The following is a 288358-nucleotide window of genomic DNA, read 5'->3' on the forward strand; positions in this document are numbered from 1 at the left end:
ATCTATAGGGTCTCTCAAAATCAGAAATGAAGGAGTATGCCTCATGATCAACTCTTCTTGGTGCTCAAATATATCAGTGTTGTCCCAATTCTGCTCACTAGACCTGGAATATCTTGCAATTAAGTGCCATCTATTTTACCTACCATGGGAGATTTCTGTGATCATTTTAGTAGCGGTATACATTCCACCTCAGGCCAATGTCAATTGAGCTTTAGCTGATCTGAGTAATGGGATCAACATGCACATAACGGCGTACCCTTTACCATCATTTTGGGGGATTTTAACCAGGCCAGGCTGGAAAAAATCACTAAACAATTACCATCAACAGATCACTTGCAATACCAGAGGAAACAACACACTGGACCATCGTTACACCACCATCAAGGATACTTACCGTGCTATTCCACACCCTCATTTCGGGAAGTCTTGATTACCTGGCTGCACTTCTACTCCCTGAATGTAGGCATAGACTAAAGACTGCAGCACCAGTAGTGAGGACCAAAAAGATATGGACAAGGGAAGCAGAGGAGTGCCTACAGGACTGCTTTGAATTGGTGGTCTTTGAATCTGGATGAGTATGCTGCAGTTGTTACCAACTTCATTAGAACCTGTGTGGATGAGTGTGTGCCCACAAAGACCTGCCGTACATTCCCAAACCAAAAGCTGTGGATAAACCAGGAGGTATATTGTCTACTGAAGGCTAGATCTGTAGCATTCAAGTTGGTGACCCAGGCCTGTACCAGAAAACCAGGTATGATTTGCAAAGGGCTATTTCAAGGACGAAAAGACAACTTAGAATGAGGTTGGAGGTGACATTGGATGTATGACAACGCTGGCAGGGTTTGCAAAACATTACTTCCTACAAAGCAAAACCCAATAGCATGAATGACAGCGATGCTTCACTACCAAATGAACTCAATGCCTTCTATGCCCACTTTGAAAGGGAGAATATAACTACAGCTGTGAAGATTCCTGCTGCACCCAGTGACCCTGTAATCTCTGTCTCGTAGGCCATTGTTCGGCTGTCTTTAAAGCAGGTTAACCCTCACAAGGAGAAGGCTCCAAAGGAGTACCTGGTAAGGCTCTGAAAACTTGTGCCAACCAACTAGTGGGAGTATTCAAGGACATTTTCAACCTCTCACTGGTATGGGTGGAAGATCCCATTTGCTTCAAAAAGGCAACAATTATACCAATGCCTAAGAAGAATAATGTGAGCTGCCTTAATGACTATTGCCAAGTAACATTCACATCTACAGTGATGAAATGCTTTGAGAGGTTGGTTATGACTAGACTGAACTCCTGCCTTAGCAAGGACAAGGACCCATTGCATTTTGCCTATCACCACAATAGGTCTACGGTAGACGCAATCTCAATGGCTCTTCACACAGCCTTAGACCACCTAGACAACACAAATACTTATGTCAAGATGCTGTTCATTGACTATAGCTCAGCATTTAACACCATCATTCCCACAATCCTAATTGATAAGTTACAGAACCCGGGCCTCTGTACTTCCCTCTATAATCGGCTCCTGGCATCCTAACCAGAAGGTCACAATCTGTCGGATTGGTGATAATATCTTCTCCTCGCTGACGATCAACATTGGTGCACCTCAGGGGTGTGTGCTTAGCCCACTGTTCTACTCTTTATATACCCATGACTGCATGGCTAGGCATACCTCAAATACCATCTATAAATTTGCTGACGATACAACTATTGTTGGTAGAATCTCAGGTGGTGATGAGACGGCGTACAGGAATGAGATATGCCAACTAGTGGAGTGGTGTTGCACTCATCACCGGTAAGACGAAAGAGCTGATTGTGGACTTCAGGAAGGGTAAGACGAAAGAACACATACCAGTCTTCATAGAGAGATCAGAAGTGGAGAGAGTGAGCAGTTTCAAGTTCCTGGGTGTCAAGATCTCTGAGGATCTAAACTGGTCCCAACGTATCGATGCAGTTATAAAGAAGGCAAGACAGCAACTATACTTCATTAGGAGTTTAAAGAGATTTGGTATGTCAACAAATGCACTCAAGAACTTCTATAGATGTACCGTGGAGAGCATTCTGACAGGCTGCATCACTGTCTGGTATGGGAGGGCTACTGTACAGGACCGAAAGAAGCTGCAAAGGGTTATAAATTTAGTCGGCTCCATCTTGGGTACTAGCCTACAAAGTACCCAGGACATCTTCAAGGAGCAGTGTCTCAGAAAGGCAGCTTTCATTAGTAAGGATCTCCAGCACCCAGAGTGTGCCCTTTTATTCATTGTTACCATCAGGTCGGAGGTACAGAAGTCTGAAGGCACACACTCAGCGATTCAGGAACAGCTTCGTCCCCTCTGCTGTCCGACTCCTAAATGGACATTGAACCCATGAGCACTACTTCACTTTTTCAAAATATATTATTTCTGTTTTCACACAATTTGTAATCTCCAATATACATATACTGTAATTGATTGATTGATTTATTTACTTCGTTTCTTCTCTAGATTATGTATTGCATTGAACTGCTGCTGCTAAGTTAACAAATTTCACGACACATGCTGGTGATAATAAACCTGATTCTGATTCTTATAATGACTGGTTTAGTTGAAGTTTCTGAAACTAATTCCAGGAATGACCTTAGCAGTAAAATATTCTCTGGGCTTTCCCTCATATTTAGGGACTGAGTGCATTAGTTGGGGTGAGCAAGAGTTCAAACCTTCCGGTTTGTCAAGCACAAACCGGAAGTAGAGAAACAAATAAAGGAAGTACGGAATTGAAACAAGGATTAATAGTAATAGTATTAGCAGCTCAAGGAAGTGACAGCAGAGGACAACAATGAACACCTCTATTGTGATCTGAGTTCAACAGAGTTAACGTTTTGAATTCTCTGGTAAATACACATACATAGTCAGTCAACTATTATCAATAAAGGGGTCTGAAAATCCCAATGTAATTGAGTAGGAATGTTTGCATTTCCTCACTCAGTTCATGGTCTTTCCAGTGCCCTCTCCAAGACAACCAGCTGATGTCTATTATGGGATAACAAATGCTTGAGCTGCAGGCACTCATCTCTTCACACAGAGCTCTGAAGAATTTAACCTGCATTGGGCTTTTAATCAGTTTACACTTTTGAGAAATGAGTCCAATACTTCACTCAGATTAAACTTGGAAGAATAAAGTGGGTCAATGTTGTATCAGCTGCAAGTTTTTGAACATTTGTTCTGAAGCCTGATTTATAAGCCACAGTTTTCCTGGCTCCGTCTTGTTAGGGTTAATGTTAGGGTTAATTCGAGACTGCCATTACAGGTCAGGAGTGGCTCACGTAATGAGAGGGAGGGGGGAGCGAAACTGGGGACCCCGCTACACCGAAACTAACAGTGTCATGCGATTCAGTAAACAAAAGAAACAGGTAACTCGTGAGCATATGGCTGCGGGCCAATAAGATGGACACAAGTGCCCGATATTACCTAATATGTAGCGGGGGGTTGTGCTGGGGGGAAAAGGGATATAAATAAGAGCAGATTGTAAGGGGAAGTCGGAACGCGCCTTCTCCAGCGACTCCGTCGATTCGCTGTACCAGTTACGGATTCTGCAATAAACCCAAGTTTTGTAATATTCCGGTGTTGGTTGTCTCTCTTCCTAAACGAACACAGGGCAGAATTTCAAGCCCAACATTTGGTGACCCCGACGTGGGGAGGGAGAGACAACACAGGCTGGCGGGTCCGACAGCAGACAACTTGCGGCCGCAAGCTCGACTAAGGTCAGGAAGTGCCTGTTCTATCGAAGACTTCCACTAGATAGTTAAATCACTGAGTTAGATCTTGTCTGCTGACGGATCCTCACCAACCCCAAATTACCCTGGGAGAGATCATTCCCGGTGCAGAATCGTGACTGGTAAGTACTAACTCTTATCTGTTTTTAGGAAGATCCTCCGCCCGTGGAAAAGTCTTCGGAGTGAGGGTACCCGCCGCCCATGATGGGCATAAAAGTCTCAGGAGTGAGGAGGAGAAGAGAAAGTGTTCCGCGGTACATCTTAGTGCACGGGGATATTGACGGCGCCTACCTTAGACTGGTTGTTAAGAGGAGAAATCTCCCACGCGAAGGTCAGGTTTTGAAAGGCGACTGTCCCACATTTGATCCTCTCTGTGTACTAGGGAGCCATGGAGCACTTCAATTTCGAGTTACCAAAACTCAGACATTTGTGTGTTGAGTAACAGAGTATATGAGAGTTTTTAGAAATATGGTAAAATTGATAACTGTGCGAGTTCAATAATCTAACAATGAGCAGCCGCAGGGGTCGGACACCATCAAGGTAGGAGTGGAAGTGTTCCTCCGAGGCCCGGGGAAGCTCACCTGGAACGGAAAACAGTGGCATGGTCCATACCCTGTCACCGAGGTCTCCAACAGGGCATTAAAAGGTAAGAAGGGAGGGGGACAATAACTGGCATCATTTCCTACTGGCCGAATAAGACCTTTGGTAAGTGGGGAGCGTTTCTGGGACAGTCGGCTCAAGGACTGTCTATTTCAATTGCTATCTTTATTACGTGTGGTTGTTGTTGCGGGACTATAGATCGAGCCTTGACCGGAAAGGATGGACCTCCACCGGCGTACCAGGCACCCTTGTTCCCGGTGGAAGGGGAGGACACGGCCCTCCCGGAAAGCGGACGCACTATGAGAGGACACGGACTGAAATGGACCATGGCAGGGGGGGGATTGTGAATTTGTTCTTGAATAAGTTTTCTGAAATGTTGCATGCTACTTGTAAAAATTGCGGATGTTTAGGGAACCCCTACCCATATTTTGTGACCCTCGTTCGGACAAATCAGGATAAGCAAATAGGGAGGACACGCCAAAGAGTGCCGGGGGACGCTCACCTCCCTGCCTGATCCCGGCAGCCGTGGAAAAGCTTGTAAGGGGTGTGGCCTCTGGGAGGCCAAGGGAGGGAGTGTTAGGGTTAATGTTAGGGTTAATTCGAGACTGCCATTACAGGTCAGGAGTGGCTCACGTAATGAGAGGGAGGGGGGAGCGAAACTGGGGACCCCGCTACACCGAAACTAACAGTGTCACGCGATTCAGTAAACAGGTAACTCGTGAGCATATGGCTGCGGGCCAATAAGATGGACACAAGTGCCCGATATTACCTAATATGTAGCGGGGGGTTGTGCTGGGGGGAAAAGGGATATAAATAAGAGCAGATTGTAAGGGGAAGTCGGAACGCGCCTTCTCCAGCGACTCCATCGATTCGCTGTACCAGTTACGGATTCTGCAATAAACCCAAGTTTTGTAATATTCCGGTGTTGGTTGTCTCTCTTCCTAAACGAACACAGGGCAGAATTTCAAGTCCAACAGTCTGCACTGATTCCTTCTAGAGTCGGTTGATTCTGACTCAAAACTTACAGGCTTGTTGATCTTTAGTATTACATTTGTCCGCACATTAACACAATGACAATCGTGAATTCAAAATGGATTTTATGAACTTAAATATAAGAAAATATCATGATATTTCACATCACTATATTTCACACAAAACACTATATTTACAAATATTATTATTTGAGGCAGTCCTGAAAAATCTGATTCCAAATAATGGACAAATTTTTCTATTGTATTTTCCACACAATTATTCCAATAATAGCGTTTCTGAATAATTCTTGGAATGCAATTATTTCAGAAGGAGATTATCCTTCTCCTTTACCCAAAAGGTTTTTATAACAGCTTTTACACAAGGCTTGATAACATCTCTCCTGCAGTTTTGGGGTTACTTCAATGCACAGTGCTGTGCTGCAGGACAGGACCATAAGATATAGGAGCACAGCTAGGCCATTTGGCCCATCAAGTCTGCTCATCGTGACTGATCCAATTTTCCTCTCAGCCCCAATCTCCTGCCTTCTCCCCATATCCCTTATGCCCTGACCAATCACAACCTCTGCCTTACATATGCATAAAGACTTGGTCTTCACAGATGCCTCAGATTTGCCACTCTCTGGCTAAAGAGAAATTCCTCCTCATCTCTATTCTAAAAGGACATCCCTCCATTCTGAGGCTGTGTCCTCTGTTCTTAGACTCTCCCACCATTAGAAACATCCTCTTCACATTCACTTTATTCAGGCTTTTCACTATTTGATAGGTTTCAGTGAGGTCACTCCACATTCTTCTGAATTCTAGTGAATGCAGGCCCGGAGCCATCAAACACTCTTCATATGACAAGCTATTCAAGCCTAGAATCATTTTTGTGAAACTCCTTTGAACTCCCTCCAGTCTCTGCACATCCTTTCTAAGTTAAGTGGCCCAAACCTGCTCACAATACTGCAAGTGAGGCCTCATGAGTGCTTTATAAAGTCTCAACATTACATCTTTGCTTTTATATTCTAGTCCTCTTGAAATGACTGCTAGCATTGCATTTGCCTTCCTCACCACAGACTCAACCTGCAAATTAACCTTTAGGGAATCCTGCACAAGGACTTCCAGGTCCCTTTGCACCTCATTTTTTTTTTGTATTTTCTCTCTAGTTAGAAAATAGTCAACCCTTTCATTTCTTTTACCAAAGTGCATGATCACACATTTTCAGACATTGTATTCCATCTGTCATTTCTTTGCCCATTATCCTAATCTGTCTAAATTCTTCTGTAGCCTCTCTACTTCCTCAAAACTACCTGCCCCTCCCCTATCTTCATATCATCTGCAAACTTTGCAACAAAGCCATCAATTCCATCTTCCAAATCATTGACATATAACATAAAAAGAATCGGTCTCAACACAGACCCCTGTGGAACACCAGCAGTCACTGGCAGCCAGCCAGAAAAGGCTCCCTTTATTCCCACTCTTTGCCTCCTGCCAATCAGCCATTGCTTTGTCCATGCTAGAATCTTTCCTGTAATAGCATGGACTCGTAGCTTGTTAAGCAGCATGGTGTGATATCTCTTCAAAGGCCTTCTTGAAAATCCAAGTACACAACATCAGTTGATTCTCCTTTGTCTATCCTGCTTGTTATTTCTTCAAAGAATTCCAACAGATTTGTCAGGCAAGATTTTCCCTTGAGGAAGTCATGCTGACGATGGCCTATTTTATCATGCGTCTCCCGCAACTGGCTGAAAGATTTTTGATAATAGCTACAAGGTGGAAATACGCATTGATCAATCAACTTCTCAGTCTATCCATAAATCTTCAGGAAGCAGTTATATCCTTATATCAAGTATTTTGCTTATAATTGAAAGAAAGTCATACTGTTTGCTTCTTATGATTTTTCTCCTTGCAGTGAGAGATGAACCTTTGGATTCAGGAGATATCAGGAGATTTGGTGAACTTTACAGGGTAGAATGGGTACTAATGAGAGACTGGAATCATGGCCTCATATTGCATGGAAACGCACCCTCTAGCTACCATATCAGTGTCAGATGTCAGCCATGAATCTACACTAATCCTGTTTTCTAGCAGTCGGCCCTTGGCCTTCAACATCACGGCATTTCAGGTGCTCTTCTAAATACTCAAATGCCCTGGAAGTCTCTGCCCCCAGCACCCTTGAGGTGGTGTGTTGCAGGTTTTAACCACACTCTGAGTGAAACAATACTTCCTGAAATCCCCTCAGACTATTCTGCTCCTCATTTTAAACCCATGTCTTTTGACTAGAGACACTTGTGCTAAGGGGAAACATTTCTCACTATTTACCGATCAATGCCCTGCCATAATTTTGTATTTCACAGTCCTGCATACGTACACCCAGGTCCCTCTGTTCTGCAGCACATCCTTGGACCCTACCATTCATTGTGTATACTCTAGCCATAGTATTCCTCCCAAAATGTATTTCAGAATTAAGTTCCATTTGTCATTTCTCTCCCTTTTAGATTAATATTGTTCTATAGCCTTCTTCACTACAACCAAAATATATCCAGCCTATCCAGTCTCTCATCATCAATAGAAGTTCACTATCCCAGGCAAGATCCTTGTGAATTTCCCCTGCACACTCTCCAGTGCAATAACATCCTTCCTATAATGCAAGGACCGGAACTGCATACAGTACCCCAGCTATGGTCTAACGAGTGTATCATTAGCTGTGTCATTACCCCTCCCAGCTAGTGAAGGAATGTACCACATATGCTTTTTTAACTGCCTTATCCACCTACTGCCTTCAGGAATCCTTGGATATGTACATGCAATGTCCTTCTGTTCCTCAATAAAATCAAGGGTTCTGCCATTCATTTCCATCCTAGTCTTATTGGTTCTACCAAAAGGCATCACCTCACATTTTTAGGATTAAATTCCATTCCCAGTGAAGTGGTCCATATTGTTGAGAAGCTGAATACTGTCTTCTTCATTGACAATGCCACCAATCTTCACTTCATCTGCAAACTTACTAATTAAACCTCCTCCATTCACAATGTACACATATAATTGCAAGAATCCCAACAACAATCCCTGAGCACAGGATTCCTATTGAAATAATGGCTCTCAGTTGTCACCAAGCCAATATTTGCTCTGCCCAATACATCATGTACACATCCCACCCCAGCACTGGTAGTATCTACAGGAGGTGCTGCCCCAAGAAAACAAAATCTGCCATCAAAGATTCCCACCATCCAGACCATGCCATCTTTTAGCAGCTACCATCAGGCTGGAGGTACAGAAGCCTGAAGTCCCACATCAACAGGTTCAAGAACAGTTACTTCCCTTCAACCATCCTTGAACCAACTAGCAAAACCTTAATCACATACAGTTTAGCAATTTCATAATGTTGCTCTAAAATGGACTTTGATTTGTGTTCTAATTGTGACCTTTTTTGCAAAATTGTGTATAATTTCTGTTTATCTTGTGAACGCTGCTTCTATGATACTCTGTGCCTGTGATGCTGCAGCAAGTAAGGGTTTCGTCGTACCTGTGCATATGTGTACAGTACTTGTGCATGTTACAACAAACTCAACTTTGACTTTGAATCTAGATTGCCAGATTACCCAGAATCCAGTGGACCCTTACTTTTTGGACCAGTCTTTCCTAAAGTCCACACTGTCAATGTTATAAACACTGGATTCATTGACACACTTAGTCACCTCCATAAAAAACTCAATCCAGTTCATCATGCAAGATCCCCTCTTAACAAAGAGATGCCAGCAATTCCTGATCGAACCCTGCTACATTAATCCAGTCACTCAAACCCTTTTCTGATAATTTCCCTATGACCTGGCTTTAATTATTTGGCTTTTATTGAAAATTTTGTTAACACTTAGAGAAGGAGATTGGAAGCAACAGCAACTTGGAGAATGTTGGAGATTGGAATAATTTGCCACATAGAAAGTGGTCACAGCAAAGGATAAATTATCCTTAAAAGAATTATCCTTATTCTTTTAAGGATAAAATTTAAGTATTTGAAGCAGATGAAGATACAAGCCAATGAAAGAAACTGCAGAGGTGGGAGTAAAGGATTTTTCTAATAGAACACATAAATTATATTTGAATTGTCCCTTCTTCACAAATATTGTTCAAAGCAGGGAGTGAACTCCTAACATTTGAATGCCATTAAATTTGATATAACCTTACAATATGGTTGAAACTGTTTTTGCATTTTTGTGAGATTTTGTATTAATTACAAATACTTTGAACTGACTGAAATACCGGCTCAGATATTGAAAGATCTCCTTCTGCATTGGAAATTTCCATGGTTCCATGAATATTAAGCATTCCACAACTGAATTTCTTGACATAATTTCCTGTTTGGCTTCCTATCAGTGATAGTGGCTCAGGAAACCAATTCCACAGATTACTGTGCCCCAGTCTTAATGCCAAACTTGAACAGTGAAGGAATACATAGCTTATCATTCAAGAGGGCAAATGGATTTGGAAATATGCATTGCAGGCCAAATCAATTACTGATTTGAAAAAGATTTCTATTGCGGTGCAAGAGAGAATGCATGGTGTGTAATTAAACACTAACACAGGGTTTTGGTTATGGGATTTCCTACATCAGCCATGAATCTTATTTGAAAACAATTCTGTCTAATGGAACTGGGATGGCAATTATTTGAATGCATTCATCAGATTAATGCTCAGTACCTGAAGAATAACTAAAACTTCAAATCTTAGGACCCTGGGATTCGCATGACACTACATATATACAATGTCAATACATAATCCATTCTACCTCACTCTATCAACCATCAATGCAACCTAATTCCCAGCCTTCTCCTCACCAACTTGTAATCAACAGCATCTCTCGGACTGATCTGCTGGCTCCTGACTTCCCCTGCTGTCTGCTGGACTCAACCTTGGAGATCAATTAGTCACTCACCTCCAAATGTGTCTACTAAAACCATTTGTGGATACATCCAAGGCTGATTGTGGAGCCCTTACTTGTTTCCAAATGCTTCTCCTTTGTCTACTTTGAAAGTTAAAATTAGCTTCAATATTTTGTCTCAATTATTTTTAAAACGATTGAGGTGATATACTCCCACTCTTTACGCAAAGCATTTAGTGTCTGCTTCTTTGTTTCCTATTGAAGCTATTGTTATAGTAAAACTTACTTTAATTTTAAAACTTAAATCTATTCATAAAACATACAAGAAATTCAATAAGAAAAATGTCCTTCTCCACATTCATAGTATTATAAAGTCAGTAGATTCATTGTCTTTCTTAAACCCCAATATATTGTATTTACAAAGCATCAGTGCCACTCATGGGGTTTTTTTGAACCATATATCCATTAAGTGTCTGAAAGGCTATGACACTGGACCTAGTCCAGCGATGGCAGGACCCTGGATTGCACTCCTTCTCCGCCTAGTCTTGGTGTTGGCTGCACCCAGCTTCAGAGCTTTCCTCTGCAGTCTGGAATGTTCTAGCTGGCAGCATTATTAGAGCAAAGCAGTTAATAACTGTAATGATGAGCTGATACTGCACTCTATATGTCATGGAAAGACAAATCCCCCTCTATGTGGGGTATCCAGAGTAAAGGAATTTTGTCACAATGGACTTAGCTAATTACAAGGTTGCAAATTTAAGTTAAATCTTCCAGCCTTCAGGCTGATGTGGGTGCTCCCAATATTTTGAATTTTGCACGCCCAAACCAGTGTTACAGTCTAGATGAAGTTTTGACCTTGAATGTCTCTTGTCCATTTCCATCCACACAGCTTTTTGTTTTATATTTTTGCTCCAGATTCCAGGACCTGCAGTTTCTTGACGTTATATTCTATCACTATTCTTCAATTATACCGATACTTCACTCCTTCTCCTGCTATTTGCATATTCTGTTATTCTGCTAATAGTCACCTCCCTCAGAGCCGCTTTGGTAAATAAATAAATGCTTAAGTTAAATCAAATTCAGACAAGCAATGAAAGCTAACGTGAAGGTGAGCATTACGATTGGAACTTTAAATTTCATTATGAGAGCTTATGTGCCATCTCCAGACCCAGGTGCAATTATATGGAAACTTAGGATAGTGTTGTGGGGGCAGAAATCAAAGTGGTGTATCAGTGCCTGTTTCATCTTTACAACATCCCTAAATTTATCAGGAATAAAACTTCCCTTATTTATTCCAGCCCTTGGTTTGAGAACTTAATGTTTTCATGGAAAACTTCTATGAAGATTTTAAAAAATTCAGAAAAGAAAAATTGGACTGACTATATCAGGGGTGGCCAAACTTACTTAATGTAAGAGCCACATACAATTAACTTCAGATGTTTGAGAGCCGCAAGACATGAACAAAATTCACACACACGTTTTTATTGTTACATACACATTTTGTTACAAAAATGTTAAGAAATGCATGCACGCAATAATATTTATTCATGCATGTAGTTTTTTAAACTGTTAATTTGTATTAGTTTCAGTAATCATAATGTACATATATACCAAATGTTTTCAAAATCTTGACTGATGATTGTTTTAACTATATTGAACATAATGAATAAACACCGCCAGTTGTGGGTTGTCTTGTATGTCTGTAGATTCATCAAGAGCTAAGCTGAATGCAAGGGAATTCTTTACATCATTTTGCATTTTGCCTGCAACATCAGCACTGATCTGGGAGATACGCCTCTCTGTAGTGTGGCATGAAACTGTGTTTGTGCTATTAGTCGCTGAAGTTTTGTGATATTTGGATCTAACACTGCAACAACTTCAGCTATATTCTTCTTATCAAATTCGCCATCAGAATATGGGTGTTTAGCACGAGCAATATTCCATGACATAACAAAACTAGCTTCAGTCTATATTGGCTTCCTTACTGAACGTTGTCAACAGTGTCTGCTGGCTATTTAGAGATGATTTTAACACAGTTAATTTGTTTTTCTGTAATTTGGATTTATGTGGATAATCAGCCGAAAAGTTTGTGTGATTTATTTCATAGTGGCGTTTCAAATTACTGGCTTTGTAATGACTGAGTGACACATTGCAGATAAGACACAAAGGTTTACCTCCTTTAACGGTGAATGCAAAATCTTCCTCCCACTGTGGCTTAAAATGTCTGTTTCATCTTCTTTCTTTTTCAATCTCTTTATTATTAATAATAATATTATGAACAAAATACAATTGATATATTAATAAAGGGATTACAAACATACAAATTCCCATTACACATGAAAGAATACATAAGCAATGATTACAGTATAAATGAGTTTTCCCAAAACATGGACCATATAGTATATGTATGAACAAGGTAAATCTAGGTATTTCATAATATATGATATAAAAAAACAGAAAAAAGAAAAAAAATGATTGCAAAATTGACTAAACTACTAATCTAATAACTAATGAAGAAAAAAAAGAAAAAAAAGAAAAAAAAGAGGGCTGTTTATAATATCTCACAAGAATACATAATCATCAGTGTCGTCAACTCCGATCCTCTCAACATAAATAAGATAAAAGCTGGAAAATCCAATAAGCTTGGAACAGGGTCATCTGTTTCATCTTCATATTTTTGTTTCTTACAATTTGATGACGCTATCTTCCTTCACAAAATTTTCACAGACACTTGTAAACAAAACTTGTATTCGCAGTGTACCAACTAGGTCTGCACAGTTCAGTGTCCTGTGTTACACTGTGTTAATGTACATGACGTGAGTGAGGCCGGGCCTAGACTCACTAACACTTTGAGCGCCCAACGATGTAGATCTACGTTGTGTATTTTGAAACTCACGCCTCTGTCTTCAGCACCACGTGGCAATTCTCACCAACTCTTGAGCGACGGAATTAAGTCTCAAAGGATTTCCCGCAGTTCTATTTATTGCCAAAATGCTTTCCCATTTATTTCTACGCAATGGCAGCACGTGGTAAAAAGGTCAACCAACATATTTCCATGAGCCGCACATTGAATGCCAAAGAGCCGTGGTTTGGCCACCCCTGGACTATATTATTGTGAAGCGTGTATTGTGTTTATTTATTTAATCCTCTGCATATTTGGATTTTGAGGAAAATTTGTCAGAGAGTTCAATGTGATTGTTCCAGTTGCAGGAGCTTTAATCCTTAGTTTCACCTCATTGTTACAGAGTTCTACCGCAAATGGTGCGGGGGACGGGGGGGACGGGATGGGGAAGGATTTTCATTATTTTGGGTAAACCTTATTTATACATAAACCAATGATAAGTAAAATTTTCTGCCATGGAAGACTGTTTCTCCGCTGGACTGATTAGGTTAAGAATTGCTCAATTTGGATGTCTGAACTATCTGACATGTCATAGAATAAAAAAGCAATTACAAAAATTCTTAAACATCTTTTCCACATGACTTTTACTGTCTTGGCTACTAAAGAATGAAAGGTTAAGATTCAAACTACTGATTAACACTGAATTTAATGCGCATCATTATAAATCAGTTTATTCGCATTTGCTTCAGAAGGCAAACAAGAGAAAATCTGTCGATGCTTTAAATCCAAGCAACACACACAAAATGCTGGAGGAACTCAGCAGGCAAGGCAGCATCTATGGAAATGAGAAAGCAGCCCGAAATTTCGACTGTACTCTTTTCCATAGATGCTGCCTGGCCTGCTGAGTTCCTCCAGCATTTTGTGTGTGTTGCTGCAAAGATGAATTTTGTCAGTGCTCAATTGAACCACTAGATGGACATCTAGGTAAAATCATTAAATGCTGAGAAACAGTTGGTCTCAAAATTGAGTGATCAAGTTGCTTATAACCTTGAATTCAAAGTTAATCTTGAGACAGAAGGTAGATTTTGACTGAGTATGCTTTGCTCGTTCTATCAAAATAAACCACAGTTTCTATATGAAAAATGGATTGTATTGTAAGTGGCCCAGATGGTGGCACTCTTGGCTGTAAGGAGATTATCAAAACCCATTCCAGAGAGTTGAGCACATAGTTTAGTTTAATATTATGATGTAGTAGGGAAGGAATATAGGATGTCTAAAGACACTAATCTTCAAAGGAAATATTAAACTGAACTTCTACTTGTGATATAAGGGAATGCAAAAGAAGAACCCGCACAGAAGTTTTTCAAAGAAGATCAGTGGACCTCACCCAGTGTGTGGTCAGTAATTGCAAACTTGTTTTAGAGCAACTTTTATCGTCAGGATTTCACTTTTTATCACAGGTTCTATACTTTCTCTTTAGTATTGTAGTCCTAATTTTATGATGTGACATCCTTTCTGTTTTGGTATGCTAATTTATTCACATAATTCTATTATTTGATGCACCTAACTTTACCATATAACCTTTTGCCATGTCGCATGTGTTGACAACACACACTGAATTTATTCCATTCTAAGATTGCTGCATTAACTGATATTAATGCTTTCTTCTCCTTGGGGATCTCCCTGAACTGTCGCGTCCCCTCTCTGCCACCTCTAATATTGGTTGCCCTGTGATGTATCGGTGTAAATATACCATTTCCTCCTTTGCCTTAATCCTGATCATGTAGACTGCAAATTCAACTCTGTGTGTCGACATTCTAGAGTAGGAGCAGTATCCTTTGTTAATACAGCTGCTGCTTTCTGTATTTTCTCTCATATTCAGGACAAGCATATTTGCTGTCAGTCTTGGCTCAGAGCTTTCACTCTTGGTTTAAGCCTCCCGCCCCCCGGTAAACATTTTGGTGGAGTGCTGCATTGTCAAACTGTGTTCAGTGCTACCTTAATTTGGACATCATGTGAGTGAACCAGGAGTTCCAAAGTGGTGTCTGCTTTAATATACTCCTGATGCAAAGTTAAAGTATAAAAGTTCATACCAAACTTCTGATGCAAGTAAATATAATTGTCCCACTATTATACCAATCAGCAAGCAATGCCATTTTGAGTTCATATACTCTTCTAATCCCTTACGGTTAAACAAATGTTCTGTAGCAGAAAAAAGACTCATTCTACCCCGTGACCCGACCACCAAAGTATCTGTCCTATCCATGAGGAACATACATCAATTCATGAATTAGCTGCTGACTGATTGCTTCTGGTATTTGCCACAGCTCTATACTCTGCTGGCACCCTCCTCAGTTATTTCAGGTCTTAAAATTCTACGAGACGTCATATGGTAGATGTTGAGCTGCGATGTGGCCCTTCCTGTTGGGAAGTGTGCAAGCACCCTGTACTGTGTGAATGAAAGGAAACAGCAAAGGTACTTGAGTACAGGCAATAGGCCTGAGTCTTTGGCAGCAACTGACATCCCTGCAGAACAGTCCCTCAATTATCCCACGAAAGCTTTAAGGACGGATTCCTGAAATACTCGCTTTTGAACGCCAGTGGCCATAGTTATGAAATATTCTGACTTTGTACGATGGTGAGTAGAGTCGCATGGCAGACGTCTAAATTTCCACTGCACCTGCAAGACGTTGAGAGGCTTCTGCTTGTGCTTCAGTAGAAATGGGGACACTGACATCAAATACAACAGAGTGTTGCAAGAAAAGACAGGCTCCAATTTCTGTTCAAGACCTCTGCAGATTTCTCCAAATTGAAGCAGGTTTTCAGACAAGCTTCACTACAAATATCCATCAACATTATTCTGTATGTTATCCCACCAGTCTTCTTCTGAATCCTTTTCAATGGCCTCGTAGATAAGTTTCTTATGACTTCCTATTTTTGTCCAGCCATGTTAACACTGGCTAACTATAATTAGCAGTGAATGTGAAATTAGTCTGTTGCCTATGTTCAGCTGAAGTGCACATCAATCCTGGCGAAGTAATACCAAGCCTCTTTACAAACTCGGTTAAATTCTGTATTGTTAAAGCTTGTTCTGACTAAGCCTGACAGGTACTCAGAACAGGCGAAAGTGAATGAAATTATAATCCAGCTCTAACAGTCAGCAAAGCTCTTGAGCCCAGTGCTTGCCGTGGTAATTAAATAAAGCAGAAAATGGGGAAGCGGTTGGAGGAAGTGTTACTGCTGCTTTGCTGACTTGTGAATTTACTGACTTTGCTTTCACAATGAAGGGACACCGTGTCTGACTCTGATATTGACAAATGAGGTTTTCATTTTGTGCCCTGTGTTCACTGAATGCAACACACAGGAATTACTATAATTTTTTATTAGAAAACATTTATTTCACTTTAGATAAATGAAGAAATTCCCAAACAGAAAATGTGAATGCAAATTGAAGATGGAAAACTATATCTTTATCCACGATGTAAGAAAAATGAAAATGGGAAAGCAGAAAATAATAAATTATTAACCTAACATCTGTCGTCAGGAAATTACTGGTCTGCAATTAGGAACAAAAGAGCTGAATATCTAAGAAAAGTTTCAGCAGTAACATGCCAAAGTGACAGTGAGAGCAGTAACATGTAAACCATGCTGAATGGGTCTACCTTAATTGACCAAAGGAGTGGACAAGTTTACAGTTGCTATTTATATGGACTTCCAGAAGGTACTTGTTACATCCCCCATTGAAGTCAAGTCATGCTGAATTCATAGAAATGAGGGCAAATCATTCAAGTGACTGAGAAACTGCCCAGACAGCAATTAGGGACAACACTCAAATCAGCAGAAAGGGATTGCCTAATCCCTCTCATTGTAAATTAATTTGGCAATGGACCAGAGAGCTACAAACCCACCCTGAAAAATCATTCTTGCAAATACAGCCAACACTGCAACACCGAGAAGAGCAAACTAAAATCTAAACTACAGATGCTGCAAATCTGAAATAAGAGCAGAAGTTTCTGGAAATGCTCAGCAAATCAGACAGCATCCGTGGAAAATGAAAGAGAGTTCCCAGCAGTTACTGCTTTTATAATTTTAATGATTTTATAATCATTTTATAATTGTAATAATTTTATATTTTTAAGAATTGCAATGTAGGGGATAGTCACCTTGGTATGGCTTTATTGTAGACCAAGGTTTCTCAACCAGGGTTCTGTGAGAGATCATGATTTAAAAAAATTAAACATTATTTTTTGAACTTTGCGCTATCGCACGCAGTGGTGGACAATGACCAAGCAGCCCAGTCAGCAATCTCAGCCCAGTATGGCCGTATTTATTCTCAGCTTTTAACGCGAGATAGGGGAGGCCATCAACAACTGGTGAGCACTGTATTGTACGGAGGGGAGGACGGTCAGCTGATGAGGAGCGTGAAATGGGTTTTCAGAGCATTACGTAGACTTGCCCAGCTTGGGCTGTGATATCAGCCTCTCCCTCCTGAACCACCTTCCCCAACTTCCCCTTGCACGCTACCGACACACTTATAGGAGTGAACAAACTGTATCAGTTAGTAGAAAATTGGAAGGAAATTTTCATTCTGACAGTCATGAATGGCAATTTTTGAAGAGGAGGTGTGAGATGGAAGTAGGAACAATTCTAGGTCCAGGCTCATGGACAATTCTGACAAGGTTAATGATGAAGAATTACATTTTTCTGAGTCATTTCACTGCACTAGCGTAACAACGGCCACAGAAGTCTGTCTTTCTTCCTCCTAAACTAAAAAAAAGTTTATTTACACAATAAATTTACAAAGTACAAACAGTAAGTATTTACAAGACAGTGAATAAATTCAAATTAAAATATGATTACTACTGTCTATAAACAGTCAATTCCCTGGGGGTCCACCACTCCTGGAAATCAGCCACTGTACCCATTGTTCTCTCTCCAAGGAAGAGAACCATATGTTCTCTCTCCAAGGACAGCCGGGCACGAATGTAACCTCAAAAGAGGGACAGGCAGTCGGCCCTGGCAGAGCCCTCGACTGTCCGCTGCCCAGGACCATGAATGACCATGTTGACCAGGCCCAGGAACAAGCCCACCAGGAGAGCCTCCTCGTGACCCTACACCTTCCATACTGAGTGCCTGTATACAAGGAGCGAGGGGCCGAAATGCAACCAGAACCTGAGGAGCAGCCCCTTCACACACTCACACAGGGGCTGCAACCTCTCACACGCCATATCAGTGTGGCACACTGACTCCTCCCGGCCACAGAATGGACAGGTAGACAGGGTGTCAGTCAACCTGCTTAAAGACCGGTGGCACGGTACTGCCCAATGCAACACCTTCCACCCCAGGTCCCCACTGAACGGGGGAAGGACCCATAATGAAGAGATTTCCACTGGGGACCTCCTCCACTGACAGATGGTAAAATGGATCGGCAAGGTGAGTCTGGTCGGCAGACGAAGCAAGGAATGGAAAGGTGTGCAGGAGCAGCCCATACAAGGGCATCGCAGAGAGGCACGGTGGGCATCCCCAGGACAGGGCTCACATTATGAGGGATACTCCCCCCGTTGTATCCTGAGGCAATTTCAGCTGGAACTCCTCCGCTTCCCAGAGTCTGCTCGACACTCAGCAGTCCCCCTCTCCATCTGGATGAGACTAGACCCCATACCCTCAACAGCTCAAGGAACATCATAATCAGAGTTGCCAGCTTCGTGGAGAAGATTGCCAGGTTTTCTGAGACAGTGCGATACTGAAAACAATGCAGATTTGAAGGTGGCATTTTCTACTGCCAGCATTAGGGCACATGTAACAAACTACAACACATTTCCAGCCACGGATGTGTTGTGACTGAGTAAATGAATGCTCCAGTGGCAGGAGAAGGAAGGGACAGATTGGTCCCATGGATCAGAGCTTGGTAAATGACTAGAAATATCACTTCTGTGCATGTGGCTCTGGAGGTCTTCCAGGAATACAGCTAGGTGTGTCTAGGAGGAAGTTGTGGTTATAGTCAATGAATGTCTGCACTTTGGGTAAGACTGCAGTGCATTCAAATGCCCATACCCATGGTATCTTCTTCAGCAGTATTGAGGAAAATTAAAGAAGTCTCTCCCATGGGTACAGAGTTTATGTAAGTTTACTAATATAGCACCAAGCTGTAAACTGTGAGATGTGGCAATTGTCAATGGTGGCATGGTAAAGTCTTGATAGTCTTCTGGTCAAGATGGTGACAAGCTGCTGTCTCCATTGAGATCATAGCTCAGACTTGCTTTTTTTTAAAGTTCGTGGGGATGGTTTTGGGGACAGAGAGGACAAGTGGGGGTCATGTTAGGGTTTGGGGCAGTAATATGGGGCACTTAGAGGTTAGATTAATGTTTAGGGTCAGGGACGTGGATGAGTTGGGGGACAGGCCTATGGCCTCAGCTCAAAGTCCAGCAACATGGATGCGTGGTGAAGGACATCCAGAGTCCAGGCCTTGACTAAACCAGCGATGTAGACGTGTGAACGAAGGGTATCTGGAGCTCAGGCCTCTGCTCTATGCCCGAAGGCCTATGATGTGGAATGGTGATAAAGGACGTCTGTGGATATCGGGCTGTCCCAGATAAGTGGGTCCTAGGATCAGATGTCTGTGCAACATGAGGTGGCACGAGGACAGGTCAGTTAGAAAGGCCTGGAGTTCAGGCCTGAAACTCAGGGTCATGTCATTGGCTAATTCAGGGATCGAAGCCCAAACATTGATCGTTAAGTCTGAAAGTTGAAGGCTGATGGCCGAAGCCCAGAGATTGGAGACTGGAAGCCTGTCCTGGAGTTGGGGGACTGTTCATTTGTGTGCGTGGTTGGGAGGGAGGAAAGGGGCTTGTTCTGCTGTTGTTGTTTTGTTGCTTGTTGTGTTCTGTTCAGCATTGTGGGCATGCTATGTTGCCACCGGAGTGTGTGGCAACACTTGTGGACTACCTCCGACACATTTCACTGTAGGTTTCATTGGATAAATCAATCTGAATCTGGATCAAAGCAGTTAGAGTATATGTGTCAGGTAGTATTTATCTTAAGACATCCACAGATCTCAGCGAGGGCAGTGAACTTGGTTTGAGTATTGTGCCTTAATATTTCAAAATAAACTGAGTCAGTAAAACCTGGTTAGCCTCTGAGCAAATATGGGTTATTGTGTCTCATACCACTGAGGCTGAAAATCCTACAACAAATGAATTGACACATTCCACTCTCCACACCAGAGAAAAATCCAAGGTCAAATTCAAGTTTAATTATTGTTCAACGATACATGAATACATCGAACGAAACAGTGTTCCTCTGGGGCCAAGGTGCAAAACATACACAGCACATTCAAAATAGTAAGCAAAAAAAACATAGTCACGCAAAAAGACAGACATACAGCCCAAGTACCTAAGCAACATGCCTCACAAGTTGATGGTACTTTCCCAGGCACAGTGCTGACACACGCTATCCAGCCTTTCATTCCACCAATCAAACACTGGGGGTAGCTCTGTTGGGAGGGGCCAGCCCCCAACTGAGCACAGACACCACACTACACCACCTCTGGCGTCTCCTCTCCTGGACTGCAGCTTGAGGCTTAGTCCTCACTACAACCAAAGCCACGCGGCTCACCCGCCATCTATCGTGCCACCAAACAAAGGAACCAGGCCCGCAGCACCTTACATTACTCATTTCCAACAGGGTCTTGTGATTGCAAGCGAAACGTCCAGGACAACCACCCATGGTTACACTGCACGCTACCCTCTCACACCAGCTCCGATGCCTTTTCGTAGCAGGCAGCAACATAATCCGTATCCAAGCCCACTCCTCCACCAACAAACAGCTCACCGATGGGGCAGACCTGCAGTACTCGAAGTTCTTCGAGCACAGACAGAGAAAAACACCTTCGGTTGGCCTCCAAGAGATCACTGTGTCCAAATGAGCCGCTATCTTTCCAGAACATGTTAGTGAAAGTAAAACCCCATTAAAAAATAGAGTCAAATTTCATGAAGGGGAAAAACACTCCCTGAAAATGAATATAATTGTGCTTAGCTTATCACTTTTTTGAAGAGTTGAATAAATGCATTAACAAGAGTTGACATTACTCTTTGAGCCAAAATTAATCCAAAAATTAAAGAGACAAATTTCTCCTCTGGTGAAATTGAAACAAAATGTTGCCAAGTGAGACTTCTGACAGGCACTTATATAGACACCTATCCTTACCTGTGTACGCCTCAAGCCCCGGAATGTTGGCACAACACTAAGCAATGGTTTCTTACAATGGAGCATCAGAAAAGGTATGAAAGAAAGTGGACAAAGACGCCTCTTTAATTAGGCCAATTCCAGCTAGGTTACGGCAAGAGAGGACATCAGAAAACAATTGTTCCTCAGTTTGATGGCCACATTTTAGCTGAATGACCTTTGATGCTCTCTGCTTTTATGCACATGTTCTGAATGTTTTGTGGAACACGTGTATCTGGTATACAGATTACAGATCACATAAACAGAATACAAAAATAGTACATTACAGCAACGGAGGGTAGAGTCACACTGGACGTTTGGCACCTCTGCAGGGGATGTTTGTCGGAGAACATATAAACACAGGCATACACAAGAAAATTGAACTGAAACAAATAAGTCTGGATCTTTTAGCAAGCAAAGCACATCAGTTTGGTAAGTGAAAGTCTTACGAGCCAAGTTGATATCACATTCTATTGTTCAGGATGTCAATGACTTTGGTATGTTCTATTTCATTCCAAGTCTGGCCTAATTCAAGGCATTGGAATATAGTAGATTGTGTTGTGTGCTCAATCAATTATTGAAATCAAGAAAGAGAAATGATATTAACTGAAGTGAGATTATCAATTCCCTAGTCTTTATTTTACTTGTTAATTGTATCTGAATTAACCAAAAAAAGCCTGTGATAGGAATAATTGGTTGAATCAGATTTACATGTGTTGACTTAAAAAGAATGGAGGAGAAGGCTTTCAATTCTACAGGAATATATTCCATTCCTTTATTGTTCAGATTTTTAATATATTAATTCCACCAAAACAGCTGGACTAAGAGGTCATGGCATTATCGTGGGATATGTGTGCATATCTAGGGAAAATAATCATATTGTCTCAGAATGTGCATCTGTCTATGCAGTCAATGATAATGATATAATGAACGAGATCCCAAAGTGGTTACAAAACCTATTACCTCCAAATTTAAGTAATGATTTCTTTCTACTTTATTTATGTAGAGATGCAGTGCAGACTAGGCCCTTCAAACCTTTCGAACCGCACCGCGCAGCAACCCCGATTTCCCCCTAACCTATTTACAAAGCAGTCTATAATGATGAATTAACCCACCCGATTAACCAGAGAACTGGGAGGAAACCCCCGCATTCCATGGGGAGAACATACAGAGACTCCTTACAGAGGACACCGGGATTGAATTCCTAACCCCGACGCCCTGAGCTGTAATAACATTATGCTAACTACTACACTACTGTGGCCAAAACTTCTTTATTCTCTCTCTTCCTCCCTAAATCTTACTCTGTTCACTTGCTGGAGTGCAGTTATAGAGTTCCATGTGAACAACTGACCTTTCTTTCCAGTGTGGATTGTAAAAGAAAGATTCTGCATTTGTAGAGCATGTTTCTCATCCCCAAGCAAGGCACAGTTGCATCCATGAAATGAATTTGTGCCTTTGAAGATGTTGATTAAGTGATGTATAACAGCCAGAAAGAAATCATCTGTCCTTTGAGAAACAAACACAAGATTATTAAGGGGAAGATTTGTCTTTTGTTTAATGTTTTGTCTGATAGCCAATTCTGCACCACAGCAACACTCTTTTATTCATCTGACATGGTAAACCAGATTGTGTGTTTAATTTTCTAAGGTGGAGATTTCATAGCCAGTTTCCTGGCTGGAGTTATGAACAAAGCATGCCACTTGTCTGATATGTACATACTATCAGTGTTAGTAGACCGTTCGTTCGCCTGTTATCCAGGGTAACCCATTCTGGTAATCTTCACTGCACGATACACCAATGCCAGGAGAAGCCTCTTCACTTATACATGGTTGTCTTTCTTAACCACACTATGGCCTTTGATTCTGCCAATCAGAGAGAGCAGTAGAGCATCTCCCTCAAATCTGATTGGCCAAGTAAAAATCACATCCATCCTATATTTGCATCATAGTGGCTTACAAACTGAGATCCTAACCAAGTGGCCCACAGCAGATCAAATATTAGTGCAGAGTAACAGCACGCCTGGCCCTATCATGGCCTCAACTCTCCTGTTATTGTTCATCACCATATCTCACCTCCAACAAGCATTGGTCCTGTCCGAATGATCTACCAATGATGAACTATTCACCCTACATAGCCTCCACTCCCAAGCCAAAGTTATCCATACCTCAGGAAATGAGCTGCAGTATACTGACTACACTTGTGCGTCCGTGCTTTTGGAGGTGGTTCTCCAAGTTTCTGTCAATTATTCACTGAAGCAAAGGTGGGAATGGGCCTTATACTATAATATCTGCAAAAAGGTCTTTTAATCCATCTGCCAACTCTTCCACAATAAAAAAAGACCCATAATGGGGCTCGGAAAAAGGGGTATTGAAAATCAATATATCAAACCTGACTGAAAGCTCATGGACTACAGAGCAGTAATGGTCCATGTGCTCCAAATGCTTCTGAAACTTTGTCTACTTACAACAGGTTCCACAAGGAACTGGAGCGATCCAATGACACTGATTCCACAAAATCCTTCAAGTTCACTGCCAGGATATGAACCAGGCCGGCAACCCAGTACTCAGACCTTCACTACTCTCATTTGACTTTGTCAGGTAGCTTATACCATGCTCATGCCTGACACTAGACTCCTGATACAGACACTCATTTCCATGTCATGGTAAGAGATTTCTAGGTGGACAGAGGAGAGGATGTTCCCATAATCTCCTTTCCTTAGTGAAACATCCCCACTGACTTCTGGAAATCTCTGATCAAAATAGAGAAGCATCTTTCAGGATGGCAAAATACAGATGGAGAAACCCAACGGATCTGAATTTCAAAATTTCCCAGTGAAAAGTCCAAATGGATAGCAATGAGCTGAGCATTCAAAAAATGTACATTTGGAAAATTACTATTGGCCTTTGCCATTGACATAGCTATCGCTCTTCGATCAATGATGAAAGAAATCTTCCAATTTATGTGATTTTCCATTTGTGTGCATTTGGGAAACTTTATCAGGGATACATTTGAATGTTTTTTCCTGCCTTTCTGAGTAATATAAAATTACTATTAATTTTTGTCCTCTTCAACATCTCCTCCTCCCTAACATTATTTTTTACCCTTGCTCTAACGTGACAACTGTCTGATATAGAATGTACTGATGAAAAAATGATAGATAGAACTGAATTCAATTGTAACCATTAAAACAGGTTAAAAAAAAGCAAAAAAAAAACCCTGCACTGTCATGATATCTGAAATAAAAACACTCAGTAGACGAGATGGCAGCTATGAGGACAAAATAGACTCAACATTTCAGGTCGATGAACTTCCATTGAAATAATTAAAAATATTTATATTTTTATATAATATATTTTTATATTATTAACCTGGAAAAAATATCTATAGGAGTGTGAAGGCAGTTGGTTGTCACTTCAGAGACCGTGTACAATGGGTTTATTTCCTCCTCCTGTTCAATCAACTTCATTAGAGAGTATGCATTATGATCAGAGATTAAGGGAGCTAGGGCTTTACTCTCTGGAGAGAAGGAGGATGAGAGGAGACATGATAGAGGTATACAAGATATTAAGAGAAATAGATAGAGTGGACAGCCCGTGCCTCTTCCCCAGGGCACTGCTGCTCAATACAAGAAGACATGGCTTTAAGGTAAGGGGTGGAAAGTTCAAGGGGGATATTAGAGGAAGGTTTTTTACTCAGAGAGTGGTTGGTACATGGAATGCACTGCCTGAGTCAGTGGTGGAGGCAGATACTCTAGTGAAATTTATATTCACTATATAAATCTCACTATATACTATATAGTATATGGAGGAATTTAAGGTGGGGGGTTATATGGGAGGCAGGGTTTAAGGGTCAGTACAACATTGTGGGCCAAAGGGCCTGTAATGTGCTGTATTTTCTATGTTCTATGTTCTACTACATTTTCTCTTCCTTTCATTCTTCTGCTGCGGCCACCTCTGGTGCTTCACTTTATTTTCTGAATGTCTGTGTCTCCCTCTCTGGGAACAACTATGCACAGATATTTATAACGAGGCTACAGTGTGTTATATTGGTTTTATATCTTCTCACACTACCATCAGAAAGAACTCCAATTACTTATTCATGTTTCTCCGAATCTGCCAATACAAATGATACCTCCCAGACTTAAACGTCAAATGTCAACTCCCTTTCACACAAGTAATATCCCACTGGTAATGTATCTCAGGAACTCTCTCCTCTGTTCTTGCTCTTTCTTCTCTGTCCGAGCTCCACGTTAGTCCCAGCTGTTCACTCTCTTCACTCCATTAGCCTCCATATTTGAGGGATGTTTATTTCCCACTTGTTGCTAATGTCACCATCAAATAATCTTTTCCTTCCCCCTTCTTTCATCACTTCATGAGATGTTAGTTCTCTGCTCCTTTATCCATAACAGTCACTCCTCTTCTCCAAGGCTATCAGGCCAGAGCCTCTTTCTTCCCATAGTTTAAGGACTAAAATGTCCTCTAAGTGAAACAATTTAGTTGTAGTTCTGAATAGTTGTGCCGGTCACCTTTATTCTGTGCACAGGTATGATTCTACATTTGATTGTTTGCCATTTCTCTGTCCCAAGTCCACGCTGGTCCATTTCTGATCACTCTGATCTGTGTACAGTAACTGTTCTGCCTTCTGTCAGCCACCTTACAATCTTCTAGGTGTGCCATTTATTCTAATAGCATCACAACTTGAGCTTTGCTCAGATTTTCCCTGGAGCCACAGTTGCTGGCAAATGGGAGATGCATTCTGCAGAGCAACATGGAACTGAGGTTTGGATTGGTACATGGCTGGCCTCATGTTGTCTGAATGTATGTAGATATGCATTTAGTCATAGAGTCATCATTATACCACATAGAAACAGGGTCTTTGACCCAACTTGTCCATGATGCTCAAGCTGCCTACCTGAGCTAGTCCCATTTGCTGGCATTTGACCTTTAGCCCTCTAAATATTTCCTATACATGTACCTGTCTAAATATCTTTTAAAAGTTGTAATTGTACTTGCATCTACTACTTCCTCTGCTAGCTCCTTCCATGTACCCAACACCCACTTTGTAAAAAGTTACCACTCATGTCTTTTAAATCTTTCTCCTTACATCTTAAACATATGCCCTCTAGATTTATCACCCTTTATCCTGGGAAAAAGACTGTGTCCTTATCCATTTCCATCATGATTTTATACACAATGGTGCTAGAAAGTTTATGAACCATGTAGAATTTTCTCTATTTTGGCATAAATATGACCTAAAATATGATCAGATCTTCATATAAGTGGTAAAACTAGATAAAGAAACCCAATTAAATAAATAACACAAAAACATTATACTTGTTCATTTATTTATTGTAAAAAAAAAGATCCAATAATATATGCTGGGAAATTTGACAAATGTTCAGGGGATATTTGTGTGGAATTCTGCATAGATAGGTTCCAATGAGATAGGGAAAGGATGGTACAGGAACCATGGTGTACACATGATGAAAATATAGTCAAGAAGAAAAGAAAAGCTAATGAAAGGTTCAAAAATCTAGCTAATGATAGAGATCTAGAAAATTATAAGGCCAGCAGGAAGGAGCATAAGAATGAAATTAGGAGAGCCAGAAGGAGCCTTGAGAAGGCCTTAGTAAGCAGGATTAAGGAAACCCCAAGGCATTGTATAAGTATGTGAAGAGCAACAGGATAAGATGTGAGAGAATAGGGCCAGTCGAGTATGACAGTGGAAAAGTGTGTATGGAACCGGAGGAGTTAGTGGAGGTACTTAATGAATATTTTCTTCAGTATTCACTACGGAAAAGGATCTTGGCAATTGTAGGGATTACTTACAGCGGACTGAAAAGCTTGAGCATATAGATATTAAGAAAGAGGATGTGCTGGAGCTTTTGGAAAACATCAAGTTGGTAAGTCACTGGGACTGGACGAGCTATACCCCAGGCTACTGTGGAAAGTGAGGGAGGAGATTACTGAGCCTCTGGCAATGATCTTTGCATCATCAATGGGGACAGGAGAGGTTCTGAAGGATTGGAGGGTTGCGGATATTGTTCCCTGATTCAAGAAGATAGCCCAGGAAATTATAGACCAGTGAATTTTACTTCAGTGGTTGGTAAGTTGATGGAGAAGATCCTGAGAGGCAGGATTTATGAACATTTGGAGAAGCTTAATATGATTAGGAATAGTCAATATGGCTTTGTCAAAGGCAGGTCCTGCCTTATGAGCCTGATTGAATTTTTTGAGGATGTGACTAAACACATTGATAAAGGTAGAGCAGTAGATGTAGTGTATATGGATTTCAGCAAGGCATTTGATAAGGTACCCCGTGCAAGGCTTATTGAGAAAGTAAGGAGGCATGGGATGCACGGGGACCTTGTTTTGTGGTTTCAGGACTGGTTTGCACACAGAAGGCAAAGAGTGGTTTTAGGCAGATCATGTTCCTCAGGGATCTGTTCTGGGAACCCTTCTCTTCATAATTTTTGTAAGTGACCTAAATGAGGAAGTGGAGGGATGGGTTAGTAAATTTGCCGATGACAAAAAGGTTAGGGGTGTTGTGGACAGTGTGGAGGGCTGTCAGAGGTTACAGCAGGACATTGGTAGGATGCAGAACTGGGCTGAGAAGTGGCAGATGGAGTTCAACCCAGATAAGTGTGAGGTGGTTAATTTTGGTAGGTCAAATATTATGGCAGAATATAGTATGGATGGTAAGACTCTTGGCAGTGTGGAGAATCAGAAGGATCTTGGGGTCCGAGTCCACAGGACACTCAAAGCTGCTGCGCAGGTTGACTGTGTGATTAAGAAGGCATATGGTGTATTGGCCATCATCAACTGTGGGACTGAGTTCAAGAGCCGAGAGGTAATGTAACAGCTATATAAGACCTTGGTCTTTTTTTTGTACGAATTGCTAAGAGGAGTTGTGGTTCTTTGTTTATATGCAATAGTCTAATATTACGTTTACATGACTTTGACAGTATACATCCCTTTCGTTATTTGTACGTTTATTGTATTATGTATTTGATATAACTTCTCCTCTGATTTGTTTCTATTCACTTTTTTTTTAAAAAATCAATAAAAAAAGATTGGAAAAAAAAGACCTTGGTCAGACCCCACTTGGTGTACTGTGCTCAATTCTGGTAGCCTCACTGTAGGAACGATGTGGAATCTATAGAAAGGGTGCAGAGGAGATTTTCAAGGACGTTGCCTGGATTGGCGAGAATGCCTTATGCCAATAGGTTGAGTGAACTTGGCCTTTTCTCCTTGGAGCGACAGAGGATAAGAGGTGACCTGATAGAGGTGTATAAGATGATGAGAGGCATTGATCATGTGGATAGTCAGAGGCTTTTTCCCAGGGCTGAAATGGCTAACACAAGAGGACACAGTTTTAAGGTGCTTGGAAGTAGGTACAGAGGAGATGTTAGGGGTAAGTTTTTTACGCAGAGAGTGGCGAGTGCGTGGAATGGACTGCCGGTGGCGGTGGTGGAGATGAACACAATAGGGTCTTTTAAGAGACTCCTGGATAGGTACATACAAAGTATACTGCAGATGCTGTGGTCAAATCAACACATACAAAAGCTGGATGAACTCAGTAGGTCGGGCAGCATCCGTTGAAATGAGCAGTCAACGTTTCGGGCCGAGACCCTTCATCAGGACTGGCAGTCAACATTTCGGGCTGAGACATTGACTGCTCATTTCAACGGATGCTGCCCGACCTGCTGAGTTCATCCAGCTTTTGTACGTGTGGATAGGTACATGGAGCTTAGAAAAATAGAGGGCTATGGGTAAGCCTAGGTAATTTCTAAGGTAAGGACATGTTTGGCACAGCATTGTGGGCTGTAGGGCCTGTATTGTGCTGTAGGTTTTCTATGTTTCTATCTTCACCTGGAAAGTGAAATAGAGAACTAGTTTAAATTTATTTTGAGGTGAAGCCCCTTTGTTGAATGAGAATAAAAAGAAATTTAGTTAATATGTTTGCCTTGCAAAAAGTTACTTTGAAGACCACTGAGGACAATTATAGCAGAGTTGAATAATTTAGCACTGGTGAAAAATCAAATCCGGACCTTTAGTTGCAAGGCTGTATCACCATGAGTGATCTCCATGTGCTGTAAATTTAAACTTTTTTGTTTTGTCATTTGAACCTTCTGTAATCCCTAAAAATTACTATTGCTTTGAAACAAATCCATACAAACTCTATTTTTAAAAAATGTGTACCAAATTTTCATTCAAAAACTTGTTTATGTTTTCCGGAGATATTACGTCCTCTTCTGAAAGGATTAATTTCTTGTTAACTCCATTCAGATATCTGTTCAAATCGTCATGGTTGTAATATCGAAGTTGAGATGGTGACCATCAACGGCTTGTATACGTTTACAGAGATGAAACTGCTTGGCCGATCCGGTCCAGAGCCCAGTTCACACAAATTCCTGCTGGTTAGCAGCTCAGAGTTAACCCCTCAGCAAATCCTACCAGCCTCACTTTTTGTAATCCAGCTTAACAGCAATGCCGATCCAATTCAGTTCATCGTAATCGGGAAAGATCCAGGTTTCAGCATGGATCTTTCCCGCTCAGGCACCAGCGACATGAAGATGACTAAGCCAGAATTCTGAGCAGAAACACTTGGCCAAGGCATCGCTGCTTCTGTCCATTCCATTTCCGTTAGGTCAGTCTGCAGATGAACTGCCAACTGACGAGCTGACATTCACAGAAGAGTTTTAACCTTGGGATCGAGTTACAGATGGAAAGCTAATTGCAGAAATATTCTAATAAATGTTAATAGTTTTATTTGAAAGAGAAACATTAAATACCCTGAGTTTTATCTTAATTTAAATCATAAATCTCTAAGAAAATTATTTACTATTAAGTATTAGCAACACACACAAAATGCTGGTGAAATGCAGCAGGCCAGGCAGCATCTATAAGAAGACGCACTGTCGACATTTCGGGCCGAGACCCTTCGTCAAGGCTAACTGAAAGGAAAGATAGTAAGAGATTTGAAAGTAGTGGGGGGAGGGGGAAATGTGAAATGATAGGAGAAGACCGGAGAGGAAGGGGTGAAGCTATGAGCTGGAAAGGTGATTGGCAAAAGGGATACAGAGCTGGAGAAGGGAAAGGATTATCAGGTTGGAGGCTACCCATAGCTTCCTCTACTGTCAAGATGAAGCCACACTCAGGTTGGAGGAACAACACCTTATATACCATCTGGGTAGCCTCCAACCTGATGGTATGAACATTGACTTCTCTAACTTCCATTAATGCCACTCCTCCCCTTCTTACCCCATCCCTGATATATTTAGCTTTTCCCCCTCCCCTTTTTTTTCTCTCTCTCTGCCCATCAATCTGCCTGTTCTCCATCTCCCTCTGGTGCTCCCCTCCCCCTTTCTTTCTCCCTAGGCCTCCCGTCCCATGATCCTTTCCCTTCTCCAGCTCTGTATCCCTTTTGCCAATCACTTTCCAGCTCTTAGATTCACCCCACCCCCTCCGGTCTGCTCCTATCATTTCGCATTCCCCCTCCCCCTCCTACTTTCAGATGTCTTACTATCTTTCCTTTCAGTTAGTCCGGACGAAGGGTCTCAGCCCGAAACGTTGACAGTGTTTCTTCCTATAGATGCTGCCTGGCCTGCTGCATTCCACCAGCATTTTGTGTGTGTTGCTTGAATTTCCAGCATCTGCAGATTTCCTCGTGTTAACTATGAAGTATTATTGTTGTTACATAGTTCAGAGTTCAAAGTTCAAATCAAATTTATTATCAAAGAATGTACTGTATATGTTACCATATAGCACCTTGAGATTAATTTTCTTGCAGGGAAAAAGAAATACTATAGAATTATATGAAAAAGCTATACAGTAACAGACAAAATTGAAGAACAACCGAAAGAAGACAAACTGCAAATATTTTTTTTACTGAGAATGAGTTGTAAAGAATCCTTGAAACTGAGTCTATAGTTGGTAGAATCAGTTCAGAGTAGCGGTGACTGAAGTTATCATGGATAGAAGACTGGCTGACTGGCAGGAAGCAAAGAGTGGGAATAAAGTGGTCCTTCTCTGGTTGGCTGCTGGTGAGTAGTAGTGTTCTCCAGGGGTCGGTGTTGGGACCGCTTCTTTTCACATTAGATGTCATTGATCAGGATGATGGAATTGATGGCTTAGTGATCAAGTTTACAGATGATACAAAGGTAGGTGAAGGGAGCAGAAGGACTTGGTCAGATTAGGAGAACGGGTAAAGAAGCGGCTGATGCAGTATAGGGAACTGTAAGGTCATGCACTTTGGTAGAAGGAATAAAGGCATAGACTTTTTTCTAAATGGGTAGAAAATTCAGAAATCAGAGGTTCAAAGGGACTTGGTAGACCTAGTGCAGGATTCCATAAATGTTAGCTTGCAGGTTGAGTCGATTATAAGGAAGGTAAATGCAATGTTAGCAATCATTTCAAGAGGACTAGAATATAAAAGCAAAGGTATAATGCTGAGGCTTTATAAGATATTGGTCAGGCTGCACTTGGAATATGGTGAGCAGTTTTGGGCCTCCTCTCTAAGAAAGGATTTGCTGGTATTGGAGTGGGTCCAGAGGAGGTTTACTAGAATGATGAATGAAAGGGTTAACATATGAGGTGCATTTGGTGGCTCCAGGCCAATACTTGCTCAAGTTTAAAAGAATGAGGGGGTCCTATATAGAGTGGATGTGGAGAGGATGTTTCCTATAGTGAGGTGTCTAGGACCAGTGGGCACAACCTCAGAATAGAAGGATGTCTCTCCATAACAGAGATGAGGAGGAATTTCTTTAGCCAGAGGGCGGTGAATCTGTGCATTTCTTTGCCATGGAGGGCTGTGAATATTTAAAGTGGAGGTTGACAAGTTCTTGATTGAGTCAAAGTTGCCTTGAGTGTGTCAAAGGTTATAGGGAGAAGAGAGAAAAATAGGCTTGAGAAGGTAATAAATCAGCTATGATGGAATGGCAGAGCAGACTCAATAGACCAACTGGCCTACTCCTGCTCCTATGTCTTATGTAACGTCTGTGTCCCCAGTTTACCCCGTTCACCTGGGGTGAACCAATAGTGCAATACTTTGGTGTAAATACGGTGTAATGCCCCCCCCCCCCCAGTACACGCCTGCAACATAAATATCAGACAATACACCAAAGGTGAGTAAATAATTACAACTTTATAGTTATTTCTTAGTGATGGGTTAGTAGAAACAGATAACCTAAAGGTGCCAAATCAGTAAGTTTATCAGTTTGTGCACATAATATTTTAATACATTGGAGCTCACGCCTCTGGCTCCATCCACAACGACCTTCTGAGCCTTTGGCCACCGTCTGAACCGCCAACGTCCAGTATCTGCTGCCCTGGAACCTCTGTCCGCTCCTCACATGTCCGTCCTCCTCACTCACCTCCCGAAAAAGACCACGAACTCCTGCTCAGCTCACAGATACCAGATAGTGTAACAATTCTCCATTGGTTAGTTCCCCCCTTATCTACAGTTATAACCCAAACAATCCAGATACAGAAACCCATTACAGCATTAAGTAACATTACAGAGAAGCCATTTTGTTAGCCTGAACAATTAACACCACAGTTACTGGTACTGAGAGCCCTACACATAAGCCATAGGAGCAGATATTCAGGAGGTAGATGGTTGTAGGGTAATAACTGTTGCTGAACCTAGTGGTGTAGGACCTAAGGCTTCTGTAACCTCCTGCTCAATGCCAGTAGCATGAAGAGGTCGCGGCTTGGATGTTATTTGATGATGGATGCTGCTTTCTTTGGCTGCGCTCCATGTAAACATACTAATTGGTGCAGTGCCAACACAACCAAATGCATCAGCAATTTTGACTATTAAAGATCTTACAACAGATGTGATGTGGGTTGTGGATGAACCATCGTTAATTAGAAGACCTCTCTTCTTTCTGAAAAGTTCCTTGGATATTTTACATCCATTTTCTCCAGAGAAGTCCAAGTGAAGAGCTGCAGATTAATATCCCCCAGACTATACTAACGTATTAGCTTGGCACAATAGCATAGCAGTTAGTAAAATCTATTACAGTGCCAACAACATGGGTTCAATTCCAGTACTCTCTGCAAGAAGTGTGTGTGTTGTCCCCATGACGGTGTGTGTTTCCTCCGGGTGTTCTGGTTTCCTCCTACGTTTCCAAAGACGTTAATTGGTCAGATGGGTGTAACGAGTGGTGCTAGCTCACTGGGCTGGGAGGAAGGGCCTGTTACTGTGCTGTATCTCTAAATATTACACAACTTTGTAAATTCAAATTTAGGTGTGGTGGCTTGGGAATAACAACTTGGTCACATATTAGGAAGGACTAAGTTATGGGAATTCTATCAGATGAAGCAGCTTAGTATGTTTTCACTGGCTGTTATGTGGTCACCCCTTTATTGGAAGGGTCAAACACAGTTTTTGGTGACTGTTTTGCAGAATTTTTCCATTCAGTCTGCAAGGACCCTGAGCTTCCAGTTGTCTATCACTTTAATTCCCCATCACATTCCCATTCTATCCTCTCTGTCTTTGACATTCACACTGTTCAATAGATTGGTTGTAAGGCTGAAGAATGGCATCATTTGACTAGACACATTTGAATCCTCAGAATTTAATGAAATTGATCATTTCAGGTGTCCAGCCTTTACAATATTGGAAGACCTGATGTTTTCTTTTTGCCTTCTTTTTTTTCTTTCTCTTACCCTGTAGATATTTCCTGGTATGTTCTTTCAATTTCATGTCTCCAGCATTCAAAGTGTTTTGCTGCCCCAGTTATAGTTTCATCATTACTTTCTCCTCCTTCCTCTGTTTTCATTCACCTCCTTCTGCTTAAATCTCCACTAGGTTGTCCACCTCTGATTGAGACCCTTCATTGATACCTCTCAGTCATTTGTGTCATTCAGACTCCCTTGATTCCCCCCCCCCCAAAGACATCCCCCTTGTTCTCTCCAGCCCTTCTCCTTCTCTGAAACTTAAGCCATATTTTTGATATTTGAATTGTCTTGGTTCTATTACATTGAACATGTATCAATTTCCACAGAAGCCGGAACTGTTGAGCATTTCTATTTTTAATTTTAGATCAGGGCCAGGACCCCTACTGTTAACTGTGGGGGTCCATGGACCCCAGATTAGGAACCTCTGTTTTAGAGAGTGAGGATCTTACCCTATTTTGAATGAATCAAGAATAAGGAGGGATAATCTTAAATTTAGCCCATTTATGAGCGAACAAGGAAGAAATTCATTACAAAAGGAGGAGTGGAAAACTGAGTTTTTTTCCCTCATAAATGGCTCAACTGGAGCTTTCATTTCTGAGCTTGAGGGCATTGGAGACCTGGAACAAATGTAGTTGAGACACAGAAGATCTATAATTTACTTTAATAGTAAAAAAAAGTTGACAAACTGTATCTTTGTTGTAACATTTGTACGAGGGGTGATTGATAAGTTTGTGGCCTAAGGTAGAAGGAGTCAATTTTAGAAAACCTAGCACATTTATTTTTCAACATAGTCCCCTCCTACACACTTAGTCCAACAGTCATGGAGCATACGGATCTTGGACCTCCAGAAAGTGTCCACAGATGGGTGATTGATAAGTTTGTGGCCTAAGGTAGAAGGAGATGAGTTATACAGCTCTCATTACATGCACATGCAGGTCAACTCTTTGAGTGATTATGCAGAAAGTTTGAAGTTTCATCTCCAAGACCACAAACTTATCAATCACCCCTGATGATTAGTTAACTGATGAGTTATTAACTTCAAACTTTCTGCATAATCACTCAAAGAGTTGACCTCCATGTGCATGTAACGAGAGCTGTATAACTCATCTCCTTCTACCTTAGGCCACAAACTTATCAATCACCCACCTGTGGACACTTTCTGGAGGTCCAAGATCCGTATGCTTCATGACTGCTGGACTAAGTGTATAAATGTAGAAGGGGACTATGTTGAAAATAAAACGTGCTAGGTTTTCTAAAATTGACTCCCTCTACCTTAGGCCATGAACTTATCAATCACTCCTTGTATGTTCCAAAGTCAATGTAGCATACAGATACTAAACAGAAATAGGTTCCTCAACCCATGATGACCATGCCAACCAGCAGGTACCTACCTATATCAGTTCAGTTCAGTACAGTTCAGTTTCAGTTTATTGTCATTTAGAAACCACAAACTAAGTGTATCCCTCAGATAAATACTTTGTGGAGATTTGTGATATATATGTTTATATGATATATATGTACAATGTCTGAAATACATCTTATGGAAATGTTTGTTTGATGATGAACCTTCAATAAAAAAAATTAAAAAAATAAACCACAAACGCAATGCAGTTAAAAAATGAGACAACGTTCCTCCAGAATATCACAAAAGCACACGACAAAGCAGACAACACCAGAAAATCCACATAACGTTTGGTAATCCCCAAATCCAGAGTCTGGAGAGGCTGCTGCGTATTAATATCACGCTACCGTCTTAGCGCGTTCTCCGGAAAGGAGCTGCAAACCCACCAGACAAAACAAGACTACCCAGACACACCAAGTCAAGAGACCAACTCTACCACCCAACAAACCAAAAACTAAAGCTACAAGACCTACACAAAACCACATAGTTACATATAGTTATAGTTAACATATAGTTACAACAGTGCAGACAATACTATAATTAATAAAAAAAACAGACCATGGGCATATACTGTACAGTAAATCCCATTTACTGCCAACCAGCTGGTACCGATCTATATACAGTAAATCCCATTTACTGCCAACCAGCAGGTACCTATCTATGTACAGTAAACGCCATTTACTGCCACTTGGTCTGGGGTATGCTTTACAATTCAAGTTTGTATACTTCACATCCATCAGATCCCCCTCTCTGCCTCCTTTACCAAGTCCAGCCTCTGCAGTTTCTCTTCTGAAACATACTATCCTAGGATGTTGAAGCTCTACCATATAACTCTACGCTCTCGCATTAGAGTGGTGACCAGAACTGTACACAGTCTGGTTTCAGGTTTGAATTTACAAAGACAACTCTACTGATGTGAATGATCATATATGGTTATGTACCCCGAGATCATACAAAGAGAGCATGACTGCTGGACAACGATAAAGCTATTATTTAACCTAAAAAATTAACTATGCGTCTATTCCTACAGATGTGGCCTGACCTGCTGAATATTTCCAGTAATTCATAGTTTTATTTCAGTGATTGCCACTTTAAAGTACAAAACAACTTTTAAATGCAAATCAGTGTAACAAATGCCCATAAACCATATCTTACTGATTGTTCTCTAAAGGTATAATGCTTATTATAATATAAACGTGCATTACAAAAACTTGTTAAATAATCAAAACATTTTTGAACACATGTTGAGCCCAAATCTCTCACTGTTGTTCAGGTATAAAACTCTAATCCTTAGTATATAATACAGGAAAAAGTTTTAGAGCCTATGGTGAATATAAAACTTTTGCAGTATTTGATAAGACTTATTTGTCAATTTGAATTTACTTTACAGGTGTAACATTGTCGGAATAATTTCTGTTTCATATTGAACAAAACTTGCAATAGCAATCAGATCATGACTTAAGGTAGCTCTGTGGTCAAGTGAAGTAAGACTCACCAAGTCATGAACTGTAGTGCACGTTGGGTAATGCAAGATTGACAGATATTCCGAATGGCAAGACTGCTTTAGGGCAAATAACAGTATGGAGTAGAAAAATCAGAGAAGAAAGGAGAGTTTTTAAAAAAATATAAATTATAAGAAGCTAAAGTGACCACTTTGGGGGAGTATGTTTTTGCCATAAATATGGTTAATCATGTTCATGGAAGGGCCTTGCTCCTGATTGCTCACTTTCATTTGAACCCGAATTGTTCAACTCTTTTTGTATTGTTCTAACTGCAGAGTGTACAGCAACAATTGGAAGACTCCAAAATGGCTCCTGTTGTAGTTGTTTTTGACCTGTCTTCTGTAAGAAGTATTTGGGAAGGAAGAATAAAAAAACATAAAGAGCGGCAAAGAAAAGAGAGGGAAAGGCAGGAGCAAAGTGCATTAGTGAAGTAAGTTCCCTTGGTTGTTTACACTAAATTAAAATGTACTGTATTGCCCTTTAAACAATGTTCAAATTCTTTATCAAAATCAAATCAGTAGCAAAATGGTCATGATCTGCATTGCTAACCAAAAACATATTTTCTGTTTCTCTTTCTTTCCCTGCCCATTTCTGCTTTAAGCACGGATAACTCTCTCAGCTCCTCCCTGGTTCATTCATCCCTCTCTACCTATCTCTCTCTGTCCTCTGGCACATTCCTCTGCAACCAAGGCAGGTGCAACTCCTTCATCACCACCTTCCAGGGACCTAAACAGCCTTTCCAGATAAGGCAGACATAACACATGTACCTCCTCCAACCTGTTCAGTTGCATTCAGTGCTCCTGATACGGCCTCCTCCACATTGACGAGACCAAGCACAGACTGGGCAACATCTTGGTTGAACATCTCTGCTCAATCCACAGAGGCTCCCATTTGCCAGCTATTACAGTTCCCCTCCCCATTCCCACATTAACCTATGAGTCTCTGGCTTCTTCCAGTGCCAGGGCAAGGCCAACTTGAACTAGGAGAACACCACCTTATTCCACATGGATAGGCTAAATCCAATGGCACGGACATTGAATAGTCCAAATTCAAGTAACCCATACTTCCTCTGTTCCTTTCTCTCTCCTTCTGATCCACCCACCCTCTCATACCCTCTGCTTTCCATATCCCTACCTCCTACACCCCCTACTACCTGGTTCCATCTACCTATCACCCAAACACACTACCTACTTGGTCCCCTATGCTCACCTTCAGCCCCCTATTACTGTTTCCATTTGCCCAGCATCTCTCCCTTATCTGCTTCCATTCATCAACTTCCTTTCTTATCAAATTCCATAATCTATGACCTTTTGCTATCTCAAGTAATCACCTCCCATTGTCATCTTCACCCTTACCTCCCACAAATGGTTCCACCTGCCCATCACCCCTCCTCAATTGGATCTACCTATCATCTGCCAGCTCCTGCCTCCCCTCTTTATACTGGCCATCTCCCCTCTACACTCTCAGTCCTCAGCGGGGGTCTTGATTTGAAACATTGACTTTTCCTCCACAGGTGCTGTCCGACTCACTGAGAATTTTATTTTAATCTCTCACTGATGGAAGTTTGAAAGGATTAATGTTTAAACGTTTAAAGCCATTCACTTACAGATTAAAGGCATTTGTTGAATTATGACATTATGAAGCTTTCATTAACATACTTTAGAGGAATTATTTTGCATAGATCCTGAAAATGGAGGAGCTCATGAAGTACATCATTCAGAGGGTTATAGAGTCAGTGACACAGCATGAAAATAGGCCCTTAGGCCCAACTCTTCCACGGCAACCATGGTCCCCGCCAAGCTAGATCTGCCTATATTTGCTAAATATCCCTATTATCTACTCCAATCTAAATACTTATCCAAGTGTCTTTTAGATGTTATTTACATATAGGGGGATCTCATTGAAACCTTTCGAATGTTGAAAGGCCTAGACAGAATAGATGTGGAAAGGATGTTTCCCATGGTGGGGGAGTCAAGGACAAGAGGGCACGGCCTCAGGATAGAGGGGCGTCCACTTAAAACAGAGATGCAGGGAGATTTCTTTAGTCAGAGTGTGGTGAATTTGTGGAATTTATTACCACAGGCAGCTGTGGAGGCCAGGTCATTGGGTGTATTTAAGGCAGAGCTTGATAGGCTCTTGATTGGATGCGGCATCAAAGATTACGAGGAGAAGGCCAGGGAGTGGGGCTGAGGAGGGGAAAAAGGGTCAACCATGATTGAATGGTAGAACAGACTCGATGGGCCAAGTGGCCCAATTCTTCTCCTATGTCTTATCATCTTATCTTATGATGTACCATCCTCTGCATGAAGAAGTTGCTCCTTAGATCTCTTTGAAGTATTTCACCTCTCACCTTAAACTTATGTTCTCTAGTTTTTAGTTCACCTTCCTGGACAAAAAAAGACTATGTACGTTAACTCTTTCTATACCCCTGGTGACCTCTTCAAGGTCACCCCTCAACCTATATTCCAATGAATAAAGTCCTTGCCTGCTCAACCTCACTCTATAACCTAGACCCTCAAGTCCTGGCAGCATCCTTGTCAATCTTTGCACTCTTTCCAGTTTAATGATGACTTTCCTGTTATAGGATGACTAAACTTATACCTGCTTTGTTGCAATGCAGGCTCTAATAGGCAGGAGAGGTGAAAGGAATGGAGCTTGAGGCAGGATCAAAAGATAGTCACTTTTCCATTATTAATGATCAATGTGGCAGCAGTACAACTTGCACTATGTGTGTGCACATATGCCACATCAGAACCAGTTTGCCAACAGTAACGGTACCGAAGAAACCACAACCAAAGGAGTTGAATGACTTCAGACCTGTTGCCTTGACGTCGCACGTGATGAAGACCATGGAGCGGCTGATAATACAGTATCTGAGGCCACAAACCAGGCACGCCCAGGATCCTCTTCAGTTTGCGTATAAGGAGAAGGTGGGAGTGGAGGATGCTATCACGTATTTGCTGCACAAATCACTCTCTCACCTAGATGGGGTCAGTTGTGCTGTGAGGATTACATTCCTTGACTTCTCTAGTGCCTTTAACACCATCCAGCCCAAGATCTTAAGGCACAAACTAACGGGGATGGTAGTAGACTCTCACATGGTGGATTGGATAGTGGACTACTTGACAGATAGACCTCAGTATGTGCGGTTGGGAGACTGTAGGTCTGACACGGTGGTCAGCAGCACAGGAGCGCCGCAGGGAACCGTACTCTCTCCGGTCCTGTTCACCCTGTACACATCAGACTTCCAATATAACTCGGAGTCCTGCCATGTGCAGAAGTTCGCTGATGACACGGCCATAGTGGGGTGTGTCAGGAAAGGACAGGAGGAGGAGTATAGGAAACTGATACAGGACTTTGTGATATGGTGCAACTCAAACTACCTGCATCTCAATATCACCAAGACCATTGAGATGGTGGTGGACTTTAGGAGATCTAGGCCTCATATGGAGCCAGTGATCATTAATGGAGAATGTGTGGAGCAGGTTAAGACCTACAAGTATCTGGGAGTACAGTTAGACGAGAAGCTAGACTGGACTGCCAACACAGATGCCTTGTGCAGGAAGGCACAGAGTCGACTGTACTTCCTTAGAAGGTTGGCGTCATTCAATGTCTGTAGTGAGATGCTGAAGATGTTCTATAGGTCAGTTGTGGAGAGCGCCCTCTTCTTTGTGGTGGCGTGTTGGGGAGGAAGCATTAAGAAGAGGGACGCCTCACGTCTTAATAAGCTGGTAAGGAAGGCGGGCTCTGTCGTGGGCAAAGTGCTGGAGAGTTTAACATCGGTAGCTGAGCGAAGGGCGCTGAGTAGGCTACGGTCAATTATGGAAAACTGTGAACATCCTCTACATAGCACCATCCAGAGACAGAGAAGCAGTTTCAGCGACAGGTTACTATCGATGCAATGCTCCTCAGACAGGATAAAGAGGTCAATACTCCCCAATGCCATTAGGCTTTACAATTCAACCGCCAGGACTTAAGAACTTTTTAAAAGCTATTATTAATGCTTTTTGAGATAGTGATTTAGATGCATATCATATTTTTTACTGAGTTAAGTATTGTATGTAATTAGTTTTGCTACAACAAGTGTATGGGACATTGGAAAAAAGTTGTATTTCCCCATGGGGATGAATAAAATATCTATCTATCTATCTATCTATCTATCTATCTATCTATCTATCTATCAGTCACACATCTGTAATTAAGACAATATTTGCACTAATTCATAGAAATAATACAAGACTCAATTTCATTTGATTATCTCTTATTTAAGGGTCAATGAGGAATGGACACAGAGACTTGAGCGTAGAAGAAGAGCCATTAAGAGTTACATTGAGCGGGACAAAGATGGAAAGAATGGTGAAATGAAAGTTCAAATGCAACACTTGAAAAGCAAACTTGGAAAGAACACTCAGCTCCTAAATTTTCTGGACTTGACAACAAACACCATAACAAAGGACAAAAGATTTATTTTTGAACTGCAAGGACTGGAATGGAAGGTTTGTTGTGTTTAACAGAATTTACTTCCTATTGAACAGTGGATCGATTTCTTTCTGTATCCAGCTACTGATATTGGAATACAATAGAATAGTCAAAAGAAGTTCCAAGTTGAATCAGGATTAAGGCAACTCGAATGATCTGGGTAAACAGAATCCACTGTTTAATATATATTGGCCACATAATTTTTCCTTTAACATATGACTATATATGTACACTTCTCGAGAAATAAGAAATTTGTACCATGGCATCTGTAACCTGTTAGGCAAAGTTTCTACATATGTCAGTTCTGAGTAGAGGGTCTGTTCTGTCTTAACATTGTTGATGCAACGTTTTTGACTGTGCTGGATAATAAAACCATAAGGCCTTAAGATATAGGAGCATAATGAGGCCATCTGGCCCATTGAGCCTGCTCCACCATTTCATCATGACAGAATCATTTCCTTCTCAGCCCCAATCCCCAGCCCCCCTTTCTCCCCATATCCTGACTAATCAAGAATTTATCCACCGCGGCCTTAAATTTACTCAATGATTTGGTCTCCACAGCCACCTGTGGCAATGAATTCCACAGATTCACCACTCGCTGGCTAAAGAAATTCCTCCTGCTCTCCATTCTAAATGGTCATCCCTCTATTCTGAGGCTGTGTCTTCTGGTCTTAGACTTGTCAACCATAGGAAACATCCTTTCCAAATCTACTCTGTCAAGGTCTTTCAACATTCAAGGGGTTTCAATTAGATCCCCTTTCATTCTTCTGAATTCCAGTGACGATGCTTTGAACTATAATCAGATGGTAACAGTAACTGGCCAATGGTTTATTATTGTCTCAAGTACTGAAATAGAGTGAAAAACTTTGTTTTGTGCAACATCCAGACAGAATATTCCAATATAGGCACATCAATTAATCATCATGAGTACCAAGAGAAAAACAATAGTAAAATACTGTTACAGCCACAGAGAAAGTGCCGTGTGGGTAGACATAGGTGCAAGAGCCATGATGTCGTAGATAACATCCAGACATTTAGCTGAAACACATGGAGCTATTGCATCAATGTCAATTCAGCAATTAACAGTACTTGCATTCTTACTTGGCTTCACAGTTTACTGAAATGATTAGAATATATTCCTTGCTTTCATTGGCTCAGGTAAAGAGAACAAATTAATGAAGGTGCAACATTAGGGAGACTGTTGTGAGAATGTAGCGGTTCAACATTAATTGGGAGTTAGGGGAATATTCAAATTTAAAGAGTTAAAAATAACATAAAATATTTTTGATATTTTATAAATGTTAATAACACGCACCCTTTAAGAAATAAGGCTACTTATTGGAGATTTATGAGCAGACATAGCTGTCATCTATGGGGTTGGCTGTTCCACACAATGAACCAATTGTATCCAAATCATTGCTAGATAGTTTAGAGGTAGTTTACTTTCTGATGTGATTGTACCTTATGTACTTATGGCAGGAGGTTCCTGAATCCTTAACGGAGAAGACTTATCTCAGAGAGTGGCATATTAAGAAAACAAGCATAGAAATCATTCCATCATTCATTATCATGTTCCAGGATCTGATTGTAATGGATTTATCCCGGAATTGTATCAAGGAGCTTCCAGCTGAAATAGGTAAAAAAAAACACTAACGTTTTGCTGAGGAACTGGGTTTGAATTTGTTCTTAAATTCAGGGATATACATACATGTTAAGTTGGGTGCCTGCCACTTTAAATTATATACTTCTATGAAGTAAATACTAAAGTTAGTCTATTTATTTATGAATTACTCAAATATAATTCACGGAATTTGTATAACTAGAGACACAGTCTGCAGATATTAGAATTTAGAGCAATGAATAGGAACCTGACTGGTTAAATAGCTTTGGGTTGTGCGGAGTGGGGTGTGTTGGGGAGGGTTTGCAAGGAAGGAATTGGCAGGTTCAAATCCTGCATCAGGATTGAGTGTGGAGAGTGAAGAGAGTGAGGAGAGGGGGAGTTGTGAGACTGGGGCCTGTCAATGAACGGTAGACTGAGAAGGGGTGAAGGATGATGGGGCAGAGGGTGCTCAATAAGGGAGGGAGGGTGAAAATAGGAATCAAATGTAAGTGAATGAGAAGGTGGAGCCAACAGTAAAACAGGAGATGGAGACAGGTGGGAGAGAGGAGGGAGAAGGTGGAGACAGCTGTGTCCTTGTGATAAAAAGGAATGAAAGGGCTCACAGTACGGAAGGCGATAATAGGAACCGTTGGGGCAGAAGTGAAGAGCGGATGAAACCAGATAGGTTATAAAGAAATCCAATGGATAAAATATGAGGGTAAGAAGTGAATGGAATGGGGGGGGGGGGATAGGGATATGGGGATGATGGGGAGGCTGAGAGGAAATGGGAAAGGAGACAAAACAGGAAGAACTGGAGGTAGACTGGAAGGAGAGGGGAAGGGTGTAAACACGGGAGGGAATCATTTCCTGACATTGGAAAATTCAACGTCTACAGCATTGGGATATAGACTGGAACAGAGGTGGAATATGTAGTGTCATTCCTCTAGTCTGCACTGACCTCACCCTGGTTGTGGAGAAGAAAGAGGAAAGACAGATGAGTTGGGTTTAGGAACAGGAAGTGGAGTTGAAATGGCATACACCTGGGAGTTTGGAGTGGCCACTGGAGACAGAGTATTGATGCTTTTCAAATTGATTGCCTAGTCGGTGCTTGGTCTGGCTGATGTGGAGAAACCACAAGGGAAACACCAACTGCTGTAAACAAGGCTGGAGCAGGGGCATGTGAATCTTTGCTTCTCCTAGGAGGGCTGTTTAGGACCATGGATGGTTGTGAGGGATCTGCCCATCATCCTTCACCCATCCTCAGTCCACCAATCACATGGTGATCCCTATCTCACAACCTTCCCTTCCCCTTCTCCCCCTCTGCCCTCTTCCCTCTACAGACTCAGTCCTGATGCAGGGTATTTTGACCCAAAATATAAACTATTCCTTCTCCCTGCCTCCACCTCCCAGAGATGCTGCTGATCTCCTCCAGCAGATTATTGAATCAGGTGGCTGGGCTTTTCTCACTTGCCAAGAGAAATGTGTATTCACTTTTTACATTCTGCTCCTTTAATGGACCAAGGGAAGGAGCATAACGGAGTCTATGAACAGCTTCCTCAGTGGAGATCTATCTATAATGCCATGCTACCACTAAACAGTAAGGAACAGAGGTCGCTAATTTTCTCATGAGTCATTGACGTTAGTTCTCTGCTCCTCTAAAGCAGGCAGGTTTATGTCTGGTTTAAATCAATATCATTTTATAGAGACCATGAACATTTCTATTACTCCCATTTTCAACTTGGTTCTTTCTTGCTTTAACCTACCAGATAGGAGTAAAGGTATCTCCGTTAACTGGGTGCAAAAACAAAAAAGAGAAAATACTGAATGTATTCAGCAGGTTAGGCAACACTTTGGAAAGAGAATCATGTATCATGTCAACGCTCCTTTCACCATGACAGCTGTTTTCCGTGTATTGTTTGGCATCAGATATTTCCCTGATTATGTTATAATTGGATATATAGAGTGGGCTCTTAACAGGGTTCCTGGTACCAGGCTTTTCCTGACTGCTTGCAGAGGATGGAAATTTGTGGAGCAAATCTGTTGGACAATAGATTGAATGAATATAGATGATTGATAGTGAAGATTGGAGGGGGTATTTGGAGTGAGGACCGCGAGCTTAGTGGATTTGGAGGGAGAACGATGGGCAAAGAAATGAATGATAACAGAGAGGTTATTAGTTGCTGGGAGTATAACTGGAATACCTAAAGAAATGATTGTGAAGGTTGTCATGGAGAGAGAGATCCCAAAGAGGTAATTAGGCGGTGAGGCGTGTTTGAGGATAGATGTAGGTGCTCTTAAGGAAACGATTGACGTCAGGGTATGAGCAGCAGATGCTGAAGAGACGATCTGGGAAGGATGTCTGAGGAGAGGATTGTGAAGGATCAAGAAGTTATGACAGAAGGTCAAGGGAAATTTTGAGGAGGAGTTTGCGGAGAAATCCAAGAGGGGCATTAAGACATCAATGAAGGGAAGGGGGTGGGTTTGGATGGAGCGTTCCTTGTCCTAACAAATTCCCCTCATACAGTATTGGTGGTTAGGGAACTCTGATTTTACATTCCATTAATAGCATTGCATCACAATGACATAGCGTTCCCCTTGTATTTCAGGTGATATAACTCATTGTTACCCACTGGTGCAGGTAATTGTACGTCCCCTACATATACTCATGTAACAAGCATCTGCCGCCATTCATTAACATGATAATTAAAACATTCACTGACAACAATGTCATCCACCCACCCCCCACCCCCGCAATTCATCTAATCTTTTCACAACCAAGTGCACAAATGAATGCTGTGTGAATATAAGAATGGTGAGGCTTTATCCATTATTCAATTTTTATATACTAATCAGATATGCAATTTGCTGCTCCCAATTCCCGTTTGGTTAACTGAATTAGAAAATAGTGATTTTGGTAGTTTATTTATTACATTTCATATACATATAATGCCCTGCTTAAGATTTTCACTGCTATGCTGTAGGCATTTCAGTTTAGCAATTCTGTAAGAGCATTCTGTTCTGCTTTTCGATGTTTGGGTTTGAGCTGAAGGGGCTATGTTGTTCAACTTAGGAATGTTGTGTCAGCCAGTCAGAATGGTGGAATTGGGAGAAGATTCTAGTGTATGCTGGGCTGAGAGGTTTTGGAGACGAACACGGGTGTGGGTCTTTTGGTGGGAGCTGGGAGCAGACAGGAGGGAAGATGGCTGAGGATGCCGTCCCTGTTGCACAAGGAGCTTTGTGCAGATGAATGGCTTCAAGGAGGAAGGCCAATACTCCACTGGGGGAGCACGGTTGTTCAAGGTGGATTTCGAGTGACACTTGGAAGGTGGCGTGTGCCTTCACGTAGACCATGGGTCCAGTGTGTGAGTTAAAGACAGCTTCAAGATTAGCTCCAACTTACACGTACGTTTGGACAGGGTTAACTGTAATGGGCCCATTTTAATTTATTCCTTTTCTTTTTCCTACTAACTGTTCAGTAAAGTTGACATTTGTAAATATACGTTCTTTATAATTGTATGCAGAGTACGATCTGTTAGTTCTTGCCGGTAGCTAATTACATGAGGGCAATATTTGCACAGTATTTGCACAGATTGGAGTTCAGGTGGTTGAGATATCCCAACTTCCCAGTTTTGGAGGGACCCAAGTCATATCAACCCTAGACGTACAGAGTTTGAGAAAGGTGGTTTTCTCTCCGCTGAGTCCAGTGGCTGTTCGCAAGGGGCCAACGAGCCATACCTCTAGAGATGCCCGGTGAAAAGGGGTTTTATACAGTACATGTAAAAGAAAGTAATGAGATTCAGGAGGAATAGTCCTTGTGTAAGATTTAAGGATTTTCCAGTATACTTGAATTCCATCAAGAAGAAAAATCGCATGGCTAGAATTTTTCCAATATGCATTTCTACACGGTGAAGAGGCACCGCTGATCAATATGGTACAAAGCCCTGAGTGTGTGATATCCCATGTGAACAACACTCGGAGTGTTGTGTGTGCTAGAAGAGATTTTGCATGAGTAACTATTAACAAAGGAACTTTGTCCATGATCTCCCACCGTTGCATGGTTGCAAGTCAGTGTGTGCCATGAACAGCCTGCTACTGGAAGACGACATTTGGATTCTACTTGTGTTTGAGTTGGTTCCAAATAACTCAAGGTTCAAGGTTCAAGGTACATTTATTGTCAAAGTATGTATGCAGTATACAACTCAGAGATCTGTCTTCTCCAAGCGGCCACCAAACATAGAAACCCATGGTAGCCATTCAAAGAAAAACATTAAAACCCCCCACGCACAAAAAAATCATGCAGATGGCAACAAGATCAAACCCCAACGCACCCATGCAAAAAAAACAAATTGTGCTAAGAAGAACATCAAATCCCCAACACGCAAGAATCAACAAGCAAATCACGCAAACAGAAACAAGAAAGAGTGTGTGGAAACATAGAGTATAAGACACAAAATGAAAGAGTCCAAGAGAGCCACAGGCTAATTCATAAATCGCAGATCCAGAACTTCGGCAACATCCTCCAACATTACGGGGGCGGGGGGGAGAGAGAGAGAGATATGGCACTGAACACTCCCTGGCCTTCTGCACTCACCTTCATGTCTCAATCTTCCTCGATGCTTTAATTGGGGAGATTGGTGAAAAGCGGAGCTGATCATGGGCTCAAGCCTCGTTTCTAAGCTTCCAGGCCTCGTGGCCGTTCACCCTCTGGAATCTGCTCGGAGACAGCAAAGCGCCAGATTGCGTAATCAATCTTCAAATTGTTGATCACAGGCTCTAACAGTCCCAGAAACAAATTTAAAATAAAAAGAAGGCGTAGAAGAAGTGAAATAAGCAGTTTCATGGACTATTGGGAAATATTGGAACATTGGAGCAAGTCAGCCCTCTGTAGCAATCCCAACATACACCCAGTGGCCACTTTATTAGGTACACCAGGAAGGGGAAGAAATATGATCTAAGTGGCTTTGATAGGGAATGACTGTTGGTGACAGATGGGCCGGTTTGAGTATCCCAGAAATTGCTGATCTTCTGGGATTTTCATACACAACGGTCTCCAGAGTTCACAGAGAATGGTGCAAAAAACAAAAAAAAACATCCAGTGAGCAGCAGTTCTGTGGGCAGAAATGCCTTGTTGATGAGAGAGATCAGAAGAGAATGGCCAGACTGGTTCAAGCTGACAGTAACTCAAATAACCATGAGTTACAACAGTGGTGTGAAGAAGAGCATCTCTGAATGCAGAGCAGAAGACCACACAGGGTTCTTCAGCTATACCTAACAAAGCGGCCGCTGAGTGTAAGCTGCACATTGAGTTCAGCAGCTCTGCAGTACTCTAGGCTGCCACTCTTTGATGGATGGTAGTAGAATCATACAGAATATTCATTTTTCATGTGTTATTCTGTATCGTGAACATTAATGGGACAATCCCACATGGGGACCTGACGCCTGATTAAACTCTGGTGAAGAGTAAAAGATTTAAATAGTTATTCTATTCTACCAGGGAGCAGTGAAGAACAAAAAGAAGCAGAAGTTCCTCTTCCTTAACCTTAAGGTGCTCAAACTAATTGCCGCACCACATTCACATGGCCGCTTTGCCACAGACCAGGACTTATAACTATATGCACAAAATGCTGGATGAACTCGGCAGTTCAGCAGCACCCATGGGAATGAACAGTCAATGTTTCAGGCCAAACCCCTTCCCCTTCAGGACTGGAAAGGAAGGGGAAAGACACCAGAATAAAAAGGTGGAGGAAGGGGAATAAAGATGGCAAGAAGGTGATAGGTGAAGCCAGGTGGGTGGGAAAGGTCATCAGCTAGAGAAGAAGGAATCTGCTAGGAGAGGAGAGTGGACCATAGGAGAAAGGGAAGGAGGAGGGGCACCAGGGGGAGGTGATAAGCAGGTAGAGAAGAGGTAAGAGGCCAGAGTGGGAAATAGATGAAGAGTGAAGTGGGAGGGAACTTTTTTTACCGGAAAGAGAGATCAATACATGCCATCAATTGGAGGCTATCCACTCAGAATATAAGGTATTGCTCCCCCACCCTGAGGGTGGCACAAGAGGAGGCTATGGGCCGATATGTTGGAATGGGAATCGGAATTAAAATAATGGGCCACCAGGAAGTTACACTTGTGAGGATGGAGCGGAGGTTCTCAACGAAGCAGTCCCCCAATTTACAATGGGTCTCACTGAAGTAAAGGCGGCCACGTCAGGAGCACCGATAATTAACTGCTTTAGTTTACATTCCAAACCACCCAATTAAGATAATTTATATATTTATCTTACATTTAAAATCAAGTTTTGTATAGTCAGAGATTAATTGTGCTGGTTGAACTATAGAGGACAGCATATTGACAGAAAATAAATGGGCAATTACTATTTATTTCAGATCTTTACTCTGTCCCTTTGATTTTTGTTTTAGAGCTTTCTCTCCAACATGAGCTAATAACAGAATCAATAATTCCCTTTCCCTTGGGCGAAATCTACCAGCAGTAGATAGATGCAATGTTGCAATACAATGAGGCTATCTATCTTACATTTAATCATTTATGTTTCATTAATATCAGTTAATTAAATACATCATTAATCTAGCAAATCTCTACTATATTGGAACGAAATGCACAGTTGATATATCATCCGAAGTTGAGTCATCCTTTCCTTTTAATAATTCATTTCCCTCTTGCTTTAATTATTGTGTAGATTTTTGATACTTATTTTCTGTAGTCAAGGCATGGCATACTCGCTTCTTTAAACCATTGAATTGCTATGATTTTTAATTTTACTTGTATATTCTGTACTTGAGTGACCACAGGACATATTTTCCAATCACGAGGTGTATGTAGTGACACAAGTTCATTCATATCTCTTTGTGCCGGAACACTAACTTATTTAATGAAGATTATTTTTGAACTGACCTTTTAAATACCTGGAATTGTGAAAAGCATTGCACAATTCAAATATTTTGGGAGTTTTTGGAACAGTTGTTCAATGTGTCACTCAGTTCTAATTATTTAATCTTTGCTTCATCCTGTATTTATTGACGTCTCTGTTGTAATTTTTATAAGATCAAAGCCAATCTAATATTTTCCACTCTCCCTTCATGCATTCATCAAGCAACACAGGTTAAATGTGGACACACCAAGTGCTCCACGTGCAAAGATGCAAGCCACAGAGGACTCTTATTTTGACCACAAAATAAATTTTCCTCTAATTGCAAAGTTTTTCATAAAAACAGAGTAACACAAAAACGACTTTCAACACGATAAAAACAAAATCTTTGTTTATAAAGAATAATAGGTTATCATTTTAAAGAAGTGTGCAGAAGTGCCTTCAGTCAATATTTATCCCTCACGTAAAATCAGTGCATATAACTTTGGGTGGGACCGTGCTGACAGCGAGATGGGAAGACTGTAGAGAACCTTTAGTTGACTGCAGTGTGCACAGCAGCATGTTCTGGATTCTGAACACTGCAGCACAGGAGTCAGGAATATGTCGAGTATATGTAGACCTGACTTCTCGCCCTGTCTCCGGATTCACCACAAGCTGAGGGGCCCAAGGCACTTCATATCTGTTGCCTCTGCTTTACAGCAGTCGTAGCTGGTTCCTCACTGACCTTTGGTTAGAAGGTAAGCTTTTAACATTATTTTTCTTTATTTCATTGTATGCTTATGCTATTAATTAGTTACTGGCAATTTTATGTTCCACCATGTCCATCCATGGCCTCCTCTACTGTCATGATGAGGCCACACTCAGGTTGGAAGAGCAACATGTTATATTCCGTCTGGGTAGCCTCCAACCTGACGGCATAACATCAACTTCTAGAACTTCTGATAATGGTCCATCCCCCTCCTTCTCTATTCCCCATCCCCTTGTCCCTCTCTCAACTTATCTCCTTGTCAGCCATTGCCTCCCTTTGGTTCTCCTCCTCTTTTTTCTTTCTTCCATGGTCTTCTGTCCTCTCCTATCGGACTCCCACTTCTCCAGTCTTGTTTGACTTTCACCACTCAACTTCCCAGCTCTTTACTTCAGCCCTCCCCCTCCCAGTTTCACCTATCACCTTGTGTTTCTTACTCCCCTCCCCTTACCGTTTAACTCTGACTCATCACCTTTTTTTCTCCAGTCCTGCTGAAGGGTCTCAGCCTGAAACAACCACTATCTATTCTTTTTCATAGATGCTGCCTGGCCTGCTGAGTTCCTCCAGCATTTTGTATGTGTCACATACTTTTAAATTTAGATGTAATACAATGAAGGGAAGGAATTTGGAAAAGAGAAAAAAATTACTACATGTAAATGAAATTTTGCTATCTGGTTCTTACCAGACTTCCCAGTGCAGTCCTTTTGACATTTACACAGATTTAAGGTGCTGAAAGCCAAAATGTCTGGTGTTTTGACAGGCAAGATGACCAAACTGAAAGAGCTGAATGTTAGTTTCAACAAGCTCACGTCCATTCCACCAGAGCTTGGGAACTGTGAGAACCTGGAGAAACTGAATTTAGCAAGTAACCTGAAACTGGCTGAGCTCCCATTTGAGGTAATACTTTTACGTTATGCCTATACATTAATGATCGGTGTGACTTCTAATTACGTCACTGGTATTGTTGAATTCATGCATGTTGTTTGTTTGCATCTACAGAAGCACTGATTGCTCATTTAAAGTGTATCACTGTGGAACTATTCAACTTGTTCAGCATGGCTGAATTGAGCCTGTTTCTGTGCTGTATAACTTCATAACTTTAGAATTTGCTACTCTGATTTCCAGTGAAACATAAAAACAAGAACTCGAGGATTTAATTAATTAATCTACGCTACATTTATTACCTTCAAAGATGTGTAATTCTCCAAAAATTGGTAAATGGTTCAATATTGTCATAGTACTGAGACACAGAGAAAAATATTGTTTTGCATGCCATCCATACAGGTAATTTCAGAGCACAAGTTCATTGAGGTAGTACAAAGGGAAAAGTGATAACAGAATGCTGAATATAGTGTTACAGTTCTTAAAAACTGAATCGCCGATAGACAATACTGAACAAGGCTATGACAAGGTGAATTGTAAGGTCAAGAGTTCAACTTCATCGAAAAAGCGGTCTGTTCAAGGGTCTTATAACAGCAGGATACAAGCCTGAGTGTGTGTGTTTTCAATCTTTTGTATCATTTGCCCAATGGAAGATGGGGGGTGGGAGCAAAGCGATGTTGTTTGGGGTAGGAGAGGTCTTTGATTATGTTGCCTGCTTTCCAAAGGCAAAGGAAGTGCAGACAGAGTCCATGGGGGGGGGAGGTTCGTTTTCATGATGGAGTCCACAATTCTCTGCAACTCTGCGATTGAATGTGGAAGTTCAATGTCTAAGTAAGCACAACAAAATTCAAAAAGAATTTAAATAATTCAAAGCTTTTTAAAACATTTCTAACATTTTTCCAAGTTATTCCCCATTTCCTACCTTTGTGTTCTTTCCAAAATTATTTGACATTTGGCCTCTTTCAATTTGCCTACAACATCTTTTCTGAACCTTTCCAATCAGGTCTTCACTCTGTTCAAAAACTGCATTTCCAGTGCAACATAATTAAATCCACAAAATCTTGTCTTTTACCCATGTAATTTCTTTTTTTTATTCTCAAGCATGTATAATTCTCCAAAAATCTTAGAGCAGTGCTTTTTTTTTAACCATGATTATGATCTGTGTTGAGAAGTCTTACTTGTTTCATCTGTGGACACAGCTCACTCTGGCCGGCTCAATAGATGTGCATTGAAGGGCTCTTGCCAACTCCTAACAGCTGAACTTGTCAATACCTGGCAGGATTGAGTGTGCTGGCAAGAGATTTGAGCTCCTTGGAGGTTATTTTTGTAGGATAGCTTTGTTGTGGTATTGAGTGTATCTTGGTGAGGTGGAAGGAGTTACAGGGTCTGCCCTTAGTTTCATTTGGCATGGAACTTGGAACTGGGACCTGGAGGCATTGGTGGCCTTGCACTCTCTCAGACTGGGAGAGGGACTTGTCCAGTGCCTGGTAGGTTGGAGGATGGAATAGGGCTATCCACCAACCTACCAGGCATTACAGGTCCAAATCCTGCAACAGGACTCGTCAGTACATCCCGATGCAGGGTTTCAGCCCAAAATGTCAACAATTCCTTTCTTCCCTCAGATACTGATTTACCCATTGAGTTCTTCTAGCAGAGCGTTTGTTTCCCTATGGTTAAGAAGAATCTGCCATCAGATTTCTGAATGGATGTTGAACCCATTAACGCTATCTCACTACTCTTTTTCTCTTCTTGAACTACTTAAATGATTTAACTGTTTGAATATATACATCCTTCTTATGGTAATTTACAGTTTTTAAGCATGTGTAATTCTCCAAAAATCCTAGAGCAGTACTTTTTTAACCATGATTATGATCTGTGTTGAGAAGTTTTACTTGTTTCATCTGTGGACACAGCTCACTCTGGCCGGCTCAATAGATGTGCATTGAAGGGCTCTTGCCAACTACTAACAGCTGAACCTGTCAATACCTGGCAGGATTGAGTGCGCTGGCAAGAGATTTGAGCTCCTTGGGGGTTATTTTTGTAGGATAGTTTTGTTGTGGTATTGAGTGTGTGCGGGTGGGACAGAAAGGACTAAAGTTAGTTTCAACTGGCGTGGAATTTGCAACTTGGACCTGGGGGCATCGGTGGCCTTGTACTCTCTCAAATGGGGAGGGAGTAGTTGTCCAGTGCCTGGCGGGCTGGTGGATGAGATCAGGCTAGATGTTGGTGAGTAAGTTATGGGGGTGGGAGGAGAGGAGGGAGGGCAGTGACGAGAGAAAAGAAAGGAGAATTCTAGAGAAAATGGTGTTGTTAAATGTGGTCCAGAGTGAGTCTGCCTGCAGGAACACATACATCACTACCCTGAGAGCCAAGTTTTCTTGGTTTCAACTTTCTTTTATCCCACAGCTTCATTTTCACAGTGCAGCATTTACTAGTTTTCTTCCTCCCAAGCCTGCAATGACTCATTCAGATGGAATTCTCACTTAGTAAACGGAATCATCAGTGATGTTATCTCCAATTGTTGAAGTGCTGAAACAGCTGAATGCCCAATAATTTATCATATTAGCGCAAATAATGGTAATTAAGTTGTTGAAACTCTGCAAGACTGAAAACAATGATAATAGGGTACCAGGAACAGGATTGGGAAGCCAGCTCATAGGTTAACAGAACAGAGACACAAGAAACTGCATATGTTGACATCTGAAGCAACAAACAGTTTGATGATAGAACTCCGCAGTCAAGCAGCATCTGTGGAAAAAGGGAATTGTTGGCTTTACTGGTCAAAATCCTGCAACAGGACTTGTCAATGCATCCTGATGCAGGGTTTCAGCCCAAAATGTCAACAATTCATTTCCTCCCTCAGATACTGATCTACCCATTGAGTTCTTCCAGCAGAGCGTTTGTTTCTCCATTGTCAGAGTCTGGCATCAGATTTCTGAACGGACATTGAACCCATGAACACTACCTCACTACTTTTATTTTTCTTTTTGCACTACTTGTTTAACATTTTATATATATATATATATATCTATATTTGTGTGTGTGTGTGTATGTATATATATATATATATATACACACACACACAAACACACAGTGGCATGCAAAAGTTTGGGTACCCCTGGTCAAATTTCTGTTACTGTGAATAGTTAAGTGAGTAGAAGATGAACTGATCTCCAAAAGACATAAAGTTAAAGATGAAACATTCTTTTCAACATTTTAAGCAAGATTAGTGTATTATTTTTGTTTTGTACAATTTTATAACAGTCCATAATGTACTGGTTAGGCACAGGAGTACATTCAGCCAGAGACTCATTCCACCGAGATGTAACACTGAGTGTCATAGGAAGTCATTCCTGCCTGTGGCCATCAAACTTTACAACTCCTCCCTCGGAGTGTCGGACACACTGAGCCAATAGACTGGTCCTGGACTTATTTCCACTTGGCATGATTAACTTATTATTATTTAATTATTTATGGTTTGACATTGCTATATTTCTACACTATTCTTGGTTGGTGCAGCTGTAACGAAACCCAATTTCCCTCGGGATCAATAAAGTATGTCTGTCTGTCTGTTAGAGTGAAAAAAAAGAAAGGAATACCATGCAAAAGTTTAGGCACACCAAGAGACTTGAGCTCTCAGATAACTTTTACCGAGGTCTCAGACCTTAATTAGCTTGTTAGGGCTATGGTTTGTTCACAGCCATCGTTAGGAAAGGCCAGATGATGCAAATTTCAAAGCTTTATAAATACCCTGACTCCTCAAACCTTGTCCCAACAATCAGCAGCCATGGGCTCCTCTAAGCAGCTGTCTAGCACTCTGAAAATTAAAATAAATGATGCCCACAAAGCAGGAGAAGGCTATTAGAAGATAGCAAAGTGTTTTCAGGTAGCCATTTCCTCAGTTCGTAATGAAATTAAGAAATGGCAGTTAACAGGAATGGTGGAGGTCAAGTTGAGGTCTGGAAGACCAAGAAAACTTTCTGAGAGAACTGCTCGTAGGATTGCTAGAAAGGCAAATCAAAACTCCCGTTTGACTGCCAAAGACCTTCAGGAAGATTTAGCAGACTCTGGAGTGTTGGTGCACTGTTCTACTGTGCAGCAACACCTGCACAAACATGACCTTCATGGAAGAGTCATCAGAAGAAAACCTTTCCTGCATCCTCACCACAAAATTCAGCGTCAGAAGTTTGCAAAGGAACATCTAAACAAGCCTGATGCATTTTGGAAACAAGTCCTGTGGACTGATGAAGTTAAAATAGAACTTTTGGCCGTAATGAGCAAAGGTACATTTGGAGTAAAAAGGGTGCAGAATTTCATGAAAAGAACACCTCTCCAACTGTTAAGCACAGGTGTGGATCGATCATGCTTTGGGCTTGTGTTGCAGCCAGTGGCACGGGGAACATTTCACTGGTAGAGGGAAGAATGAATTCAATTAAATACCAGCAAATTCTGGAAGCAAACATCACACCATCTGTAAAAAAGCTGAAGATGAAAAGAGTAAAAACACAAAATGCTGGCAGAACTCAGCAGGGCAGACAGCATCTATGGGAGGAGGTAGTGACGAGGTTTCGGGCCTGAAACGTCGTCACTACCTCCTCCCATAGATACTGTCTGGCCTGCTGAGTTCTGCCAGCATTTTGTGTTTTTATTTATTTCCAGCATCTGCAGATTCACTCGTGAAGATGAAAAGAGGCTGGCTTCTACAACAGGATAATGATCCTAAACACACCTCAAAATCCACAATGGACTACTTTAAGAGGCGCAAGCTGAAGGTTTTGCAGTCCCTCACAGTCCCCCGACCTAAAGGTCATCAAAAATATGTGGATAGACCTAAAAAGAGCAGTGCATGCAAGACAGCCCAAAAATCTCACAGAACTATAAGTCTTTTGCAAGGAAGAATGGGCGAAAATTCCCCAAACAAGAATTGAAAGACTCTTAGCTGGCTACAGAAAGCATTTACAAGCAGTGATACTTGCCAAAGGGGGTGTTACTAAGTACTGACCATGCAGGGTGCCCAAACTTTTGCTTCAGGCCCTTTTCCTTTTTTGTTATTTTGAAACTGTAAAAGATGGAAATAAAAAAGTAATCTTGCTTAAAATATTGAAGAAATGTGTCATCTTTAACTTTATGCTTTTTGGAAATTAGGTCATCTTTTACTCGCTTGGCTATTCACAGTAACAGAAATTTTGACCATATGTACTAATTATAATTTACAGCTTTTAATATGAAGGATTGCAACGTACAGTGCTGCATAACAACAAATTTCATGGCATGTGTCAGTAATATTAAATCAGATTCTGATTTTGAAAGAAAGCAGGTCTCGACAAGAGGTGAGGTGTTTTGCTGATACCCTGATATCAAGAGGTTTACAAATCCATGCACTATATTAATACAGATTATAGGTGTCCATTTAGTACTTTACAAAGGTTCTTCTGTAGTATCCAAATGGTAATGGTTCCCTGCAGGGGGCAGTTTCCAAAACCAACATTACATTTGAAAGCAACAACAAAATGCTGGAGGAACTCAGCAGGTCAGGCAACAACTACGGAAATATTGTTCTGGAAATGTTGCTCTGGAATTCCAGTATCTGTAGAATCTGTTTTGTTTATTACATTCTAAACATGCCTGTCATTTTGGAGAATATTCTCACCGTTGCAATACATTAATATTGTTTCTGACACTTGTTGCCATTATACAAAAAGCAGAAAGAGACACAGAACAGTGTCAGAGGATACATGGGAAGCACTGGAGGAAAAAATGGGTATGAAGTACTGCATGTGCTGGGTTGCCAGGCAAGTCAGCTTCTGACATCTGTGCCCACAGACTACTCAGTGGTAGTCACTCCCGTAAATGCAGTGGTGGCAGAGAATCAAAGGGACATCAAAAAAGCCCTGATAGTCTTTCATTGCTTTTCAAATGAATAACTATCCAATGAGTTTTTGAAGGGGCTACTGGTGCACATGCAGAACATTCGAAGAGTCCAATGGGTCAAGCTGCATGTGTGGAGGCAAAAAAATGTAAGATTATGCTTTGGATCGAGACACTACAGATTTGAGGGGATACATAAACAATTTTCAGCATATAACAATGTCTGAACTTAATGCAGTAGATCAGATCAGGAGAGGGGCAAGCACATCTCTGCCTCACCTAAAACAGCTGATTAGATCCCTGGTTGAGGGTAAGGGGGGAGGTAAAGGAACAGGAACTTCCTTTGGGTGCAAGGGTAAGCGCCAGGGAAGTGGGGATGGATGAGCAGACCAGGTGGGCCCAAGGAGACCACTCCTGGTAGCAAGCAGGTAGGTGGGTGAGTGGGGGATGGGGTGCTGGAGAGAGAAGGGGGGAGATGTGAAAGGTGGTGGCTTGCACTGGAGTTGATAGAAAGGCCAAGAAGATGTTGTGTTGGATGGGAGGCAGGTGGGGTGAAATGTGAGGTTACAGATCAAAATTAGAATCTCAGAATCAGAATCAGATTAAATATCATTGGCATGTGTCATGAAATGTATTGTCAGCAAAAAGAGCAATCTATTGCTGTTCTTTCTGGGCTGATGGGGAGGTGGGTTGTCAGAACTGACATACAGGAAGTGGAGCTCCATCAGCTCAGGTAGATGGGAAGCCACACCTCTGAAAAGGAAGACATCTCAGAAGGCCTGGAGCAGAAAGCCTCAGCTTGAGAGCAGATGTGGCAGGAACAAAGAAAAGGGGTGACATCCTCACAGGAGGTGGGCTGGGAGAAGTTAGCTGTTGGATTCAATATGGTTATAGATTTTAGTGGCTAGTCCACCGTCTGGGTTGGAGATGAAGATATCCAGAAATTACCAAGGCAATTGTGAGGACAGGGTGGAAGCTGGTGATGAAAGTGATGAAATTGATGAGTTTTGCGTGAGTGCTGGAGGCTACACTGATCCAGGTTTTGATGTAGCAGAGAATGAGTTGGCAGGGTTGTAGACCTGGGTGGCTGGAGTGTGCCAGAATAGGTTTGGAACAAGAGCTGTTCACTTAGCCAACAAAAGGACTGTAGCTGCGACCCATGTGAATGCCCATGGGTACAGAGTACGCTTGTGTGTGGAAAGTGGGAAGAATGAAAAGGGAAGGCAAGGGCAAGTTCAGCCCAGCAGATGAGAGTGTTACTGTGCAAGATCTGGGCAGAAATCTAGCCAGGTTACCTCACTGATCAAACACAGAGAGAAGTAAATTTCAACCCAGCCTGGCTTCATTTCCAAAGATATTTGCAGACAACCAAAACATCTGCATCATACTCGCAACGTCCCTTGTCTAAAGGCAAAAGTTGCGCTTTTCACTACAACGGGACTCGGATGAACTCTGTACCAAGCCAAAAAAACAAAATGCAGTTCTGCAGTCTCCACCTCCTTCACAGATTAATGTTGATTTATTCACCTCTGAGCTTTATTTTGTAGGTTGTCATGGTGACAACATTGTTCTCTTTGACTAGGTGTGCCACTGGAATGTGTGCCTGAGTTGAGTGTCCTGCATTTGACTGGCACGTAGAGCTTCTAGCGTCTTTCACTCCTTCACAACTAAGGTGTGTTCACCCTGCAGAGTTTAATGTGAAGCAGAGGAGGGTGCGTCTGATGGGAGAGAGTACATTAGCACATGAACAGGTTGCGTTCTTGATAAAGGTAATCTGTTTTGAAAGGGACATCTCACAATTAGTCTTGGCTGTCAAACCCTAGCATCCAGTCTTTACAGGTCATGTTTTTAAATGAAAATGCTGAGCACAGATCAGATATAAATCAGTGCAGACTGCATCCAAAAATATGCATCTGGATTCTGTGGAGGAGTGAAGTGACAGCAGTGTTGGGTGGAATTACAGAGCTACGGGCTATCGTGGTGCATTTGATCAACACACACAAAATGCTGGTGGAACACAGCAGGCCAGGCAGCATCTATAAGGAGAAGCACTGTCGACGTTTCGGGCCGAGACCCTTCGTCAGGACCCAAAACATTGACAGCGCTTCTCCCTATAGATGCTGCCTGTCCTGCTGTGTTCCACCAGCGTTTTGTGTGTGTTGTTTGAATTTCCAGCGTCTGCAGATCTTCTTGTGGTGCATTTGATGTTCACATGCTTGCAAAAGACCTTAAATGTTTTCACAATGCTTCAAGTGGACTGTTCACCCCTGGTTTCCATGTGCTCAACAATAAAACTGAAAGAGCCATTACTCACAGCTCATTGAAGGTGGGGGTGAAGTTGCGTGAAACTTGAGATAAAAAGAAAGTGGTGGAGATGCACTACCTGTGGTGAGGGAAACAAATCAGCATTTCAGGTCACCGACTTGTTTCCAATGTTAATGCGTATTTCTCTCTATTATGGGGCAGTAAGACAAGAGCATGCCTTAACACATTGGTTTGCTATAATTGCCAGACACCTGCACACCCCCTACCTCCCAGTTTCCCAGTTCCACAGTTCCACGCAGCACCCTACTGCTACCATGATTCCAGATGTAACCAATCCTGAGGACTGTGGGGTGGTGCATCTTGGGAGATCAGATAGGGGGGTAGGGAATTAACACTAAATGGCAGGGTGCTAAAAAAAATCGATGAACCAAAGAACCTTGAGATTCAAGTCCGTAGTTCTCCAAAAGTGGCAAGATATGGTGCTAAAGCAGTCATGTTTTATTTTATTTAGTGATGTCATGCTGCCCCCATCAACCCCCTAACAGACGTGATTAACCCTAACCTAATCATGGGACAAGTTACAATGACCAATTCACCTACCGGGTACGTCTTTGGACTGGAGGAGGAAACCGCAGGACTGTGGGAGGAAATCCACACATTCCACGGGATGTACAAAAGACTCCTTACAGAACGGTGCCAGAACTGAACTCCAAACTCCAGAATGCCCCAGGCTGTAGTAGCATTGTGCTAACCTCTACACTACTGTGACCCTTTTAATGTTACATCTAGAAAGCAGAAAAAGAATGACGATGTGCTGTTGCGAATTGGCCAAACCAGAAATAATGCAACTTTGTGCAGACTTTTGAATGCCTTGCCGCCCCCTCAGAAAATACGATCCCAGCAGTTCTGCAATGGCGTTAAACTATCCCCACTGATATCAGGATTTCAGTATTTGTTTCATGTAGAATTATTTAAGTCAGACTCAATACAAATTTAAGAGCATGCCCTATAATACACACACCTAAATTGAAAAAGGAAGCAAGGCACCTTCACTACCTAACTGAAGTGTCAGCCACTGATAAAGCATTAGTTTTTGTTTACATTGTATTTTGAATCCAAAGTCAAAGCCAAATCTATAGTCATATACAGGAGCACATATGCACAGGCGTAATGAAAAACTTACTTGCCAAGGCATCATGGCACATAGCATTAGGTATGTAACATTGACAAGAAAATCCTAAATTAAACACACTGTGAATTAGACACAAATTTTTTACAAGAAAGCTCACAATTAGGAACAAAAAAAATCCCTTTGTAATGCAAAGTAATCAAGTGGTCACCATATTGGTGTTGCTACATGTAGGTAGTGATTAGGGTTGTGAAACTTGCTTCAAGAATGGATGATTAAGTCTATTTTGAATTAAAGATCTCTTTGCTAATAAGAATTTCTTTGTCTCATCATCAACATTTATCTTATTCCATAAATCAATCAAATGTTTTAATATAGGAGATTCTTTCTTTTCCCGTATCCATTTAGATTCCCATTTATATATAAAGTCTTCTGGTGTGTTTTCTCCTATTTTATCTAGTTGGCGCTCCGAAGATGAAATAATTGGTTACTTGGGGAAAGAAATAAATATACATACTAAAGTTATTACGAACTCCGTGGAGCATGTGGGGATCTTCTAATATCCAGGCATTCCTTTTCTTTCTTTCTTTTTTCTTTCAATAGGGATGTTAGGGGGGAGGGGTTAAGGGGAGGGGGATGGGTAACACATATTTTCTTTTTCACACACTTTTATTCTGTAACTATTTGAAAACACAATAAAAAAAAGTTTTTAAAAAAAGAATGGATGATTGAAGGGAAGTAGCTGTTCTTGGACCTGGTCGGTGTGGGACTTTAGGCACAATGTGTTTTAGGGATTTAACCATAAAGAAATTTTAATACAAAATCAATAACTTTGTAAAGAAGCATGGGAGTAAAAAACAAAATAGAAAATACCAAAACACTGACTCAATTTAAGTAAACCTTCAAGCGTTGAATGTACAGATTCCATTAGATTTTGCTGGGTATGATTAGAGTTGTATCATTGCACAGAATTGTTTAATATTAAAATAAAATTTAAGCCAAGATTTCCCTTACAAACACAGCCTGTTAGAGTGGTGCAAATAACTTCTTCAGAGTCTGGTGTGTTCTGATTATGTCAAGAATTTTTAAAAAAGCAAATGGAATTATAATGCATCCTGCCCAAAAATACATTTACCCAGGTGTTGTAGATTACCCCTAACAAATAGAAAGAGATTTTCTTCCTAGCCACCAAAATATTCTGCTTGTTAAAAACACAAGAACTAGGAGCAGGAATAGGTAGACCATCTGGCCCATGCTCTGCCATTCAATAAGATCATGGCTAACCTGGTCATGGACTCAGCTTCATCTACCTGTCCTTTCCCCATAACTCTTAATTCCCTATCTATGCAAAAGTCTGAGTCTTAAATATATTTAATGAAGTATTCTCCACTGCATCCCTGTCCTGGTCTAGGAATACCAATACCATTGACTGGAATAGCCCACAAAAAGTAGTGGATATAGCCCAGGTAAAGCCCTCCATATCCCTGAGTATCCATCTACACAGAGTGGGCACAGTCATAGGAAATCAGCATCCATCATTGAGGACCCCTCCACCCAGGCCATGCTGTCTTCTCACTGCTGCTATCAGGACCCCACACATCCAGATCCAGAAACAGTTATTACCCCTCAACCATCAGGCTCTTGAATCAGAGGGGATAACTCACTCCAACACTGAACTGATTCCATCCCCTATGGACAACCTATGGACTCATTTTTAAGGACTCTACAACTCATGCTCTCAATATTTATCCCTTATTTATTATGATTATTACTTTTTTTCTCTTCTTTATATTTGCAGTTTATTGCCTTTGCATATTGGTGTTTGTATATTTATTAAGTGTGTTTATTTCAATTCTATTATTTTCATTATATTTACTGTGAATACTCATAAGAGAATGAATCTCAGGGTAGTTTACGGTGACATATATGTGCTTGATACTAAATTTACTTTAAACTTTGAGAATTCCATAGATTCACTACTCTCTGGGAAAAGTAGTTGCTCCTCAACTCCGTCATAAATCTATTCCCCAAAATCTTGAGGTTATCCCCCCTAGTTCTATGCTCACCCTCCAAGTGGAAACTACTGTTCTGCCTTCATCTTATCTAACTCTTTCAAAATTGGATATGTTTCTATATCCCCTCTCATTCTTCTAAATTCAGTGATTATAGCCCCAGGCAACTCATTCTCTCCTCATCCATTAACCCCCTCATATCCGGAACCAACCTTGCAAACCTCTTTTGTAAACATAAAACTTCACAGGAAAGTAAGGGTGAAATTAGAGGAGTATTTGCCTGAAATGTACTTTTTCTTTCGTTAATATTTTCTGCCTTGTCGGTGCTGCCCAACTCCACCCCCCACCAAATTAATATAAAATAAAAGATTTTTAGGAAAAGGGGATGACCATGGACACCTCAAGTCTAGTTCATAGTTTATCCATATTGGTTCATAGTGCTTGGTAGCCCCCACTTAACAAAACTACTTTGGGAAGATGCCAAACTATAGCTTGTGGTAACAGATGGACTCATTATAATAAGCATCTTGACTGTGGCTGCCACTGCTTTGCGTAGCAATTCAGTCCCCAGGGCCTAGTGATATAAACGTACAAGTGTATTTGTGGAAAAGGTGAAAAGAGAACATGGGTAAATGTGAAAAATTGCATTTTGAGATAAATAAGAGATGACACCAAAAATAAAGGAGGTTCCCGGTTAATGCAGAAATATTGGCATTCCCACTTGTGAGTTTTGATTCTAGCTTGTACAAAGGCTCATGGTCCTCTTACCCTCAGACTGCTTTGTGGTTCACTTTTCTGTCACATATCTTTTCAAATGTCGTATCGACTCTTCTGGCGACGAAACCTCCATGGAGAAGAAGAGCATGACAATAGGTCTGAGGTTCATTTCTCACTCTTATTTCTAATAAAACAAAGAAAGCTTAATCAATATAAAAAAGCTAAATTTCTATTCAGTGAGGTACAAGGTTTCAGGTATTAGTTTAATGTGATGTAACATAAGTTGAATTTTGCTTGTTTCAGCTGCGCGATCTGCAGAAACTCAGCCACTTAGATCTGTCCTCGAACCAGTTTCTGAGCATGCCCATTTGTGTTCTTCGGATGTCCAACCTCAAGAGCCTAGATCTTAGCAGCAATAAACTGAAGGAACTTCCTCAGGATCTGGACAGGTAACTTCTTCACCAGAATCTACAAAAGGTGTAAAACGTGAAGTGGCCAAAAATAGGACATAATTTATATTTGCCATATTTTGAAGAAAGATTTTCTTCATGAAATTACCTTCAGTGTAGCTTCAAATCCAGTCCAAATTTAGCTAATTGCAGACTCTAGTAAATGGACAAATCTGCTGATTAGAAGGTTTCATATTACCTGCCCTTGGGACTGTAACTACTTACCATTACCCTGGCAGCCATTTCTTCCCACTGGGACCTCTGTACTTGTGCCAAGTTAAATCTACCACAGGCTCAGCAATCTCGATCCCCAACATATGAGCTGAGAATTCAGGGCAAGTATACACCCTCCCAATGGACTCCATGCATTGTTCACCTGCACAGGTTAGATTTCCCACGACAAGCTGCTAACTCCTGAAGAAGGCTACAATTTAGCTGAATTCAAGTGTCAAATTTACGTTCAGTTAATTCGCAACTCCCAGAGGATGTGGTTCATTATCTCAAGAGTCCAACCTATGTAGATTTGTTTTAAACCCTCTTCCTGAAGTTGTTTGTGAAATCTATCTGGGGAATCTCAACCCAGATTCTAAAAGGCATTTATTTTTTTCCGTTACAGTCATCCTAGTGTCAAATACCTATGACTTTTCTCCCACTGACAATCTATTCCAAAGAAAACCTACACCAGTCCTTGCAGTGGTCACAAATTTCCAATCAGAAAAACATCCTCCCGCAGCTGCCCTTTGCCTCCTAACATCAAGCTAATTTTGGAACAATTAACCAGTTTGCCTTGGATCCTATTTGCCTCAATGTTTGGGCCAGCTACCATGAGGAACCATGTCAAATGCCTTACCCCAATCTATATATACCACCTTGCCTTTATCAGTCTTTTTAGCTACCTTTTTAAATCAATGACATTAGTGAGACAGGATTTATCCCTTTCCCAGATACACATAAAGCCATTCTGTCCATCTCAGATCAGAACCTATGTTTCCAGATGTACAGAAATACTACCCCTTTAGATTTAGAGCAGTGACCCAAGTCAATTCTAATTTCCAGAAAATTTCTCAGTGAACTTTACACCTTCTGACTGTGACTACCTAGGTTTCCCCTAGAAGCCCTGCTTCCTCCACATCCCAAAGATGCCAGGGCTGGTAGCTTAATTAGCCACTGTAAGTTGTCCCTAAGTTGTAGTATGTTCCTTAGAATAGGAATTATGAAATTATGACAATTTTCAACTTTTCTGCTCAACTCCATGCGGAGTCCTGTGCTGAAATGTGCTTAACAAAAAGTTCAGAATTCAAAGTAAATTTATTATCAAAGTACATACAGTATACAACCTTTAGATTCATGTTCTTGTGGGCATTCACAGTAAATAAAAGAAACAAATAGGAGTAATGAAAGACAACACCCCACAGGATGGACAGGCAACAAACTATGCAAATACAAAAAGAAAGAAAAAGAAAATAATAAATAAATAAATAGATAAACAAACAAACAAACAAATAAATAATATTGAGAACATAAGATGAAGAGTCCTTGAAAGTGAGTTCATAGGTTGTGAGAACAGTTCAGTGATGGGCTGAATGAAGTTTATTGAAGCTATCCCCTCTGATTCTATAGCCTCATAATTGAGGGGAAATAACTGTTCCTGAACCTGCTGGTGTGGGACCTGAAGCGCCTGTACCTCCTTCCCAATGGCAACAGCAAGAAGAGAACATGACCTGGATAGTGGGGGTGATGGATGGTGACCTGACGGTGATAGATGCTGCTTTCCTGAGACAGCACTCTGTATAGATGTGCTCTATGGTGGGGAGCTTTACCTGTGATTGACTGGGCTGTATCCACTACTTGTTATAGGATCTTCTATTCAAGAGCACTGATGTTTCTAGACCAGGCCATGATGAAACCAGTCAATATACTCTCCACCAAACATCTATAGAAGTTGGTCAAAGTTTTAGACAACAGGCTGAATCTTCGCAAACTTTTAAGAAAGTAGAGGCTCAGCCATGCTTTCTTTATAATGGCATTTATGTGCTGGCCCCAGGACAGATCCTCTGAAATGATAACACCAAGGAATTTGCTGACCCACTCTATCTCTGATCCCCCAATGAGGACTGGCTCATGGGCCTCACGTTTTTCCTCCTGAAGTCAATAATCATATTTTTGGTCTTGCTGACTTTGAGTGAGAGGTTGTTTCTGTGGTACCCCTGACACAATTTTTCAATCTCCCTCCCATATGCTGCTTCGTCACCACCTTTGATTCAACCAAAGACAGTGGTGATGTCAGCAAACTTAACTATGGATTTGGAGCTGTGCTTAGCCTCACAGTCATAAGTGTAAAGCAAGTAGAGCAGGAGATTGAAAAGATTGGTTAAGTATCTAATAGGTGCAGGATTACTGTGGTCAGATTTATAGGTATCCCCAACATGGTGGTCTGTACATGGGGAATATCTTCTACTTGCCCATATTACCAGGAAGAGTCATTAAATATGACTCCTTAAGGTCATTGAGTCATAAACTCCTACACAACAGAACCAAATCTAGTGGTCCACCATGATCATACCCATCACTGTAGTTATCAATCCATAGACGTCTCTGCCTCAGCGATTCAAGTGTATGTGCAGATCCTGTATAGATGTTGTGAGAGTATGTGCCTCTCTCACCTCCTCAGGCAGCACTGTCCAGGTTCCAATCACTCGTTGTGTGAAAAAATTCCCTCCTTTAAATCTCCTACCTTATACCCATTCCTTCATGTTTTAAACACCCTCACCAAATCAAAAAGATTCTTACAATCTATCCCTCTCACAATTTTGTATATCTTTATCAAGTCTCCCTTCAGCTTCCTCCATTCCAGTGAAAGCAAATCCAGCGTATCCATACATGTGAAATGTCCCAGTCCAGGCTAAATCCTTCTTCAGCTCAGTTGCATCCTTGCTATAGTGTTGTGACCACACAATGGATAAGAAATAACCAGTGTTTTATAAACTTTGCTTTTGAAATAGCTGTATAAAAGAAGTAAAATAATTAATTTCAAGAACTCTGCTCTCCATTCTGATTACAGGCCATTCACACAATACAATGTGGCCTGTTGCCACTGGAACAGAACTGTATAATTAGGCCAATAATATTAAAATTAAAATGCATTCATTTAAATTTTCTAAAATCCAGTCTTTGTTTTGGATGCAAACTTCTACAAATGTACAATGGAGAGCATTCTGATTGGCTGCATCGCCATCTGGTATGGGTGGGGGGGGGGGGGCACTGCACAAGATCGAAGTAAGTTGCAGAAACTTGTAAAATTAGTCAGCTACATCACGGGTACCAGCCTCTGTAGTAACCAAGATATCTTCAAGAGGCAGTGCCTTAGAAAGGTGGTGACCATCATTAAAGATCTCCACCACCCAGCACTTGCTCTCTTCTCATAGTTATCTTTAGGAAGGAGGCACACACTCAGTGATTAAGGGATAGCTTCTGCCCCTCTGCCATCCAACTTCTAAATGAACAATGAACCCATGAACACTACCCCAGTACTCTTTTGTTTCTGTTTTTTTTCAGTCTTCTTATTTTAACTTCATTATTTAATAGGTATATATATATACTTACACTAATTTAGTTTTTTTGTCTCTATATTTATTTATCATGCATTTCATTGCAATGCAGCCGTAATGTTAACAAATTTCATGACATATGCTGGTGATATTAAACCTGATCCTGATTCTGATTATTTTTTAAAAATGCTGTGATTTAGGTTGGATGACCAGGCTGTCCATTGGGCCTGAAGATGGAGATGGAGTTAACATTGTGCATTCTCTCTCACATTCTGCATAGGCTCAGTGAGCTCCAGACCCTTTTCCTTCAGAAGAACAAGATGACCTACCTATCCAAAGTCTTGTGTAGAATGCCTAATCTAAAGATGTTGGTTGTCAGTGGCGATGACATCAAGAACTTGCCATCTGCTCTTTTGAGGGATCCCAATCTAAAGTAAGTGTGGCATTATAATCTTTGATTTTGTTGTTATTAAAATATTTTCCTTTATGTCTCCCCTTAATTACACTTTTGCTCAAAAGTCAATAGAAGCTGAAAATTTAAGCGATCCATTTCTGTTGTTAGTTATGAGGTACTCCTCCACATTAGCCTACCAGCAGACGGATGTATGAATTATCCAAGAGAATGCAGATGGATTCAGCTGATTGTCACTTTGTGAAGTGCAGAACTCTGCTTCATTAGGTGACTGAGTTCATGATTGCTGGTGCACATGACTGAGCAAAGCTTACCAAATGAATAACAAATAATGACAGCATGACAGTTACAGAAATTCTCCTACAAACATGTTAATTATTTGAACTGGGATAAAACGAGACAGCAGCTCCTGTATCAGGGACATTCATAAATCAGCAACACTCTACGTACTGACTACAGCAAATTGTACCAAAAAAAATCATACAAAATATAGTTGAGGGAATCAATACTAACAAGAAGTAGAAGAATAGTTGGAAGCATCAACATAATAAGGTAATTTTAAGAAAGTCATTAGAGGCAAGGAGCAATGTAGATGAGCTTAATTGAGGAAGGTGTGGCACAGACTAAAGTTTCTGACACTGGTAATCTAACGGAGATGCAAGATATGGAGTAAGCTAAAGCTAAAAATGTGGATGACACTGAACATAAAGAGATTTTACTGAAATAGTTTCCATAGTGTTTTGAGACTGAACATATGGAGGTTAATACTGGCACAACATTAATTTCAAACAACTCCTTTAAGAATTAACTTAGGTTTAGCGATCTCAAATAGTCAAATAGATTTATTGCATTGTTTCTGGCTATGTGTTATGTTTAGACAAGTGCATGGCACAGAAAGCACTTGAGTAAAATGATTTATTTAAGTTGTCTTTGCCTTTGTTATTGGTCGCAGAGGAATGTTCAACAGGAGAGTGTATAGCAATTAACAGTTTAATGACATGAGCAATAAACATACTCTTTACTCACTGGAATAGGGAGTGTAGCTTCAACAAAACCAAACTGAAAATATCCTTAAGAGAACAAAAGCTAAGAAAAATTATCACATGTGGGATGATCAATATTGCAAACCAGCAGAGTGGAGAAAGAGGAATACTTCATTCATATGGATTTCAGAGGTTTTTGGCAGACTATTATTGAATGTACATATCTATCATAAATAAAGAGGTACAATATTTCTTACATTCATTTTTACATCTATTTTGTTTCATCATGATGTGGGTCACAGCGGATTTCTGGGCAGGAGCACGATACAACAGCATACTTGAGTAACTGACGTTGCATATTGTTGACTGACGCATTGTGTTGCTTTTGTAAAGTTTCCAGCTCAGAAACCTTAAGGCATCATTGTTCAATTGAAATTGTTCAAGTGAGACAGAATTTATAGATAGTGCTTTTTTGCTAAAAATCTCTTCCTAAATTGTGAGGGCCTTAGAGGAATCTACACAAGGCCAGATCTTCTAGTAGTGCAACAATGGTGTTCTTCACACCTAAGAAACTAAACTCAGAATGTTATTCTGGGGAAGCTCAGAGCTTAATTACTCACTGAAGGAAAAGGAGAACATGTTGAATTTCATCCTTGGTTGATTCCACAAACTCAACATCACCACATCTGTCATAGTTCTGTATGTCTAAACTGAATTTCATTGACCGTATTGGGCTCTGGAGTTCCCTTTGAGCTCTCACCTTCTCGGGATATTTCCATTTTGGCATTTTTATTAAGTGGTTTTTTGTCACCTGTCCTGCTGTCTTTTTGTGTGGCTCACGATCAGAGTGTTTTAGGATAATGTTCTTTTGGGATATTTTGGAGAATCTTGTTATATTGAAGAAGCTTTTGAAGAAAATAAATGAAGTACTGATTTAATATTAATACTTTTCAAATACTGTACATTTTAGGCCTTCCCAAAGCACATTCTAACTAGTAAAATAAAATTGGCATGAAGCTATTATTCTAATACAACAGTCTTCCACAAATAGTGATGCTAAATGAGTGATAGAGAAATAATGCCAGGGAAACTCATATATCTAACTGGAAAAAGTAAACAGGGCCTTGATTTAATGCCCTATACAAAAATGGAGCATCTTCAAATGTGTAGCACCTCTGTGCTACTGCAAAGCAGCATAATCCTGGATTTGTGTTCTTAAGGAAATTACCAGGAAACTGGATGAAGGCAAGGCAATGGATGTTGTCTACGTGGACTTTAGCAAGGCATTTGACAAGCACTGCATGGGAGGTAGGTCAAGAAGGTTCAGCTCAGCATTCAAGATGAGGTAGTAAATTGGATTAGATATTGGCTTTGTAAGATAACCAGAGAGTGGAAGTAGATGTCTGGCTCTCTGACTGGTGGCCTATGACTAGTGGAGTGCCACAGGGATCGGTGCTGGATCCATTGTTGTTTGTCATCTATATCAACTATCTGGATGATAATGTGGTTAACTGGATCAGCAAATTTGTGGACGATACCACCATTAGAAGTGTAGTAGACAGCAAGAAAGACTATCATTGGTAAAAATGAGTTCTGGACCAGCTGGAAAAATGGACTGAAAAATGGTAGTTGGAATTTAATGCAGACAAGTGCAAGGTCTAGTCAAAGTTTCATAGAAATAGTTATAAAAAAGAAAAACCACAATTTAATTGAGTAACAAATTATGTATTTAAGTGAAATACAGGAGAAATTAGAACACTATCAATACTACCACAGTACTATAAAACTATTTGTTCCTAACAGTTATCGATGGAGGAATTCAGCGTACATTGCTATATTCCTTCGATGGACGGTAAATTAACAAAATCAATGCAGGTACCTTGTCCAGATAATGGAGTGATGTCATACAATGCTTTTGATGATTGCATTCTCCAAATATTCACTTTCATTGTAACATTCAAGACAATTGTCTATACCTTCAGATTCCTCATAGTTGGTGAAGTAGCAAAATCATTTCATCTTACCTCCTGGCTGTTTCTGGCATGGCTAAGCCTGAACGCTTGAAACCACAATAGGCAAAACAACTCTGAATTGTCATACTGCTTATTTCTCACTGGTTATCAGTGACAAAAATCACTGTCTTTTGAATACAAGCACACACAACTAGCACTATTTAAAAACTCTTCACTCTATGTACAGTGTAGTGTCTAACACATCTGACGGTAGTCAGAAACTGTTCAACAACAGTCTTCTGTCCCAATTAAGTGACATAGTGTTCCAAATAAACAAATGGTATCCCAGCTATTTCCTTGATTAGCTTTTCTTATTTTAGGAGTTGGCCCAAATAAGCAGCTGTCCCGATTAGCTGTAGGCCCAAATAGTGGATTTACTAGACTCCACTGTATATAAGCCACACTGAAAGGAGCTGCTTGACTATTGAGAGAGTGGAGCACTGCTGATGCTGTGATCTTCAACTGTAATGGTAACATATGGCTCCATCTCATAGTTCAGGAAAAACTTTTTAACCCAGAGAGTTGTGGATCTATGGAATGCTCTGCTTCAGAAGGCAGTGGAGGCCAATTCTCTGGTTGCTTTCAAGGAAGAGTTAGATAGAGCTCTTAAAGATAGCAGAGTCAAGAGATATGGGGAGAAGGCAAGAACGGGGTACTGATTGTGGATGATCAGCCATGATCATATTGAATGGCGGTGCTGGCTTGAAGGGCCGAATGGCCTATTCCTGCACTTATTGTCTATTATTGCCTCTGTTCTTGAGAGTTGTGCTTCAAAATCCCATACCGCAAGTTTTAGAAGAATTAGATCACAATGAGTTTAGGTGATTTTCATTTCCACTAATATTGTGAATGAAAGAATAATTAAAAGAAAGTGAATTTTCTCATATTTTTATGAGAAAACACTTTATGTTTTGATATTTTTATAAATTAAAAAGTTATGAGTAAATCAAATAATGATAAAAACTCAACTAAGGATTATGTATGTTCCTGTCCTTTACCAGATATATTGATCTTCGAGAAAATCCACTTGACAGTATTGGAGATAATACAATCAGTGAAATATTTGAAGATGATGAACATGAAGAATTTGAAAAAGATTTGATGCACACATACTTTCAGGATTTGGAAGAAAGAGGCAAGTACTCAATTGGTTTTGTTTATTTGTTTCTAAGTTGGAGTTTTTAGTTTGTGAAACTAGAAAAGTTTAGGCTCTAGCTCAGCAAAATTAGAATGCATAGGAAAGATGAATAAAAAGTGAGAAGAGATGGTACAGCGGTAGTATCAGCATGATTTGCTTTAAAATATTTCCAGTTGTAAGGATGTGTTGTTCCATTTTGTTCTTTAAGCACGATCTTTCTGAGTGGAGAGTGGAATCTTTGGGAAGGGTTAGTGGGACTGGATTAGGAAATCACCACACCAAGAGTAGCTACAATAAGAATCAGAATTGAGATCAAAATCAGGTTTATTATCACCAGCATGTGATGTGAAATGTGTTAACTTAGCAGCAGCAGTTCAATGCAATACATAATATAGAAGAGAAAAAAAGATAAATAAGTAAATCAATTACAATATATGTATATTGAATAGATATAAAACATGGAAAAACAGAAATTTTGTATATTTAAAAAAAGTGAAGTAGTGTCCAAGTGAGGTAATGTTCAACGTCCATTTAGGAATCAGATGGCAGAGGGGAAGAAGCTGTTCCTGAATCGCTGAGTGTGTTGCTTCTGGCTTCTGTACCTCCTACCTGATGGTAACAATGAGAAAAGGGCATGCCCTGGGTGCTGGAGGTCCTTAATAGCCTTTCTGAGACATCACTCCTTGAAGATGTCATGAGTACTTTATAGGCTAGTACCTAAGATGGAGCTGACTAGATTTACAACCCTCTGCAGCTTCTTTCGGTCCTGTGCAGTAGCACCAACCCCCCCCCCCCCCCCCCCCCCCCATACCAGACAGTGATGCAGCCTGTCAGAATGCTCTCCACGGTACATCTATAGAGGTTTTTGAGTGTATTTGTTGACATACCAAATCTCTTCAAACTCCTAATGAAGTATAGCCTCTGTCTTGCCTTCTTTATAACTACATCGATATGTTGGGACCAGGTTAGATCCTCAGAGATCTTGACACCCAGGAGCTTGAAACTGCTCACTCTCCCCACTTCTGATCCCTCCATGAGGATTGGTATGTGTTCCTTTGTCTTATCCTTCCTGAAGTCCACAATCAGCTCTTTCATCTTACTGATATTGAATGCCAGGTTGTTGCTGCAGCACCACTCCACTAGTTGGCATATCTCGCTCCTGTATGCCCTCTCGTCACCACCTGAGATTCTACCAACAATAATTGTATCATCAGCAAATTTATTGATGGTATTTAAGCTATGCCTAGACACACAGTCATATGCATATAGAGAGTAGAGCAGTGGGCTAAGCACACATCCCTGAGGTGCACCAGCATTGATCATCAATGAGGAGGTAATATTATCACCAATCCACACAGATTGCGGTCTTCCAGTTAGGAAGTCGAGGATCCAATTGCAGAGGGAGGTACAGAGGCCCAGATTCTGCAGCTTCTCAATCAGGATTGTGGGAATGATGGTATTATATGCTGAGCTATAGTTGATAAACAGCATCTTGACATAGGTGTTTGTGTTATCCAATGGTCTAAAGCTGTATGGAGAGCCATTTTGATTTTGTCTGTTGTTGACCTGTTGTGGCGATAGGCAAATTGCAATGGGTCCAGGTCCTTGCTGAGGCAGGAGTTCAGTCTAGTCATGATCAACCTCTCAAAGCATTTCATCACTGTAAATGTGAGTGCTACTGGGCAATAGTCATTAAGGTAGCTCACATTATTCTTCTTGAGCACTTGGTATAATTGTTGCCTTTTTGAAGCAAGTGGGAACTTCCACCCGAAGCAATGAGAGGTTGAAAGTGTCCTTGAATACTCCCACTAATTGGTTGGCACAGATTTTCAGAGACTTACTATGTACTCCATCTGGACCTTCTGCCTTGCGAGGGTTCACTCTCTTTAAAGACAGCCTAACATTGGCCTCTGAGACAGAGATCACAGGGTCATCAGGAGCAACAGGGCTCTTCACAGCTGTAGTTGTGTTTTCCCTTTCAATACTATAAGCTGCAATTTAAAAAATGCATAAGAGCAACAGAGAGAAGAGTGGCTTGCATCCATTTCCCCAATCCAGTCCCTGCAGCAATAACAAGACTTTTAAAACAATAACCTAATTTTCTCAGATCCAAAGACATATACAATTTCTTCTGAAAGAACTTGAATCTTCCTCCCTACTTAAACTTAGTATTTAACTACTATAGTATATAAAACAATTCATGTTCCAAGCCTTCCCCGGTATTGCTCCCCAACTCTTCCTCCACTACATTGATGACTGCATTAGTTCTGCTTCATGCACCAACACTGACCTCATCAATTTCATCAACTTTGCCTCTAACTTCTGCCCTGTAGTTTTGGTCCATCTCTCCTTCCTCCCCTTTCACAATCTCTATGTCTCCATCTCTGGAGTCAAACTGTCAACAGACAGCTTTTATAAACCTACTGATTCCCACAGTTAACTTCACTATACTGCTTCCCACCCATCTCCTGTAAAAACGCTCAGTTTTTCACTTCTGCCGGATCTGTTCCCAGGAAACGACTTTCTTTTCCAGGATATTAGTGATTTCCTCCTTCTTCAAAGAATGGGTTTTCCCTCCCTCCACAATTGATGCTGCCCTCACCCGCATCTCCTCCATTTCCTGAACATCTGCGCTCACCCCTACTTCTCACCACCTTAACAGTGATAGAGTTCCTCTTGTCCTTACCTACCAGCCATGAGCAGACACATCCAACACATCCTCCTCCACAACTTCTGCCATCTCTAAAGAGATCCTACCACTAAACATATTATTACTTACCACCCCCCCCCCACTCCGCTTTCCCCAGGGATTGCTCCGTCCACGATTCCCTTGTCTATTCATCCCTCCCAGCACGCATCCCTAAGCAAGCAGCCTAAGTGCTACATCTGTCCATTCACCTTCTCCCTCACCTCCATTCAGGGCCCTCATTCAGGGCAACTCTTCACCCGACAATCTGCTGGAGTTGTCTACTGTGTCCCGATGTGGGCTCCTCTACATCAGTGAGACCTGTTGTAAATTTGCCAACTGTTTTGTCAAGCACCTCCGCTCCACCTTCCAAAAGTCGAATTTCCCAGTGGCCAAAGAGTTTAATTCCAATTCCCATTTGCGTTCCGTCCAACAGGTCGGTTCATGGCCTCCTCTAATGCCAAGATGAGGCCACCCTCAGGTTGGAGGAGTAACACCTTATATTCCATCCAGGTAACCTCCAACCTGATTGTATGAGTATCAATTTCTCCTTCCGGTAAAAAAGTTCCTTCCCCCTCCTCTCTTCCTCTCTTTCCAACTCTGGCATTTTATCTCTTCTCATCTGCCTATCACTTCCTTCTAGGTCCCCTCCTCTTTCCTTTTCTCATATGGTCCACTCTCCTCTCCTATCAGATCCTTTTTTTCCCAGCCCTTCTCCTTTCCCACCCACCTGGCTTTACCTTTCACCTTCCATCTAGCCTCCTTCCCCTCCTCCCAAATTTTCTTACTCTGACGTTTTCCCCCTTCCTTTTCAGTACTGAAGAACATTGACTGTTTATTCATTTCCATAGATGCTGCCTGACTTGCTGAGTTCCTCCAGTATTTTGTGTGTGCTATTATATTTTATGAATGGTTTGCCCCGGAGTTTTGAAAAGTCATGTAATTTAATGAGGTTGTTTACATCCCCAGCAGCTGCTGGGAGCATTTTGACATGTATATTGTTGCAATATTTTATCCCTAGTGCTAGCTGTAACATTTTAATTCAGTTTATAAAAATTACTTCAAAGTCTGGCAGATTCTCTAAAAGATTAGTGATCCATTCCATTACTGTAGTTTATTGTGACAGCAAAATTATTACTTGATGATATAAAACAACGCTGTTTTTGTTTTAACTGCAGAAACAGCGCCAACCTACACAACAAGGGTGTCTCTAAGCCTTCAGCTCTGACAACATTTGGCATCATATTTCACCAATATATGAAAAGGATCTCAAACAAATTTAAGAACGATGATGCTTTGTCCAGAACTTATCTACTGAATCAGAAGCTGGCTTCAAGTGATCTCGTCGTGCTATTTTAAAAACTGAAGTCAGATTTGTGAAATTGAAATTAGAAAGTAGTTTTATTATAGATATGCTGCTTTTATTTGTGGCACAGTTCAGTAGCTGCCTATAACATGAGCTGTTGATTGGAGTTACATGACCAAATGTTAAAGGTGAGGAGTATTGACATATTCAAAAGTAATGAGGGGAACTATGACTTGATCTGGATGTCTACAATGTGTATGTATTATAGTAACTTGGATATAACAGAAGATTCTGAAGAAATATGTGCAGTTTTTACAATTTTATTAATCTTAATTCTATTTCTCATATTATCACAATTGTAATCACAATTAGAAAGTTATTTTACACACATAAGGATTTTTTTTCTTCATCTTGTCTGTTAGAAACTAGGAGATTTAGGTTTGCAGTGGGCCAGTATTCACTAGTTTATTCCTGTTTAACTGAAGAATTAACCAATGTTAAATATATAATAGTATAATTAAGACTCTCCCAGATACTCCTCAAGCTTCTTCAATGTTTCTACCACCTAAAATCTTGTCAGGTGGTAAAAACATTCTCACCCCTGATATAATTCTTTTCTCCTGTTGGGGGCAGAAATTTGTCTCTGGTTTGAAGCTCTAAACATATGAGTAGATCAGTCACTTGTTGTACTGACCTCCATGCATTTCATTCAGCTGATGTCAATGGAATGTACTGGAGGTGAGTACAACTGGTACCAATATTCTTTCAGCACTAATCACTAGTGGTGACGTTCTGCCCTGTCGTCAACAAAGTTAACTTTCTTCAATCATTTAATACATTTTTCAGCTGTCTTAGTGTAAGTTCTCAGCATTTTGATTTTCCTACAAGTTTTCTTTCCCTGTAATGAACAATTTGACTTCTGCTCTTAACAAAATGAACCTGGATAAAACTAATACTGAAGAGGTCTGTCCCAATTGATAGTAGAACTGCTGAATAAAGAAGATTAGGGCAGTAGTCCTTATTTTTCCAAATAGTTTTCTTCTCTGCATTCTCCCGGGAGTTTTCAGGGAATGTAGTTCATGATAGCAAGAGAAGTTTTTAAAAAAATGATGACATCTTTTTTTTTATTATGCCGCATAGAATTCTCATTTATTGCTGGAGGCAATACAAAAACATTTGATTTACAGCCTGTTCCCAATGTGCATGTTGGAATAGCATCACAACAAATGAAATCTGTCAGAAGTTCATTGTAATGAGAATTTGTTATCTATATCAACAATCCGGATGATAATGTGGTTAACTGAATCAGCAAATTTGCAGATGACACCAAAATTGGGGGTGTAGAGGACAGCAAGGAAGACTATCAGAGTTTGCAGCGAGATCTGGACCAGGTGGAAAAATGGACTGAAAAATAGCAGATGGAATTTAATGCAGAGAAGTGAGAGGTGCTGCACTTCAGTAGGACCAATAAGGGTAGGGCTTACACTGTGAAAAATAGGGCACTAAGGAGTGCTGTAGAACAAAGGGATCTGGGAATCCAGGTCCATAATTCATTGAAAGTGGCATCATCAATAGATAGGGTTGTAAAGAAAGCTTTTGGCACACTGGTCTTAATAAATCAAGGTATTGAATACAGGAACTGGGACGTTATGTTGAAATTGTATGAGACATTAGTAAGGCTTAATTTGGAGTATTGTGTGCAGTTTTGATCACCTGCCTACAGGAAAGATGAAAATAAGGTTGAAAGAGTACAGAGAAAATTTATAAGGATGTCGTCGGGACTGGAAGACCTGAGTTATAAGGAACAATTGAATAGTTAGGTCTTTATTCCTTGGAATGTAGAAGATTGAGAGGAGATTTGACAGAGGTATTCAAAATTATGAGAGGTAGGTAGAGTAAATATAAGCAGGCTTTTTTTCCACTGAGGTTGGGTGGGACAACAATAGAGATCATAGGTTAAGGGTGAAAGGTGAAAATTTTAAGGGGAACATGAGGGAAACTTCTTCACTCAGAGGGTTTTGAGAGTGTGGAATGAACTGTCAGCACAAGTGGTGCATGAGAGCTCAATTTCAGCATTTCTGAGAAGTTTAGATAGGTACATGCATGGTAGGGGTATGGAGGGCTATTGTCCCAGTGTAACTCGATGGGAGTAGGCAGTGTAAATGGTTTGGCATGGACTAGATGGGCCAAGGGGCAGGTTTCTGTGCTGTACTTTTCTATGAATCTCGGATTCTAAAAATCAGATACTCCGTTTTTTTGCTTTTAGCTTAAATACATTGTCCACCATGCTAACACAAAAATAAGCTAAATCAAGTTGATTTTGGCACTATACTTAAATATTGTAAAAATATATTATTCCAGGATAAATGGATTGTTTCATGAAAGGACCTCATTGCTTTAGTTAGTTCACTGTGTGAAATGATAAGATAAAGAATGTTGGCATAATTCCATTGAACTGGGGATCTCCTTATTCCAAGTAGGGGAAGAGCATTTGCAGAGTTCCCTTTTTGAATTTGCTATCTAATAATCTCTTGCAGAATTTCATCAGCAGAATATTAGATGTGGATTAGTCCAACCCTGTAGATGTCCAATCACATTCACAGTCCACAATCATTTGAAAAAAACAGCCATTTGAATGAAATATGAGGGTTCTATCATCTGTGGAGCTTAACCCCATTCTCTTCAGGAGAAGAAACATGAGGAAAAATAGAAAAAGTGCAAATTAAATTGCAAAACATGTCAACTGATGACAAATATGCTTGAATAGCTTTTACCATTTGCAAAGACATTCTCTAAAACATGAGCAACTCAGTTTTTGTAATTATATTATTGCATTGTAAATTTATTTTTGCATTTTTCTTATAATAGAGTGCACAGAGTTATGATAAATTATGTATTAAAATGAATGATAATTACTTGAAATTACTGATTTTTTGAATGTTAATGAGTGCTGACAAATGCTTATTGCAAAATATCATTAATTCTTATGTACTTAAAATGTAATTATAAACAGAATACTGCCAACAACTCATATTGTTCTGTGATAATTTTCCATAGTTTACTGCTAAGTACTTATGACACATCAAAGCTGAGCAGCAATCAATATATGTACTCAATAAGGGCAGTTCTCTTTAGGAAATTACTGGAAAAGGCTAGAAAAAAGATTGATTAATGAACCAACCAAATTGTGGCTGACAATTTTTTCCAGAAAAAATCAGGCAATGAAATCACAATAATGCTCCTCTCTTCCTGAAAGATATTTGTTCAGCAAAACTGCGAAAAGCTTACTGCTATAAATTATGGGTAAGATTGCTAAGTCCTGTAGCTTGCTGGTACAGTCAGCCCTCCGTACCCGCGGATTCAACCAACCACGGATCGAAAATATTCTTTACACCACAGGAAGTTCATAAAGCATCAGTGTTTTATAAAATGTTCAAGCACTCTGTTGGTGAACTGTGTAACAATCTCAAAGCACTATGGCAGAAGGATCTTGGAAGCGATATTGAAGATAATGAGTGGTCAAATATTTTATCATATGTGGGTAGACATATTAGGGAAGCGAGAGGGAAATTTATTCAGTATAAGATAGTACACAGACATTATTGGACACCAACTAGACTCTACAAAATGTGGATTGTTGATAAAATCATTTATGCTGGAAATGTAAAAATGAGGTGGGCACATATTTTCACATGATTTGGGAGTGTTCCATGGTTCATCCATTTTGGTGTAAAGTTCTTGATTTGTTGGGGAATTGGTCGGGTCCTACACTGCCCTTGTGCCCACGGGTTTGTCTCCTGGATGATAGGACAGTGATATCTAATGTAAACAATGACAAATTTACTATTTTAAAGGTGGGTTTCATCACAGCTGCAAGAATTACATTGCAAAACTGGAAAAAACCCAGATGTCCCACTGTGAGGGAATGGACTGAGGAAATGGTTAAGATTTCATCATATGAACACATGTTGGGAAGAATTAACAGTGAGGGAAAAGTGCAAGATGCGTGGGATCAATTTTGGTTGTATGTTAATTTAAACTTAAATTAGAAGTTTTTTTTCTGTTTCTTAGTTTTATATGTTTTCCTGTCATGGGATGGCTGTGTAAATATGCTGTACTGTATCTGCCCTATGATATACTGTGCTGCTTTGTAAAATAAGAATAAATAATAATAACAATTTGAATTACAAAAAAAAGAAAAAAGAATTCCAGAAAGTTCCAAAAAGCGAAACTTAAATTTGCCGCACTCCGAGCACTATGCTGAATCCACGCTGTTACGTAACCCCGTAACCAGGTAACTTACCAGCAAAGATAGTGGGATCAGCTGAGTCGGATGCTACTATTTTCAAACGTTTTATTCAAAAAGGGCACAAACGTATGGTTAATACAAAACATTCAGATCATATACATCATCAAAACTCAATCTAAAACACCGGTGTAATAATAATCAATCAGAAATAAGCTCTATAGTTGTCTAGGGGTAATACTGAGTCCAATTGAAATATAAAGAGTCACTCAGAAGTTTGCAGGCTTTTCCCTTTTGGGAACCGCTGGGGTTTTCACGTTGTAGAGAGAGAGAGATGATTTAGAAAGGATAAGCACTTGCCCGTTGTCTTTGCAGAGCAAATCCTTGGAATCAGGGGAGCAGGCTTCCCCGTTGTTAGTTAAAAGCAGTCTTTCATTGGTTCTAGCCACCGATTCAAAATTTGGAATCTAACGTACGTGGCTTCCTTCAAAATGGCTTCCCGCTCCCATGGGAATCGGTATCGTGCTTCCTTGGTGCGTCTGAGGGTTTCCCCCCCTCAGACCCTCCTTTATACTTCTTCACGGGATCGCAGGTGTCAATCAGGTTGCAGGTAATGCAATCTCTCTCTCAACCAGCCCACTTTGCCCGAGGGCTTTTCACGTGGTCTCCATGAGACAATAGTCAATGTCGCCTTTATTCTGCTTCTTGGGAGAACGTGGTCTTCCGCACGTCTCTCTCTCTCTCTCCCATTTTCCTGTGTCTATTCAGCACGTCTCTTTCTCTCTTGGGTCAGTTGACCCCCCCTCGACTAGGGCTCTTGCGATTCTCACAAAGGAGGGGGCCGAGGGCATAACAACGCAAATGAAGTGATGTGCTGGCATACCCTGCTGTAGCCTCCCACCATTTCACAGATCCTCAGTCTCTCTCCAGCACTCGTTGTTTGAGCATTGTTCGCCTCACATCTCGTTCATTCGCTACTTGTGTTGTGAGCGAGAGGAAGGAGTTTAAGGCTAGTGAGAGATGGCTGGCTGGCTATGTAAAGTGCTACAGCCTCAAGAACTTAAAAGACCATGGGAGAATCGGCATCGGCTGATGCCAAGGCAGCTTCAGTGTTCCCAGAAGAGCTACAATGGTTGCGTCTGTACTGAACATGTACAGACTTTTTTTCCTTGTCATTAATCCCTAAACAATACAGTATAACAACTATTTACATAGCATTTACATTGTATTAGTTATTATAAGTAATCTAGAGATGACTTAAAGTATACGGGAGAATGTGCGTAGGTTATATGCAAATACTACGCCATTTTATATAAGGGACTTGAGCATCCGCTGATTTTGGTATCCGCGGAGGGGGCCTGGAACCAATCCCCCGCAGATACTGAGGAACGACTGTAAAATACCATAAATTATAGATCACACTTGCTTCTTGTATCAGCTGAGCTTAACACAGTACCTTTAATCTGAAGCTTGCAAACAGAAGAATATTTTCTAGCATGATGTACTGAAGCTTAAAAAGTGTTTTTCAACAGCAGGACAACCAGCCAATAATGTTCGGCTGAGGATTTCTTCCATCACGCCCTGCATTGCCAGCCTGAGAACTTCAAATACCTTTGCAAAGGATGCAAATCTGAAATAAATAGAGAAAATGCTGGAAATATTCCGCAGATCACACCTGTGAAATAAAACTAAGTAAATATTTCTTGTTAACAGCCTATTATCAGAATTTCGAGGAGGTTAAATCACTGAACATTGGGTATAGAATTGTCATTGACTTTTGCTTTACATGCTATTTTAATAAAGAAGGATATGCTTTGCATATAGGGTGCACAGCACAGAAATAGGCTGCACAAAATGCTGGAAGAAATCTGGAGGTCAGGCAGCATCCACGGAAATGAATAAACTGTCAATGTTTCAGGCCAAGACCCTTCTTCAGTACTGAGGAAGAAAGGGGAAAATACCAGAATAAAAAAGGGGGGGTGGGGAGAGGATAGCTAGAAGGTGAAAGGTGTAGCCAAGTGTGTGGAAAAGGTCAAGGGCTGGAGAAAAAGAAATCCTATAGGAGAGAAGAGTGGACCATACGAGAAAGGAAAGGAGGAGGGACCCAGGGGAATTAGTAAGCAGGTGAGAAGAGGTAAAGGTTAGAGTGGGGAATAGAGGGGAGAGGAAATTAGATTACCAGAAGGAGAATTCAATATTCCAGCCATCAGGTTGGAGGCTACCAAGATGAAATATAAGGTGTTGCTCCTCCACCCTGAGATTGACCTCATCTTGGCACGAGAGGAGGCCATGGACCAACATATTGGAATGGGAATTAAAATGTTTGGCCACTGGGAAGTGAGTTTGTATTGGATTTCCAGCATCTGCAGACTTTATCGTGTTACAGAAATAGGTTATTCAGCCTAAATAGCCATGATGATAGAAGCTTCATTTTTATGCACCCTGCACTTTGGAGAAACCAGCAATGCAATAGAGCAAGAAATGCTGTTTGACTTTGGATTAATTCACTGGTTCTGTTTGTAGGATTATCAGATGTGCAACAATGATCTCATGGATGATATTACAAAGATCTTTTGGAATGGACCTATGTAACAAAACAAGTTTTTGAATTTAAATCAGTATTGGAAGATGTACGCTCTGGAAATCGGGTCCCCATATCAACATCCCATTGGCCAAAGGGATCACTGGATGAGTCATCTGTATTCTATGATTTCAAGAGCAGATTTAGGAATTTTGCAATGAATGCACACTTCCTGTCTCCTTCTTTTAACTTTAACACATAACAAACAAGCACTTCAGATGCATGTAAAACTATGAGCTGTAAGTTCCCCAGCAAGTGACACAGCAGCTGCTTTGGAAGTATATTGTTGTTCCATCATGATCACTGTCTAAATCCTGGCGCTCCCTATATAATAATTAAAGAAGTATCTTCTGCAGCAGTTCAAAAAGGAAGCTCACCACCACTAGTTTAAAGGCAATTAGGATGGAAAATGCTGGTCTTGCCAGTGACTACTAGATCTCACAAAATTAATGTGTAAAAAAAGTACAATGGCAGATGCCAGGAATCCTAGGATTACTGCATTTTGAACAAAGCTTAAGAAGTTCAACAATATCCAAGACAATGCAGTCTACTTGGCTGACACCCAATCCACCAACCTAAACATTCACCATCCATTTAACACCATTGCCTCAACATGTACTAAATTAACTTGCCAAGACTCCTACACCAGCATCCTCCAGGCAGGGAAATGTGCAACAGAGACATGGGGTTCTCCAAAACTTATCCTGAAAAATTATGTAAATATGGAAGTTAGGAATATGTAACATGTCTGTCACATAACTTTAAGGATCTAGGTGCCTTAGGCTAGACATTTAAAATTCCTGAGAAAGGGCAGGCATGTGCATGCACCTGTAATGTCCAAATATACATGTTTGTTTCTAGATACTTTTATTCATGAATTGCTCCCAAACGTGTGATATTTACCAAGCTTAAGGAACCAAGTCATAGGTGATTGGAACCACACAAGTTGGTCCTCCTCCAAGCCATGCACCACCCCTACTTCAGAATGTGTTCCTTCATTGCCACTGGGTTTAAACCCTCATAATCTCTATATAAAGGAAGAAGAATCAGGTTTGATATCATTGGCATATATTGTGAAAATTGTTGTCTTTATGGTAGCAGTACAATGCAATACATAATAAATAGAAATAAACTGTGAATTACAGGAGGTACATATATATATATAATGGCTAAATTAAATAAGTAATGAAAAATAGAAATAAAAAAGTGATGTAGTGTTCATGGGTTCAATGTCCATTTAGAAATTGGATGACAGAGGGGAAGAAGCTGTTCCTGAGTCATTGAGTGTGTGCCTTCAAGCTTCTGTACCTCATTCCAGATGGTAGCAATGAGAAAAAGTCATGTCTGGGATGACAGGGTACCTTGATGATGGATGCTGAGATCCATCGCCGAGATCCTAGGTCTCCAAATGCAAACCATACTCTTGGGTTGCACCCTTGGCATGTTGGGTAACGGCAAGAGCGGGTCCCATTCCCACAAAGAACTGAAGTCAGCATGTAACTCCAGGTCAGGGTCTTCAAAAGAACCCTGAAAGAGAAAAATAGAGATATTAAAGATAGAAATAGAGCTGTTTCTGAAGATGCAAGCAAAGGAGTCGCCGTTTAGCGCCATCTAGACTAAGCTCCGCCCTCCGAAAGTTGTTTTCATGTGCACACAATTTACTAGTATAAAACGACAAATAATTTCTGCACTGTCTCTCCATGGTTTTAGCCAACAATGGGATTACAGAAGACCTACTTAACCTACTTAACAGTTGGAGTTGGCATTTTGCTGTTTAAACTTATTCGATGTAACATTACGGATCATATGTAATCGAGCTAAGAAACCCCATGTGTGTAACTTGATGTTCACTTCAGTTTATTATACTAGGTTCTCTGATTTGAGAGGGTTAGTGTTTAACTCATTTTCCCCTTTGCTATCTTTGTTACATTTCAATTGAAAGATCAACGCTGCACCTCAAACCTCCGCTGATGTAGTTCTCATCAGTATCTTGTAACCAGAACACAGGATTCTTCACTTTCCTACTTTTACTCCATTTTCTGCATTTGCTTTTTGCCTTCCACAGACATCCTGGGATTGAAAACTTGCTGTGCGGAGAAATTTCATTGGATGTTAAATGTGCTGCAATGACACAATGGTGCAGTGTTTGAATGAACAAAGTTACTGTGGCACCAGTTCGAGTACTGACTGAGATAATAATAGAATTATTCAGTGACCTATTAAATACTGTCCAAAACATATTGGAGTACTTTTTCAGAACTTGACTATACCTCTTCCCACCCTGTCTCCTGTAAAAATGCTACTCACTTTTCTCAGTCCCTTCATCTCTACGGCATCTGTTCCCAGGATGAGGCTTTCCTTTCCAGGACATCTGTGATGTCTTCCTTCTTCAAGGAATGGGGTTTCTATTCCTCCACCATTGATGCTGCCCTCACCCGCATCTCCTCTATTTCCTGGACATTCGCACTCACCCCATCTTCCCACTGCCTTAACAGTGATAGATTTCCTCTTGTCTTTACCTACCACCACATGACCTTCTGCATCCAACACATCCTTCTCTGCAACCTCCACCATCTGCAAAGCGATCCTACCACCAAACTCGTCTTACCTCCCCCACCCCCACCCCTCCACTTTCCACAGGGAACACACCTTCCATGATTCCCTTGTCAATTCGTCCCTCCCTACTAACCTCCCACCCAGTGTTTATTCCTGCAAGTGGTCAAAGTGTTACACCTGCCCATTCACCTTCTCCCTCACCTCCATTCAGGGCACCAACAACCCTTCCAAGTGAAGCAACACTTCACCTGTGAATCTGCTGGGTTGTCTATTGTGTCCAATGCTCCCAATGTGGTCTCCTGTACATCGGTGAGACCCAATGTAAACTGGAGGACTGCTTTGTTGAGCACCTTTACTCCATCTGCCAAAAGTGGCCAAACATTTTAATTCTGATTCCCATTCCCAGTCTGAAATGTCAGTCCATGGCTTCCTCTTGTGCCAGGGTGGAGGAGCAACACCTTATATTCCATCTGGGTAGCCTCCAACCTCATGTCTCCTTCAGATGGAAAAATATTCCCTACCCCCTCTTACCCCCTTTTTCTATTCCCCGCTCTGGCCTCTTGCCTGTTCTCACCTGCCTATCCCCTCCTCCTGGTGTCCCTCCTCCTCCCTTTCTCCTATGATCCACTCTCCTCTCCTATCACATTCCTTCCTCTCCAGCCCTTTATCTCTCCCACCCACCTGGCTTCACCTATCACCTTCTAGCTTGTCCTCCTCCCCCCTCCCCCCACCCTTTTATTCTGGCAAATTCCCCCTTCCTTTCCAGTCCTAAAGAAGAGTCTCAGCCCAAAACCTTGACTCTTCATTTCTATAGATGCTGCCTGACCTGCTGAGTTTCTCCAGCATTTTGTGTATGTTGCTTTGGATTTCCAGCACCTGCAGAATTTCTTGTGTTCACGGTTACTTTTATTTTAACAAAGAAGTTGACAGGTAAATTGTATCTGGTAAAACATTTATAGACAAAATCTGTGAACTAAGAAGTGGAAGTAGTACCATGGCTATATTTTTTGAAGGATGGGAAGAAGTCCAATTCACTCCAGCCTAACAGTTGCTTTTAGATACAATTGATGTGGCATTTTGTTTGCGCAAATCACAACCTTTAGCTGTATTCAATACCAACATAGTGTTTAATAGAAGCAAATATAATCTCACCGCCTCTGCTGCTGTGCCAGCAAATTATAAGCTTCATCAAACACAAATCTCCAGTTAACGTTACATTCCTACGCAGACACTCCCATAGATTTTCCGAATTACTTATTTCGATACTAAGGTAACCTCTAGTATCACTCCAAAACATTAAATTTATAGAAACATTATTAGCAGAGTGCTTTTTTTAAAATTATCAGATCATTGCATCATTCCTGTGGCCAGAAGAGAACTGTCATTCCAAAAAAATACAATTCTCAACACAATAACCACAAAGTGATTGTTAGATGGCATCTATCTCTCATTCAGAATGATGAGTCCAATGTACCTTGCGACATTTCACAAAACTTAAATTGACATTGCAGCACTAAAAGAATGCTTCATTATGTGGATATACACATGAATCAGCCTTCTGGCCATTTAAAATGACATTGGTTAGTGCATTCCACTTTGCCCATGGTAGACTTTCAATCCCTTCCTTACCATTAAATTTATAGAAACATTATTAGCAGAGTGCTTTTTTTAAATTATCAGATCATTGCATCATTCCTGTGGCCAGAAGAGAACTGTCATTCCAAAAACAATGCATTCTCAACACAATAACAACAACAACAACAATAATAATAATAATAATAATAATAATAATCTATCCACCTATGCCTTTAAAATATTTAGACTTATCTTCCAAAAACTCACAAACCTCTGCAAGAGAAAAAAAAATCACCTCATTATTAAATGGGTGAGCAGTGTTTATGCTTAAAAAGTGATCCTCTTTTTAGATTATCTCACAAGAGAAAACATCCACTCCACATGCACCCTGTCAAGACCTCTCAAAATATCAAGCATTTTAACCAAGTTCCCTTTTCACTCTTTTAGAGTCCTGCATGGTCAAGTCCAGCAGGTTCAATCTTGCCTAGGAAGGCAATCTGTCCATTTCAAGTTCTAGTGAACCTTCTCTGAGCTCCTTCCATCACATGATGTCCTTCCTTTAATGTAGAGACCATTATTCAAAATATGGTTTCATTAATGCACTGTTTAACTGAAGCATAACCTCCTAACCTTCAATGGAACACTCAGATCTTGCTACCCCTCAGAGCCCTGCAATCTCTCATCATGTAGATAACAAGTTTCCTTTTTTATTTTATGTACAAAGTAGCCAATTCCACAATATCCAACATTATACATCATTTGTCTGATTTTTGCTGATTCATTTAACCTATCAATATCCCCTTGCAGTTACAATTACATTTCCTACCTGACCTTGTCATTAGCAAAGTTAGTGACCATAAATTCTGCACCCTCATCACCCTTATCTTTAATGATATTGTAAAATATTCAGTGTCAAGCCTTTTGGCACATCTCTTATAGTCAGAGATTTTGATATTTGTAGGCGATTCCAAGCCATGCTGCCTCTGCCTTTTTGGTGTACATTGTGCTGGAAATGATTGGGGAATGACGCTCGTGTTTTGCCCAATTTGCCTCCCTCAGCCATTACCATCACAATTTAACTCGTTACTAGGTAGGTTTAATAGAGCTGTTAGGGAGGGTTTAAGCTGATTTGGCAGGTGGATGGGAACCAGAGTGATAGGGCTGAGGAAGGGGAAAACAGAAATAAATCAAAGATACTGTGCAACAAGGATGACAAAGAGGACAGGCAGGAGATGAGGCATAATGAGTGAAGATAAATCCAAGGAAGGCAATGGGCCCAGACGGCATCCCGGGACGGGCTCTCCAGGTCTGTGCAAGCGAGCTGACATCTTCAGCTGCTCCCTGCTTCAGTCTAAGATCCCCTCGTGTTTTAAGAAGGCAACAATAAATCCCGGTGCTGAAGAAAAGTAAGGTGGCATGCCTGAATGACTACCAACCTGTGGCTCTAACATCAATTGCTATGAAGTGATTCGAGCGATTGGTTATGGCACACATCAACCATAACCTACCAGTCAACCTCGACGCTTTGCAATTTGCTTACCGGAGCAACAGGTCAACGGCAGATGCCATCTCTCTGGCACTACATTCCTCCTTAGAACACCTGGAGAATAAAGACGCATATGTAAAGCTCCTTTTCATCGACCACAACTCTGCCTTTAATACCATCATTCCAAATAAACTGATTCCTAAGCTCCAGAACCTGGGTCTTAGCACTCAGATCTGCAGCTGGATCTTCAACTTCCTCACAGACATGACCCAGGCTGTAAAAATAGGGGACAAGCTCTCCTCTACAATCACTCTGAGCACTGGTGCCCCACAAGGCTGTGTACTCAGCCCCCTGCTGTACTCACTGTACACCCATGATTGTGTAGCCAAGTTTCCATCAAACTCAATATATAAGTTTGCTGATGACACCACAATTGTAGGCCGCATCTTGGGTAATGATGAGTCTGAGTACAGAGAGGAAATTAAGAACCTGATGGCATGGTGCGAAGACAATAACCTATCCCTCAACGTCAGCAAGACGAAGGAATTGGTTGACAACTTCAGAAGGAGTATCAGACCGCATGACCCCATCTACATAGGTGGTGTGCAGGTGGAACAGATCAAAAGCTTTAAGTTCCTCGGGGTGAATATCACAAATGACCTGACTTAGTCTAACCAAGCAGAGTCCACTGCCAAGAAGGCCCACCAGCGCCTTTACTTCCTGAGAAAGCTGAAGAAATTTGGCCTGTCTCCTAAAATCCTCACTGATTTTTATAGGTGCACCGTAGAAAGCATTCCTTTAGGGTGCATCACAACCTGGTATGGAAGTTGTCCTGTCCAAGACCAGAAGAAGCTGCAGAAGATCGTGAACCTAGCCCAGCACATCACACAAACCAATCTTCCATCCTTGGACTCACTTTACACCACACGCTGTCGGAGCAGTGCTGCCAGGATAATCAAGGATAAGTCCCACCCAGCCAACACACTTTTTGTCCCACTTCCCTCCGGGAGAAGGTTCAGGAGCATGAAGATTTGTACGGGCAGATTTAGGAACAGCTTCTTTCCAACTGTGATAAGACTGCTGAACAGATCCTGACCCGGATCTGAGCCATACCTTCCAAATATCTGGACCTGACTTGCACTACCGTACTTTCCCTTTTCTATTTTCTAATTATGATTTATAATTTAAATTTTTATTATATTTATTTCGATTTGTACTTCAGGGAGTGCGAAGCGCAGAAACAAATATCATTGTGATGATTGTACGCTCTAGTATCAATTGTTTGGTGACAATTGTTACGAAAACCCCGTAACCAGGTAACTTACCAGCAAAGATAGATGGATCAGCTGAGTCTGATGCTACTATTTTCAAACGTTTTATTCAACAAGGGCACAAACGTATGGTTAATACAAAACATTCAAATCGTCAAAACTCAATCTAAATCACCGGTGTAATAATAATTAATCAGAAATAAGCTCTATAGTTGTCTAGGGGTAATACTGAGTCCAATTGAATATTAAAGTCACTTAGAAATCTGCAGTCTTTTCCGTTTGGGAACCGCTGGCATTTCACGTGTTGGAGAGAGAGAAAGAACACTTGCCCGTTGTCTTTGCGAAACAATTCCCTGGAATCAGTTGTTAGCTAAAAGCGATTTTCCTTTGGCTTCAGCCACAGATTCCCGATCCGGAATCTGACGCACGTGGCTTCCTAAAAAAATGGCTTCCCGCTCCCACGGGAATCGGTATCATGCTTCCTTGGTGTCTCCTTGGTGCGTCTGAGGGTCCTCCCCTCAGACCCGCCTTTATACTTCTTCACGGGATCGCAGGTGTCAATCAAGTTGCAGGTAATGCGATCTCTCTCTCAACCAGCCCACTTTGCCCGAGGGCTTTTCAGGTGGTCTCCATGAGACAATAGTCAAAGTCACTTTTATTCTGCTTCTTGGAAGAACGTGGTCTTTCGCACGTCTCTCTCTCTTGGGTCAGTTGACCCCCCTTAACTAGAGTTCTTGCGATTTTCACAAAGGAGGGGGCCAACGGCATAACACAATAAAGTATTTGTATTTGTATAATCACAGCCAGTGGGATGAGTTACAGGGTAATAAGAGGCATGGTGCAGTTGAAACAGAAAGCAACAAACACTGGACTTAAAGTATTGTATTTGAATGCACACAGCATAAGAAATAAAATGAACAATTTTGAAATTCAGCTACAGATTGGCAAGTATGACATTGTGGCCATCTTTGAAACTTGGCTAAAGGATGGCTGCCATTGGGAGTTGAATGTTGAAGGATATACGGTGTATTGGAAAGATAGGTTAGTAGGCAGAGGGGGTGGTGTGGCCCTGTGTATAAGAAATAATATTAAATCATTAGAAAGGCATGACATAGGATCAGAAGGTGTAGAGTCTCTATGGGTTGAGTTAAGAAATGGCAACGGTAAAAGGACCCTGATGGCAGGCCTCTAAACAGTAGCCGGGATGTGGATTACAAATTACAGCAGGAGATAGAAAAGGCATGTCAGGACACTAGCAGGAAGGACAGCAGAGCAGCAATGGCTGGAGTTTCTGTGAAAAATGAAGGAAGTGCAAGACAGATGTATTCCAAATAAGAAGAAATTTTTAAATGGAGAAGGATGCTACCATGGATGACAAGTGAAGTCAGAGCCAAAGTAGAAGCAAAAGAGAGGGCATACAAGGAAGCCGAAGCTAGTGGGAAGATAGAGGGTTGGGAAGCTTTTAAAAACTTGCAAAAGGAAACTAAGAAGGTCATTAGGAAGGAAAAGGCAAATTCTGAAAGGAAGCTGGCAACTAATATCAAAGAAGATTCTAAAAGCTTTTTTAAGTATATAAAGGGTAAAAGAGAGTTGAGGGTAGATATAGGACCAATAGAAAATGACGCTGGGGATTTTTAAGTGAGAGACATATAGATGGCAGTGGAACTGAATGTCTACTTCGCACCACTCTTCTCAGTGGAAGACATCTACTGTATACCAGAGTGTTGGTGAAGTATGTGCAGTGAAAATTACGACTGAGAAGGTGTTCAGGAAGCTTAATGGTCTGAAAGTGGATAAATCTACTGGACCTGATAGAATGCACCCTCAGGTTCTGAAGGAAGTAGCTGGAGAGATTGCGGAAGAATTAACAATGATCTTACAAGAATTGATAGATTCTGGTATCGTACTGGATGACTAGAAGATTGCAAATGTTACTCTGCTATTTAAGAAAGGTGGGAGACAGCAGAAACGAAACTATAGATGTGTTATCCTGACATCAATGGTTGGGAGGTTGTTGGAATCGATTGTTAGGGATGGGATTACAGAGTTCCTGGAGGCACATGACAAGATAGGCCAAAGCTAGCATGGTTTCCTGAAAGGAAAATCCTGCCTGACTAACCTACTGCAATTTTTTGAGGAAATTACAAGCAGGGTAGACAAAGGAGATGCAGTGGATGTGGTGTACTTGGATTTTCAGAAGGCCTTTGACAAGGTGTCACACATGAGGCTGCTTAGCAAGATACGAGCCCATGGAATTACAGGGAAGTTACTAGCATGGGTGGAGCATTGGCTGATCAAAAGAAAACAGAGAGTGGGAATAAAGGGATCCTATTCTGGCTGGCTGCTGGTTACCAGTGGAGTTCCACAGGGGCCAGTGTTGGGACCGCTGCTTTTTACAATGAATGTCAATCATTTGGACAATAGGATTAATGGATTTGTGGCTAAATTTGCCAATTATGCAAAGAGAGCCGCTTAGATAGGTGCATGGAATTTAGAAAAATAGAGGGCTATACTCTAGGGAAATTCTAGCCAATTTTTAGAGTTGGTTACATGGTTGGCAAAACATTGTGGGCTGAAGGGCCTGTAATGTAAAATTCTAAGTCCATTACTCTATGTTCATAAGTGGAGGAGCGGGTATGGTTGAGGATACAGAGAACCTGCAGAGAAACTTAAATAGTTTAGAGGAACGGGTAAAGGAGTGTCAAATGAAATGCAATGTTGGAAAGTATATGGTCATGTACTTTGTTGGAAGAAATAAACGGGCAGACTATTACTTAGATAGGGAGAGAATTCAAAATGCAGAGATGCAAAGGGACTTGGGAGACCTTGTTCAGGATACCCTAAAGGTTAACCTCCAGGTTGAGTCAGTGGTGAAGAAGGCAAATGAAATGTTGGCATTCCTTTTTATAAGTATAGAATATAAGAGCAGGGATGTGATGTTGAGGCTCTATAAGGCACTTGTGAGACCACACTTGGAGTACTGTGTGGAGTTTTGGGCTCCTTATTTTAGAAAAGATATACTGATATTGGAGAGGGTTCAGAGAAGGTTCTCAAGAATGATCCCAGGAATAAAGGGTTACCGTATGAGGATCGTCTGGCAGCTCTCGGGCTGTATTCCGTGGAGTTCAGGAGAGTGAGGGAGGATCTCATAGAAACATTCCGAATGTTAAAAGGCCTGAACAGATTAGATATGGCAAATTTATTTCCCATGGTAGGGGAGTCTAGGACGGGAGGGCAGGGCTTCAGGATTGAAGGACATCCATTTAGAACTGAGATGCAGAGAAATTTCTTTAGGCAGAGGGTGTTAAGACTGTGGAATTTGTTGCCATGAGCAGCTGTGGAGGCCGAGTCATTGTGTGTATTTAAGACAGAGATAGATAGGTTCTTGATTAGCCAGGGCATCAAAGGGTATGGGGAGAAGGCAGGGGAGTGGGGATGACTGGAAGAATTGGATCAGCACATGATTGAATGGCGGAGTAGACTCAAAGGGCTGAATGGCTTACTTCTCCTCCTATATCTTTTGGTCTTATGGTCTTATTGTTACTCACCTCACTGCTATTTATGAAAGTTTGATAGATGCAAAATGGATGCTGTATTTGCCTACGTAATAAAATGATTAAAATTTGGTGTTTTATTTCTTATTACGATAAGTATTTTGTTCTAAATGATTGAAATTCAGTGTTTTCTATTACTTTCTAAAAACAAATTCTTCTTTACCCTTCACTGTTTTTAATATTTTTCTTTGCTCCTCATCTGTGCATCTATAAATAATTTAGTTTACAATTTTAACGTGCAACCAAATCTAAAATATACTTGCAGAGTAATACTGAATTATGGTACATTTCAGGAAAGTATTGCCACTTACCATCAGACCTTAAGATATAGGAGCAGAATTAGGTCATTTGGCCCATCGAGCCTTCTCTGCTATTTCATCACGTTTAATACATTTCCTTCAGCCCCAATCTCTTGTCTCCACCCAGTATCCCTTCTTGCCTGACCATTCAAGAATCTATCAACTTCTGCCTTAAATATACATAAAGACTTGGCCTCCACAGCTGCCTGTGGCAATGAATTCCACAGATTCATCACTCTCTGGCTAAAGAAACTCCTCGTCATCTCTATTCTAAATAGACGTCGCTCTATTCTGAGGCTGTGTCTTCTGGTCTTAGACTCCCCTACAACATTCAATAGATTTCAATGAGATCCCTTCTCATTCATCTGAAGTCCAGCTAGTACGGGCCCTGAGCCATTAAACGCTCTTCGTATGATAAGACTTTCAATCGCAGACATTTTCATGTCTGATATGAAGGATTGGAAAGGGCATGCACCATTCAATACTGTGAAACATCTCAAAGAGCTACGTGGCATAAAACTAAAAATATAGCACTTGAAGAATTCAGGGATCAAGCAGTATGTGTGGAAGCAATAGGTGTACCTTGATGTTTCTGATCATGACCCTGCATTAAGACTGAGAGAAACGAGGCAGTATTTCCTGTATATAGCAGTAGGAAGGGTGGGACAGAGGCTAGGTGGAACCGGGTACCTTGTGTTTCTTGTCCAAATTCCAGTGCCCACTGATCTTTTACCTTTAGCTTCATGATGTACTTTGCAGTGTAGTCACAACTGTGGAGATACAAGCAGCCCAATTTTCACACAGCAGGAGTTCATAAGCAGCAATAAGATAATTAATTAGGTGGTGAGGGACAAATTGGGCTCCTTACTGTCATTCTTGCTGGCAGTTTGAGATACAAAATTACTAGGTTCATCTGGTAATGAGTAACACATATTTTCAGCAGTACTTGCAGTACTCACATTACTTATTATACTTCAGAGGCATGTGCTGGAAGATCTATTCACACAATCCCAAAAATATAGCAATGACTGTTTAAAATTGATCTAATCCAAATTTCTCAGTGTCTTAGTCCCCCAGGGAAATTAATTTCTTTGCTTTTTCGCATGGATTCCACTTTCCCTACCATTAATTTTCCATTTTCAAATTCCACCAAATGATGTCACATATAATGCAACACATAAAATTAGTCTGCAGTCAGATTTTCACTCTTACTGTTTTAAAAAAATAATAGTCCTTCTTGACTCAGTATGAACAGGTTTTACTAACTTATGAAATTGTGTTACTTAAAGTGCCAAAATTCAGAGTATTTTTTGTGTGCACTGAGAGTTCTGTATAACATTATATGATTTCAAATGCAACTTCACATGTGTGTCTGTATTGCTTTGGCCAAAAAGGTGAGCGTAAAGATAACTGCTAAAACAGAGCAACACACACAAAATGATGGAGAGGCTCAGCAGGTCGGTTGGCAATTATGAAAGGGAATAAGCAGTCGATGTTTCAGGCCTAGACCCTTCTTCAGTCAGTCTGATCGGGACTGAAGAAGGGTCTTAGCCTGAAATGTCATATGTTTACTCTTTTCCCACAGAAGCTGCTTGACTTGCTGAGTTTCTCCAGCATTTTGAGTGTTTTACACTGAGTTTCCAGCATCTGCAGAACCTCTTGTTCTGCAGAACCAGCCTGCTAATTATGATCTTTGCCATGCCTTACCTTTGACCATTGCAGTATCATTTAGTGCAAGCCTCACTGTAACTGGAAGAGCTGGTTGTGACATTTACAGCTGCTGCATTGCATACTAAAATCTGGAGAACTTGCAACCAATAATAGGGAATGCTGAGCTGAAGCCAAATGAAAAGGGACATTATAACTAAAGGAACCAGTGCATGTGGTTAGCTCGCATACTATGAGACAGCAGCATATTCGGCTCTCCAGATGGGGCCGACATACAAACATTGTACTTTGAGGCGCTCATATTAATAGTACGTCTGCAGGAGTTATATAAAGATATCTTCCACCATGATGTGTCATGAGATGATGAAGCTGTCTCCGCCAGGATTACCAGGCTACATATTCCACAGATTTCTTTCTGGCCAGCACTGTACTATTGACAGTATCCCTTCTGGATGCATCAAGATCTGGTATGGAAATTCAATTTTACAGGATCGTAAGAAGCTGCAGGGAATAGTAGACCCTGCCCACTGTATCATGGGGTACATCCCTCCCCATCATTCGTTGTATCTACCAGAGGCACTGCCTCGGTACAGCAACACTTTGCACTAAAATAGACTTGGTTGGATTTTTTGTTCTAATTGTCTACTTTCTTCATAAAATTATGTATGATTTACCTTTCATTAGGTTTTTCTTGTGAATGCTGCTTATTTGATGCTATGCTATGTGCTGCCGCAAATAAATTCTTCATTGCATCCGTGCATAAATGTACGTACTTATAATATGACAATAAACTCCAACTTTAAAGATCTGCCACGATCGCCCATTTCAGAAAATGCGTGACAGCACATGGAGGGGAAGGAGAAGAAGCGGGATGATGATTTGGGAAAGAAAAATGTATAGAAGACCACGACAGTAGCCCCTTTCTGGCACTAATGACAGACCGCAACACTTCAACCAAAAAAATTAACACTACCATCCTCCCTTTAACTCTCAACACTTGTTCCTTCTTCTGAAAGTATGAACTATGCCACTTCAATAACTTTCCAGAGAACTTGTCCATAAAACTATCATAGCAACCAAAGAGCAATGAATGACATGCATAATCTATTCATGCCTGTACAAGACCTTTGTGTTTGTCATGGTGCTCCTATGCTGTGCTTTCCCAATGGTGGCTGCGTGATGTGTGGAAAACTGTTGAGAGAGAGCGTGGAGCTGAGAATTTGGGAACAGCGCATGGCCTAGATTACATTCTGTCGCCATGACTGGCAACAGTCTGAGTTAGCTGATAAACACACAACAGCAAGAACACTGTGGAACTGCAGAGGAAATAAGACAAAGTGTGTCAACTTGAGTAAAGACATCAACTCCATGCTTTCCAAGACTTCTGCCACTTCCCTAGGTCAATGTACCAGCTATCCTGGGATCAGGCTGGAGAATAGATTGCTGGACTGATGTGAAAATCTTATTCAACACTGGTACCTAGCAGTTGAAACTTCTGCTACAGACTCAGATGTTGGCTAGCTTCTTGTGCTAGATTGGCAAAGCTGACTAACTATCCTGTGTTCAGTCTGTTCCTGTCTCCAACCATTTCATTTTCATTGATTTGAGGCCAAGACTCAAATGTCAGGGCTTGATGATCTCTTCAAAGCCACAATGTAATACTCACATCCAGTCTGGAGTCTTATACACCTGGAACCAAACAAAAACATGCTGAAGGAGATCAACAGGCCAGAAAGAATACGACAACTTTGAAGCTGTAGCTTTCCCCATAATACCTTGCGAGCCAGAAGGAGACCTGGACCTTCCCAGATCAGAACTCTATCTCTCATTACCAGGGAACTCCTTCCACTATCACCGATCCTGTCTGCAACTATTCCATAATTTCCTCCAGATAACTGCCAATTCATTGGCTACCTCAGTCCTTCTTCACCAGACTTCAGCTGAGAAAGATGATAGATAATCCTTCTTACATTTATCTGCCACCAAAAATTTATCATCTTCTTCTGTCTACTCAGCATTACCATGCAAGGTATGATGTTCACCACCAAGTCCACCACAGATCCAAACCCTTTGACAGCAGGTGTGTTTACTGATATTTTTAATCTCGCCCTCTCGCAGTGTGGAGTGCCCTCTTGCTTCAAATTATCCACCATTGTCCCTGTACCAAAAAAGACCAAGGTAACAAGCCTGAATGACTGGCATCCTGTCACACTCACCTCAATAATAAGCAAATGCTTTGAGAAGCTGGTCAAGGATTACATCTGCAGCTTGCTACCACCCAAACTGGACCCGCTACAATTTGCTTACCGACACAACCGATCAACAGATGATACAATAGCCACTGCTCTACACACTGTCCTTACAGATCTGAAGAAGAGGGATGCTTATGTGAGAATGCTGTTTTTAGACTACAGTTCAGCATTCAACACCATAGTTCCATCCAGGCTTGACAAGAAGCTCAGAGACCTAGGCCTTGACCCTGCCTTGTGTAGCTGGATCCTGGACTTCCTGTCAGATCGCCAGCAGGTGGTAAGAGTGGGCTTCACCTCCAACCCTCTGACTCTCAATACAGGAGCCCCTCAGGGCTACATACTGAGTCCCCTCCTTTACTCCCTGTATACCCATGACTGTATTGCCAGCCACAGCTCTAGTCTAATTAAATTTGCCGACGATATTTCATTGATTGGCTTTATCTCAAACAATAATGAGGTGGCCTACAGGAAGAAGTCATCTCTCTGACACAGTGGTGTCAAGAGAACAACCTCTCCCTCAGTATAACACAAGAACAAAGGAGCTGGTTGTGGATCACTGGAGGAATGGAGACTGGCTAACCCCAATTGACATCAATGGATCTGGGGTTGAGAGGGTAAACAGCTTCAAGTTTCTCAGCATCCACATCATTGCGGATTGCATGTGGTCTGTACACACCAGCTGTGTGGTGAAAAGGGCACAACAGCGCCTCATTCACCTCAAAGAGTTGAGGAAGTTTGATATGGGCCCCCAAATCCTAAGAACTTTCTACAGGGGCACAATTGAGAGCATCCTGACTGGCTGCATCTCTGCCTGGTATGGGAACTGTACCTCCCTTAATCACAGGACTCAGCAGAGAGTGGTGCAGACAGCCCAGCACTGTTGTTTTAGTTGTGAACTTCTCATGATTCAGGACATTTACAAAGACAGGTATGTAAAAAGGGCCCGTAGGATCACTGGGGACCCAAGTCATCCCAACCACAATATATTCTAGCTGCTACCACCCGGGAAGTGGTACTGCAGTATTAAAGCCAGAACCAACAGGCTCCAACCAACAACTTCTTCCACTAAGTCATCAGAGTGATGAACTCATGCTGATTTGAGTGTACTCTATATAACATTGACTGTTCTATTTATTATAAATTATGATAAATTACTATGCTTGCACATGACACATTTAGATGGAGACTTAACATAGATTTTTACTCCTCATGTATGTGAAGGATGTAAGAAATAAAGTCAATTCAATTCAATTCAATTCCAAAAAAATCTGTCTCATTGGATCAAACTTCTCCTCAGTGTTCCTCACTGGAAAACTACACCTCACTTCCAAGAAGATTTCCACTGGAGTGGAGTTAGTCTACAAATTAAATTGAAAATCCTTAACCTTTGTATCTCCACTCCAAACACAAGATTATCTCAACCTTAATTATTGTGTGCTGATGAGGCTTGTATAATATGAACATCCAATGGTCAAGTTTTAAATCAACACTGTAGTCTTCTTTGTTGTGGGAAGGCAAGAACCACAGGCATATACACAAAATTCTGAGAGGCATAGATCAAAGTTCAAAATAAAACTTATTATCAGAGTACATACAGATCACCACATACGTTCCTGAGATTCTTTTTCTGCGGGCAATGCTGAGTTGATAGTGAGAAACTTTTCTCCATTAAAGACATTTAAAACCAGACAGCATTGGTTTAAGCTGAGTGAAAAAGTTAGAATGAACATAGGTTTTCTTTTCACCCGAGGTATGCCTGGAATCTAGAATGCAGTTAGGATAAGGACTTGAAGTAGCAAATTGTTGGTGGCCACGGACAAAGTGCTGGTAAATGGGAGTAGTATAGGTGGCCCAAAGTAAAAATCAAAATCAAGGTTGTGTTTATAGACATACACACATGTATATGGATGAACAACTACAATGAAAAACTTACTTGCAGCAGCATCACAGGCACATGACATCATATAAGGAGTATTCACAAGAAAAGTATAAATTAAGCACAGTTTTTTATAAGAACATAACCAAAGAATAACAACAAAGAAAGTTAATTTTAGTGCAAAGTGAACAAATTGATTATAGTTTTGCTGAACAGTAGTGATTGTGGTTGTGCTGTTTGGTTAAAGTATCTGTTCTTGAACCTGGTGTTGTGGAATGTCAAGTTTCTGTATCTCCTGCCTGATGGAGAGCTGCAAGAAGATGACATGGCACAGATGATCGGGATCATTGTTGAGGTAGGAGGCCTTGCCTTCTGTAGATACTGCTGATGGTAAGGAGAGATATGCCCATGATATACTGGAAAGAGTTCATTATTCTGCAACTTCTTTTGCTTGCCACCAAGAAAGCAAATAGATAGAACCATTAAAAAGTACAGAAACTGGCCCTTTGGCCCATCTAGTCCATTATGGACCACTTATCTCATCAATCAGCACCGGGACCATAGCCCTACCATCCATGGACAAGTTCTGATATCTTGTCCACCTCCTTTCAATTATTGCCAGCTTCTGTCAGAAACCCATGACAATTCTAAGGGAAACTGTCAATTGCCACTTGACTGCAGGTTCCACCATAGTTGAATGGAATCCAGGCTACTACTGACTTGTAATAAAAACTCTCATCCATTCTTTTCATTGATGTTGCCTGATTAGCTAAGTATTTCCAGATTGTGTACCTCCAGCAGCTGCAATTACTTTTTGAAATAAGAACAGCAAATTCTTAAAATACTTAATAGGCCTGCTAGTATCTGCAAATTGTTCTGGATATCTACTTTACTTCCACCATTTTGTCAGAACCCACTTAGCCCTAAGGTAACACCTGGTATTCACCAAGATGTGTGAACACCCTGACCAGTGGGCATTGGTATTCTGCGATTTGAAGGGGAGTGATTTAATCCTATTTGATAATACCTATGCAACTATTTGCAGCCCAAGTGTAAGTATTGAAAGAAAAACAGAATCAAAGCTTCAGAGCAGTGAAATTTCATCAGAATGAGCCGGGATGTTTTGCTTTCATTCTCCCCACTCAATAGAAATTATGTGCAGTGTTTCTGCTTCCTCATATTAGGGCTTTAATATGCTGATATTAAATCAGAAAATGCTGGGCATACTCAGAAAGTCTCAACTTTAGCATGAAACACATGAGCTATTCCAATGACCTTTTCCTCAGAACTCATGAGAGATCATTGACCTGCTTCAATAATTCTATTTCCCTCACTTGATCTGTTGCGTACTTGCAGCACATCCTGTAACAGTTTCAGATTTCCAGCAGCACTGACAAGTCCAGTATCTATTGCCTGTCCTTGATTGCTTAGATAAGGGGATGGTGAGCAGTCTTCTTCAGTAATTGCAGTTCTCTGGAGAATGCACTCTCATAAAGCATTGGGTAGAGAGCTCCAGGATTTAAACAACAAGGAGGGACCAGCAACATATTTCCAAAGCAGGACAGTATGAGATTTGTGGGAGAATCTGCAGGTGGTAATGCTCCCACTGTATCTTCAGCCTTTGTCTTTCTTGATGATAAAGGTCACAAGATACTCTTGGGGTAGCCTAGGCAAATAAGTGCAGGGTATTTTGAAGACAGATCTGTACACAATATAGCAGCACACAGTGAAAGTGCCCTGACCGCAGCGGACTCCGAGTCCGTCGAACCTCCGAGCCTCCGACCATCCCCTCCAGCACAGCCTCTCTGAGCACCATCCTCTGCCGAGCGCACTACAACGCCCCCGCCACTGGCCACCAGCGATGCGACCCTGAGGACTGGGGCCTGTTCTTCCCAGCAGAGACCCAAACCTCACAACAGCAGCAGCAACAAAGAAGGACTTCCTGGAGATTTCCAGATGTTCCTCCGTGCTCCTGCGTCCGTTTTTCAGATTAGGATTGTGCACAGCACCCCGCTTGACAATTAACAGATATCAACTCCGGAGAGGCCACTGCAAACTGCACATATTCTAAGCCCTGACTTTCAAATTCTTGGGTGTCAATATCTCTGAGGATCTAACCTGGATCCAACATATGGATGCATCTACAAAGAAGGCATAACAGTGGCTATATTTCATTAGGAGTTTGTTAAGATTTGGTATGTTTCCAAAAACACTCTAAAATTTCTACAGATGTACCATGGAGAGTATTCTAACTGGCTGCATCACTGTCTGGTGTGGAGGGTAAATGAACAGGATGGAAAAATAAGGGGCAGAGGGTTGTAAATGTAGTCAGCTCCATCATGGGCACTAGCCTCCATAATATCCAGAGCATCTTCAAGGAGCAATACCTCAAAAAGATGGTGTCCATCACTATGAATCCTGATCACCCAGATCAGGCCTTGTTCTCATTGGTACCATCAGAGAATGGGTACAGTAGCCTGAAGTCATGCACTCAATGATTCAGGAATAGCTTCTTCTCCTCTGCCATCTGACTTCTGAATGGACGTTGAACCCATGAAAGCTGCCTCACTACTTTTTTATTTTTATTTTTGCACTACTTGTTTAACTATTATATATATATATTACTGTATATACTTACTGTAATTCAGTTTTTCTTTTTTGTTATGTATTGCATTGTACTGCTGCCAACATGACAAAAAAATTCACGACATATGCTAGTGATATTAAACCTGATTCTGATTAAGTAATGATAAATTAATATGTTTATATCAAATGACACCTTTGCTTTAAAAGCTCTAAGTCTGTGCTGTGGTTTCTTTTACTTAAACCACATTAGCTATTACTCTGACATTTAACCTTTTGCTCGCATAAAGATGACTTGCCCCCACACCCACCACCACCAGCAGCATAATGGTAGTGGGAAACTCAGAGATGGCAATGCTGGTAAATATCAAAGATAGGTGGTTATACTCTGAAATACTTGGTATGATCATTGCCTGCCAACTTTATGCCAGGAATGTTACTTGTCTTGCTGCGTGCAAGCATGGTCTGCTTTATTTGCAATAAATCTTAAATATAATTAACCAATAATTAAGCATCAGTAATTATCCCATATTTGACCCTGATATGAAAGGGCAGTCATCGATGGAGCAGCTGAAGATAGTTTAAACAGGGACATTGCCCCACAAATAGAATGTAGAGCAGTTTCCTCGGCCCAGCTTTGGTTGACTGACCTCCAACAACCACAACCAGCTTCCCTTGTGAGAGGTATGACTCCTGTTACCAGTGTCGAGTGACTTTAGAGTTATCGTGCACCTTGATGACACACTCAGTCAAACGTCTTGATGTCAAGATCAATCAGACTCACCTCACTTCTGGAAATCAGCTCTTCTCCCCATCCTTGCAGCAAGGCTGTGATGAGGTCTGGAGCACGGGGGGTTCTTGAGAAGCTAAAACTGGACATTGCTGTGTCGGTGTTTGGTGAGTAAGTGCAGCTTGATAGCACTGTTGCTGACAGCTTTGCTAATTATTGTGAGTAAACAAAACACCTAGTAAATTTGCTCACTGGATTTGCACTGCCTTTTTTGCAGAGTATATCTTTTCCATAATGTTGGTTAGATATCAAAGTGGCAATTGCAGTCAAATACTTTGACTAATGACTCAACTTGTTCCAGAGAACAGGGCCTTGAGTACTACAACTTGGATCCTGTCTAGTCCCTCATCACAGAGCGTGCAGTGATGCATAACTGAAACAGCATCTTCACGTGAATGTAATCATGAAGCAAACATGACAGCACCTTTACTTCCTTAGGAATTAGCGAAGATTTGGCATAACATCTAAAACTTTGACAAATTTCTATAGATGTGCAGTGGAGAGTATAGTGACTGGCTGCATCACAGCCTGGTATGGAAACACCAACAGAAAATCCTACAAGAAGTAGTGGATGAAGCCCAGTCCAACACAGGTGAAGCCCTCCCCACTATTGAGCACATGCTGACAATCAAACACCCATTTACAATCAACGTCCATTTTATTTCTTCTCCCCACATTCCCATTGACTCCTCCCAGATATAGCCACTCACCTATAGACGAGAGACAAGTTACAGTGGCTAACTACGTTTACAACCAACATGTGTATGGAATGTGTGTGGAAGATTTGAAGCACTCCAAGGAAATTCACAGTCTCGGAGAAAATGCAATCTCTGTACAGACACCAGAAGTTTAGACTGAACCACAATCACTATAGCTGTGAAGCAAAGGCTTTACTGTACCTCTGCCCCACAACATTTGCTCTATTCAGTGCTGTCAAAGATCAAAGTAAATTCATTATTGAAGTACATGTATGTCACTATATACAACCCTGAAATTCATTTTCTTGCAGGCATAAATCCATTGGATAATAACTATAACAGAATCAATGAAAGACCGCAACAACTAGGGTGTTCAGCCAGTATGCAAAAGACAACAAGCTGTGCAAATACAAAAAGAAAGGAATAATAATAAAAAATAATTAAGAAGTAAGTATTGAGAACATGAAATGAAGAGTCCTTGAAAGTGTGTCCATAGTGTTTTGGGAACATTTCAATGATGGGGCAGGTGAAGATGAGTTAAGTTATCCCCTTTGGTTCAAGAGCCTGATGCTTGAGGGGTGATTACTCTTCCTGAACCCTCTGTACTTTCTTCCTGATGACAGTAATGAGAAGGGAGCATGTCCTGGGTGGTAGTGCTTTTGTGCAAAAGTGTTTCATGTAAATGTGCTCAATAGTGGGGAGGGCTTCACCTGTGTTGGACTGGGCTTCAACCACTACTTCTTGTAGGATTTTCTGTTGGTGTTTCCATACCAGGCTGTGATGCAGCCAGTCACTATACTCTCCACTGCACATCTATAGAAATTTCTCAAAGTTTTAGATGTTATGCCAAATCTTCGCTAATTCCTAGGGAAGTAAAGGTGCTGTCATGTTTGCTTCATGATTACATTCACGTGTTGGGCCCAGGACAGGTCCTCTGAAATAATAAAACTGAGGACTTTAAACTTGCTGGCCTTCTCCACCTCTGATCCTCAGATGAGAACTGTCTCATGGACCTCTGGTTTCATTCTCCTGAAGTCAATAGGCAGCTCCTTGGTCTTGCGAACACTGAATTGAATTGACTTTATTTCTTACATCCTTCACATACATGAGGAGTAAAAATCTTTACATTACATCTCTGACTGAATGTGCAATTCGCACCATTCTCTGCAGAATCCTCCGATTAAGGGAAGTACAGTTCCCATACCAGGCAGAGATGCAGCCAGTCAGGATGCTCTCAATTGTGCTCCTGTAGAAAGTTCTTAGAATTTGGGGGCCCATATCAAACTTCCTCAACCTGTTTACCCTCTCAACCCCAGATCCATTGATATCAATAGCCTGTTTCCACTCCTCCTGTAATTCCCAACCAACTCCATTGTTTTTGCAACATTGAGGGAGAGGTTGTTTTCTTGACACCACTGCGTCAGAGAGATGACCTCTTCACTGTAGACCACCTCGTTATTGTTTGAGATTAGGCCAATCATTGAGTGAGAGGTTGTTGTTATCGCACTAAGCCAGATTTTCAATCTCCCTCCTATGTGCTGATTCATAACCACCTTTGATTAAACTTATGACAGAGGAGTCATCAGCAAACTTGAATATCCCATTGGAGCTATGCTTAGGCAGTCATATGCATAGCACAAGTAGAACAAGGAACTAAGCACGCAGTCTTGTGTGCACCTGCGCTGATGGAGATCATGGAGATGTTGTTGTCAATCCAAACTGACTGGGATCTCCAAGTAAGGAGATCAAGGGTCCAACTGCACAAGGATGTATTGCTATCTAGATATTCTATGGTCGACTGAAGAGCCAATAGTAGACAAATTGGAGCTGGTCTAAGTCACTTCTTAGGCAAGAGTTTATGTTTCATGACTAACCTCTCAAAACATTTCTTCACTGTGGATGTAAATGCCACTGGACAATAGTGGATGCTCTTCGTGGTTTCACCCTTCTGAAGACTGCTCGCCTTCATTGGGAGTTCGTGATGGTTCCTCCAAGTTTTAATGGGTAAAGTGAGCATAGAAGGCATTGAAATCACCTGGAAGCAAAGCCCTGCTGTTGCCTATATCATTTGATATTTTAACTCTATAAGAGGTGATAGTATTCATATAACCATATAACAATTACAGCACGGAAACAGGCCATCTTGGCCCTTCTAGTCCATGCCGAATGCTTACTCTCACCTAGTCCCACCTACCTGCACTCAGCCCATAACTCTCCATTCTTTTCCTGTCCATATACCTGTCCAATTTTTTTTAAATGGCAAAATTGAACCTGCCTCTACCACTTCTACTGGAAGCTCATTCCACACAGCTACCACTCTCTGAGTAAAAAAGTTCCTCCTCATGTTACCCCTAAACTTTTGCCCCTTAGCTCTCAACTCATGTCCTCTTGTTTGAATCTCCCCTACTCTCAATGGAAAAAGCCTATCCATGTCAACTCTATCTATCCCCCTCATAATTTTAAATACCTCTATCAAGACCCCCCTCAACCTTCTATGCTCCAAAGAATAAAGACCTAACTTGTTCAACCTTTCTCTGTAACTTAGGTGCTGAAACCCAGGTAACATTCTAGTAAATCTCCTCTGTACTCTCTCTATTTTGTTGACATCTTTCCTATAATTCAGTGACCAGAACTGTACACAATACTCCAAATTTGGCCTCACCAATGCCTTGTACAATTTTAACATTACATCTCAACTCCTGAACTCAATACTCTGATTTATAAAGGCCAGCATACCAAAAGCTTTCTTCACCACCCTATCCACATGAGATTCCACCTTCAGGGAACTATGCACCATTATTCCTAGATCACTCTGTTCTACTGCATTCCTCAATGCCCTACCACTTACCATTAGTCCTACCAAAATGTAGCACCTCACACTTATCAGCATTAAACTCCATCTGCCATCTTTCAGCCCATTCTTCTAACTGGCCTAAATCTCTCTGCAAGCTTTGAAAACCTACTTCATTATCCACAACGCCACCTATCTTAGTATCATCTGCATACTTACTAATCCAATTTATCACCCCATCATCCAGATCATTAACATATATGACAAACAACTTTGGACCCAGTACAGATCCCTGAGGCACACCACTAGTCACCGGCCTCCAACCTGACAAACAGTTATCCACCACTACTCTCTGGCATCTTCCATCCAGCCACTATTGAATCCATTTTACTACTTCAATATTAATACCTAACGATTGAACCTTCCTAACAAACCTTCCATGCGGAACCTTGTCAAAGGCCTTACTGAAGTCCATTGTATTCAAGCCCTGAAACAACGGTGGAGCATCTGTCACCTGTGAGATGGTTTTCCAAAGATCGTACCTGGACATCCTGTAAATTTCTTGGTCACCAAGAGTTGAATGCTTCTGATCTGAGATCCTCAGCAGCATGTGGATCTCATAGTTCCTCCACGGTTTTTGATTGGGGGTGATTCTGAATGATTTTCATAGAGTTACAAAGAACGGAAAAAAGCCCCTTTACCCAACTCATCACTGCCAACCAAGATTCTAATCTAAGATAGCCCATTTGCCCTGTTTGTCCCATAGGTTTCCTATCCATTTACCTGCCAAATGTCTTTTAAATGTTGTTGCTGTACTTGCCTCAACCACTTCATCTGGCAGCTTGCTGCATATATGTGCGAAGAAATTGTCCCTCAGGTCCCTTTTAAATGTCTCCCCTCCTATCTGAAATCCCTGTTGTCTATAGTTTTCGATTCCCTCTCAGCTATATCTTGAACTCGGTTAGCTTGAGAATGGCTTCTACACCGTCTTTCGGCAGGTCGGCTGCGCTGAGCCATCCCGAGCCGGAGGGGGCAGCAGCGAGCCTCCGATGGGTCTTCTCTTGTTCCCCACACGGGCAGGCTGATTGTTGGCAAAGTTGAGAAGGTGGCGGGAAAGCGGCCGGGAACCGGTAACCCTTAGCAACTGAGCCGGAGCGGCGGGCCTAGCTCTGTCTGCCGTGAATCGGAGCTTTGGGAGGGGTCCTCGGAGAGCCATGCAGGAGCGCTGAGCCGCTGGGATTGCTGGCCGCGGATATCATGAGGTGAAAACGGGTGCAGCATTCCTCCAGCGCATGATGGCTGAGGAGTTGTTCTGCCAAAGTGCCGCCGTGCTCGTGAAGTGCAAGGACTGTGAGGACAGGTGAGGAGAGACTGCAGGTCCGGTTCTGTTCGGGTCGAATCCACAGGCTGGCGGGCGGCCTGTTTCCCCGCTGGTGCTTTATCTCTGGACGTAAAGTTCCCGAGCGCTCCGTAATTACCGGGGTCCATGGTGGCGACTGAGTGTGGAAGGCGCGATAGGATGAGAATTGTACGGGGCAGCTACCCGGTACTCCCTCAACTCTCCCCTTCTCCATCTACTTTTTCTCCTCCTTCCCTCCATCCTACCATTTTAGGCTTTACAAGCCTTGCCCCACTAACCAGCCTGTCTTGTACTGTTATTTATTTAACTTGACACTTTTCATAAAGTTCCCCTTAAGTATGAAGAGGCCCGGAAAATGCTCGTAATTTCAGGGTGTTGGTTATTACCGAATCGTTGAATAAAAGAGAGATATTTTTCGGATTTTTTTTGGAGGGGGCGAGGAAGAAATTTAAGTAAGGCTGTCCGTGAATTCCCTAAAAGAGATTTACTGTGCCCCCACTTTTTGATTATGGCAGATTACTTAAGACTTCAAATCAGTTGTACAATTGATCTGCAGGCCCTATATTTCTATGTCAGCTGTACGTTCAATCCCCACTCCGGTGATGCCCGGTGCAAACATCAAGATTAATATTTTAGTGCAGTGTCGAGGAAGTGCTTTACCCGATAGAAATTCTTTTAGTGACCATGATATCTGAAGAACGGAAAATTAAAATTCCTGATTAATAAATATCCTTTGTACAATATCGAATAATGCGAGATTTTTGTGCACAAATTACTTGACAAGCTTCCTAAGTTTTAATGATTAACTTGATTTTTTCCATTCTTTGCCTTAAAATTCTTGACATTGTTCCAAGGTGCCTGACCTATGCGTGTTTTTTGTCTGATTTAAGTTTGCCTATAAATTGCAATATGTGAATCAATTGAATTGAGTTCTTGTGGCGTGAAGTAGAAAACCTTTGATAATAAACCAGCGTCGTTTATTTTCTATCTAATCTTGATTAAATGGGTTGATTATTGTGCTGCCAGAATAATAATGGATCGATGTAATGTGATGTTTTAATGCCACAACATTGTGATAGTTCAGGAGCAAGGACGTCTGCAATTATATTGGGCTTGGTGAATCTGCACCTGGAGTACTGGCTTCTTTATCTACTTCAAAGACAGTGCAACAAAAAAATCTGTATGAAAGATTAAGGAGACTGGAGCTGTTATCTCGGGAAGAATGAGAAGAGATGGAATTGTAACATTTAACATTGTTACAAAAGATGTTTCTTCAGAGGTCTGAGAAGGGGACAATATTGTTTAAGAATAAGGAATAGGCCATTCAAAATTCTAAATCTGATCCTGAAATGAGAGAGTTCTTCATTCAAGAATGATGAACCTTCAGTTCATTCAAAACAAATTAGTACAAGTCTGGAATCAAGGGTTTTGGGGATAGGGAATCTATTAATCTATTGAACAGGATTTTCCTTTCATTAAAATGTATTGACTATGGCTAATAAAATTATGGAAAATTAGCCATGATCTTACTGAATGGCAAAGCTGTCTTGAAGGTTTGGATGTTTCTATGGTTTGTCTTTCTCTTGCATTGAACTTGTGTTTCAATACTAAACTATGATACTGGAATGCTGAAGTGCTAGCAAATCAGAAGGTGACTTTTGATAGTTGAATCAATGCTGCTTTGAATAATGTCATTATGAATGAATAGTAAAATAGATTTGAAGAAGAGTTGCGTCACTGCTCAGTTATGGAAGAACTCAGCAGCATCTAGAGAGGTAAAAGGTATAAATAGACATTTCAGGTACAGACATCTTGGTTCTTCTTCCCCATTTGCCCATCATCCTTTCCCCTATCTGCTTTCCACCTATCACCTATCAAGTTTCCCGGTGTATTACTGCTATATAGTGTTGACAATCTTTCCTGTTCATCCTAATGCAGAATCTTGATCTGAAATGATAGGTTGCCTCCACAGATACTGCATGATTAGCAGTTTGTTTTTCTTCTGAGTTCCAGCATCTGTATTCTCTTTTGTCTTTTAGGTTCCACTTAGGTTTTGCCCTGTGATTGAATCTTGTACTTTCATCTCTTCCAGATACTTAATTTGGAAATGCTACAGTTTTTGTTCTCTGCCTTCCTCTTATCTTCTAACAGTCCTCAATAGAAAACTTGTAGAAATACTTGGGCAACATTTGTGGACTGGCCGTGAAGCTCTTTTGCTACCACAACAGATGCAGAGTGAACTGCTGAGTATTACCAGCATTTTCTATTTTAATGCCAATTTCAACTTGAGTTTTGAAAGTTCTATATAGAATGGATGTGGAGAAGATATTTTCTGTATTAGGAGAATCTAGGGCCAGCCTCCAAATAGAAGTGCATCCCTTTAAAACAGAGCTGAGGGAGGAATTTCATTAGGCAGAGAGTGGTGAATCTGTGGAATTCATTGCCACAGACAGATGTGGAGGCCAAGTCATTGAGTATATTTAAAGTGGAGGTTGATAAGTTCTTGATTAGTAAGGGCATCAAAGATTCAGGGAGGAAGGCAGGGGAATGGGGTTGAGAAAGATAATAAATTAGCCATTACAGAATGGCAGAGTAGCCTCAATGGGAAGAGTAGCCTAATTTGTTCCTATGTCTTGTGGATGATGGTAAAAGCCTGGTCAAAAACCAATTAAACTGCAAGTGATGAAAATTTCTAAAACAGAAACACACAGTAAGTCAGACAACATTTGTGGAGTATCATGAAGCTCTTTTTCTTACTCAGAAGATGCAGAGTGAACTGCTGAGTATTGTCATCATTATCTGTTTTAATGCCAAAATCCCAATTATTTGATTTATGTTTCTTGCTGTGTTTTTGCAAAGCAACAATAACAGCAGTTCAATAAAAAAAACATCCATTCCATTGATCTTAACACTTTCATTGTCAATCTGATTTGTATTTATTGATAGCTGTAATGTTATTTCACAACTGTGTAAGAAGTTGTCTTTCAAAGAGCATAAGTAAAGTCAATTCACCGGTGTCAGAGACTTTTGAGGACACTATTATCGACAAGTTCATTAGAAAAAAATGTAGTTGGCTATTCTTGTTCACCTTTGCTTTGAGGAAAGGACATTTCATTTATTTTGATCCTCACTCAATATGCAAAATTTGATATCCTCTTTAGGGTGCCTAGGTTTAGATTTTTTGTTCATGGGAACTTTTTATCTTCTAAAAAGAGTGGTGACCATCAGTTGGAAAGCTACACAGAATGCATAAGCACATTATGACTTTTCCATTGAAGAGCACAATTAAGACCGGACTCCTTATGTCAGTCCATGGTTTTCAGTAAGAAAAATGTGATCTAATATGTGAATTCTGTTTTTCTTCATTACGTCCCTTCATCTATTGAACAGGATTTTCCTTTCATTAAAATGTGTTGACTATGGCTAATAAAATTGATTTTTTTCCTCTCAAAATTCAGTTTCTCTATTAAAGTTCCATCTTTTTAACCTTGCATATTTATAGAACAACAGCATTCTAATTACAACCTTTCATTTTATGGGAACTGTTCTTGAATCCAGAGATTTCTGAAAAAATCTCTTTAGTTCTCCTTTCAACCCTCTGGTTTTGAAGGATATCAAGTTCAGAGGATTTGATAGCTTTTGAGAAACTCTTGTTTTGTAAGTTGCTTTATTTTTAAAATTTTCTTCTCAGTGGTTTATTGATTTTGTATCATCTTCAGTGCATTCTTTTCATCTTACAATTAAGTGAATATAACCAATAATGTCTTTGCCATTTTGTTATCCTATTATATTATAAGTTCTCTAGACACTTTGTGTAAAGGACCCACTTACATCCTTTTAAAGCTCTTAGTCGATTATAGTCTGCTTTTATCTTCTAGTTTCATTCTGTTTGCTTCCACTTCATGGCTATTGATTAAAAAAATCCCTTTTGCTATTGTTTGACAAGATTGTGATCTTAATCTGGTATTACTCTCAATTTACCTGATTAATGCTGGTTGTGCCACTTATGCAATGGAAATGCATGTTAATAAGAGTGACTTTTTTTTAAAAAGTATTCACCAATTTGAACTTGGCTCAGTTAAGTCTACTGAGAAGCATGGAGATTTATGGTACAAAAAATGTTTTGTCCAACAGTTGAGGGAGGAGTGAATTGTTTCTAAACTCCAACTTTTGCTGTTTTTATGAAAAATGAAAGAAGATTGTAAGACTTGGTTAAAGGCATCACTTGAGTGTACTTTGGATATACTTGTACACCACAGCTTGGAAGTCAGGGATATACTGGGGATTAGATGTCGCAGCCAACCTCTCTCTGCCTCCTGATTGGATTTTTGATTTGAGGACTTCCTATGAAGTCCTGAGCTGTGAGGTAGATAAACTCCTTATGCGGCTTCTCTGGCATTATTATAGCCATATCTGGCCCATGTAGGGTGACCCCAATCATTTAAATAAAGTCACCAACCTTTTATTGAAAAGATTAACTATTGGTTTATTTTTATTTTTCTCTTTATTTCTGTTCTGAATTAATAATAGCTTAATATGTTGTTTTTCTTAAATAATCTATTTAATTTTTTTTTAAATGCATGATTGGAGTTAAAGCTATGGGATACTTTGCCTGAAGGTCTCTCACACTTTTTGTGGGACAATTATGAAACAGAAGCTTTGGTTATTGTTCTGCATAGATGCAAATATGAATCAGACAGGAGGATTCAATCAGTTACAATATGGCCTATAACGGTACAATTCACTCATACAAAAGCATCCTTTAAGGAGGGGATAGGTGTATATGTATACATACCATGCATGTTGAATACCTGATTTTAATTGAACTTTTACAAAGGAAACTGAGCATAGGTTAAAAGATGAAATATTTAACATTGTTTACCTGTTACCTATTTGTGGCCACTTGTAATCTACTATTGATAGGCCTGGAAGCAAATTGTTTCTCTATTTGCTGTGGCATGATATTGAAATACTGAATGGAAATTAATAAATTGTGGAAACTGTGAAACAGTGGGGAAAGAGAAAAGGAAATAGATGAAATTGGATGAAGTGCTCTACTAGAACTTGAAAACCTACCTGACTCCAGGGATTCTTTGGATGACCAGAATTAGATTTGTTTCTTTTGCATTGTATATACATTGTATTATACTTCCAAGCTATGTTATTCAAAACATAATTTTAGATTTATGGGATCACCAGGATCTATGCTGATTCCATTGCAGGTTGCTGTAGTTTTACTGGGGAGAGATTTGATCCTGGAGCTCAAATCTCTTATCTCTTGTAAATCTTCTCAAGAATGTTTGATCATCTTAAAACTGATAATCACAACTGGATGCGTTATTCCAAGTTGTGAACTGACCAGTGTTTCATAAATGTACAAAATAATTTGGCACAGTCTGCTGTATCCATCTGTAATTGTAACTGAATCGTTTTTCTTCCTATAACAGTAAATGCACAATAGAAATGTGAAAGTAATTTAGGAAATACCTGCATTGGGTTCTGGATAGGTTTGTTCCTTTGAAACAGGGAAAGTGTGGTAGGGTTAAGGAACTATGGTTAGGGAAATGTAGAGCATCTAGTTAAGAGAAAGAAAGTACACTTAACCTTTAGAATACAAAGTTCAGATAGGGCTCTAGAGAATTAAAAGACAGCCAGGAGGGAGTTAAAAATAGTCTTCAGAGAACTAGAGGTCGTATGAGAAGGCTTTGACAAGCAGGATTGAGGAAAATCTCGGCGTTCTACATGGATGTAAAGAACAAAAGGATGACTAGAGTGAAGATAGAACCATTCAGGGATAAAGGACAAAATATGTGCCTGGAGTCAGGAGATAAGGGAGTATTCACCAACGAAATCGGCCTTGATGAATGTAAACTTAGCATAGAACAGGCCGAGATGTCAACGTCAAAGAAGGGGATGCGATGGATCTTTGTGTCCTCACTGGCCACAGGAATTGTGCCAGAAGATTAGAGGGTGACAAATGTTATTTATTTCTTCAAGAAAGGTAATAGGGATAACCATGAAAATTACAGTCATACATCATTGGTGGGCAAACTGTTGGAGAGGATTTTTAAGAGACCAGATGTCTGAGCATTTGGAGAAGTTAAGTCTGATTAGGAGTAGTCAGACATGTCTTTGTAAGGGGTTGATTGTGCCTCACAAGCCTGATTGAATTCTTTGAGGATGTAACAAAAATATATTGATGAAGGTAGGTAAATGACTTAAATAAGGACGTGGAAGGGTGTGTTAGTTTGCAGATGACAGGCAGGTTGCTGTTGTGGATAGTGGAGAAGGTTGCTGTGTCAAAGGGACATTGATAAATGTGGGGCTGGACTGAGAAGTGGCAGATGGAGTTCAGTGCAGAGAAGTGTGAAGTGATTCATTTTCAAAGGTATAACTTGAAGGTAGAATACAGGGTTGATGGTAGATTTCTTAACACTGGAGGTACAGAGGGGTTCTGAGGTTTACGTCCAAAATTGCTGTCAAGTTGATAGAGTAGTTAGAAGGCGTGTGGTGTATTGGCCCTCATCAGTTGGGGGATTAAGTTCAGGAGCTGTGGGTAATGTTGCAGTTCCCTAAAACTCTAGTTAGACACACTTAGAGTATTGTGTTCAGTTCTGTTTGTCTCATTACAGGAAGAATGTAGAAGCTTTTGGACAGGGTATTTACTAGGATGTTGTCTGGAAATAGAAAGCATGATGATAAGATGAGCAAGCTAGGGTTTTTCTCCTTGGAACAAAGGACAATGAGAGGTGACTTTTGCAGTCTAGGCATGGACTAGTGGACATTCGTAATCCTAATACAGCAGTGGCTGAGTGGGACCCCTGGTACCACAGGTGATACATTGATTATAATTGGGCAGAGGTTTCTTATACATGCCTGTTTGACGTCTCCAACAATGACTTGAAAGGTGTTGGAGTAGGCTGTTTTTTGTTTGCTGATAGCGGCACTCAGTAGCTAAAGTGCCTGCTTAACATTGACTTTTGGTGGTATGTAAACTACGGTTAGGATCATGGAGGAGATCTCTGTTGGTAAGTAGAATGGTCGACACTTTAGATATTCCGGGTAGAGAACGAGCACGACGAGACTGCTTTGTGAGCACCACAAAGAGTTTATCATGGAACACAGACCTCTACCTTTTGCCTTCTCCAAATCAGCAGTCTGGTCCATCCAGTGTATCAAGAAGCACTCTTTTCTCACTGACATATCCAGTGTCTCCAGAGTAAGCCATTTATCTGTGAAACACAATGCAGCAATTCTTCACAATTCCCCTGGAACAGCTATCTTGCCCTTAGGTCTTCAGTGTTATTCTCCATTGTCTGTACATTTGCAAATGAGACACTGTGCTGAAGTTTCATATTCTGATGCCAAGTCTGGTTTAGGGTCCTCCCCTCCTTCATCTCTTTTGACCATGGTGATACACTTTAATCCACTTAAAGGTATTATACCTGAATGCTTGAGAGTTAACACACTCTCGGATTGTGTTGGTCGTCGATGCAAATGACACATTTCACTGTGTTTCAATGTACATGTGACAAATAAAGCTAATTTCTTTATTTGAAAAATAATTATTGCTGCTGTAATCTGTTCATTCAACTGTCAACCCTGTTGATTTGAACCATTACTGAATTTTCACTTAACTGAAATTGTGTATATTTGCAAAATTCATGATCAAGATGAGCTTATCTTTTTTACGTCGTATCCCATATTCTCTTGGTGCTATTATTTGAATTCTTGAAACAAGATTAAAATTTTCATGTCCAAATTTAGATTGAGCACTGCCACCTTTATTGTTTAACTGAATTGTAAATGAATATGTGTATTCATTACTTCCTATTGATTACTTCTGTGAATTGGTGTAATTGGCTGATTTGGAATTGGGAGTTTTGACCTTAATTTCTCTGATCCAGTTTATATTTGGGCTATTAAAAGGAAATTGGCATTTCTTTAACTTGTAAAGAAAAATATATAAAACTCTAGCTGAGATTGAATGCAATTAAATCTTAATAGTGCAAGAACATGTATTAAATATGTTTGAGTTAAATGATTGTTGGCAATTTATTCCAGAAGTTACTACAAAAACTTTAGGAAATAATTATCAATCCAAGCATTTCAGGTTATGGTGATCCTGATATCTAGCATATATTTGAACAAGTAAATAAGTAAATGTAGCAAATGAATCATTAAATTAGTTGAATTACTGGAAGTGAAATTTCTTTAGATGAGTCATTAAACTGGGGCTCTAGCTGCTTTTATCAGCCAAAGTTTCAAAGAAGTGGCAGTATCTTCTCCTGAAGCTCGGCCAGTGTGTATCCCTCAGTCACAGCTGAAACATCTTTAATTCATTAACCAACTTGGCTGTGAGCTGAGTGACTGTCAGCTCTGCTGACATGTGTTATGAGATTAGTGTCAGTGTAGCTGAGACCTTTATTGATAAATCCAGAAGTTTTTTTTTCTACGTTTCCAATATTTCATGTGATTACACTATTTTCTGTTTTGATTGAGAATTAACAATCTGTGACATAACAATTTGGCTATTTTGAACCTCCTGCCTCATATTTAAAACTATTAAGCAAGATCATATGTTTTTTTGGACTAATATAACACCTGTGCAGCACCAGTCTTATCGTGTGTGACTAGTCGCCACACTATTTTGAGAAAACCAAATTACACTTGGTGCTAATAGGCCATCAGAAGTTTCTAGGTATCGGAAGGAGGCAGTGAATAGAAACCACACACTTCTGGAAATAAGATTTTGTTTACAAGAAAGACAATATGCACAAGATATTTACATGAACAAGAACAATTCAAAATTCAAACATCCTGTTTAGGTTCCAAATCTTAGATATCAAACCACAACAAATTCCTTTTTAATTAGAATCAGTTAATTAGATATTGATTAGAATAACCTTTGTTACTCCAATTTCTCTAACTAATTAGATCTAGTGTTATTCCCTATTTAAAAGTTTACAGACTAAACTTCCCTTTTTACTTATCCCTAGTTAGTTAGAAAACCAAATAGAATTAATATTCTCAAGTATTATAGTGGACTTCAGTTTCAGTTCCAAGTTTAAATTCAAATTCAAAAATTATATATCTATACAGCTTAATTCCTTTCACGACCATTCTCCAACATCACAACTCTTAAAGTAAATCTCATTCAGTAACTTATCAAAGTCTTTGCCAAAAATAATCAGTTCTTGCAAAAAATCAAATTCAGATTCTTCGAATGAAAATAAACTTAGACATCCAACCATATTGAATCCTCTGCGTCATTACACATTTCCTTCCCACACTGGTTCTTCAACTCTTGGGTGGCTTGCCATCATATTTCTTGGATTCGTTGGAATGAAATAGTTTATCATACGCAGAAAGTTAATTCACAAACTTGTACAAAACTTGACCAAGTGCCTTAGTGTGATTTTACAGAACTAATTCCCAACTACACGATAGGGATTTTGGACATTGGTGTCTGCTGATATTTTCTCGTTATAGCTGTAGCTTCAATAAATCTTTTATCACTATTGTCTCTCCTCCAGGGGTTTCACCCTGAAGGTTTCAAGTTAGTAGAGTGAAGATGCTCACTACTAATTCCATTCTTAACAGTTCATGTCTTCAGCTTCTAATCGTGGCTGTGTTTCTTTGCTTGTCCGTCCTGTGTCCAGCCCGCCCCTTCCTTGCATAGTGTTTTTTTCAAATTCTCTCTTTTTTAAAAATTGGTAAACCTCATTTTCATCTCTCCGCAGATAGAGCTTTCTAGTATTATAATTTTGGGTTCACTTAACCTGGGTTACAACAACATGCTAAGATTCTGGAGGAGAAGGACAAATAGCTTTTGCATTACAGTATAACTGATAAAATGAGAACATTCAGATCTAAGGGGACAAGGACACATTTTATGGCAATCATGAAGAGGGTGGAGAAGAAATGCATACAGTTGCAAGAAAAAAGTTAGTAAACCCTTTGCAATAACCTGGTTTTCTGCATTAATTACTCATAAAATCTGATCTGATCTTCATCTAAGTCACAATAATAGACACACAATAAGCCTAAACTAATAACAAACAATTGTACTTTTCATGTCTTTATTGAACACATTGTTTAATCATTCACAGTCCAGGCTGGAAAAAGTTTGTGAACCCTTGTATTGAATAACTGATGGAACCTCCTTTAGCAACAGTAACATCCACCAAACATTTCCTGTTGCAGCTGATCAGATTTGCACAATGGCAAGGAGGAATTTTAGACCATTCCTCCATACAAAACTGCTTTAGTTCATCAATATTCTGGGATACTTTGCATGAACAGCCCTCTTCAGGTAATGCCACAGTCTCTCAATTGGGTTAAGGTCTGGACTCTGACCTGGTCATTCCAAAACACAACTGTTTTTTGAAACCATTTTGTTGTTGATTTATTCTCGTCTTTTGGATCATTGTCTTTTTACATCATCTAACTTCTATTAACCTTCGGGTGATGAACCACTACCCTGATATTCTCCTGTAAAATATCTTAATTCAATTTTGAATTCATTGTTCACTCAAGAATTGCAAGTTGTCCAGGCCCTGAGGCAGCAAAACAACCTCAAACCATGATGCTCTTTCCACCATGCTTCATAGTTGGGATGAGGTTTTGGTGTTCATGTGCAGTGCCCTGTTTACTCTAAACATTGTGGTGTGCATTTCTGCCAATAAGTTCAATTTTGTCTCATCTGTCTACAAAACAGAGCAGTGGTTTTCTCTGTGGTGTTCTAACATGAAAACCATTCTTGTTTGGTGTTCTTGTAGTGAACTCGTGAACAGAGATTTTAGCAAGTTCTTTTTCATGTCCTTCAGCATTGTACATTGTGCTGTTGGTGTGATCTTTGCAAGACACCCACTCAAAGGAGAGTAGCAACAGTACTGAATATTCTCCATTCGTAGAAAATTTCTCTTACTGTGGACTGATGAACACTCAGGTCTTTAGCAATGCTTTTGTCGCCTCTTCCAGCTTCATGCATCTCTACAGTTCTTCTAAGGTCCTCTAAAAGTTGTTTTGATCGAGGCATGGTGCATATGAACAGATCTTCCTTGAGAAGAGGAGGCTTTGTCAGTAACCTGACTGTGTGTCTTTTTTTATAGGGCAGGACATCTCAACAACCCACACCTCCAATCTCATCTCATTGATTGGAACACCTGACTCCAAATTGCTTTTGTAGAAGGCACTACCCGAGAGGATCACATACTTCTTTGATCCTAGACTGTGATTGTTTAAATGGTGTACTCAGTATTGGCAAGAAGTAGTACAATTGTTTATGTGTTATTAGTTTAGGCAGATTGTGTTTGTCTGTTATTGTGACTTGGATAAAGATCAGACCATATTTTATGAGTAATTAATGCAGAAAACCAGATATTTGCCAAGGGTTCACAAACTTTCTTGCAAGTGTAGTTCTAACACTAAAGTTATTTTTAAAAAATGGTGAGAGTTGGAGGAATGAAATATCAAGAAGGAAGGTGAAGAAAATATTTGGATAAATATAGGAACTTGTGCGAGTATTAGATAATCATGGTAGACTTAAAAGGGAGTCCCTTAAAAGAATTTCTTCCCCTGCAGTCACTCATTCTTCTACACATACTTTTTTTGTATTTTATTTTCACTGCTTTCCCTGTATTTATTTTTCCCACATTCCTAGTATCTTTTGGTGACTGGTTTTAATCTCACTGACATCTTAACATTTCTTTTTCTGTGCTTACTTTGGAGTTTTACTGACTTTTGAATTTGTCTCCAATATTCTTTGCTGGGATAGTGTATAAAACCAAAATAAGTGAAACAGAATCTGAAAAACTAAAGCTGGAAGTGGAATCTAAATTTGTCAAACTTGGAGTAGGTATAAAGAAAAGAAGCTGGAGGGAGCAAGAGTAGGACATGGTACTGTTGACAAAAGAGAGTAACTATTCAAATTACTTATGATATCATAAGGTCATTGGCACTGCTTAAACTGGACAATCATTTGACTCATGCTATGCAGGACATTACTGGCAAGATTATTGTACAGGTAGTCCCTGAGTTACGAACATCCGACCTACGGACAACTCGTACTTACGAACCGAGGAAGGAGAATGCCATCCGCCATTTTAAACTGTTGCCGTTGACATTGTGTTGAGTGTTTAACTTTGTATTTGGCTTAAATTTTTCTTGGTAAGATTCACCCTGACACCCCCCCCCCCCCCCCCACCTTCCGGTCGGTTGGTGGCACAGTGAGATCAGCACCGGGCTGGCGAACGGAGGTTCCCGAGTTCAATCCAGAGAGAGACCGCTCCTATGCCGGGTTGATGTTGAGCTCGCAACTCTACCTCGTTAAAAAAAACACTGCCACCTCCAGTTTAAATTCCCATGCAGAATATTGTGGAGGATCAAATACCCAAACCCAGCACAGCCCCCACTTGTCCCATTTAGCCTGTTTTAGTGCGGTGGTCCTTAGGACCCAGCGGACCTCGGGACCTGCCACCCGCAGTGTTTCTGTTCCATTGACGGGAAGCAATCGCGATTGAAAATAAAGTGGAAATAATAAAGTGTTTGGAAAGAGCTGAAACGCCATCGGTCATTGGAAAATCGTTAGGTTATAGTCAGTCAACGATCAGAACAATTTTAAAGGATAACGGATAAAGTGAGAATAATGGAGCATGTGAAAGAGCCTGCCCCGATGAAAGCTACAATTATTACTAAGCAATGCAGTGGTTTAATTATTGGAATACATATGTTTCTTAAGTGTTTTATATGCATAGAAAGGTAAAATATATACTAAGACAAGCATTTGACTAACTGACTCTAAATAATACCGGATGTACTTGTTCCAACTTATGTACAAATCCGACTTAAAGACTGACTCAGGAACGGAACTCGTATGTAACCTGGGGACTGCCTGTACTAGTTATAGAAGTTCAGCAAAAAATGTCATTAGGAAATTGTATTGGTTTTGATTATTGTCTCATGTACCAAGATGTAGTGAAATCAAATCATTGCAGTGCATTGAGCTAAAATATGGTAAAGCAATAACAATGTAGATAACAATAAAAAACAATAACAATAAAAAATAACAATAACAATAAAGCGTAAAAGCTTCCAAAAATGCTATGCAAGGTACCTATAAAGTGCAATGAAGAAGATTGTTAATCAAGAGTCCATCTTATAGTAACAGTGGGATAGAAGCTGTCATTGAGCTTGATGGTATGTGCTTTCAGGCTTTTGTATCTTCTTCCTGAAGGGAAAGGAAAAGAAAGAACTTCCAAGGTGGGTGGGGTGTTTGATTTTCTTTTTGCTGTCTGCTTCACGGAGGTAAAAAGTATAGACAGAGTCCATGAATGGGAGGCTGGTTCCTGTGATGTGCTGAGTTGTATCCACAACTCTGCAGTTTCTTGCAGTCATGCACAGAGCAGTTGCTATACTATGCCATTATGTATCCAGGTAGAATATTTTCTATGGTGCAACAAGGGGCATGCCAAATTTCTTCAGCCTCCTGAAGAAGTATTCCTCTGTGTGAAAGGCTTAACTAACGCCTCGAGGGGGATAAATTGTCAAAATTCTTACACAAGTATGCTTTCAAAATAGTGTAAATTTGGTTTAAGTAGAGGAGGTCCATGTTTACTCTTAACTAGCCTTAATCTTTTGAACTTCTATTACAGGAGGGAAAATGTCCGCCTGACAGTAGGATGGCAATCTGGTTCAAATGCAATTCATAAAAAGGTACATCATATTGATTATCTTTGCCTGTAAATATCCCATAAAACGAATGTCTTCACTGCAGTTTTTAAAATGTCCAATTTGTATACCATCAAGTTCATTTTATATAGCATCGTTTAATATAGAAAATATTCCAAAAGATTATAGCAGTCCAAGCTATAAGAGTGGCATGAATGTTATTATGAAAAGCTTGATCAAATTACTGTTTTAAAGTGAAAGGTGAAGAGATGGTGGGGTAGTTGAAGTGGACTTGTTTACACAAAGAATTTCAGGCATGGTCTAGCTGGCTGAGAACAAGACCTGCAAGAGAAGGCATTGAAGAGAGAATGTAGAAAGTGAAGTGGTTCAAGATTATTTAATGTCATTTTCAGTATACAAGTGTAAAGGAGAACAAAATAATTGTTACTTCGTGTCCAATACAACACAAAAAAACGTATTAAGATAAAGAACACAATTAAAGAATTGCAATTAATATGGATACATAAGATAGCCAATATACATAAGTTTATTATACATATATAAAGTGACCTAGGTACAGGAAATACAGTGATTCTAATAGGAAATAAATAAAACTAATGGTGGTGAATAGTGTTAGCAGAAGAGAGCAATTATTTTGGGGAGGGAGGAATTGTGAACAATCTGTTGGTAACCAAGAAGTGATATTGCAAGACAGGAGACAGCAACTGAGTTAAGAAAAGGGAAGAGGGATTGTGGTAAATCAATGCTGTTAATGGATTTAAATAGCATTGTAATTGATAGGACAAGAACGGGATGGGAAAATGATGTAGAAGAAACTGCCAGCATGTTTTTATAATGGCTGTGAAAACCTCCTGAGTGTAACACTAAAGGTCTGCATATCTGGACTAGCTATTCCTCTAGCCAAGTTATTCTGATGTAGCCTATGACACTGGGATCTACCTGAGGATGTAAGAAGGTAGTTTATTTACTATCCATTTTTTAAAAATGAACTTCGCCAACTATTTGGTCTTTGGGCATTCTCACAATCGTCAAGGTAATACAATATTTTGTAAATAATTCAAGTGGTTGTTACTCTAGTAATCTTTAAAACAAACTTGCTCTTTGCCAGAGGATTAGGAATAGGGCAGTTACATACTTAGGTTTATCTTAATTTACAACTCCATAAATAATTATTCAATCAAGATTGAATAATAGTTATTTTAAAAAAGCGAAATTAGGTTAATATTATACTCACTGAGCTTTTAAAGATACCTGCTATCTGATTACTTGATTTTCAAATTCTTGGGGGTGATGGGGTCTGATAAGGTCTGATGTTCCCCCAAGTGCAGTGTTTCAGACATGGTCTAACGAGTAAGATTTATGCCATTCAATTGACAACTGTTGTCCATCCTTGTCAGTAAAATATATTAAGAAAATACAGATGCTGAAAGAAAACTGGAAGCAACCAGCAGTTCACGCAGGACAAGTTAGGAGAGAAATAAACTTAATGGTTTGCTTCAAAGACCCTTCATCAGAACTGTAACAGTGAGAAAACAAGCGTGTCTTAAGTTGTAGAGGTGGCAAGAACACAATGTTCATGCTCAGGTGCAGGCCAAAGTTGTCAAGTTAACAGTTGCTAAATCTGACAAAATTAGAAAAGCCGCAGGCATATCAATGGGGGGGGGGGGGGGGGGGATGGGATGGGAGTGGAGTGGAGATTAACCTGCAACAGTTAATGTTTACAATGTGTATAGTTGGGAGATTATTTCTGCAGGACATAGTTTGAATAATATAGATTGGTCATTGGAGTGGAATGGAAAAATTATGTGATGGGTAATCAGAAACCCAAGGTCGTCCTTATGGACTATATGGAGTTATTCTGAGGTATAACATGTTTTCGTGATCTGTTTTTGGATGATAACATTATGTCCTTTGAACAGCTATCTAATAAATATAATTTACCTAAAACCCATTTTTTTAGATATTTGCAAGTTAGAAATTTTCTGTATAATGAATTAAAGTCTTTTTCGAAAGAATGTCCATTGGACATTACAGAAAGAATTTTAGCCCTCAATCCTTGTCAAAAGGCTTTAGTAGCTATCATTTATAATATGATTATGAGTGTACAGCCAGATGTATCAGGAAAAATTAAGAAGGAATGGCAAGAAGAATTGCATTGTCCTATATCTACTGAGGAATGGGAAAAATTTTTATCATTGGTAAATTCGTCCTCTATTTGTGCTAAACATGCCCTAATACAATTTAAGGTTGTACATAGAGCTCACATGTCTAAAGATAAACTTGCTCGATTTTATTCTTATGTTAATTCAACCTGTGACAGATGTCATTCTGATGTTGCTTCACTGACTCATATGTTTTGGTCTTGTCCTTGTTTACAAAATTATTGGAAAGATATTTTTCATATTATCTCAAGAGTTTTAAATATCAATCTCCAACCGCATCCTTTTACTGCAATTTTTGGTTTACCAATGATAGATAATAATCGTCTATCCGCTTCATCTCAACGAATGATTGCATTTGTTACATTAATGGCTAGAAGATCTATTTTACTGAATTGGAAAGAAATTAACCCTCCAACTGTATTTCAGTGGTTTTCTCAAACTATTTCTTGTCTGAGTTTAGAAAAAATTAGAAGTGTGGTTTTTGATTCTTCAGTTAAATTTGAGGAAACTTGGAGACCATTTATTCAGCATTTTCATATGAGTTAAATGGTCTGATCCTAAACCTTACTGTTATTATCCTTAATTATTTGGATGGAGGTTCGGAGTTATCGGCACTACTGTATGTATTTAACATTATGCAATTGCCCATGTTGGTTAGTTTTTAAAGTTTTCTTTTAGTTTTTGTTGGGTTTTTTTTTTCTTTTTTTCCGACTCTTTTACATTAATACTATGAGTTTGGGAGGCATTATATATTGATTATTACATATCTGATTGTTTAAACTATTAATTATGTACTCTCAAACGTTTTGTATTCATACTTCACTAATGTTTTTCTTAAAAATTAATAAAAAGATTTAAAAAGAAAAAGAGTTATTCTGCAAAGCAGTTTTTTATTGTGTTGGTAGAGGGGATCATATTGTTAACACGAAGGGCAATAGAGTAAATTGGATTGAACAGTACAGCACAGGAACAGATCATTTAACCCACAATGTTGTGCTGAAACAATAAAATTAGTAATCAAATAGCCAACTGAACTAATCCCCTCTGCCTAAACAATGTTCATATTCTTCCATTTTCCTCACTTTCATGTGTCTATCTAAACAACTCTTGAATGTCCCTAATGTATCTGCCTCTAACTACCCAGACAGCACATTCCAGGCACCTACCACTCTGTGTAAAATGACTTGCCCCTCACATCTCCTTTGAACTTCACTCTCATATTAATTTCATTCCCTCTGGTATTAGACATTTCAACTCTGGGGAAAAGTTAATGTCTGTCACTATCTATGCCTTTCATAATCTTATAAACCTTTATCAGATCTCCCCACAGCCTCTGTTGCTCCAGAGAAAACAACCCAAGTTTGTCCAACCTTGTTATAGCATATGCCCTCTAATCTAGACAGCATCCTAGTAAACTTCTTCTGCACCCTCTCCAAATCCTCAGTCTCTTTCCTATAGTTTTGTAAAGCTGCAACATAACTTCCTGACTTTTAAACTCACTGACTAATAAAGGCAAGCATGACATATGCTTTCTTAACCACCCTGTTAACCTGTGTAGCCGCGTTCAGGGAGCTATGAACTTGGACCCCAAGATCCCTCTGCTCATCAACACTTTTAAGGATCTTGTTCTTAAGTGTACTGTCTCTTTACATTTGATCTACCAAGGTGTAGCACTTCACATTTGGCTGGGTTAAACTCCATCTGCCATTTCTCTGCCTATGTCTGTAATTGATCTATCTCCTGCTCTATTCTTCGCTGGTCTACTACTACACCACCACCAATCTTTGTATCATCTGAAAATGTAGTAGTCCACCTATTTATATTTATACATGGGCTCTCCTGGATGCACCTAATAAATACTGCCCTATGTAAGCCTCTTGTGCTAAGAAGGTCCCTAAGAGAAATTGAAGTCTCCCATAACAACCCCATATTCGTTCTCTGGGACATTAAGCACCCATTCCTGTTTCTCAACCAAGTTTGTGTAATTGCCACAATATTATAGTTTCATGTACTGATCCACACTTTAAGTTCATCACCTTTACCCATAATATCCTAGCATTAAAGTATAGACATTTCAAACTATCCATCCCATTGTATCTGTTACTTTGATACTTCCTGGATTTATTTTTTTTTGCTGGCCTGGACATCTACCTTCCTCTCCATCTCTCCACTTTCTGACCTGGTGCTCTGGCTCCCATAAGTGCAAATTAATTAATTGCTTCACTTTTAAGGCCAATTTGAGTCTGGATATTGGAAAGAAAAGATGTAAAAAGGACAGCTGGATAATTTTGCACTATTAAATGGGGAAGTGCTTCGAGAAGCTGGAGGATTGGAAAATTGCAATTGTCACTCCACTCTTTAAGAAAGGAGGAAATAGCAGAAAGAAAATTATAGACCAATTAGCCTGACCTTAGTGGCTGGGAAGATGTTGGGGTCAATTGTTAAGGATGAGGTTATGGCGTACTTGGTGACACAAGACAAGATAGGACAAAGTCAGTATGGTTTCCTTAAGGGAAAATCTTGCCTGATGAAACTGTTGGAATTCTTTGAGGAGATTATACGTAGGGTAGATAAACAGCATTAAGACAATGTAAAAGCTCAGAAATTACCATTATTCAAGGTGACTTCAACGCAAAAGTAGACAAGACCAGGGACGAGGACAATATTGGGCATTATGGCATAGGTGAGGGAGGTGAACAAGTAGCTACATGGGTCACAGAAAAATATTATATAATTGGTAATACCGTCGTCAAGCAACACCAGAGACAACTATGGACATGGAAGAGCACCAGAAACCAGATTGATTACATGCTTATAAGGAGAAGATATAGAAATGTTCTGAAATCATGCAAAGCATACCCCGGTGCAGATTTCTACAGTGATCACGTACCAATAATCAGCGTGATGTACCTCAGACTCAGAAAGCTTAAAAGACCAAGAGTAGAGCCAAAGCTGAATTAGGGACTTTTGAGAAAAAACAGTGACATCAAAAATGAATTCCAGATGACAGTGAAGAACAAATTCGAGGCTCCACAAAACATCACTATTACAGAACAGCAATGGGAAAACCTCAGAGACAGCATAACACAAGCAGCACTAGAGGTGATTCCCAAACAACAGGCTAAAAAGAAATGGATGACAAGAAATTCTGAATCTTGTGGAACAAAGAAGAAAATGTAAGGAAAACGAAGAAGCCTATGTATCCTTGCATGCACAGATAACAGCCAAGTACAAGGAAGCAAAAGAAAAGTGGCTTAAGGACAAATGTGAGTTAATAGAACAATTGCAGAAGATCAACAACAGCAAACGTATGCACGACAAGATCAAAGAGGCCACAAATCGGAAGAAAAGTGGGGCAACAACAGGATGTATAAAAACAAAAGATGGATCTACAATTATGGAAAAAGAAAAAATAATACAAAGATGGTCAGAATACATCAAAGACATATATGACGAGAGGACAACTTTGATATCGGCAACAACAACGAGGGCCCAGCAATACTGAAAGAAGAAGTGGAACATGCTATGAAGAAAATGCGAAAGGGAAATGATCAGGACCAGATAGCATTCCGGTTGTACTGTATGAAGCACTAGAAGATTTTGGTGTAGAGAAATTAATAATTTTATCAAATAGAATATACAACAGTGGCAAAGTACCAGAAGATCTTTTAAAGGCAGTATTCATTGCACTGCCAAAGAAACCAGATGCAACAGAGTGTGGATAACACAGAACAATTAGTTTAATGAGCCACCTCACAACAATTCTACTTAGAAACATCATGTTCAGAATAAGAAACAAATTTAAACCAGAAATCAGTGAAGAACAGTGCGGCTTTGTCGAAGGCAGGGGAACGTCAAGCACAACTTGTATTCTCAGGAATATTATCGAAAGGTCAATAGAAGTACAACAAGAACAATACTTCTGTTTCATTGACTACACAAAAGCCTTTGACACAGTGGAACACCAAGTCATCAGGAAAATGCTTAAAGATATTAATATCGACAGAAAAGATCTAAGAATAATCAGGAATCCAGTGAAAACATCATGAGAACCATACAAGACCGACCTGGAATAAGTATAGGAGGATACAATATCAACAACCTCCGCTATGTGGATGATCCAGTAAAGTAAATTTACAGAAACTAGTATCTACCATCAACACAGCGAAAGACTTGGCCTAACCTTAAACAAAAAGAAAGCTGAAGTAATGGTAATATCAAAGAAACCTGATATCCCAAACTGTAGGATCGTATTGGGAAATGAAATCCTGAAACAAGTTCACAACTTCAAGTACCTTGGATCATGGGTAACATCTGATGGCAAATGCAAAACAGACATAAAAGCAAGAATAGCAATGGCAAGAGCAGCATTTACAGAAATGAGAAACATCCTAACGAAAAAGAAAATAGCAATTGATATCTGCCTTAGAACTCTCAGCTGCTACATTCTTTGTATATTGATGTATGGCTGCGAGTCATGGACCATCACAAATGCAATGGAAAAAAGAATCAATGCAGCAGAGATGTGGTTCCTCAGCAGAATGCTGTACATATCATATACAGACAGGATAATCAACGAAGAAGTTCTACAGAGAACGAAAACAAAACATACATTACTTAAAAAACAGCAATCCAAATTCTTTGGACACATCATGCGAAGAGAGACATTAGGACATTTAGTTACAACTGGAAAGCTGGAAGGAAAAAGAAGCAGAGGCAGATAGTGAATGAAAATGATGGATTAACATCATGGTTAGAAACAGCGGAGGCAACAACTACAATTTGGAGGGTCAGGGACCGTGATGGATGGAGAGACGTGATCGCCCACGCTGAACGGCAAGGTACCTGAAGGGAAGATAAAGGGGATGCAGTGGATGTTGTATATTTGGACTTACAGAAGGCTTTTGACAAAGTGCTACACATGAGGCTGCTTACCAAGTTAAGAGCCCATGGTATTACAGGAACATTACTGGCAAGGTTAGAGAATTGGCTAATTGGTGGGAGGCAGCGAGCGGTGGGAATAAAATGATTCTTTTCTGGTTGGCTGCCAGTGGTGGCCTGAAGGGGTTGGTATTGAGATTGCTTCTTTTTATGCTGTATCTCATTGATTTAGATGATGGAATAGATAACTTTGTTGCGAAGTTTGCAGATGATACAAAGATTGGTGGAGGGGCAGGTAGTATTGAGGAAATGGGTAGGCTGCAAAAGGACTTAGATTAGGAGAATGGGCAAGAGAGTAGCAAATTAAATACAATGTTGCAAAATGTATGGTCATGCACTTTATAGAAATAAATATGCAAACTATTTTCTAAATGGGGAAAAAATCCAAGGGACTTGGGAGTCCTTGTGCAGAACATCCTAAAGATTAACTTGCAGGTTGAGTCGATGGTGAGGGAGGCAAATGACATGTTAGTATTCATTTCAAGAGATCTAGAATACAAGAGCAAGGATGTGATCCTGAGGCTTTATAAGGCACGGGTTAGGTCTCACATTGAGTATTGTGAACAGTTTTTGGCTCCTCATCTAAGAAAAGATGTGCTGGCACTGAAGAGGGTTTAGAGGAGGTTCACAAGAATGATACTGGAAATGAAAGGGCTATCATACGAGGAATGTTTGATGGCTTTGGGTCTGTACTCACTGGAATTTAGAAGGATGAGGGGGGGATCTCATTGAAACCTTCAGATGTTGAAAAGCCTAGGTGGAGTAGGTGTGGAAAGGATGTTCCCTGTGGTGGAGCAAGTCTAAGACAAGAGGGCGCAGTTTCTGGATATAGCGGCATCTACTTAAAACCAAGATGTAGAGAAATTTCTTTAGCCAGAGGGTGGTGAATTTGTGGAATTAATTACCACAGGCAGCTGTGGAGGCCAGGCCATTGGGTGTATTTAAGGCAGAGCTTGATAGGTTCTTGATTGGATATTGCATCAAAGATTATGGGAAAGTCAGGGAGTGGGACTGAGGAGGGGAGAAAGGACCTGCCATGATTGAATGACAGAGCAGACTCGATGGGCCAAATGGTCTAGTTCTGCTCCTATGTCTTATGGTCTCATTATTGAACTCTAATACTAGACTTCACCATTCAGGAGTGATTTAAAATTGTTCTTTAAAAATAATTTTTATGCCCTGTCTTAGGATTTATCTGTCCGTTTGACTGATGACACAGATCCCTTCTTCTTGTATAATCTTATGATTAGTGAAGATGATTTTCTGAGGTAGGTGTGAATTAGAATATTGTCATTTGATCATTTACCGATTCTTATTTGCTATTGTGTGTTACTAATCTGTAATAGAATAGTTAGAAATTTAACCCAAAATTGCATTATTTCTCCATTTGTAGCTACTTATTTTTCACACATGCTGCTGGGCTCTATCAGTTATCCACAAAGTGCTGATTTGTTATAGCTTTCTTGTTCCTAGGGTCCAAGCAATCATAGGTACACATTCTTCTCTGCTTAAGAAAAGGAAATCTTTTTGAGCTGGCTCTGCTGTGTGTGGAACAGCTGCTCCCATAGTGAAACTGATCTCATGTTTGCATGACTTTGTAGAGTCAGCCACTGGCACAATGTGCAGAGGTCTCCTGTGAGGGCTGTTTTTGGGTGAGTTGTGCACCCACTCAGTAATAAGATGCAGGAATCTAGGCTACATTCTGGCTGATACAATAATTGTGTGCTGTTGTTGGGAAACCAGTAGCAGCTGCTCCGTGTTGATATTACTGGAGCTTACAGTTTCTTCCCTGTTAGAAATAAAAGCTGTTGCCTGTTCCTCTCTTTAGCAATGATCCAATGTTGGAGATGTAACCACAACACAATTTCTTTTACAGTATTTTGTAAAGGGCTTTCTTAAGATCCAAATACACTACATTCAGTGGTTCCCTTTTTTTCCTAATCTGTCAGCTACAACCTCAAAAGAAGTTCTATCAGGTTTGTATAATACTGTTTACATTTTGGGACTCCATCTGGACGCTGTCAAATCCTACCATCTAAGTACTTTGTTATTTTCCTTAATAATAGATTCCGTTATTTTTCCTATTATGAAAATCAGTGATTGGCAGCATCCATCTTGTGAGAAACTGAATTACTGTTGATGGTCAATGACCTTCATCAAAACTGGTCTGTAGTTTTGTATTTTTTTTCTTTTCTCTCAAAGTTGATGTTTGCTACTTTCTCAATTATGGGAACCATTCTAGAAATTGAATTTTGAAAATAACTCCACATGTATCTCTTTCAAAATGTTGCGATTCACATTGTCATATCCAAGGGATTTGTTACTTATCAATCCTGTGAATGTTTCCAATAGCTGCTGCTTCTACCACTGACATATTCTTTCACGTGTTGCTCTGCACTATTTCAGGGAGGTTGTTTTGTAGCCTGCATGAAGACAAACATTAATTGAACATCAAAAGCAAAATTGCAATGGAGAGGAATGCTAGCCTGCTTCATCTGCAAGGCCCTGTGTGGATACAGGGACTTCCACGCTATAATAGGACACTGTAGACATGGATGGTTGCAAGTTAACTTTAATAGACAGTTAAGTCACACCTGCCAAACATAAACAAATTATCAAAACATGAACACTTCTGGCTCTCAAAGTTAAATAATAAAGTTATTGAAGCTAATAAAAGTTAAGAAACTTGAAAATCCCAAAGCCATTAAAACTATAATTAATATTACCAAAATCTTTTGTATCTGTACCTTCTCATTGAAATAAATATTCAATCTATGGTGTCTTCTTGAGGCAAATTACCCATCATGGGTGTTAGGATATTCCTAATTGAACTCCATGAAAGAATCCATTGGTGGAGTACAGTATGTGCACCATTGGTGTATTGCTGAAGGTAGCTTTCAAATTGACCTAGAGTTTACTGCTAGTTAAGCAGAAGACTCTTAACAAATATGAAAAATTATCAGGGTTCTAAGTCAGCATAGGGGTTCCTAGACCTAAAGTTTCAAACCATTAGCAAATTGACATTTTCACTGTATAGGCTATCATTCAAAGTTAGTGGTGTATTCCTTGGAGGAATACATTTAGGTGGTGTTTAATAACTCATCTGACAAAAAGATTACTATCTATATATTTGCTATTTTTGCTTTACTCCCTTCATGACATCATTGCAAGATATTGAGAATCCTTGGGGAGGGGGATGGAATTAAATGTGGGTATCTCATCACAATTTAATAATGTAGAGTTCAAAATTCCATAATAGGAAATTGATGTAGGACATTGGATAGATCTTATCTAGAGTACTTTAGTCAGGGTTGCTCTCCATATTACAAAATGTTGCAGGGATTAGCAAGGGTCCAATAATATTAAAAATGATACCTCCAGATCTGAAGGATATAACTATCAGGAAAAGGAGAACTATTTCAATGGGATCTTTTCTAAATGAAAGAGGCAGCAAGGAGTGTATTAATAGAACTCTTTAAGATTATGAAATGATTTATAAAGGTATCCAAAGCTAGAAACCATAAATATATAAATTGTCAATAATGTTTCAGTTGTTAATACTTTCATCTGAGTCAAGAGAATCCAGAATCTGTCCTAGCAAAGACTTGAGCAGATAAATTAAGCTGATTTTTTCCAGTGCAGTATTGATGTGCAGATAGGGATGCTGTTTTACAAATGAATATTAAACACTACCTGAATGTTTCCCTCCAAGAAACATGTCATCTGAATTTTGAAAAATATGACTGTTGCCTTCCAATCAGCTTGAACCAGTCTGTCCATTCTCATTAAAGGCAGTTTTGCCCACAGAACTGCCGCTCACTGGGTGTTTTTTTGCTTTTTGCATCATTCTCTGTAAACTCTAGAGACAGTTGTGCATGAAAATCCCAGTTTCTTGGAATCGTCATATAAAAACAGGTTTTATTTTGAAAGAACACCGATTTTATATTTTGCTACGGCATTAGAATAAGACCCAAAATTTCACCACTTCCCATATCTACATTAACAAAATGACACAGTAAACACAGTCCTGGTGTAATCCAAAGGCAACCCCCACAACCACAGCTCCTCTCCTACCCTCCGAGTCCCAGAATATCCCAACCTGGATCATATCGGCTAAGTAGGATTGTCACCTAGTCCGTCTCCCAAGTTATGTAATTACATAAATAAGCGTGTTTTTAAATGTTGCTGCTACAACAAAAGAATTTCCCACTCGGGATCAATAAATTACTTATTATTAACTGAGACAAATACCAGAAGCACTTGAGGGGAAGTCAATGAAAATGATAGAGGAAGGTATAGTGTATTATACTGAAGTGAGATGACAGAAGGTGAAAAAACTGGCCTTTGGAATATAAGTACACACTTTCCAGCCATTTGGATTATTTTAATGCTTTAAGTTCGGCGCCATATAGCATTGCATTAAGATAACAATTTAATTTTACAGTTTAAAGAATCAACAAGGACTGCTTGTAGAATTTTCTGCTTTTCCCCAGCGGTTCATTGAACTTTTGGACCAATGTATCCAGGAACAAAACAAAGATGTTCCAAGGTGAGTTTGTATCTAGCTAATATTAAGTTGAGCATTACTGATTTTTTTTTTGAAATTTTCACTAGGATAAAGTTTCTATGATCCTGGATGGATAGTCTTATGATAAAGTTAAACGTACAGCTTTTAAATCAAGAGAGATTTCGTATTGTTCTGAATAGTTGTCACTTTTTGATAGCTCATATGGACAATGTACATCGATTTACAGCGTGAAGTCATTCACTCTTTTTTTCTTGTCTAGAGGTAGACCTCTAGTTTGCACATAACTTATTGATCTTTATGCAGTTTCAGAATGATGGCGACAGTGTCTAGGGTGTAGTGGTGGAGCAGAGGTAGAAAAGTACCATATTTTATCAGTTGTGAATCATTCCCTTGTCTACACGTGACTGAGAGGGAAACAAGGATTCAAATAACTACAGATAGCCCCGAGTTACAAACGTCCGACTTACTGACAACTTGTACTTACGAACCGAGGAAGGAGAATGCCGTCCGCCATTTTAAGCTGTTGCCGTTGACACTGTGTTGAGTGTTTAACTTTGTATTTGGCTTAAATTTTTCTTAGCAAGATTCACCCTGACCCTGACCACGCCCCCCCCCCCCCCCCCCCCCCGGTTCCTGTCGGCTGGTGACGCAGTGAGATCAGCACCGGGCTGGCGAACGGAGGTTCCCGAGTTTGATCTAGTGACAGACCGCTCTCGTGCTGGGTGATGTCGATCCAGTAACTCCAGTACCATCCGTGCCGGGTTGATGTCGAGCACGCAACTCGACCTCGTAAATAAAACACTGCCACCTCCAGTTTAAATTCCCACGCGGAATATTGTGGAGGATCAAATACAGTATCCAAACCCAGCACAGCCCCCACTTGTCCCACTGTCTCAGTGTGGTGGACTTTTGGACCCAGGGAATTCAGTGCAGTGGTCCTTAGGACCCAGTGGACCTTGGGAGCCGGTGGAGGTCGGGGCCTGCCACCCGCAGTGTTTCTGTTCCGTTGCTGGGAAGCTATCGCGATTGAAAACAAAGTGGAAATAATAAAGCGTTTGGAAAGAGTTGAAACGCCATCGGTCATTGGAAAAGTGTTAGGCTACAGTCGGTCAACGATCGGAACAATTTTAAAGGATGAAGTGAGAATAATGGAGCACGTGAAAGGCCCTGCACCGATGAAAGCTACAATTATTACTAAGCAGTGCAGTGATTTAATTATTGGAATACATTTGTTTCTTAAGTGTTTTATATGCATAGAAAGGTAAAATATATACTATATACTAAGACAAACGTTTGACTAACTGACACTAAATAATACCGGATGTATGTACAAATCCGACTTAAAGACGGACTCAGGAACCGAACTCGTACGTAACCCGGGGACTGCCTGTACTGTTGGATTTAAGTATGCGTTCCCATTCCATCCCACTTGACATCATCTGCAAGTCTTAGCTAGCATCTAAAACTAGAATCTGCATTGACATTGGGGTTCTAAATTTCCAGAATACTGTGGATTTTGATTGAAGTGCTCTGGACAGTCTGCTAAAGGAGATAGAGCTGTGAAACTATTGTATAAAGTAGTATCTTCAGAGGGCTAGATCGGCAGAAATGGAAGTTAATTTGCGTAACATTACTTTGATGCCATTTAATAACCTTTGTACATTCTGGGATTGTTATAGCACTTTATAACTATTGTTATCTTTTAATAATTTCTCATTTTAAATTTCTTCCATCTATTATTTGATTTTTCATCCAAAGGTTTACTCTTCAGTTAGTAACGCAGTCTCCAGCATTGGATCACATGCCTGCAAGTTTAAATATAATAGAAACTAACCCATTCAAGCACCTCACGCATCTCTCCTTAAAGCTGCTTCCAGGAAATGACAATGAGATAAAGAAATATTTAGCAGTCTGCCTTCATAATGTGAAGGTTAGTTTCTACATTGATTTGTTATTCTCAAATTTATACTGCTGTATTAAATAACTCTTTCTCTAAAATATTTTATCATAATAATCCGATGCAGCTTTGTTATTTGATTGCTGTGTTATTATAGATAATAGCCCACTTTTTCAGTGCAGGCATTAGCTTAAATGCAGAAACTTGAACTTAACTCATTAGTAATTGGCATTGTATGTATTTCTCTGTGCTTCACTGCTGAGCTCTATTTTGTTGAACTGTGCTTGGATGGGAGACTACCTGGCTGTAGTTGGATTTGCCCAGTTCCATTGCGCTGTGAAAGCATCACATCATGTTTGATCTCAAACGCTAAAGACTTGTTTCTTCTTGGATGAGATTACCAAGTGCTCTGGTATTTGCAAATATCCATTAATTTTTGAGTTTAATGGATACTATGATACTTTGCAGAAATTCATGACCTGTGAAAGAACAGATACCTAATATATCTGTTACTCTTTTTACTTTCCTACCATGAATATTTGCTTGCATGACTAAAATCTCAAGTCTTAAAGATCAAACAGCTTTATTTGTGACATGTACATCAAAACATACAGTAAAATGCGTTGTTTTTATCAACAACCAACGCAGCCTGTGGATTGTGCTGGAGGCAACCTGCTTCCCATGCCAACCATAGCATGCCCACCATTTACTAATCCTAACCTGTACGTCTTTGGAATGTGGGAAGAAACCCACATGACCACATGGACTAAATTTACCCCATATGAACAAATTATGTTGTGGAACACATTCCAACATTTTACTCTCCCATTACTCGGCCTTTATGTGACCACTGATGTATGATAAAATACTGCATCATTATTGAAGAGATCAAAGTATAATTAAGTCATTAATTTGATATCTTGCAATTAAATCTTCGTAATAGACAAATGGAGCTAATTTTAAATGTTTCCTTTCAGATAGAAAATGTTTCATTACAAGAAAGGTTACATAGAACAGAAGAAGACTTAATGAAAAGATTAAGCATCACTCAACAGGTTTGTTTATTGCAAATCTTGATTGTGGTAGTGTCATGGCACCACAAATGGAAACATGAAGGTCCATCGCTGTGCATCATAAATTAGAAGTTTACTTAATCCCTGCTTGAACTGAAGTGTTTGCCTTGAGAGTTTAAGAGCAGAATTATCTGTACCAATGTAATCTTCAGGGTTCACTCTGCCACATTGTTCTGTTATTGTCTGCTTCAGTCAACACATAACACTTTGAAAATGAATAAGGAATTGTTGTGCACACTTATACCATTTGCATTCAACTTTACCTTTTGGCTTTTGGTATTGATGGCATTTCTCAATTCCTGTTGGTCTTCATCCCAGAGGAGTTACAACATTTGATTCATTATTGCCAAAAAATTAAATTGTAAATAAATTCTCTTTACCTTTGAAAGGCAATGCATAATTCATACTGGCTAATGATGTTTACTGCTTTATTTTCATGTTTAGACCTTAGCAGAAAAGAGTAAGGAACTGGACAGATTACGTAATGAATGGACAACACATACTAACTTGATGACAAACAAACACAGCCAAGAAGTTACTTTGGAACGGGAAAAGGCTTTACAGGTAAGAGAATGTATGAATTCATTAAAGGAGGATATAATTCAAAAATAACTATATGTGCTCATATAATGAGCAATACTGGATGGTTTAGATATATGTTTGACTAAAAAGGAGCTTTAAATGCATTTTCAGAAGTCAAATACTACAGCACAAATGGGTGTTTTCTACAGTAATTAAAACCCTTTGTAAAATAAATTACTTGGAATTATTGCTTAGGAAGCAACATTATTCCATAAAAGAATGGATGAGCCTCAACCTCACTCCTTACTTCCTAGTAATGTTTCTGCAGGCACCAACAGATCGATATAGTCCCTCAAATTCGACAATGTTTTGTAGATAATGGCCTTTCTTGCAGACAGAGCAACAGTATGAACACAAAATTCATGTATCTTTTTCTAATAATTATTGAATATGATTATAAGGTTTCCTTTGAAGATGGAGTTGTGAATTAATGATTATGGAGCTGTTTCTATGTGTATTTCAAAGTATTTGTCCTTGCATATTGTTTGTTCACAAGTGCACCACTCACTTTACTCCCTCCCCTACGATTAAATTAATTGTAATCTGACTCAGTGATGTTGTAGAATGGGCTTCAACACAAAATACAAAATTATTTTTTAAAAATCTTGGAAAAATGATAAGGCTTTCATTTAGTTCATGTAGGGCATATCATTTTATGTTCAGAAGGCTTTTAAGCATAGTATTTATCTTTGGTTAGATTCTTTTTCATTTAGATTTATAATCGGTGTGTATTAGTCCAAAACTACAGATAGGAAAATAAGGTGGTTAAGAAGCATCCTTGATTAAGCTATTGGCAACACTGTGAAATGACTATATGGAGAAAGAAAGTATTGAGTTGATTGTATTAAGGCTATTTGGGTTGCTTTCATGAACCTTCAGCAAACTATCTGTTCTTCCACTATCATTTTAATTCTATTTATGAATAATTTTATTTTTGGTATGTAGAACATTGTTTGCATTGCAGTGTTAAAGTAACAATGATATTATTCTCTCTGTACTTCTGATCTTTATTGTAACCAGTTTTATAACCTAACTTCCTAGGCTCAAACGCACTACCAGCAACAATGGGAGCAGCAAAAAAAAGAAATAGAAGTCACAAATAGTCAAACAGTACAACATCTTGAAAGGAGGATAGCGGAAATAGAAGCTGTCAACAAGGACCTTACTGAAAGGAAATATAAATCAGAATCTGCAATACGAGAGATGAAAGCCAAATTATGCGTCATGGAAGAGGTTGGTTAAGTACTTTTCAGTACTTTCAAGTGTTACGTAACGGGTTAAAAAGGACCAGCAGAAATGGACACACCTGGAGTCTGAGTCTTCCGTTATAAATTCTATTTTATTAATAATTACGTGATAAAGTAAAATAAAACAAGATAAGGTAAACAGGTTTGCAGAGTATATGCATATATATGTGAGTAATTAAAATTCCCAAACTTCTCCCGGCTCCGGTGATTAGATGATACAGTCTTATGGTAGTATGGCAAGTAGTCAATTCAGTTCTGGAATTTGATTTGAGTAGAGTTGGAGAGAGCGGGAGAGAGTCGTTTTGTCTTCCCAGTGCCGATGCCGTCTATCTTCCACATTGTCCTCCTGCTCCCAAAACTTATGGTCACCGACTGTCACCACCAAAAAGAGGATGCCGTTTTCACGTAGTACCGCTATCAACCCGGGCAACGGTTAAATACACCGATAGCATTCCACTGGACACCCCTTTGTCCACACTGTGAGCAAAAACCCCACCTTTGTCGTGGGCACACAAAGCTCAACCAGTGTCTTCCTTGGTGTCTGGTGTGTTTGATTACAAAGCCAACTGACCTTATATATATTCCACAAGCGCTGAACATTAGCTGTCCATCATATAGTTCCGCCTTTCAGTTTCCAAGGCAGCTCACAGACTTTCTCTCTCTCTGTTGCTGAAATAGCACACATGCTGTTCGCTCCTTCTCTCTCTCTCTCTTTTTAAAGGAACAGTCCACTTAGAATAATCCTTCAGATCTCGTCTCACAAGTTTTAAACGTAAATTTTAACACTGCAATCACATTTCATGAAAAAAAAAATTTCAACCCATTGGTTTAAAATGGGTAAACCGGGATCCTTCAATGGTGAGGCAAAGCAAGCCCTTCAGTGGTGGTGCTTTGTAGCACTAAGTCATATTAACTAAAATATTTCGGATTTGATCCTGGACTTCACTGAGTCAAATGTTACATTTTCATGTAGTTTATTTCTTTTGAAATAAATATTTTATGTTTGCCTCTCTCTGCTGTATTTAGGAATGTCAAAGATCAAAACAGGAAGTCATTTCACTGAGGCGAGAAAATGCCACTTTGGATGCAGAGTGCCATGAAAAGGAAAAGTTACTGAATCAGCTGCGTACAAGGACTGCAGTGTTGGAACAGGAAGTTAAGGATAAAGAGCAAGTGGTTACAAGGACAACAGAAGTCTGTGAAAGCATGCAGGAGCATAAGGTATTAAAAGCCACAAATGTTTTAAGTCCCTGTCAAATTACATAATTAATCTGCAATGCTTGATACTAGATTTTTTCTGTCTTGTAATTTGTGCAGTTAAGCCAAAGTGATACATGATTACCTAACCTGGTCCCAACATATCGATGCAGTTATAAAGAATGCAAGGCATTGACTATACTTCATTAGAAGTTTGAAGAGATTTGGCATGACAACAAATAAACTCAAAAACTTCTATAGATGTGGAGCAGCTTTGATGGGCCAAATGGCCTACTTCTGCTGCTATATCTTATGTATGGTTGAGAACATTCTGACAGGCTGCATCACTGTCTGGTGTGGTGGGGGGCTATTGCACAGGACTGAAAGAAGCTGCAGAAGGTTGTAAATTTAGTCTGCTCCATCTTGGGTACTAGCCTACAAAGTACCCAGGACATCTTCAAGGAGTGGGGTCTCAGAAAGGCAGCATCCATTATTAAGGACCTCCAGCACCCAGGGCATGCCCTTTTCTCACTGTTACCATCAGGTAGGAGGTACAGAAGCCCAAAGGCACACACTCAGCGATTCAGGAACAGCTTCTTCCCCTCTGTCATCTGATTCCTAAATGGACATTGAACCTGTGAACACTACCTCACTTTTTAAATATATATATATTCTGTTCTTTTGCATGATTTTTAATGTATTCAATATACGTATACTGTAATTGATTTACTTATTATTTTTTTCCCTCTTCTATATTATGTATTGCATTGAACTGCTGCTGCTAAGTTAGCAAATTTCATGACATATGCCGGTGATAATAAACCTGATTCTGAAGATAAGATTCATTTTCATATTGTTGATATTCTTGGCATTCTTCGGTTGGTGACTCTGGCTAACTGAGTTACTATATAGGATTGTTCTTACCAGCTTGTATATCAAAGATCAAAGAGGTTCAAATTCAAAACTTTGTGATAAATCTGATGATTGATTATTTATTTGTGTGCAAGTGATGAACACAGAGTGAATTTTTTTTGCTCAGCCCATTCTGGTCTTGTTTCTCCACTGTTAGAAACAGTAACAGAGCTGATCTGTAATTTTCTAGATTCGATACTTAGTTTTTTGTTTCAACTGGAAGAATGTTACATTCATATTGATAATGAAAGGTTGAGGCAATGTCTTCTACGGCTGAATAGCTATTTGTTGGCCAGATTTACTTGAAGAGTAAAGAATTGGCATTGGCTGGGGTGCAGAGAATTCTCAATGCTGATTCAGCTGTAATCCAGAATTTTTCCTTCCCTGTAGATGGTAGAAGAAATAAACTAGTAGTGGGCCAATAGAATAAAATTTTTGATATTACTACGATATTTCTATATCTAATCTTTATCACTCAATAAATCAGTCAAATGTTTATGGCCTTAAATTTAGGAACTTGTTTATGCAAATGAAAATGGATTGTCTACTATAGGAGTGGTATCCCTTTGGTGTTTTGTGTATAAGTAACGTGTACTCTGTGATTGTATGTCAACTTCTCAATTCTGGAAAACAATTTCTGTAGAACAGCTCTTAGCGTACTGCCATTGATAAGATTAATGAAGCAGCAGTTCATGTTACCGCTACACAATGTAAGGCTTGAGTTTGATCTGTGTAGAGCTTTTACATTCTCACTCTCCAGGTTTCAAATGTTCCAAAGACAGGCTACCAGATTAATTTGCCACTAAGTTACTGTTTGTTGAAATTTCAAAAAAGTAGTGAAGGGTCAACTGTAAGAGAAGAAAAAGTATCCAGGGGTACAGGGAAATAAGATGGATTATGGGACTGATGCTGTCAATCCTTGGGAGCCAACATAGAAATATAAAAGAAATATAGATTAAAAGATTTAAATATAGTGGCTAAAAGAAATATAGGTGTGATTTTTAACAATACCACAGACTCAACATTATGAGGTATTATCAGGTGGGATCAAAACTTTTATTTTTAAGCTCTTTGTACTTGAACTTTTTCTCCAGTTTTGCCTTCATCTTTCTAAATGGCTGGTTGTTTATGCTATCTAAACAGAGGGATGATAAATGTTCAGTTAGTCACCTGATCAGTTTGCTGAAAACACAATGTACTCACATTGTCACATTTAACACTGAAATTCATTCCATTTATCTCTGATTTTATTTGAGTCAGAGTATAACATTCTGAAGTGACCACATCACATGGGGATAAATTTCCAGTTTTTGTTATCTAATAGATGTTGTCATGTAAGGCTGAAAAAGTTGCTACATGTTAATGACATTTCTGTATTTTGTTGAGCTTAAAACCTAAAATTGAAAATCTTTTTATATTCTGATCTATTGCTGTCATACCTTATTAATTCAGGTGTCCTATTTTAAGATCACAGAATTTTGCTGATGTATCTAAATGTCAGTATGATGTTTGCAAAGATTTGTAGAACTTTTAAGAGAGACCGGTGTCTGATTTAGCAAGATCTTGGAGAATTTGATTCTTCCATTTGCAGAAAAATCTAGAAGAGAGCTTGGAACAAAAACAACAGCAAATGGGAAAACTGGAAGCTACTGTGAAATCTCTTTCAGAAGAATTATTAAAGGTAATAACAGGATGTCTTGTAATGCTAATCTAATTTCTAAAAATAGTTTACTCTTTCCACCATTAGTGCCCTATGGATGTAGTGCTTCTCATCTACAAAATACACTGCAATTACATTGCATGTTTCCTGCAATAACTTCTCTCAAATTTGTGAGATTTTCCGCCAAGAAGCAAAGGGCAACAAGCAGACAGGAATATCACATTTACTTTCCTGATTAGGAAATATATTGCTGTTCCTTCATCTTTTAATGCCTAATTCCTGGAGCTCCCTTTCAGATGATGCTGTGGGAATAACATGAGCGGCAGAAATCTGTTTTGAAAGCAGTTTTATATATAACTTGTATTAAATTAATATTAAGCAAAACTTTGGCCTGACGTAGTTCTACATTAAAACTCATATAATACAACAACAGATTGTGCAGACAGCCTGATGGTTCAGCATCTGACTCACTCATTAGCTTGGATAATGAGCTGGGAGCATGGCCAGAGGGCTTGTATATTTCCTGCTGCCTTTTGACTCAGCCAGGTTTACTGAAAAATTTATTGCACTGCTGTGCAATACAAGAGGAGATTTCCTACAGTGGATGAGTCTAGAACCTGAGGGCACAACCTCAGAACAGAAGGACATCCATTTAGAAGAGATGCGGAGGAATTTCTTTAGCTAGAGGATGGTGAGTCTGAAATTCATTGTCACAGATAACTGCGGAGGCCAAGTCATTGAATATACTTAAGGTGGAGGTTGATAAGTTCTTGATTAGCAAGAGCATCAAAGGTTGCAGAGGGAAGGTAGTAGAATGGGGTTGAGAGGATAATAGCCATGATGGAATGACGGAGTAGACTCGACAGGCTGAGTAGTCCAAGTCTGCTCCAATGTCTTGCAGTTTAAAAACAAAGTGAAATAAAAGCATTAATAGGGATAATTGTTGGAAAATATGCCAGTCTGGCTCTACCAAAGTCCCAAGATTGATGTTTATCAGAGTTCAAAGTACATTTATTAACAAAGTGTGTATACATTATATAACCTTGAGATTTGTCTCCAAACAAGTAGCCATGAAAGAAGATGAACACCCAATGTGCAGAGAATAAAAAACACATCTTGTCCATTTTTAAAAAAATAACCCAAAAAAAAACTGTGGAACACACAATGTTCAGTAAAAAGATGCAAACTGTAACTGCAAACGAACAGTGTTTCTGAACTGAAATCCACAAAGAGAGTCCAATTGTTCAGTGCAGAGCCGAGTAAATATAGTGGAGCAGCGATCTGAACCTGCCCATACCATACCTCACCTCAGGCCTCAACACCATGACCTTTTCAATCTGGCCAGGTGCTAAAATCTCTGTCCAAACTACGGGTTCTGACACTTTGAGCAGTGATCTGAACAAGCCCATAACCTTACCTCGGACCTCGACACCCTGACCTTTTCAATTTTGTCCAGCACTTAAACCTCCATCCGAACAAGGGGTTCTGCCACATGGATATGCCAGACTTCGCTGCCTCCATTTGGCCTGTAACTCTCCATCCAGGCATCATGTTCAGTCGGATCAATACGCTCTGGGGCCTGGACCCTACAGCTTTGTTTGGCCTGTACCTGACCTTTCACATTCTTCCACACTGTCGGCCACGGGCCTGCTACCTTGTCTTCCTAAGTTCCACCACATCGAATTGCCTGCAAGTCCAAAGGGAAGTTACAGACCATTGCTTGCAGTGATCGTTTGCCAGAAAAAGTATGGTTAGCAAAGTATTTAGTTGCTATCCTTGTTTCCTTAGACACCAGCCAGAAGTCACCAACGTCATCTTAAACTGGATTGTATTTCAAAAATGTTTCCTCCTCCTCTTCCACTACCACTCCACCCTAGAATTAGCATGACTTATTAATGAAGGTCCAGAAATATGATATCTCAGGAATAGGTGGTACAAAGCTCCTGACTAGTGAGGTGAAAAGAAAAGCAAATTCTTAGTCTGACATTTGGAGTCCTTTAATATGCACTTCCCTCAAACAATGCATCATTAACAGTACTTGATACTATATATTTATAAAAGCAGGAGCCTGCATACCAGTTTGCTGCCTTACCGGTAAATCCTTTACTTTCCTTATGGCTCAGAAATCTATTGCTCAGTTTTAAAAATAGTTAATAACTGAGCACCTGCAGAGACTGAGAAACTGCCGTGAATTACAATTAACATCAAGACCTAATTTTAAGCAGCCAGACAGACAGGCAGACAGACATACTTTATTGATCCCGAGGGAAATTGGGTTTTGTTACAGTCGCACCAACCAAGAATAGTGTAAAAATATAGCAATATAAAACCATAAATAATTAAATAATAATAAGTAAATAATGCCAAGTGGAAATTCGTCCAGGACCAGCCTATTGGCTTGGTGTCTGACACTCCGAGGGAGGAGTTGTAAAGTTTGGTGGCCACATGCAGGAATGACTTCCTATGACGCTCAGTGTTGCATCTCGGTGGAATGAGTCTGGCTGAATGTACTCCTGTGTCTAACCAGTACATTATGCAGTGGATGGGAGACATTGTCCAAGATGGCATGCAACTTGGACAGCATCCTCTTTTCAGACACCACCGTCAGAGAGTCCAGTTCCACCCCCACAACATCACTGGCCTTACGAATGAGTTTGTTGATTCTGTTGGTGTCTGCTACCCTCAGCCTGCTGCCCCAGCACACAACAGCAAACATGATAGCACTGGCCACCACAGACTCTTCAGCATCGTCCGGCAGATGTTAAGGGACCTCAGTCTCCTCAGGAAATAGAGACGGCTCTGACCCTTCTTGTAGACAGCCTCAGTGTTCTTTGACCAGTCCAGTTTATTGTCAATTCGTATCCCCAGGTATTTGTAATCCTCCACCATATCCACACAAGCATCATGATAGTTGCTTTTGGAAGCTTACTAATAAAAAAAATGTACGGTACTTGTTTACTATTTTAGGAGTAATTTAGGTACAAGTTAAACTGGAATCCATGTTCTGCAATACTTCAGAGTCATCACATTTTTAATGCAAGAGTAATGTATATTATGTGTTTGTTGTAGGCCAATGAAATCATTAAAAAGCTTCAGGGAGACATTAAGAAGCTGATGGAAAAAATTAAACTGAAAAATGCAGTTACAATGCAACAGGAAAAACTTTTAGGAGAAAAAACGCAAATTCTCCAGAAGGAGCAGCAAGAACTAGCAGATGTACAGCAGGTCCTGAGGCACAAGGAAGAGGAGGTAATAAATCTTGATTTGGTGGATTATAGGTTATCCCCATATTAGGGTGGGGCTGGGGTTGTGTTCATAGCAAACTATCTGTACTGTACCCAGAATATGTTCTTTGAAAATAAATTTACTTTGTGTATCATTTGCATGTGTCGAGAAATGATTTGGAAAAAATTGATCTGTTTACTCCCCTCCCCACACACATTCCGTGATTATTCCATATCATCTTTCTGTACAGATTTGTGAATTTTGTAAGGGTAAATTTCTGTAATATAAACATCCATAACACGGTATTCATATATGTAACTATATGAATTTTGATGAGGAGGGTGGGAAAGAGGAGTATTTATTTTAGGATACGTTTTATTGAAAAATGTTGATTTTAAATGTTTTAGGTTTGCAAGTTACAGGAGAAATTAGATGCCACTGTCACAAAACTAGAAGAAAGCAAACAGCTTCTAAAGACAAATGAAAACGGTTAGTTCTTTGACAATTAGACAATAAAACAATTAGAATTTGACATTCCTTGCATGTTAGAAAGTAATACAGCATGTTTCAAGGGGGTGTAATCAGGATATTAAACCGCATAAGATATTAGGACTTAATTTTGACAATAAAAAAGAGGATATAAGGCAGAGGTGGCTTGTTTTTATATAGTGCAATTTCAAGACCTTGTGGCTAGTTTTGAGGCCACACTAACAATCTCACTGGACTGAAATGTTTGCAGAGTATTATGTAGTAGAGGTGGTGAATGCCTGGGAGGGATGTTGGTGTTTTATTGATATTGCATTTGATGCCTGCAAAAACTGTTGCCTTTGAAATGTGAAACAGGAAGGAATCAATAAGCTGAAATGGCCAACAAAATAAAGTCAAAATGTAGGTAGACATGCAGGTATGGGTTTCCTCTGCAGCTTGAGGTTGGCTAATTTGATTTTTGGTTGCACCACCCATTAATGTAGATTGCGGTACTTTAGTGCAAGCTGGACTGTAAACATTCAGTTTTTTTAATTAATAGAAACCACAGTGTGTAACTGATTATAAACTGGGTACACTTTATTAGTTACAATTGAAACTAGTACAATTTAGGAATAAATCAAAGTTGTTTAGGTTTTGTTTTAGCAACTTCATCTACTTTTGGAGAAAAAACTTTAAAATAGAAGCTCAACTATTTAACTTTAAAAATATTTTAATGAGAATTTAATTGTCCACAGTAATATCTTGGTTGAATAAACAACTGAATGAAAATAAATTAGCATCTCTGCAAGAAACTCCAGGGTCTTCTGATCCATCATCAGTATCTAGTGGCAATCTGTCCAGGCCTGGAGGCATGCAAAACAGCATGGTAAGTAAATCAATAATTTGTCTGGATTCATTTTCAGAATCTGAGCATTACTGGCATGGCTAACATTTATTGCTCATGAGACTCTGCTAGTGAGCCATCATGACAGATAACTTAATGAGTTCAAGCAAATGTACACATTTATTATCAGCTATAGTCTATTTTAAGATGCAAGTTAATAGTGAAAGGATAGATGTGGTGGATTCAGTATCATATTTTAACTGTTGATTGAAATATTAGCATAGTTAAGCCTGCTGTCTGTTTTATTTCCAACTATTAGCTTGGTTCAGTGGAAATGTTATTTTATTAAGAACATTTATGTTTATTCCGTGAGTACAATTTGAAAGATGGCTTACCTTTCTAACATGTTACTAGTGACATATTAAGCAGGGAAATTGTTTCCGTAGATTGGATTGCTGCCCCCCCCCCCCCACCCCCATTGCTCTTTAATAAGAGCAGGTTACTGGCATCCAGAAGGTGCAAGGCTATCCAGTCCCCTCTACATAATCTCAAAATAAACACTGCAGATAAAACATTCTTCCACAGCCTAAATGCAGGAATGTTATCTGTTTTGAGATAGCAGCCAGAGGGGTTTATTTCTGCCAACAGCAAGTTGATTTTTCAGTGAGTCTAGATCCTGTATGGGGATTTTGAATCATGAGAATCAGATTGGAAATTCTGAAATGCACAAAGCAACACACTAGATGGAATGACCTTTTTTGTTGTTACCAACATAGAACACAGAGATTATGGTATATTAAACAAGAATGTTACCCTCTTCCTCTTTAAAACTCTAGCAAATTAATTTGCATGTTTACCACAACAAAACTGTCAGGACTTTGACAGCTCATCAATGAGCAATATTAGATATATATTTAAAAAAAGTTGGGATTGTGAAAGTTACAATTCCATGAAAAATACAGAGTGCTATAGGACAGAATATGATATGTATTATAACATAAAAATACTGTTAACTTGTATGATTTGATGGAAAATGTGTTGCATTTGTAATCTGTTTCACCTGTGGATTTGGCACTCAGCCTTTAAAATTGCCTCCTTATTAACAGTCTCCCATTTCCAGTCAATTCAGTGACATTTTAGCCGTTGATTTAACTTTCATAAACATCAATAACTTGTGAATTCCAAAATTAGACATAGTTTGGTTGGATTAGATGAGAACCTTGTATGAGAACCAAGCTCATTCCTTGATTGATAATCCTGACTCCCCAGTACCTGGAAGGCCAAACACCCAAGGGTACCAAATACAATATCCTCTCCAGCAAATCCTAATTTACTCAACAGTTGAAAAACAATTTTTCAAATGCTGTAATCAGGATTCACAGCACATGGACTGACTGCAGCATCGAGTGAAGAATATACATCTCCCCCACCCCCCACAGTTTGCCATATTAACCCATTCATTTCCCTTTGTTAATCATAATAACTATAGTTAATTGACAGTCATACTACCTCAACATTTACTGCTTTTAAACAGCAGTTTTGGAATGCATGAAGGATTTTAATTTTACATGTCTAATGCTGAATTTTCTTAAGTCCTTAATGCTGATACTTTCCTGTTGCTTTTCCTTTTACAGCAAAGTTTCTACCCTCCTTTCTCTGTCTTGATGCCGCAGACTGTCTCCTCTGTTTCGCCTTCAGATAATTACTCTAAGAGCTCTGGTTCTTCTGTAAGAATGAATACTCCATTCCTGAGGCCTGGTGTATCAAGGCATGGTCTTCAGGCAGGCTTGATTTAATTTTATTATTCGTACTTTTCTATGATGATATTTTCAAATTCATTGCATTTCCAAATCTTTAATGAAAGTTAACTATTGTTGCAACCCTACACTATCTTTGAGTTACCTAGAACAATTCCACTGCAATTACACTTTTTTTAAAAATGTGAATACAAGTAACTTAATATCTGAACAATGGTTTGTTGGCTCTTGTGTTCTTGGACATCTATTCTTATTAATGTTAACCTTGCAGTTTAATTGAAGATAAAACCAAAGTAAATTAATCAGTGAAAATATGACAAGGGCAACTTGCATTACTCTTCCAGATGCGCATCAGTCCTGGGCAGCTAAATACTAGTACCTTTCCTGCATCTGAACCTACATCAGCCCCTCCATCTTCAACACCAACAGGAGCAGGTCTCCCTTCCAAAAGGTATGTGAAGAGAGGGGGATGAAAAGCTTAGGGAAGTGGCAGAGAGTGAAAGAATTGATATTCTATAATATGTTTCATTACTCATCATTTAAAAAAATATACTTTTGTTAACAAAGTGATTATTTTACCATGACTCCATGAGTAACCTTTGGGTTGGTCCAGAAACTGGGATTTCAAAAGACCTCTTTGGCTTTTCAACAAATGCACTTTACCTAGTATTTTTCAATGTAATTAACTAACTAGTATTGCTTAATGGCAACATACTTGGCTGGTGTCAAAATGTCCTTTGGTTTTTTTGGAGCACAAATGTTTATATCTAGGTAGTGCATGGAAGAGTACCTGCAGCTTATCTTTGAAATGTAAATAGAATAACGCTATGATTTTGCCTATTTGGTAGGCTGCTCAGACTGTGGGTAATGGACTTTTCTTCACTGATTTTTACAAATTAGCAGATATGAAATCACATCTATAAGGACTTAATTGAAGATCTACATGTAGCATTTAAACAAAAGGTTTGGCTCAATAATTTTTTTTGAGATTGAAAGTAAATACATCTCTCTGGCACTGAATTTAATAATTCTACTATCCTAAAGATTTTGCTTTTGTGCCATAATTCAAATTTAGTGCTACATTAAGTTGATCTCCTGCTGGCCTTGGAGCTTATAAAGGAAATGAGTGGGGACATCTTGTGTACCATATCATTAACCAGTGACTAATCTTATACATGGGTATCAGGTGACAATAGATTGGACACAACTAAAAGCACGTCCTTAATCAGCATCTTTACTCATCAATGAAAGGAACTTAAATGTTCATTCTTGCAAAACACTGTACTTTGAAAAAAAGCAGTGTACTTCAAGGGAAAAAATGGATTTACCTATTAGCATTTGGATACAATCTTTAAAATGAGAAATTAAATGCTTTAGTTTCCTCTGCATTCCAGTGGAAGCTAATCCTTATTGTGAAGATCTTATCAGAGAGTCTTCTTGCCGAGGTGTTAATTTCCTTACAGGCTACAATAGAATTTTGGCAAGAACCATGTTTACGAACTAACCTCAGCTACATAATCTAGTCAAAGTCTTGTATTCTGGATGACTGAGTACATTGTTTGATATGATAATTATACAGACAGGACTGCAGAATGTTTTGTTAATGGTTTTAACAAATCAGAGCACTGTAAATATTTTGTCAGTGGCTTTGAACTTGGCTGGTTCAATTTAACATTGTCCAGAGTAGAACTTTGTTTATTTCCTGGTCCAAAGATCATTGTATAAGATAACAGGCTAAAATAGTACGGGCATTGTTTCTAAAGACCTTCTGTAGCATGTATGCAAAAAAAGCTGTAATCTAAAGTGTGTATTTTTTATTTTCTCTAATCTGTAAAATGAAATGTTTATTTATGCATGTAGAGTGGTATTTTCTGTCTAGTTGTAGTTTGAACAATTCCAGTTATTGTTCACTTAAAAATGCCTATTTCCTGCAGTGAACCAGTTGGCTTAGACCAGAAGTACTTACAAATGAGGGAATACAGTAAACCTGGTTTCTCACGAGGAGCATCATTGCAGAAGCCATTTTATCCATCTGGCACAGGTAGTAAGAGTTGAAAATCTGAGATATTAATAAACAAATTATTCCATCTTAAAACAGGTTTGTGTGGGTGTATTTCAGAATGTTTCCTACTTTCAAAGATTAATGATAATCACGGTAACATCTGTGTGTAAAGTCATATTTATATTTTTATGTTTTTTGGTTTGTTTTAGGAAATCAATTCAAATTATATATCAAACTGTACAGATTTGAGTTAATTGAAATTTAATTACAATCAGTCCATATGTTACTTTAATACATCCAACACTGAATAAACAAAAAAATGTATATTGTATTCCTCCAGTTTGTAAACTAAACAATTTGACAAAGTCTGACATATGAACAAGTTTAAAAACAAAATAGGGAAAAATTCAGCATTACTTACTTACTGCCTGTTACACCACTAGTGTTTAGGGCAGCAATAAAGCTCCTCCATTTCTAGTAGTGTTCAGGGCTTCCTTCATCATGCCAATAGCTTCCCCTCGGTTTTCACAACTGTCAGCCATGCAAGTCCCAGGTGGAAACACAGGAATACCATCACACTCAGATGTAAAATGATTCTTCATTGCTGTTTCCATAACAGTTTTGTTTTATCAGTCAGGGTTGTTGGCCCTGAGCTGAACCCCTGAACCTGGAGAACCAGTGGATCACTTATCTGGTCTATACACTTTGACTTGCTTGGCATGGGTGTCCCTACCAAGAGCAAAAGCATAAAGCCATGACTCCAACCAGCATGGCTCTCTGGTTCATTGAGGTATACAAACCTCCAAACCACGACAAGGTTGTGATCTTCTTGGATATGGCATTATATCTTTCAAATTTTCATTATCCACACTAACTTGCCCCAAATAAATGCAACTATTTATCATGGTTCTGAATTATGGACATTGTTAGATGTGAAACCCTTCAGCTTTCCTTCCTTGTGGGCCATGAATATATTCATCCAAAGAACTTGGCTGTTATAGCTGAGATTAGTTGTAACCTTTATCATACCATTTCAAAGCATGGTTGATGCTGCTTTCCTATTATGATAAAATTACCCAACTTATCCTAATAAATAATGTCTAGCCTAATCTTTTCTTAAATCCACAGACAAATCAGAATTAGCTTGTCTTGAAGAAACAAATGGCTTTAGCATTATTTTTTATTAAAGTAGGAAATCTGAGCTTTTAAAAAATCTGATATGTATATCAACGTGGTAACCCATTCCTCGTATAATTTAAAATCTCCATCTTCGTCTGTAAATTTGTAATGTCAGCCTCTCTCCTATGTGATCCTCCTATTGCGGTCATATTCTGACCTTTGATTATCCTTCCTTGATCTTGTTGGCAACTAACAGTGTCCTACTTCACCCTTCATCATCATTTGCACCAAGCGTTGGTCATCTTCATTTGCTTTTCCATATATCTATTCAGGCAGTCAGACCAGTCAGTAATAGGTTAAGCTGTTTTACTGAAAAAAAATGCTGTAAATTGGTAACAGGTCAAGATGTAGTTGTGACACAATAGAAACTGGTTTAATATTTCAGGTTGAATAAAGACTTTCTGATAAACATTCATTAACTAAGGTTTAATTTTAACTTTTCTGTTTTTTCCCCACAACCCCACTCCATAACATGTTGATATTTATTTAGTGCCAACTCGACCCCTAGTGCCAAAGCAAGGAAATTCACCACCAGTGACATCTGCCTACTTTCCAGGACAACAGCCTAGACTCCCTGCATCATGAAGAGTGCAGTAATTACTTCTCATCACAGGGCTTGAAGAGCGAGATAATGAGAAAGGAACAGGCCATCTGAATGTATCACTGCAGGTGCTTAGACCTGTAAGAAACGATTGGACTGGGCAGTGATAATTAGCATAAACCCAGGTGCTCATTCAAACTGCCAGAATACACTTGCCATTCGCAAAATGTTAATTTGATTTGTGTTAGAGCAAGTGAGTGTTTTCCTTCTGCACAGGAGGCAGCTGAATACCAAAGCATTTGTTGCAAACTCAGGAGTGAAAATTTGAGCCTTATTTCATTATAATTCTTACAAACTGCAGGATTAGTTTTGAACAATCAAGAATTTGAAAACTAAAATCTTGTTTTAACAGTGAAGAATATTAGCTGCTTTCTCTGTGTAGAAACTGGAGATGTTTCTTTTGTTTCCTCCTCCCTCAACACAATCACTTTTGATAAATCCTGCTATTTCAAATTACTATATATGTTACTAACTGTGTGGGTTAAGATCCTCAGCAATATTTCTAGTTTTTCATTTTGCCCTTTGGTACCAAAATCTTGGCATAGCTAGTCTTTATTATTTTGCCCAAACTGTACAATCTGTTTCTTAATCTGGAGTTATGTATTTGGTTCCTGTGCTTAACAGAACAAAATTCTTTCATGCATTCACATAACTGGTTTAAAGTGACAAGTATAATAATGGGACCTTTCAGAAATTCAGTGCACACAGTCAGTATTACAAAGACAGGAATGGGTTGGCCCTTCCCTATACTGCACCGAATATAGAGATGTTAACATTTAGCACTGGTGGGGGAGTCTGTCAAGGTGCAAAGTTCAGTCTTGATTGTAGGACAGCAGTTATATTTTTGTCTGAAAATTGATAATAAAATTTGGATGTAGTTTGTCTATTGAAAGTGATTCCTAAATAGCATGCCATTAACTAAGCCCTATCAAGTTGTATAAAAGTTGGAATTACTGAACCTTGTGTAGTTCTGAAAGAAATTTAATAAGGTGACAAATGTAATTGCATCAAGGATTTTAAAATGCATCAAATGTATAGAATTGGCTCTATTTTCTTATTGTGTTGTAAGTAGTAATTTATGACATGTTAACTGAATGTATCAGTGTACAAACTGTAAAATTGTATTTAAATGATTGTTTCATACTTATTTTGAATAAAATATACATACTTTTGCAAAAGCAATTGAGTTCTTAATATTGAAGTTCACCAGTATCAGTCGTCTAATGTTCAATCACTGAAAAAGGAAGCAATTGGAAAGAAGACATTTTATTTACCGGTAGTAGGAGAGCAGTACCTATATACTTGCCCTTTGGCTGTCCTAAACTTTTTTTTTTGAAGGAAGTATGCACTGTAGGCAAGGAGGATTTGCCAATGTGTGTTGCATTCAGAGTTCTTTGACTTTACGTGACTTTATATGCAAATGTTCACCTAAGTGCAGAACACACCAACTCAATCTGGATTTACCCTTATCCGGTTTTGATAATATTGTGGTAGAACTAAGAATCATAGTGGATCATTCTAACTTTCTAACATAAGAAATTTTCAAGTTCTATTTTAGCCATTTCACAGAATGAAAAATGTACACAGTAGTAGTCAATTCAGCCATTTATTTTTTGCACACCAGTGAACCACTGGATTGTAGCTCAGGCTTCTTAGCTGTTTGTCCATAGTTTTGTTTGTTTGGTTCTTCGATTCTTAAAATCCTTTTGGGCAGCAAGTTCCAGACCTCAGTTACAAACAAAATTTTCCTTGCATCTTCTCATTGTCTTCCCAGTTCCCTTTAAGCTATGGTCCTCCCTGTCAAATTAAATATTTTGTTCTTGTTCACCTGGTTTGGGCTTGTTAATTTTATTCTTTAATCAAAACTCCCCTGAGATTCCATCGTTACAAGGAAAAGAACACCAATCCAGCTAGTCTTTCCTTATGACCAAATGCCACATTTTCAAGTTTGCTGAAAATGGGATTGTGTGTAGGGAGTACAGGGTTTTTTCCCCACAGTAAATAAAGGGAATTATGGCACGTGGCCTAGTGAATAAGGCATCGGACTAGTAATCTGAAGGTCACTGGTTCGAGCCTCAACTGAGGCAGCGTGTTTGTATCCTTGAGCAAGGCGACACCGGTGCCAAGCTGCTTGGGTCCTAGTGGCCTTCCCTTAGACAACATTGGTGGCGTGGAGAGGGGAAGGCTTGCAGCTTCCAGTCTCCCATGCAACCCTGCCCAGGCCTGCGCCCTGGAAACATTCCAAGGCGCAAATCCATGGTCTCACCAGACTAACGGATGCCTAAATGTAGATTAACTAAGTGAATAGTAAAGAACATTGTAGATGCAATATAATGTGGGAATTTGAAGTTTTCCACTTTCATGCACAAAACAAATGGATTTTATTTTTATAAACTAAGAAATTAGATAATGTTGATCTTCAATGAGTGAGAGCCAACATGCAGATGTAGCAAGCAATCAAGTAGGCAATACTACATTAGCCTTTATCACAAGCAATGTTTACACTGGATTACGATTTCTAACTACAAGTGTTTAGGACCTTTGTGAGACCCACAGTATTATGTAGTTTTGGTTTTGACTAAAAACAAGACATCCACTCAGTGGTCATTTTATTAGGCACACTTCATTAATGCAAGTATCTAATCAGCCAATCATGTGGCAGCAACTCCATGCATAAATGCATGCAAATATAATCAAGAGGTTCAGTTGTTCAGACCAAACATCAGAATGGAGAAAAGTGATGATAATATATACTTTATTGATCCTAAGTGGAAAATTCTTTCATTACAGCAGCAACATTTAAAAGCACACTTAGCAGTGTGCAGACTTAACTAATATTAAAGTACAGAACACATACAGTAATAATTTACCAATATGCAAAAATGTACAAAATAAAACTGACTATTGTACGATGAAGTGTGTTCTGTTGCACAGAAATGAGCTGTTGTGTATGCTTATTGCATTTGTAGAAAAGAATTTCTGTAACTATCCTTGTGACAGTATAGCCAAGTTAGTCTGTTCGGAAGGGTGCTCTGCCGCTTATTCAGTAGATTGACTGTGGAATGATTGTTGGTGCCAAGCGTGGTAGTTTGAGTACTGTATCTCAGAAACTGCAGATTTCCTGAGATTTTCACATACAGTAGTTTCTGGAGTTTACAGAGAATGGTGTGGTAAAACAAAAATCAGATAGTGATCAGTAGTTCTGTGGGTGAATACGCCTTGTTAATGAGAATGGTTAGGCTGGTATAATTTGTCAGTAACTCAAATAACCATGTGATACAATAGTCAGTGGTGTACAGAAGAACATCTTCGAATACTGAACACTTCAAAACTTGAAGTGGATGGGCTACAGCAGCAAAAGACTATAAACATATACTTGGTGGCAACTTTATTAGAAAGTGAAAATTCAACAGACAGATTTCCTGGACAAAAACAGTGAGTGGACTAGACCTGCAATATCTCTAGAGTTTAGAATAATGAGAGGAATTTTCTTTAAAAATTACAGAATTCTTACAAGGCTGTAAAGTTGCATGTTTTTCCAGGGTAAGGAGACAAGTACCAGGGATGATGGTCTTACAATAAAGGGCAAGCCACTTAGAATTTAGATGGATTGATGAAGATGGTGAATGTTACTGTGGAAGAGTTTGTCACTGAATAAATTTGGAACAGATAAGTTGATTGTAGAACATTTCACTAATGCAGAAGATCAACTATTTTATCTCGGTTTTATACATTTCTAACACAATTTCTGCTTGTATTCATTGTAATAAAGGCAAAAATATTCCATAAGCTTTCATCACCTCATTCTTACTTTAAAAGATCTATGAAATGCAATCCAAAACTCTTGTCTCTACACTAAATGTCCTTGCATGTATTTTGTAGTTTCTTGCCTTATTTTCCCTCTGCAAGTACTTTGCCATTTACTTCTCTGAATCAAATTCCATTTGTCACTTTTATCACCACTAACAAGTTCATTGAAATCTATCTTGCTAAAGTCCACATAGACTCTGTCAACTGCTACTCTCTTCAACATTCATCACTTTCTCATAAAATTCATTATAGCTAGACAGTCTTTTAAAGTCCATACAAACTCTCTAGCTAACCTCCTAGTCTTTTAATACCAATTTATGCTATCCCTCAAATTATTTTTACAAGTTTCTCACCATTGATTTGGACTGGTGCTGGCCTATAGTTCCAAATCTATCTTTTTTAAAACTGTTGTCCAACATTAAGCGCTGTGCAATTTATCCATTACCCTGCCAGTCAAAAACGTTAGATCCTTTTCATTTCTATTAACTAGATTTTATTCTCCACTTGTAAAGATATACTGACTCTAAAGATTATTATTTTTATTGATTAGCATTATCTATATTTCTCCCATCTCCCACCTTCTCTGAAGCAAATCAATCAGAATACATCATGTCAGGCTTAGTATTACCCAACCCTTGTGTAATTAATTTGGTTTCTGATGGAATCCACTGTGTTTTTTTATCAATCCCATTTCCATTATTTGTTGTTGTACCATACTACACCTTCTTAGAATTTAATTGTTACTTGTTAACGTACTCATTACCTTCCTAATTTTCTTTTTACTCTCATTCCATCTGTCCTTTAGGTTTCCTAAAGCTTTAAAACTTAACTTTATTTCTGCTTTTTTCCTCTTCCTTGACATGCAGGAGAAACTAGAATTAATCTGAAACCTCAATATCTGGATTGTGTCCCATCATTCTTACAGTGCTTCTGCAAGTTTACAGTTTACAGTTCTGTTTTGCTAAATCCTATCCCAGTGCAGTAAAATTAACTTTACTCTTGATATACTTCAGGATAGGTTTGTTCCAATAAGAGATAAGGAGATGGATTGCAAGAAAACCTTGGATGTTGAAAGTGGTAATTAATTTAGTCTAAAAGAAGTAAACATACCTAGAAAGCTAAAGTAGGGTGCTTGAGGACAATAGAGGAGCCAGAAAGGAACTCAAGAAGGTACTTAGGAGACCGAGAAGCGTCTTTGCTGAATAGTATTAAAGAGAAACCCAAGGTATTCTACACATACATTAAGAGCAAGAGAATAACTATGGAGAGAGTAGGATTACTCATGAATAAAGGATGGCACGTGCTTAGAGGTGGAGGATATGGTTGAGATCCTAAATGAGTTCTTTGTATCGATATTCACTGAGGAGAAGGATGTAGAGGATAGCAGGATCAAAGTGATGCATACAAAAATACTATCACAAACAAGAGAAAATCTGCAGATGCTGGAAATCCAAACAATGCACATACAAAAATACTGGTGCATTTCGAGAATAGAAGAGAAGTAGTTCTAGGTCTCTTGAAAACCATTTAAGGTGTATCTCCTAGTGCCTGATGGAATATATTGTATTTCAGCCTACTGATAGGGGTAAGAGAAGAAATTGCTAGGGTTTTGATCAAGATCTTTGAATCTTTTCTAACCACAGATGTGGTACCAGAGGATGGATGCATAGCTACTAATGGCTCTGTGTTCAAGGAGGGAAATAGGGATAATCCTGGAAATTATAGGCTAGTGAGTCTCATGTCAGTGAGAAGGAAACTAACACAAGAGGATTTTTGAACATGTGGAGAAACATGATCTAATTGGGGGCAATCAACATGGTTCTGTGAGGGGCAGGTCATGTCTTACTCATCTAAGTTTTTCAATATAATAGGCATCCGTTAGTCTCGTGAGACCATGGATTAGCACCTTGGAAGGTTTCCAGGCCTGGGCAGGGTTGTATGGGAGACCGGCAGTTGCCCATGCTGCAAGCCTTCCCCTCTCCACACCACCGATGTTGTCCAAGGGAAGGGCACTGGGACCCAAGCAGCTTGGCGATGTCGTCACAGAGCAATGTGTTGTTAAGTGTCTTGCTCAAGGACACGACACGCTGCCTCAGCTGAGGCTCAAACCAGTGAACTTCAGCTCACTAGACCGATGCCTTATCCACTAGGCCACGCGCCAACACACAAGTTTCTCAAGGAGGTGCTAAAGGTGAGTGATGTTGTTCTATGGAATCTAGTAAAGATTTTCTCAAGATCCCGTATGGTAGGGTCATCCAGAAAATTAGGACGCATGTGATCCACAGTGACTTGGTTGATAGGATTCAGAATTAGCTTGGGAAGCCAGAGTGATGGATAGATCTTATTATGGATAGAGGTCTGTGACTATAGGTGTTCTGCAAGGATCTGGACTGAGACCTCTGTTGTTATTGTATGGATGAAAATGTGGTAGGGTAGGTGAGTAAGCTTGCAGATGACACAAAGATTGATGGCAATGTAGATTTTGTAGAAGATTGTCAAAGAATACAGCAGGATATAAATCAATTGCAGATACGGGTGTAAGAGTTCCATCCAGGCACCATGAACTGCTGAACTTTAGGAGATCCATCATGAAAAGAGAATGAATAATTAATAGCAGGATCTTTAACAGCATTAATTAACAGAGGGAACGTGGGATTCTGGTACAAGGATCACTAAAAATGGCCACAAAGATTAATAGAACATTATTAGTGGAGGCATTGAGTTAAAGAGCCAAGTTATGTTATAGCTTTATAAAACTCTTGTTGGGCCACCTTTAGAGTATCACATTTGTTTCTGATCACTTCCTTATAAGAATGATGTGCAGGTTTTGAAGAGGGTGTAGAGGAGGTTTATAAGGATGCTGCCTGGTTTGAGGGGCACACACTCCAGACAAGCTAGGGCTATTTTCTCTGAAACAGCAGAAAATGTAAGGAGGTTTGATAGAAGTTTATAAAATTATTCTATGTGTAGGAAGGGTAGTAGCCAGTATCTTTTTCCCAGGATTGAAATGTCTAATATGTTATTGCTCTTAAAATTAGTTATTATGTTAAAGTTATAATTAGCCTTAAATCACAGGACGTTTTCTCTCTCATAGACTGCTTTCAGTAGCCAAAAGACAAGAAAAATCTAACAATTATTGCCTGATGTTTCTTGATTCTGTCCATATTTAATGGAGATTAGCCACATAAAACAAACAATGACATAATGTTTAAATATTAACTTTTACAAATACTTGGCATTTCTCTTTAAAAGTAGTTGCAAGGTTACATGAATGAACCACATGGTTTGCTTCCACTTGCTGAAGTCACCACTAAAGTTCTCAGCTCATGGAAGATTTTTTAAAAAACCTGAAAAAGGTTATAATCAATGTTGATGACGTCAACTCAGGGCTGAGAGGCCAGCTTCGGGCACTTTCATGCCTTACAAGGCACAGAACGAAAGACTGTGTGGCACGTCACTCCTCACACAGACAAGGTGAAATAAAATTTTAAAAAGCAAACATGAGGAAATAAAATTTTGCTGCTTTTGATTTAGGAATAAAGGATGGATATGAATTTCATTACTCTAAATGTATTTCTTAATTTGCATCAGGCTCAAAAGATTAGCAACTCAAATGGGAAAGCAAAAATAGATGTCTTGTGTAAGCAAACAATAAATACTTAATCTTAAATTATTAAACTAATTTAAATCTACCTAAACCATGTGGTTAAATTTTGTGAAGCTTTTGATAAAGTATTGCTCTAACGATTGGCATCATCCCAGTTTGTTTTATCTAAAATGTACTCCAGATGAATCATCTAACATTTTGTTTGCAGAACATTGCAGTTACAAAGGTAGCTTGCCCTCACTTAAAATGAGCAAAAATTTGAATTCATGGCTGCCAGCTTGACCCTTTCTTTTTCGGTCATGAAGGCAGTTGACGTAAATAAATCAATCTCTTTGTTTGCTGGATGTTAAACGATTTTATCTTGAGCTGTACTAACGACAATCTGATTCCAGAGACTGTTTTACAAGTCTGAGCACTTAATTGTATATATGCATGTTTTAATTAGACTCTTCTACCAATAGGAAGCTGGTGAACCATTTGATTTCTAACTAAATTCTGCCATTACACATCAACCACTATTTGAGTGTTATATGCATCAGTGTTTGACTAGGCTGCTTCCTGGGATTTACTGTAGGAAGCAGGTAATTCTTGCTCCTCATGGATCAATTAGATAGACGTGGACCACCCTGCCCACTACAAACATGGTTTGTACTTGATTACATGTATTATTTACTTCCTTGGTAAGTAAAATTTCATTTAGTCAATCAGCATTTAAATGGGAAGATTTTTTGGAGCTAGTAAAAATGGAATGACAGAGAAGCAATAACATTTCATGGTCAGTTCTTCCACTTGAAAGAATTTCCATTTGATCACTGCCTATTGTAATGGCATTTTGCCTGGTTCTTCGTTTGTAATTGGTACTCCTGAATATTAAGTCGATTGCTGGGCACTGCTCATTACTTTTGCCAATTAACCCATTTTTAGTTGCATTGCTTACAGTACGTTTGACAGCAGTAAATGAAGATATCTGATTAATCAGTTTTCCCAGGTTAGGTCCACAGATGGAGACACAAGAGGCTGTAGATGCTGGAATCTGCAGCAGTTTTCTTCTTGCTCCAGGTGTGCAGGTGGGCTAGAGAGAACTGATTTAGTTGCACCAAGCAGAGTAAATAGTTCCCACTACTTTAAAAGTTGAATCATATAGCTCAAAGCACTAATTAAATTGTTACTTGTATAAAAGGCAAGTACACTGAATTATGTAGATTTAAAGAACTGAATGGTATTTTAAAGCAAATGGAATAGCTGATGAGAAATGAGTGCTCATTTTGCTGAGTGCAAGTGGTGGAAGAGCATACAGTTTGCTTAAAAATTTGACTGCTCCATCCAAACCAGCTGAAATGAGATTTATTGATATTGAGAAAATCATGCAGGAACATTTAGAAGTGAAACCATTATTGATTGCAGAATGCTTTATGATTCATAAGTGGAATCAAAAGGAACGAGAGTCGATTTCAGCATACATGGCTGAATTGAGGACATTGTCCAAGTATTGTCAGTTCAGGCTTAATGATACACTCAGAAATTGTTTCGTTTGTGGAATCTTACAAGAAGGCATTCAAAAATTGCTCCTATTTGAAGTACAACTCACAAATAAAAGAGCAGTGGAAATCGCTGTATCGATGAAATCAGACAGACATGCAGCTGAGTTGCAGTCAGGAATGCAAGTGAGCGTGAACAAGAATTGCAACATCTAAACGGAATCTGACCTGGCCAGGCAAATTTTGTTACTACAGTGGCAAGAGCTCACAGGCACCAGTTAAATGTCGATTTAAAGGTGAAACTAGCAGAAAAATACAAAGCAGGACACATACAAAGAGCACATCAGGCAGAGAAAAATAAATGGACTGCATAGGGAAGAGAAAAAGATAAAAAGTCAAGTTGCAGTTTCAAAAAAAGAATGAATCTTCAGGCTGTTAATGCAAAGTCTGGGATGATGAGAATGACACAGGACTGCGTAGCCTTAAGACTTTCAATGTGAAATCTTACAAAAAGCATAAGCCATATGGCTTACGCAGAAGTGAATGGCAAATTAATTAAAACAGAATTGGACACTGGTTTGGCTCTTCAGTCTTTCCACAAAACAAGTTTGTTTGGCATTTTAAGCTTATACTGTTGAAAAAAATAACTCCTGTGGGATGACATTCTTAACCGTGAAATACAACAACCAACAAGCTGCATTGGGCTTGTATGTAGTAAAAACAGGAGAGCCAGTATGGTGGGGCTGTGACTGGTGAAGACAGCCACAACTCGATTGGAGATCCATCCACCATTTGCATGCCACATCCCCTGCAATAGAGTCAACTGAAAATGAATAAAGAAATGCACTGGATGATGCCACAGCAATGTTCAAGGATGGCATTGGAAGACTCAAACATATCATGGTTAAAATAGTGCTAAATGAAAATGCCATGCCCAAGTTTTACAAAGCCCATCCGGTTCCTTGTACCATCTGTGATAAAGCAGCCAGTGAGCTAGATCGCATGGAGGCTAAATGAATCTTTTCCAAGGTTGAGTGGAGCCCTGTGACCAACACCAGTAGTCTCAGTAGCCAAGAAGAATGGGTCTGAGAGGATCTGTGATAATCTTAATATTACCATAAACCCAGTACTAAAAGTAGATTAATATCCACTGCTGAGGATAGTGTATATATTTGCAAACCTTTCTGGAGGGAAACACTGCAGGAAACTGGGCTTAGCTGAGGCCTATCTATAGATGGAGATAGAAGAGTCCAAATTGTTTCTCACCATAAACATTCTCAAAGGACTTCATTGCTATAATAGGCTTACTTTTGGAGTAGCAACTCCACCTGCACTCTGGCAGAAAAGCCATGGACCAGGTGCTGCAAGGCTGCCCAGGCACTCAGTGTTACCTGGATGACTTCGTTGTTACCAGTGAGAATGACAAGGAGCATCTCCAAAACTACAAGACAGTGTTAAAAAGATGAAAAGATTATGGGCTCAGAGCACAATGCAACAAGTATGAATTCTTTAAACCAAGCATCACTTACTGTGGTCATACCATTGATGCACAAGGTTTACACAAGCCTGCAGAGAATTTTCAAGCAGTGATTGATGCCCAAAGACCAAAGGACATGTCACAGTTGAGGACCTTTTTAGGATTCATCAATTACCATAGCAAGTTACTACCAAACCTGGCCATTGTGCTCCACACCCTGAACTCATTACTACAGATCAAGAAGAACTGGCAACTAACAAAGCAGTATGAGGTGGCTTTCAAAAAGTTATAGGAAATGGTGACGTCAGACACTGTACTCACACAATGTGTTCCATGTTGTCCAGTGAAGTTTGCCTGTGACACCTCCCCTTGTTGTACAGGTGCACTCATCACATGTTATGAGTGATGGAAGTGAACACCCCATAGCCTTTGCATCATGTTCCGTTACCACTGCAGAGAAAAATCACTCAGAGGTTAACAGAGAGGCCGTGAGTCTGGTGTGTGGTGTAAAGCAGTTCAGCTAGTACTAGTATGCGAGAGAGTGTCCCCTCATTAATGATCATCAACCAGTAGTTTACATTTTCAATCCACAGAGGGGTGTTCCACTAACAACAGCGGCATAAGACTACAAGACATAGGAGCAGAATTAGGCCATTCAGCCCATCAAGTCTGATCCATCATGGCTGATCCCAGATCCCACTCAACCCCATACACCTGCCTTCTTGCCATATCCCGACTCATCAGGAAATGATCAACTTCCACCTTAAATGCACCCACAGACCTGGCCTCAAATGTGGTCTGTGGCAGAGCGTTCCACAGATTCACTCTCTCTGGCTAAAAATATTCCTCCTTACTTCAGTTCTAAAAGGTCAGCCCTCAATTGTGAGGCTGTGCCCTCTAGTTCTCAATACTCCCACCATAGGAAACATCCTCCCTATCTAGTCCTTTCAATATTTGGTAGGTTTCAATGAAACCCCCCCCATTCTTCTAAATTCCAGTGAGTACAGGCCCAAAGCTGCCAGACGCTCCTCATATGTTAACCCCTTCATTCCCGGAATCATCCTCATGAACCTCCACTGGACTCTCTCCAATGACAATACATCCTTTCTGAGATATGGAGCCTAAAACTGTTGACAAAACTTCAAGTGCAGCCTGACTAGTGTCTTATAAAGGCTCAGCATTATTTCCTTGCTTTTATATTCTATTCCCCTTGAAATAAATACCAAAATTCCATTTGCCTTCTTTACCACAGACTCAGCCTATAAATTAACCTTCTGTGAGTCTTTCATGAGGTCACCCAAGTCCCTCTGCACCTCTGATGTTTGAACCTTCTCCCCATTTAGATAATACTCTGCACTACTGTTCCTTTTACCAAAATTCATTATCATACATTTCCCAACACTGTATTCCATCTTTCACCTCTTTGCCCATTCTTCCAATTTGTCTAAATCCTGCTGCAATCACATTGCTTCCTCAGCACTTTTTCTTGGAGGACACAATTGAAAGATCAAATTGCAGAGGAATCATGGAAATGCTGATGGATTGTCCCATTTACCCTTGGAAAGGGAAATACCCAAAAAAAATTTACAAAGGAGGACACTCCTCTTGACGTATTCTACCTAATGCAAGTCAAAGGTCTCCCTATTACAACAAATAATCCAAAGGGAAACCCAAAAATACCCCATACAAAAATGGTTCGAATGTGCAGCAGAAATTCCGATTTTTACCACCATCAGATGAACTTGCCCTTGATGGGGGTTGCTTTATGTGGGCATTGAGAGTTGCTGCACCATCCAAACTGAGAGCTAAAGTGTTGGAGGTGTTACAGGTTGGTCATCTAGGCACAGTCAAAATGAAAGCATTGGCTCAAAGGTTTGTCTGGCGGCCTGCCAAAGGTCAACAGGTCAAGCTGCTTGCCATGCACTGTTTGGCATGCCAATAGAAGAAAGGTATCCCGAGCTGTCAGAACCACTCCTGCAATCCCAGAACCAATTCCTATAGGCACCATGGAGGAGATCCCAGAAGGACCTGTGATTGTTTTACAGCCACAAGTCTCACCTGGCAAGCAGACTGACCCACCTGGTCAAAAAAGACATTCTCTCTCAAGAGTAAGATATCCTCCACAGCAACTAAATCTTTAGGCCCAAAAGGGACAATTTAAAATTTACTCTGCTGTGATGTCTATGTAATAGTTGTATTATATAGTATACTGTGTGTATAGACATTACTGTGCAAAAGTTTTTTGCACCCTAGATTTTTAATTTAAATTTTATTTTAGATGTTTACTTTTTGTTTTCTGCATTAGTGTGTCAGTAGAAAAAAGCAAATTTTAGATTTCCAAACATTCATTTTTCAAAAAAATTACGTTACAGAGAATGTTTTACATTTTATTTAAGGAAGTACCGTATTAAATCATAGACCACTTTTCAAATAAAAACTTAATTTCTTTGTAGGTATAAGCCCAGTGCATGATTAAACAGAGGTAACAAACAAGATGCTAATGATCAATAACTGTGAATTACAATATTATATATAATAAGGATCCCGTACCTCCTCCCTAATGGTAGCAATGAGAAGAGGGCATGTCCTGGGTGATGGGGGTTGTTAACGGTGGATACTGCCTTTTTGATGCATCGCTGGGGAGGCTAGTGCCCATGATGGAGGTGATTGAGTTTATAACATCCTGTAAGCTTATTTCAATCCTGTGCAGTGGTCACCCCCTCCATACAAGACAGTGATGCAATCAGTTAGAATATTCTCCATCATACTTCTGTAGAAATTTGTGAGTGTCTTTGGTAACATACATCATGGCAAGAGTGGGCATCAGCAAGGTCTCTCTCAAACAGAAATTTTGCAGCAGGCAGGAGTTTCAAGATGTGCTGTCCAAGCTCTTCTGAAGAAGAACAAAGAAAGGGGCAAGGATGAAGACAGAAACAGAGTGGTTGGCCATGGAAAGTGGATGCAGCAGATGAGAGATACAGCAAATTGATGTCCCTTCTAACTCAGAAGCGGTCCAGCACTGCTATCAGCTTTGAACTCTCGGAAACCACAGTCCGGAGATGTCTTGTCAGAAGTGATCCTCATGGAAGAGTTGCCACCAGAAAGTCATTCTTCTGAAGTGAAAACGAAGCCAAGAGACTCACCTATGTACAAAATGACAGGGACTGGAGTATGAACAATGGCAGCAAGTGCTCTGGACTGACAAGTCTAAATTTGAGATTTTTGGCTCAAGCGGGAGACAGTCTGTCCATAGAAGAGCTGGAGAGTGATACGTGGATGAGTCTCTGCAGCCAACGGTGAAGAAGAGCGGAGGTTCCCTGCAGGGTTGGGGCTGCATTTCTGCAAATGGAGTTGGTGAACTGGTCAGATTTAATAGAATCCTCAAAGCTGAGAAGTACAAGCAGATTTTCATCCATCACACAATACCAACAGGGAGGCGTGTGATCAGTCCCAACTTTATTCTGCAACATGACAATGTTTGGAGCTCCTTTCCGGGAAATGCGCTAAGATGGTAGTGCGATATTAATATGCAGCAGCCTCTCCGGGCTCTGGATTGGGGATTGCCAAACATTATGTGGATTTTCTGGTGTAGTCTGTTTTGTCATATGCTTTTGTGATATCATTCTGGAGGAACGTTGTCTCATTTTTTAACTGCATTGCATTTGTGGTTTCTAAATGACAATAAACTGAAACTGAATCTGAATCTGAAATACTAAAGGTCCTAAAGAGCTAATTTCAATGAAGAGAAGAATGAAACTCCTGGGCTCCCGTGTTTTTCTTGCGGTTTGTTTCAGGAGTTACAGAGCAGGACTTCCGGTAAGATGGCGATTGCTTAGCTGCTCCGAACTTTTGTTCCGTTACTGTCGCTATCTTTGCACTAAATGTCTCCATTTTTTAAACCTTAGTTGGGAACTTTTTCGGTATCTCTTACTTGCCTGTGAACACATCTAACTTACAATGTCTAGCAAGAGTTCTAAATCTGGGAGAAAGGAAGCTACGGCTCTCTCAGACGAGACCCTGGCTGTGCTCGGACAGCTCCGAGACGAAATTTTAAAGGATTTCAAAACTGCTTTCAAACAGTTGGAAGACAAACTGGATCGGATCAACGATAAAGTGGACAAACATGCTGAACACTTATCTCGCATCGATTCGACTTCTGAAGATTTAGAAAGTCGTGTTCGATACTTGGAGACTCTCTGTTCCAGCTTAGAGGAAAAGTGTAACAAACTCCTTTCCAAAATGGTGGATCTCGAAAATCGCAGCAGACGCTGCAATCTCCGAATTCTTGGATTGCCAGAGGCCACCGAACAGGGATCAACAGTGAAGTTTTTCGCCGAGTTTCTCTGTGAGATATTCAGGAAAGATTTGTTTCCGAACCCGCCTGAGCTCGAACGGGCACACAGGGTCTACGATCCCCCCGGAATTCTGGGCTCCCGCCCGCGACCGGTAATTTTGTGCTTTCATCAATACCAGGTAAAACACCATCTGATTATGGAGGCACGTCGCAGAGGTTCTTTTACTTTCCAGGATACAATCATTCGCTTTGTGGAAGATTTTGCACCCCAGACCTTAAAGATGCACGCTGAGTTTAAAGGCGCAATGAAAGTGCTTTTTGATCGTGGTTTTAAACCCTCTCTTCGTACTCCTGCCGATCTACGAATCAAGCTTAATACTGGAAAATACAAGTGGTTTAAATCAGTGAAGGAAGCTGAAGCATTTGTGGCAAGTCTTCCGGCTATCCAGTCATCTTCGGAACCCAATCGGACCTCCTAAAACGGTGGGTAAGTACTTCTCGTAGTAAAATTACTTTTTCTGGACTCAGACTTTACTTGAATCACTCAGACATTATTCATTGAAACTCTAAGGGCTGTTGACAATCTCTCCCTGGATTTGGTGGGTGTGTAATCTATTTTTATTCTTGTATAACTTTATCTACAGAGTTCTACAACTGACTCTAACTTGTTTTGGAGGTTTGAAATCTTTAGTGAAGGCCTCCCTATTTGTTGGTTCACAGTTTAATTGCTGATTTATTTTTCCTTTTTTAAATATTTATTTATTTATTTATTCTTTTCTTCACCCCTTTTTTCTAATCTCTGAATTTTTTTCTCTCCTCTCTGTAAATGGTTGATAAATACTCGTCTTGAATTTATAATTTTCCCCTTCCTCTCCCTTTTTTTTAAACCTTTTTTTTCCTTTCTCTTACTTTATTCTTCTATAATTTTTCGCGGGTAGGTTAGTTTTGGTTCTCTTCCGATTTTCTCTGTATTAAGTTTTATATTCCTGCAGAAGGTGTTCTAATCTGTAGTTATGTTTTCTAGTGCATAAACTAGTTACTATTTGCTATAGTATTTATACGGAACTGCTGTTAATGACACAGATCTGGAAGTTGTATTTGGGTTAATTTTTTTGGTAGAGCTAGCTACTTGTTTTGGTAGCCGTCTAGTTTTGGGTTGTGTGGGTGGGGTGGATTTTCCAGTTCCAACATCACTCACTGTATTTATTGTTTCTCTTTATTGCTCAGGACATGTTTATGCTTTGATTTTACGAATCTATGTTTACATCTCTGCTCCCAGACTGCTATTGTACTGCTTGACTTTTTATATGCCTGCTGCCTTTTATGCATTAGTAATTGATAATGGCTAGTGCACTTAAATTCGTGAGCTGGAATGTAAAGGGATTGAATCACCCTGTTAAAAGGAGGAAGGTATTCTCACATATCAAACAACTCAAAGCTGACATTGCTTTCCTTCAAGAAACTCATATTCGTTGTTTTGATAACTCCCGGCTTCTGTCAAAGTGGGCGGGTCAGCATTTTCATTCATCCTTTGCCGCTAAAGCTAGGGGAGTCTCCATTCTTATTAACTCAAATATTCCTTTTGAACTCCATAATAAAATATCTGATACAAATGGCCATTTTATTATTGTTTCTGGTAAACTATATAACACTAAAGTTGCACTAGCAAACCTGTATGCCCCCAACTTTGATGATGTTAACTTTTTTGAACGGTTTTTTTCCTCACTACCAGACTTAAACTAATACTCTCTTGTACTGGGTGGTGACTTCAACTGTTGGTTGGATCCTAATCTGGATCGATCGTCCTCTGTTACCAGATCACCTACTAAATCTGCCTTAGCTATCCAATCGCTTCTCTCTAATTTTGGTATCTCTGATATATGGCGTTTCCTTCATCCTACGGAGAGAGATTATTCTTTTTTCTCACATGTTCACCATATCTTCACTAGAATTGACTATTTCTTACTCGATAACCAACTTATTCCATTTGCCCACTCTTGTGACTATCAGAGTATACTGATTTCTGACCATGCCCCAATTACTCTCTCTCTGAACTTTCCTGGTCTCCCTCAGAGGAATAAACACTGGCGGTTTGATTCAACTTTATTATCGGATGATGATTTTTAAAAATTTATTAAGGATCATATAACCTTTTATTTTAACACTAATACATCACCTGAAGTGCCATCCCAGATTGTCTGGGATGCCATGAAAGCATATCTGAGGGGTCAAATAATCTCTTACACAGCAAATCTCACCAGAAGATCCCGTGCAGATCGATTAGACCTCATTAACCAGATTAAAGAATTGGATCAAATATATGCCCAAACTAAGAACCCTGAATTATACAAGAAGCGCGTTGAACTCCAAACTAAATTTAACCTTCTGTCCACTCAACCTGTCGAACGCCAACTTCTCGAAAGCAAGAGTCGCTTTTACATTCATGGGGATAAGTCTGGTAAATTCCTAGCCAATCAGCTGAGGCGTTCCAAAGCCAAACAACATATTACAAAGATCCGGAAGGAGAACGGAGACTTTACATCGGATCATTTAGAAATTAATGACGCATTTAAAAATTTTTATTCTCGGCTTTATTCCTCTGAATCTCTGAATGACAATATCTCTGTTGATCAATTTTTACAGAATCTGAATATCCCCTCACTTTCATCTGATTTCAAAGCCAAACTCAATGCGCCTATATCATCAGAAGAAATATCTTTTGCAATTTCTGCACTGTCCTCAGGGAAATCTCCTGGACCTGATGGGTTCCCTGTAGAATTTTATAAATCATTCTCTTCACTTCTTTCTCCTCAGTTACTTTCAGTATTATCTGACTCGTTTAATTACGGCAAATTGCCACCCTCTTTCAATGAGGCATCTATTATTCTTCTTTTAAAAAAGGGCAAAGACCCAACAGAGTGTTCCTCGTATAGGCCGATCTCTCTGCTCAATGTTGATGTAAAGATCTTAGCTAAAGTTTTGGCTCATAGATTAGAAACCATCATTCCCTCCATTATCTCTGATGACCAAACAGGCTTTATTAAAAACCGTCTCCCTTTTTTAAATATTCGGCATTTATTTAATATCTTATACTCACCTCCAACTGGGATTCCTAAATGTGTTATTTCCCTCGATGCGGAGAAAGCATTTGATCATATAGAGTGGAACTACCTTTTTGCAGTCTTAGAAAAATTTGACCTCGGCCAAAGTTTCATCTCTTGGATCCAATTGCTGTATCTGTGTCCTACTGCTTCTGTTTTAACTAATTTTCAGAAATCCCAAGTATTTAATCTCAAACGTGGCACCCGTCAGGGATGCCCCTTAAGTCCCTTTCTCTTTGATTTGGCTATAGAACCTCTGGCGATAGCATTTCGAAACTGTCCTGAATTGACCGGGATTTGGAGAGGGGGTGTTGAGCATAAAGTTTCTCTCTATGCTAATGACTTATTACTCTTTCTCTCAAATCCATCTACATCCTTACCTCTAATGTTTTCACTTCTTGACCAGTTTAGCCAGATCTCTGGCTATAAACTTAATTTACATAAGAGTGAACTTTTCCCAATTAATAAAGAAGCACAAGAACTAACATTTCATGATCTCCCTTTTAAAGTAGTCCATAATCAATTTACTTATCTTGGAATTACAGTCACAAGGAAGTTTAAAGATCTCTTTCGTGAAAACTTTGCCAATCTTTCATATGCTATAAAACAGAGTCTGGTACAATGGTCACCTCTATCTATGTCTTTGGTAGGTCATATTAATGTTGTTAAAATGTGTGTTCTCCCCAAATTTTTATACTTATTTCAATCTATCCCAATTTTTATTCCTAAATCTTTTTTTGATTCCTTAGACTCTATTATTTTGTCATATCTGTGGCAGAATAAGCGCTTTAGAATTAATAAAATCCATCTCCAAAAGTCTAAAAAAGAGGGTGGCATGGCTTTACCTAACTTTCGTTTATATTATTGGGCAGCTAATATACGTTGTGCTACCTTTTGGTCTTTCTTCCACGGCCAACCTGAGTGCCCTAACTGGGTGGCAATGGAGTTGAGCTCCACTAAAGAATTATCTATCTCTGCACTTCTTGGCTCTGCACTCCCTAGTAGTCTGCCCAGATCAATAGCTAATCCTCTTGTTAGACACACTTTGCGTATATGGGCTCAGTTCAGGAAATGCTATGGTTTCCAGGGGTTTTCCGTTTCCAGCCCTGTTGTACATAATCACCTTTTTTTACCTACTACATACGATTCAGCATTCCATGTTTGGTATAGGAAGGGCATTAGACATTTTGAAGATCTTTTCATTGATAATCGCTTCGCTTCTTTTCAGCAGCTCTCTGTTAAGTTCAATCTGCCTAATGCTCATTTTTTCAGATATCTCCAAATCCGACACTTTATTGCTCCTTTAATTCCTAACTTTCCTGAAATGCCTGCGAAAAATGCTATGGACCTATTTCTCTCCATTAATCCACTAGGTAAAGGTTTAATATCAATTATTCGAGATAAATTAGCAGCCTTACGACGGGCCCCTGTGGATAAAATTAAAATGGCCTGGGAGCAGGATTTAAATATCTCCTTATCTGAGGAGAGCTGGGACTCAGTTCTCAAATCAGTTAACTCAACCTCCCTTTGTGCTCGCCATTGCCTTTTACAGTTTAAGATTGATCATAGAGCCCATATGTCTAAATCTAAACTATCTCGATTCTACCCTAGCATTAGTCCGCTCTGTGATAAATGCAAGAGGGGCGTGGCCTCTCTCATCCATATGTATTGGCTCTGTCCTAGCTTGGAGAAATTCTGGAAAGATGTCTTCACTACATTATCGTGTATTCTGAATCAGCACCTAGAACCAAACCCCTTAATTGCTCTGTTCGGTTTTTGGGGCGAGACAGATTTATGTCTGGGTCCGACCAAATGCCGAATATTATCCTTTGCCTCTCTCCTGGCTAGACGCTTGATCCTCCTTAGATGGAGAGATGTTGCCCCGCCCACTCATGCGCAATGGCTTAACGACATTATGGCCTGCTTGGACCGCGAAAAAATTCATTATTCAGTTCTCAATTCGGATCTAAAGTTCCATAAGGTCTGGGGACCTTTTATCGAGTACTTTCATAACCTTCCTCTTGACTAGGGCTTTTTTTTCTTTTCGGTCCCTTGCTTTCAGCTCCCTTTTTTTTCTGGTAGAAGGCATTATTATCCTCTGTTGCTAAGTGTATCCACAGTCTGGGAGTTTGGCTGTCCTGACTTATACTGTCTATATTGTGTTGTGGTTGGTCTGGAGTTGTTGTTTTTTCTTGTGTTGTGGGGCTTGGGGAGGATACTAAGCTTACTTGTCTTTAATTTAGGTGCTTTTTTGTTAAATTCTCTTCCTTTGTAGCATATTGTTATTGTATGCTTAATTTTGCACTGTTTTAATGTTCCTCATTGGGATTTGGGGTTTTTAATTTGTAAAATGTTTTGAAAAACTAATTTTAAAAAATTTTTTAAATTTAAAAAAAAAAGGAGTTACAGAGCATTACACATAGAGCCTTTACTTTATTAACAGTTAAAACATTTAATCATGATCTAAAAACTAATACACTCTAATTATTTTGTAAATGGATTAGGGGGTTATTTACTGTCATGTATTTGATGCATTCAGTATTACAAAATGATTAGATTTCGATATATAGGGACTATTGGGTTTTTATAGTATTTTTTATTGTATTCACTCTAAATTGTTAACTCTTAAAGAGCAAGATGAAGGAACAGGGAATCATTCACTTACTGTGATTACCCATTGAACGTAACCAGCTCAGAAACTGGGTAGGGGAAAGGTAAAGAGCTAGCAGGTCCCTAGAGAACAAAAGAGCTCTAGTAGACCAACTGATAAAAAGAGATTGATTCTTAAGCACTGGGAACATATCAGCAAATCTGCCCAAAAGCACTAATTTAAGCAAATATTAAGGGGCATGAACCGATCAACATCAACCTAGCATGTCAGTGTTAAGTGGTAGCCAGTTCACTTTCCACACTTGTGGATTGAATCAAACTGCACATGTGGCCGCTGTTCCAGCCACCATTGCATTATAAATAGAATCTACCTGAGCCTTGGATTGTGCATTGACGTAACCTGGAGCTATAAGGGGCAGCTATCCTGATTTTAAAGCAGACTACTTGTTGAATTGGGAGGATTAGCTTGCATCCCTGTACAGAGTTAACAAGTACAGTAGAAATAAAAGACACAAGAGGTACTGCAGAGGCTGGAAATCTAGAGCAAAATGCCCAGTGTGCTGGAGGAGATCAGCAGGTCAGACAGCATCTATGGATGAGAATAATCAGTCGACGTTTAAGGTCGAGACACTTCATCAGGTTTGATGCAGTGTCTCGACCCGACGTATAAATAAAAGTTATCTAATTTTAAAATGACTAACTTAGGGTTTTTTTTGATTCAATAGAAGAACATTTTACAAAGAACAAGGTTGACAGCAACCCATTGGACCTCACCAGTCTAACACATTGCATAGAATTACATGGGGGTCCAAGTCAAACCAGCAATATTACTGACCAACATTTTTATCATAACCAAGAACCTGTAGTGATGTGCTACACACAGCACTGAAATAACGACACGCAGTCGGTAAGTCGTTTCGAGACTGGTTTATTCAAACCTCGCCGTGCTGGTATTTAAATCCCTAGTGCCCGCCCTCTCCAGGCGGAAATGACGTTGGAGGTGCATTACCAAAGTCTCCCCCCGCTTGCTGGCTATTTGTGAGCCGGTTCGCCTGCGCAGAAAGTGGGTCGCCACATAACCCCCCCCCCCCCCCAGAACAGGCGATACATCCCCCAATGTCCTCAGTCTGGGTCGGACTCTGTTTGGGAGGTCTGCCTCTGTGCCACGGTGACTGAACCTCAACCGGCTGCGCCAAGTCCACATGGGCTGGTTTGAGTCGGTCCACCGTGAAAACCTCCTCTCTCTCCCCAATGTCCAGAACGTACGTGGACCCGTTGTTGTCGATCACTCTGAACGGCCCCTCGTACGGCCGCTGTAGCGGTGCCCGGTGTCCGCCCCTTCGTACAAACACAAACTTAGTTTTGCAGTTCTTTGGGTGCATGGGTCAGGGTCTGTCCCTGCTGTGAAGTCGGTACGGGGGCCAGGTTGCCGAGCCTTTTGCGTAGTCTGTCCAGGACTGCTGCGGGTTCTTCCTCTTGCCCCCTTGGGGCTGGTATGAACTCCCCTGGGACGGCTAGGGGTGCGCTGTACACCAACTCGGCCGACGAGGCGTGCAGATCCTCTTCGGATGCTGTGCGAATTCCAAGCAGGACCCAGGGAAGCTCGTCCACCCAGATAGGTCCTCTCAGGCGGGCCATGAGAGCCAACTTCAAGTGACGGTGGAAGCGTTCCACCAGTCCGTTCGACTGTGGATGGTAGGCAGTTGTGTGGTGTAGCTGCGTTCCCAACAGGCTGGCCACAGCTGACCACAGGCTGGAGGTGAACTGGGCGCCTCTGTCGGAGGTAATGTGGGCCGGTACCCCGAAGCGTGCTACCCAGGTTGCAATCAGTGCTCAGGCGCAGGAATCGGCAGATGTGTCGGTGAGCAGGACCGCCCCTGGCCACCTCATGATCCGGTCTACCACCATTAGGAGGTACTGCGCTCCTCGGGACACTGGTAGGGGGCCCACGATATCCACGTGAATGTGGTTGAACCTCCGGTGGGTGGGTTCGAACTGCTGTGGTGGGGCTTTAGTGTGCCGCTGTACCTTGGCTCTTTGGCACTGCACGCACGTTCTGGCCCATTCACTGACCTGCTTGCGAAGTCCGTGCCATGTGAACTTGCTGGAGACCAGCCGGATGGTTGTCCTGATAGATGGGTCGCCAAGCCGTGTATGGAGTCGAAAACCCGCTGCCTCCAGGCTGCCGGGACGATGGGGCGAGGTTGGACGGTAGCCACGTCGCACAGGAGGGTCCTCTCACCTGGGCCTATGAGGAAGTCCTGCAGCTGCAAACCCGAGACTGCGGTCCTGTAGCTGGGCATCTCGTCGTCTGCCTGCTGCACCTCCGCCAGTGCTGCATAGTCCACCCCCCAGGGACAGGGCCTGGACAGCTGGTCTGGAGAGTGCGTCCGCCACGACGTTGTCCTTTCCCGAGACATGCTGGATGCCCGTCGTGTACTCCGAGATGTAGGACAGATGTCGCTGCAGGCGAGCCGACCAGAGATCTGACACCTTTGTGAACGCGAAGGTCAACAGTTTGTGGTCCGTGAACGCGGCGAACGGCCTGCCTTCTAAGAAGTACCTGAAATGCCGGATTGCCAGGTATAGCGCCAACAGTTCCCGGTCGAAAGCACTGTATTTGAGCTTGGGTGGTCGCAGGCGTTTGCTGAAAAACGCCAGGGGTTGCCAGCGACCCTTGATGAGTTGCTCCAGTACCCCATCGACTGCCGTGTTAGATGCGTCCACTGTGAGGGCGGTAGGGACGTCCATTCTGGGGTGCACTAGCATCGCAGTGTTTGCCAAGACTTCTTTCGTTTTAATGAAAGCGGCGGTGGACTCCTCGTCCCAGGTAATGTCCTTGCCCTTACCCGACATCAGGGCGAACAGGGGGCGCATGATTCGGGCAGCTGAAGGGTGGAAGCGGTGGTAGAAATTTACCATACCCACGAATTCCTGAAGGCCTTTGACGTTGGGTCGGGGAAAATGGCGGACTGCGTCTATCTTAGCGGGCAGAGGAGTTGCCCCGTCTTTAGTAATCCTGTGGCCCAGGAAGTCGATGGTGTCGAGCCCGAACTGGCATTTGGCCAGGTTGATTGTCAGGCCATATTCACTCAGTCAGGCGTAGAGTTGACGGAGGTGGAACAGATGCTCCTGACGACTGCTGCTGGCTATGAGGATGTCGTCCAAATAGATGAAAGCGAAGTCCAGGTCGCGTCCCACTGTATCCATTAACCGCTGAAACGTCTGTGCGGTATTCTTCGGGCCGAACGGCATGCGGAGGAACTCGAAAAGGCTGAACGGGGTGATGAGAGCTGTTTTGGGGATGTCGTCAGGATGCATCGGGATTTGGTGGTATTCCCCGGACGAGGTCCACCTTGGAGAAGATCTTTGCGCCGTGCAGGTTTGCTGCAAAATCCTGAATGTGCGGCACAGGGTAGCGATCCAGTGTCGTAGCCTTGTTCAGTCTGCGGTAGTCGCCGCATGGTCTCCAACCCCCAGCTGCTTTGGGCACCATGTGCAGGGGGGAGGCCCATGGGCTGTCGGACCGCCGTATGATCCCCAATTCCTCCATCCTCTTGAACTCCTCCTTCGCCAGTCGGAGCTTGTCCGGGGGAAGCCGCCGAGCACGGGCGTGGAGGGGTGGTCCCTTGGTTGGGATGTGGTGCTGTACCCCGTGTCTGGGCATGGCTGCCGTGAACTGCGGTTCCAGAATCGATGGGAAGTCCGCCAGGATTCTGGTGAATTCGCCCTCCGACAGCGTGATGGAGTCCAGGTGTGGGGCCGGCAACTTGGCTTCACCCAGGGAGAACGTCTGGAAAGTCTCGGCATGTACCAGTCTTTTCCCTTGCAAGTCGACCAGCAGGCTGTGAGCTCGCAAGCAGTCCCCCCCAGGAGTGGTTGGGCCACGGCGGCCAGTGTGAAGTCCCACGTGAACCGGCTGGCGCCGAACTGCAGCTGCACTGTGCGGGTGCCGTAGGTCCGTATCGTGCTGCCATTTGCAGCCCTCAGGGTGGGTCCTGGCTTCCTGTTGCGGGTCAAGACCCCGTCGGGGGCAAGACGCTGATTTCTGCTCCGGTGTCGACCAAGAAGCGGCATCCCGTCTGTTTGTCCCAGACGTACAAGAGGCTGTCCTGGTGGGCGGCAGCTGGCCCTTGCAGGGCGGGCGACAATGGCGGGCTTTTGTGCCCCACCGCTGGTGGTAGAAACACCACTGTTCACTGGCCTCCTCACTCCTGCCTCTGTGTTGTGTGCGCCTCCCTGCCAGGCCCAGTCTGGTCCGCTGTTGGGCGCGTGGCCTGGTAATCTGACCGACGGACGCCACGCTCTCCCTCTTGGCTTTCCACAGCACGTCTGCCCGGGCCACCACCTTCCGGGGGTCGCTGAAATCTGCGTCGGCCAGAAGCAGATGTATGTCCTCGGGCAGTCGCTCCAGGAACGCCTGCTCGAACATGAGGCAGGGCTTGTGTCCATCAGCCAGGGACAGCATCTCGTTCATCAATGCTGACGGCAGCCTGTCTCCCAATCCGTCCAGGTGAAGCAGGGGCACCCCGCTCACACCGTGAGAGGCCAAAGGTCCCAATGAGCAGCACTTTGAATGCTTCATATTTGCCTTCTTCCAGGGGTGACTGTATGAAATCCGCAACCTGGGCGGCCGTCTCCTGGTCAAGGGCGCTCACCACGTGGTAGTAACGCGTGGAATCAGAGGACATCTGCCGAATCTGGAACTGGGCTTCTGCTTGGCTAAACCACACGCGTGGTCGCAGCGTCCAGAAAGTCGGCAGTTTTAGCGAAACTGCGTGAACAGATGAAGAGTCAGTCATCTTTGGTCCAAATCCCGTTTGGACCGTCGGGGTCACCAATGTAGCGATGTGCTACACACAGCACTGAAATAACGACACGCAGTCGGTAAGTCGTTTCAAGACTAGTTTATTCAAACCTCGCGGTGCTGGTATTTAAATCCCTAGCGCCCGCCTTCTCCGGGCGGAAATGACGTTGGAGGTGCATTACCAAAGTCTCCCCCTGCGTGCTGGCTATTTGTGAGCCGGTTCGCCTGCGCAGAAAGTGGGTCACCACAAACCCACCTTTAATACCAGACAGTGCATACCCACCTGGTGTATTTGTGGTTGTTGTCTCTGTTATCTCCATCTTCCATGTGCAACTGCTACTAAGACACATAGTCTAAAAGATGCAAAGTGAGTGAGCAGCTTGTGGCAGAACTCACCACTGGGAGCAGGTCAACACCGCAGCCTTGTATGAACTGCTTCAAGAGTGATTTCCATTCTGACAGAAGATGATGAGCAGTACCCTAGATCAGAAACTTACCCCCTTATCCCCTTATGACAGGATTTATGAATCACTTACCAGATATGAGGAAAAAAAAAGGTATTTTTGCCAACAATATAGTAGGGATGGGAAACAATGGAAATGAGGATGTACACTGAGAGATATAGGCATCGAGAGACCATGGATTTGCGCCTTGGAAAGTTTCCAGGGCACAGGCCTGGGCAGGGTTGTATGGGAGACCGGCAGTTGCCCAAGCTGCAAGTCTCCCCTCTCCACGCCACCAATGTTGTCCAAGGGAAGGGCACTAGGACCCATACAGCTTGGCACCGGTGTTGTCACAGAGTAATGTGTGGTTAAGTGCCTTGCTCAAGGACACAAACACGCTGCCTCAGCTGAGGCTTGAATCAGTGACCTTCAGATCACTAGATCAACGCCTTAACCACTTGGCCACACACCAACACTGACAGACAGTGAAAGGAAGGAAGTAATCCTGCTAATGGAATTTACATTGGAACCACGCCTCATCATTTTCAAAGAACAACCTCATGAGTAACTCAGCAGGTCATGGAGCATCTGTTGAAGGAAATGGACTGTTGACATTTAAGATTGGGGCCCTTCATCTGGACTGGGAAAGTAGAGAGATAATGTGAGGGGGTTGGGCAAGCAATAGATGGATCCAGAAAAGAGAAAGTGATTGGCAAATGGAGTCAGGTGAGGAAGGGAAGGAATCTGGGACATGATAGGTAGAGACAACAAAGAGCTGCAAAATCTGACAGAAAGGAAGCAGAACCAAATATGTAAGTTGGGGTTGTGAGATGGGCACTTGGGGGAGGGCTCAGCTCTCTGCTGGTTTTTCTGCAGCAATGAAACTGTGAAAGTGATCTGAGGGATTTCTCCGTGGTAATGTGTTTCTCCGCACTGGGAAGAGCAGTACAGCAGAACAAAGGTGGGGAGACCACAGCTTCCATCAGAAGGAAATCTGCAGCAATGGCCAACAATCACCGCGTGGCTGGAACGCAGCCTGGAGTCACGCAGCTCAGTGTTGAGCGGGTGCACCGTTCTTCCCAGCCCAGTTAGATCAGCCATTGCTGGAGGTTCCTGAGGTGGCTCGCTGTTTTTACCGAGCCATGAGCTGATGAGGTCACTGCTTCCTTACTGCAAGAGTGCCCGCACAGGCATGGGTTAGTGCCAGACTCCTGGCACTGAGCATGCAACCCAAACTGGTGTACTTCTCTAGAGAAAAGTATAAATGGATGGAACATGCCTGAGGGCAGGATATAGACGTAAAAATCCCACTTAGAAATCTCAAAAACAAACATTTTGACAGCCTGAATTATTAATATCAAAAGTATAAAGGGGCAAAATTATTTGTAAATACAGAAATTGTGTGCAATTCAGTGGGAATACTTCTCAAAGGAAGTGTTAGGGGAGTAGTGGGATACAGGTGGGTGCTTCTTTAAGAGGACTGATTATGATATTACCTAGTTCTCATATAGTTCCTGAGTGGACTGGACAAATCACGTCCACCTGCTAAAGTTATAACTCTGCATGCATTATATTATGTACAATAAATAGTTACTGTCCAACTTAAAAGTGCATAGTATTGGAGTTTACATTACACCTTCCAAGAAGGAGACAAAAGAGAGTGCCCATGCTGGAAACCTAGAGCATCACACAAGAAGCTGAGGTGACTCATGGGGTCAGGCTGCATCAACAGAGGGAAGTGGACAGTCGGTGTTTCAGATTGAGGCCCAAATAAATCCTGATGAAGGGCTACAGCAAAGATTCAGCAGACTGTTCTATGAATGGCAGATTTGATAGATGGGAAGAGATTAGGCAGACCTGATCTGCATTCTCCAGAATCTCATCAAAACTTACAAGACTCTTAAAGGGCTTAAATTGTACAATGATGGGAGAATGTTCCCTCTGACTGAAGAGTCCACAACCACCAGTACAGTTTGAGAATAAAGGGTCAGCTGTCTGGAAATGAGACAGGGAGCTACTTCTTCACTTGAAAAAAGGCTACCCATTGAAATTCCCTACCATGAATGGTTGTTATGATCATTCCATAAGACCATTAGAACATAAAACACAGGAGCATTGATCCGGCTCAACCATTCAATCGTCCTTTTATTTTCTCCTCCTCAACCCCAGTTTCTGGCCTTCTCCCCGTAACCTTTGATGTCATGTCCAAACAATAACCTAGCAATCTCTGCCTTAATTGGAGATCCATAGGCTTTTGGCCATCACATGAAGCAAGGAACATGGGGCTGGTGCTCGAAGCTGATGCTGAGGTGGAAGATCAGCCATGATCTAGATAAACGGTGAAGTAAGTTTGAACTACGCATTTAATGCAAGATTCAATATTGTTTATTGTCATACTTCTAAACAGGAGTGTAAAGGAGAAGGAAGTGATTGTTACTCTGGATCTGATGCCACATGTGGCTTTGGTCCACATGTGGGTCGATGGGACTAGGTAGAAAAACAATTTAGCATGAACAAACACGAGGAAATCTGCAGATGCTGGAAATTCAAACAACACACACAAAATGCTGGTGGGACACAGCAGGCCAGGCAGCATCTATAAGGAGAAGCACTGTCGACGTTTTGGGCCGAGACCCTTTGTCAGGACTATGTACAGCCTAGTCCTCTCTTCACCCTAGTCCTGGTGAAGGGTCTCAGCCCGAAACGTCGACATTGCTTCTCCTTATAGATGCTGCCTGGCCTGCTGTGTTCCACCAGCATTTTGTGTGTGTTGTTAGCATGGACAAGATGGGTTGTAACATTCTAGACTCTATGACTCTAAACTTTTGTTCAAAGGTTAATGATAATAAAATATATCTTTATTTGTCACGTGTACATTGAAACTTCGAAATATATAGTGAAATGCTTTATTTGCATCCTGTTTTCTCTCTCACCTCTCTGCTCTCTCCTTTCCTCTCACCCCTCCCCCTCTCTCGTTCCCTCTTCCTTCATTCTTTTGCTTGTCCTCTCTTCCCCCTTTCTTCCGCCTCTCTCATCCTCTTTTCTCCTCTCTCTCTTTCGTTCTCTCTTCTCCCCTCTACCTCTGTTCTCCCTTCTCCCTGACCCTCTCTCGTTCACCCTTCCCCCTCACCCTCTCCCCTACATCTCTCATTCTCTCTTCCTCCTCTCGTTCTCTCATCTCCCTCTCTTTCCCTCTCCCTTTCTCGTTCTCTTCCCCCTCTCGTTCTCTCTCTCTTCCCCCTCTCGTTCTCTCACTCTCTTCCCCATTCTCTCTTCCCCCTCTCCCCTCTTGTTCTCTCACTCTCTTCCCCATTCTCTCTTCCCCCTCTCATTCTCTCTTCTCCCTCTCTTCCCCTCTCCCTCTCTCGTTCTCTCTTCCCCCTCTTGTTCTCTCTTCCCCCTCTCGTTCTCTCACTCTCTTCCCCCCTCGTTCTCTCACTCTCTTCCCCCCTCGTTCTCTCACTCTCTTCCCCCTCTCGTTCTCACTCTCTTCCCCCTCTCGTTCTCTCACTCTCTTCCCCCTCCTCTCGTTCTCTTCCCCTCCCTTTCTCACTCCTTCTTCCTCTTTCTCTCCCTTTGAGTCACATGCTTTGCATTTGCATTCTATGTTCTTATGCCCAGTTATACACGTGCTCCTGGGCTGCATGATGCTTACAAGAGCCAGATAGAGGTTAATTAGGGTTGTTTCCCCAATAACCCCCCTTTGGTTTGCCTGCTAATTGAAAGCTGAAAGGCACAGATGATTAATTAAAAACATAGTTGTCAAACCTGAATCTTGAGCTGTAGCAGCATGATACACTGGGAATAGCTGTACATTCAAGGAGCTAAAGCCCTTTCTGCTACATGACTTTGGGCCTACCTTCATCTGTGGCCTAATGACACAGACAGGTGATGAATAAATCAAGTCTGACGCCCTAAAACGGCCAAAAGAAGTCATTTCAAAATGGAAGCGAGATAATTCACATTTAAATCAGTGACAAGAAAATCAAGTATTTCAGCCACACAAGACCAAGGGTGAACTTTAAATATAATTTCCTATTAAAGAAAAAAATAACAAAAAAAAGCACTGAAACAGTCAGGCAGCATCTGTGGAAAGGGGCTAACATTTCAGGTCAGCACCCTTTATCAGCAAGTCTGATGAAGGTTCACAGACCACAGTTTCTCTTTCCACAGATATTGCCTGAGCTGTTAAGTTTTTTCAAGACAATTTATTTCCAATGTCCAGCAGTAATGATAGCTCACTACAGTATTAAAAGCTCATTCATTACTCCTCACCAGTCACTCTTTCCAGTGAAGAGCTGCGAGAAGGTGGAGATTCCTCATAAATTCCAGATCCAAAACATACAACAATAAACCAGCATCACAGACAAAAATAACTAACTGTGGTGAACTACATATACCTGTCTGGACACGCCCTCTGCTGACTGCTCCTGTGGCTCCTCCCACAGACCCCGGTATAAAGGTAATGGAGGTCTGAGTCCGGCCTCTCTGTCTCCAGGATGTAGTATGGTTGTCACTCACTGCTTGTTCCTTCTTCCAGTCAATAAAAGCCGATATCTCGCCTTTACGTCTCAGAGTGAGTTATTGATGGTGCATCACTAACCTTTCACATTCAATTGCAGATGAGGATGGCAGAAGTTGCTGCCTGCCCAGGCCATTAACTGCCTTTATTTATGCACTCCTGCTAAATTGTTATGCTTGGAAAGGAAATAAGTGGGTTTTCAGGCTGTCAGGGCCCAGGGATTTATTAGCTTTCAATGTTATTATTTTCTCCTGTTTTTATTTAAATGACAGTTTCTTTCAGCTCATTCTTGGTAGGACTGTCGTTCCTCGAGAAGCATATTGAAAGTAAAAGAGGTCAAGTAAGCCTTTCAAAGTTTCTTACAATTCACTTTTAACAAGGCTCCTTCAGAAAAACAATTGATGGGGAGAACATGAGTGGCTGTAAATTTTGTAGCTGGCTGTGGGCAATGAGGACTAGATAAAAGCTAGGAGTGAGTGAGAAATGCCACTGTAAACTGACTGGAAAAAAACTATTTAGTCTTAGTTTCCAGTCAATTTTCAGACTAACTGGAACAAGAGATTCTGCAGATGCTGAAAAGCAACAAACACAAAATGGTGGACGAACTCAGGCAGCAGCTATGGAAAGGAATAAACAGTTGGTGTGATGAGGGGACTTGGCCTGAAACAACTGTTTATTCCCCTTCATTGATACTGTCTGACTTGCTAAGTTCCTCCACCATTTTGTGTGTGTGGCTGAAAACTAAGGCTGATTTCTGCATGGAAATATTTGTCAAACACATCTATAACAGAACCTGACTGTGAATTTGACTGTCACCAAACTTTCAATAGTATGAACAGTGAGTCCCTTGTGAGAACTACTATGAAATCCTTTTAGGGTGTATCCAGGTTCAGAAGAGCTATATGGTAAAGCAAATTTGAAAAAGTACTGTACCATATTTATAGAATAAACACCAGATTTTGCAGAAGCCAGAAATCTTGAGCAACACATAATTATAGAATAATCTCCTCTAGAGGGCGCCATTTGCAGATCAAGCTCACACAAGGTGTTACAAATAATCAAAATATCTGAATAAAAACAGAAATACTAATCAGACTAGTGCAGTTTGTCCAGAGAGAGAACCAGAGTTAATATTCCAGTCAAACATGAGGAAATGTACAGATGCTGGAAATTCAAGCAACACGCACAAAATGCTGGTGGAACGCAGCAGGTCAGGCAGCATCTATAGGGAGAAGCGCTGTCGACGTTTCGGGCCGAGACCTTTCATCAGGACTAACTGAAAGGAAAGATAGTAAGAGATTTGAAAGTGGGGGGGGGGGGGGGGGAAATGCGAAATGATAGAAGACCGGAGGGGGTGGGGTGAAGCTTAGAGCTGGAAAGGTGATTGGCAAAAGGGATACAGAGCTAGAGAAGGGAAAGGATCATGGGAAGGGAGGCCTAGGGAGAAAGAAAGGGGGAGGGTATCACCAGAGGGAGATGGAGAACAGGCAGAGTGATGGGCAGAGAGAGAGAAAGAAAAAGAGGGGGGATAAAAGCTAAATATATCAGGGATGCAGTAAAAAGGGGAGGAGGGGCATTAACGGAAGTTAGAGAAATCAATGTTTGTGCCATCAGGTTGGAGGCTACCCAGCCGGTATATAGGATGTTTTTCCTGAGTGTGGCTTCATCTTGACAGTAGAGGAGGCCATGGACAGACATATCAGAATGGGAATGGAACGTGGAATTAAAATGTGTGGCCACTGGGAGATCCTGCTTTCTCTGGCGGACCGAGCGTAGGTGTTCAGCGAAACGGTCTCCCAGTCTGCGTCGGGTCTCACCAATATATAAAAGGCCACACTGGGAGCACCGGACGCAGTATACCACACCAGCCGACTCACAGGTGAAGTGTCACCTCACCTGGAAGGACTGTCTAGGGCCCTGAATGGTGGTGAGGGAGGAAGTGTAAGGGCAGGTGTAGCACTTGTTCCGCTTACAAGGATAATTGCCAGGAGGGAGATCAGTGGGAAGGGATGGGGGGGGGGGGGGGAATGAATGAACAAGGGAGTCACATAGGGAGCGATCCCTGCGGAAAGCAGGAAGTGGGGGAAGGAAAGATGTTCTTGGTAGTGGGATCCCATTGGAGGTGGCAGAAGTTACAGAGAATTATACGTTGGACCCGGAGGCTGGTGGAGTGGTAGGTGAGGACAAGGGGAACCTTATCCCAAGTGGGTTGGTGGGCGGATGGGGTGAGGGCAGATGTGCGGGAAATGGGAGTGATGCGTTTGAGAGCAGAGTTGATGGTGGAAGAAGGGAAGCCCCTTTGTTTAAAAAAGGAAGACATCTCCTTCGTCCTGGAAAGAAAAGCCTCATCCTGAGAGCAGATGCGGCGGAGACAGAGGAATTGTGAGAAGGGGATAGCCTTTTTGGATAGCAGCTTCTCCCTATAGATGCTGCCTGGCCTGCTGCGTTCCACCAGCATTTTGTGTTAATATTCCAGTGTTTTCCTTTGATTCCAACACTGCATATTTTCATATCAGAAACAAGTTCTCTCCATGGCTCAAAACTGATCACCACTAGATGATGCCATTCTCACGATGCAAGTCAAAAATAACAGGCATCTCGTTTTGTTCAGTTCATTATTGGACCTGATAGTTATGTGACACTGTCACTGTGATAAATGGATACCAGACAGACACTGGGGCCTAAAACTGAGAGTTCATGAGGCACCATGGTCCAGCAACAAAAGTGAATACAATAATCTCAGATTCCTGTGCACTCTAATGTTTATCATTATCATCAAGTTCAGTCCTGGGTTAACATGCAGAAGAGCACAGTATGGGCACAGCTGCAGCTCTAAATGTCTGTTCAAGACCGAGATACCATGACTTGGCGGTGCACTGATAACAAGAGCACATGTGACAGCACAGGGGTGCCAAACTCAGCAGGCTTGTACTTACTGAGAGCCATTGCCACAGACAGATCCTCAGCCGCCTGGGGCGGGATCTGTGAGATGAAGGTGTGATTCCAGTTGATTCGCAAGTCAGTCTTTTATCACCAGGTTCTGTTGCAAGTTACAATGTTAAGCAAACAGAGGACAACTAAAGTTGGTGACTGAAGATTTCAAAACAAGAAGCTGTTTAGATAATAAACAAAGTTCATTAAGTAAATAAACTTAGGAGAGAGTTACAGGCACAGGTAATGGATTGTAGCTGTGGCACCTGGGTGTTTGTGGAAGGGGGTGAGATGTCAAACAAGCAAGTGTCTACTGCTCCGGGTGAAGAGCTGGTGCCTAAGCTTCAGGGAGGGACAAAATTACCTGGCCAAGAGAGAAAATGTTTTGAATACACAGCTGATCAAGAAATGTATATAGGAAACAGAGTACTGATAAAGGTTCTTGACCTGAAACATCGACTGTTTATTCATTTCCACAGATGCTGCCTGACCTGCTGAGTTCCTCCAGCATTTTGTGTGTGTTGCTCTGGATTTCCAGCATCTGCAGAATCTCTTGTGTATGGGAAGACAGAAACATTTCCGGTGAATTGACCTTCCATCAGCAAGTTTGATGTGCACAGTCAACGTTGAGGTGATTGTCATATGCACAAGAGCAAGGACAAACTTGCCGGCACATAGCATTGCATTCCTCGTCGTAGTGTAACAGTGGTCGAGAGTGTTCAGACCTCTTGTGCATCAACATATCACCTGCAAAACTAGGGATCCCAGCACACCAACCATTCTGTGCTATGATTAGGAACACCTACTGTTCCATCCCTAAACCGCATTTCAGGAAATCTGGTTGTTCTTCTGCCTGCACGTACACAGAGGCTAAAGAGCCAGACTCTAGAGATAAGGACAATAAAGAGGTGGTCTCACCAGGCAGAGGAGTGGCTATGGGATTGCTTCAAATCAGTGGACTGGACTGTGTTTAAGGACTCAGAGGATCTGGATGAAGACGCCACAGTTGTCACGTACTTTATAAAAATACTCATAGACAAGTGTATCCCCACAAAATCGTTCAGAATCTTCACAAACCAGAAGCCCTGGATGAATCAAGAAATCTGCAGTCTGCTGAGGGCCAGATCAGTGGTATTCAGGTCTGGTGACCAAATAAAATACAAGAGGTCCAGGTACGATGTCCAGAAAGCTAAATCACATGCAGAGTGGCAATTCCAGCTTGAATCACTGAAGGATTTTCAACAGCTCTGGCAGGACATGAATGCTATCACCTCCTACAAAGTGAGGCCAAGCAACATAGGTCAAAACAAGGTTTTGCTCTCAGATGAGCTCAATGCCTTGTATGCTCGCTTTGACCAAAGCATGGAGGCATCTTCATGAACTCCCACAACCTCAAATGACCAAGTGATTTAAGTCTCTGAGGCTGATGCGAGAGTGTGCTCAGGAGGGTGAACCTGTTGAGAGCATCCGGCCCATACGGGGTACCTGTCTGATTACTGGCTGGAGTGTTCAGCCAGATCTTTAATCTCTCACTTTGACAGTCCGAGGTATCCACCTGCTTCAAGCAGGTTTCAGTTACATCAGTGCCTAAAAACGTGGTAACCTGCCTCAATGATTATAGTCCAGCAACACTCACATCCACTGTGCTGGAGAGATTTGAGAGGTTGGTGATGGAACACATCAACTCCTGCATGGGAAGCAACTTGAATCCACAGCAGTTCGGCTACCATCATGACAGGTCAGCAGCAGATGCCACTTCTTTGGCTCTTTACTCAATCCAGGAACACCCAGACAGGGGAGATGCATATATCAAGATACTCTTCATTGACTACTGCTCATTATTCGATACTATCATCCCCTCAAAACTAATCAGTTAAGTTCTAATAGCTCCTTGATCTACTGGAATCTCTACTTCCTCACTTACAGACCCCAATCAGTTTGGATTGGCAACAACATCGCCTCTACAAGTACCATCAGTACTGGTGCAGCATAACATTGTGTGCTTAGCCTGCCCTCCCCCCCCACCCCCAGCTCTATTTGGCCTAATACTTATGATGGTGAGGCCAAGTACGCCTCCAATTTGCTGATGCCACCACTGTCAGTGGCCAAATTCAAGAGTGGTAAGGAATCAGCATAAAGGAAGGAGATTGAAAATCTGGCTGAGTGGCGCTGTAACAATAACCTCTCACTCAATGTCAGCAAGGCCAACATTGACTTCAGGAGGAAGAAACTGGAGATCCAGGAGACAGTCCTCATCGGGGGATCAGAGGTCAGCAACTTTAAATTCCTTGGTGTTTTCATTTCAGAGGATCTGTCCTGGGGTCCATCATGCAAGCGCCATTATAAAGAAATCATGACAGCACTCTGCTTTCTTAGAAGTTTGCAAAGATACGTCATCTAAAACTTTGACAAACTTCTAGAGATAAGCAATGGCAAATATCCTGTTACGTACCCGTGACACGTGACAGTGGTACCCTTGTCACGTGACTGGGGTTGAAGTTGTACTGGACATGAGGTAATGGTGGAGTGATGTCATTTTCCCGCCAGTAGAGGTCATGTGACAGGTTTTTTCTACAGGGTATAAAAGGAAGACCCACCCTGTCAGGTGGGGCAGTTCGTGGCTGGATTTGCCAAGATGACTTCATATCACTGTGTGATTTAATGTGATGACGCAGTTTAGTTAAAAATGAAGTTTTATATAATGCCTAAAGTTTAAAAGGTCAGAGCCAACGGTTTCTTTGCTAATGGAGAGTGAAGTTTGGAGATCAAGAAAAATCGATTTTCGATGGATTGACTTCGACCTTGTGTGATCCTCATTCGGAAGGATTTCGTTGACTATTCTCGCTGTTGACCCCTGGGATGACCAGAAAGGGTTTGAGAATAGTGTGGAAGAGAGGTCAGTCACTTTAAGTTGTTATATTTAATAAAATTCGACGTGGGAGTTCGACGCTGGGAATCGAAGGACATCGACGTGGAAGAGAATTTACATCGTTTTAAAAAGTCTCTCCTTTTAAAAGTACCGTGAGCTTTTGAACTGTCGGCATATCGTTCTTTGAACTGTTTTCATTCGGCAATTCGCTTTGGAGAACTGTTTTTTTCAATACTACTTTAAAGACTGTTTGAGACTGCAAAGCTATTAAGAACTGTCTGACCAGCTGCCAGCAGCTGAGCTCGGACCATTGTTTGGGTTTGTTTACATTTGAAGGGGGTTTGTTATCAGTGTTTAATAAACATGTTAATCGTTATAAAACCCCTTGCCTAACTCATCTATATTATTGTTGCCCGAATACGTAACATAATTATGGGGGCTTCGTTCGGGATTGAATTATTTGTGTTTAAAAAAGTTTTTTGAATTTTGAATCGGTGTTTTGGTAACGGGGATTGCTCGATTTTTTTTTGTTTGATTGGCTTGTGAGTGGTATTCGGCAACGATGGATATTGATGAGTTTCTGGATTCGCCAGTCGCGGATTTGTTAGCGAAGGCGAAAAAAATTGAAGTCTCTGAACTTGCTAATCGGTTGCATCTTAAAGGGATCTTGCCAACTACATCAAAAGCTGTAATACAGAGAAAGATCGCATCACATTTTGTGGCTTCGGGTCATTTTGAAGAATCGATTTTAGAATCGTTTCCAATAAGTAATCTGGAGATGCAGTTGCAAATTGAACAAATGATGTTAGAAAGGTGTAAATTGGAAATTGAACAAAAGCAGAGAGATTTTGAATATGCAATGGCTAAATTAAGGTCTGTAGAACAGTCTGCTGATTCTAAAAAACCGTTTGTTGCTAGCCAAGAAATTAAATTGGTCCCTCCATTTAGTGAAACAGAAGTGGAGAGATATTTTCAACATTTTGAAACTATTGCTCGGATGTCAGAGTGGCCGAAAGATAAATGGTCAGTGTTATTACAGAGTGTAATCAAAGGCAAGGCACGACACGTTTACACAGCTTTAACTGCTGCGCAAGCATTAGATTATGATATTGTGAAAGAAAATATTCTCAAATCGTATGAATTGGTCCCAGAAGCGTACAGGGAAAGATTCAGGAGTTTGAAAAAGTCTGTGGAAAAGACTTATGTGGAATTTGCCTATGATAAAGCTATGTGTTTTGAGAGATGGGTTTCTTCTAAAAATGTAAATGAGGACTATGAGACATTGAGAGAGCTGATTTTAATGGAGGAATTTAAAAGAAGCATTCCTGTTGAAGTAAGGACCTACTTAAATGAGAGGGATACTGATAAATTGCAGGACTGTGCTAGATTAGCTGATGAGTATGTTTTAATCCATAAGAATAAATTTCCTCAGGGTAGAATTTTTAAGAGGAAAAATAATATGGAGACTCAAGGTAAATCAGAAATTAAATTAGAGGTTAATGAGAGAGGTAAGGAGGAAGGAAAACCTGTGAAGGAAAGACAGTTTGGTCTTATTTGTAACTATTGTAAGAAGCCTGGCCATGTAATAGCTAACTGTTTCAAATTGAAAAAGAAAGAGAAGGAAGCAGTTCCAGATGCTTGTGTGCAACATACTAAAGCACCTGTAAAGTTACAGGGTTTGGTAAACACAAATGAGGATTTGTTAGAGTCTGACAAAGTTAGAAAGGGATATGATCATTTTATAACTGAAGGGTTTGTATCCTTGAAAGAAGGATCTACTCTGGTGCCAATAAAGATTCTTAGGGATACTGGAGCTTCTCAATCACTGATGTTAGATAGTGTGTTGAAGTTTAATGAAGAGAGTGATACTGGTGAGGTAAATTACATAAGAGGTGTTGGAAGTGATTTTATGCCTGTACATTTACATGAAGTAAATTTAAAGTCAGGGTTAGTTACAGGATTTGTTAAAGTAGGATTACAGAATAGCTTACCTGTGAAGGGTATTTCTTTATTGTTAGGTAATGACTTGGCAGGTGGACAAGTTTTTCCTGAAGTGCATTTGACAATGGAGTCAGAGGTACCTGAGGTGAATTCTAACACAGATTCTTCCTGTGTTGTGACTAGAGCTATGGCTAAAAAAATTGATGTGCAGAATGAGGTTGTTACTCATGACTGTTCAACTCAGGATTTGAGTTTTGAGGATGTGTCAGAAACTTTCTTACCTTCGTTGTTTGAACAAGATTCTGGGAGTAAGTCTGACTATGAAGATTTATCTTTGTCTCGGAAGGAGATGATAGCAGAGCAGAATAGAGATCCTGAGATTGTAAAATTAAGGGAACAAGCTTTAATAGGTAGTGAAATTGAGAAGGTGTCAGTAGGATATTACTTGGAAAAAGGAGTGTTGATGAGGAAGTGGAGGTCGCCTACAATTCCTGCAAGTGAGGAATGGAATGTTGTTTACCAGGTGGTTGTTCCTAAAGTTTATCGGAATGAGATTTTGACTTTAGCTCATAGTGTGCCTTTAGGTGGACATCAAGGGGTAAGGAAAACTGTGGACAAGGTTTTAAAACATTTTTACTGGCCTGGTTTAAGAAAAGATGTGGCGATGTTTTGTAAGACGTGCCATACTTGTCAAATTGTGGGTAAACCAAATCAGGTTACACCAGTAGCTCCATTACAACCTATTCCAGCATTTGGTGAACCGTTTTCTAAAGTTATTGTAGATTGTGTTGGTCCATTACCAAAGACAAAAACTGGTTATCAGTATTTGTTGACTATCATGTGTACTTCGTCTAGGTTTCCAGAGGCAGTACCACTTAGGAATATAAAAGCTAAAACTGTGACGAAGGCTCTTATAAAATTCTTTACTTATTTTGGATTGCCTAAGGAAATACAAACTGATCAAGGTAGTAATTTTATGTCTGGATTGTTTCAACAGATAGTTTATAAATTGGGAGCTAAGCAAATCACTTCGTCTGCATACCATCCAGAATCGCAAGGTGCTTTGGAGAGGTTTCATTCTACTCTCAAGAATATGATTAGGACATATTGTGTGGAGAATGAAGGTGACTGGGATGAGAGTATAAACTTACTTTTATTTGCAGTAAGGGAATCGGTACAGGAATCTTTAGGTTTTAGTCCATTTGAACTTGTGTTTGGACATAGAGTTAGAGGACCTTTAGCTTTATTGAAGGAACAGTGGATTAGTAAGGAAGTGCATACTAATTTGTTGGACTATGTTTTGAAATTTAAGGACAGGTTACATAGAGCTTGTAGCTTAGCCAAGGAAAATTTGAAGTTGGCTCAGGAGAAAATGAAGACTTGGTATGATAAGGAAGCTAGGATGAGGATGTTTAAGCCTGGAGATAAGGTGTTGGTTTTTTTCCCAGTGCAGACAAATCCTTTACAAGCTAGATTTCATGGACCTTATGAAATTGTGTCTAGAGTTAATGATGTGGATTATGTAATAAAAACTCCAGATCGTAGAAGGTCAACACAACTTTGCCACATAAATATGATTAAACCATATTTTGAGAAACAATCTGATACTGTGACTGTTGTGGTTAGTGAGAATGAGTTGGATTTAACTGGGAACATGATAGATGATTCATCTGACTTTCATTCTAAATCTAACATTGTTTCTGTTAGGTTACCTAATTCGACTATTTTGGAAAATATGGATGAGAAATTAGCACATTTACAGCTAGAGCAGAAACAACAGATGAAGGAATTGATTTTTAAGTATAAGGATTTGTTTCCAGATGTTCCGAGAAGGACTACTATAGCTTCACATGATGTAGATGTTGGAGATGCCAAACCTATTAAACAACATCCATATAGGATGAACATGGAAAAATGTGAACTTGCTGAGAAAGAAATTGAATACATGTTAGAGAATATTATTAGACATTCTAACTCGAATTGGAGTTCGCCATGTGTAATGGTGCCAAAACCTGATGGTAGTATTAGGTTTTGTACGGACTATAGGAAGGTGAATGCTGTAACGAAAACAGATGCATATCCAATTCCTAGAGTAGATGATTGTGTAGATAAAGTTGGAAAAGCAAAGTTCCTTACAAAGATTGATTTATTGAAAGGGTATTGGTGTGTTCCACTAACGGACAGAGGTAGAGAGATTTCTGCATTTGTAACTCCATCTGGGTTATATGAGTATAATGTTCTTCCATTTGGGATGAAGAATGCCCCAGGTACTTTTCAGAGGATGATTAATTCTGTGATTCAGGGTTTGAAAGATACTGATGCTTATATTGATGATTTAGTGACAGGAAATGATACTTGGGAAGCACACATTATTGCGGTGGAGAAATTGTTTGAAAAGCTTTCAAAAGCTAACTTGACTATTAATTTGGCCAAGAGTGAATTTGGACATGCTACTGTGACTTACCTTGGTTACGTTGTAGGTCAAGGTAAGGTAGCTCCTGTTCAGGCAAAAGTTCAGGCAATTTTGGAAATTCCCACTCCAACGGGGAAAAAAACTCTCAGAAGGTTTTTGGGAATGGTAGGATATTATAGAAAATTTTGTAAGAATTTTGCTAATGTTGCCCTTCCATTAACTAATCTTCTGCAGAAGAATGTAAAGTTTGTATGGACAGTGTTTTGTCAGGAAGCATTTGAAGAATTGAAAACAATGATATGTGAACAACCTGTGCTTAAGGCGCCTGACTTTGAAAAACCTTTTTCATTAGCTGTGGATGCTAGTGATGAAGCTGCGGGAGCAGTATTGATGCAGAGGAATGAGGGTGATGAGGTTGATCATCCAGTAGCTTACTTTTCTAAGAAATTTAATAAGCATCAAAGAAACTATTCAACAATAGAGAAAGAATTGTTATCTCTTGTTTTAGCTTTGGAATATTTTGAGGTATATGTTGGTACAACTCAAAAACCACTTATTGTTTACACTGATCATAATCCGTTAGTTTTTCTGAGTAAGATGAAAAACAAAAACAGAAGATTGTTAAATTGGAGTTTGATGTTACAAGAGTACAATATTGTGATAACTCATATTAAAGGTAAAGATAATGTGGTTGCTGATTGTCTATCTCGATGTTGAATGTACAATGTTTTTTTTTGGAGTGGTTTTTTTTATTGTAACACTCCTACTGTATTGTATATTGTGTATGTTATATAATTTATACATTTGTTTTTCTTGTAAGTAATTGTTAAAAATTTTTGTTCTTGATAGACCAAAAATGTTTTTTTTTGGAGGGAGGTGTTACGTACCCGTGACACGTGACAGTGGTACCCTTGTCATGTGACTGGGGTTGAAGTTGTACTGGACATGAGGTAATGGTGGAGTGATGTCATTTTCCCGCCAGTAGAGGTCATGTGACAGGTTTTTTCTACAGGGTATAAAAGGAAGACCCACCCTGTCAGGTGGGGCAGTTCGTGGCTGGATTTGCCAAGATGACTTCATATCACTGTGTGATTTAATGTGATGACGCAGTTTAGTTAAAAATGAAGTTTTATATAATGCCTAAAGTTTAAAAGGTCAGAGCCAACGGTTTCTTTGCTAATGGAGAGTGAAGTTTGGAGATCAAGAAAAATCGATTTTCGATGGATTGACTTCGACCTTGTGTGATCCTCATTCGGAAGGATTTCGTTGACTATTCTCGCTGTTGACCCCTGGGATGACCAGAAAGGGTTTGAGAATAGTGTGGAAGAGAGGTCAGTCACTTTAAGTTGTTATATTTAATAAAATTCGACGTGGGAGTTCGACGCTGGGAATCGAAGGACATCGACGTGGAAGAGAATTTACATCGTTTTAAAAAGTCTCTCCTTTTAAAAGTACCGTGAGCTTTTGAACTGTCGGCATATCGTTCTTTGAACTGTTTTCATTCGGCAATTCGCTTTGGAGAACTGTTTTTTTCAATACTACTTTAAAGACTGTTTGAGACTGCAAAGCTATTAAGAACTGTCTGACCAGCTGCCAGCAGCTGAGCTCGGACCATTGTTTGGGTTTGTTTACATTTGAAGGGGGTTTGTTATCAGTGTTTAATAAACGTGTTAATCGTTATAAAACCCCTTGCCTAACTCATCTATATTATTGTTGCCCGAATACGTAACAATCCTGACTGGTTGCATCATTGCCTGGTATGGAAATTCCAATGCTATTGAATGGGAAAAGCCTACAAAAAGTAGTGGATACAGTCCAGTCTATCATGGGTAAAAACCCTCCAGACCATTGAGCACATCTTGAACTTCTAGTGGGTCTGGAGAAAATTGCATGGAAGGCACTCCAGGAAAGTGTTGAAAATTTTCTTGGCAACGACAGAGGGCCAAACAATGTGCTGCTGGTTCACAACATGCTTCAAACATACAAAACTACAAGGTGTAACATGTCACTAAAGATTCATGGTCTGCATTCCCATTTAAACTTCTTCCCTGCAAATCTTGGGACTGTCAGTGATGAACATGGTGAAAGGTTTCACCAGGACATTAAGGTCATAGAGAAACGGTATCAGGGCAACTGGAATCCATCAATGATGACTGATTATTGTTGAACACTTGAGTGAGAAGCTTCTGACACTGAGTACAAATGAAAATCATCAACAAACCATGTTTAGCTTAGTTGAAGTATTGCGAAGTGTCAGCACCGTTATACAGTTAAACACATTTTATTCGATAAAAGTTAATTTCTTGTTTCTCCAAATTCCTATGTGATACAAATTATATTTGTGTTCAGCTTCAAGTGGTCTATCAGAAACAAAAGAAAATTCTGAGGAAGCAATACTTTCTAAAAAAAATTGTTGTCTATGCTATTGGCAGTTCAACTACTGAACTATTCGCTCTAAAACACCAGTTTGAATACCATCGAGCTAAGAAGTTTATAAAATCTGAAATAGAATGCTAGTGCACGTATCGATAACCTTGCATTGACCAGACACTTACACAAGCCCACCTGATTCTCTCATGTATTCTTTGCAAGGAAATCAACATCCTTTTTCTGGTCTGGCCGGGTCTATAAGTGAGTCTAGACACAGCAATGTGCTGGATTCCTGGTTGCACTTTGAAACAGAGCAACAAATCACTCAGCACAAGAGAAGGTTGCCCTTCATGTTGCATTTGCCTCTCTTGCTGCCACCTCCCATGCTTCACTTCAGACTCGATGATTTTATGGATCCCTCTTTTCTGGTATCCACTTCTCAGGAATGTCCAGACCAGCTTCTGAGGAAATAATTGCTTGCTTATTCCTCGAGCTGCACAATATGCTCCAGGCAGATTTGAAATTAATGTCCATATCCTCGAAGCTGTAGAAACACAACCTCAGTCACCAGTGAACTAAACACAGAATTATTCCGTCACTAGATGTTAATGGTAAAAGCAATGTGAATACTAACAATTAATAAATCTTTGTACTATATAAACCCATGTACATCTTGAGTGTGTGGCACAGGAGATATCCCTTGGACACTGCTATTTTGCTGCAGTTTCCAGCAAATCTCTTCTAATTTTTCCTCCACAGATGCTACATGATCTGCTTTGCACTTTCATCTTTGTTTTGTGCTAGCTAATTAGTACAGTGTCATTTGACAGGCAGCAATAGTTGATGTGGTGTCTATATCAGAAGCTGTATACATAAGATATTTACTCATTGATTTGCAAATATTTTCTTAGTGATAATTTAGCCCTCAAGTGACTGGCTGCAGCTCAGAAGCAAATACAAGCAAAAACGTGTAATTATATGCTAAAGCACATACAATGAGTTACTACAATTGGAAAGTTAATATTTTAATATTGGGTCCTGTTTCAGAACTGCATATTCAATAGTTGATAAAACTTTGTAACTTCCAAGATTTTGAGTCAAAGCTTTTGAAAAATCAGACTGAAAAGCAACACCTGCCAAAAAATGTCTATCAGTTGCACTTTGATATGGTATTTGGGCATGAACATACATTATGTTTAAGATTACTTTGTTATGACTAACATTGGCATGTTTTTAAATCTAATTACCTTTTAATTTCAATTGCTCTTTTCTAGAGAAATCACAATTTCACGTTTCTCTCTCATGCCTGATTCATATTCCTGCAAGTTCAAGTCAGTTCTTTTCAATTTACAAGTTCAGAACCCCTCTCCGCATTTTAATTAAAAAGCAGATTTTGTACTGGGATTATTTAATTAATAGCTATGCACACAAGGAAAACATTTACCTCCAGCAGTTAAATTCTCAGTTTCACATGTACCACTGTAATGATACTTTCATTCTTCTGAACCAAGTTGCATCCTAGCACTGATAGGAACATAACATCATGGGAGAGAGCAAGGACAATGAGGAAGAAATGATCAAATTAAAAGGGAATTATTATTACTAAAGTCACAATATCCTGTAAAAAGGGTTACTGCACATTATTCACAAATTCCCAGAAATCTCTTTAGACTGCACACTTTGCAATTTTATTTACTTAGTGCCCTTGTGCTGTTAAGAGGAATGTACTGGGGTTTCAGCTATTTCAGCTTCCCAACAAAGCAATGAAAATATTATTTTCTATACTTACTGTAATTTCTTAAATCTACAGTTGATAGCTGCATATAGTATTTGCAACACAAAAAACAAAAAAACTAGAATGTTGGAAGAACTCAGTCCTCCTACAGGGTTTTGACCTGAAATGTTGGCTTACATGTTTGCTAAACAGATGTTGTTTGACTTGCTGAATTCTCCCGGCATTGTTTTTTGGTTCTAGATTCCAGCATCTGCATTCTCTTTTATCTTCTGCTTTACTTCAGCATTACATCTTTTTGTTGATTTTAGATATTGCTAGCTCAAGTCATTTGCGTTAAGCAGATAAATGAAAAGCAGAAACGGGTGGCTTCCTGCAACAACTATCTGCCTGAATTTACAGGTGCACAAGATTTTTCAACCTGATTTATGGAAATATTATCAAAGCTGGCTTTAAATGATCTTTTGAAAGATTGGTGGTTCTATGCAAATACATTCAAGCTTAATATTTCCCTTATTGGGGAACTCATTCAGCTGTTTATTTTCCTCCTCTATTCTTGGCCCTTTGTTCACATTGACTCTGGTGCCTTAGTGCCAGATTTCCTCATTCCCTTTACTGACCTGTGACTGACATTAATGATTTCAAATATGATTGCAGAGTGCTGGAATAATAGTCGTGAAGCTAGCCAGATGCACACGTTCCCTAGATTAGATAGCTGTCAACAAGACCTTTAGCTAATTTTGTACATTCCTTACCTCAGGGATGTTGGAACAACACTTCTAGTATTCCTGGCCGAGATCAGGTGACTTGGCACTGACCAAAAAACTGAACGCATATGGAACCCTCCTGATTCACAGATTTAGTACATGTCTCTATTGTTATTTCCTCACCAATCCATCACAGGAGCAAGCAGTACTTGTAAATTAGAGCTTGTATACTGGGGTATATTGTGCTCCTGTCTGCAGCACATTGTCCAACTTTTGCGCATCCATAAAGACCATATCCTCCTAAGCGTCACCTACTCAAGACCTATCTAATTAACTCTTAAACTAAGTAAACCATTGTTGGTAGAATCTCAGATGGAGACGAGAGGGCATACAGGAGCGAGATATGGCAACTAGTGGAGTGGTGTCGCAGCAGCAGCCTGGCACTCAGCATCAGTAAGACAAAACAGCTGATTGTGGACTTCAGGAAGGGTAAGACAAAAGAACACATACCAATTCTCAGAGGGACCAGAAAAGGAGGGAGGGGGAGAGGGGAGAAGGAGCAGTTTCAAGTTCCTAGGTGTCAAGATCTCTGAGGACCTAACCTGGTTCCAACATATCAATGCAGCTAAAAAGAAGGCAACACAGCGACTATACTTCATTAGGAGTTTGAAGAGATTTAGTATTCAACAAAAACATTCAAAAACTTATAGAGATGTACCGTAGAGAGCATTCTGACAGACTGCATCACCGTCTAGTATTGAGGGAGTGGGGGGGGGGGGGCGGGGGGGCTACTGCACAGGCCCGGAAGAAGCTGCAGAGGGGTGTAAATTTAGTTGGCTCCATCTTGGGTACAAGCCTACAAAGTACCCAGGACACTTCAAGCGATTCAGGAACAGCTTCTTCCCCTCTGCTATCCGATTCCTAAATGGACATAGAATCCGTGAACACGACCTCACTTTTTTAATATATATTTCTATATTTGCATGATTTTTAAAATCTATTCAAAATACTGTAACTTATTTATTTTTTTCTCTTCTATATTATGTATTGTATTGAACCACTGCTGCTAAGCTAACAAATTTCAGGACATGCTGGTGATAATAAAACCTGATTCTTTTTTTTTGTAATTTTTTTTATTGAAGTTCATCATCAAACATTTCCATAAGATGTATTTCAGACATTGTACATATATATCATATATAAATAAACCTGATTCTAATTCTAATGATACCTAATCCCGTCATTCCCACTGGCAGCGAAATCCAGAAGTCAGATGTTGTGTTAATAAAAAAATTACCCCTTAGATCTTTAATCCTCCTAACTCTCATCTTAAAACTATTCCTGTTTGCTTTTGATACTACTACCATTGAAGAGATTTTGACTATTGAACCATCTGTTTCTCCCGTTTCTCATATTACTTCTCAGGCACCAACCCCTCCCCTGCCTCCTTCACTCTGAGAATATCAAGCCCTGCCTCTCCAATCTCTCCCCATAATCAAAAACCTCCAATCAAGGCAACATCCTTATGAACTTCCTCTGCATTCTTACGAGTATAACATGACATTTGTAAGTGACCAGAACTGCACACAATGCTTTAAGTTAGACTTTACCAGAGTTTTAAATAAATTAGCACAATATCCCAACTCTTCTGTCCCCCAAATCACGAAGGCAAGCATGCCACGTGCCTTCATCACCACCTTATCAATGTGGGCTATTGTTTTCAAAGAACTAGGAGCTTGGACCCCTCAGTGCACTAATGTACGTCTTCCCAAAAACCATCCCCTTGTATTTGTCAGGATTAAACTCTATCTGCCAAAACTCTGCCCAACTTTCCATCTGGTCTGTACCCTGCCAAGGTCATAGGTAAGCTTCTTTATCTGTGACGCCACTAATATTTGTATCATGTAAACAAATCTAACCAATGATTGCAAAGTGAAACCAAGCAAACAAAATTACTAATTCACCTCTCACTGATACACAGTTCTCAACTTCACTGCTAAATAAGCAATGCTACAGATCTGGTGTAGATTCTTGTTAAAAACTGGACATGAGATTGATGCTGAAAGTAGATAATGTCTCAAGTGCAGTTAAGTAATTAGTTGTTTAAAAAAGAAAACCATGCCACAAGGACCAGTTTGCTGAGTATACTTATTTTAATAAATTACTTTTATATGTACATTATATACAGTTCTGGATGAGGCACAATTGAAGAAAGTGGTAATGTAACTGTAGCAGGGAACAAACACCAGAGTCAATTTTTGTGCAGTTCCTGCTTTCTATTTCAGAAAAATATACTTTATAATACTTTTTAAAATGCAAAATATTTTAAGGTATTCTCTTCACAATATTGTAATAGAGCACAACTTAATGAAATAGATCATTACCATGTTCTGCAAAGTAATCAAAATTAGATGGGTCACATTTTAAATAAATCTGAAAATGTTAGAAGTTCTCAATCAGAAGTCTGGCTCTAATTCACTACTACATGTGAAAAAACTGATGGAACTAGAAGAGTTTGTTTTCTCTGAAATCAAAAGTCTGATTGGATAGTAATGAAGTGTGTTGAGGAGGGAATTTTGACGTGCTAAAAGACATCTGTCAAAAGAGCCAACAGTGATCTAACTGGTGATTTTGCCAGTGGTGAATAATATTTTTAGGGATGCCAGTTGAGCTGTTTCAGTAACACCAATTAAAAAAATCACACTTCACTTAGTACTTTTAAAGATAGCAAATGCAATTGTGGAGAGCCATAACTTAGGCTTTTGCCTTTCCCCATATTTGTTCCTAACCCAATAAACAGAAATTAAGTAGATGATCACCTCATTTTAATGTGTGCTATAATCCCAAAATAACTTTGTTCAGTGCATTTCTTCATTTTGTATTTGAAGACAAAGACCACCAAGAATCATGGAAAAATTATATATATATATATATAAAAAAACAGATTTCAAGGGGGAACATTTAGTTTCTGTATTGGTTTCACAAGTAAACAACAGGCAATATTGAAATACGTGTTTTTGAAGATGATATTTTTGGGAGGATAGGAAGATCTTCACTGCTTATCAGACCACAAAAACTAATTAAGGGTGATTCATTTGAAAAAGTTTACCAAAAAAAAAGCCATGGTTTACAGTAACAATTACAAAAAAGTGCAATGTTTACCAATTTCCATAGTTAAATTTAATGATCATTTTACCAATCAGACTTCTATGATTAAAATATTAAATTAATGAAACAATTTCATCCAACAGTATATTTGTGTACATTTGGATCAATAATTTTTCATCAGAAGCGTGCATCTTTCAAACATAATAAACAGGAGTTTCATAAACATCAGGGAAGAAGTTTTTGTACATGCCAAGAGAACATCTCAGAACTAAAGTTCAAACTGAATGTCATTCATACAGGCTAGAGCCCTAAAGCACAAGAGCAAAGAAGGGTGGATATGAGCAGGCCTATGAAGCTGCATATAGGCTGAAGCTGAGGTAGCAGATTAATGTGTTTGAGGCTGTGCACAGTTAGCAGCTGAGGCCAAGTGCAAGGAAAGAACAAAGACATTGTTATTCTGCTAAACTGGACAACTTTTTTCAGTTTTAGTAAAACCATTTGGACTTTTAATAATAGGCAGCTTTTCACGAGTACAAAAGGTTTCTCTATATTCCCCATTATACTTTGTTTTAAATGTTAAATATAAATTTTGTCAAAAATAGTATGATTAGATAATTAATATTGTTCTTTTTTACAAAACTGTAGTTACTTTCACAGGTCAAATTTTATTTGTACCTTAAAGTAAAAGCAATAAATTGGATTCTTCAAGCCACTGCCATAGGATTTATACAAGCCTTAAAATGCTCATTTAACTATCCATATAAAACTTTAAAGAAACTAGTATTTCTTTAATTACAGACAGTTAAATTGCCTGGCATTTTAACACAAAAAAATGATAGCTCATTTAATGTAACCACTATGGTTCTAAAGGGAATTCTTCATCTGCAAATAGTCACCAAAAGTGAGCTTCACATTCTCACGATATATTTTGCTCAAATTTGTAGGCTGAGGGAATGTTGGGCTGCAGTTTCAAAGTTTGCATTCTTCTAAAGTTTGCCAAGTTAACTGAACTTATGAGTTGCATAGCCGTCTTCAAAGATCAATACATACATCACTATTCAGATCCTTTCCCTTTGTTTCAGCTCCACTTTGTGGAGAAAAGGGACTCAACACAAATAAATGTGATGTGAAATGAATGCAGTCTTTGTTACAGTAGATTGTGTTGTTGTTGAGGGGTTAGCAGTCTACATTATTTGCAGACAAATGTAACAAAACTGAAATCCGAGAGTTCATTATTCTGGGGTAATAAACTGATCGGATTAACATGTACAAAATATTGTCCCTTTCCACTGATGCACAAGTTACAACCCTGAGATGTGAATCTGAATGCATCTTTCTCCAAAATTATCTGAGCATCGATTAGTCAACTAAACTGGAATTTCCACCATCAGGATGACACTTCGAACAAGTACTTGAAGAACTGGCAGTGCTGGAAACATTTGTTCAAGTAGCTTGCAATAAAAGCATCCTGGTACATCCACTTTCACGGACCTTGAAGTCCTTCTTCAAAATGACTCCCTTTGGTTTTTCAATGTCCAGTAGTTCTATTGCATTCAACAATTTGTTCTTTGTTTGGATCTGTTTATTTTCCTTCAATGCCATAAAGCTGGTCCCTTCATACACTACTGTCCCGCAGCAGCGGCTCATTGTCCTCATCACTGCCAACGGGAGGAGTGGTGGGAATGTTGCCGAGATTGATGCTATGCTTCCTCACGTTATTGGCTTTACCAGACACGTTGTGCTCAGGGATAAATAAGGCAACCAAAAAAGCTACCAGGACTGTAATGGCTCCAAATAAGAAAGGTGGTCCAGGGATAATTGATTTCTGAATGAATAAATATTTAACAAATGAGTAAAGCAGCAATCGTCAAAATAATTTTTGAACACAGAGTGACTAATCAAAAACCATTTGAAACAAGATCAGAAAGGATGATCAACCCCTGACGGGTTACAAAGAGAACCTTAGAAGAGAGGCAAATAAAACAGTGTTTAGGGATATACACTCAGTGGACACTTTATTAGGTACATCTATACACCTGCTAGTTAATGCAAATATCTAATCTGCCAATCATGGGTAGTAGCTCAATGCACAAGAGCATGCAGACATGATCAAGAGGTTCAATTGTTGTTCAGACCAAATATCAGAATGGGGAAGAAATGGATCTAAGTGACTTTGATTTTTGGCGCCAAAAGGGGTGGCCTGAGTACTTTAGAAACTGCTGATCTCCTGGCATTTTTTTTTACGCACAATAGTCTGTAGAGTTTAAAGAGAATGGTGCATAAAAACAAAACAATAATCGACTGAGTGGCAGTTCTGTGGGCCAAAATGTCTTGTTAATGAGAGAGGCCAGACTGGTTCAAGCTACAGGAAGGTGACATCAACTCTAATAACCATGCGTTACAACAGTGGTATGCAGAAGAGCATCTCTTAATGAACATGTCGAACCTTATAGTGAATGGCTACAGCACAAAAAACCACAAACATACACTCAACGACTTTTATTAGGTACAGCAGGTACCTAATAAAGTGACACTGAATGCATTTCCAATGGAGTGGTATGGACAATTAAAATCATGGCTGCCAGCTATGGGGCAACAGGAGTGGGAGTGTGAGCACACATGAAGCATCCGGAGTAAGACTTGTGACTGGGAAGGATTAGAAATGTAGGGTGAGATTTCAATCCCGGAACAAGAACTTTAATCACTAGAATTTAAAGGGCTTTTTTACTGATGGGCTGAGGTTGGTGACAGAGACCAAGAATCAATAATGTCAACAAAGATGTTGGGAACATCGACATTATGGGAGAAGACACAAACAATGATTTTTATTTTATACTTAAGTTTAGAGGGAGAAGAGAGAAAACCAAGTCACAGAGTAGGGCATTAGAAAGTCAACTTTTGGGCATCAAAGATTCCAAAGTTTCAGAGGCAAAGAGATTGAAGCAAGAACAGTATTATAGAATTGGAAAATGTCTCTGACAGAGGAAACATGGAATTAGAAGTTTAGCTCAGAGTCACAAAATAATGTAAACAATCTGCTCTAGCCTGAGACAGTGGCAGTGCATTGAGGTAAAATTTCAAGATTGTAATAGGGAACAAATACAATGTCTTTGCAGTTTCTAAAGTTCATTTGGATAATTTATATTCACTTCCTAAACTGAACGCATAACTGATGTGATAGTCATGCCAGGAGATAGTGAAGTAGGAACATGATGTGTTGAGGAGACAAAAGGCTGGTTAAATTCTAAACACTGTACAGTAATATTAGATTAAGATCCTGTATTCAGTCTGTGCCTGGAGGATAAATTCACTCATGCCATTAGAAAGCAGAGACACATGATTATTACATTTGAAATTCAGACTCAAAACACTAATTAAAGGGGACTCCAAATAATCAAATACAAAATATCAATAAAACTCAGGTTTACCAATACAAACGTGCAAAAAATATTTTAAAAAACAATGAAAAGCCAGGGAATTTTTAAAAATCATTTGCTGAAATTAATTTACCAAAATCCTGCTGAATAAACATATAATTGCTTGAGGCCAATTTTTGCATTTATAGGATTAGTTTAGTTGAAATTAGCACAAAAATGCAAATAAATATTAAATTTAGAAACCATTGTAGCTGAGATTTTACCTCTATATTGGAAGTTTGCACATTAACTGCTTTGTCAGGGATTGCATCCAGCTCCACATGGAACAGGTAGAAAATAAACCCATACAGAGCAGGTCCGAGGCCATTGCACAACCCTCTGATTCCTGTGATCATGCCTTGGACAACACCTAAAAAAAGTTAATAATTAGATTATAAACCAAAACCATTACTTCAGAAATGAATTTGTGCCAACATTAACATAACTTAAAAATGTAAGGCAACAAACCAGATGAGGAGGTCTTTTCAAAAACACTTGACAATGCAATAAGCTCACGACTCATCTTTCTACCACAAATCCACTTCCTAGCAATGTCTTAATGTCCGTTTAACACCCTTAGTAGTCAGAATCTATCAATTTTATTCAGATAGCATTTCCCATGCAATGTTTATTTGTGAAATAAATGAGGCAACTTCTCAAAAACAAACTTTAAATGTGATTTTCCAACTGATTTAACCAATTCACTCATCATAACTGCTTGATTTACTTTGTTCAAATTCAAAAATCAGGATCACATCCAATATCACTGTTTAATAATGATGTGAAAATGTGAAATTTGTTGTTTTGCAGCAGTATAGTGCAAAGACACAAAATTGCTATAAATTACAACATAAATAAAAAGTGCCAAAAAAAAATGGAAACCAAGACAGTGTTCTTTGACCATTCAGCAATCTGATGGCAGAGGAGAAAAAGCTGTTTCTGAATTATTGAGTGTGGGTCTTCAGGCTCCTTTCCCCCTGCCTGATGGTAATAACATGAAGAGGGCATGTACGGGAAGACGAAAATGATCCTTAGTGACGGAGAGTGAAGTTATTATTGTGATATCTTCGCTCTTCAATCTATCTCATTCCTGTAGGCCTCCTTACCAACAGCAGTGGTATCATCTGCAAATTTGTAAGTGGAATTTGAGCTGTACTTAGCCACACAGTCATGAGTACAGACAGTAGAGAAGTGATCTAAGCATGCATCCTTGAGATGCACCTCTGCTGCAAGCAAGAAGGAGATATTATTCACAATCCATACCGACTGTGTCTCCCAATGCGGGAGTTAAGGATCCAGTTGCAGAGTGAGGTACAGAGGTCCAGGTTTAAAATCATGGTGATTAATACTAACAGGATGATGGTATTGAACATTGACCTATAGTTGATAAACAGCTGGCCGACATACATTTTGTTACTTTCTAGGCACCCCAAAGCAGCGTGGAGAGCCAGTGAGGTTATGTATGCTGTAGACCTGTTGTAGCTAAGATCCAGGCTTGGACATGAGTAAAATATTAATATAATTGTACAAAATATAAATAACAATTTCCTTGTTTTGTTTTTACTTGTTGCCAGGGGGGGAAAATACCCTTTGAAATTCACCAGTCATAAATATTTGGATCAAACTATCTAACTGAAAAGCAACTTAAAAAGCAATGAGTTAAGTGTTCTGAAAATCTGAAATAAAACAGAAGGCTCTGTAAGTGCTAAAAACTATGGTCAGTATTTATTTCAAATATTCATTCTGATTACCTACAAATATTCATTTGTCTGACCTTGTATCCAATACAGTCTTGTTTTTATATCAATACAAGTTCAGTTTTTTCCAGAACCACCAACTAAATACAATTCATATTTATGAAAGATTTTTGACACAATCTGATATATAATTAATTTAAAAATTATAGGTTAATAAATCAGTAAAAGGCAAATTACTATTGACAAAAATAATGAAGTCTTTAGACAAACAAAAATTAGATTTTAAAGTAACACACACAAAAAGCTGGAGGAATTCAGTAGGCCAGGCAGCCTCTGTGGAAAAGTGTCAACATTTTGGGCCGAGACCCTTCATCTGGACTGGTAAGGAAGGGTACTTCTTCCTCCCCTTCTTCTTACTCTGACTTTTCCCCTTCCTTTCCAGTCCTGATGAAGGGTCTCAGCCCAAAACATTGTTTACTCTCTTCCATAGATGCTGCAAGACCTGCTGCGTTTCTCCAGCATTTTGTGCATGTTGCTTTGGATTTCCAGCATCTGAAGATTTTTTTGTGTTTGTGAGACTTCAAGGAACCTTTACTTTCACAAACTACAATAGGCAAGCACGAGACTAAAGGAACAGCAGCATCACGAAGAAAAGGGTTCTAATTCAGAGTTAGGCTGATACCCCAATGGTCAGTATCAGGGGCCAGAACTTGTACAAAGCTTACCATCAAAATCAGCAGACATATGCCCCTTAAAAAAGTAGTGAGCAGCAAGGCCAATGATAAACAATTCTTTGGAGAGATTGATAAAAATAAAAGATGAAATTCAAAGTGGAGAAGAATGACACAATACATTTCGGTAAAAAATTAGGAAGAGGAAGTGGGAACCAAACTGGTACAAATAACAAGGAGGTGAAAAAGATTATGACCTGGGGGTCTATGTACATAAATCATTGATGGTAATTAACAGAGACTTTCCTTGAGCAAATGAGTTAAAGAGATACAGCTGATGTAGTTTACTTGAGCTTCCAAACGGCATTTGATCAGTTACCACAAAATAGGTTTGTGTCAAAATTGGAAGACATGGAATGGAGAGGTTGTATAGAAAGCTGAATAAATAACAGGAAAAGGACTAGTAGCGTTTGGGCAGGACTGGAAAGGAAGGGGAGAAGTCAGTAGGGGTGTTCAGAGGTTGGTGCAAAAGTTTTTCACATGTTTATATGTAATAAAGTAATGGACTGAGGAAACATTTCAGAGGACATAGAAAGTGGAGGTCTAATAATAGATTTCAAGAATGGTATGGACAGACTGGTGAGATCGACAGATGGGCAGTAACTGAAATTTAATGTTCAGGAACATGAATTATTGCATTGGTAGGGACAAAATAAACCAGAGATGTCCAAAAGGGGTAAAAGGGAGATCTGGGGATAAACCTGCATATTGTGTTGAAAGAGTCACAATAAGGTGGTTATAAAAGCGTATGAGATCCTGGGCTTTATAAAGAGCCAAAGAGTACAAGAACAAGGAAGTAATAGCATAATACAATACAGAAACAGGCCATTCAGCCCACCACATTCACTTTGACCACAGTTACCCATCTACACCATATAAAGAACGATGTAAAGGCTTTGGAGAGATTGCAGATTTATCTAAATAATTCCAGAGATGTGGGACTCGTGTGGATACATGGGAGATGCTTGGGCTGTTCACTTTCCAACTGAGGAGGTACCGAGAAATATTTAAAATCATGAATGGTAAAGAGAGCAAATGTAGAAACCACTCACACTGGCAGAGGGGATCAAGAACTAGAAAACATGCAGGGAAGATAATTTTTAACAGAAGAACCGAAAGTGAAACAAGGGGATTGGGAAATGAAATGCAATGCCAGGAATAGTGCTGAAAGATGGGGAACTGGATAAATATCTGAAAACAAAAGAATTTGAAGAGCTATGGAAAGGTGGTTAAGGAGTGAGACTAGCTGGATTGGTTTTGCATAGGTCCAGTAGACTTAACAAGCCATATGGCTTCCTTTTGCAACAATATTGGGTTTGTGGGATTTAAGGTAGCCAGGACATCTAACATCGGAAGAAGTTAAGAATAGAAAAAAGGGAGTAGTTATGTTTTAAATATAAAGAATGACTAATACCGTAAATGATTCAATTATCAAACCCACTGTCCATTATTAAGGACAATGACATTTCTTAAAATTTCAAATAAAACCTAGTCAAAACTGATTTTGCACATTAGTTTTCATTTGAAGTGTTGAGAAATTCAATATGCAAAGACTTAAGCAGGATAGTCTAAGAAATTGGAGGAGCATCAAATGTTTAATGATAAAATACAAAAAAAAAGGTTGGGCTATCACCAATGTAACCACAAACATAATTGTTCATCCAGCAATCCTGTTAAGATCACTGCAGGATTCTGATATAAAATAAGGGAAGTGGTTGCCATGATAACTTAGTTATTTTTAGTTTGTGATTAAATCCTTCTTATTTTGGCATGCCTTTCTTCCTTTGTGGCCTAATGGCCATTTGAAGCAAAAGCTTAGCTTAATCTCTTAAGGGTACATTATGTTTATCATATGCTCCAAATATCCTCTCAGTAAGTAAATGTTCAGAATAATAATAAATATGTTTCTCAATTAGGTTAACTATAAAAGATTCTTAAATCTCCTCATTCAGGAATGAGTAAAATAATTTCAATGGAACAGCAAAGAAAACAATTTCTGAAGTTGAACCATTGTCAAAATTAGCTTAATAGTTGTGAGAGAATTTAAGAACTGCAAGGGTCCACTCGATACAAAAACAGAATACACTTTCTTAGCACACATTCTTTTTCACAAGCACATACAAGGAAGTAATCTTCCTTGCATACATTAAAGCATATAAAAACCTTGACCAAGCTAGTCATGGTACTTTAAGAATAATTGTCATGAATCTTTGAAATCAAAAGTAACCACATAGCCAAAATCAGATTTATTGCTGCTTATGTTTGATTGCTATTAAGACTGTGACTGTGGAAAAACACCAGATGTCATGCAGTAAAGTATTTAATTGGGCGATGACTTGAAAATAAAAACTTATCTTAACATGACTATTCACAAAATAATGGATTCATCAAAGGATGAATTTGGAAACCCTTGCAAATACCCCAGAAAACCAGTATTTTCATTAACAATACAAACTTTACTTGACTAAGAGTTACTCCTGAGATTATAGTCTCTGGCTCGGCCATGGAATTTTCTTCATTATTGTACATGGATTCAGATGACTTGATAAACCATAATACAGAACATAAAAAATAGGAACAGCAGGAAGCCATTTGGCTCATTCAGCCTGCTCACCATTCAATAACATCATGGCTAATCTGGCCATGGACTCATCTCCACCCACCTGCCTTTTCCCCAAAACCCTTGATTCCCCTACTGTGCAAAAATCTATCCAACCTTGTCTTAAATATATTCACAGAGGTAGTCTCCAATGCATCACTGGACAGAGAAATTCATAGATGACGACTCATTGTAGACTCAGTAAATTGTCGACAATCATAAACATGAGAAAGAGTGCAGATGCTGGAAATGCAAAGCAACACATACTAAATACTGGAGGAACTCAGCAGGTCAGACAGACAGCATCTATGGAAATGAATGTTTTGGGCTGAGACCGTTCTTCAGGACTGGGAAGGAAGGGGGATGAGGCCAGAATAAAAAAGGTGGGGGGAGGGGAATGAGGATAGCTAGAAGGTGAAAGCTGAAGCCAGATTTGCAGGAAAGATAAGGGCTGGAGAGGAAGGAATCTGATAGGAGGGAAAATTGGATCATAAGAGAAAGGAAAAGAGGAGAGGACCGGGGGTAGGGGTGATAGGCATGTAAGAGGTTAGAGTGGGGAATAGAAGAGGAGGAGAGGAGGAGGGAAAAATTGTTTTTACGGAAGGAGAAATTGATATTCTTGCCATCAGGTTGGTGACTACCCAGACAAAATATAAGGCATTGCTCCTCCACCCTGAGGGTAGCCTCATCTTGGCATAAGAGAAGGCCATAGACCAACATGTTAGAATGGGAATGGGAATCAGAATTAAGATGTTTGGACATTTAGAAGTTCTACTTTTGGGCAATGGAGCAGAGGCGCTCAATGAAGTGGTCCCCCAATTTACGACGGGTCTCACCAAAGTAGAGGAGGTCGCATCAGGAGCAGCAGACACAATAGATGACCCCAGCAAATTCGCAGGTGAAGTGTTATCTCACCTGGAAGGACTGTTTAGGTCCTTGAATGGAGGTGAGGGAGGAGGTGAATGAGCAGGTGTAGCACTCCAGCTACTAGCAGGGATAGATGTCAGGAGGGAGATCAGTCGGAGGGATGAATGGACAAGGGAGTCATGGAGGAAGTGATCCCTGCAGACAGTGGGTGGGGGGAACGAGGTAAAGAACTGTTTGGTGGTAGGATCCTTTTGGAGATGGCAGAAATTATAGAGGATGTTGAGGGTCATGAGGTGGTAAGCAAGGACAAGATTGTCTACAATTTTTACATTCAACGCAAAACTCAAACATGGAGAACTGCAACTGAGAATAGTAGTTATGTTGAAGCTTTGTACACGAAAGATATTAAAGCTATGATGAAGCCAACTGTGACTTTTTTTTATTCCACCCACACAGGAATTTCATCATCTGAATCTCTTGTAAATCACAGATCCTTTGACTATGATTCCACAATTTAGTGAAACTTTGATTTTTGATAAATAGACAGTAAGTCATGAAGGGCCATTCTTCAAGGTAGATTAAAGTCCATCACTAGATACAATATAACTCAATTCAAATATGTAAACAAAAGGGCAAACAGGCAAATCTGATTCTTTTGGAAAGCATCAAATGTTTGCATTTTACAAATCATTCTGGAAGGTGATTTTCCATTGCTAATTTCAATTTATATTTTTTTCTCTCGAGTCGTGAAATATTTCTCAAATAATACCATACTCCTATAGTGCATTTACTATAGCACAAAGAAATGTGGCAGCTAAGTGCCAAATGAAAGGTCCACCAAATGGTTATATGGCTTTAGTTCAATGCTGTTGGTTAAAGAATCAAGATTGTCCCAATTGAAGAAAGAATTCACCAATCCTTAAAATAATATCACAGCTACTTTACATTCACAAGACAAAACATATATGTAGCCTAACATTCAGTAATGTAGCAGTCACCACTTTTGCATTGGAGTATCAGTCTGAATTTTGTGCACATGCTTCTAGAACCCATAATCTATTGACTCAGGAGCTAGGAGAGTTACTGAAGCCAACAAAGATCTTACTAATGCAGCCAAACAAGTACCATGGTGGTCAATGGACAACAGCAGCACATCCATTAAAAAAGCTGTATGTGTGCAAGTTGCAGATTGCAACCACACCTCAGATGGTGATTCCTTCACAAATTGTGAAAAAGATAACCAGCAAATGAAACTGCTGTGAAGTCCTGTATGGAATCCAATCTAGTACTGGCACCAGAATACGCAGACCAGTCCTCATATGCTATCATACGTCAATTAGTAGTCAGTACAAGTAGCAGCTGCTGTGTTTAGAAAGCTGAGCTTGGCAAAAATAGGAGAGTTCCCGTGTCAGAAAATGAATATCCATCACAAAATTAAGTCCCCTCTTTGTTTCTAGCATTGTGAAGTTTCAATCTAAATGTAAAACTGTCAACTTTATACAAAGTTATCAAGAATTTTTAACTAACGTGGATGAGGTCAACAGAATACCCATCACCAACAACATTTATGGTGATACGACAAAGTTCAGATGCTACCTTCACAAAAAGATATTCTATTCTTGCCTCCAGTATATTACAGGATGATAACAAGTAAAGGTGTGGTAATTTTTTGGTGACTGATAGATGCCGCCTGACCTACTGAGTTCCTCCAGCATTTTATGTGTGCTACTCATACCTCACAATTTTATACTTCCTTCTGTCTTTGTATCTCCACCAAACTCATCACAAAATAATTTTGTTTTATGGCACTGGAGGCAGCCAAGGTTACCAAGGTTTACCCAAGGATTTATTTTACACTGCAGATAATTTTACCTCAATTTGTGGCTCTCCTTCATTATTTCAATAAATACAGTGAATTGTTGGGTCTTAATACTGGTTCTCATGAAATACTGCTAGCTCTACCTACTAAGTGTCTTTGATTTCCACTCACTCTTGTAGTTAGGCACATCCTTAACTTTACCAAAGTGAGTCCAACTATGGACTAATTTTTCAATAACTTTTGTTAGATTAACCCATCTTAGCTATGGTTGTCCTGCCTGATGAAAATACTTCTGATGGTAACTTCTGGTACATTTGAGAACACATCTCAACTCAGTTCCACAATAATTGTGTGAATTGTGTACATTTTGATGGTATTGAGTTTGCTGATTGCAAAGTTCTAAATTTAAACAGACCTTAAGCCCTGTTATATATAAATTGCCACAAGTACCTTCACTAAAAGCAGATTATACTGTAACTACCCAATCTTCAATGACTAGTTCACTTGTTTATTCTCCATGGTGAGTTTAGCTGCCAATACCCACTATTTGAGTGGTGGGCTCCCCCCACCAAGAAGCAGATACTTCCAGATTTAGATTGGCAGATGGGTGTGTGTAGTAGAATATCAGGTTTAATTGAAACTGGAAAATTCAGTGAGCTGTAGGCTACTTAAGTCAAATACAACACATTGTTCTTCCTATTGCATTTATCAATGGATCTGGCTGAGGACATACAGGTTGGTGTGAGAGTTGGAAGAAGAAAATAACGTGCAAGCAGAAGCTAGAGATGCAACTGCAGACAAGGTGTGATGCAAAACAGCCTAATAAACTACGTTTGTTTCTCTCGTGTAGAGGAGGCAATGTCATGAACATCAAATCCAAGAGACCACGTTGGAAGTGACTTAAATATCATGTCATAACTTTTACTTTGCACACAGAAAATTCTTAGAATCCCTTATTTTACTCTCTCAAGTCAGACTGATTTTTTAAAAGTGTAAGCAGCCTGTCCTGATACATCTGTGAAGGTGGTAATTTGGCCTGTCATTCCTTTACCAGTTCCCTGTTCACTTGCTGTTCCTTCATAGCCCTGCAAGTTTTTCATCTTGCTGAAACTTAGTATTAGAATCAACTTCTATACTCTTTGCGGCTATAAATTCCAAATGATAATATCCAATGTTATTAAAAATTACACCAACATTTCCTTGCTTTGACGTACTTAAAAGATAATTCCAGTTTGGAAGAGTTGCTAGAAAGGCAATCAGATTCAAAAGCATATTGTATGAGCAATTGTCCTGCCTATTATTAACTTAGAGAATCCATCGCCTGCATCAAGAATGTATTCTCAACCAGAAAACTTGAAAAGGCAGAACTGATCTTTGGAACAGTTTTATAATTATCAACAAGTAACAACTGAATTTCAAATTGAGCATTGGCAATAAATGAAGCTTGTCTGCTTAATACATAAAGTGAGGAGAAATTACTTGCCTTGCTGATCAGAATCTGCATTGGTTGAAACCAGAGCACTTATTGCTGGAAAAGTAATACTGGACATTGCTGCTACAGCTCCGGCTGCCCACATCATCCTAAAATGGCAAGCAACAATTATGGACTAAACACCAGAATCTCTTGCCAGTTCATTTTGTGTAATTATGATGCAAGAGCAAGACTGCAACCAATTTACATTTTTTCACAAACTGAAAATATAATGTAGAAATTCCATAAGAGCATTATTTTTTCTGGATAATAGAAAATAGAAATAAATAATATTTGTGAAAATATTAAGTAACTCCTGCTTACATTTATGCATTCTGCACACAGAGTTAACGCAGAACCCTCAAAAGGAAGAATTTATAAGCTTAAGCATTCAAAAGTCCAGTTGTTTTTAGCACTGCTTACCAGGGCTGGGATCCAAAGCCATACCAAGCCAGTTGCAACATTTGAAATCCAAGACCAAGAAGAACTGTGTTCTTATTACCAATGGACCTCATTAGGATACTGAGGAATACAGTCTGTGAAAAACAATCACGAAAAACATTATTGAGCCAATTTGAAAACGCGAACAAGAGGAAATCTGTAGATGCTGGAAATGCAAGCAACACACACAAAAAGCTGGAGGAATGCAGGGTCTCGGCCTGAAATGTCGACTGTACTTCTTCCTACAGATGCTGCCTGGCCTGCTGCGTTCCACCAGCAATTGTGTGTGTGTGTTGATTGAGCCAATTTCTTAGCTAATAAGCTCAAGAAATGAAGAATCAATGAAAATAAGGGGAAAAAAGATATTTTCTGCGAACTTGATAGTTCAACAACAAAGCAAATCATATTTCTTAACTAAGTGATGTAATGGAAATGGTTATTATCACAGTAAAAACAAAATCAGTAACTTGTGTTAAAACTAGATCACAATACAGACTACAGCAAAACCTCAAGCTGCTGGGACTATCCTGAAAAGGTATTTCGATGTTAATGTCATTATAGACTTTAACAGAAACAGGACCGAACTACAAACAGAATGAGATACTAGGCTAACAAAAGTTGAGTACATTGAAATCAGTGTGGGTTAAAATCTCTCTAACTTTATACAACAGCAAAACAAACTGGATACAAGTAAATTTAAAGCATTTAAACTGAAACTAAATTGAAGGTAAACAAAATGACCCAACTTTTAACAAAGGACAATTTTTATGATCAGATAAGCTATGGTTGAATAGATCCTCATAAAGGCCATTCCTCCAGCAACAGTCTCATAAGACACCAGTAAAATCAGGTTTAATGTGATAAGTAACATTACTTACTCTACACTTGGGGGAAAAAATGAAGTTCATTTTTAATTGCACATTTATTTTCTCCCCTCCCTTAATTTACTTGAATTCAACTTAGTTAAAATAAACCTTTAAACTCGCATGTGTGTAAGTAAACACCATTGCACATATTAGGTTGTGCGTTTAGTTTTAATACTGGAAATCCTAGTCTGCAAAGTTACCTCCATTGGAATTTCCAGAACATTAATATACAAAACCATTCAATACACACCTGTGCTATTATAGAGAGGATTCCCACCACAGCTATAAAGGCTGCAAGATTCCCAGGAGAAAAATCTATAACCTGGGAAAATAGTCAAAATTTTAGGTTCAAAGTTAATTTATTATCAAAGTACACATAACCAAATACTAATTTAAAACTAATAGGCAAAGCAGAAGCTGCATGATTTGCCTAGATCAGCAGAACAAAATGAGAACATTGTAGTTATGATTTATACAATTGTATAGAAATTATAGTTTCCTATCAATGGGATTTTCAATGGTTGATAATTTTATTTTAGGTTTACTTGTAAAATAAAACCTTGCTGATACTCTTCCTCAATTTTCTTAATAAAATTCATCATTTTTGGCCTTCAGGAAGTTGCAGATCTTTTAATATACAACACCAACATCATTCAAAATTGCTTGAAATAAAAATTGAGGAAAAAGGCAAAAGGTAATGTTGACCTATTCACATTACAAAGGCAGAAAAACACTTAAAATTGGAGAAAACCCCAGCTGTAACGCCCTCCTTGCAATCCCAACCAAGTAGTTTGTTGACATCAAACTCAAATACAGTGTTAACTCAAAACATTTATTACCAATATAATGAAATATATTGTGGCCAGAATTTATCACATTCTAAATTCTGGTCATACTTACTGGGCAAGTTAATGGCACCATTGAAGCTGTACACAAGATCAAAAAGATGCTAAGTGAATGATTTTATACAAACCTGTCTAAGATAAAGGAAAAAGCTGGAGTACTGTCCAGCTTCAGGCAGGTACGAGAGAAACACAGTTATGCAGATTAGCAGCACAGTGGTGTCCTTCCCAACCTTCTTCAAGGACTGCAACAAAAAAAAAACTACCTTGTAAGTGCTGTCAGCCTCAAGTCACTTAGGATCTATTATAATTGATCAGAACCACACAGTACTTGATCCAACATCCTAAATCTGAATAGCATGACCGAACACAGAACAAATACAAAAGTGCAGAAATGCATAGGGAAATCAAGGTTAAAGGAATAACACTGAAAAAGGTGGGACAGAGCAGCAAATGATTATTGCAATTATTATTGCTGTCAAGAGGAATGGGTATGGATTCAGGTAGCAGTTATGCAACTGTGATATTTGGGACTGGTCAGTCCACTCAGTACAAAAACAGAACGGGAAATTTAAGTGAAGACTGAGACTTAGGCAAGATGCACTGTAACGTTACTGTGAGCGTGGCAGTTATTTAAAGAGCAGATGAAGACTTCTTATATTTCTGGTATCTTGCATGGTAGCATAGCGGTTAGTACAATGCTTTACAGTGTCAATAATTAGGGTTCAATTCCTGCCACTGTCTGTAAAGGGTTTATATGTTTCCGGCGTGGGTTTCCTCCCACATTCCAAAAGATGTACCAGTTAAGGTTAAGATGTTGTGGGCAGGCAATGTTTGCACCAGAAGCATGGCAACACTTGCGGGCTGCCCCCAGCACATCCTTGGACTGTGTTGGTTGTTGATGCAAATGATGCACTGCACTGTATGCTTCACTGCACGTGTCACAAATAAAGCCAACCTTTATCTTCAGCGTTACTTAAACCTTTCGTTTTCTACAACACAGGTAGTGCCATGGGAATTTGCAAGGTGCGCTGTATAAACTGAACAAAGTAAACAGGAAAGGGAGACTAATTCAGATTAGCCTAAATGACAGCAGACAAATAGCTTAGCCACCTCTGACAATCACACTGCTAATGGAGAATGTTCCTTTGTGATAGCAAAACCAAGGATTAGGTCATACTTTTTCCTATCAAACTATTATTGCTGTCAAGAGACAAGACTGTAGTTTGAAAATAGCATTATACTAATAAAGTGAAAGTCAATATGAGAAGAAAACAGAGCAAATTCTAATTCCGCAATTGTTCTCTGGCAAAAATATCCAAAGATGAGATAATGGATAATTTAACTGAAGGCACAGTGTTGGATAAAGCAGCTTATTCTACTGGTACAACATCCATTGTGCGAAAGTGGAAATAATCAACTTTTGTTCTGAGCTCCTGCATATCATAGCATCCAGTATTATTAAATTCAATAATGTTTCCAATATTTGTTGAAGTGCAACACAATTTGAACTCATTTAGCAAACACTGCAAAATGTATCACCTTTGGATGAAAGATGAAATACTACCTCAGGGTAGCTTGTGGCAAAAGTCAGCCCAAGATAGTAGATCAACTCTTGTGGCTCTTAGTGGGCCCAAGAGTTAAAATAAAAATGCATGAAACTTTTTTTTTTATAATTAGAGATTAATTCTCTCATTTTCTTTCCAACATAGGAAGTAGCCATATAGCTCATCAAGTCTCTGACAGCTCCCAGAGTATTCCCATACTATGGTAACTATTGTGTACATACAGACTAAAGCATACTTACAGAGAAAGGGTCTGCTTGCTCCCATGAGAAAGCTGATCCTCGTGAAGCTGGTCGAACCTTTTCGGGGAGAGATTCAGGCACAGCCACCAAGATAAAACAGATGTCTAATGCTGCAATCACAGTGGCCACATGTACCACCAGATCATCTCCATATTTACTAGAAAGATAAGCACCAATGGCAGGACTAATTACCAAGCTTGCTGCAAAGGTTGCTGATACCTGGAGAGGGAGAAGTGAGAAAAAAATTACTTAAAAGTTTCATTAACAAACTCAGTTTTCAAACAAGACTGGCAATTTATCAACTGCACACTATAAAAGCTAAAAAATAAACCTAACATATCATGGCCTATGGGTTTGATAAGAACCTGTCTCAGTCTACCAGCACTGACATTACAATTTGAGCTTCGAAGTAGGTCATTACAGTTGACCCACTGAAGGAACAAGACCAAAGAATCCAAATGTAATACTGCATTTGCGTGCTAAGTTATTATTAACCCTATTACAACTGTCTTCCAGGCTACAACAGGAGCCAATCCAGGAATCACATTTGGCACAAGTGAAAAGGATCAGAACTAGCACTACAGCCTAGAACTCCAGTACATTAAACTCAACAAAGATCAAACAGTTGCTATTCACTCTAAATCATTATCATTTTAAAGTCTCAGAGCAAACAAAATGCACCAATTATAAAATATATCCAATTTATAACAGACATCACAGATTCCCCACCAAATGATTATCTTTACTTGTCAAGATAAATTCAAATATAGACATTGACCAATGTACTGTAGAGGCGGCTGCAATTATCTTCCTCAAATTAGGAAAGACATATCACTTTAAAAGATTACATATTATTTTACTACAGGCAAATCATTGAAAACAGTTCAAACACATGACGGACAGTGGTAAACCTGCAACCTTATAAGGCAGTGAGCATCTATAACAAAAGGGAAAGGATTATTAAATAATTATTTAACCATAAAGCACAAAGCACTAAATACAATTTTCTCTTTGCAGCACAGCAGTTTATTTTGTAATAAAAACAAACCGATATAAAAAAGGGTTCCAATATTATTCTAGCTTCAATCCTCTATTCTGACACTTGCAATTATCTTTGCACCGTGGGGATCTTAATGCAGAACAATGAAAACTGGCAAGTTTATTTTTTAGATATTGAAGTTAACAGTAGAATTCCATCTGTAACACAGAATGAGTTTTGTTTCATCTGTGTCTTATGGCAGTTGGATTTGGCAGAAACTGACCATAGTACAACTGCATTTTGAGAGAAATTAAGTATTACTTTCTTCTATTCAAATATTTTACAAATGCAAAAAGATTCAAATTGGGAAATGTTCTTAAAATTTATTGGGATAGGAATAGTGTTTCTTTAATTGTTGTATTTCTGCACACTCCAAATAGCTATTAGATAAAATGTAATTATGCACTGTTCTCTTCACTACCTTTCTCACCACCATCTATCCCTCCAAGGACTAAATGGCATAAAATACACATTTCCAAAGTGGATTTAATTATATCCTCTATTGCAGTGTTAACAACACTATGTGGCATTCTCCACTTATTGTAAAAATGATCTGTTCATTCTGTAGCCTTATGGCTTGAAAAGAATTTCAACCTTGTTTTTTGTTTTAACCAATGTTTATAACATCACATCCTGCAGCAGGTCATTGAATAACACACACAAAATGCTGGAGGATCTCAGCAGGCCAGGCAGCATCTATGGAAAAGAGTACAATCGATGTTTTGGGCAGGACAGGATTAAGAAGGGATGAGGAGTAGAGTTAAAAGGTGGGGGGAGGGGAGAGGTCGCGGTGAGGCCACACTCAGGTTGGAGGAACAAAAACTTGTATTTCGTCGGGATAGCCTCCAACCTCATGGCATGAATACTGATTTCTCGAACTTCTGGTACTAGTCACCACCCACCCCTTCACCATTCCCCACTTCCTTTTCCCTCTCTCAACCAAATATGAGGGCTACAGAGAGGAAAAGATAAACATGACAAGATAAACCTATAATTGTAAGGTAAGTAAACTGGTCTACACGTGCATAAAAGTGTGAAAATTGATCTTACTTGTCCATATGCTGTACTCCTCTCGTGCTCTTGTGTAATGTCAGCTACGTATGCAAATATCACTGAAAAAGTGACTGCAAAAATTCCGGACACTGAAATAATAGCAAAATACCACCTGCAAAAACAAAAAGAAAAGCATAACAAACTGTGCCTCCAATTAAACAAAGTTACCATTCCCACAGTTTCTAATCAAGTTTTTGTTTAAAAATCTTTTGACTTTAATATTGCAACTTAATTGTACTTTGATACATAGTATTTACTCAATAACACTCTGAGCCTTTACAGAAAGAACTAAATATAATTCTTCCTTGGTATATGCTAAAATAAAGTGCTGGGGGTGGGGGAGAGGGTGAGGTTTGCTTCTTGTATGTGAACATTATGTGATCCAACCAATGTAACTTTATACACTCACCATGGCCTTATCATTAATGGAATTGGGACACATGTGAAGAACACCGTTAACAAAAGAAATGATCTTCTTCCCCACACATCGGACAAAGCACCTATTAATGGAGCACTCATAAATGATAAGAACCCCTGAAAAAAAAGGAAGGGAAAAGCATAGAATTACCTCAGACTTCAATATTACTACATTCAAAGATAATAAACTGGTTTCACTACAAGAAAAACAGTAAAATCAGCAATTTTCAACACTGCTAGTTTAGAGCTGCCAAAATATAATGTTTTCCCAAAGTTTGTTTACTTTTATTTAGCTGCGCTTGATATTAAATATCAGTTCTAATTATTGTAAAAATATACAATTCAGATTTTGCATCAAACATTTGAATTAGTATTTGTGAGTGCACTGTCTAATTTACTTTTCACCTTTTACTTTGGAACATTTCAAGGGCTAAACACAATAAAGTCCCATGTCCTATTTAAGCACATCAAATAAACATGAAATCAGACTCAGCATCACAAAATAACACAATCTGGATGCCTGGTTTATTTTTTTTCCCTCCGTGCAAAGTGGAGTCTACATATCCTGCATTCTCTACCTACTTCAAATCAGATATTGCAAGTAAATGAAAATAATAAGATGTGAAATACTGTCTGAAACCGATATGCAGGGGTTCCCAACCATTTTTATGCTGTGGACCAATACCATGAAGCAAGGGGTCTGTGGACTCCAGGCTGAGAAGCCCTGAAGAGTGTCTGAGACTTTTGCATAGTACTGATAACCACTTTATTCTGAACTTTTGAACACTAAAGAAGCAGGCAGATCATTGCTGACGGGGTTGAGGAATTTAGGAGAACTTTCAGTTTCATGCTAAATATCCCGATCGATCAGGATTGTAAAAACACTTAACTTGTACATTCTGTAATTTCTGCATTTCAGGTGATTAAAACAGAATCATTGTGAAATTGAAGTCCATTCAATGCAATACTTTAATGACCATTTTGCTCCTGTCATGCACTAGTTTTCTTATTTTCATCCCAGTACTTTCAGACTTTTTGTGTTCTTACACCTATAGCCAATTGTTTTTGAGACTTAAACTTGGCCCCAAGAGCCACAATGTAATAATATATAGCAGTACTGACTTCAACAACTTTCAACATTACTAAAAATGTCCACACCTCTAAAACAATAGAGAATTTCTATTCTGTTGTAAAGGAGAAATTTACAGAGGGAAATGGGAATTCTCAGCAACAGGTCTGAAACTGATGCTTTGCCTCTTGGGTGGAAACCAGTAATACTTGTAGAGAACCAGCCAGATTTGAAAGACTTCTGGTCTTTTTATCAAGGGAGTTCTTTCCAGTTTCTACTCAATGAATGGTATAATTTTATTTACTTATTGAGACACAGCGAAGAATGGCCCCTTTCGGCCATCCGAGCCACGTCAGCCAGCAGCCCGATTTAACCCTAGCCTAATCACAGGACAATTTACAATGACCAATTAACCTACCAACCAGTAGGTCTTTGATCTGTGGGTGGAAATCGGAGACAAGGGGAATGTATAAACTCCTTACAGACCACAGAATTGAGGAAAGATGGCACCAGCCAACAATGTGACAAAGTGCAAAACCCTCCAGACTACTTCTTTCGTGCATCCCTTTTCTTCCAAACGTAGTTCTGCTTTTGTTGGAGCCTCTGTGATCGACATCTTGGTGGTGCATTTTTCAGGCCAATCTGGCACTTTGTTGTCTGGGAGGATGTTTCGAGCGAAGCGTGCAGCCTCAAGGGCAAGAAGCCTGAAAATGGTGCGGAAGGTGAGTGGGTATTCAGAGCCGTCTACCAGCTTCTCACTGCTGCTTGGGGAAGGTGTCTGCGTGTGATGGTCCTCTCCCTCTCTCTCTCTCAATGCTGTTGAAGGATGGCACTGGAGACCTGGGCCCTCAGCAAGGTTTAATCAAGCGATTGTGGATTGGACTCCGTAGTTCACGTTATGATGTGTTTCTGGTTGCTTTCAACTGTTGTTCCTATTTTGGGCAATTTTGAATGGGGGCAGCCTGCAGATTACGAACACCGAGGGGAACTGAAATCGTTTGGACTCTTTTGATGGTGTTTTATATCTGTGTTTTTCTCTCTTTTTTTGTTGCCATTTGCCCAGTTTGTTTTATTTTTGCATTGGGGGGTGGTGTTTGATGTTTTCTTTGAACTGGGTTCCATGGTTTTCTTTGGTTCAGGGTTGTTTGTCGGGAAGACCAATCTCAGGGTTGCATACAAACTTACACATACAAACTTTGATAATAAACGTACTTTGAATCTTTGAAAGGAAATGTAGTTGGGCAGACTCATTCCAAAGGTTCAGTTTACATACTTAAATGTCTAGTCTTTAGATCTTAGATAGATCCAAAAATAAGAAAGCCAATTCACCTATTCTGAGATAAAAAGGAAAAAAAAGCTGCAAGTAAAATGCACTGGATCATAGTAGCTTAGGCATACACAATTCCATGAGAAGCAGCATTTAAAGTTCTGTTTTTGGACTAGAAATATGTGAGATTTGCTGCTAATGCAGAGGAATCAGCCAAGTTTTCCAATTATTTACTTCTCCATGCTTCACAACTGAAGTTAATTTGTAGAAATGGTGTAAAAAGGCACCAAAAAAAGGTAAAAAGGTAGACAGAACTAAATGACCTTGTTCACAAAATAGCAAAATAATAGACATTTCAAAGATAAATCAAAAAACAAAATGCTGCAAGTATAAATTTGGTAATATATTTGCATTAAAAGCAGAATTTTGTGGAAGCTGGAAGATGAAATGAAATTAAAAACTGTCAAATTAATACTGCATGGATGTAGGATGTCCGCCCTGCCACACCCATGCCAACTGAGTGCGCACCTATATTAGTCCGATTTTCCAGTATGAGGCCCGTAACCTTTGATAAATTGGCACTTTGAATGCTCATCCACAAATAGCTTAAATGTTTTGAGTGACTGCCTTACCACCTCCTCAAGCGGTTAGTTTTAAATCCAACCATCCACTGCATAGGAAAAAAAATTCCTTTGATTCCAGCTAAACTTCCTACTCCTTTTAGACACAATTGGGAAACGTTTCTTCCCATCAACATTATCTATGCCCCTCATAACTGTTTACATCTGTCAGTTCCCTTCTCAGCTTCCTGTAAACAAATACAGCCTAGTCAACCTTTCTCAAGACTCAAACACTCCATCCTAGTGAATCAACCAGAACTGCAGATGACACTTCAGCTTCAACCTAACCAATGGTTTATAGTGTTGGACCATAACATCTCTGCTTTAATATACTATGCACTGACTAATTAAAGCAAGCATCCTGATGAAGGGTCTCAGACCGAAACAACATACGTTTATTTCCCTAATCTTACCTATCCGTGCTGCAATCGTCAGGGGTCTCTGAAATTGCACATCAAAGTCCCACTGCCCCTTAATATCCCGTTAGGCCCCACCATTCATTGTTTGGTCGATTCATATGAACCCTTTCAAAGTGCATTATTTCACACTTAGCAGGCTTAAACTTCAGCTGCCACTGATGTCCCCATCTTGCCAATGGATCAATACCATCCTGTAACCTAAGACCAGCTCCCTCACTATTATTACCACTGCAAGGAAGCCACACTTCCTTTCCTAGTATAGATGCACCACACTGGATGGTTGGCATGGGTGTGGCAAGGTGAAAGGCCTGCGTCCAAGCAGCATCACTCTGCTGCAAACACTCTGCTCCAACATTCACAGTGAAATTGCAACAAACAAGAAGTCTCAACCACTGATCTCCATGGTACATCATTGTTCCAGGTTTCCAGTCGCGTAATCAACTCCCCCCCACTATCATCTTACTACCAAAAGATTTTGGATCCATTTTGCCATCTTACACTGGATCCCATGGACACTATTGCACTGGCCTAAATTGGCCTCAGTTAAATATTTTAAACCCACTTTGCAATTCTCATCCTGGTTTTAACTTGTCAGTGGTTTCCCCTGCCATTTCTCTGGTCTCCATTTTTTTAAACCCCTTGAATTATTATATTCCTCAGATTCTGATCACTTAATCGCCAGATTTAACTCATCCAGCTTTGGTGGCAGGACTATTAACTATAATGCCCAAACACTTTAAGCCTCCATCTATGTATACCCCATCTATGCAATTTTAATAAGCTCCTTAAAATCTAGATCTTTGACAAAGATTTAATTATCTGCACTGTGTATCCAACAGTTGGTTTGGTGCCAATTATTGTTTGACAATGCCTTTGTAAAGGATCTTGCAATGTGCTGCATTAAAAACAACACACAATTAAATGTGCACTGTTGATTTCCACATTGAGAAAAACATTCCTTCCTGTTGAACACTGAATGTTCTTATAAGTTTATTAGAGCAAAAAAATCAACATTTGGATTTCTTCCACCACTACTATTGACTCCCTGAGAAGGTTTAAAACACAATGGATGCATATCTTGTTCACTTGAACCTTGGATATTACACACTTGGGGCATTCACAATTGAATGATATAGACACAACAGACAATTAGCCAATCAGCTTTGATGATGTAGACATACTGTGCAGATGTTGGAAATCTTAAGCAATACACAAAATGCTGGAAAAACTCAACAGCATCGATGGAGGGGAATAAACAGTTGACGTTTCGGGCTGAGACACTTCATCGGGACTGGAAAGGAATGGAGCAGAAGCAGAGTGAGATAGGGGAGATGGAGGAATATATGTGGAGAAAGCATTGGGGAGCATTACTAGTGTAGGCTTGGAACATGTACTGTTCCACATAGCTGATGATGAGGAAGGCATAACTGGGGCCCACATTGGTGCCTGTGGCTACACCTCTGGTCTGGAGAAAGTGGAAGGAGCCAAAAGAGAAATTGTTAAGGGTAAGAACAAGTTCCATCAAATGGAGAAGAGTGGTGGTGGATGGAAGGGGATCTGGTTAGGTCTGTTGTCCACAAAGGACTTCCTGATGGAGGATGGAGGTATACATCTATAGAGAAAATAAGGTGATCAGGGCCAGGAAAGAAAGCGATGGTCCACCGTCCTCTCCTATTAGATTTCTCCTCCTTCAGTCCTTTACCTCTTTCATCTCCCAGCTTCTTGCATAATCTCCTCTTCCTCACCTGATCTCACCCATCACCTGGTAGCTTATACTCTTTCCTCTCTACCCACCTTATTCTGGCTTCTCCCCCATTCCTTTCCAGTACTGATGAAATATCTCAGCCTGAAACATCAACTGCTTATTCCCCTCCATAGATGCTGCCTGACCTGCTGAGTTCCTCCGGCATCGTGCATATGTGTTGGAAAAGGAATATAGATCATTCTGAAGCAAACACTATCCTGAGTAGAAAATGTACTTGAAAGATAAAGACTCGAGGAATCTAGAGTTTACTATGACAATATCTCTCAGATTTGGTAATTTTATATCAATGCGTAAACTAATTTATTATTGTCACATACAGAAGTACCGTGGAAAAACTTTGTTTTAGATGCCACTCATAGAAATAATTTCATCATCTGATCATACCAAGCAATAACAGAGTACAGAATATAGTGTTACAGTTATGGAGAAGGTGCACTGCAGGCACACTATAAGGCACAAGTCGTTGATATGCTAGGTTGTGATATTAACAGTCCATTTTATTGTATAAGAGGTCCACTTGATAACATTGGACAACAATGATTTTGCTTCCCGAATAACTTTGGATGCATTTTATGGCTTTTAGGCTGCTGACATGAAAATCACCCTGAAATTTCCCTATCACACACCTTTTTTTGCCTGCATCTGTTCTTTCAATTCATAATTCGTCAGAATAACTGATCCCAAGATTAAGAAATGCATTCTTGTTGATCCATAAATCAAACAGGTCATCAATGGCAGGCAATTCGAAGAACTTCAAGTGGGATTGGAGAAAAATCGCACAGAAGGCATTCAAGGATGTTGTTGAAAACTTTCTTGGCAACTACAGAGCACCAAGCTACATCCAGCTAGTTGACAACATGCTTCAAGCATACAAAACCATGAAGTACAACATGTCACTAAAGATTAATTTTCTGCATTCCCATTTAAGACTTGTTCCCTGCAAATCCTGGTGCTGTCAGGGACAAGCATGGTGAAAGGTTTCACCAGGACATTGAGATCATGGAGAAACAGTATCAGGGCAACTGGAATCCTTCAGTGCTGGCCGATTACTGTTGGACACTTAAACGAGAAGCCTCAGAAATGGAGTACAAATGAAAATCATCAACAAAACATTTTTAGCTTAGTTGAACTGTTGCAAATCATCAGCACCTTTATGCAATTAAAAGCCTTATATTCAATAAAAGTTAATTTCTTGTTTCTCCAAATTCCCATGTGATAGAAATAGGTTGAAATCATGTTTGTGTTCAGCTTCAAGTGGTCTATTATCAACAAAAAAATTCAGAGGAAGCAACACTTTTGGAAAAAAAAAGTCCAGTATAGCATTACAGAAGTGGGATAAGCTGCCCCTTTAGCCTGCTGGTACATGCTTTCATGTTTTTAATATTTTCTGCCCAATGAGATGGGGGTTGGAAAAGGGGAAGAAGAGATCATGGCTAGAGTTGGAGGGGTCTTTGATTATGTTGGCTGAGAAGAGTAGATTGAGTACATGGAAGTGAGACTGGTTTTCATGCTGTGCTGACTTGTGACCACAACACTCTGTAGAGCAATCTTCAGCAGAGCATTTGCCATACCAAGTCATGGTGCATTTGAGTAGGAAGCTTCCTGTGGTGCATCTATAAAAATACAAGTCGAAGGGAACATGCTGAATGCCTTTAGCTCCCTAGGGGAGCAGGGGCACTGTTGCACTTTCTTGGTCATGGCATCTATACATTGATAAAGAACAGGTGATTGGTGATGTTTACTCTGAGGAATGTAAACCTCTCAAACAGAAGTGTATTCAGCACCCCATTACCTAAAGTCAATGACTAGCTCTTTTGTTTTGCTAACATTGAGAGAAGTGGTTGTTGTCATGACACCAAGCCACTTGGCTCCATCTCCTTCCTGTACTCTGACTCATTGTTAAAACCAAAATTACTTTATTTCAATATCATCTCAAAATATAATAGCAACAATTACTGAGGTGAATTTAAAGAATAAGATTGAAAATAAATCAGATCATTGCGTTGAGGAAGGTGCAGCTCTGGATTTATAATAATCCTTTTATTTATGTTTAACTGAAATCAAATTCAGACTAATTTTATTCCTTAAAATAAGGAAATGAAATGCAGAAGTGATATTACACAATCACATATTACATTATGAACAAAAATACAACTCACAGTCGAATCTGATATAAAAATGCAGAAGATACTTAAAAGGTCAGACAGCATTTGTAAAACAAATACACTATCTTCCTCTGTTCCCCATTTAATTTGTTTGTTTGTCGTCTAAAGTGTGAGCTAGTGATCAAAGAATGGTTATTGGCCAATTAGTTTTGATGATGAACAATTCAAAGGGCTACGGTGGAGATCATTTGTGTCCTCCATGTTTGAGTCATGCTTCCGAAGCCTAATGTCACTAATATTGCCTTCTTCTCTAATCTTTACCATCTATATTCTGACAAAGCAAATTCAGGATTAAAATGAAAACTGCAATTTAATCACACAGATAGGATTCTGTACCTTTTGGTAAAAACCAGGCAATATCTCACAATCAATGGTTTTCATACATTCAATATCTAATATCAATATTTGTGAGTTTTAAAGTGAAATCTAACTGATATCCTTTATTCACCTATTTCTTCATCATTGAAAATTCTTCACAAGTCAGCTCTGGGCATGATAAATTCTTGCACAGATGAAAATAACTTTCCTGCTGAACATCCATGTGCATGTACTTTCAATCAGTGTAAGGTGGTTAGGAACAAAGATGCAGAAGAATTTTCTTCTTGCCAAAAAGCACAGAGAACATCTGTAATATTATAATTGCTGATCCTGATTACACTGTCAACTGAACATCAAACAGGAATCAGACTTGGCACCTTAAGATCTAGTAGTCTCTGTAATTTATCAAATAATTTTTCACCAGCAAGTCCCAGGAGACAGATTTTAATAGATACATTATATAACATCCATGATATTATTGCAGGTAACAAGATAGTTAGGTTTAAGCCAAACAACATTTCAGATCCAAAGAATAATAAACCTTCCTACTGATGTTGCTAATACGTAAAAACTCCAACCTCTATTAGACATTTCCAATTACATTCAAAGCATTTCTATGATCTCATTTTTGACCTTCACCAATGCACTTAAAATAGGAAATTAAAGGGATAAATTGAGATAGACCTCAAAAAACTGATACAGGGTTCACAATATATGGATGGCTGTCAACAAGTCATTGAGAATATTTAAAGTGGAGGTTGATAGATTCTTGTTTAGTCAGGGCATCAAATATTATGGGAAGAAGGTAGCAGAATGGATTTGAGAGGGCTAATACATCAGGCATGATGGAATGGCAGGTCAGACTCAATGGGTCAGATGGCTTAGTTCTGCTCCTATGTCCTATTGCTCCTCCAACCTGAGAGTGGCCTCATTATGGTGGTATTCTATTCCAGTTTTCTCTATTCCATAGACTCACCGCCCTCTGGCTAAAGAAATTTCTCCTCTCCTCTGTTCTAGATAGACACCCCTCTATTCTGGTCCTAGCCTCCAACCTGATGGCATGAACATTGATTTCTCCAACTTACAGTAATTTTCTTCCCTCCCCTCTTCTTCAATTCTCTCTGGTGTCCCTCTTGCCTCTTTTGTTCTCTTCACCTGCCTATCATCTTCCCCTGGCACCCCCCCCCCTTCCCTTTCTCCCATGGTCCACTCTCCTCTCCTATCAGATTCCTCCTTCTCCAGCCCTTTACTTTTTCCAGCTATCACCTTCCAGCTTCTTACTTCATCTCCCCTCTCCCACCCACCTGGATACACCCATCATCACCTTCTAGCTTGTACTCCTTCCCCCCACCCCCCAATCTTCTTAATCTGGCTTCTTCCCCCTTACTTTCCATTCCTGATGAAGGATCTCAGCCTGAAACGTCGACTGTTTATTCATTCCCATAGATGTTGCCTGACTTGCTGAGTTCCTCCAGATGTGTGCCTGCGTCTGCTCTGGATTTCCAGCATCTGCAGAATCACTTGCATTTATGGAGTACACTGTTTTCCATTCAATATAAATACGATAAATATTTAATTTTCTTTTTGTAAAGATTTACTTGTTTATGTGATACATTTACCAATATCTTTTTATTTTTCACAAAGTACAGTGAACATGTGCACATTTTATATTTCAGACAAAAAAACATGAATTCCTGTAATCAAGTCTGAACATGGAACACTACATTCTTGAAAAATTCAATGAAGGTCAGCCCATCAGCTTGATCTTTTTACCTACCAACAAGTAGTTTCAGTAGTTGAAAGAATCTGTAAAATTCTTTGAACAGGAATTTGTGGCAAATTAGATTGGGATCTGTAAAGCTTCAATGACGGCAAAAACCTTTCTCAAATGAAAAGCTAACACAGTAGTGAACAAACATAGATTATAGGGAATACAAATAATATTCCAGCTCTAAAAAAAATATTGTTAAAGAGCAGATGTTCCTTATAGAATGCTGCTTCCAGCACTGATGTTGCAGAATAGAATACACAATGTCATACTATAAGAACCCAATATCAAGTACAATGTATTAAAATTATTTGCTCACAGTCACTTTCAGGATCTTGGGCATTAAAGAAAGTGTCATTAGAGACCTGCAAGGCTGAACAATTAACATAAAACGGGCATCTTAACTCTCAAGGTACTTTGTTTACCTTGTTTCTAACTGAAAAGCTCTGAAGAATCTCATTCAGTTATCTTCAAGAACTTACTTAGTATGTACTCTCAGGCTTTGCCAATGTGGCTACTACCTTTATAGAACAGACTGTGTAAATTACATACTGAACAAGTCTTAGGCAGGTTAAACTTAAAGGGATTTTGACTGAGAATGGGTACAGCATTCCAAAAAAAAAAATCTGCAGAAATAAATTCAACCATGCATAAGCATGACCAAGTTTAACAATTGGGGCATTAATAAATAGCATTAATTTCAGAAACTGAATAACGAGTTATGCCTTTTGCGTTGACTAATTAGACAAAGTAAACATACATTTTAACTAATGACACATACAAAGTGCATCCAGAAGCGTAAAGCAAAACAAAGATTAAAAGATGTCACCCCAGCGAAATGGTATGTTTTCCTGTATCGCACTATTCTTTCACACATTGTGTACGTGCTAAACCGGTGTCATGAATTTTTTTGGGAACATCTTTGAAAAACTTAGGTGATGGTATTCAAAGAGAACTTGATTCTTTAGAATACCAAATTTTCAAAAATGACATGACACTTCTGCAAAGGAGTAGGGAGCAATGAGGAACAGCAATACTGTTATTGCACTGATTCAGTTGTGTAGTTTTTTTTGTTAGAAACATACAGAATCATATGAATAGTATGACCTTTAAAATGTGTGGTGGCCGATCTGCAGAGGCACTTCATCTCATAAGTAATATGCATCTCCACACATATTAATTTCTACAAAATTATATCCAACTTTGTTTCTTTTTATCAGGAATGTGAATTTGAGACATTCTTACCTTTACACCCTGAATAAGGCCATTCATTAAAAATGTATGCTTAGGAAAGGTTTCATGCAAAACCTGTCAAAGAAAGATGTAAAAATATTACATATAATGAAGTAAAAATATTACATATAATGAAGTGAAAACACTAATAGCTGTATTTAAATAAAAACAGGTTTAACAATCGCCAATACTTCCACAATGAGCAAGTCAAAATTATTTAAACAAGTTTCAAATGCTTTGTTATAGCAAGAACTATATTTGTAGATTAATGAAAATCGACTACACCAAAATTTATATGTGCTATGCAAAGAATTTTCATGTACAACAATTGATTCCATGAAACTAAGGCATTAAACTCATTCACTTAACATTTTTCATATTTCTTATGATAGGGAACGAGGCCATTCCGCCTATAAAACTGATGTCAGCTCTCACTGCAATTCCAACCCTCCATTTTCCTGAAATCCATTCTCTCGCAGATGCCCATCAATTCCACTCTGATTACATCAGTGGCAATCTATGTAGTTAATTATCCAATTAATCAGTCTGTTCTGTGATGTCGGAGTAAATCAGCTGCAGGACTAAACACAGATTGTTGGGGCAGTGAACCACTCTGCTGCCAGTTCGGACCTTATTCACAGAGAGCATAAATACCTCAAATACTGACTAAACAATGTCAGGCAACTCAAATTTTCTCTTGGGAATTCTGTAGTTCTCTACTTGGAGCAATGACTTCAACTACTCCGGGTTTCAACTGTATTCTTTCCCCTTTACCTAAAGGCTGCCACATAGAAAATCAAGAAATTGTTTACAGCGTAAAAGGAAATGAATGCAAATAATTAAGAGGGTGAAAAGGCCAAATAAGAAAAAGGCACTTAAGCTAGAGAAATGCAGAAGTACAATTGAAGAAAATCATGAAAGATTTCAGATCAAGGAAAAATAAATCTGAATCCTGGTTACAGGTTTCTCTTACCTGCAACTACTTCTTGCAAATTATTCCATTAAGTGGCTAAAACACCAATATACACTCAGTGACCACTTTACTGGGTACCTCCTGAACATCTGCAAAATTCTAACCAGCCAACATATGCCAGCAAATCAATGCATCAGCATGCAGGCATGCTCAAGAGGTTCAGTTGTTGTTTAGACCAAACATCAGAAAGGGAAAGAAATATGATCCAAGTGACGTTGACTGTGGAACGATTATTGGTACCAGACGGAGTGGCTTGAGTATCTCCTGGGTTTTTTTTTAATATGCACAGCAGTCTCCGGAGTTTACAGAGAATAGTGCGAAAAACAGAAAAAAAATCAAGTAAGCAGTATTTCTGAGGGTGGATAATGAGAGGGGTCAGAGATTGGCCAGATTGGTTTAGGCTGATAGCAACAGTAATTCAAATAACTATGTATTAGAACAGTAGTGTGCAGTAGGGCGCCTCTGAATGCACAACACATCAAACCTTGAAGTGGATGGGCTACAGCAGCAGAAGGTACAGGTACAGCACTGTTATCTACTCCTATACTTAATAAAGTGGCTAATGAGTGTATAATTTCTCTTCACTCCACCCTTTCTCACTGCAATCCTGACACATCTCTCTTGCGGACCCTCTGCTTAGTAACCAATACCTATTCACTTTTCTCATTACTATTTGTCGAACACTATTAAATACAATTTGACTGCAGTGTCTCCTATATTATAGCTATCGGTTTTAGTTGGCCGAACAAACTAAGATACCCAATATATTACTCTAATACCTAGGGACAATAACCATTAACCAGGATAATTTTTTTAAAATACTCTAGCTTACCAAATTATGCTACTGTAAGCAATAAATTTACTGTTCTTAATTCATTCTTTGCAAGTAGTATAGCACACTACACTATCCATAAGAACCCCTTTGCACTTTATTTCTCCCTATTACAAAACATGCTTTTTTTCTAAATTATGGCAATCATAAATGGTAGCAATGCACATTTTAAGTAACCAAAGTATTATCTTTAGCAAAGGAAAGCTTCCTCTGCGTCATATGTTAATGTGGATTCAGAAGGTTCTTGCTGACAAGAAAAAAAAATTGATCAGATGCTTTTAATTTAAGCAGCTAAAGACTTTTTCCTCTATCTGTAGATATCTTTCCTATAAAAGTAACTCCAAAAAGGTTCAGTGAAAAAAAGGCATATCACTGTATTGACAATTCATCATTTGCTTCACATGAAGTCTTACTTCAGCAGAAGTAGTAAATACTGTCAATTTGTATTGATTATCAAGAAAACTCTTAATTTATTTTGGTTAAAATTAAATTGTGCATTGGAAAATGATCAAATGAAACATCACCGCCTACTCACTTTGTAAAAAACTGTTTTGCTGTGAACCACTTTCCATTTGACATTATCACTGCACGTTTTACAATGTTTCCACCCCGAAGCAGTTAACAATAACAAGACCAGATTCAAATCATTTAACGTCAACATTGGCTGTGTTTATTTTCCCCAAGATGGGTAGAACTACATACAGTAATGTGAAATAACTGTTCAATATTTTTCCAGTTGTTTCAGGAATAGAGGCTGCACTGGAAATTAATCAAGCTACTATTCCAGTTGAATAATATTACAACATAACTCATTTGAGGAGACTAATGTTATTATTGAAATTAAGAACAGTAAAGTGCTTTTACTTATGATTCCCCCCCCCCTTACAAACAACATATGGTGTCTTGATCAGGCAAATAAAACCTTGTTTTGTGTGTAAAAGTAGCACAAAACAAAAATCATCACTATCAGCCTACTTACACACCACGACTCCCCAAACCCCGTAACCCAGACCATCCAGATGGAAAAGTACAGGAGACACTTTGTTTATACCAAACATCACTTTCTCCTCCAGGATGACAATGCACCAAGTGACATTCATCTTGCTGTGCCTTTCACTCAAGCTTCACACAGTCACACGTGGACAAGGTAGATGGAACCAGTTAATTTTAAATTATATATTAATAAAGGCATTAACTTACATTTATGTTAATGTAGATTAACTGACAACCTTCTCTAAATACTAATATCCAGAAATGGGGACACCTCTTTTTCCCTTATTGGAAGGGGGGGGGGGGGTGGAGAGAGACTGACTGAGATACGTCGAATAACTGGGTGAACAAGTAGTCTTTGGGGTAATGCAAATCTGTGTCTTTACTGTTGCTTTGCTGTGCGCTTGAGTACCAGCTGGGGGGGGTGCCGATGCCTTTTTGCTGGTGGGGGAGGAGGGGGTCCGTTGCTTTGCTGCTGCTTATATGTGGGGGGGGGTAAGCTGGGGTGGGCTTTGGGGTTCTAACATTTAACTGTCATTCATTCTTTGGGACACTTCTCTGTTTTTGTAGATGTTTGTGAAGAAGAATTTCAGGATGCATATTGTATCCATTTCTCTGACATTAAATGTACCTATTGAAACCCATTGACCTATACTTCAAAGTACAATTTGAACAAGGCTTCTAAACTATGCAAATATTAACTACAAGGTAGCATAGCGGTTAGCGCAACGCTTTACAGTACCAGCGACCCAGGTTCAATTCCCGCCACTGCCTGTAAGGAGTGTGCAAATTCTCTCCGTGACCACGTGGATTTCCTTCAGGTGCTGTGGTTTCCTCTCACAGTCCAAATATGGACCAGTTGGTAGGCTAATTGCTCATTGTAAATTGTCATACGATTAAACTTGGATTAAGTTGGGGGATCGCTGGGCGGCATGGCTTGAAGGGCTAGAAGGACCTATTCTGCCACTATATCTCAATCAATAAATAAAAACATTTTATCACTATTTTAAATACATATTAATATTTTTAAAAAAACATGTGTAAGTTCTAAATACCTCCTCCACATTGAATAGGATTGTGTGTGGCTTGAAAATGAATGCTAAACATTACTAGTGTTTGTTAGTACATTGGCAACTTTCTGGAGAAAATTATAGGCAGTAATTCAAACACAAAAGTTTGATCTCCAAAGGGTGACAGCCTCAAGATCTGGAACCTTGCTGTATTCAAAAGTGATCACATTTTTCACCACATGCTCATAATATCAAAACAAAATTCAGGAGCTTCATGCTTGGTCAGTTCAGTAATAGTATACTTCAGCTTGAAGAATTAACTGCAGGAAAGTACCATGAAACACACTGTACTTACTGTTAGCATTGGAGTAGTTAACAGACCCCAGGCAAAGAATTCTAAAAAGATGACGACTACAGCATGATAAACACTAGGCCGCCCAATTCCATGTTGCTGAAAAAAAAGAAATGGAAGAATTTACTATAGGAACAAAAAATTATAAAATTGTGCTGTGTACCCAAAGATTCTGCACCAAGTATAGTAACAAAACATTCAATGCAAAATGGTATTTATATGTAGATATTTCCTACAATGGATAAATTCTTCTTTTGTAAAAATCGTATTTTTTAATCTGATGTTAAATGGAGAGGGCATACCTTTAATTAAAAAGCTGTACTATATGCCTGAATATACTCTCAGTAGCCACTTTATAACGTACAGGAGTGGAACCAGGTGTGGTCTGTGGTGCTGTAGCTGTCAAAGTTTGATGTGTTGTGTATTCAGATATGTTCTCTGCACACTGTTACAATGTGTGTTTATTTGAGTTACTGTCGACTTCCTGTCAGAACTTGAACCAGTCTAGCCTATCTCCTGACTTTCTCATTAACAAGGCATTTTCGCCCACAGAACTGCCGCTCGCAATATTCAAAGTAAATTTATTATCAAAGTACATATACATCACCTTATACTACCCTAAGATTTTCTTGAGCATGCAAATTAGAAAGAAAACAATTGAATCAATAAAAAACTGCACACAACAGGGATGAACAAACAGCTAATGTACAAAAGACAAACAGCACAAATAGCAAAATAAATAAGCAGGCAATAAATCAGAACACAAGTTGTAGAATCCTTAAGAGTGAGTCCACAGGTTGTGGAATCAGTTCATTGTGGGGGTGATTGAAGTTATATCTCCTCTGGTTCAAGAGCCTGATGGTTGAGGGGAATAACTGCTGGTGTGGGAAAGGATACTTTTTTGTTTTTCACATCATTCTCTATAAACTCTAGAGGCTGCTGTGCATTAAAAAAAAAAATCGCAGATCAGCTGCTTCTGAGATACGTAAACCACCCCGCCTGGCGCCCAACAATCATTCCACGGTCAAAGTCATTTAAATCACATTTCTTCCTCATTCTGATGTTTGGTCTGAACAACTGAATCTCTTGATCATGTCTGCGTGCTTCTATGCATTGAGTTGCTGCCACATGATTGGCTGATTAGGTATCGCATTAACTAATAAAGTAGCCACTGAGTATATACTTGCAACATACTTCATAATCTCTTAAACCATGCAATTAGCTTGGAGAATGTCTATTATGCTAATGATTCTCATTGAAATTTATGGGTCTTCACTTCTCTGATATCTCTGGAGTACTTTGTATCCTCCTAGCTTCACGTACACCATGCTCAAAATTCAAATCCTTATCCTCTTGGCACCTAAATTTGAAACCTCCTAAAACACATTTTAGCCCCACCTCCAACTATATTGTTTATTGCTCTCTTATCTTCTGCTGTTATTGCCAATGTGACCAATTTATCTATTTTGTTGCTTTCCTTTTATTGTCAATCTCTGAAGGACAACACCTGTCTATTTTAACACTGATAGTTCTTGCTTTTCCTTCTTATACCCTTCAAAGTAGGACCCTTGACTTTCTTTTCTTAGGAACATGCTATTCCTACAATGACATTATTAATAGGCAGCACACACAAAATGTTGGTGGAACGCAGCAGGCCAGGCAGCCCACCAGCATTTTGTGTGTGTTGCTTGAATTTCCAGCATCTGCAGATTTCCTCGTGTTTGCTTATTAATAGGTAGAGCAGGTTTCCACTGATGCTGATGACATAAAGTTTTATCACTTCACAATATCTCTAGACTACATAACTATCTTTATGAAGTCCAGCTTTATAACTCAATTTGGGAATGAACCTAATTCCATCCAATTTAACAGTTGTTTGCATGATATTGTCCCTTCTCTTACTGGTTTTCAGTCTGAAAACAAAATTAAACTAATGTATTGAAGACACAAGCAATCTTACAACTGTTCACGATGCAGCAGCTTGAATTTAGTATGCTTTATTATCAATTTCTTAATTCACCACACTCAATTATCAATAAAAAGAAAAATACCCTGCTTGGTGTCACCTGCGCTTCCAATGATGCCCTTGTGGATACCACCCAGTGTGTCGAGCAATCACTTTCTTTGGACTATGCAGTTTTATTGACCACTCAGTTTCAGTGATGAACATGGGTGACAAACAGTAAAATTCTTCACCTAAAGTACATTCTGTGCCTTTTTACTCCCGCCGAATGCTTTCCAGGCAATGATCAACTTAGTTGAGTATTTATTAATAGGAGCAACAAGCTTTTGTCCCCAAAGTAATATTAATAGTATTTCACCTTTGGTTAGTTTGGCCAAGATCCACAAGACTATATCTGTAATCTGAGGTCTCCCAACTGTATGTGTATCACTATACTCGTGTATAGAAGACAAGCATTTGGGAGACTGGCGGGATAGCTTTGCCATCTGCTTCAGGTACCTTCTGCCATATGGGAATTCAAGTTCATGGCCACAGTTCTAACTTGAGAATTTTTTTTTGATTTGGGAACAGATCTCAGGAATGGAATCCTGTCGCAACCTGGAGAGGACCTGTATCTCCATCATTGATGGATCCATCTTGCTCCTGGACAAGACATGTTCAGAGATAGTGATACTTTGAAATAATACACTCAAAGTTTGCATTTATAGACAATGCAACATAGAATTTAAATGTTTTCCTGTATTATCTTTGCAAAATTAATTTTGTTGTATACAGTATTTAATATATCAGTAATATTTGAGTAATATTGTAAATATGTTGTTTGATTGGCATTCTTTGATGTTTATATAATGTGTTGTGGGTTATATGTAAAAGTATATAAATAGCATGTGTCATAATGTCACTACCTACATGACTTGCTTAAAGTAAACATGAAGTTAGATACATTATTCCGGACTCTTGCTTTTAGTTCAATTCACTTTTACGTGTTTTGGAGTTACAAAACATAACAGTTGTCATTGGGGAGCACACATAGTGATATTACTAGCAGAGCTACTGCCTCATAGCTTCAGCACCCTGGCCTCAATGCTGACCCCTGTTGTTGTCTGTACCAAGTTAGTTCGCTCACTGTGTGACCACATGGGTTAATCACAGGTGGCCTGGTTTCACCACTTATCCCAAAGATGCGTAGGCTAGTGAGTTAATTTTCCACCACCAATTGGTCATAGTGTACAGGTGAATGGGAGGAACTCAGGAATGTTGATTAGAACATGGGGAGAATAAAATGGGATAGTTAGTTTGTTGCTGGCCGTGCACTAGCGAAAGGCTTTGTCTTTTCAATCTGAACGCAAGTACATCAATAGAGCAGGAAAGGTAATATAATAAAATACTGAATTTAGTGCAACAATTGTAGAGAAATTGAAGCGCAGGTAGACAATAAGGTGCAATGGCTATGATGTTGTAAACTGGGATATCAACATCTCTGCCTCATCATACAAGAGGTCCATGGATGAGTCTAATTACAGCAGGTTAGAAGCCATACTTGAGCCTGTTGGAAGGTGTATTCAAGCTTGTGTATCTGCTCAATGGAAACTTGGGGAAGAGAGAATCATGGGAGTGGGAAGGGTCCCTAAGCATCACAAAGTTCAGACAGAGTCACTGGAAGAGAGGCTGCTTTTCATGATAGACTGGGTAGGGAGTGTTCACAACTGCAATTTCTTGGCAGTTTGATGATAAAAAGCTGTGACACATGCAGATAGGGTGTTTTCTCATCATTGGGAACATGCCAAATTTCCTCAGCTTACTGATATGTTTGTATGCTTTCTTGGCAATTGCATCTACATTCAGGGTTAGACCAAGACAAGCTATTGGTGATATTTACACCTAGGAAATTGAAGATCGCAACCATATCCACCTTAGCACCATTGATAAAGGTAGGGCAATGTAATCCGACCCTCTTGCTGAAGTCATGAAAACAATAACAGGTGGTCATTAAGGAAAAGGTGATTGTCCTGGGACACTGTTACTTCTTCCTGTACTTCACCTTGTCATTGTTTGACATCTGGCTCACAATGGTGGTGTCGTCTGTGAACTAGTAAATGGAGTTAGAGCAGAATCTGACTACAGAGTCAAGTACATAGGGACAAAAGGAGCTGAGAGCACAGCCTTGTGCTCCACTGTTGAGAATAATTGTGGCAGAGGTGTTGTTGCTGATTGGAGTCTGTTGGTCAGGTAGTCAAGTATCCAGCTGCAGAAGGAAATTCTGAGCCCTAGGTCAAGGACCTTGGAGATGTGTTTATTTGAAATTAGTGCAAATGTAAGCTGGAGCATGGTATCCTAGATAATGGCTACCTGACTGGCTAACCACAGTTTGTGCATCTTCAGAACCATGTGCCAGATATGGCTGTAAGCAACACAGAGTCCCCACAAGGGACTGTACTGGCTCCTTCCTGTTACCCTGTATACCTTGGAGTTTACATATAACACTGAGTCATGTCATCTGCAGAAATTCTCTGATGATTCAGTAATAGTTGGTGTATAAAGGGAGAACGGGAGGATGAACACAGGGCACTGGTGGAGGACTTTGTCAAATGGTGCAAGCTGAATCATCTGCAGCTCAACATCAGTAAGACAAGGGAGATGGTGATGGACTTTAGGAAGACTATACCTGCACTGCTCCCTGTTAATGGTGAGGACGTGGATGTGGTGAGGACCTACAAGTACCTGGGGATGGACCTGGATGACAGATTTGAGTAGTGCACCAATACAGAGGCTGTGGACAAGAAGGGCCAGAGTTACTTCTACATCCTGAGGAGACTGAGGCCCTTTGGAGTATGCAGGCCTTTCCTTCATGTTCTACCAGTCTGTTGTCACCAGTACAATCTTTTATGTGGTGGTGTGATGAGGCAATGGTATCAACACGCGTGATAACAACAGGCTCAATAAACTGATTAGGAAGGCTGGCTCTGTTATAAGAGTCAAACTGAGCACATTGGAGGCTGTAGTAGAACAAAGAACCCTCTGGAAAATCTTGGCAATTCTGGACAATGTTTCTCACCCTCTGCATGCCACCTTGGCTGAACAGAGGAGCACTTTTAGTAATAGACTAAGACAACTGTTATGCTCCAAAGAGTGTGATATGAGGTCACACTTACCCTCGGCTACTAGGCACTATTAAGAGTCAACCTATAGCTGGGCAAGTGATGACCCCCTCCTGTTAGACTGCTTGAGGCAATTTATTTTTTATTCTTTCTTACTTCTCTTCTGATATTTATATCTGTGCATTTGTAATGCTACTGTGACTCTGTAATTTCCTTTGGGATCAATGAAGTATCTATCTTGTAGACTACGAAGGGGTTGGGGAAGGTGAAAAGTATTAAATGATTACTCAAATTGTAAAATAATATACAAGGCAATATATGTTAGTGATCAAGTCTGGATTTTCATGTGACATATCTATTTTCGAATGATTTTGATGGATTTGGAAACAGTGAGCGTTCAGAGAGCACAAAAGCAGAAAACAGCTGCAGTGAACAGTAAACATGGCACACCAAATGCTGCATGAATAATTCATTTTCCTGCTATATTTCAGTAATGTCCATCTCTCCCTACTCTATTCTATTACTAAAGCCTAGTGAAAATTAACTCACTTCCCAGCTTCATACAGTTTTGGTGATCTTTCCAACACAGGCTGCCAAAGATTTCAACACAAATTCCATCTGAAGAATCAAGCAGAAATCACAAGCAGCTTAGGCCCACTCAACTTAGTGAATTTATTAAATCATTCTCTCCCCCTTCCTCCGAGTTATTTAATGAGGTACTTGGTAGTGGCGGTGTTCGGCGGGGGGGGGGGGGGGGGGGTTGGCATAACAGGCATTGAAAATGATTATTTAAATTAGTCATGCAATTTATCTGTCCTGATTTGCACAGATGGATGGAAAATCTAATTCAAGCATTCCCTAGTTTTGTCTTACACCTACTTACAACCAACATCTTTAACTTCAATACATTCAAATCTAATGACTACAGTGCTTGGTTAACAAAGTAGATTGCAATATTTCATCACCATTGTATCCTTTTAAAAATAACTGAAACAAAGACTGCTACAATGCAATTCTGAACATCTTGTCTGCCTCAGTACATTTCTCTAAATGATTCCACACCTCATTCTGCCTGGAAAATCACCTGCACACTAAGAGGGAGTTCATCTTCTGCATGTATACTTTTGTTTTTTTAACTTCTCTGAGAGACCACCTAGAAAAGGTCAATGTGAAATCATGAACTCCACACCACATGTAATTTTGAGAACCTTCCCTCACCTCAATCTTTGAAAGGCACTTTGAAAGCAAATACCGTAGATTCCGGACTACAGAGCGCACCTGATTAAAAGCCGCTGGCTCTAATTTTAGAAATAAAATCAATTTTTTACTTGTAAAGGCCGCACCGGATTTTAGGCCGCACCGGATTTTCGGCCGCAGGTGTCCCACGTTGTAATATGAGATATTTACACAGAAAGATATTACACGTGAGGATTTTTTAACTTTTAATTAAATCCATATGGTAACAAAAACAAATACATATTGCAAATGCTTTTTTTCGAACCGTGCCCGTAACGCGGCTACTTTTAAATATACGTTGCGTATACTTTTTTACTGAACAACATTCCAATATCTCCTAACGACTGGTAAAAAATATATATACTGCAGCCTACCAGGAAAAGTTATTGATCGCCTTTAACTTAAAAGCAGCGTTTTCGCTCCGCCGCTCCCCCCCCCCCGCCGTCCCGTTTATCGTAAACGGCATTTAAAAGCAGCGTTTCGCTCGGGTCTAATGCCCCCTCCGTCCCGTTTATCGCAAACCGGTATCCCACAAGACGCGGCGAAACCGGGTGTGACGTCATAGCATCCCGCGACGTAGTACAGAAAACAAATATAGTTAAAACTCTTCTAACTTTAACTAGAAAATGAATTACTAAGCGAAAATATTATAAACTAAATAACTGCCATAAAGGCAGCACAATGCTTTTCTTCCGAGTGTTTTCCATGTTGATGAGGGTGAGTACAAATGACTGATTTACAATAATTGTGAAAGTGCGCTTGATTTATCGTACAATTTCATTGGACCTCTGTGAACTACTCATCAATTTTATTGGTCTACTGTTACGAGGCAAAATGTTTTCGGCGGCATGAAAAAAAATAATACATTAGCCGCTCCGTTTTAAAGGCCGCAAAGTTCAAAGCTGTTCAAAATGTGGGAAAAAAGTAGCGGCTTAAAATCCGGAATCTACGGTATATCTGAACACTGTTGGAAGAAAATGTGTAATTGCAGAGATTTCCTATGCAATCAAGCTTTTTTAAACTGTGATTACTGGTAACCAGAGATACACCAGCAGCCTTGTTCACACTGAAGTTCAAAGGAAGGCATCTAAACATTGAGGAGAGTAGGGCAGGTAGGGTGACAAGCAACAAAGGAATGAATGGAAAGGCACATTGTCTTTTTTAATGTCTTGATGGCATGTATGAAAAGGCACGTTGGTTTCCTTGGCACTCTGGCTTTCAGGATACGCTCAGGAGTCTGAAATGTACAGTAATCAAGACTGATAATGTAGAAGGTTTTGCTTTCTTTGGGCAAAAATATTGCTGACAGGTTGAACCTTTTCCCTCCTTCATTCCCAGTAACAAATTAAAGTACTAAGCAGCTATGTTGTTGACCCACTTCAGTGCCAGGGCTAAGGGGCATCCAACATTGTTTGACAGTTCCACTGTTGTAAATAAGGTGGAAGAGGAAATGCATCTCTTTGCGAGTTTCTCTGAGCTGCGGAGTAAAAGCAACAGCTAACCTAGACTTTTGTAATTCTGGAGAGGGTGGGGGGGGTAAAGATGGTGGAAATAATTTGATGGCAGAGAAAAGTACAACTCATAAAATATTGAGGAAACTCAACATTTATCTTAAGAGCATAGATGTAGTTCATTCAGCTCTTTGGGTTTCCTCTACCATTTAACATCAAGTTGACGGTCCACCTCAATCCATCACATTATAGGAGCTGTGTCAATACTGGAATGCAGAAGAAGCTCAGGGTGAGCCACATGAATGTCAGTACATCAGGTCATGTTGTGGCGTTTGAAATTGTGGATTCCTCAAGTGTCTTTGAAAAGGCACTCAGAAATGGTGAATATTTTTCATTATCTACACAGTGATCCAGAACTTTCTTCGCAGCCATCAAATGCTTTGCAAAAAGTGAAATTAATTCACCTTCACAGCTGCATACATAGCAGCTGATACAATCTTGCAGCCAAAGCATATTGATGATTGGAGTAATTCAGGCATAGGCTCAGCATAAATTGAAACTATTTGGCGTGTTCAGACAACACATCGAAAGAACCCTTTCTCACTGTTTTATCCCCCTCATCTTACTAAGGCACACTGGACAAAGTTCTATGCACTAATGACTGCTAGATGTTTAGCGTAGGGTAAACAACGAACATACTATAGAGTACAGCAGGGCACTCTTGACTGAACCGAGCAGCAGTCACTGAGAACCTCCAGAATAATCTCCCCCGTACTCCCCATTACCATTTCCACATTTTCAAGGAAACTCTCCAGTACAAATGGGGGATCAGATTGGTTTGAGTCATCAGTGAGAAGTTAGTCATTCAGCTGACTGCTAAGTCAGCTAAAATATGGTTGGCACAGTGGACTGTCTTAGAATAAATGATTCAGGTGAATTTCCTGACGGCATGGCATCATTTAGGTAAAGGTCTCGTTTCAGTGATCCTGTACCCAACCCAGACATTCTCTCTTCTTCCCTCTCACATTGAACAGGAAGCATAAGCCACCAGGCTCAAGGACAGCTTCTATCCCACTATAACACCATTGGATAGTTCCCTAATACAACAAGATAGATCTACCTCGTTATGATCTTGCACCATGTTGTCTACCTGCACTGCACTTTCTCTGTAGCTGTTAAATCTTATTTTCTGCATTCTGTTATTGTTTTCCCTTGTGTGAGCCTCAATGTACTGTTGTAAAGAAATTATCTGTATGTGTGGTATGCCAAACAATGTTTTCCACTATATTATGGTACGTGTGACAATAATAAACCAATTCCACCAGTCACATGCAATCCGGTCCTTTTGGAATGCAAAGTGCCTGTGGTTACTTAAAGATTCGAGGTTAGGAGTTTAAGACTAGAGAGCACATGGGTGCTGATGTTCACTTCCTGAATCATTAGAAAACCCGTAATCTGGGAAAATCCACATGTTCATGCTGCCCACTGCTCTTCACTCAAATTAAAGATAGATCTCCCTTTCATCACCTCAAACACAGAGTATTTATTATGTCCGATGCACATGATTGAATGTTATTGCTAAATCATTCTAAATATTCTATTATATACATGTCAATTATGGAATCCATATCCAGTCACTTTCAACAATCTGATGTATGGTACAAACAAACATTGATATTAGAATTAACCTCATTACTTTAATTAGTGAATTTTAATTGAGAAATCCTCAAGTTACAGTCAAAAAATAACTCTGCAATTTGGAAATGGCTTTGCTTTATTCAAGCCGAAATAAAATGGTGTGAAATCTGAAGCTGTTCACTAAATGCAGATTTTTTAAAACTTAAAACTGCTCAGAGCAAAAACAACTGTAGCTGTTCCTCGATTTAATACAGAGTACAAGGTATGCAGTTACACTCAAGTGCTAGAAATTGGTTGTAATCTATTTCATGTCACAAAACTACGACCCATGAAAAATATGCCATTAAGGGACATAGGCTCATCTTGTACTGAGCTTCAGTGCAAGGTTCACTAGTCTGAATGCACTACTGACACCTACCACATCCTTCAATAGCAGCTCATTCATTTTCCATTGATCAATTTAAACCACTACAATTTTCAACCACGTTGGAAGGAAGAGGAGTAAAAGAATAAGAGATCATTTGATCACAGTATGTTAACAGCTCTGGGGGCAGTGTGAAATGAGAGGAATAATCCTATACATTTTGTGTCAGAACTTGTTGGGAGATTTTCTGTCACAGTCCAACAAAATGACAATATAGTTTTTTTTGGAGTGGTATTAGAAAATATTCACAGGCAAGCACTTAAAATATCCCAAAATTATCCATGGCCATGTGATATCTAACATTCTTGAAATGCTTACAGACTCAGAGCTTTCCTAAATTTATTTCAAAAACATTTTGGAACAGGAGTAATTTTGAGAGAAAATTTAAGCAACATAGCAAATAATTTAATTCTTTACAGCAAACTACAGGAAGGCCACATTTCAAATTGGGTTAACATAACTTCTCATGTCTAGATGGCTGGTTTCTGTCATGGAGTCAGTACAGTAGCTCCATTGTTTCATTGAGCCAGCTGTAAGATTGGGGTTTGATTCCTGCCATTGTTTGTGAGGAATTTGTATGTTTGCCCCGCAACCACGTGGGTTTCCTCCAGGTACTTTGGCTTTCTTCCATATTCCAAAGATGTATGGTTAGGGTTGGTAAGTTGTGGACGTACTATGTTGGCACCAGAAGCATCACAACACTTGCAGACTGGTAAGCACAATTCTTGCTGATTTGATGCAAATTAGGCACATCGCATGTCCATATTTCATGTATATACATTTGACAAATAAAGCTAATTGTTATCATTAATATCTGTAAATCCAAAAATAATTGAGCATCATGGACAAAAGTCAAATTTTGTATCAAAAGTAGCATCCCACAGGATTACGGGAGAGGATCTTTAACTTTGTGACTCAAAACCATGAGTGCTGTCAGGGAATTTTTAGACATTATATCTCTGAAGGCCATAGTCATCTATATAAATCTGGGAGCCCCAAAGCTGTCTTTCCCAATGAAATTTTATTTATTGCATATGAAGGTATAAAGGTAAATTTATCTTTATACTGGACTGATAGGAGGAAACACTATAGAAAAAAAATATAATGTACTCATTATACAATTTCATGCACTTGCATTTCCTCCAAAAATATGCAAAGGTGACAGCACTGCCAAGGGATAGGAAATATTGCCAACATTTCTGATTACAGTTGTCCAAAGCATTGCATGCTTAGGAAAACTCCTAAGTTTCTGGGAATTGTTCCTTCAATTTAAAATCATAAATTTGTTCAGATGTAATGAAAGTAACGCTCAATTCCAATGCTCATCCTTGCCTTTAAAATGAATTCAATGCCTCGAAGACAACAATCATGATCAATGTTAAAAAAATACCCCATTATTTTAAAATAAGTTCTATATCACATTCAATGCCAGTAAAGACCATTGGAATATTTTTAATGTTTATTACAGAGTTTCAAACAATAAAACTCATTTTATGCAGTTATTTACTAACATAGCTAGCAAATATTTGTTCAAACTAATATTAAATTAGACAGATATGATTATTTTCATTCTCAGCTAAGTCTTAGAGCTTTAGTTCAGAAATTTCCGGACAACTGCACACACCTTGGCTCTACTTTACCATCTGGTTTGGAAGTTTTCAACAGACTATTATAACATGTCCATTTTCCTGCATTGGTAATTACTTTTTAACTGAGATTCCTTAAGCGATTATTCCACCAACCAAAACAGCAATTTCATTTTAAAACATCAAATTCATACTGAGTAATGCCAATTTCATACAGTTCATGTCCAGTATTTGTAATATACTAATAAATAACAATAAACTTATTAGCCATTTTGATACATTGGTCAGGTCAAAATGGACTAGGCTCCCCTTTCCAAAAGGAAGTCAGTCTGGAAAGGTTGGCCAACTGACCTCCAGCGCACCACAAACATGCAGTGGCAATTAGCCACACAGTATCTGTACAACAATGACCAAAGAAAGAAAACCTAAATCTTCAAGAAAGAAACTGCTAACCTGATCCACTAAACTTTGTAATTAAATTACACAAACATTATTTAGAACACTTTATGCTGAATTACCTGCTCAAGATGGCGCAGACTGGAGAAAGAATTCAGCAATCTGGCTTTACGCCTTCAGTTTTTGGAGGACGAACAAGGAACACAGGAAATGAGGCAATTGGAAAAATCTCTGCTGACCATCTGGTCAATTCCTAAAGTGTGTAACAACTCAATTCCTCATTTGTTAAACAATCAATTTCCCCCCAAAATATCCACCACCCTGTTGTAACATAATTAAATTATAAATATTCCCTACCTCTTCTCCCAATTTCAGTGGCATGTCTAAACTTTATAGTCTTCTGGAACCAGTAGATTTTAAATTACTCCTCCTCCCATGGCTTTCCTTAAATGTGCTTGTACTATATGACAACCAAAAGTGCGCACACACTTATAAGGAATTATTATTAACCTCAAGACCTGTGCTCCACAGCTCTACCTATTCATATTTCCTTTCTGTTATTGCACACAGGTCAATTTTTGTTAACAGTCGAGAAACTTCAGATTCCTCTCCCAGTTCGTGCTCCAGTGACTAAAGCCGTACAGTTCATATCTCAAAGTTCATTCCTATATCAATTACCATCTGTTCAACTGGCCTCTTTATCTAGATAGTTAAGTTTGATTTACTCATTATTTGTCAGAAAGTGGAATAATATACAAAACTCCCGTCACAGAATTAACAGTTCTGAAACAGATTAATACAGTCTGAATTCTTAAAAACGGTTTACAGAGGGAGAAATGTTTGAGGTTTCAGTAACATTTGGAAGAAGAGTTCTATGAAGTATGGAAATCTCATTACTTAAATTGGTATAGACTAAAACATCAAAGGCCAGGTTGCTCCAAAGCGCCACAAAGTGTCAGGAGCAAAATCAACAGCTTTCAAAGCAATGTGCTGAAGAATGGATCAGTTTGAATTAATCTGTATCCAGGACTCTGAAGTCTCTGTAATAACATAGTGGCAAAAAGAAACAGGAACCCCTCCCTTAACTGTCTCATTCTCAGACCTGTTTCCAGGATAAATAACCCAGCATGACATAACAGGCAAAGCAGCAGCGGGTGCTGCACCTGATGTTCATTACACAAGCTTGCTGATTCGCTGTTACACCCCAAAACAACCTCACTCGAAAAGGCCTTGCATTATCAACTGTGCACCTGGACTTTACTGAGCTGGCTCCATTTCAGTGATGCACTGTGAAGACCATGCTGACCCTGAAGTATAGGAGGTAGTTTAATTTCTCTTGTAACAATCCGAAAGGAGCACACAATGGGGTAATCGGTGTTAAACACCAAAATCAGCTGAGACAAAATGGATGATTCCTTACAGGATTCCATGAGTGATGCAATGTGGGCCAGAAATGCTCATTATTCTCTTGGTGGTGTCCATTTCAACTGCGTTGCTCTGTGATCTCACTTCTGGGCCCCAGTTTTTTTAAATGATGAAGGTTTGTATCACTATCACAGCACACATCATAATTGGTTTTTAAACTGCAGCCAGCAGTGCCCAGACTGTGATAATATCTCATTACACAAAAATAATCATTATGGCAAAGCTGAAACTGGTCTTGCTGCATGCAAGAATGAGCTGTTTCATTTGCTAAGGAACAGTGAAGAAATTGAACATCCAGCGAGCACCCTACTTTTCATCTTATAGGAGATGGACATTAGCCTGACTACAGCTTTGTGATGCCCTGATACTGAAACTTTCTCCCACTCGCATGTTGGCCTGCGTGTGCATTTCTTCAAAATGCCCAGCCTAGATGGGTTTCAGGAAAAAGCTGCCACACTGTGTCTAAATACTACAGTACCAAATTTGCATCCCAAAATACCTTAGGGAAAGAATAGTCATTAGCAGACGCACTACATCTGAAGGAACCTGGAAAAGAATAGCACATTACTAAAGGGAGTAGGTGACATTTCACACCAGAGAACCTGGTGGATTTCTAGAATCCACAGAGAACAGATCACTTCAGATATATTTAGGGAAAGGTGGGTATAGATGGCCCCAAGCAATCAAAGGTAGGAGTCAAATCTCAAAGATCTGGATAAAGTGCAACAAGAACCATTAGGTTTGCCAGAAAGTGGAAGTACAAGGGGCTCAACAGAGGTCTTTGCACAAACCTCAGAATCCAGCCATACCAATACGGAATTGGTAACTAACATAACTCAAAAGGCCCATAAAGAAGCAATATCCAGTGACTAATATCTCAACTTCATTTGAGCCTAAGCAAAACCCACACCATATCTCAGTCAAGTAGAAGCTCACAGAGCTGCCATGCCTATCGTACCTGTTCATCTAACCTGATACTGGTGACAACCATATATATTTTAGCTTTTTGAGATCAACAGCTTAGAATGGAAACAAAATGTCAAAATGATGAAAAGAATTTTCAGGAATCTCAAATGGTCACTGTGAAATGGAAAGTAAAGTTAAAACCTTTATTTACCTCTATAAAGGCTAAATTTTATTTATTTATTGAGATACAGCATGGAATAGGCCCTGCCAGTCCTTTGAGCCATGCCACCCAGCAATTCCCAGATTTAATCCTAGCCTAATCATGGGACAATTTATAATGACCAACTAACCTACCAACTGGCAAGTCTTTGGACTGTGGGAGGAAACTGGAGCACCTGGAGAAAACCAACAGTCACAAAGAGAATGTACAAACTCATTACAGGCAGTGATGGGAATTGAACCCGGGTCGCCTGTACTGTAAAGCATTGTGCCAACCACGCTACTGTGCCTCCCTAAATCTATAATACTAACTTCTAAAATGGTTCCGGAGAACAGGAAAATTGCAAATGTCACCCCACTCTTGAAGGAGGAAGGGAGGCTAAAGACAGAAAATTATAGGCCAGTTGCCCTGACTTCAGTGGTTGGTAAAATGATATAGTCCATTATTAAGGATGAGGTTTTGGGGTTTTGAAGTGTAGGCCAAAGTCAGGATAGTTTCCTTAAGGGGAACTCTTACCTGACAAATCTGATGACATTCTTTGAGGAAATAGTAGGCAGGATAGACAAAGGAGAGTCAATTTACTTGGATTTTCAGTAGGCCTGACAAGGTGCCATACATGAGACGCGAGGCTACTTAACAAGACATGAATCCATGGTGTTACAAGAAAGATAATAGCATGAATGGAAGATTGGCTGACTGACAGAACGAAAATAAAGGAGGCCTTTTCTGATTGGCTGTTGTTAACAAGTGGTGTTTCGCAAGGTCATGTTGAGACCACTTCTTCTCACGTTATAGGTTTCACCTGGACAACAGGATTGATGTTTTTGTGGCTAGGTTCACAGATGATACAAAGATAGAGGGGCTGGCAGTGTGAGGAAACAGGAAGTCAAGGAGACAGACATAATGGGAATGGGCAGAGCAGTGATAGATGGAATATAGTGTTGGAAGTGTATGGTCTTATACTTTGGTTGGAAGAATGAAGGCATGGACTTTTTTTTTTAAAATGGGGAGCAAATTCAGTTATCAGAGGTGCAAAGGGACTTGGGAGTCCTTGTGCAGGATTCCCTTAAGGTTAACTTGCAGGTTGAGTTGGTGGAAAAGAAGGCAAATGCAATGTTAGCATTCATTTCAAGAGGACTAGGATACAAAAGCAAGGATGTAATGCTGAGGCTGTAGAAAGCACTGGCCAGACCACACTTGGAGCATTTTGAGCAGTTTTGGGTTCCTTATCTAAAAGAAGAGGTGCTGGCATTGGAGAGGGTCCAGAGCAGGTTCACGAGAATGATTTCAGGAATGAGAGTTAATGCATGAGGAACGATGATGGCTCTGGGCCTGTACACGCTGGAGTTTTGAATAAAGGTGGGGGGGGGGGGAAGCTCTTTAAAACCCATCAAATACTGAAAGGCTGAAATAGAGTGGATGTGGAGAGGATGTTTCCTATTGTGTGGGAGTGTAGGACCAGAGGGCACAGCCTCAGAACAGAGGGGCATCCATTTGGAACAGAGATGAGCAGGAATTTCTTTAGCCAGTGGATGGTGAATGTAAGGAATTCATTGCCACAAACGACCATGGAAACCAAGTCATTGGGTATGTTTAAAGCGGAGTAAAGGTTGTGGGGAGAAGGCAAAATGGAGTTGAGAGGAATTAATCAAGCCACAGCAGACTCAATGGGCCGACAGCCTAATTCCACTATGTCTTATGGTCTTTTAGCATTAAAATTGGGACTGAGAACCCAGGGCCCATGCATGAGGGGCACACAGAAGCCCATTGTTAATGGTGGGAGTACGTCACATCATCGAACCAATCTGCCCATCATATAGTGGTGGTCATCTGTTCTATGGGTCTGAGGCAACTGGTGTGGAAGCAAATTATCCTTAAGTTACAACCCATGTTAATTTCATTGACCCACCTTGGTTCCAAAATCAAAGAATTTATTTGCTTTACCAAAAAAGCCTATTAAATTTTTCTGCCTTAATAATTCCTCTGTACGCTCCTGAAAATCATGTTCTATGTCATTCAAGGGTATTTCTATTGAGCAGGTTCCTTTTCCAAAAACTCACTTCTGGAAAACATTACAGGGCTATTAAAACAAAAAATATGCACCATCTTAAAAGTTGATCAATTAATCTGAACAACTATTCTAAGAGTTAGCGCGTCACTGCACTGTAGACACCTTAAACCACTTTTTAATACGGTTTACATTTTAAGCACGTGCAGGTACTTATTTATGTACATTTTGTTCCATATCCATCCTTTAACCTCTAACTTAATTTGTTACATACCTCTTCCTAATTGCTGAAAGTTGTTCTTTGTTGCATGTCACGCCCTGAACAACACAATACAGCAAATTCCTAATATATGTAAATGGCAGATCTTTTCATCGTCATAAGCATTTAAAAAATTAAACCACACCTTAAATTTTATAAACTCAGAGAGAATCCTAGTCTAGTCTGCACAACTTCTTTTTAAATTTACTCACATCATCACTCTAATAAATCTGCGCTGCACTCAATCTAATTTCAATTTATCCTTCAGTTCACTTGAAATTAAGTGCAGTACTAGACATCAATTCAAATTTAGCCTTAATTATAGCCAACACGTAACATTTTAGAAAATTGAAAAATATTCCCAGCCATTTTTCACAAGCTATTTTTCTCCCAAAATTCAAAGTTTGTCCTAAATGTTCAAGCATGTAACAGGTCACATTACATGTAACAAACTGCTTGAATTAAAGTTGTAGCCATTATTAGAGACATGGCTGCCACCATGGCAGATATGGCTGCTGCATGGTCCAAGGTTTAGATGTTTCAAAAGGGACGGGAGAGAGGTAAAAGAGATGGGGGAGTGGAATTGCTAATCAGGGAGAGTATTACAGCTGCTGAAAGGGGGCTGGGCATTGTAGAAAGATTGTCTACTGAGTTGGTGTGTGTGGAAGTCACAGGAAGGGAGTGATCATTCTATTGGGAGTATTCTATAGACCACCCCCCACCAATAGCAACAGGGACAACAAGAAACAGATTGGAAGGCAGAGTTTGGAAAGATGCAATAACAAGGTCATAGTCATAATAAGGGTGATTTCAACTCCCCCAATATTGATTGGCAGCTTCTAAGTGCAAATGGTTTAGATGGGGTGAAATGTGTTATGTCTGTCCAAGAAGGATTCCTGACACAATATGTAGACAGGTCAATTAGAGGGGAGGCCATTCTGGATCTGGTACTAGACTATGAACTTGGTCAGGTGTCAGATCTCTCAGTGAGTGAGCATTTTGGAGACAGTGACCACAAATCTCTGACCTTTACCATAGCCTTACAGAGGGATAGGAGCAGACAGTATGAGAAAGTAATTAATTGGGGGAGGGGGAATATGATGCTATTAGGCAGCAACGGGAGCATAAAGGTTCAAGATTCTAGTTCATTTGTCATGTGTACATCAAAACACACTGTGAAATGTGTCATTTGCATTAACAACCAACACACCTGAGGGCATTGGGAACTGATACACTCAGGGAAATGCACAATGGAAATAAGCAGGGTTTTTTTTTTAGGGAGTATTTGCATGGGTTCTGGTTAGATTTGTCCCATTAAGACAGGGAAAGAATGGTAGGCTGAAGGAACCATGGTTGACAAAGAATGTGGAATATCTAGTCAAAAGGGAGAAATAAGCTTACTTAAGGTTTAGGATGAAAGGATCAGACAGTGCTCCACAGAGTTACAAAGAAGGCCATGAAGGAGCTCAAGAATAGATTTAGGAGAGCTAGAAGAGACATGAGAAGGCCTTGGCAAGTAAGATTAAGGAAAACCCCAACACGTTCTACACATATGTGAAGAACGGGATGATGACTAGAGTAAGGTTTGGACTGACCGGGAACAGAAGAGGAAATGTGCTTGGAGTTGGAGGAGGTAAGGGAGGTCTATAATGAATACTTTGCTTCAGTGAGAGAAACCATAACATTTGTGAGGATGGCGTAGAACAGGTTGACGTGTTAGAACATGGCAATGTTAAGAAGGAGCATGTACTGGAACTTTTGAAAAACATTGGGATATATCCCAGGTTACTACGGGAAACCAGGGAAGAGATTACTGCACCTTTGGTGATGATCTATGCATCCTTATTAGCCACAGGAGCAGTACCAGATGATTGCTCAAGAAAGTGAGTAGGGATAACCCTGGGAATTATAGAACAGTGTCTTACTTCTATTGTGGACAAATTGTTGCAGATTATTAAAGATGGGATTTACCAGCATTTTGAGAAGCATAATTTGATTAGTAATAGTTAGCGTAGTTTTGTGAAGGGCAGGACACAAGCCTGACTGAATTCTTTGAGGCTGTGGCAAAGCACATGTATAAAGGTAGAGCAGTGGGTGTGGTGTAAATGGATTTTAGTAAGGCCTTTGATAAGGATCCCTGTAGAAGACTCATTCAGAAAGTCAAGAGGCACAGGATCCAGGGAAATCAGGCTGTAGATTGGCTTGCCCACAGAAGACAGAGGGTGGTTGTAGACGGTGTTCTGCAGGGATCTGTTCTGGGATCCCTGCACTTTGTGATTTTTAGAAATGACTTGGATAAGGAAGTGGAAGGATGGGATAGCAAGTGTGCAGATAACATGAAGGTTGGTGGTGTGTGCAGCACAGAAGGTTGTCAAGGGTTACAGAACACCGATAGGATACAAAGCTGGACTAAGAAGTGACAATCCAGAAAAGTGTGAAGGGCAGAAATGGCAAATAACTGGGCATGCTGCCAGGGATTGTGGTAGAAGCAGATATATTAGGGACATTTAAGAGGCTCTCAGGCAAATGGATAATAGAAAAATGAAGGGCTATGTGGGAGGGTAGGCACAGCATGATCTTAGGGTAGATCATATAATTGATAACCAACACAGGCACATCTAAAGGATGTGAGCTTAGCCTGCTGCCGTACTTGCTTTACACCCATGACTGTGTGGCTAGGCACAGCTCAAATGCCATCTAGAAATTTGCTGATGACAACTATTGTTGGCAGAATTTCACATGGTGACAAGACGACATGCAGGAGAGAGATCGATCAGCTAGTTCAATGGTGTGGCCGCATCAACCTTGCACTCATCGTTAAGTCCAAAGAACCGACTGTGGACTTCAGAAAGGGTAACACAAGGGAACACTCACCAGTCCTCATAGAGGGATCAGAAGTGGAAAGAGTGAATAATTTCAGTTCCTGGGTGTCAACATCTCTGAGGATCTATTGTGGGCCCAACATATAGATGCAGTTTCAAAGAAGGCACAACAGCAGCTATATTTCATTAGGAGTTTCAGGAGATTTGGTATGTCATCAAATACTTGCAAATTTCCTCAGATGGAGAGCATTCTAACGGGCTGCATCACCATCTGGTATGGGGGAGGGCATTGCACAGGTTCAAAATAAGCTGCAGACAGTTGTAAACTCAGTCAGCTCCATCATAGGCACTAGCCTCCCCAGCATCCAGCATACCTTCAAGGAGTGATGCCTTAAAAAGGAGGACCCCCATCACGAAGGACCTGCCTTCTCTTTCCTACCATCGGGGGGAGGTACAGGAGCCTGAAGGCACACATTCAACAATTCAGGAACAGCTTCTTCCCTTCTGCCATCAGGGTTCTGAATGGACATTGAACCTCACTACTTTTTTTTCCCCTTTTTGCACTACTTATTTAACTTAACTTTAATATATATAACACCCTACCTACTGTAATTCACAGTTCTTTTATGAAGTATTACAGTAAACTGCTGCTGCATAACAACAAGGTTCACAGCACTTGCTGGTAATATTAGACCTGATTCTGATAAGGTCGGGACAACATGGACTTAACGGCCTGTATTGTACTGTGCTGGGATGAAATGTTCCATCGGGAATTTCCAGCACCTGCAATAATATGATCATCTTAAAAACAGCCTCTTATTGCAAGTGGTCGGGGAGTTTATAGTTATGCAGGAGAGAACAAAAAAGATGGGAATTGGGCTGATGGGATTAAAACTATAGGTTATTGCATTAAATAATCTATTTCACACATGAAACTATAGGCAAAGATACTAAGTGGTAAAGTGGATCTGTTGCTCTTGTTACAGTTATACCAAATTTAAAAACGTAACATTGGAAATCATAAAGTTAACTCTGAGCCTAAGATTTACTAAATTCAGACAACAGACGCCAAAGCTTGTGCAATCACTCGACCCCAGGTGTCCAATGATGCAATGTTTTGATAATGTATATTCTACAGCCTATTTCTACCATAGAGTATATTACAAAATAATTAGTTTTGTAAAGATACCACTCCATCCAATTCTAATTTATCAACCTCTATACATAACTACTATGCTACAATTTATTGAATTAACCACTTCCTGATTCTGGGGTTGATTATTTTAACTCAATCTCAAAAGGGGCATGTTAGATTTATTTAAAACAGTCCAATTTTACAGCTGCATATTAATAAGATATTCTTTTATTAAATAATAAGTCTCAGTCTACTTATTCACAAAGGCACCTTCAAATAATGCTTCTGGTCTACTTTTAAATTGTTGTTCCAGTTTCATAAGCCGCACCCTAACTCCAAATGCTCATTTGTGACATCAGCAAGTAAAGTGAAACCGTATCGCATTCAAATTTCTTATGTTACTCAAGGACAGAAAACCTCTTTACCACATTCAGCTGCTGAGAAACCAAGAACACAGACCATGGAAACTTAGATGAGATGACCGTTATAGGGCTACAAGAAATCCAAAGAGACCTGAGCATCCATATTTCTGAATCCAGAGATTAGAGTATCTAGATTAGAAGGAAATTGGGATAAGGATCCTAAAATCGTATCGCTTGTGTTCAGCTATTATTAATATGCAAGTAACAACAGAAAACTGTGCCTGAGATTTAAAATACTTTAATATTTTGTCTTCAGCCGACAACGAATGTTGATGTGATTTAATCAGCAATGTTTACTTGCCTTGTACCATTATCTAATAAGAATCTACTTGCATTTATCCCAGAATTTTCACAACTCAACTGACAATTTAGTGTGCAGTCGCCATACTAAGAAATAAAATGGGACAAAAGAGGAAATTGAATCACTATAATAGGACACGCGACGATTCTCTAACGGAAGAGTATGAAATTCTCCAAGTTCTTTGTTGCACTTTTAATCCTATTGCAGTAAAAAGGCTACATAAGGCCTTTGGGATGTCGGAGCAACCAGGAGACACTCAGAAAATATCACAATATATTTTCCTAACAATAGCCGATTATATATGTCTTCTTTAAAAAAAACAGGTCAAGTGGTTAAAACTTGATTTCGTTTCGATGTTATTTCCGGGAATAGTGAAGTTCGAAGCCAATTGTGAAGGCGAGAATTATGCGACCCATCAGCCATTTGATAAGTCTTAACGATGATAAAAGCCACGAGTCAATAAGACGTTTTTTTTTACAAAAATGCGACTAGGTTTTTGGCCATTATTCGAATGAGCAAAGCCTAATTTTGACAGAATTCCACAACACCAAATAGGCGCTGAGGTAGTGAATACTCACTGCAGATGGATCTCTCATGATAATCTTTTTAGCCAGCGCGACGGTGCGGCTGGCTCGCTTTTTCTCCTGTGTCATCCTGTCACATTTTACCAGGGCTGCGAGGCACTCGCCGCCCTCGGCTCGCTGCTCTCCCGGTGGGGGGACGGCGCGGTCACTCATCGAGCTGCCGAACCTGAGCCCGAACCCCGGTCGCTACATCGCCGCCGTCACGTCCCCCGCTCGAGCTCCCCCCCTCCTCCCCCGGGCCTGCGCCGCCCTCACGTGACACCGGCCGGAACCACGCGAGAGCCGCCGAGACACTGGCGCCAAATCCGGACCTTGCTGAACGGCTTCATTACTTGTCACGTATACAGTGAACAGAAATTGCATTGCGTGATCATTTCTCTTTCAATATTCTTATTAGTTTCTGCATAGAGGGATACAGAGTACAAGATACAAGTCACAAGAAAAAAATAAAATTGTACCAAATACATTGTATCAAAAATAGTTACCATCAGAAAACCCTGCATTCATAAAAATTGAATGATAATAATTTTGTTATACAGAATAAAAGTCCAAACCCACTACCAAAGTCAGAGCTGTTAGGAAAAGCAAGAAAAAAGAGAAAATACCCTTATCATATAAAATATATTATTAGCCGCCATCTGTACTTTTACAGGTTTTGAAAATAACTCAGAAATTGTCCCCACAGTGTATAAAAGTTTTGGCTAGATTCGAAAACTGAACATCGGATCTTCTCTAAATTTAAGCATAACGTAACATTCCGTAACCATTGAGCAGATCATTAAATTACAACCGTTCATTGAGGTGGTACAAGATTAAACTATAACAGTGCTGAATAAAGCATTACAGAGAAAGTGAAATGCGGCTAAACCATAAAGTGCAAGGCCATTGAACAAGTAGCGTTCATTGAACAGAGGGACCGAAACTATCCTTGAGCCTGCTGATTAATGCCTTCAGATTTTTTTTAGTATTTTTTGCCAGATGGGGTCTGGGAGAAGAGAGAAGGTCCGGGGTGGGTGGGATCTTTGTTTCTGCTCCACGGAGGCAGCAAGTGTAGAAAGAGTCCCATCGAGGGGGATGCTAGTTGCCGTTTATTATTGCCGTGATATGCTGAGCTGTGTAGTTTCCTGTGGCTGTAGGCTGTACCAAGCTGCCATACACGGCAGGCTATGAAGAGATTGTAATGGAATTATAGTATTGAAGGCAGAGCTGTAGCCAATAAACACTAGTCTTACAGAAGTATCTTTACTGTCCTGATGCTCCAGGGATGAGTGTGGGGCCGGGGAAATGGTCGTGCCATCAGGTCATTCATTGGGCAATTGTGATTGAGATCTGTTTTTTTCTTAGGTATCAGGTTGGTAGTGATATTAAGCAGGTAGGAACCTCAGATCCGTGCATACTGCATTGAGATACATAATATAATTATGCTGCTAAAATTATAGGGTGGATTGTACCTGCAACCACAAAAATTATTCACAATCAAATTGAATTTATCCCTAAATGTCAAATGCCATAAATGTCATGTACAGTGTATTTGGACATACACTCAGTGACTACTTTATTACATATACCTGCTTGTTAATGCAAGTATCTAATCAACCAATCATGTGGCAGCAACTCAATGCATAAAAGAATGTAGTCAGGGCCAACAGGTTCAATTGTTGTTCACACCAAACATCAGAATGGGGAAGAAATGTGATCTAAGTGATGTTGACTGTGGAATGGTTGTTGGTGCCAGACAGGGTGGTTTGAGTACCTCAGAAACTGCTGACCTGGGATTTTTATGCACAACGGTCTCAAGAGTTTACAGAGAATGGTGTGAGAAACAAAAAAATCAAGTGAGTGGTAGTTCTGTGGGTGAAAACGCCTTGTAAATGAGAGAGGTCAGGGGATAATAGCTAGACTGGTTCAAGCTGACAGTAACACAAATAACCATGTTACAACAGAGGTTCATAAAAGACATCTTTGAACAAACAACACATCGAACCTTGAAGCAGCAGAAGACCACACCGGGTTCCACTCATGTACCTAATAAAGTGGCCACTAAGTGACTATCCAGACATATAGTGCAGCTTTGTGCGAGGAACAATCAGACAGACTCAAACTACAAGAATATAATAGTTCGATACATGTTCCAATGATCAGTCACCAATTGTACATACTGATCTAGAAATGTCTTGACCATTTCCTGCATTTGTCAACTGATATGAAAAACGTTAGCAGCATAGTACTTGATCAGTATGAAGAATTATGCACACATCTAAATTTTAACAGAAACTTTTCAATCACTAGGTTTTTGAGAAATAAGTTAAAGTACGTTAGATGCTAGAGGAATGCAAACCATTTCTATTATTGGTGAAATATACAAGGCGTTACATAGATCAAAATAATCTCATTAGGAATTTGTACATAATTGTGGGTGAAATTGTTTTTGGTGCTATTTTGATATACAACAACCGGAGATAAAATCTGAAACTAAGAGGAAAGTATTGGCTAGAGTAAGTTTTATAACAAGGCTTTGGAGATCTTTCAAAGAAATTCCTTGAATATACATAGGCTGGCATTTAACTAAATTAAGGAATTGCCCTTTCAATAATGAAATACCTTTTCAACACTCAAAAATCCATATGCTTATTACTAATTTTCAAGGCGACTGTTTTTGCTGGGGTTTTGTCTGTGAAAAAGTGACAGTCTATTAATTCACATAATGGACGATATTAATCCATCTATGTGCTATTACTGGAGGGATAAAATTTGGACAAGAAAACTCTTCTCAGACTCATCTGATGGGATCTACTCTACTAGTCCTTTATTTAACGAGTTTAAGATGTACTTTTGAGCCTAGATCACTGCACTGAAATGTCAACTACCATTCTAACACAGGGATTGAATTTATTGTAGTCTAATTTAAAGGTGAGAGAACTACAGCAGGGATAAAATGACACCTATCCTTTTGTTAAATGATAATGACTCTTGGGTTAATAATACCAAGGCCCCAAAATAGGACTCTATTTGTTCAACTTGCATTTGACATTCAGTTTTATCAGGCAGCATAAAGTGGGTCAAAAAACACAAAACACAAGCAGCATATTGGTTCTACAGAAAATTGGAGGATCTCATTTGATGTTAGTACACAATAGTGCAAGTCCAATGCCGGGTTAGTCAATTTGGCCTCAAGGTAACCTTTTCCACGTTCACTATTATATAGAGAGCTGCCTTTCTACATGGTTTCTGAGACAACAAATAGTATTTTCAAAGTTTAAATTCAGTGAATCTGAAGGATGTAGCCATTTCAGTTTGCATCTGGCAAACACAGCTACTGTGACCTGTAAACAAATCTTATGAATAAGTAACGGGCACTCAGTCAGATTCAGTTTTAATCAGACAGTATACAGTATATATATTTAACAGCTCCACCTTGGTGTAAGAGCCAAGGGAAAATTACAGAGTTGAGAGTATAAAAATATAAATCAAACTAATTTTAATTCAAAGTTACATATGATGCATAGGTAAAATATGCTAGTGACCTTACTTTAATATCTATCATAAACAGACATTCATTAAGGTGGATCTATTTTTAAAATGTTACTGAGACTTATAAGTAGGCTGTAGTTATTAAACAAGGCAAACTAGGTGTAATTATTGATCTGTATTTAGATCCATCAAATGCACAGTAATGAAACATTTCAATGATATGTTTAGTGGCAAACTTCAGCTCAAGTTATCCCCATACTTCATTAAACTCTTCTTAGGCAGTCTCTTGGGATCAGGGATGATTTGCTTCTGTTTCACTTTGATGGCATAGCTGATGAGCCCAAAGTGAGAGATGTGCAAACTCCACAAGATGTGTAACAATAGATGTTGGATGGAGTGGGTGGGTGGGGTAGCTCGTGATCCCTTTCCATGATTTATGCTGACTTTGTATATCCTCCAAACAAAGGGACTCAAAGTCCTCTGTACCATCCCCAGTGACTCACTAGCAATTTAAGCAATTATGGAACAAGGATTCCCATGGATTGGTGGTGATAAGGAGATTTTGAGAATATCCTTCAATTTTTGACCCCTTGGTGCCACGATGGAATTCAAATCAGAGCAGCAATTTCGAGTTTCCATCATTAAATTTAGGGTATGTAAATTAGGTTGAGAGAAACTCCCTTCCAAGTTTTCGGGGCAGACAGAAACTAACAGCATTTTCAAAACTGATTTTAAGAAGGAATCTGAAGCAACAGGCAAACTTAGCTCATGTGTCTTGGTGTAAGTAAATCTCATGAATAAGTAATAGTGCTCAATTGGATTGAACCTGTGGTTAGGATACAATATAATCCACCTGTTTAAACTGAATCCTAATTGCGGACTTAAACCGACACGTCAGACCTGCAGTAAATGCAGCCTGTCCATTGGAATAAGAACTTCTCAACTGTGCAAGGTGGAAGAGAACAAACTCATCATCGTTTCATTTATTCTTCTGGTGGATCTGGAAGAATTTACAGAGATAACATTGGGGGTATCTCTTTGATGAAGTGCCTGTTGCAGATAGTCCAAATGTCAGAGTGATCTACAGGGCAGTGATCATTTCTACCCAGGAAGTCGTGAAATTTGCTTTGATATTTTAATCTTCAAGATCTCTTTTCTCCATACTGTCAAAGACTGAGCCAGCAAACATCATTTTGTCATTCACACCTGCTGTCACTGAGTGGTAGCTCCTGAGATACGGGAAGCAGTTTAAGTTTTCCACGACCTTGTCGTCTACATTATGGGCGGCTGACATTGCACAGTGGGAGCTGGTTAGAAGTTTTTATTGTTTTGCAAATGGTCTAGTGTAAGACCCATTTTTCTCATTTGTTTCAGTAAGGTGATGATGACTCAGAGATCAGGATCCAAAGATACAGAAGTTAATTCCTGAATGCTAAAGTGCAATAACTAAGATTGGAGTGACCTTGATTCTGGAGTGAAGTTTGAACAAATTCCCATTTATCCTGTGGATTGGCAGGGAGAAAGTTTCTTGGAGGTGAAGTTCAGTACTGCAGTGAGAAAAATTGAAAACGGCACTGGGGCACTCTCTTGTATGTAAACTGTTTGCACTGAAATTTGTCTGAGCGGGATAGTTAAAGTTCACAGTGTGCATGACATCAAACACAGGATGGAGTCAAATTTCTGAGGGCCACCAAGTCTTGATTAATGGAGTCAAAGGCTTTTGTGAAATTACTTAAGCTATCCACAATGGTTCACGTTGCTGTGTTACTGGAGTTCTTGTACAGTGAAAATCATGCCTATTGTGTTTCAGTTCAAACGGAATCTACATCATAACTCAGGGAACAACTCTTCAGCCAACAGCTGCAGGTGGTTAACTCTGTCCCATGTGTCGTCATTCCTGGAGCAGATGAGTGTGGAGACTGGGGAAACTGCTCTGTAATTACTGCAATCAGATTTGTTTTCTCTTTCATGAAAATGGCCTCAATATCCTTGAGGTCTTCTAGATGGTGCTGCTCTTCCTAGATGTGAGAAATTTGAGTTTAAAGTTCCTCTGTGATGCACTATCAATAACTCTCGGAGACATGAGTTAAGGTAGGCTTTTATTGGCTGGAAGAAAGCACCGTCAGCAGCAAGCGACCACCACACAACATCCTGGAGACTGAGGGAGGAGCAGTGCCTCCAATTGCCTTTATACCGGGGTCTGTGGGAGGAGCCACAGGAGCAGTCAGCGGGGGGGGGGGGGGGGGGGGCGTGTCCAGACAGGTATATGTAGTTCACCACACTCTGCACCAGACTTTATAACTTCATTTGGAATACTATGTACTCACAAGGCCTCTCGTTTCTCATTTGATATATTTCTATTTTGATTTCTTGTGAACCTGGGGTGAGGATGAGGTTGGACTGGGTAGCATGCTTTTGAATGGAATCAAGGACTGGTAAGGATTTCTTTCAAATACAGCCTGGCTCCTACAATGGAGTTTGGGATGGGAAGTAGTGGGTGAGTAGGTTTTCAGCGACTATTGTGGTGACAACTCTGTCTGGATACCAGGATCTCATGGGCTGTTTCCACCAACCAATTGTTCTTTAAATATCAGGCTTTCTGTTGACTTGTAAAGACGTTTCTTCTCACTTTGACTGTACTGGAGTTTTCAATATAGTGGTTACGTGGAGAAGAAAACAGTGCATTATAACCAGGCAACCATTCTACTACAGATTCAGAGTCCTCGATTTGTACCCGTGGAATAAAATACATGAATTGGATTTCACTTTTTACCATCATTTTTCTCTAAATACTTCCAGATTCAGCTAAACGCCGATTGGCTGCACGGTTTGTTGAGCCATCTGGACTGTACATGGGGTGTTCAGTGCCAGCACTTACACTGTGTCAAGTCTGGTTCAAGCCTGTTTCTGTCTCAGGTTTCAAAGGAGTTGCAATCTACCCCGGAACTTCTGTTTCATTGGCAGTGTGCTTAGCATAGCAAATGTAACCAGACAGTGCCTTTAATTTACATTAATTAGGGCTGAATAATTAGTTATGTCTGGAATAACTGATATGATATTTTAACAATGGTTTGCAGAATTTATACAGCACATGGAGAACAGCTGCATTGCCTCTGGAAAACCTGTGCAGTGTGCCATCACTACTGGAAAATCGCTTATACATTCCATAGTTTATACAGGAGGCTAAATCTGAGGTAAACAGTTTGCAGCAAAGATCGAGAAATGGCCCTAGTGTCTGCTCATTGGATTAAAAAAGAAATCAGAGGAGATCTTCTGTGCTCCAGGTAAATTTTACAAAATGATAACCAGATGTTTTGCACTTATAAATTAATCAAAAATAATATTATACTTGTTAGATTCATGTATGGTTTGCAGCTAAAAATAATTTAATGTTTTAATATACTTTTTTCCAAGCATGGCACAGCATCCTATTAAACAACTGTTTTAGTACGTCACAACTGGGACGAAAAGGCAGATTTAGTACCTGAGCATGACGTACATTGTTTTGCCTATCTTTAATTATACACTTCCCCAATCCCACCTTCTTCCAGCAATTGTCATGTTGATGTGGTCTCTACTCATTCTTCCAGTGGAAGTGGCCACTAATACACTCTTAAAGGAAGTCACCAATTTGTACTGAAGTTTGCTTTAACAATCCTGGTAAATGTTTGCATGTTGAAACTTGTAGAAAACCTGACAGAAACAAGAGACAGCAGATATTGGAATCTGGAACCACACGATACATTGACAGACAGGAGAAATCAACCGGCACTTTATCTGTAGGTGATTTATCATCAATTTAAGTAGCAGCAATGGGTGAACTTTCTTCGCTTTTGAAGTTTAAAATAGGAATGTTGACCCTAAAAAAGATCATGCCAGTATGAAATCCATATTGCAAACTTCCTGGAAGAGTGTGTGTGTGTGTGTGTGTGTGTGTGTGTGTGTGTGTGTGTGTGTGTGTGTGTGTGTGTGTGTGTGTGTGTGTGTGTGTGTGTGTGTGTGTGTGTGTGTGTGTGTGTGTGTGTGTGTGTGTGTGTGTGTGTGTGTGTGTAAGTCACATGTCAGTAGTCAAAATACAAGTGCTAACATCTCAATTGGTTAAATGGAGAAGAAAGCAAAGGCCTTGGAGTAACAGTAATGAGTAGCAAGCACTGTAATAAAATTAGCCTGTAAACAGCAGAAAAAAGACCGATGTACATACCTATGAAAAATGGGTTTGCATGAATACAAAATGTAACAAATGAAATCATTCATAGCCATGAAGCGACATGTGGTTAACATAGAGACATGACGTTGGTTTGGGCTAGAATGATTGTGTGCTTAATTTCCTGTTTTGAAGTTTTTTGTACAGATAGGGGAGTGGGGTGGAGGTTGGAGAGAAACTGTGGTAGCCATGTCAGTGACGTACAGTATGCTGAAATATAAAAATAGCCTGAGCTCATCTTTACACAGAAACCACAGAGCAAAAGTACCAGGAAGGGACATGACAAATTACTTTGTATGCATGGCTGGGTACCACAGAAAAAATAAAGTTGGGTAAAAGAAACTAGAAACAGCATTCCTCTTCAATGCTTTAGTATTACTTAGTGTCAACCAGGTGTTAGATAATCCCTTATTTCCATGACAATAACCAATTCTTCTACTCTGGAACTGAGGCTCCACTACCAGGCTGTGATGCAGCCAGTCCATATACTCTCCACTACAGAAGTTTGTCTGAGTTTTAGATGTCATGCCCAATCTTTGCAAACTCCTAAGCAAGTGGAGGCGCTGCCGTGCTTTCTTCGTAATTGTATGTACGTGCTGGGTCCAGGACAGATAATGATAACACCAAGGAATTTAAAGTTGCTGATCCTGTCCACCTCTGATCCTCTGATGAGGGCTGGCTCGTATAACTCTGGTTTTTTCCTCCTGAAGTTAATAATCAGCTCCTTGTTGTGACACCACTCAGCCAGATTTGAATCTCCCTCCTACATGCTGATTCATCACCACCTTTGATTTGGCCCACGACAATGGTGTAATCAACATCTTAAATATGGCATTGGAACTGTGCTTTGCTTCACAGTCATAAATATGACGCGAGTAGAGCATGGGGCTAAGCACACAGCCTTGTGGTGCACCTGTGCTGATGGAGATTGTGGAGGAGATGTTGTTCTTAATCCAAATTGACTGGGGTCTGCAAGTGATGGAGTCATGGATCCAGTTGCACAAGAAGGCAATGAGGCTTAGGTTTTGAAGCTTATTCTTTAGTTTTGAAGGGATGATGGTATTGAATGCTGAGTTGCAGTCACTTTGTTATTCAGATGTTCCAGGGTTGAGTGTAGAGCCAAAGAAATGGCATCTGCTGTTGACCTGTTGTGACAGTCGCAAATTGGAGAAGCTTCAAGTCATTCCTTTGGCAGAAGTTGGTATGTTTCATCGCCAGCCTCTCAAAACACTCCATCACTGTGGATGTAAGTGCTATTGAATGATTGTCATTGAGGCAGGTTACTTGTTCTTCTTAGGTACCAGTATAAGTGAAGTCTACTTGAAGCAGGAGGGTACCTCAGACATCCAAAGTGAGAGGTTAAAGATCTCAGTGAACATGCTAGCCTGTTGATCAGAACTGGTCTTTAGTACTTGGCCAGGTACTTGTTCTGGGTGGGATGGGTTACCATCCTGAAGGCTGCTTGCATGTTGGCCTCAGAGGCTGGAATCACAGGATCATTGGGGGCTGTTGGAGTTTATGGTGGTTTCTCCAATTTTTGATGGTTAAAGCAAGCATAGAAGGCATTAAGTTAATCTGGAAGCAAAACCTTGTTTTCACCGATGCCACTTCATTTAACTTTATACAAGGTGACAGTATTCAAGGCCTGCCACAACTATCGAGCAGCCTACATTGATTCATCTTTAATCTGGAATTGCCACTTTGCCTGAGAGATGGTTTTCCAGAGATCATACCTGGACCTCTTGTAACTTTCTTGGTCACCAGATCTGAATGCCTCCGATCTGGCCCTCAGCGGACTGCAGGTATCATGTTTATCCAGGGCTTCTGATTGGGGAAGGCTCTGAATGATTTTGTGGGGACACGTTCATCTACAACTGTTTTAGTAAAGTATGTGACAACTATGGTGTACTCATTCAGATTCGCAGGTGAGTCCTTGAACATGCTGCAGTCTACAAACTCAAAGCAATCCTGTCACCGTTCCTCTGCCTCCTGTGACCACCTCTTTGTTGTCCTAATCTCTGGAACTTTGCTCTTTAGCCTCTACCTGTATGTAGGTAGGAGAAGGATAGCCAAGTGATCAGATTTACTGAAATGCAGTCTGGGCGTGGAACGGTAGGCATTCCTTATCTTAGTATAACAGTGGTCTAGTGTGTTGAGGCTTTTGGTGCTACAATTTATATGCTGATGGTAATTGGGCAGGGTTTTTTTTCGAACAAGCCTGGTTGAAATCCCCGATTATGAAATGTTTTGGGATGGACTGTTTCTTCTTTGGAGACGGCACCATGCAATATCTAAGGATTTCTCTAAGGAAGCTATGAACACGTCCTTCCAGTCTTCTTTCTGTCCACCTGGTGATCTCGTCCCACAACAGAGCGTTGCATAGAGCAGCTGCTGGGGGAGTCTGGTGTTGGCTGCAAGAAGGTTCTGCTCAAGAGTTTGCAAGTGACAGCATAGCATTTACAGTATGAACAGTCACTTTGACTGCAAGATAAAAGGAAGGCAAATCATATTCTTGTATCTCAAACACCAAAGATACTTCTGTGGGATATTTCATGTGGCGGGACCTTGACAGAGAGGTCAAAAGGTCCAACCTGCTTAAAACAAGAAAGATAGCATAAAAGAGAATGGCAGGACTTATACAAACACTTATAAAGAAAAAAGAAGAGTTTATGACTGACATGGATGAGGGAGGAAATAGACGTGAAGAATTAACATGTAGCAGAATATTAAATACTATGAATTTTGAAATAATAACTGGAACTTAGTAAATTACATCAAATAAACTAAGAGGCTGTTGCTGGGATCTGGAGTATCAAACAAGATGCTGGAGGAATTCAACATGTCAAGCAGCACTGTGGAAAGGGCAGTCAACACTTGGGGTTGAAACACTTCGTCTGGACTGAAGGATAGAGAGGATATGGTCAGTACAAAGAGGAAAGGAGAAGGGATGGAGCAAATGCAGACAGGTGATGGGTGGATCCAGGTGCGAAGGGGCAAAAGACAGATGGAGGAGAGAAAGGTGGAAATAGTGACAGAGGCTGGGAGGTGATAGGTGGAGGTGACAAACGGATGAACATGATGGAATTTGACAAGAAGATGGAGCATGGAATCAAAAAAAGAGAGGAAAGTGGGCAAATGGGAACAGTAGGGACAGTGGACCCATTGTGAGGGGTGTGTGGAGGAGGGACCATAGGAGACGTTGGGTAAATCAGGAGGAAAGAGAAATAGAATGGGAGAGGGGCTAATTTACCTGAAATTGGGCAGTAAATCTAATGTTAATTGAAGGATCTATTAGAGAAGAATGATAAATCACAATAGGATGTCATTCGGCTGATTGTATCAGCTTTAAGGGGTCAATGAATTCCTTCCACTCCACTGCTCTTTCTTCATGGCCCTGCTGAATTTTTTTCTGCTTTCACCCCTCCTTGTCAATACTCTGAGGGTTATCACCAAATGGCAATTTAAATTAATTCTTATCCCTCATGTTGTTTGATGTTTCACCCATTCACAAATCTACTGACTTGTCAGCCAATAGAAACAGTTTTCCTCATTAACTCAATCAAACATTTTACGAGTCTGAAGGAATCTCACTAATCTGAACTTCCCAGAGTGAAGGAAACTCTGGTTTCACTAGCTTCAAGGATCATTCATCTCAATAACAGTACTGAGAACTGCCATGATATCCATGTATCAGTTTGGGGTTTGGGAAGGGAGGGGCATAGGGCTTGTGAATGAGTTCCATTTCTTTATGAAAGCTAGTATTTTAACTTTTTTTTGCACATATGCCTTTAGTTATAAAGCAAAAAATCATTTATGCCTTAATTTGAACTACCAGCTTCAAAGTCTTGGTAATGTACATTCCAGATTCTCACTCTTCTTGCAGTGCCTACAAAGCTAAATCATTTTACTTGGATTGCCTCTCATTTAAATTGGTAAATTGGTTTATTATTGTCACATGTACTGAAATATACTGGAAAATATAGTTTGGCATTCCACCCATACAAATCATTCCATTACAACAGTGCATTGAGAGTTGTACAAGGGAAAACAATAATAGAATGTTTAATGTTAATCCGCTCTGATTAACTACTAGCAGAACAGGTCCACAGCAGATGATATTTCATTGGCTCTTCATTCAACCCTGGAACATTTGGACAGCAAAGGTAATATGCTCTTTGTTGACTACAGCTTGGCATTCAATACTATCATCCCCTCAAAACTAATCAATAAGCTTCAAGACCACAATTGGATCCTTGATTTCCTCACTTACAGACCCCAGTCAGCTTGGATTAGCAACAACATCTCCTCTACAATCTCCATTGGCACAAATGCACCACAAGCTGTGTGCTTAGCTCCCTGCTCTACTCACTTTACATTTATGACTGTATGATTAAGCACAGCACCAATGCCATTTTTACATTTGCTGATGACACCATTGTCTTTGGCCATATTAAAAGTGGTGATGAATCATTATCTAAGAGGAAGATTGAAAATCTGGCTGAGTGGTGCTATAACAACAACTTCTCACTCAATAGCAGCAAAACCAAGGAGCTGATTATTGACTAAAGGAGGAGGAAATCAGAACTCCATGAGCCAGTTCCCATCAGAGGATCAGAGGTGGAGAGGGTCATCAGCTTTAAATTCCTCGGTTTTATCAATTAAGAGGACCTTGTTGGGCCCAGCACTTAAGTGCTATTATGAAGAAAGCACAGCAGTGCCTCTACTTATTTAGATTTGGCATGACATCTAAAACTTTGATAAACTTCTATAGATGTGTAGTGGAGTGTATACTAACTGACTACATTATGGAAACATCAATACCCTTGAAAAAAAAATCCTACAAAAATTAGTGGGTATGGCCCAGTCCATCACAGATAAAGCACCACTCTCCACCAGTGAGCTCATTTACATGGAGTGTTATCACGGGAAAGCAACATCCAACATCAAAGATTCCCATCAGAAAGAAGGTACAGGAGCCTCAGGACTCACCCCACCAAGTTCAGGAACAGTTATTACCCCTCAACCATCAGGCTCTTGAGAAAGAGGGGATAATTTCACTCAACTTCACTTGCCCCATCGCTGAAATGTTCCCACAAGCTATGGCTTTCACTGGTGCAAATAACTCCCAGAAACATTATGCATCTGAATTTTTCTAAGAAAACAAACTTAATGTTGCTCATGAAAGTAGAAATTAGCATTTTTTTTGTTACTTGCAAATATTAAAAGCAGAGTTGCTCAACACTGATTTTAAAACTCTTTATTTTCCGAATAATCTGTTTCAAGTTGAACTAATCAAATCATCAATTACATGCAGCAGTCATGCACATTCCTTGATAAATGTTTGTTAACTTTCAAGCAAGTCAGACAATATTTTCATTTGATCCCTCATGATACAAGTAAATATTACTTTAGCATTCTTTGAACCCACTGCTGAGGTTTTTACATTTATTTAGCTCAACGATTCACCTAATCAATTTCACTATTTTTAAGAAGCGCTGTCTCCCTATAGACGCTGCCTGGACTGTTGCGTTCCACCAGCACTTTGTGTGTGTTGCTTGAATTTCCAGCATCTGCAGATTTCCTCGTGTTTGTCACTATTTTTAAACCAGATTTAGCAACATGTTTTCTGTTGCAGGCCTACTGCTTGAAAACAGAGCCCCATATCATTTTCAACATTGCATCCCATCGTCTCAGTTGTTACATGGATAAATATCTCAATATTTCTATCCTATTATTCCCACTAACCTTTTATGTGACTGCACATGTTGTCTTCTATTTCCTTCCAGCAATTTGGCGATCTGCAGTATATCCCTACTAATGTGACAAATGCGTCAAACGTTGAGCTGAAATCAGAGCAGCTAGATATCACTTCCTTGCCTAGTAATCACAAAATGTTTGATGTTTTTTTCTATATTGCCATAGGACCCCCTTTTATCACCTTTGTTCCTCTCTTAAAGCAAAAAAAAAGATAATTAGTAACAGGATACTATATATCTTCCCCTGTTTAATGTCAGGAGTGCAGCTCAGATCTGTCACTGTGGAAATGAGTTGAGGAAAATTGAAGCAAAAATAGAATGTAATAAACAATAATCAAAAAACAGATTTCTCGGAGTTAAATGTTTGAGATGTTTCAGTTAATGTTGCATTTAACAAAAAGTGCTATAGGTTAAACAGGGAGTGATGCAGAATGTTGAAAACAGTAAGATCAGATTCATAATTTACAAAGCAGGCTACTTATGCAGATGCAGTCAGTGGCCACTTTATTAGGTACACCTGCTCGATAATGCAAATATCTAATCAGCCAATCATGTGGCAGCAACTCAATGCATAAAAGCATGCAGGTGTGGTTAAGAGGTTCGGTTGTTTTTCAGATCAAACATCAGAACGGGGAAGAAATGCGACCTAAATGACCTTAACTGTGGAATGATTGTTGGTGCCAGATGTGGTGGACTGAGTATCTTGGAAACTACTGATCTCTTGAGGTTTTCATGCCCTATGGTCTCGAGAGTTTACAGAGAATGGTACAAAAAAACAAATAAAAAAAATTCAGTGAGTGGCAGTTCTGTGGGTGAAAATGCCTTGTTAATGAGGGAAGTAGAGGAGAATGCTGTTCCAAAGAGTGCTATATGAGATCATTCTTACCCTTGGCCATTAGGCTCTATAATGAGTCAACCTATAACTGGGGAAGTGATGAGCTGCTCCTGATAGACTGTTTGAGGTAACTTACTTCTTATTCTTTCTTACTTCTCTTCTAATATTTGTATATCTGTGCACTTAAAATGCCACAATGACACTATAATTTCTTTTGGGATCAATAAAGTATCTACTTGTCTCTCCATCTAACTGGTTCAAGTTGACAGGAAGATGATAGTGGTTCAAATGTGTTATAACAGTGGTGTGCAAAAGAGTGCCTCTGAATGCTCAACGTGTTGAAACTGGAAGTGGTTGGGCTACAGCAGCACAAGATCACAAACGTACACTTAGTGGCCACTGTATAAGGTGCAGGAGGTACCTAATAAAGTGACAACTGAGTGTGTGTCATTCCTGGAATAATTGAATTTAACTCTAGACCATTTTATATTTGTAGACGGAAGAGCCCAAATATTTTAGTGACTTCTATCTACATGCTTATAGATATGTAGTCAGAGGAGTGTTCTTACAACCAGTTACCAAATTAAAATAATGAATGTACCCCTAGTGATTCCTAGCAGTTGTAAGCTTTGTGAGATGTAGATATGGTTTTGAACCATCTATTGCTGCAACCCGCAGCCTGTAGTTTTGCTTCAAGTAATGCACTTTTGAACTATCTAAATAAACTAGTCATTCTACAATCTCCTGAAGGACTCGGTGAACACGACCCTCAGGAATGCAGCTGTGGTATTTTGAAGCGGACGCAAGTCAGTTATCACTGGAAGAGAGGGCATTGGGGTAGACTTCCAGTCAGATTAAAGCATCGGGTATGAATCTATCTTTCTCAACATTTTGTTAGCCAATGTATGGTCACCGAAAAATTAGATTGAGGACCTAAGGGCAAGATTGTTAAATCGGAGTGAAATGAGGGATTGCTGCATTCTCTATTTTACTGAGACATTGCTCACTCGAACATGGCGATCCAGCCCAAGGTATTCTCAATCCACGGGATGGACTGAACTGCCAATTCAAAGAAAGTAAGAAGTGGGAGATCGTGTTTCACGATAAAATCTTTGTGGTGCTTGGACATAGTGGTCTTGTCGTGCTCTTGTTCTCCCATCCTGGGACATCTAATGATTAAGTGCCAACCTTGGGTTCTCTGCCATGATCCTTTCAATCAGGCTTGCATGAGGAAATCTCTGCCTAATCATCATCAGCATATCACCTGCAGCACCAGACACCCGACACACTCAAGCACTGCTACACTATCATCAGGAATGCCTAGCAATCCGTGGTCAGATCATATTTCAGGAGATCTGATCATCTGGCTGACTGTGGTCAGCAGAGTGAACAGCAGTGGACTGAGCACACAGCCCTGGGGGGCCCCCCCGTGCTCAGTGTGATGGTGTTGGAGATGCTGCTCCCGATCCAGACTGACTGAGGTCTCCCAGTCAGGAAGTCTAGGATCCAGTTGCAGAGGAAAGTGTTCAGGCCCAGTAGGCTCAGCTTTCCAATCAATTTCTGAGGGATGATTGTGTGGAATGCTGAACTGAAGTCTATGAACAGCATCAGAATGTATGTGTCTTTTTTGTCCAGGTGGGTTAGGGGCAGGTGGAGGGTGGTGGCAATGGCGTCATCTGTTGAGCGGTTGGGACGGTACGCACATTGCAGGGGGTCCAGTGAGGGGGGCAGCAGGGTCTTAATATGCCTCATGATGAGCCTCGCGAAACACTTCATGATGATGGATGTAAGTGCAACGGGACGGTAGTCATTTAGGCAGGACACTGAAGACTTCTTCGGCATGGGGACAATGGTGGCGGCCTTGAAGCACGTTGGAATGGTGGCGCTGCTCAGGGAGATGTTGAAGATGTCAGTGAGAACATCTGCTAGCTGGTCTGCACATCCTCTGAGCACTCTACCAGGGATGTTGTCTGGTCCAGCAGCCTTCCGTGGGTTGAACCTGCACAGGGTTCTTCTCACGTCAGCCACAGAGAGACACAGCACTTGGTCATTCATAGGAGGGGTGGCCTTCCTCGCCGTCATATCATTTTCTGCCTCAAACCGGGCGTAGAAGTTATTCAGCGCATTTGGGAGGGAGGCATCACCTGCACAGTCAGGTGATGTTGTCTTGTAATTGGTGATGTCCTGGATGCCCTTCCACATGCACCGCGTGTCGCTGCTGTCCTGGAAGTGGCTGTGGATTAGCTGGGCTTTGCCCCTCTGATGGCTCGGGACAGTTTGGCCCTTGCTGTTGTTAGAGCTGCCTTGTCGCCTGATCTGAAGGCGGAGTCGCGGGACCTCAGCAGCGCACGCACCTCTGCGGTCATCCACGGCTTCTGGTTTGCGCGTATAGTGATGGTCTTGGACAGAGTAACATCATCAATGCACTTGCTGATGTAGCTGGTCACTGATGCTGTGTACTCCTCTCAGTTGGTGGAGTCGCCATCGGTTGCAGCTTCCCTGAACATGTGCCAGTCAGTGTGCTCAAAGCAGTCTTGAAGAGCAGAGATGGCTCCTGCTGGCCAGGTTTTCACCTGCTTCCGAACTGGTCTGGAGCGCCTGACGAGCGATCTGTATGCTGGGATTAGCATAACAGAGATGTGGTCTGAGTAACCGAGGTGGGGGTGGGGCTCTGCCCGGTATGCGTCGGGGATGTTTGTGTAAACCAGTTCCAACGCGTTCTCCCCCCTCGTTGGAAAGTCCACATACTGATGGAATTTGGGGAGCACTGACTTAAGGTTCGCATGGTTAAAATCACCGGCGACAATAAACAGACCATCAGGATGTGCATTCTGCAGTTCGCTAATAGCCCCGTACAGTTCACAGAGCGCCTCCTTAGCATTAGCGCTGGGGGGAATGTAGACACCGAATATAAGGACAGAGGTGAATTCCCGTGGCAAATAAAATGGTCTGCATCGAACTGCCACAAACTCCACCAACGATGAGCAGTGTCTGGAAACCAGCACAGAGTTCTCACACTATTCCATGTCAGTGTAAACACAGACACCGCCACCGTGGACCTTACCGGAGACAGCTGCATCTCTGTCTGAACGAAACAAAGCTAGCCCGTCTAGCTGGATGGCAGCATCCGAAATCCCATCAGTGAGCCATGTTTCTGTGAAGACAAACGCGGAGCAAACTCTGTACTCCCGCCGAGTATTACGTTGGAGTCGGATGTAGTCCATTTTATTGTCCAGGGAGCGGACATTGGAGAGCAGAATGGACGGGAGAGCCGGCCGGCTAGGGTTTGCTTTTAGCCTGGCACGGACCCCTGCCCGTTTGCCTCGCTTCTGCTTCCTCGCACATCGCTTTTGACATCTCCATCTCCATCTCCGGCTCCCAACATCAGGCAAGTCCGAGGATTTTAGGCCCGTTCCCCTCAGCAAGCCGACGTTGTGTAATTCAGCCAGCAGATCTTTGTGGAGGTTTGTTTTTGAGCGATCTCTGTATTGTAGTAGTATCTGGCGACGGTAGATAGCCGCTCTGTTATCCATGTGCCCTAATCGAAAATTGTGTATCAAACTTAAAATAGAAAATTAAATTAAAGTAACACCAGGTCTGAAAGGCTGCTGCTGCCGTGCCGCGCCGCTTCATACTGTACTGAAGACCTGCACTAAATCAACTGGCTCGTGTGTTCACTGAGACCTTTAACCTCTTGCCTCAGCAGTCTGAGGTACCCACCTGCTTCAAGCAGGCTTCAATCATACCTGTGCCCAAGAAGAATGTGGTAATCTGCTTCAATGACTATTTCCAAAAGCACTTGCATCCACTGTGATGAATTGCTTTGAGAGACTGGTGATGAAACATATCAACTTCTGCCAGTGGAGTGACTTGGATCCACCCCAATTTGCCTATTGTCACAACAGGTCAACAGCAGATGCCATTTCATTAGTTCTTCACTCGACCCTGGGAAATATGGTCAGTGAAGATGCATACATCAGATCGCTCTTCATTGACTACAGCTCTGCATTCAATACTATCAATCCTCAAAACTAATCAATAAGCTGAAAGACTTAGGCGTCAATACCTCCATATGCAACTGGATCCTCAAATTCCTCACTTGCAGACCCCAGTCAGTTCAGATTGGCAACAGCATCTCCTCCACAATCTTCATCAGCACAGGTGCAGCACAAATCTGTGTGCTTAGCCCACTGCTCTACTTGATTTATACTATGACTGTTTGCTGATGACACTATTGTTATCGGCCGAATCAAAGGTGGGGATGAGTTGGCATATTGGAGGGAGATTGAAAATCTGGTTGCATGGTGCCACACCAACATCCACTCATAATGTCAGCAAAACCAAAGAGCTGATTACTGACAACAGGAGAAGGAAACTGGATGTTCATGAGCCAATCCTTGTGAGGGGATTGGAGTTGAAAAGGGTCAATAAACTTAAATTCCTTGGCGTTATCATTTCATTGGGTCTGTTCTGGGACCACCATGTAAGTGTCATTAAAGAAGGCATAGCAGTGTCTCTACTTTCTTAGAAGTTTGTGCAATGCAGGAAGCATGTTGTCTAAAACATTGACAGACTTCTAAAGATACACAGTGGAGAGTATCCTGACTAGTTGCATCATGGCCTGGTATAGAAACACCAGTGTCCATGAATGGAAAAGCTTAAAAACAAAGCGGTTGATACTGCCCTGCCCATCACAGGAAAAGCCCTCCCTACCATTCAACACAACTATAAGGGTGCTGACACAAGAAAGCAACATTCATCATCAAGGACCCCCACCATCCAGGCCATGTTCTCTTCTTGCTGCTGCTATCAGGAAAGAGGTACAGGCACCTTAGGTCCCACACTACCAGGTTCAGGGACAGTTATTACCCTTCAACCATTAGTCTCCTGAACCAGTGTGGATAACTTCACTCACTTCAACACTGAACTGAATCTACAGTCTATGGACTCACTTTCAAGAACTGTATAACTCATGGTCTCAATATTATGTATTACTTATATATTTTTATTTTTACTGTATTTACACAGTGGCTGTTTGTCCATCTTTGTTTGGGTGTAGCATTTTATTGATCCTCAAGAAAATAAATCTCAGGGTAGGATATGGTGATAATTTTTTTTTTAAAAAATGTAATATAATATGTATTTTGATAATAAATTTACTTTGAATTTTCAGTTCTGTTGTCTTCCTCACAGCCAACTGAGCAACAATGGTAGTGATTTGCCTGACAGCTGGTAATTTGTCTCTTATCTCTAGCAGGACGTGAAGCCAATGAGAAAACAAGGAAAATAAATACAAATAATTTTCTAAAATTATCATTCATTACTCCAACCTTTCAATGCAAACCATTGTATTAAAGTTATCTTAAAGGAGGAAAATGACCTAACGTGAAGAAGATTCAAAACTTTCAAATACTGGACTCTGATGTCAGTGGCTGGCACTAATGATTATAATTATCAAAGCTAGTAAATATATCATATTTACTAATGTGTGACATTGAACTAACCACTCCCCTCCAGATCAATCCTTGATCTTATCCATTTCTCATCTACAAATGGATTCTTGGTAACATCATTCAAAAAGATTCAGTATCATGTTTTATACTTACTCTGAAGATATCTATCTTTAACTCAACACCATCTCTTCCACCCCTCTCTTATCTAAATTCTCACAGCACTTGTCCAATGTTATGCACCACATAAATAAAAATTTCCCCTAACTGAATGTTGGAAAGAACATCTCATCCTGCTACAATTCTTTTCCGTCATTAACTCCATCCTAATTCCTAGTTCTGCCAGACACAGAATCCAAGTTGTTCACAATACAAAACCACATTATTACTTCCATTTTTACCATGTCTTCAGTATTGTCTGCTGGTGAAACCGTCATTCCTTACCTTAAGACTTTATTGTTCTCCTGTTTTGCTTTCCAGATTCAACCCTCTACAAATCTGTGATCAGTTTGTTACTGTGTCTAAATGAGAAGTTAAAGAAGTCAAACACGAGGAAATCTGCAGATGCTGGAAAGTCAAGCAACACACACAAAATGCTGGTGGAACACAGCAGGCTAGGCAGCATCTATAGGGAGAAGCACTGTCAACGTTTCGGGCCGAGACCCTTCGTCAGGATGGTCAGTTACAGACGTCTCTCACTCCTGTACTTACTGGCCTTCTGAGTTAAGCAATACCTGGATTTTAAAGTGATCATTTTCAATTCCTTCATTACGTTGTCTGTTCCTAACCTCACTAGCTCGAAAGGTTTCAGAAATACCAGTGTTGCTCACTTTCTGGATTCTTGTTCATTCCCAATTTTAAATTTTTTTTGGTAGCAATACCTTCAATTGGCAAGAATCCATGTTTTAGATTCTCCCCATAATCTTCTTTTACCTCTAAGACAAGTTCACAATGTACCTCTTTCATAAAGTTCTTGGTTATCTGCTTTTAAATTTGGTGGAGACACTCAAAATATCACATTCAATTAACACTTATGATCAACTTTACTCTGTTACACTCTTTACTGTAAATATATTTCCTGTTGTAACCTCTGGTACACCTGCTTGTTTAAATTCCCAATGTTTATCCAGCAAAAAATGTAACCATGTCAGGCGTCATACTGAACAATTACACCACGCCCTGACACAATTAATACTGTTTAAGTCTCAAGTGCACATCTGTACAAAAATAACAATTGTATCAGCTGAAAGGATTGCAGATCTTCAGTGACAAGCACCTCTCCCTCCACTGTAATGGAAGAAAATAGACTATAATCATAATAGTTGTAGATTACACTGTGCAGAGAGATTGATGGACTTAACATAAACATGTTCTCTTTCAGAATAGTGACACTGCCCTGGTAAGGTACATGCAGTATGGAGCAGTAACACAAAAAATTGAGTTTTCTGATGAAAGTTCTCAATGTGAAATGTCAACAGTTTATTTATTTCCACAGATGCTACCTGACCTGTTGAGTTCCTCCAGCATTTTGTGTGTTGTGTTGGACTTCCAGCATCTAGAATCTCTTTAAAAAGCAAACATGAGGAAATCTGCAGATGCTGGAAATTCAAGCAACACACACAAAATGAAGGGTCTCGGCCCGAAACATCAACAGTGCTTCTCCCTATAGATGCTGCCTGGCCTGCTGTGTTCCACCAGCATTTTGTGTGTGTTTCTAGAATCTCTTGTTTTTTTTTAAAAAAGAGGAATTCAGCTGGTCAGACATCATCTCTCTTTCCCTCCATAGATGCTGCCCAACCTGCTTAGTTCTTCCACCATTTTGTGTGTTGCTCCAGCTTCCAGCATCTGCAGTCCTCTCTTACATTGCATTTTTTTCCTTCCAACCCTAACACTTTGTCAGTCACCCAGCCTTGTTATTGTCCTTGTTGGTGTGGTACAGGTAAAGACAGACCATCTATGCCAAGAGCCACTTAGGATCATTCTGAAAAGATATCTTATGTCTCCTTCACTGAGCCAGCATCATCTTCTCTGACCAGTATGTGCTGGTAAAGTGAAGGCTGTATGGATCATGAGAAAAGTAAAAGACACAGAAGAGACACACAAGAAAATGCATTAAAGGTGATTGACTACCATTTTGATACGGGCATGATCTTATTAATTTATTCTGGAACATTTATTATTTTGGAACTTACCTCTGCAAAGTGGAGAGGGGATCAAAGTTTGGTCATTAACCAAGTGTTACATGTTGGTGTTCGAGGTTATGAGTATCAACATCAGAGGAATCCTTTAGACAACCCAGAAGAAGGGCCAGAGTTTTTTTCTCCTTAACCACTTCATACACCTGCTGCTCAGGTGTAGATCATATGGCTGGTGATGGAATTCCCCTTGGGATGTTGAGGCTGTGCAGCAAGACCCTGGCTTCCATTTTATCACAAGTTGATTTTTCCTCCAGAGAGACCCAGGTAATAGAAATGTTCTTTCAGCAATCAGTAGTCCACTCTACCATGTTTCATTTGTGTGTATGCTGCAGACAGTGACTTGGTAGCTCATTGGAGTTAACTTCTTCTGACAACTGAGTGTTATGTGGCTCAACAGCCAACCTTTGGTTCAAATGCAGCAAAGGGGTCCTACCACAGAACGAAGGCAATATCCTGAATGAATAATCAGGCATTGACTGACATGATCCATTTTTTGTGGTCCTATACCAAAGACACATTGAGGCAATGCACTCCCTTTCTGTTCACTAAAGGACGAAGTTGATAATGTGTTTCAGTCAAAGTAGCATGCACACAGTCAGCGATACACTACACCATCAGGCAATCTGTTATCCTCACAAAGTCTTCTGGTCCCTGGTAAGGAAGTGCGAAATGCAAGCAGCTTCCCTTGAACATAGAAGCTCAGTGACCTCAGTTTTACAAGAGGACATAAAATTACTAAACTACATGAAAACTCCAGCCTGCAAAAAGCCAAGCACATAAAAGTTCATTGTTACCATCACTTTCACAACTAGGTCCTTGATTAGTAAGGTGTCAATGGTTACAGGGAGAAGGCAGAGAATAGCATTGAGAGGGAAAATAAATCAGCCACTGTCGAATGGCAGAACACACTCGGCAGCCAAATGGCCTAATTCTGCTCCTGCCTCTTATGGCCTAATTATGAATGCACTTATTATCCAGAGATTCTTTCCCAAGTTGCCATGTGTAGTTGGTGGTGGCTTTTTCTTTTGGGAAAGTTGCAATGTTTTCTCTAAGGGAGAAAAGTTAAAAAGATTTCAGAGCTCATGGTTCTTGGTCTCCAATCGATTTTCACTGTTGTTGGGGGAACTCTGAATTCCAACTTGTGGACGCACCCTGGGTCCGTTCTAGGCACTGATCAATCACGATTCTTCAGTCTAGGTGAAGCCCCAAGAACCGAGAGAAAGTTGCCTCAACAGAGAGGGGCTCAATCTACAAGCCTAGTGAGACACACAGAGACAGACAAACTATTTAGTCTTTTACTCTCATGCCACTGTGACCGAGGCCAGAAAGAATCCAACCACTATTAGCAAATATTTAACAAACTTACAGTGTAAGAATCCAGCCATTATTAGCAAACATTTAACAAACCTACAAAGAGTTAAAGTGTCACTTGGAATTGTCCAGATTTACATTTAAAATATTTTTACACAATTTAATACACCACAACATACAATGCTCACTATTTTTGCACAACTGTGATAATTCAGGAGGGACAGATTTTTGAGTCAAAGCAAAATTCCTAAATATGCTGCATCATATTTTGTTTTAAGACACACCGTGTTCCCTTTCTCATTATGTGTATCTGCTCAGGCCATACTTCTTTTATTCCAGGGGTCCTTTTTTAAAATACACGGAATGGCAAATCTTACTCACTACCAAACTATTTCTCTGGCACGGAAAATTAATTACAATCAGAGCACAAGTGACCATCACTTGGTAAATTCAGCTGGGCTTCGCATTCTAGATAGGGCACCTGCTAGTCCAGCTGACTTCCTCTACAAGCACTCTATTCCGTCTGTTGCTATTACTGGTAGAGATCAGGAATATATTCAATTTTATTTCTTGTTCCTTTCGTTTAATGATACTGGGAAGCGATGTGGCCGTGAATAACACACATGAGAGATGGAGAGGTGAGGAACAAAAGTGCAGCTGTTCATTTTGCTTGTAAGTCATCTACCCAGAATGCCCTCTTACATTATGTTCAGTATGAAACACACAGAAACCTTGACGGAAACCCATAAGGGTCAAAATATACATGAATACATAACACTTTATATATAAACCTTCCTCTCTCGCTGTTGCTGGCACCTACTCAGTGTATCATTTGGACATCCATCGTAACCGAGCACAACCCTATCCTTCAACATGCAGAAATGTTTCAAGCATGAAGAACCTTCAACAGCTTTTGGAATTCAAATAGAAAGACTAATTATTGAACCTCTGTCATTATACTACCTGAATAAGGATGTAACCTTTCGGTTTCTCCCACTTATTGCTTATTTTCTTGGGGGGGGGGGAGACGACAAAAGCTGTCTCAATTGAGTCAATTTTAGTAACAATGCAACCAGGTGGTTTTACAATTGTGATATCCATGATGAGTAACTTTCCATGTCAAAGAATTATGGTATTACAGTATTACTGATACATTTTGCCTTTATAACAGTATCTGCCTGGGAAGTAATACTAAGAAGCAAATGCATACGATCATTCAGAGAAGGGCATTCCATGTGGTAAGGAAGAACATTGGAACTGTGGAGTGTGTAACTGAATGTGCCAGAAACTGACATGGATATTTATTTATACTAATTGTGTTTGCTGGATTCCAGATATGACTAGCTGGAAAGTTAAGTGCATTAGAAAATAAGTAGAAATTTTACAGTTGCAAGTGGCAATGGAAATAAATTCTCTTTTCAATTTGTAAAGTGTGCTCTTTACTGAAGTGAGATGGGTTGGTTTCATTTCACATTTGACAATAATCAACTTAGAACAAAGAAGGTTGGATACTGATGCATGTAACAGCCCATTGATACTTTAATGTTTACCAGCTGGAAGTGAAATTATAAAATGCTGAATTTCAGCTTTGTCAGCTTGCTCATCTGGATTTATTTTCAAAATACTGTTGACCTTTAAGATGAGAGTTGAATAGCATGGAGCTCAAAGTTTAAAGTTACTTCATTATTAAGGTATGTGTACGAATGTCATATATTGAGATTCAAAACAAGAAATACAATAGAATTTACAAGAAAATCTAGACATAAAGACTGACAAACAGCAAATGGCAGGTTCTCTGAAATAGTAACACCCAGGAATTTAAAGTTGCCAATCCTCCCCACCTCTGATCCTCTGATGTGGGTTGGCTCTTGGCTCTCTGGTTTCCCTCTTCTGAAGTCTACAATCAGTTCCTTGGACATTAAGTGAGGGGTTGTTGTTATGTCCAGTCCAGTCAAATCTTCAATCTCTCTCCTGTATGCCGATACATCTCCACCTTTGATTAGACCCCCAACGGTGGTGTGCAACAGTGGAGTTGGACAATTCAGGGCAGAGAGTGCATTAGAGAGCTTCCTTTTAAACAGGACAGTGATCAAGATTTCAAAGACAGAATTTCACGGCAATTTACAAAAAAGATCTTTGACCAGCAACCAGTCGGTGTTTGGAATTGATCAGAGTGGACTTTAGCTCCTTGAGGCTTCAATCAGAGAAATCAAAGAAAAGTTCTAGGTTGTTTTTTCCCTTCCCTTCTTTATATCTGCTCTGCTAGGATAGTAGAGATGCCCTTTCTTTAAGATTAAACAAGATTGGGAAAAGGAACTTAATTTGACTTTTATAGCGGAGGACTGGATGCGGATCTTGAAGCTGGTTAACTCTTCTTCGATTTGTGCTAGCCATTCATTGATTCAATTTAAAATTGTACATCATTATTACTTGATGAAGGAGAGATTGTCTAAAATCTTTCCTAATATTGATAGTTATTGTGATAGATGTAAAACTGAGACAGCTACACTGACACACGTTTTGGTCTTGTTCTATATTGAAACGATTTTGGAAGTCAGTTTTTTCTACAATTTCTAAAGCACTTAAAATTAATTTACAACCTAAAAATTAACTGTGCTCTTTGGAATAATACCTCAAAATATTTGTGGTATTTCTTTGTCTGACCAACATGTTATTGCGTTTGTTACATTGATAGCTAGGAGGGCCATTTTGTTGAAGTGGAAGGATACGTCGGCTCCCACTCTGTCACAATGGTTCTCTCAAGTGATGTTTCGTCTTAGTTTGGAGAAAATTAGAAGTCGAACCTTCGAACCTATGTTTGATTTTGAGAAAAGGTGGGGTTCATTTGCTCGTTATTACCATTTGAGTTAATTGATAGATTTTCTCCACGATCTAATTGTAAATTTTGGTATAATTTTTTTTGCTGGCAGTTTGATGTTTATCTTTAGAAGCTTTTTGTATGACGCATGGCTCTGGGGTTGAACACCTAATGGGTCTTTTTTTTCCCTCACCTTTTTCTTGCTTTAGTAGGGTTTTTTCTTTTCTTCTCTTTTTTTTGTGTCACCATATTTTTCAATCCTTAATATTGTTTTTTTCTCTCTTTTGAGATATTGTAAGTGTTACTTACTTTGATGTACTCTTGTATTTTGGATAATAATAATGATAAAAAGAGTTGAAAAGAAAAAGAAAGAGATGCCAGGCAGGATAATTGAAAGCTCCTCTACAAGATGTGGGAAGACAGGGAAATGTCCAGTGTCCTTGGCGAGTATAACTGTGAGAAGTACATCCAGCTGCAGCTTCTAACAATCCATATTAAGGATCTGGATGCACTCCAGATCATTTGGGAGGCTGAGGGGGTAACAGTTAGGGCATATAGAGAGGTTGTTACACCTAAGGTGCAGGATACAGGAAACTGGGTAACAGGAAGGGGAAAAGGATTAAGGAGCCAGTGCAGAGCACCCTTGTGACCATCCCCCTCAACAAAAAGGTTTATCACTTTTGGCTACTGTCATTTGGGGGAGCGGACAAATGACCTAATAGAGGAAAGTCCCAGTGGTCAGGTCTCTGGCACTGGGTCTGCCTCTGTGACTCAGAAGGAAAAGAGGCAGAAGAGGTACGCTGTCGTGATAGGGGATTCGTTAGGGGAATGGACAGGAAGCTTTGTGGGTCAAAACAAGATTCAGGGATGGTATGTTGCCTTTCAGATGCTAGGGTATGGGATATCTTGGATTGAGACCTCTACCTTCTTAAGTTAGAGGGTGAACAGCCAGAAGTCATGGTCCATGTAGGTACCAGTGACATGGGTAGGACAAGTGACGAGGTTCTGCATAGGGAGTTCAGAGAGTTAGGTGCTCAGTTAAAGGGCAGGACTGTTATGCATGGATCTGTTTCTTTTAGAGCAATGACCCTCCTCTGCCCCAGCACCATGTATTGATCTGTTGAATGCACATGTGCTGTTGTCTACCCATGCACATAGTTCTCTTTGTTGCTACAATGTGAACACATCAGTTAAAGCTATCTCACACATGTGCGTGCTTCTATTTAACTGATATGAAATTAATAGTGACAAGTATGAACCTGAATGTCAGAGAATATCATGAATAGCACCGACAGTTAAGAGACAAAACAGCAACAGTTAAATAGCGTGAGAAAGCCGAAGGATGTGTGAGTAACCGAGAAAGATGTGCTGAATTTAAAGTAAAAATAATGTGGTGATGGCTTCAGCATTTGGTAGTGCTAATGAAGGATGGGAGTCTTATATCGAGAGTGTGGAACTGTATTGTAATGCAAACAACATGGAGGATCAAAAGAAAGCCCTTACACTTCTTAGCTTAATGGGCCCAAGAACATAGGTGTTACGAATGAGGAGCAAATCTGATGGACAGAAGGGTCCAGAATCGCCAATGCCCACCCCCCCCCCCCTTTTGAGAATCGCAAGATCGCTATTATTTCGGGTCTGAGACCCAGGAAATGAGAGAGATACACAGCATGTCAGTAATGAGAGAGACACAGGAACAGCAAAGGCAGTTGTTATAGACACCGCAGAATACACAAGGTTTGGAATGTCTCCTAACAAAAGCGGAACGGAACCACTGATTACTGCTATTGTTTCCTGGAGAAGGAATTGTGTATTGAGTACTGTACTATTCATTGAAACCCCTCAGGGGACAACCAGAGTGGTCTGGTTGAGGGATTGCATCATCCCAACCTGATTGACATCTGAGACCCCGTGAGTGAGGATAAAAGAGGGGTCTGGGGAACACCCCTCAGACACACCAGGAGAAATGCTAGAAATCCAGTGACAGCGTTTTATAGCGAAAGCCAGTGGGAGCTCGTGTGCGTCCTCCCTTGCCTGGGTGGCGGGCTCATCACGGAAGAACGGTTTAGCTAAAGGAGAGGTCATACTTGAACGGCCACAACAATGAGACACCGAAGGATCGAAATCATAAAGGAAGGTTTGCAAAAACAATAGTGGTAACTGTTCCCATTCTTCTATCTCTCACTCTCTCAAACAATTGCAACACAGCGACAAACAAACGGCTGCAGCCTGTATGAACTGAAATGAACTTTAGATTTCCATCGGACAATTCATTATCCCCTAGACAACGATAGAGCTAATTTCTTATTGATTATTGTTATACCCGCACTTTTAGGTTTAGTATTGACGACGTATATTATCTGTATATTTGCATTGATATTATTTTTGTGTATTTTTACTAATAAATACTGTTTAAAAATAGTATCATCAGACTCCAATGGACGCCTCTATCTTTGCTGGTAAGTAATCCAGTTACGGGGTTCGTAACAACTTGGGGGCTCGTCCGGGATTTGATACCTAATTGGAGGGCCAGTAAATCGGGCTTTTAAGTCCAAACTTGGATCTGGTTGTGCAGGTAGCCAGACAGGAAACCAGCAAAGATGGACGTAGAGGAATTTACACAAAACCCGACTTAGAAGGTGCTAGAGGGGGCCACAAAGTCGGACTTGGTAAATATTGCGAAAGGACTAAATCTTGCAGAGATGAGGTCGTCAATGAAAAAGTGGGAGATGCAGAGGGCCATAACTCAGTATTATATTGAGAAGAATGTGCTTTTGGCTGAGGTATTGGAAAATATCCCTGAAAAGGTACCAGCTAGTGGGACGGCTCAGTTAGAGTTGGAGAAATTGAGGCTGGACGCGGAACAGAGGAAGAGGGAGCATGAAATTAAGTTAAAAGAGCTGGAAGAAGCTGAAAAGGAGAAGGAAAGAACTGAAAAGCAGAGGGAGCATGAAATTAGGTTAAAACAGCTGGAAACAGCTGAAAAGGAGAAGGAAAGAGCTGAAAAGCAGAGGGAGAAGGAGAAACAGAGGCAGCATGAGATGGACATGGAGAAGTTAAGGCAAGAGCGAAGAGCTCAAGGGCCAGACCGAGAGGAGAGGTTTAATGTTAGTAGGGAGTTTAGGTTAGTACCTCCGTTCGAGGAGACGGATGTTGACAGTTATTTCTTGCATTTTGAAAAGGTGGCAGTGAGTCAGAAGTGGCCCAGAGATCAGTGGGTGGCGTTGTTACAAAGTGTGTTAAAAGGGAAGGCACAACGGGCATATGCAGCGTTGTCTGTGGAAGAGGAGGAGTATGAGAATTACAAGGAAGTAAAGCAGGCCATTCTTCGGGCCTATGAATTGGTACCTGAGGCCTATAGACAAAAGTTCAGAAATTTAAAGGAAGTGTGGAATCAGACGTATGCAGAGTTTGCTGATGAGAAGGGTGTGCTCTTGGATCGTTGGTGTGCAGCAGAAATGGTGGAAGAAGATTTTTGGTGTTTAAGGGAGTTAATTCTGATTGAGGAATTTAAAGGTTGTGTTTTGGATGCTATCCGGATGTATTTGAACGAGAAGCCGAATAAGTCCATATCCGAATTTGCCAGGTTCGCAGATGAATATGCCCTAACCCACAAGGCAAAGTTTTCCTCGAATAGGAGTTACCAGAAAGACTGTGGGAACAGTAGAGAAAGCCCGCTGGCTGAGACAGAGATTCAGCCGGGAGCTAGTGGTAAAAATAAGGAGGAAGAAAGGCAAGATGGCAGGAGGGGTCCTGGCTTGACATGTTTTAATTGTGGAAAGGTGGGTCATATTGCTTCTAAGTGCTTTGCTCCGAGGAAGGAGACAGGAAAAGGGAAAGCAGCAGTCCCTACAGGGTGTATTGTGTTGATCAGTAAATCGACGAGAAAGCCCCAGGTAGATAGAATACGAGAGGGGCGTGAGAAATTTATTTCAGAAGGGACCGTGTCTGTGAAAGAGGGAGAAACACCAGTTCCAGTGCGGATCTGGAGAGACATTGGAGCTGAGCAGTCATTGATTCTCAGTAAGGTACTAGATTTTGGTCCTGAGATGGGAGAGGTAGCCTTGAGAGGCATAGGAAAAGGGATGGAAGCTGTGCCTTTGCATAGGATCATTATAAATTGTGAGCTGGTATCTGGACCAGTTGAAATAGGGGTGCGATCAAATTTCCAAGAACTGACGTGGACGTCCTTCTGGGTAATGATTTAGCTGGTGGTGAGGTTTGGTCAGCAATGAAGCTGACGAGCCAGCCTGTAAGTGTTGAGGACCCGCCCCTAGGTTCCAAGATCTATCCCACATGCGCGATCACTCGCAGCATGTCGAGAGAGGCAGCTGAGAAAGAGACCAGTTTAAATCAGGCCAGTATCGATTTGGCTGAGACGTTTTTACCGACCCTGTACCAAGAGGGGTTAGAGGGTGGTAAAACAGAGAATAGGGAGGTGAAAGAGAGTAAAGGAGAGGAGGTAGACCTACCCTTAGCCAGGAGGAAATTTATAGAGGCACGGAGTAAAAATGAGAAACAGATAAGACTGTTAGAAGGTCCAGGGTTGGACATGGATGATCTGTCTGGCTTGACAGAACTGTTTGAAGAAGTTGAAAATTTTAAAGGTGTTCCCGATAATGAAATGAGGGCAGTCCTCGATGAAAAGGATGCCATTACCTTGAAGGAGTCTGCTGGGTTGGCAGATGAGGTTATTTCAGCCCGCAGGGTTGAGTTTACTCTGGAAGGGAGTTGCCCAGAGAGTAACTGGGAGGATCAGGGGAACTTAGAATTTGAAAAGGGGATGGGTAATGAAAGCCTGGAAGAGGCAGATGTCCCGTTTGAGTGTGTTCAAGATGTGGATGCACGTGGTACTGAACCTAGTAATGAAACTCAGGAAAAGTCTGAGGTATCTGATTCAGTTAAAAAGGAATGCAGTCCTTGTGGGTCAGATGGACTTGGTTCAGTGAAGAAAGGGTTAACCTTGGTAGTAGTGGGAAGTGAGAATTCCCAGTTGTTTGTGTTCGAAGATGTGTTAAAAGTTAGTGAGGAGATAAAAGGTGGTGATGTGGATATTATTATTGAAGGAAAAGGGAAAAGTGTAGTTCCTAAGTTGAATGAAGAAAATTTAAAGTCTGGATTGGTGTCAGAAGCAGTAACCAGGCTGAAGAAACAATGGCTTGTTACCAAGGTGCCTGCGAATCAATTACAGTTTGATTTGGAATGTAAAGGTGCCCCACGCGCTAATGTTATTCAAGGGTGTGCTGTGAAGAGGCAGAATTTGAAATGTTGTTTGGACAAAGAGGGATCGCTTGCAGATATTAAACTGAAAACTAATAGAATGAAGGGTCCTGAAGATAAAACTAACGACTTGCTTAAAAAGAAAGAATTGTGTGGAAGTTCAGAAAATGGGCTAAGTTTGGAAAACATTGTTGATAAAATAACTCCTATGAAAGGAGCATGCAAAAGCCTATTCCACACTGGTAAGCAAGCTAATCACGTGGGTGTTAACTGGAAAAGGGGCGAGGGTTGACGGGATGCCACTTTAAATAACAGGATCCAGTTTTAAGGGATTTCGACAAAGCATGTAAATAATAAAGACAACACCATGGAAGATTGACTGTTAAGTTTGAAAGTAAAATAAAGATTAGTATTTGCATAAACTTTTGTAATATACACGTAAGCTAAGATCACAACTCTTTAGTTTAGTTTTGCTGAAGAAAAGGAATAAAAATAGGTGGTTATTAAATTGGAGTCTGATGCTACAGGAATTTATTAAGGTACAGGATATTAAGATATTAAAGGAAGTGACAATGTAATCGCTATCAGGGGTGTCAAACTCATTTTAGGTCACGGGCCGGATTGAGCAAAATGCAGCTTCATGCGGGCCGGATCAGTCGGATGCGTGCGAAAGCAGCTTTCGTTGCCTCCGTTTTTTCAGCCTGCTCTCATGTGTCTCAGTCTCTGCTATAACTACAAAGTGTTTCACTTTACAAATTCCGTTTCTTATGAAGAAGACTGCCGAATAAACACTAAAAACCCTGAAAACCTGGTACCTGAATAAACTCAGCATTAGCCATATCATACGCCATAGGCGCTTCGATTACTGGGGCCAGCTTTAATAGTAATTAGATATTATCTCGCGGGCCAAAGATAATTCCACCGCGGGCCTTGAGTTTGACATATATGGTTTAGATGCTGAATTGAATGTTGTTATGACCTCGGCCCCCTCCTTTGTGAGAATCGCAAGAGCCCTAGTCAAGGGGGGGTCAACTGACCCAAGAGGGGGAGAGACGTGCTGAATAGACACAGGAAATGGGAGAGAGAGAGGGAGACGTGCGGAAGACCACGTTCTCCCGAGAAGCAGAATAAAGGTGACATTGACTATTGTCTCATGGAGACCACGTGAAAAGCCCTCGGGCAAAGTGGGCTGGTTGAGAGAGAGATCGCATCACCTGCAACCTGATTGACACCTGCGATCCCGTGAAGAAGTATAAAGGAGGGTCTGAGGGGGGGACAACCCTCAGACGCACCAAGGAGACACCAAGGAAGCACGATACCGATTCCCGTGGGAGCGGGAAGCCATTTTGAAGGAAGCCACGTGCGTTAGATTCCGATTTTTGAATCTGTGGCTGGAACCATCGGAAGACCGCTTTTAACTAACAACGGGGAAGCCTGCTCCCCTGATTCCAAGGATTTGCTCTGTAAAGACAACGGGCAAGTGTTTATCCTTTCTCAACCATCTCTCTCTCTCCACAACGTGAAACCCCAGCGGTTCCCAAAAGGGAAAAGCCTGCAGACTTCTGAGTGACTCTTTATATTTCAATTGGACTCAGTATTATCCCCTAGACAACTATAGAGCTTATTTCTGA

The 288358-nt window shown here is 40.1% G+C and overlaps 3 protein-coding genes across 6 annotated transcripts; 2 read left to right on the plus strand and 1 right to left on the minus strand.

Annotated features, from left to right (window-relative positions):
- The first annotated feature begins 21569 nt into the window (after positions 1-21569).
- On the plus strand, positions 21570-78998 carry lrrc2 (leucine rich repeat containing 2). 3 transcript variants are annotated; one of them, XR_012102059.1, is made up of 10 exons: positions 21570-21704; positions 37138-37292; positions 41133-41358; positions 42821-42977; positions 51325-51461; positions 63741-63886; positions 67715-67867; positions 71843-71976; positions 75844-76159; positions 78509-78998. XR_012102059.1 is itself a non-coding variant. In XM_073071576.1 (9 exons), exons 2-9 carry the CDS (start codon positions 37168-37170, stop codon positions 75891-75893), a joined length of 1128 nt encoding a protein of 375 aa, XP_072927677.1. In that variant the 5' UTR covers positions 21570-21704; positions 37138-37167; the 3' UTR covers positions 75894-78998. The 3 variants fall into 3 exon arrangements, 2 of the variants coding, with proteins under 2 accessions (XP_072927677.1, XP_072927689.1); XM_073071576.1 differs by having other exon boundaries at positions 75844-78998; XM_073071588.1 differs by lacking the exon at positions 37138-37292 and having other exon boundaries at positions 21582-21704; positions 75844-78998.
- A 28291-nt stretch (positions 78999-107289) lies between these two features.
- Positions 107290-152706, plus strand: sass6 (SAS-6 centriolar assembly protein). Of its 2 annotated transcripts, XM_073071563.1 has the most exons (17): positions 107290-107557; positions 121213-121273; positions 129541-129620; positions 132797-132901; positions 134639-134810; positions 135755-135832; positions 136295-136414; positions 137474-137665; positions 138706-138900; positions 141380-141469; positions 144518-144697; positions 145081-145162; positions 145897-146027; positions 147620-147766; positions 148087-148193; positions 149677-149783; positions 151414-152706. In XM_073071563.1, exons 1-17 carry the CDS (start codon positions 107490-107492, stop codon positions 151506-151508), a joined length of 2010 nt encoding a protein of 669 aa, XP_072927664.1. In that variant the 5' UTR covers positions 107290-107489; the 3' UTR covers positions 151509-152706. The 2 variants fall into 2 exon arrangements, with proteins under 2 accessions (XP_072927664.1, XP_072927668.1); XM_073071567.1 differs by lacking the exon at positions 147620-147766.
- A 46064-nt stretch (positions 152707-198770) lies between these two features.
- On the minus strand, positions 198771-255685 carry LOC140741435 (hippocampus abundant transcript 1 protein-like). The gene is made up of 12 exons (XM_073071616.1): positions 255459-255685; positions 233594-233689; positions 229446-229508; positions 218802-218926; positions 218390-218504; positions 216301-216519; positions 214625-214738; positions 213902-213973; positions 212768-212880; positions 212357-212454; positions 203385-203530; positions 198771-201569 (listed from the first exon to the last, which is right to left on the minus strand). The coding sequence occupies exons 1-12, from the start codon at positions 255615-255617 to the stop codon at positions 201360-201362; spliced, it is 1530 nt and encodes a 509-aa protein (XP_072927717.1). The 5' UTR covers positions 255618-255685; the 3' UTR covers positions 198771-201359.
- Positions 255686-288358: the final 32673 nt, after the last annotated feature.

This window comes from Hemitrygon akajei, chromosome 2 (assembly GCF_048418815.1).
Source record: "Hemitrygon akajei chromosome 2, sHemAka1.3, whole genome shotgun sequence".
Lineage (NCBI taxonomy): Eukaryota > Metazoa > Chordata > Chondrichthyes > Myliobatiformes > Dasyatidae > Hemitrygon > Hemitrygon akajei.

Coding starts and splice junctions, on each gene's coding strand:
- lrrc2 (XM_073071576.1), top strand. CDS start 37,168: ATGGCTCCTGTTGTAGTTGTTTTTGACCTGTCTTCTGTAAGAAGTATT. Junction 41,359..42,820: donor TGCAAGGACTGGAATGGAAG/GTTTGTTGTGTT, acceptor TACTTATGGCAG/GAGGTTCCTGAATCCTTAAC. Junction 42,978..51,324: donor GGAGCTTCCAGCTGAAATAG/GTAAAAAAAAAC, acceptor GTGTTTTGACAG/GCAAGATGACCAAACTGAAA.
- sass6 (XM_073071563.1), top strand. CDS start 107,490: ATGATGGCTGAGGAGTTGTTCTGCCAAAGTGCCGCCGTGCTCGTGAAG. Junction 107,558..121,212: donor TGCAAGGACTGTGAGGACAG/GTGAGGAGAGAC, acceptor CTTCTATTACAG/GAGGGAAAATGTCCGCCTGA. Junction 149,784..151,413: donor ATTTTATCCATCTGGCACAG/GTAGTAAGAGTT, acceptor ATATTTATTTAG/TGCCAACTCGACCCCTAGTG.
- LOC140741435 (XM_073071616.1), bottom strand. CDS start 255,617: ATGAGTGACCGCGCCGTCCCCCCACCGGGAGAGCAGCGAGCCGAGGGC. Junction 218,505..218,801: donor CCATTAATGATAAGGCCATG/GTGAGTGTATAA, acceptor TTGTTTTTGCAG/GTGGTATTTTGCTATTATTT. Junction 214,739..216,300: donor AGCAAGCAGACCCTTTCTCT/GTAAGTATGCTT, acceptor TTTTTGTTGCAG/TCCTTGAAGAAGGTTGGGAA.